The 226,661-nt window shown below is 32.6% G+C and overlaps 8 protein-coding genes across 9 annotated transcripts; 4 read left to right on the top strand and 4 right to left on the bottom strand.

Annotated features, from left to right (window-relative positions):
• The first annotated feature begins 263 nt into the window (after positions 1-263).
• On the top strand, positions 264-38,491 carry LOC131852611 (tribbles homolog 2-like). Its single transcript, XM_059203303.1, has 5 exons — positions 264-491; positions 655-1,039; positions 7,562-7,851; positions 35,377-35,568; positions 36,427-38,491. The coding sequence occupies exons 2-5, from the start codon at positions 740-742 to the stop codon at positions 36,689-36,691; spliced, it is 1,047 nt and encodes a 348-aa protein (XP_059059286.1). The 5' UTR covers positions 264-491; positions 655-739; the 3' UTR covers positions 36,692-38,491.
• Positions 38,492-45,947: 7,456 nt separating this feature from the next.
• LOC131852620 (NADH dehydrogenase [ubiquinone] flavoprotein 1, mitochondrial) lies at positions 45,948-52,494 on the bottom strand. Its single transcript, XM_059203313.1, has 8 exons — positions 52,411-52,494; positions 52,040-52,258; positions 51,392-51,684; positions 50,590-50,820; positions 49,491-49,723; positions 48,689-48,892; positions 47,461-47,528; positions 45,948-46,913 (listed from the first exon to the last, which is right to left on the bottom strand). Exons 1-8 carry the CDS (start codon positions 52,457-52,459, stop codon positions 46,774-46,776), a joined length of 1,437 nt encoding a protein of 478 aa, XP_059059296.1. The 5' UTR covers positions 52,460-52,494; the 3' UTR covers positions 45,948-46,773.
• A 476-nt stretch (positions 52,495-52,970) lies between these two features.
• On the top strand, positions 52,971-55,338 carry LOC131852682 (beta-lactamase-like protein 2 homolog). Its single transcript, XM_059203395.1, has 4 exons — positions 52,971-53,225; positions 53,730-53,890; positions 54,236-54,561; positions 55,031-55,338. Exons 1-4 carry the CDS (start codon positions 53,104-53,106, stop codon positions 55,298-55,300), a joined length of 879 nt encoding a protein of 292 aa, XP_059059378.1. The 5' UTR covers positions 52,971-53,103; the 3' UTR covers positions 55,301-55,338.
• A 204-nt stretch (positions 55,339-55,542) lies between these two features.
• On the bottom strand, positions 55,543-64,667 carry LOC131852621 (mRNA-capping enzyme). The gene is made up of 12 exons (XM_059203314.1): positions 64,309-64,667; positions 63,395-63,531; positions 62,551-62,718; positions 61,883-61,986; positions 61,352-61,433; positions 60,457-60,705; positions 59,761-59,896; positions 58,848-58,993; positions 57,983-58,148; positions 57,547-57,647; positions 56,940-57,136; positions 55,543-56,629 (listed from the first exon to the last, which is right to left on the bottom strand). Exons 1-12 carry the CDS (start codon positions 64,492-64,494, stop codon positions 56,511-56,513), a joined length of 1,791 nt encoding a protein of 596 aa, XP_059059297.1. The 5' UTR covers positions 64,495-64,667; the 3' UTR covers positions 55,543-56,510.
• A 601-nt stretch (positions 64,668-65,268) lies between these two features.
• Positions 65,269-84,630, top strand: LOC131852635 (carboxy-terminal domain RNA polymerase II polypeptide A small phosphatase 1). The gene is made up of 5 exons (XM_059203329.1): positions 65,269-65,440; positions 65,760-66,073; positions 77,238-77,419; positions 79,399-79,552; positions 80,627-84,630. The coding sequence occupies exons 1-5, from the start codon at positions 65,368-65,370 to the stop codon at positions 80,783-80,785; spliced, it is 882 nt and encodes a 293-aa protein (XP_059059312.1). The 5' UTR covers positions 65,269-65,367; the 3' UTR covers positions 80,786-84,630.
• Positions 84,631-90,488: 5,858 nt separating this feature from the next.
• Positions 90,489-105,846, bottom strand: LOC131852607 (alsin). Of its 2 annotated transcripts, none has more exons than XM_059203294.1 (9): positions 102,663-105,846; positions 101,953-102,284; positions 98,320-98,534; positions 97,189-97,525; positions 95,539-95,810; positions 94,958-95,134; positions 93,840-94,030; positions 93,188-93,351; positions 90,489-92,138 (listed from the first exon to the last, which is right to left on the bottom strand). In XM_059203294.1, exons 1-9 carry the CDS (start codon positions 105,742-105,744, stop codon positions 92,094-92,096), a joined length of 4,815 nt encoding a protein of 1,604 aa, XP_059059277.1. In that variant the 5' UTR covers positions 105,745-105,846; the 3' UTR covers positions 90,489-92,093. The 2 variants fall into 2 exon arrangements, with proteins under 2 accessions (XP_059059277.1, XP_059059278.1); XM_059203295.1 differs by having other exon boundaries at positions 95,539-95,807.
• A 965-nt stretch (positions 105,847-106,811) lies between these two features.
• LOC131852649 (eukaryotic translation initiation factor 3 subunit H) lies at positions 106,812-111,554 on the top strand. The gene is made up of 5 exons (XM_059203349.1): positions 106,812-106,974; positions 109,192-109,409; positions 109,568-109,727; positions 110,493-110,697; positions 111,168-111,554. The coding sequence occupies exons 1-5, from the start codon at positions 106,897-106,899 to the stop codon at positions 111,518-111,520; spliced, it is 1,014 nt and encodes a 337-aa protein (XP_059059332.1). The 5' UTR covers positions 106,812-106,896; the 3' UTR covers positions 111,521-111,554.
• A 41,285-nt stretch (positions 111,555-152,839) lies between these two features.
• LOC131852588 (homeobox protein aristaless-like) lies at positions 152,840-226,253 on the bottom strand. Its single transcript, XM_059203266.1, has 5 exons — positions 225,609-226,253; positions 165,358-165,634; positions 162,905-162,950; positions 155,971-156,167; positions 152,840-154,752 (listed from the first exon to the last, which is right to left on the bottom strand). The coding sequence occupies exons 1-5, from the start codon at positions 225,847-225,849 to the stop codon at positions 154,425-154,427; spliced, it is 1,089 nt and encodes a 362-aa protein (XP_059059249.1). The 5' UTR covers positions 225,850-226,253; the 3' UTR covers positions 152,840-154,424.
• Between the last annotated feature and the right edge of the window lie 408 nt (positions 226,254-226,661).

Genomic DNA, 226,661 nt, shown 5'->3' with positions numbered 1-226,661 from the left:
TCTTGAAAAAATTGATGAAATAAATATAATTATTGCAAAACGTAAATGAATGGTGACATTCTTTCCTCGTCTATGTAACGACATTGCTATGCTTTAGAAAGAGATAGGCAATATATTGTAGTTGCATCTACAGAACGCATGGCGTAGTCTCTCGTACTACGCAAGCTGACGCTGTGTCGACATTGGACGTTGGTTCGGTTGCCGGCCCGAGCGAGGCTTCGCGAGCACTGACGTACACCGAACGCCACCGTGACGCCGAAAACGGCAACTCGCAGTCAGTCTCGCAATGGCGTTACTAGGAGTTAGTCGTGTGTTCGTTTAGTTTAACATCAACCCGAGCGGACACCGGCCCAAAATATTGGCCTGTCTACTCCTGCTCGAATTACACGAAAAAACTTCCTGTAATTCTTTTACGCAACTTAATTAAAGTAGTCATCGCCACGGACAGTCAAATTTTGGTACGATATCCACTCAGGGCGAATCATTTCAAGGTTCGTACTTCATTCGTAATTTCCCCTTACTAAATAACGTTACTAAATCGACGATTGTCTCGTAGCGTAGTAGTCGTTTCGTTTATGTTTTGTAACTTTGTGTTCGCAATAAATTCGCAAAGACGGTCAAGTATAAGTTTCTAATGGGGATTGTTTGTTGCAGATCATGTACATCTCATCGTAGTTCCTCATTGTTTTAAGTGTTTTGTGTTGTGTTGTGAACTTAGTGTGACAGTGTTGTGTTTGTGATGGATCCGGGATCGCCTTCGCTGTTATGGCCGCTGCGTATGAGCAAGCCGGCAGTGACAGTGCCGGTGACAAGTGGGGAGCATAGTAAGGCGGAGGAAAGGTCGCAGTCGCCAGCCCTTGCGGAACGGCTGTCAGTGGCATCCTCCCCGAGCAGTCCGGCGCCCAGTAGCCCTGCCCCCCCTCCGCATCAGTTCCAAGCGGCTCTCGTAGCTGAAAAGTACCTCTTACTAGAACAAGTGGAAGGTTCATCCTTATGCCGATGTGTGGACGTGCGCACACAAGAGGAATATGTCTGTAAAGTAAGTACATACAGATATCTTGCTAAACTAGTTTAACTTTCGAGGCAAGGACAACTTATAGTAGATAATACGTAGGTACTATAGTCTGGTTTTGCAATCTGTAATCTATGTAACATTCACATTTCACGTAAAATAAATCCTAACGCAACATCAAAATAACTTCTTCGAAAATTAAACAAAACACGATTGCACGAATTGAGGAAAATTTATGCGGAAACTACTTTGTGCGTAGTGTGAATTCACTATACTTAATCTCTGGACATTTCTTATACATACAGACATTGTTGGGGATGTCTGTCTGTCTTTATGTGTAGTAGGAATAGCACATAGGTAGCATAGCAACCTACTAACGTGCCTTTTAGTAGGTATTCAGATAGTATGTTTCAGATATTCAGGTAACTTATGTAACTTCTGACAATTCTTTCTAAGTCTTTGTTCTTGATCTTATCACTAGACTCGATCGATCGCATAAAATAAGCCTATCATGACTGTTCTAAACGAATCATCTGTTCAAGATAATTTATATAAATCCTAGTAATATACTATCTTAATATGTCGTAAGAAACAGTTTTTCCAGGACTAATTACTTTTAATTTTTAAAATACAACTGGCTTAAGTATCTAACTAAAATAATATGTTGACCTACTGTAATTCGTGTTTTAAGTTGGAATCTATTTATATTAATATAGTGTACGCCAAATTTTATTAGTAAATACCTGTCTGCTGTGTCATAATACGTATAGCCATTCTTATCAAAATAGGAAGAAAAAACGCATAGATAGGTACGTATCTACCTAACCTAATACATACTTTTATAAGTTTGTTTGTGGTTTGATAAAGTTAACAAACGATTTTCAACTTGATAATATCGAACATTAAATCGGATTTCTGCCAACATTTCTATATTTTCCTCAATCACTACTATTTCTAAAGTGTTTATAAAACTATATCCATATTATTAAATGTGTTGTTATCCATCAAAAAACGTCAGACTCACAATGAAGTAGGTGGCAATACCTACTTATCTTTACTCAATGTCAATATATGATCTCAGAACAAGTAAAATGTCAAGAGGGAATAATACAACATAAGTGAAGTCATTTTCTATAAATATGTGAATTAGGAATGTACTAATTTTAATCTATATTTTATTATTATATACAATAAAGACATTGTTATAATAGACATGTAATGTTTCATTTAATTACGTCAAGTTATTATTCATCAACGTCGCAGATTATATCGTAATATAAAAAAATACACATTTATATATTTATATTATGATAAAATGTAATTAATAACCTTTATTAATTTGTTAACTGGCCACATATACATATTAACGTTACTATAAGTAAATATTTTTTTTAATTCAACTAAAAACTTCAACACGTTTACAGTCGTCAAAATAAGCATGAACAAAAATGTGTGCGTGTATTCATTTCTTATTATCACTGTTTTGCGGCTATTGTGACGTGTACAGTGATCCGGGTGATCCCTCTTGACTTTTTTCTTGCTCTTTGTTTAAGATGTACCTAATTTAACCTTTTCATTTCTTAAACCTTTTTCTTTTATTATATTTGCCAACATAACAAATCGTATAATTTTCAAAACGTGTTACATTCTAATCCCTTCATTAACTATTATTATTATTAAGTCGATACTTATTTACGATGTCGTCGGTACTTGAATCTTTTTTTATTAGATAATTGATTTAATGAGCTTAATATAACATATCTCTGTAACTAATTACTTATAATTCATAGATTTCCTTTACAAAACTTATCTAATCGCACTAAGTATATCCTTTCATCGAATAATAGGTAATAAAATTACGTTTGTGTTCTTTTAATAGATGATAATGGAATGGGGCATCCGCCTGTGCTAACGGTATACGCTGGCGGGGTACTAGTGAAGGATGAAGTCAGGTCAATTACTGTCAAATTCACTACGCCATTATCCATTATCTTATTTATCCATGATTTTTTCAAAGGTGAACAATGTGGAGGTTAACCTAATAGGGATAGCACATTTAAAAAAAGTAAAAAAAATCAAGCTGATCAAATCTGCATGTATAATGCAGATTTGATATTATACATAAACCGTACAAATACATCAAAAAGATAATTGCATACTCATAAAAAATCTTGTCTATGACAGTGTCCATTAACAAAGCTTTTGTCATAGACACGTAATTAATCATTTCGGATACCCAGCGAGGTATGTCATGTAGGGTGTCGAAATATGGCAAATTTCAACATTTGTCTGCTTTGTTATATTGATACAGAGTGTAATCTCTTGTTTAAATTTAACCTTTAGTTAATTAGACAATCAATTAACTATTCTGGAACCTCAATACCTCCGAATTAAAAAAAAAAAGAAAATTACTGAGTATAACAATTGTCAGTATGTATTATATAATAACATAATATTCACAATACATAACATAATATTCATAATATATAATATATATTATGGATTATAATGGTTAGAAATTTACTTAAATCGTTGCAAATATTAAGTTGTAATGGCCAGCACAGAGGTCCAATTGCAAGATAAGTTATCATTAATTTCGAAGTTACTTAGTTAGTGTCATAAAAAGAACGAAAGTGAACATCTTTTTATAAATGTATATTTATGTATTACATCATGGGTCTAAAAATAGTTATTTATTAATTGCCTATTAGTGCCCACAACTTCATCTGCCCATACTTTACAGACTCTAAAAATCTGTTAAGTATTGAAAGACTTTTTGTATCCCTTTAGACGTTATCACGCATTTCCAAACTTTCTCAAAAACGTTTCTTAAAATATTATTGATATTTAATGTAATTAAACAGCTCGATGTACACCAGTGTAGGATTTAGAAGGGTTCCTTTTATCCCACGGGATTTAGACCCCATGGAGCGATAAGCCAAGCACTCAATAATGTACCCACATGGCGTGTCGCATTCTTTGCAATTATCTTATTTTTCACAAATGCTATATCAATTTAAATGTTGCCCTCGCTCTAAGGCGTTCAAATAACTACTTTTCTGCGATAGTATTATGATTCATTTTGAATACTCTGCAGTTTAATATGCATGTCGAATAGAGGATGTAATATTACAATTTCATCGTTTGGTTTATATTTATATAAAATTGTATGGTTCGCATAAATTTTAATCCTCTTACATTTTATTTTACAATTACTTTAAATATAATAATCTTACCTTATAAATCATAATTATACTTATTATTACCTTAGTAGTTTGTATAGTCAACATCATTCTTCGTAAAACTAGACACGCAATTATTAAGTACAGTCACACATAATCTACCAGGTGACATAGTTGGTCAATAATGTCAGTAAGTTTATTTATTAGAAACAATTAATCAACTACAATACTTCCTCACCTCAAAAGATACGACCGTGACCACATCGACCTAGAAAAAAAGCATTCTAATACATTATTTAGAATTGGAATGTGGTTCGCGAAAGATTTGTGTGCATTACATTTAATGTCTCCTAAGTTAGCATTGACTATACGAACCGAACAATGAATGATACCATCTATACGAGGATGACTGTACTAAGTAATGACTACTGCTTAGCTGTTATTTAAACAATTAACAGAATAATACCTGTTTTTCATAAACCTCGCGTGCATTGTTCGTCGCATCAGACCTCACCGGTGATACCTCTTTATATGTCACGGTCCCGTGATGCTCGAACGCACTTGTAGGCCACAACCATCGCAAGTATACAATGTCATGTACACAGCTTTCGCAATCCATTAAAAACTGTGTTATTATAAACGTTATAATTGATAAAACATTCATCTGTCCAATGTGTACGGGGTTCTCAGATCCGAATTTTGGTGACACTGGCCACTCTATTTGTTTGAGGCATAATGATACTGAACTTTAATACAGAAGAATAAGGTTCAGTTTTATAACATTTTTATTGATTACCAGTTATTGCATGCCCGTTGTGCCATGTGTCGTGATAGCTTATGTATATCATGTATAAATTCCATCATACCGTACAGTTATTTTAATCAAATATACTTGTTTAAAAGGATACTCTGTTTAGATGGTTAGCGACCAGTTAAGAGAGATATATTTTCAGATTCATCATTGGTTGAGATTTATTCTAAAAATTAGTCACCCAATCACTCATAAATGTCATTGATTCTTAGCTGTGTGGTTGCTGGTTACTCAGAATAGCTACCATATAAATGAGTTGTCATTAACTTTAGGCATATGAATTTTAGGCAATACAGGATACATAGTTCCAGCCTAACAAAGGCTTAGGCTGGTATTGTCAAGGCGCAGAATAGGCTGTACCTCGTGAGAACCTGGCAAGGTTAAGTGAGGCAACGGTGTGTTGCTAAACGCCGAGCGTATTTACAACACCGATTCTTGCCGACACGACTGCCACATTTGTAACTATGTACAACATACGCCGTGTGTTGTACCCGGCCTACGCAACTTGTTTACGACCCTTGCCTTATTCATCTTCCGCAGAATAAAATTATATTGTCATTGTTTCATTTTAAACGTTCTCCATATACGTTTTAAGCTCTTCTTTGTTTGTCGAAAAGGACAACATTCCCTGTTTGACCGTAATTTTTATCATTACATTATAATTTACTGCTCTGTATAAATTTAGTCATAATAAATTTTTTTACAATTTCTTGTATGATATAAATGAAACATAAATTTGCTACATTGGCAGCGTTATTTAATCAAACAAAGCCACGCAACAGAGTTATAGTAACTGATAATAACACACGTGCTCGCGGTACGACCCGAATATAGGCGTGACCTTCTCATTGACATTGTGAAATAGACGAGTTGATAACGTGCCGATCGCCGAATGTCACAGCGAGGCTAGCGGGCCCCCCTCCGCTGAGCGCCCCACTCGTGCACCACGAGACCGCAAGCCAAGCAACGCGATCGACATTCATAGCAGTTTCTTTACATTTGTCTTTAATAGCAACGATGTAACCGGAGATACAACTTCAACGCTATCGAATTGTAGTAACGGTATCGTATTAAGTATACCATCAATCTGCAAACAATCGTAATAACCGTTATTCAGTTACTAGAATCTTGAAATGTAGGCAGTCGAAGACAATAACAGAATGTGCATAACAATTCGATATTGTTCATGTAGATTTTATTCAAACGTAACCGTCCAGCGGCCCTGGAATAAACACTTAACCTATAGCATCGACTTCAAACCGGACTTAATAATTTTATTCCAGTTTCTCTACATAGTGCCCATTAGTAATTACCAGATTCTAAACCTATATTACTTTTTATAATAATGTTGATGTGTGTGTATGTTTTTTTGTAACTATTGGCAATCGTGTATTTATTTGAAAATTTAACAACACGTTTAACAATATTTAGCCGTACTGTGATTAAACAAATATCGATAACAATAAGTAGGTTAGCTCCCGTAAAACGCATATAAAACTAAATTTTATCAAGTGCTCTGTCAACGTCGCGAATTCTTATCATGAATGGTATTAACAACATATTTTATTCGCAAATACATCTACAAATGGGTCATGTTTTATTTTTATACAAGACTCTCGGTAATCTAAATTGGTGTGCCGCGCCGATTGGTCTGGGATGTTTTAGAATAACTATTAATACTCGTAGTTTATGAAGAAAAAAGAAATTGTCGGCGGCACGCAACGTGATTCATCATTTGTGAGTTGGAAATTCTGATTTAGTTTAGTTTCACCGGTAATGTCGATGACACTCGTGCCGGCCTAAAATAAAAGCATGGCTAAGGATCAATAAACCCTAGTAGTTTTTATACCTCTACATTATCATACAGTACATGTAATTTAAGGCAATACTTATTAAATTATGTATTATTGAAAAGATCTTGTTTATTAAATATCGTAGTAACACATAATGTAGATTAATACTCTCTTTCCAAATGTATCGAAACTAGAGACCTGTATTTGAAGAAGGGTCAGCTATTCACTAAAATATTTCAACCTGGTTTATTCAGAAATCACAAGGCGAACCTTTTCAATTACAGTTGCTTTGAAATGCTTTGCATGTATATTTATAAACTATTCTAATTTAATATTGAATTATTTTCGTAATGTTGATATTGCTAAAAAAAGTTACTATTACATTTATTAATACTAAACTACACTTAGTATGTGTAAACTATCTCTTAAATTTCTCAATGAGTTACCGTGTGTTTTAGGGTTTAACACATCTAATCACAACAACATCAGTGTTAAATTATAACAATGGTAAAGCAGCATCAGTCACGCAATCAAAGTAAACTAGGTCATTAAGGCATGGAAATAGCTTTGACCCCATAATGTAACAATAAGCAAGTTAAGGAAAAACTTTCATACGGTTTCCTGGAAAAGACCTCGAAGCTAAAACCTTCAGAAATTTAATAATAACTTGATGACATCAAGCGCAAGAGCTTTTTGGTTGATTGAGTAGGTGATTTATACTACCTACGTTGTGTTGCTCACGTACGTCATTTTTGTCCTATAGGTGGTGTCGAGAGATTGTAGCAGCTTACTTCAAGCCCACTACCGCCTCGATGGGCATCCGCACGTTAATCCCATACATGAAGTTCTAGTCGGCGATAAGAGGGTGTACCTAATTTTTCCAAGATCCCATTCCGATCTCCACTCATATGTGAGAGCGCGAAAAAGGCTACGAGAGCACGAAGCTCGAAGATTGTTCAGGCAAATGGCTGAAACTGTCGCTGCTTGTCATGAACAAGGCATCGTGTTACGAGATCTAAAATTGAGAAAATTCGTTTTCGCTGATCCACAAAGGTGAGTCGACTTAATTTCACATCTATAACTACTGTTTCTTTGGCAAAATTAAAACTAGAGAAATTACAGGTAGATAATTTACAATGCTCGACATTATCTCCTAATATAGCAGCGAAACGCAGCCGGAGTCCGTCGGCCGCGATTCCGATTGCCGTGTGCTAAATTTTGCCAATGAAATATCTGACGCAATGGTCCCGTTGCAACTGATATCTCCAGCAATCGTTCGTTTCGCCCATGATCGATTGCTTCCTTCGTATTTTTTATTACGCTGATGTGCCCACTGGAGAGATCGATCGTGAGAAACACGATTTTTAAAGACAAAAAGTTCAGAAAGGAAACGGAAGTGCTTGCTCTTTATATTTTTAAGTAGCGCGCGTTATTTCCTCCTCATGAGTCAACAGCGCTTCGTTCTTTCGAACTGGTGCGATAAGTAGTATCGACGCATTCATTATGATAATTTACATGCGGTGCTTGTCGACTTAATGACAGTAGTTGGCATTCTCGTTATAAACTACGTACTGTCGCAGAAGTGCATCGACGATAACCAACACAGGCGCCAGTAACTCGTCGCCACTGCATCCTATAAATGAGTAATGCATAGACGAGCTGATTAAATATAATTAGTTTGAATGGTTACTAAAATGTATGCCATGTTAAGAACAATTACTTTGTCAACAATAAGATTACAAAATAAATTTATTAATTACAACCGGCAGCCGATAGGAACTAACGGATTTTCAAACTTATGAAATGTTATCTGGCCTCCATTGTTGCAAATATCTCCGGCAATGCTAGCAGCTCAAGGCGAACGGTGTCATTGCTGCGTGTACAATACTGCGCGCACCGCATTCGGGTCAAGGGTTCGCGGCAAAACGTTCGCGTACTGCATAGTATTGTGGCCAACATGTTCATTGGCACTCTACCATCATAACTGATCACCCACCCCTATCCACATTTCGTAAACCATAATCATACAGGTACCTGCGCTATCCTCACCCGCTCAGGTGATCCCAGTTAACCCTAAAAAAAGTGAATAGATTATTTTATGCACCCCTTACCACATATCTTATTAACGAATACAACATTCTTCAGGGTATTTAAAATAAATTCTATTCACCTGTCCATACTTCAAGCGATTGTTAATATAATAAGAATAGAACATTTGATGAGATTGTAATCTCTACAAACAGTGTATCTATTTTTTGTAACCCAAAACCAAAACTGCTGTATATAAAATTTTTATATTTTTGTTACATTTATTTATTAGGTGTAAATTATATACTCACAGCAATAATCAAGTTTCAGTGTACATTGCATCATTCTGACGGATCAACCAATTTTAGTTACGCCCCCACACCCACCAGTACTTGACTTTACAATAATCGTTTCTTTGACCTTTGTCGAGACGTTCGCCCCTGTTCGCCCCTGGTGACATTCGCACTGCGCAAATATAAATTATAATAAGTTGTTACTGGACTATGGCGCAGTTGATAAGCTACGATTTAAACTCAAAAAGAGAACCTATTAATAGTGGAGCACAAATATGTAAATAAATATGAAAGTTATATCCATATACACGCAATGGCTTTAATTCGGTACCTTTTCAGAATGGACAGATAGACAGGAAAAAGGTAAAATTTAATACTCTTTTCAACATCGCGTCATCAAAGCGAATGTTGTCAAAAGCGTCGGTTCACGATGCGGAACGGGAAGCACCGCGACCGTGCCTCAAATGTAAAACTTTTGCTTTACCCTTTGCAATAGCAGAGCACTGCCACGACTTGGGAAGCCTTTGCTGAAGTTTCTACTCAAAGGTGGAATGTTTTGCATTTATTAAAAAGAAACTGTTCAGCTAAAGACAAACTTAGACAGAGACCATAATAAGTTTTGGCAATAAATATTAATGATGAAACATTCAAAAATATACTGTACATATACTTTAAAACTGTATTTTTATACAACATTTCTATATTATTAATATTACAGATGTCTTCCTAATTCTACCACATGTCTGTGATATCTCGGAAATGTTATTTTTTGCTCTCTGGACATTAGCGGATACTCATCTGTAGGTCAAACAGCTGTTTCAACCAAACTACTTCCCAATAACTATTAATGTCATGCCTAAAAATATGAACACAACGGTCGACCCTTACTTTTGAATGAAATTCGTAGTTCATCTGTTGAATAACAATATTTAATTTGCATTTAGTAAACGAACGGATAACCTTGCTTAACCCTAATAAAATCAAATGATTATCCACATGTCGCGCTGGTCATTACTGTATACAGCTGTTCTTTGCAATCGTGAGAATGGTCGAATAGTTCATTGAGAAGGTGCAACATGAGCAAGTGTCCCGCCCTTCGAACTCCGTTCTCACGTCCCGAGTCGCGATATAAAGGCACCCCTGATTATAAATTCGAGCCATCGGGCGGGATGCCGCGATCTACATCCCGACTCAAAGGTAAACAAGAACATTAATATTGATTCCGCGCTCCTTTGACGCTTTGAAGCGAATTTTCCTAACACTTGGGTAGTTTCTCGTGTCCTTTGACATAAATAAACTTTTTCTTCTTCAAACTCTATAAGGCCAGTCTTTGATATGATAATTTTTATATATTAACAAAATAGAAATTGACCAATAAGAAGTGTTTTCGCCAAATATAGGCATATAAATTTATTTAATTAAGTATTCCATTAATTAATTATTACATAAATTTGCTATCGGACAATTAATAGGTTAGTTGTCTCAAAATTCAGGTTATAAATCCGTTACAGTGTGTTCTTCAAAGTCGTTTGATCGAGAGTGATAGCAATAGCCATTGGATAACAGAATCAACTTTCTCTATTACCACGTGTTACTTATAGCAAATAGTAAACGAGAGATTCATTTGAAACTATTCGGAGAAATCTCGAGCAGCACATCCGGGCGTTGTGCTTTGGGGTAGGAAATCGAGTAAGATTTTATCCGATAACACAGCAGGTAGAGCTAGTTTACGCCCATAAGATTGTCGCTTATGATACGCTACAGTGCACTAAAATTTAATTTAAAGTATATGTACTGAAAAATATCAGGAATCAATTAATAGATTAATAAAATTACGTAAGTTTAGAATAAATACACATAAATATATTCTCATCGTCCAAACTTTATGACGGAAAGCCGGATGTTTGAATATAAACTCTCTTTGTTAGAATAATGCGTTCTTAATTTTTGTATTACCGATGCGACACTACGAGCCGGAAATATATTCACATGGCGTAACTGGCTATTGTCCACTACAGCTTTTTTAATTCGCTACGCAAACTTTACAATAGGTATATTGTAAGACGTCCTTTACCGACATGGCATCGCAGACTTTGTGGTGCCAGTAACTTGCACTGAGATGGTCTCGTAGTTACGTAGTATCCTTTGTAAACAATCTCAGGTATAAAAATTGTCGTCGCCGCATTGTTCCGACCCATCCCGCCTACTCTGCGCCAAAATAATATCTTCGAATCGTTGCAGGTAACAAAACAAAACCCAACTTTTTGCGTAACGAAGTTCTAACTCTGATTTGAATATACGGCAAACAATGAATGTTTTACAACGGCATTTGATTACGCAACTAGATATATTTGTGGCTACGGTAAAATGTGAACGTGATCATGAATATGGTGGTGATCTTGAGATATATTTATTTGAGATGCACTTCGGCGCATGAAATTTATCTATGTAGGTAATATAGATTTTATTTGCTTGTGATACGTTGGGTTGATAATTCGCACGTCTGCGCGGATATTTACGTTCTTGCGCTGGCGCTCGCCAGCGGATGTGCCAAATTGGTCCGCGATAGACGCGCGCCTCGCCACCCGGTAGACGCCGCCGCGTCGCATACCAGCCCGGCCACCGGCTGCCACTAAATCTCCTTCTAAATTAGAACTTTAGTTAAAATTGTTTAAACACGTCTCTTCTACACGCGATGACTCCAATACAATTTAATAAAATGCATGCAATATGATATCGTGCACTTAAATTCCGCCTGAGGCTGTCGCCAGTAGAGCAGCAGTCGATCAACGAGCTTACCTGTGCGCCTACGCCGATTATTTTGAAAACGTTTTGAAACCAAGTTACTAAAGTGTGAAGCAAGCCTGCTACATTACGACGATGTATTTGCATAATTCCGGGCGCACGGTAATCCACCCGTATGTCTCGGTTTCGTCAGTTGTATAACTTTTGGTGCATACGTACCTCGTGAGAGCTATTGTTTGGTTAGTAACAACAGGCAACAAGGTGGGATACTCCGCATTGCGTAGTTGGCACGTGTCGTCGCTGTTTTGCGCGGGTGTGGCCGTTTAGGTGAAATGAATGATGGCGTATCTAGTACAAAATTAGCCGAATGAATCAGGCGTGCCGGAATTCCGAATAGAAGCGGTATCTAGTTTTCGAGCATTTTTAGTGGCCTCGGCCGCGCCACGCGTGGCGTCAAGTGTGGTGAGGTCGCGCAGAATTGTGCCAATGTCGCGCTACCGACGCCGACGCATTGCCGCAGCCGGCCACTGCTGCACCACTCAATCGTGCGGAACCGATGCCTTCAATTGCATTAATTTGCGTTTGGACGTTTGTATTTGTTATTTGCCTTGAACTTTAAAAACGCTGTTGGTAGAGTCACTTATTTTTTTACTTTTTAGACTCGACCCACCAGTATCACTCTAAATTACTCAGTATGCATTTAAATTCACGACTCCTACGCCTCTCTCCCTCATTCTGAAAATAAATGAATCCGTTGAGGACGACGCAAGCATTCGTCACGAGTCACGACTATAAATAACGTATGTTCGCACCTTTTTTGGTGGTACGAAAAGACCGGACGCAGCTACCGGACGCTGTATGTATATACTGCATTGCTCTTGATCGAATGTAACCTCTACGTCACATACAAAACGGTTTACAATACAACTAACGTCACTATAACGTAATGAGTCGACAGACATAGGTGTCATCCATACAAAACTAAATTCGATTGTCAATGGAAATAAAAACTATAATAGGCTTATGTTTACGGTACACCTTGCTAAACGGGGGGTGCATCGCACAGGTTTATTGTTACACATTCACAGATAGGGCGGACTTCCGGGGACCGTATCCATTTCCTTCCTGATGTTTGTTACTATAAATCTTTTTTATTGATAATTCTTTACAAATTGAACAGGACGGAGTTTGTACAATTTCCCAATTTATTAATCTCGTTGTCGGCACAGCTGAGAAAACGAACAACTGGCTATTAAATCGATCGCGTTGCGTAAAACAAAGGTCTGCGAAACCTTGTGCAAGCGGCGCGCCCGCGCTGCGCCGACATATCTGCGGATTTGCGTAAGAGCGCACTTATCCGCCGATATCGCCACCCGTGTGTTGTGACACGCTCCGCTTGACTCTTACATTCGGTACAACAAGTCACATTTGAAAATATACCTATCTCGCAGTCCAGTAAACAGAATCTTGGCCAACGTCAATATTATAGTCTTGCTTTACGGCCGCCACCCGCAATCCCAACGATATGCGAATTCACAACCTATTGAAACTTTCGTTCTTTATATTTAAAATACATACTAATGGAGAATGAATGATTACATTTGAAACATGTTAAGAATATCGAATTGCTATGTATTATTTATACATATATTTCTATATGGAAATCTTGCGCATTCAATTTATTAATCAATATCTGCCCGCCCCTTCTTCGCTAGTATTGAACAATATAATATATAAAAGATATATTAGAAATAAGTACAATGGCTCTGGATTTCAGCCTGCAAATGGATACACACAAGCACTCTATCGATATAACGTGACGCCATTATTAATAAAAATATTAACTACTAATAAAATTATTTCAATATACATATTTATATGTATATTAAAACTCCATTTTATTCGTATTATTTTCTTGATTTGATAAATACTCTATAAAATTTATGAATAGGAGTTTAATATACGTACAAATTTCTAGTAGCTAATTTTACTCTGCTTACGAGGCAAAATTGCAGTGTCATTTAATGACATCAGCGCATGAGTCACCGCGCCGTGTTCGTGACTCTGGAGAGGTAGGATAGAGGGCGAGTTGAACTGGCGTAACCTTCTCGGCAAGCTGTAACAGCATAAGGCACGCTCATTAAAATCTTTGCAAAAAGTTTTTACGGTCGCCGAGCGCACGCGACCTTATCCCTTCAGAAGATGGGTGCATTAACGTCGTGCTAAAGGAAAAAAGTATGCACGTGCCAACATTTAGCTAGGGACCAGACATGCTGTAATGAAGTTTTCTTGGTAAGTGCGTCGCGCTTGGTCAATCACCAAGAACGATCCGAACTCGAACCTGGGAATCACTGACCGCCACGCGTTCCTCCCACATTTTAATATTAACGCCGTTCCGTATCGTTCCATACGAGTTGTGATTACTTTATAGCCTAGCAACAGAGCTAGCCAGTAAGAAACTTAGCTCCTTATTTTATTTTCTCGTGCATTTATTTTTACTGCATCTCGAAACCTGCCCTGTGTCTCTTACGCCGTTTCGGAGCGGAAAAAACTGCTACAGTCCACGGCTGCATTCGCGTCACGAAGGTCGCTGACCGCCTAAAACTACCCAGCGTAGTAACACCACAAAGCTAACTGGAAAACAAAGCACTAACTAAATGCATGACGTAACGACTGAAGTATTCTGAAGCATTGGAAAAATTGCCTCAAGTCCATCGATATAAAACAAGTATTGTGTCGATAAAACAATGACCATTACCAATGAAATTCTAAAATATGTTATATTATTTTATAGTTAGCATAATATTTATCCTTTATAAAATGAAACATTAAGTACATTGAACTGAGGAATTACATTACACATATAAAATCGCCACACAAGATTGGTAAAAACATCTCGTAAAGGAAAGTGAAGTATGCAATTTTTAAAGATAAACTCCACCATTCAAAGAAACAATGTAACAGTGAATCAGACGTTGTTCTCGTGGCTCGTGATAAATTCCATTCCGTGTGCATGTGCGTCAGTGCATTCGATGACGTCACTCTAAGGGGAAGCTTAAAAATATTAAAGGGCAACAAAAGAGGGTGAACAGTATTAGATGAATCATAGGAAATTTCTATCGGGTCACCACCCCCGATTTCCCCTCACACCTATTTATACCGTACCCTAAAAGAGTCCAAATATAAACTCGTGTATGCTAGAATGCTCTCTAAATTTAAAGAACAATAATAGAACTTGTATACAAACATTCAACTCATATATCACTAACATTATGTTACGTTAAATAAAGCCTAAAAAGAAATAGACATAAAAGGTTAACATATGTTTTATTTGTAAAATGTTCATATACACCAGACAGATGCATGATCTGAATTCATTATTTATCTAGTCCTATTCTCTATACGAATTCATCTATGTATGGCATTACTGTCAAATATACCCAAGACAGCTCTTATGTATACGTAACATCATAATACATATACGAAAAATTATCTATGTTTCATAGAACTATGGAATAAAACAAAATAACTTGGTTAAGAGCTTTATGGTAAAGGATACTGACCCGAGCTACCGATCTAACGTCGTAAATCTTCCGAGATGTGCTTGCTCCTTGCTATCAGTTTTTTCCTGTTTCATCTCCGAGTTCAACAACACTCGACGTAACTCCGGCGACAGTCGGTCGATACGAACTTCCTAACAGTTTCGGATTAGGAAATATTATTCGGGTGACTTTCACGTTATTACGTCAGTGGAAATATAATTAAACTTCAGGTTTGCGGCTTCAATTTAACCCTCATTCTATTCCTGTAATAGCCGCATATTCCAACCCACCTAAGTGTGGAATATTAGATACGTAGGCGGCAGTTAAATATAGTCACGTGCAGGATAATAAGTGTTCGTCCTTAGAAAAAACAGACGCCTACTCGTCTTTAAAATTAGTCGTCTCGATTTATTTAGAATAGGCTTTGTTTGTTTGTTCAACTTTAGTTCACTAAGCAAATAAACACTGCGTTTTAAATGTTGGTACCTGCCATTTTTAATTAAAAGTGCAACGATGTGTATATATAAAATATATTTTATTCTAATTAAAAATGGCTAGCAGATTAAAAAAAAGTACTTAGGGCCTGCATGAAGTATGCAATGCTATTAAAAAGTGAATGCACAAATGATAACAATAATTATTTAGCTCCAAGTAACGCCTGCCTGCATTTATCACTGTAAATACAACAACACTAAATGACTATACTTCGCCGATTAAAGCATGTTTCGATCGTTTACCTCTCATAGCTTGCTTGAGTAAAAAAAAACCTTAAACACAACCGGTTAGACGGTAGCCACTGTAGCCAGAATTGCGATCAATCCCCAATCTGCAGTTGGGATGCGTCATTAAAATGCGTCTGACTCGCTTTCACTCGATGCTCTTTTTCGAACGATTATTCCGCATCACATCATCCTTCTCGATTATTCTTCTTGAATATAAATTCAGCATTGTTCAAATATGAGTAATGATGGACATTTTTAAAAACAATGGTCATTATGGTTAGTCACGAGCGATTGTCGTATAAGGAGCTTCCTGTTTCAATGCAGTCGCTATCGAATTTCGATCAGTTAACAGACGGCCTAACTATTTTATGTTGCAAGTACCTCACGAATTAAACATGTCAACAGAATATTACTTGTCTGAAATATAATATAAATTAACCTCAGGTAACATTACCTGTATATTTATATTTTATTTCACGTTATTCTTGTGCTTTATTTTAATTTCTTTTTATCTGCTCTTGGCCAGCTGGTATATCTAGTTTTGTAATCCGCAAAATACAGTACGTATACTTAAAATTTCACGATTATATATACCGGTGGAGGTAACAAATAAACAAATTTTCACATTTATAATATTGGTAAGGATGTAATTACCTATTGCCGATTAAAACGGAAAACTTAGCTTATGTTTTCCTTGTAAAGATAAGATACCTAACTAATTATAATTGTTGAACCAAATACTGTTTCGCCGAATAGCTGTTGCTTAGCAAGTATTTGGTGGTAGTCTGGAATTTACCTACTGATAAACTAATGTGTTAATTAATTACAGTATGATGTCATCTCAGAAATCCTCAAACCATATGTTGTTTGTTTATCTTGCACAGGAAGGAAACTACCATTTTAATTAGTTCGTTAATTATGACGCAGTAATATAATTGAGATTAGTGCGCTTCCGTAATTTAAGCGACGCCTAACATTACTATCCAAATATTCAAAATAACTTCAAGAGAATTTAAAATTTATACAATTCATAATTCTTTTCCACAAGCATCATTTTAGGTATACCATTCAACATGTTTAATTTCAGTACAATTTCAATGCGCGCAAGTTTTTAAATTAGTACTTTCTAATACAAGATCCATCAGTTTGCCATTCCACTCGCGTATAAAACAATACAGGAAGCTTGAATTGTGTTTATTAGAGGCTACTGTCCTCTACATTGAATCTGAAGTGTGGGCGCATCCTAATCTCACGCCGAAACTCTTGCGTTGACGTAACTCAGTTCACGGTCAACAAGAGGAAATGACGCAAGCTTCGAGCACAGCGTTGCACACGGAGAGCCAACATTACAACACAAACAGCAATTGTCGATCACAAATTCAAAACGATTCACGTGATACACGCATATTGATTTTAAAACCACCTCCGTCTGTATTTCATTTGACATTCAGTTTTGTAATCGTTACTGGCCAGTGCCCACTCCAAATTGAGTGTCATTTAAACGTAATTAACGTATTCTGACTTTGAATTCTTGTTTGTTGCCGAATGCGATTTGTTTGGCGACTCGCTAAATTACTACTGAAATTAGAATTTAATCAATCGTTTTACATTAAATGCAGTTCTCATATAATACGAAATAAATGCGTATGTACAGTAATATTTAAACGTATATCATCGTGTTTAATGCAGGAAATCTGTTCTAGCTTTTCTCACACGCACATTAATAAATTGCTGCTTCATCACACTGTACCGTTTGATCTGCAACACAAACGAAAAAATAATTTACTTTTCCATACATTTTACTCAGGGTATACTAACCGTACTGTTATCGTAACATTAAACTGTACCGTAGATTTTACCGTGTGTGGCCGTCTTTATACGTTCAGTGTATTTCCATTCATTTTTTGCACTAATAACATTTTTATAGGTTTTCCTAAATTCGCCTTTGCTACCTATCATTTTAAGTAATGTACTGCTATCAATACAACTAACTTGAGCTATGATTAATTTAATAGTGAAGATATCATTGATAAAATGATAAGGGTAATAATTATTTGCCACTTAATTTTTTTCTTATCACACTAGTTACGCGAATATAAAAAAAAATAAAACCATGAACGGCAATCGGGATCCATGCACGATGACATTGAAACGCGTTGCGTTGCGAAACGGTACTCTTTTAGTGTTTCTGGCCTCGCGCCGAGTTAAGAGATTGAAGAATACGTATAATAAATATGAGAACGTATCCGACCTTAGTTGGCGGTCACGGCTTGCGTAACAAGCGGGACAAACAATACCGCCGTTGACGTAACGTACCTAGTTTGCATTTGACTGTTGTTTGCCAAATAGTTATTAATTGTTTTGTTACATTTGTATTGCATTGCTACTCAATTTATTCAGGGCTGCGTTTAAAGGACCGACTGCGATGTTTCGTAATTGCATTGGCTGTGTGTATGATTTAGCTGCACAGTTTCGCTTCATTGCATATCTTGTAATCTAGTTCAGCGGTTGGTTTGTATTATACAATGCAATAAATGGATCTGCATTTATTAGTGCAATATTCGCGTTTATATTACATAGACTAGTTTCTTTATATCTACTGATATATATATCGGCGCGAATGACGATGATATTTAATTTGTTGATGACAGATAGAGAAAATTAAGGACAAACATTACAGAGTTCGCACTAATATTTAAACTATATACACTTATTTGCGACAGAAGATAAGATTATTTAAAACAAGGGAAACATACGAATTGATTAATTGCTTATTTATGGACATCGAAGTGGTGATGGGTCAGCACAATGACAAATTGGTGTCGTCTCATGAATATTAAGTTCCTGCCCAGCCACAATGACTGCCCGTGATCAGGTCGTGTCATTGCCGATGTTAATGATCCCAGTCATATGAAATCATCGATATATATAGATCACAAAGTGTATGTGACAAATATGCTTGCGTGCGTCGTCGTTAACCTATTGTGTACCCACATACCAATCTTGTTTTCCCCGATATTATTTAAACAGATTTCAACCATCTACGCAGTTACCAGCATATGTATGCAGTATAATATCGCGCTGATGTAATCAACACACGTGGTACCTACTGATAGGTACATGGCTAGTATAGACGCGCGATTGCCATTAATAAATACGTAATTCGATACTTTAAAGGGTAATAAACAATAAAGAAAGAAGCTGTACAAAGTTCATCCAATTTGTAGATGAAATTGTTTCTGAATTCACGAAACGTGCGCGCCCACATCTCAGTTATTCGGTGCTTTACGGTTTTGACGTATTAGCCACCCACACGGCTGGTTTACGGGACCCTCCGGGTACACGTGACCCGTAGCTGTTGCTACGACGTAGCGTTGACGTCACGGGGAGGAAAACTCCCGACGAGTGGGATCACACTGATGACGCACCGACTAATTTCTCAATGTTAAATATCGATTAGACGATTGTGATTTTCCTAGTAGGTTGTTCGTTGGTGACGTAATTATAGCACGCGGAAGCGGTTACGCACGGTCGCGCGGCCGCTAGTGTTGGACCGTTGTATTTGTATCGATAGGTTGGCCGTGGAGGCTGCCGGGGCCAAGGACGGTCCCTGGGGCCCGGACACGGCCAACGAGCGTGCTTGCGACACCGATATTGCCGATGCATCGATGTCATCGGCACGCCACTCGCCACACCCCACATCTATACACAGACTGTATATAATAAAGAGCATAGTCAATGATTATAATAATAATAATAAAGGTATAGGTATGGCTTTGATGCAGGAAAATGGTCGTTCAATTGGATAACCCTGTATATTTGTTCTTACTATATCACATCATTTAGACATAAGGAACAAAAAACAATACATTTATTTAGGGACTAGTGTAACCCTAATTATTCAAATAAAATAGAATCTTAAACTATTTCTTATAGTCAGTCAAGAATGAAATACCGGATTCCACATGAAATATGAAGTCATTCACAAATTGATTAATTGTTCAGTATTTAATTGCTTAATTTAACGCGATACATATCGTCTGTCTTATCGCAATATTTGTGAATGCCAGCCATCTTTCGTAAGATGTTATCCTACAGTTGGTTTGTGATGAGCTCAATGAGGCTTCACGAATGATATGTGTTTGTGTATGTCCTCGGGGTATTTATGAAATAAGTACATACTATATACATTCAAGTTGATTTAATATTGTAATTTTTTACGAAACACTATTTCAAATTCATTCAAACTAATTTTGACTGTATTCAGCGGTTTAACACAACACTCTACTACCGATGGTCGCGGGTTTGATTCCTCACAAGGTACAAACATTTATATTAATGAGTATGATTGTTTGTATTGGGTGTTTCTGTGTATATTATTTATATTTACAAAAAATGTATAATTTGTCCAGTACTAATAACATAAGCTTTGTTTAGCTTGATTCTTGGTCAGTGTGTTAATTGTCCAGGGATATTATTATTATGTATAAATAATTAGTAAATTTGTTCACGAGGAAATATTGACTTCTCATATTTTTAAACCACACACTATATTGTGAAAAATATATAGGTACTGCCGGAGACAAGAGTCATGCATGTTTCCCTCATCATCACTCAGTATATAAAATTGACATCAGTTCTTTACTCTGTTCCAAAGTAAATGATGGTAAGGTGACATTGGTTATATCCATACGTAAAATACGAACTGATGAAATTAGCACCTACATTTGCGAAATATGATGTAAGATTGACTTTGCATTGAATGAGATAAAGTTTTTTTTATACATGACGATTTTTTATATTTTTATTTTCAAGATCACTACGTAATTATGGGAAAAAGGAAAATCCTCGACCGGAATGTTTTCTTCGCAGAATTGAATACGACATACGGACTCACGTGTAGCTACACTTCCGCGTATAGGTGTATACGAGTGTTGTAACAACATCCTGCCACCGACAAAATCTCTCCTGAATAATACAAATGTTTTTCATCTTGTTATTGTGATGTCACGTCCCGCGATTTTCCCATTATGCATTCCATGAACGAAACCGCGCTAAGAAAACCGGTTATATTATCGAGATAAATTGTTATATTAACACACATTAAATTATCGTTAAACATAGAATCCGGCGTCTGGTGGCCTCCACGCGAAGACCGCCACAGTTCAATGTCAGTTGCGCAAGCGCAACTCTTCCGCCTTCGAGGCGGCCGCGTTGCCCGACCCAGGAACAAGCCGCAAAACGTTCCAAATTTAAATGTTAACAGTACGTTACAATTTAAATTCCTACCTATCATATCACAAACACATGAAACAAACATGTCTCGATATCCGTGTCATCTTTATTTTTACATTAATGTTTGTTCGGTCTTATTACGTGACATGCACGCGTGGGAGAATGCCTAATAGACAGAAAGAAATTATTATCGACGTGATTTAATACGATTAAGAATAATATGGAACGCATGTCAAGCCCGTCTACTAGAACATCATGTAGGTAGTTATCATCACTGTCACCTTGCCTATAAAGATTTAAATTGATTCCGGATGGCTGTCGTACAACAACAATTTACGTCATCTATCTAATATATCACATGGCAACGTAGTGACTCACGTGGTAGTTTCCTACTTAGATTAAAAAAAAATCTCATTAAATATATTGATACAGAAAAATTTACGTTCCTTGGAGGCTAAATCTTAAGTGTGCTAAATCTCTAGAACACTCAGATCATGAAATTTTATCAATAATAATCATATAGTGCCGTAATTTGATAACGATACTTAAGTAGTACGTATGTTAAATTTTTGCAATAGGTAATTCAAAAACAAAATCATTACTGAATTTCTTAACGTAAAAAATTACTTCAACGTAATTATAAAGCCGTTCATTTCAAGTCTAACTAGACACCATCCAATTTAAAGCCCTGAAGGAGAGCTCGGAGTCAGGTAATTAAGTTAATACCTTTGCCATGTGGCGGTCTGTAGTTTATTTCTTGCTTTTTTATTCAGACTTTTTCTTTTGTCTCCCATCGATACAAAACCGACCATCTGCCGTTTGAATTTTGCAGTTCTATTTTATTTAAAGTCCGTTTCCGGTCCCGTTACATCCGGCCGATGAGTGTACTTGAGAGTTCAACTAAAACGCGGACCGCACCCCTGTTTCAAGTCAAAAGTGCCATGAGAACGAAATGAGTGGAATATAAAATAATAAAACCAATATTCAGCCATATTAATAGTATACAGGATCTGTACACGGTCATTGGACTTGGGTCTTATCGGAGTATGGCACAAGACACCTCGTCGGCGCGTAAAGGTCACAGCAATCTCTGTTATCACCGCAGATAAGAAATTTCTAAGGTCGCTTGTTATACCGCAATGTACTTCATTTTTTACTTCATTCGTTTCTTTCTTGATAGTTAATTAACCTTATAATAGAAGAAATCGCATTCCCAGAATTGTACGGCCTGTTGGAGTAGATTTCAGTAAAAAACATCAAGGTGTTCTGCTCTCATTGTATCGCTAGCATCGGGTTAATCTTCTAACAATTACCTGTGCGACAATGATTTCGTTTTTGTAGCCTGTACTCGCCAATTCTGCCGACCCTTGTCACGGATTCAGCTTGCACAGATGTGCAGTAAACAAATACATCTTCTATTGTTGCAGACTCCTACGCATGATTTATTGTCTCGGCTTGCTTTTGCTGAATCGATGATGGGTCTCGAAACAAGTCTTGCACTATTGTGCAAAGATTCGGTTATTCATTCTTAAGAAAAACACCTCTTTTGATCACACAATGAATTGCACATGCGATCGGTATACCTGCAAACGCACGTGTTCGCAGTCGCATACCAAACAGACAATTACGAATTATTATTTTAATGTATCTGTCACATCAAATTAGACTGCACCACTACAGAAAGAAGGTTGCTTCTCGCATATGTAAAACTTAAAGAAGTGCAAGCCAGTCTGTAAATCTGAGATCTCGTAAAGGTCTTTATGGCCAACAATTTCTCGAGTTTATAGCGATGAGTCTATTTTTGGCATCAATATTTTATTTTATACAAAAGAGATTCTGTGACTTGCGAGTACCTTATTGGGATCGCGGTTACTTGCTTATTCACGGACAGTATGCTATATTCTATATAATTTATTCATTTTTTTTATATATTTTACAACTAGTACGACGACGACATAAATAGTAATGACCACAAAAGAAAATATGCTTACAATATATAACGTTTTAACACCTGCTGACAACTCTATCTGAATGCACACAAGCAGTCATTGGATATAACCTTAGACAAACAAAGTTACGATCGAAAGGCGATGTTTATTCAAATGCATATAGTGTTATAACCAGTCTCAAAGTTTACTTTTCGACATCTGCTACGAGGTCAATATTTGCCGTATATCGCTAGTTCCTTTCTTTATATCTCGCGTCCCCTCCAGTTTATTTAGCTTTTTGTTTTTAATACATAGCTGTGAAAGAGCAGGCGCTATTCACGTGTAGCCAGATGTATCGATTATATCAAACGTGCATAAAACAATTTTACTGAAACTCTGCAGAGCTCAATAAATAAATGCGCCGGAGGATATTACGCGATCCGAGTAAATTGGTTTGGCCGTTATTAATTTTGATAACTGGGATTCGATTCGTTTCTCTCTTTTGTAACAAAGGGAAACCATTGTATGTTAAGTAATTAATTTGTTGTACTTGTAAAGCAAAAACAAAGCAGTTTCGGTATAAGTAATGACATAAAATTTCTATATTATTAAAATTGTTTTGTTACGTCTGGTATCATTTTTATGCTTGGGATATTTTTTGTGTGTCCTTTTAGTTTTTTCTGAAAGACATGTGCTCGTCCATCTGTCGGGTCAGATTATATTTTTTGGATTTTTACGAAAAACACGTAGATATCATTGAAAAAGTGACACGTAGCACATGGCGTACTAACGTCTCCTACCTGCTTTTGTTCGTGGGACAATGATCGCTCGCACATCTGCGCCGCCTGCGCACCGGTCATATACAATCAACCGACTCCTGAACATTTGTGAATAAGGACTCCTGCGCTTATGTAAAGTTTAAATAAATAATCCATCATTGCATTCATCGGAGCTGACTTTGCAGAATTAACATAACGCCCTCGATCTTTATATTACTGATATACATAAGAATTTAAGGTCTTTTATTTAGTATGTAATTATCGTTGCCTACACGTAACGATAGGTATTGAAGTGAGATTAAATTGAAACTAGATAAACTAAAAATGTTATTACAAACTTGTTAATTAGTAGTACGTCCATTATATCCAAGCCCAAGTAAGTCTATTAAACTCGAGGTCAACTTGTTACATAACACTTACCAGGACAAGGTGCATTACCAAAATCAAAAGTTGTTTAAGTGACTACAATACTATTGTATTGTTTTCTGATTGTCTAAATCTTCACAACCGCTTTACTGCAGTCGTCCTATACAATTCAATACCACATTATTTCAAAAACTCTCGAGTTTCTCACAATGCGTTGTTTTTATAAAACAAAAGTATCGAATGCTTAATGATGAAGCATCGAGTGCTCGATACTTATAACTCCTTTGTATTCAGAAACAATTAATCGAGTAGTCTGAACCCCGGATGCTGTGACGCTTGTGAAAGAGCTCACCGAATATTTGTTAAACATTATGTTACAGTTTTTGCATTACATCTGGATCGTTTTTACCTACTTTGTTTTTCACTCAATTGTTGCCCCGAGTTTTATAGACCTCTTCAGGAATGTTTTAATTATTTTATTGTTAATGCTATACATAAGTGCTGGGAGGTGGTTAAGACAAAAGAACTTTCAATATCAAGTTACTTTTGTTTCCCAGACATTAATTAAACAAAAGGTGGTCACTCTTTGTCTGGTTCGAGTAGTTTACTGTCTAGAGCGGTCGAATGAAATATGATCGTTTCAAGTAAATACTTATGACAAAAAATTACTTTTGTTCTTTTGTCATTTAGGCAGTGACAGACTATCTGTCGACAGTAATTGAGTGCGAACTAATACGCATTTCAAAAGATTGTAATGAACAAATGCAGCGGAACCCGCGTGCAGTTAGCTCATAGTAACGAACGGCCGGCGTTTTGGAGCGGAGACTTGCCGCAATAAATCCTTGATGAAACCTTAACCCACTTGGATGATTACGAGTACACTTGCCGACGCCGGACGCTGCCATGAAGCGCTGTAGCCGCTTTGTGTTGAATTATATCGCACCTACATGAACATAAAATTCGCTAATGATTGGACAAATGTAACATTTTCCCATTAATCTTGAATAGAGCAAGTAATCAGTCCCCGAATACCTTTAGTTACCCTTTGCTTTCTGCAGGTAATTAATAATTCATGACGGTACAAACTATGTCGTGGGAGCTGCAACGGTCGTTGCAGTGACCGGCGTGCACGCAGGTGCGCTGGCGACCTTGCGCAATGGCACATACTCATACATATCTACCTGCTAACAAATGTATATCGGAAACCGCTTGCGAGATACTTCGTGTACGTTTCAACATCTATTTTATGTTTGTGCACTGTTCGCGGCTTAAACGTGGTTATAATATACAGTATTATCATTCATTACTCATATGATATGATACCCATAGAAGAATGATTCAGTCATGTACTGTTCTATGCTCAAACAGTGACATCATGGATATCTATGATCATATGTGTCCCGTTGTCTCTCAAACATCTCAACCTATTTTTTTTTAAGAAATTAAAATATTAGACGTTTTACCTGCATAATTTTTCTTAAAATATTTTTTGATTGACGTAAATGTATATAAATACTGCTGCCAAGTAGGTTAGTGCGCCAATGTCATCGCTATCGTAAAACCATCTCAGCTCGTTAGTATAGTGTTTAATTATAATTTTATTTGTATACAGCATGCTCCTAAATTGTGTGATATTTGTTAGCTGTTGATGCAAGTCAGTTGTCGGTTGTTCTCACGCATATCATCAATCGAACGTCAACGTTGCATCGACCGGGCGTGACGGTCGGAATACTGGGTCAAGTACAACGGTGCTTTGCCATTCATTGTCACCGCCACGGCGACCGCCGCCCCCCTCCGGGCGCCCCACCCAGCTCGACCCACTACCGCTTTGCTGCATTGCGCCCGCGCATCAGTTTCGTAGTACTTCGCACGGATTGAACTTGACATGTTATGATGACCTTATTTTTTTGCTAATTGATAATAATTCGATGTGATACATTGATGTCTTCAACAATAAGCGCTATACTGATTTTTCATCATTGCACGCGTTACATCAACGTTGTAATTGCAACAAACAAGTGTGACAACACCGTTACCTAACCCATTGCAGGCAAGAGTTTGATGTAACGACGTGGCTTCCCTTTGGCGTGTATCGCCAATAGTAGTCGCTTCATAACAATTTTCCATCCCGAATGTATTATATCACTCCATCGCGAAATATGCGAAAGACTTTGCTCCTCTGACATCATCGAGGTCGTCGCCCGCGGAGCCTGTGGAGGCTTTGCGGACGCGAATGATACAATGCTAATGGCCGGAGTACATTCACCGCGCTAGAAAACCTACTTCAGTTCCGCACTTTCTTTATTGCATCACTGCAATGTGCCGTTTCACCCGCACTCTCTTCCGTCGCCAGTTGCCAGCTAGCGTTGTGCAAGTGGACACCATCATTCATTTCAATTTAGAATACGTTGCAGTTGCCAATTAGAATTTCAAAATCAATTGTTTCCTACATTCTATGATCGTAATTATTTGCTCGCCGACCACTTATCAGTTATCTCGATTTTTATTTCCGCACTTTCTTTCGTTGCATCACTGCTTTTGTCTCGCTCCCCTCGGCTATGACAGGTGAAGTTTCGCAAGTTCACTGACCTCTCCCCGCGCTATATCCGCGATGCGAGTCAAATGCTCGATATTGTGATATAATAACTCGGCGTAATTCTGTAACTATTTAGATATCACCATTTCCGCACTTTCCAACTTACATAAAAGCGACTATAAAAAATATTGTAATAGGTTAACGCCCTCGAGACAGCCTCTCCTTAATTTGTAGTTGCTGATCATTGCTTTGGCATTCGAGTAGAGCATTGATCCTTCAGTGATCTCATCATGTTAACTGTTCGAGTTATAGGCGGGTATGAAAAACAGTGTGTAGTAATTTTTTTCTGACACTTGCTCATTAGTCTCACTTGCCTGCCCACTTGCCAGTTGGAATCTGATGAGATCATTGCAAACTTAACATTTACAGCAATAGCTAAATTAAATTCCATGTACCATTATTAATGAAATAAAGACGTATTTTATCGGACTTTCATCGACCTGGTACCATTTTGCTCGAAGAAACGGTACTCGATAAATGAGAAAGTATTCTACCACTGGCAGGTCATTGCTATGCTCCTAGCCTGTGCTTGGTCTGCAGTTTACTCATAACTGGCTATAACTCAATGCGCGAGACATGAAAAAGGGCATTGTCCGCAAATCCTAGGAGCCTGTTTATTTATCAACTACGATCATTCGAAACTTATTCGATCCACGTTCTCGATTCACACAATCCATACGGCGTTTGAAATTCATCGCTGTTAAGGGCTACGACCTCAAGTTAGTCGATTATTGAGAGTTAGCGATGTCTTTCGATTATCTACATCTCCATCCGCAACCATAAAAAAATGTTTTCGTCGTGAAAGAAATAATATTGGTGCTCGTTTTAAACAGGTTTCATCAGAGACAGTGTTTACGCATTTTCAGCAATCGTTAACGGTACAAACTTGTTCTCATCTCGTATTTTTAAAGTTTCATATATAGATGTGTTTATTTACAAACTTTGCTATATATCAAAGAATATGTATACACATACATACATGTCCTTTGTTAAGTAAGTAAGTTAATATAATCTATTTATTATTACACCAACAGTCGACAGTAATATCATATTTTATTTTTTTTAGAAACTGTTTTTTCAATGTTGAGTAAAAACAAGTACAAGTTTAACTGATGTTTTGTTGTATGCTGTATTAAGCGTTCATAAACTTGAAAGCCTTCATTATATAGGTAGCCCATTCTAAATTGATATCAAACATATTGTATTGCCACAGTTCCATTGCTGCTTTCGTTGTTGTTTCGTACACTTGAGACTAGCTTCATTGGTAATGTATATTGCGTTAAACTATTTTGTAGATTTGTATCGCACAAGGGCTTTTGCATATTACCACTATTACCCATGGAAGCTAATACTACCTGCGACGTTATTGGAGTCGTACGAACCCCATTCCAATATAACTATTGTTCCTGATTCGATCGAGTTTAGAGATAAAAGCCGCGGAATATTTGACAAATGGAGTACTTTACAAGCACCGCTCGCTAAGTCTTGTAAATTATTGTTCGTAAACAATGAGTATTTTTTCATAATCAATACGTATTTCCAAACACCACCACAATGTATATCACAATACATTTGTTTCGTTCCAACTATACGTAATTTATGCGTAAAGACACGCAATATGCGCTTTCAGTTCTTATTTCCATGTCAATAGATTCCTGGACAAAGTAGCGTCTGTTTTCGCAATCGGCACCCAATAAATTAAGCACTGAAAACTACTTACACGTGTAGGTACGTGTTATGAAACGAAACTGTTATCCTGTTATAAAATGTTTGTCCACTATATCTGACCCAACTACACAAATAAACAGACAGTGAAATTTTGAAGGGATTTCATCAGACGATAAGATATAGAGAAATGTTGATAAAAATTGCGATAAACAACTGTACGGGCGAACATAAAATGTTTATTTATGTAAAATATAATCCAATGCCGTATCTCTCCGATATGGTGTTGTAATAAGGATTTTAATAAACTTCAATATGAGTTTATTGCAATTCTCTGTCTCAAATCGATGTAATATAATTGCTATAAAATGAAAAAATCCCATCACGGCTGCTATACAGGATTTTATTTTTAATGCAAATATCCTAAACTGTTCCGCGTTCGACAGTCGGGCTTTAAATAGTTGATTTATATTAATATTATATGGCGATTTAATTTTCTATATGTTAGTTTATTTAATTATAATGGAAAACACAAATAATACTTGTCCTATTTTAATAATATTAGACCAATAGTAAGGTAAAGTAGGTTGTATTACATGCGGATAGCGACGCTAACTAGAAATAGTATTTTAGAAAATACTAAAACAAAAAAGTTGTCTAACTTTCCTCCAGTGAGTCATTGTAGCAAGTTATTTTTACAATGTAATAGTTACAAATCGACTAGATTAAACCTATTTGTCGTCCCACGCGTTTCTGCAATCTCGAGGTAAATGTATTTCACAAGACGAAATCGCAACATCGCTTATTTCACGTTTTCGAAACCATTCATTGGATGACGTACATTCATTTCTTTAGCTATTGTATTCGTATGCTTACTAGTAAATTTGATTTTATCAGATCGGTATTTATCTTTTGTCGCCTTATATTACGACCTAGTGATACAATTATATTAGATTGATAGGTATACACTATACACGCAACGTTCACTGTGTTAATATTATTTCATATTATTCTAAGTCTACAAGCCGAACACATATTCATATTTAATCTGTCTATTCATAAAATTAAAGGCATTTGTAAACTTGAATACTGACCATAGAAGAATTACTATATGGAGACAACTTATAAATAAATTTTATTCTCTAACATATTATGTGAAACCAGGAAAAAGAAGTAATTAACTGTAATGTTCAGCGTTACGATGTTACGTGGACTAGCGTAAGATTTTGTGCCTTGTTTCAAGTTGTGAAAACTGTTATGAAATACGAACTTAAGGAGTAAGGGCCACGTTTTAATACGTCGCAATAAGTGTCGTGGTTCGTTTTGCAAATTTACTTAAATGGTTACAAAACGCATTAGGTTTCGTGGACGCCTTGGCCCGTACCCCGGCGCATATAAATCAGCAGTACGGTCCACAGCAAAGCATTGTCTTTACATTTTTCCATACATTTACGTCACTCCCGCGCAAGATCCAATACTGTTAACCAACTGTTAGTAATGCGGCTTCGTATTGCCTTCGAGTTTGCAATACTCTTACTCCACTCGCTACACATTGCAAGCTCTTGCGTCGCAGCGAACAGCCCAGCTTTCATGAGTAATCGACGTTCTAATTTCATTCGCATTCATAATGTAACCCTTATAATTTGCGATTTATTTTGCTTCGCCGAAGGATATTCGTATTGTTCCTTTCGCACTTCCGACACTTTACAATGAGGAGGAAGCGATTGCAGAGCGAAACAATCGCCGATTCCGGCTGCGGCCTGCCGCGGCGGAAACTGCGCGGGCGCATACGGATGTGGATTTACTCTTTTTATTTATCAGACGATCTAGACCACATCTGTCGGGCGACAAACGTACACAGCTGCCCTTTATGGTTATCGTCATTATGGCAACTTCAACAAACTGGAAGACTGAGGTACTCTACGCACGCGGACCTGTCGCCAGGTGCGACATTTCTATTTAAAGCCAAGATAATTGTTGGTTTTTGTACAGTTGCCTGTCATCATTAGCGTGAAAGTTATCATCGTAGGTAATCACGGCCTGTCTCGCAATCATTACGTGTTTTTCAAACAATGAACTGATGCTTCAACAACGATGATTACCTGTCTACTATGTGGGAGCTCCAACTTTTTATTATTACATTTCCAAACACTTGGAAAACTCGGTTTGAAACGTAACAACAAGTTGTGAAAGTGTATACGTAAACGTGTTACTGAGCTAGTTACCTGTCAATTCTTCGTATAATATCCTGCATGCCAGAACTCTAAAATTAAAATTAGTAAATATGAGATATTGGTAAAGATGTGACATTTGCTATCTATAACTGTACTTGTGGAGGTTTATATTTCGACAATGTATTTCTAGCGTGTCTGTTTAATGGCCCTTAAAGATCAAGGTATAGATGTGAGACACTAGCGGTTTTTACCGTGGCCCAGAGTCCTCGCACGTGTGCAGCTAAAGAATTTCGAAATAGTTAAGCACTGTTATATCGGGAACGAGTCAATGAACGGATGTGTTTCACTAATGCCTGTGACAAGCGCCCGCGCGTTTATCGCGGCTTGCGTAACAGACCCACTTGCCCAATCCCAGCACACGCGGAACACAACTGTTATGCTAAACGTCTCGTGTCATTGCGGTGGCAGGAATCAACAGGAATCTTGTTAAGCATCTGTTGCAAGTACGCCAGTTGTTGCGGTTTTACCAATTACTGTTTTCCAGCCCCACTGGCTGTAGGTCGATGTACGCTTTCTATGGTGTTCTTACTCCGCAGTGTCGAACCGGCGCGCCGCGTCAGTGCTGCTAGCGGCGTGCGATTGCAAAACGCAGCTGAGGTCGCGCTTTCTTCGTTCGCGACGCTCGGAGAAATTGTTGCGACACACTGCTGCGTACACCGACCCCGTGTTAGAAAGTCGACCACTCACCGGATTTAACGCGACGCCACGTAACGGTGTAATTGCAATATTTCGAGAGAGAGATCGATGATTTCGGATACTTTTTGCGGACGCATTCTGAACACTTTCTTCCGTTGTGCAACCGTCACATAATAGGCACTCGGGGGTCATCGAACGTTATCGTTTGTTTCGTAAATGATGCCGCGTGCGTCGAGAGATTGAGATATGGTCGTGCGCAATTGGCCAATTGCGAGTGGCAGTAGCGTTTGCGCAACGGGCTCTGGAGTGGCGCCCGTTCCGCAGTCCACACGTTGCAACACGGGATTATTTCGGCGGCGGCGCTTGGACCGCCGCCCGAACTTGCAACATGCCATATCGCAACGCAGCTAATAATCCGTACCATTGTGACACACACGGTCTGTATACGTACGCTATCCGCCTGCCAAATACAGCCCACTCCACTGTTACACTGCAATTGGCCACCGACTACCGTTCGCGTCAACTACGCGTCCGTATGATATCTCTCCACAGATAAGTGCATCTAAACAAACGCACATTGTTTGTTGATGCGAACCGTCGGACGTGTTCAATGATGATGATCAATAAAAACCATGCATCTATTTGTATAAATTCATCCGATTATTTATTTTTCATAAATAAATAAATAATATACCGTGATGTTATGCAATGTTAACATAAAATAATTGCACCCTAACTAATAAACAAAATATATAACATTTCAATATAATCGTCTACTAAATCAATTAATCTACATTTTTACATTTGGATGCCAATCTTAAATAAGCTACCAACATTATATTAACTGAATTCGATTTTAAAACTAAAACAATTTAGCAACCGATGTTCACATTTGTGTTTTCGCAAGCGGCCCAGCGCTCGGTTTCAAAACTGAGTTCGACTTGCGTTATCGCTACTCCGATAAAGTGAACAGTACCGCAGCCTATGCGGTTTTGAGACCTAAATTCTGGAGTGTACATAGTTGTCATACTGCATATCATCGTAGTTTCGTTGCTAGCTAAGACATTTAACAATTTTCGCAACTCTGTTTGCTTACAAACGATCCATGTATACGCAGACTCGTTATAGATAAGCCACAAAGCCTCATTCTACGATACTGTTATCAATCGAATTTCATAAAACATCCGCTGTGGGAGCCCGATTGCACAATAAGAGCCGACGTATAATTGGGCATGGCCGGGATGGTTTCCCAACCTATCCCAGCGGCATCTCCGCGGTGAAGCAACTTGATTGCGACACTGCATGTCCCTACAATGCGGGTTACGAAAACCTATGACTAACCGCTTACCATAGCGCACAGGGCTCGGAAGTAACCTATCTATAAAATAGCAAATCATCTATCGCTGACGCTGACAAAGGTATTAGACTGCTGTCGCAATAACTGACACATCGTATCGAGACGCTTTTGTGAATGATCGCGCGTATACAGCACTTCCTAGCAGTTGCGCAAGCATTCGTCATGTGGCGACTGGCGATATAAGTCGAGCAGGAAGTGCATGCATGTGTGCTGCATCTGACTGCCATTGTTTGTTACAAAACTGTCAGGGTTGAATTGAGCAATGGCGGCTGTTGCAAAATCACGGCGCAGCGCATCCCGCTAATTGTGGGCGATCTCCCACACGTCGATATACGTTAGTACACAATCAACGTAATGGTGTTTATGTTCAGTTGAACAACAACAACACAGTAGCTATGGGATCTCTCCACAAAATTAACCAAGAGTTGATACGGCGAACGCCAACCGTCCATTTACAAACGTGTTATTTGAACGAATCGTTAGTTAACGCAGTTGCGAAGTTTTAAACGTGAGTCAATTTAGTAATGCATACAGTTTAGTTTTGAGCGTGAGTTCACAATTCAGATTAGAGCGTTAGTGGGTACGCGCTACTCGAAAATCGGCCCTGCGTATGCGTAATGCCAAATTGCGTAAATTGACAGTTGTCCTTTCGCCCGCGCCGTCCCGCGTCCGAGACACCGTCGAGAATCCTTCGAGGCCACCGTTCGGAAATCCGGCCAACCTTCCGACCACATTACGACACCGTATAACTTATTTACACGTTGCGAAATTCGAATCGATTGCAACTGCAGACATCGCACTTTAGCCTTGCTGCTGTAGGGATTTAATTAGGATCAGTTGCGCAGTCGAAGAGACCTAAACGGATACGAGGACGTCCTCCGGAGGCGGCGCCGCTCACTGATGGAGTACAAAAAAAGGGCCGGAGTGCAGTTGTTGCACAGCAACGTCACTCGTTTCATCAACCGCAGTTCCCACAGTGCATCTATACTCATTGCGGCACAGCGATTACATGGCACGTGCTTAAACATGCACGGCGTACGCCTTCACACTAGTATTCTAAAGCAACGAGTTAAGCGCCTACATTGCTTACCTCATGTGGTAATAATGGTAACTATATTCGATATTTGTATAGATAACAAAATAGCGATTAATTCGGTATCGGTGCGCTACCACATAATATATCACTACGTCTGCTGACAGCAATTGCGACAGTCATAACGAGAGTAACCTTTAGAAGGAGCCAACCGCTCCATATTGTCACGATCGTGTTATAAGTTTAATATTAAATACCGCTATATATCACTAATCTATCGTATTGCATTTGAATAGTGCTGTAACTATAGAGTTATTAAGCATAGTTTAGTAAGGTCTAAAATTGTTCTTAATAATTTTGCCATTGTAAACATGCAGTAGAGTCTCGTCAATTTTAGTCGCCAGTGTTGCGTTTGCCCGCAGACTAGTTATTTGTTAAACAGTAGAAATCGCAACTTTGTAATTTGATAGTTTATGCTTTGAATAAACTTGATTGATATTTATTACTGCTATCCTTTGGAAAATCTACGCTTGAACCTATTCCAATATGAATTAATGTAGATGTTATCCGTAATAGTAAAAGGAATTTAAAAACTACTAGCTTAAATGAATATAACTTATCGTTCCCCTCTGGGCTATTATTAAACAGTTTAAAAATATCTTACCTATGTGCGTGCATTAATGCACTTCAATTTTACTACATATAGCCGCCCACCGCGCACCTGCCTCGCCTTAACCTCATATTATTTATTTTTTTCTTGTATTTTTGCACGTTCGTTTCGAATTTTGAAACATGCAACATACTGGTCACCATTTAAAAGAAATTGTAGGGGAATCATGCAATTTGAAAAGTCCCGTTTATCCTTCGTCATACGATCGGAGCGGTTTATTTACATGAAGTCGTACATAGGCCGGTGTAGTGTTTCGAACTGTGCATTTAATGCATTTCGAAACGATGCGGCGGCTGTGAAATACGAGGTCATGCACGGTGCGCCTAAAGCCCGTGATATGATGAAACAAAACCCATTGCATCACCGAACAGCTTTATGGTTCACCATGTAATTATTTACATGACATTATATTGTTACATATACATTGAATTGCGAGCCCGAGCGACCATTTTGCAACATTATCCCGAGCGTACGTATAATGTGTGATGCTTTATGCGCTAATTAGTTGCACACGCGAATTGTAATGGCGCCCGGACAAAGCTTTGTGCACAAAGGGACCATTACGGGCGAGTGGCTATCGCGCGTATATAAATATATGATATCAATATTATAGACAGCGAGCCCGCGAATTATATAGGTCACTGGTCGATGCACGTCAAAGGCAATGCACCTGACAGCATCACCGGCCAAACAATGATTTTGATGTCCATTAACACTCAAATCTCAAATTTTCTCTCATTTTGTTACAGAACGACGTTAAAATTAGAATCATTGGAAGATGCTGTTGTCCTCGATGATCCAGAAGAAGATCTCCTGCAAGATAAACGTGGCTGTCCAGCTTACGTCTCTCCAGAAATCCTGAGGGCCCATCGAACGTACTCGGGAAGAGCAGCAGACATGTGGTCTCTCGGCGTCATACTGTACACGATGCTCGTCGGAAGGTGCGTATCTTATACTTAATATGCAACACGACTAAATTGTCATTTGTTATTCAAATTGTTCCATTATCTCTGACAAAGGAAACGAAATTTAGGTTAATTGCAATTAAACGTGCATAAATAAAAGGGTGGCGGGGAGGTGGGCGTCTTCACCTGCAGAGCGTGGGACTTACCGTTTTTAAAGATCGCGAGGGTCCGCGGCGACCGTTGGCGAACACGACGCGACACTGGCTAGGGGATGATCACCTGTCGGCCGTTACGCGCCAACGGCTTACAATTATATCACCCACATGTAGGTGAGGCTAGTGAAATCTTGGTCGCACCTGCCGCGGTCATGTGGCGAAGACGTTGCTACCCCCGCCCCGCTCAAAATAAGAGCCACCTCCGCTGCTATGCACCTGCCGTTCGCGATCCTTTGTTTTCTACTTTTTTGGCCCCTCGCACCCGTAATTTATATTCTGAATTCGGGATTTCGCCGCAATCGCCGCTTCACCTGTCGCCGGAAGGGTTCTGTATTACCTGAGTTTTTGTTTTGGCGTGCATCTGCTCGGTCCAAATGACAATCGGATCGTCCGTTATTAATTGGAATCCGTGCTTTGTAAAAACTGAACAATTTATGGGCCCTAAACCCAACGTAGATGTTAATGATCCTATCTTATCGTTTTAAAACGCGATAACCATTCTTTTTTTTGAACTTTTTTCCGAGTATCCTATCCATTAAAATTAACTTATCAGTTTTCATTAGATATTGTGCAAATTTCTACTTTATTTACTTACCTGATAACACAGATTTTATACATATTTTTTAAATATCTTTGTTAATCGTCAGTCATACTAAATTGCAATTTATTTTTGTTGCAGGTATCCATTCAACGATTCCGAGCATGCGTCGTTATTCGCGAAAATATCACGGGGTTACTTCGTGGTACCCGAATGCCTGTCGTCGCGGGGCAAGTGCTTGATACGTTCTTTGTTACGGCGGGAAGCATGTGAGCGTCTGAGCGCCAGGGACGTCCTCAGACACCCGTGGCTTGCACGAGACCCTAGAAACGAGCTACCGCCCCGTGCCGCCGCGTCCCACGATCGATTAGTTCCGGACGTCGACATGGAAGAAGATTGTATCTAGTTCTCAATCAGTTAATTCAAAGAGCAGCTCATAACCGGTGCTGGCATCGGTAAAGGGAAACACTAGTTTCATAACCATATTGTTTGCAATAGTCTGTCCAGAGTTCCAGGCGCAACGTCTGAACTGGTACATTCTGTATGATAAATAAAAAGATGTAAACAGTATCAGCGCGCGTAGTGAACGTACGTTGTGATTCAAATATATTTATGAATTTATTATAAGTTATTCCGGCCTATGTCCGCTGTAAGGTTGCGGTTGCGCTCACTGAAATAGTCTATTACAAAAGCCGAAATCATTACCGCGTGTTCAATGTTATTTCAGTAGTAGTACCCGAAGCCAAATGAAGGTCTCTTTGGAGATTTTATTTTAGTGATTAAGGCCCATGTGGGATCAGTTGGCGGGGACGGCTGGCCCGCTCCCCGCCACAATCTAATTTATAAACTAGAAGCTCGAAATCTGCAATAAGAATCGCATAATTCAACCGGCGCAAACAAACTGCTCCAACAGAATTACAGTTTTATGCGGGTTTTATTGGCGGTATTTTGTTCAAGCTTTTACGAGCTGTGGTGTAGTCATAATGTTTGTAATGACAGAATAAGTGAGACTGATATCGCGTTCTTGTGATCTTTGGAAGCAACCGGCGAGTCTCAGCTCGTCGCGCATGGAGACCGATTCGGACTTTGAGACAGATCATTTGGTGTCCACCATGCGCCGTCCACCGCCGGAGCGGGGACGTACAAATATTTATTTCATTGTCCGGAACTGTCCGTGTCGAATTATTTATATGAAGCATTATGTTAACTATTACGTTAAATCCTCTTAAGCCTAATGTAACCATATCAATTTCACAACAGTATAGATTTCTATATTGCATTGAAATTGTTGCTGTTCGTTGTAGCCTTAGGTAAATTACCTATGTAAATGTATATTTTGTATTTATATAAAAGTAAACTTATATCATGTAATTGTGATCTCCACCGATGTTATTTAGCGATTATTATATTGCCATTACGTTGTTATGCAGAAGTGATAGTTCTTTTGTTGCAACTTTCGTTCGCTTCCATCATAGAGTTATTTTTATTATATGTATTATTTGGTTATATTAAATCGTGATTATTTGTAAAATCGACAGTTAACGATTATTATTGTGTTATTATTATATAAAATCAGAAAATTATGTTTGAAAATTATTGAAAATATTTACTTAATCGCCACCATGTACCGAGAATGGTCGTAGAATTTGGTCTGTGCCATTTATTTAATTTAAACGTAATAATTTATTTGTTGTTAATAATTGACGGTGTGAAGGCGGCACTTCTTCCTATAAGCTAAATTATTTTTCCATTTGGTACTTGGTGTTGAGTTTTTATTGTGATTGAAATTTTGAGATCAATTTTTCGTTTTCTTTTTTTTTCTATTAGTAAATTAATTTTACCCAAATTAAAAATCAATAATGTTACCATTTCTAAATTTTTTACATATGTTTTTTTATTTTGCAATAATTTCATTTACATTATAATTTGCGCCGTGGTTGTTCATTTTCATTTCGTTAAATACAATCTCGGGCGTCGGCGGTGGACGCGGGGGCGTATGTTACGTCACTTCCGTGTTCCGCTGACGCTGGAAATAGAATTTGAACTCCCATGGTAATGGCCCTCTTAAATCTTTAAATAGTAGTCAAGACTTTCAGTGATAAAAGCGTGTTGTACAATAGTAGCCTATCTGTAAAATATTACTACTTTAATTTATACAAACTGTAAATAGTGCTAAGGTACCCTAAGAAGAGAAAAGATGATAAAAGGGAATAAAAATAATTTAGAAAAAATTAAAAACTTTTATTTCATATCTCACAACGACAAAAAATGTATTTCATGCTACATAAAATACATTTTTTTCATTTACATACCAAACTACAAGAACTGAAATGCACCTATTCTGAGATTTTCACAGACATTCATCAGATTTAATACCCACCACACAGAATTCTTTTATAAAATGGTTAATAGTAATTTTTCATCCACGAACCAATATGTATTGAAATAATCAGTTCATTTCCGAATTGAAGGGTTCAAATTTATATGACACGAACTTCGAAAAAAAAATCAACTCAACTAGTAGTTGAGTTATTAGAGAAATAACTAAACTTTAGTATTAAACAACATTTTTTTATTCCATTTATAAAAAAAAAATATTACTAGTACAACAAATTGTCACTATTCAGTACATACTAATCAATACTTAGATATTATTACTAAAGTTTGGTACTTTTTCTAACCATTTCTCATTGTGTAAAGAATTGTTGTTTTACGTCATTTAAAGTCTACAAGCAAACCGTACACAAATAGTTATCATCGCAAGACTAAAATAATTAATATATAGATAAATAAATTAATAGATATATAACTAGTTTCAATGAGCTAAATAATTAATAGAACATTAATAAACGACAAAAAATACCTCATCGGTTAGGCTAGTCCAATCTGAAACCTATAAACCTATATAATAGTTATGTACACTAAAACTATTTCCAATACTGAATTATTGGCCCAAAGGCTCAAGTAGGTATTTATTAAATTGACGTTTATGGAATGAAACAATTGTGCCATCGGTACTGCCATCGGGCTGCCCAGCCAGGCAGCAGTGAAGGATGAGATGGAGATGTAGTCAGTTAGCGTATTAAACTGAATTGAGTTGTTATATGACTAACAATGTTGGGGAAAACCTGATATATTTCTTGCAATTCCTCTGCTGCCCTAACATGAGTTGAACTTATGATACTAAAACTGTAGGCACTATTTTATAAAAAAAAAACAATGAAAAAATATTTTTTTCATCATCAGAATTAAAAGGCGGCATGAAATTAATCGTCTTAACTTATTTTATTAAACAATAAGAAATAGTTATAAGGGGTTTCTCCCTATGCTATTAAAATAATGTTATAAACAGAAACTACTCTGAAAGAAAAATGCGTAGCATTTGTTTGCATAGCATTTTCATATTGAAGTTTTATCCGCATAAGCAAGCCCGCCTCAATTAAAACAAAACATTTTTATTGTGAAACTGTGCAAGCATTTAAGGTTACACAGATTCAATTTTGGTTCAATTCTCTTAAATACGTTGCCAACTCTTATAAAATATAGTGTTAATTGTTCTGTGTACACATTCTTCTCGTATATCTCACTGAATTAGTGACAATAAAAATATCAAGTGCGCAAAACAAAATTTATTTTTTTATTATTATATCGTGCAATTGTCTTCTATTGTCTATATAATTAATATGATGCACACGGCATTCGATTGGAAGCTATATCAATGGCATGCTTTTACTGTTATATTACATCACGACAGTAGACTTAGGTACAGTCACACCCAATAATATTTAAATACTTTTAGCACTTTGTGACACTATTAACACCTACAAATATTGTTACGTAACTATCAAAATACATAGTTATAACAAGATACTCAGCCTTTTAATTATTGTTATCCAGCTTCTGTAAGCTACTCCTATATATTTATTCTAATATAATATAAATGTGAGTGTTAATTGTTGGGCTGTTTGTTTGTGGAGGGAAGAGGGGAGTGTTACACTATAACAGCTCTATGTAAAATTATGCTAATAATGTCCACCTCCAGGCGGTGCTCTCTGGACATTTTCGTAGTTAGTTCTAGATAATTTGCTACGATGGGCAACTACCCTGATTCTGCTCATCCCATCATCCTCCACTGGTGTGGCGCTAGCGTATGTATAAAAAAATGTATGTTGCCTCGATTCAACAAATCGTTATGAGATTTGCAATATATGTAGATGTAATATTTGAAATGAAAGAGTCTTATGCAAAAAAGTAAGTTCTTATTTCCGACAACTAATTTGACTAACGTAAGGTTAAAAAGTTAGGTATTATTTATTTTGGTCACAATAATCGAGAAATATTTTTACAGCGACCTTTTTACTTAGGAACGAGTATATCATATATAATTTATAGTATATCTTTATTGCCGATTGGTTGCTATGAACAGGTTTGGCAAAGATTCTATCCAATAGCTGGCAATAGACAGTACCGTTATATTTATCATTACTAGAAATGGAAAATCTTGTCTGTTCTAAATACCGCATCGTTTATGTCAATGTCTCAAAGTATTTGTATCATACGTAAATGGCTGGTGCAGACATGTCTTTGGATTGTGGAAGAAGCACAAAAATATTCATTGGAGATAGTGTAAGTAAATGCGAACTTATCTATGTGACCACTTCCAGATTTAACGTAACTGGGAATAAGTAATTAACGAGTGGGTTAGAATTTAAAATAAAAGGCAAAAACTTTTATCGAAGGTAAACAGAGAAAAGCTTCTCTGTTATAATACCGATACAGACAAAACTGCGGCTTTAGAGGTGGCAACGGAACTGTAACTATCAAAGAGTTGACACGTAAATGTTTAATTGCAGTCTTCAAAAACAGACTTGGCTGTATGGGCATATACCCCTTTGCCTTTCCGAAAATAGAAATAAAATATTCACTCTTTTTAAAATTAGAATGAATTACAGCATCGTTACATAATTTTAGTCCCAGAACAAATAACTTAAGCAATCAGTTATTGTTCTGACGACTTCATACACTTTTGCTAAACGACTCGACAACTTGATTTACATTGATACTGACGATTGTTGTATACATAATTACCTATCTACTAATATATATGATATAGGTAGATATATGATATAGCTAAGACTTAACATATTAGCTATATTTATACACAGATATATATTTCTGTAAAAGAAATTATAAAGAGTTATTCTTTCATTCATTCATTTATGATCATATTCTGATCGCTGTACAATCAATTAAGTGTACTACTTTTTAATTTGGATTACAAAATATCACAATAGGATAATATTAAAAAAGATGTTTTTATAAAGTCTAGCGCATTTTCCTAGAGCAGTCCTATCCCTGGTATTATAGCTGCATATATTTTATCAAATTAGCTGTTATTTTACGGGAGTCCAATATTATCAGTCACAGTTGTTTACTAAACGTACTTGTAAAAAAAAAATAACAATATCATGTGATATTGTTAAAATTTTGTATTGGTTTAAATAAATTCTTTAAAAAAAGGTTGGGTCGCCAAACAGTCACCACTAGGCTTCCAAGCTACATCCGAACTCTATTCAATGCCCGATGATGCCTCATTCAGATGCGAAACACGTAGGGGAGATGGAGGTAAGATGGGGTAGTGGGTAAGACGGGGTACCCACCAAAATTTACAGTTCAAATTGATCAATCACGCTCTTTCAATCATCGTGCACGCGCCACCATGAGACTTATCAGTCGCCGTGTGTTTAGTGGTTCACAAGTGCACAGTGTCGAAAAAAATGCAAAATAAGTGTTTTATTGCAAGTTGCTTATCACATTTTCTTCTGGCTTAAACGTGACTTGGTTTGTTAAAAAATTGATGCTTAAACTAATCTATAAAAAAGTCATTGTGTGATATTTTTTATATAAAAGGGCTCTGCAGGCAAGATGGGGTAAATGAGAATATTTTGTTTTCCGAAAAATGAGTTCGTTTTTGTGAGTTTGTCTTTTTAGAATGATTCTATAACGTGTCGGTTTAAAAGAGTAAAAAAATGGGTTATAGAGAGAAAAGTTAAGGCTTCCTTTAAAAAAAGGCAATTATCACGGTCTACAAAAAGAATTAGAAGTTATCGCCCACAAAAGAAACAGAGCTGAACAGAAAAACTATAGAAAATTGAAACAAAAAAAAGATGATTATAAAAAAAAACAGAAGAAAACTACTACAAAAGATCAAAATAAAAAATTAAAGAAGAATAGCCGATCACCGAAAACAGCAAAACAATGAAGAGTTTCTGTATGTATTGTGATGAAGTTTGTTCCGTTTCCATTGAAGGGTGGATATCATGCTCATTAAGTGGAAAATGGACTCATAATAGCTGCGTAGTAATAAGATGATGATGATGATGATGATGATGATGAAGTCATCCATGTCTACGTGTTCTGCCAGCTCGAATAATCATCGTTCTACAGAGATCATAGGATCATTCTCATCACCCCATCACCTCATCTTACCAGCACCATGGGGCAACGGGGCGGAATGTGTTACCTAAAGTTCCTAATGACACCAAATATAAGAATAATAATAATTAGTTGTTATTTAAAAAATAAATATGATTGTTTCACTATGTATTTTTTTATATTACAGACCTTTAAAGCTTAAGTACCCCATCTTGCCACCACTTCCCCTAGCGCAGCGCAATATGGGTGTAGCTCAACAGCGGAATTTGACACCACCAATAGGGGTGGTCATGGAGTCAATAGCGGTGGTCAAGTTTCCCCAGTGGACGTTTGTAGTCACACGTGATAATTATAGCAGAATTGAACAAAATATTATAAATCCATTAAGCAAATGATAGGACCTCTGTGCCAAATATAAAATACTACAAAATTCCAATAACTACATATGTAAGTAATAAGCGTCAATGATTTAACAATTTTAAAAGATAGCTAATGTCTATACATAGTTTGGCTATGAAATTATACAGTACATCTATATTTTATTCGGAATATCACATAAATCAGTAAAATATATATTATATATTGATTTCAGAATGTCGAAGACTAATGATTTATGTAATCTTTCCTTAATGCATCTTGAAAACGTAAAAACAATGTTATTAGATCAGATATTTGTACGCGTAAGAAGTGAAATATCTTATTTTTTTAAGAGCTTGTTACCTGTAGGTATTTCTCAAATACTTAGAATTTGAAAGAAATATTGAGAGTACGTGTCTATTTCCGTATTCCGTTATTATGCTATAAAAATGATACTAACATAGTTAAAATTATACACCTACTTATATTAAGGTAAAGGAAACGCAGTAAATTAAAAGATACTGCTGGTTTTTCCCGCGACAGTTCAGTAATCACCTACTATTGTTATATGGATCGCTTATTTTACAAGGATTTTTAATTTAGGTCTCTGTATACATACTCTATTTTATTATCGTAGTAATAAGGAAGGAAGATGCATAGGGACTGGTCTGCTCTGATTCTATGACAGATACCGGCCTGCGCTAGTAGTCTTGTTCGTCGAGAATGTTAGAAGTTAATTCAGATAATTCATAAGAAAGTCATACCTAACTAAAATTTCCAGGGGACACCGCGTGGAAGTCGACCAGCTATGATACATTGTTAGCAATGGAGCCACATAGTTGCCATTTTTTAAGTGAAAACTTATTAGCCGTGTTGACACTATTTGGTAGGGGAAAATGTTATGGGTTCCCGTCACCGACATTCTTATAGCAGTAGGTATATCTGTAGCTATACAGTTCTATCTATATAGATTTTTTTATATTACTGAAATGATAAAAAGCTGATGGCCCGGGCTGATGCTGACAGTAAGTGGCAACAATTGTCTATATATCTACTGTATTTGACGCCTCCGTGGTACAGCAGTTTAGTATATCGGCTTACTTCCGATGGTCGCGGGTTTGAGTCTTCACAGGGTACAACGCATTTGTGTTAATGAGTATGATTGTTTGTGTCAGTCTTGGTGTTTTTTAAGCATATTATGTACCTAAATATTCACAAAAAAATTATCAATATATTGGGTTAAATCAAATGTCTAGTAACCATACACAAGTTTTGATTAGCTTGGGACTAGATGACGCTGTGTGAATTGTCCTGAATAATTAACATCCCCGAGCCCCGTCGCCGCTGACCCTCCTGCTCAAAGTATGATGAGTGGGTAATTTCATCACTATTTAATTGTTTTGTACATTTCTTTCAAGCAATTCCTATTGGTACTACTCATGTTCGCTACTAGAATTTCATACTTTTACATTGTAAAATTTTAAAGAAGTTTATAGGTATGTATTTAACATATCTACAGTACATAATTAGCGTGACTGAGCAAGTAATGATTACGTTTCAATTATGACATGAGAAATAAATACAACACCTCATTAATGATAATGTGTCAACATACAAGTAACTAGGTAACAAAATCTTTGTTACAACATATTGCGAAATACAAAGGGAAATCTAGTTATTTCTATGCATTTACCTATTTATCATGGAATACTTCTGTCGTGTAGATAGATACAATACGCTTAACTATCTGATAAAGTTATGCCTATAATGAGATAGCGTATTTAGCTGAACTTTAATATTATGGAAATTGTGGATAATATGCAATAATTACTGAGTACAAGCCCGCTCCGACTTCACCTGGGTTGCACAATATACAAGACGATATCATTAAAAAATATTAATTACTCCATTTGTTATTTCTTTTGTAATTTTAATTCATTCTTAAATATATTTTGTTTTCTTGATTCTGTATTACATATATTTTTTTGTTTAAACTATTAATATCTACTGTATTTCTATATATAATATACACATGCATGCAATGCTCTGAAAAATAAACATTTTAATTTCTGAACTCGATCAAAATCTAATGCGCGGTTTAAAAGTTGTTTGGCATAAGAACAGAAGCAGATGGACTGTTTTATTTTATACAGAGGTTACAATAATGCAATACGTGTCGCATAAGCGTTAGTTTTTAAAAGTTGCTAAACAGCAATAAACTGTTAGCATAAATTACTAATTACAGATTAAATACTTTTTAATTTTACTGCGAATTAGTATTTAAATACTCTACTCTTGTACCTATTAGAAACGTATAATAATGCGATAGGCCGTAAAACAAATTATATATAGACAAATAAGTGATAGTAATTTGGATGATAAAAATTACGTAATTAACTAGATACTTTATGCGTATACATACATACATGTACGGCGTGCAAAAGGTGGAACTTTTTGTTTTCAGAAAAAAAACATCCTAGTATAATTAAATGTAATTTTAGCTTACCTACGCAGTGTTTCTACTCTATCTAGCTGATATTCCGTAGGCCGTAACTTTATCTAAACTTCGAAATTAGTCATCGGGTATATATTTTTTAATACAGCTGAATTCATACCTGTGTAACCTTATAGTTTGTAAAATAATTGGAACAAAACAAACAAACGTGTAAGACAACTATTGATGGTAGCGTTTTAAATTGAAGCTGACCACATTAAATTACTGAAAACCGCGCCCAAATTGGCGAGATTAGTGCCCACAAACTCACAGACAAACAGACCAAAATACTAACGTACAGACAGTGATCTTTATATTATGTATATAAATTGACGTTGTGGCTGGGTGTAAAACAACAGTTTATATAATATTTTTTTATTAACATATTTTGTACAATTAAATTAAAAAATCACTTGTTTACATTTTACTGACATGAATGTCACTATTTGGGCCGCAGGCTACGTACAGTTGATAGCGATTATGGCTTACCGGATTCCATGATAATAATAAATATTACGAACAAAAATAGGACTCATTTTGTCTATGAAATAAATTATACGGCACCTCTCTAAATTACAGAAAAAGGAATTATAAAAGATTGCTCATTTCATTTCATTGAAGATTGTGTCATTTCTAACTATTTATATACACGCTAGATCTTACGGTGTAGACAGAACAGAGGAAACCGATCACCGTATTTAGCGTTCTAATTATTTAATTTAATAACTGCCGAAACACCGTCGTTTTCTACGTCAAAATTACGTTTATTACGCAACTAGCCCATTTTCATATCGACAAGGCATACCCAATACTCTATTCTCGGAGAAAATCTTATATAGTGCGTTCTCTGTCGTACAATTTAATACAAAGGAGTCATGTCAATGTCAGTGAGCCTCCATAACGTTTATAAGTAAAGGTGAGAATACTGAGTTTATTAATAATTTATACTACTAGCTATTTTTCACCTTTATATTACTGAATAAAGTTTTAGTATTCCAGTTTCAATGCCAAATACACACTTAGCACCGATAAAGAAATAGATACTAAAACATTTATATATATGGTATGCCTACATATATAGTAAATGGTAATAATTACACGAACTGATCAAAAACACTTTGTACATAGATCACAGCATTTAATATCTAATAATTCTTCTCCGTGAATAGAACATTGTTGGAGGGTGAGGTACAAGATGGGCATTAGTATAGCCTCTCAGCCTTGCTGGGCCCATTGACGGCGGAATACTCCTGCATGCGGCGCTCCAGTTCCGGCCGGAAGTGGCGAATCAGACCTTGAACAGGCCATGCGGCGCCGTCACCCAACGCGCAGATAGTGTGTCCTGTGTGAGAATACTATTATAAAAATTACAATAATACAAATTATAATAATTGGGAGGGAAAGGAGATTAGTAATTTGGACTGATGACCCCATTGTTAATAATGTACCATGTAAGGTTGAACACCAGCGATTCCCCCTGACCAATAACCTGATCAAAATCATCATGATAAATTGCCTGTGAATTCGTCACGATAAACAGGTCGTGTGTTATGGCTATACTAACTGATATAAATATTGATTTTTTTTGCAAATACATACATAATATACATAGAAAACCCCTAGACCGATACAAACAATCATACTCATGAATACAAATAATTGTAACGTGCGAGGAATCGAAACCGCAACCTTCGGAAGTAAAGCGGTATGTCAAACCGATAGAGCCCCGAGATAATATGACCCAGCTATTGGTTTGTTTTTAAAGAAAAAGGTCACAAAATGCATCCAACTAAGGTCTAAGTAAGGTCAACAATGCAAGCGAAGGTAATGGAACAATACAATAAACCGCATATGGTGTTTCGTAATGCCGGCCGCGGGCGCGCACTAACCTTCAATTTGTTTGGAAATCTCCCACAACATGTCGATTTCTTTCGGTGACGCATTGCCCTCTACAAACCTGTAAAATTTATACACTAGCTGTAGTTTGCAATTTTGTACCACTGAAAATTTAATACATATAAAAAGAGGCCATCTAATTACGTCATAAGTTAAGGAAGAAGGGGCCTAAATGTGCCATTGTATAACGAAGAATGCCATTGAGTCACAAAACTTCATAGAAAAAATCATGAACGGGTCATAATTTGGTGGGTCTTAATTTTCATATTATAATAGTTCATATTTGGTGTTTAGTTTTAAAACACTAAACTAAATTTTTTTTAAAACCGTCAGACTATTTGGTATATATATAAGTTTATTGCATTTATAAGTACACATTTGTGTGTATATTTGTATATATTTATGTTATATATTATTGTATCTCTTAAGTTTATATATATTTTTGTTCTGTTTATATTTTGTTGTATATTGTTTGTTTATAATTTTGCACCGCCAACAATTATTCTCTGCACCACCTATGGTTGACTGGTAGAAAATGCCGCATGGTGTTAAGTCCGCCAAATGTACTATACTATATATTATATTGTGTGCATTAAAGTTAAATAAATAAATTAAAAAAAAATTTAACTATTTAAATAAAATCGGGAAGTGGGAAGGTCATAGAGATTACTGAAATAGAGATGACGTCATTACATTTAGGGACGGCCCTTAATATAACCAATTATACCCCGCATTTTTACTTATGTTCCGCTAGTAAAAAAATTTAATTTTTTTTTTTTTTTTATCAATATATACTTATTTTGATCCACCAAAATACAGATAATAGTGTACACGGAGAGGATATCAAATTATTCTAGTTAACTTCAAAAAAGTGTTCATGCCACTAACAGTTAAATATTAAACTTTCTAAAGATATTAAAATGATGGTTATATGAAAATTTAAATTCACACATTTTGAAAGGCACATTATTTCATATGGTCACAGAGTATATAATATATATTGTACAGTTTAATTAAAGTCAGATCAAGCATCTACTCTTTAAATACTCTAAAGCCTGCAAGACACTAAAATCACACATAAAAATGAATGTGTCTTTGCTTTGCTTTAAGACACTAAAATCACACATATCTCTACACAACTATGAATGTGTCTTACTTTTTACTTCTGTATTATGTGCATTAAAGATTTTAAAATAAAAAAATATAAATAAACAAAAATACCTGTATATTATTTTGTTCATCCATGAGACACCTTCTCTGCAGGGAGTGCACTGTCCGCATGATTCATGCTTGTAGAACATGATGAGGCGAGCAATTGCTTTCACTATGTCAGTTGACTTGTCCATAACAATGATGGCCGCAGTGCCAAGGGAAGTCTGGGCTGCTACCAACCCGTCGAAATCCATTATTGCTGTTGTGCATACACTGTGGAAATTATATTAAACATTGATAATAAATGCTATATTTTAAGAAAAGATTTTGAATTTTGACACTTTTAACACAATTACTAAATATAAAAGCAAACAGATTCTTTATAACTTAAGTATTGCATATAGAAATTTTTTATCAAATTAAGATGTAAGTAATGTAAGCCAATAGTCCACATAAGTAACTACTATATCACTATACTATACCAGGAATTTTTTTTTTATGAGGTACTGATACAGTGTATATAGTAAACAGTAGTGAATATATATAAATTATTGTTAGCAGCATTTAATTTTAGTTTATATTATTGACATGTGTAATAGTAGTAATAGTACCAATATAATCTTGTAACTCAAAGCATGCCGTGGTTACCTATAAACATGAGAACAGTTAGTATAAGACTATTAGAATTATATAGAATCACGACATATTTGTATTGCTGTATCTTATGTTAGTAATCCTTAAAAGTAAATAAATATATAAAAATTTGATACAGAGTGCAATGCAAAGTCTGTAGAAACAAAAAATATATTCTACAACAGGCAACTATGAAGGTATCCATAAATCTTGTTGTTTAAAAAATATAAGTACATACTCTTGAGGAATCAATGGTGTAGAAGATCCTCCAGGTATGATAGCGAGCAAGTTTTCCCAACCGCCCGTGACGCCGCCAGCGTGCCTCTCAATCAACTCCTTGAGTGGTATACTCATCTCCTCCTCCACCGTGCAAGGAGTGTTCACATGTCCCGAAATGTTGAACAATTTCGTGCCAGAATTACGTGGCCGGCCGAACGAGGCGAACCACTTTCCACCTCGGCGACATATAGTCTGAAAACAATGTTTTCAAAATTGAATATAATATAATTAATAAATAAATAGAATATAGAAAAAAAAAACAAGTAAATAAAAGTAACAGCAATAAGTGCAATATTAACATTAGATCTCCAAGAAGTACATTTATGTAACCTAGCTGACCTGCGTAACTTCATCTGCATCTCACTTACTTAACATTTATCATTATACTTCTTTCATTCAAGCTATATTACTATAAATTGTATCAAAATTCATAAGTTGTTTTTGCGTGAAATAGTAACAATTGTCCATTCATCTATACTCACAAACTTTGGCATTTATAATATTAGTAATTCTCCATAGCAAATTAAAAACCAGGTAATTACATATTTTCTTACACATACTAAAATTTAAATACAAGACAAGTGAAACCAAAATATGTATTTTGGTTTCACTAATGTATGTACGGTAATGAATTTATGCAATGAAACTGATTCCAAAAGGAATTCCAATATCCAGTATCAGTCATCCAGTATAATTTTTACATCCTATCCCATTTAAAAATACTAATAATCTCAGGACAATTCAGACAGCGCCATCTAGACCCAAGTTAAGCTACCTAAAGCTTGTGTTATGGCTACTAGATAACTGATGATACATAGATTTTTTTTTGTAAATACATAGAAAACACCCAGACCGATACAAACAATCATACTCATGAATACAAATGTTTGTGCCGTGTGAGGAATCGAATCCGCGACCATCGGTCGTAAAGCAGTGTGCTAGACCGCTAGACCACCCAGGTCGTCAAATTCATTATTGTTTACCATTTATTTAAAAGGTTGATTAGATAATTGGCAAAGGATGACACATAAAAATCTATATCATTATAATTCACTCACAGGAGCAACAGCAATAGTCTCCACATTATTGACAGTGGTAGGACACCCAAAGAGGCCAACATCAGCTGGGAATGGAGGCTTCAGTCGTGGTTTGCCCTGCTTACCCTCAATGGATTCAATGAGAGCTGTCTCTTCACCACAGATGTAGGCTCCGGCACCTCGGTGTACAAATACATCAAAGTCATAACCTGAACCACATGCATTCTTGCCAATTAATCCAGCTTGATATGCCTGAAAACATATTTGATACAATTTATTATCTATACATACAAAAAAATTTACTGATCACTATCTGTACATAAACTACAAAAGAGAAATCTATTATTGGGGGACATAATCAACTAACAGAACCCAGAACAATGATTGTTTACATTTGTCTGATTGTCTGTACATTTGTGGATGCTTATATCAAAAGCATTTATAATTATTTACATGTGTTTTCATTATCATATTGTGGTAATTTCGCAATGTCTTTTTTTAATTACCAGATATATTGATAAAATATTACAAAAGACAATATAATAAAACACTTAATAACAATACATTCCAAAGTATGTATACTAAATCTAAGTTTTAATATGTAAAAATATATGTTCGAACAATGTATATTGTCAATTCTCCTTGGGTCACTATTTTCAGACCTGACTGTAGATTTGACTTATGAGTAGTGCCTATAATATATTTAAATTTATTTGAAGGGTTGTGAGAACCACTGTTTTTCTGGTACTAGTTGAATTTTGCAAATGATAATATCAATATTCATTACATGGATTTTAATAATACAAAGTAAAACACAACTCACCTCTGCTATGGCAACTTGTAAGTTACTGGCTTCATTATAAAATTCTCCTCTTATATAAATATAAGCAGCTGATGCTCCCATAGCACGACCAGCTATCAGACAACCTTCAACCAGCTTATGTGGATCATGGCGCATAATTTCACGATCCTTACAAGTCCCTGGCTCACCCTCATCAGCATTCACAACAAGGTACTTTGGACGACCATCAGCAGGCTTGTTCATGAAAGACCATTTCATGCCAGTGGGGAAACCAGCACCACCACGTCCACGGAGACCAGATGTCTTGAGTTCATCTGCAATTAGATTGTTAAAATTTTTACTCAAATATATCTCATTAATCTACAAGAACATGAAGTTTTTACAATTACAAAACACGAATGAAATCAACAGAATATAGTCAACAATAACCATTTCTTAATTCTATAATGGTTTTTATTTAAGGTTGAAGCATAGAAATCGTAAACTGAATAAAATATATATGTTATTCTCTATAGTGGTATATTCTGCAGTCAATGTACCGTAAATAAATAAAACACAATCCATATTCATATGGCAATGATCCAGGTAGAAAGTAATGTTATAATACCATTTTGTACTAATTTATAAATAACAATTATGCGCAAAATGTGCACTAATATAATTACTCACTGACTATCCAATCGGTGCCTTTCAACAAGATATCCTTCGTCAAATACCAGTCACCACGGCTAAGAGCCCCCTTCAAACGCCACTCATGCCGACCGTATAGGTTAGTGAAAATCCTGTCACTATCCGCCAAGGGCCCATATTGGCTTTTGGTGGGTGGTGCCTGAGTTTGTTGGCATCTCACCGGCACATTACTGATATTTATCAAAGGGCCAACAATCCCTGAAACAAAATAGTCAATATTATGTAAGATAATCGCTGCGCAGAAAACAACACATAGCACTCCATAATCCAAATACAACTATAATAAGACTCTTTGATGATAAATGATTAAATAAAACTAATATTGGAATATATCTAAGTAATTTACTGACCCAAATTTGTTTTTGTCCCTTGAATTACTCGAGCTAGGGTACCAGCCATTTTTCTGGTTATGTCAAAATTGACAAACCCAAACCACGAACTAAATACGAAACACTTGTCAAATGAAATCATTCAAAAACGGCTGTATGGGCTTAGACTCATTGCCTTTCCGTTAAGGATAAATGAAAACAAAAAAAACAGTAGCGGCTAAGATTCAAAATAAATGATGAGTCAGCAACAGCAATAGTTGTTGACAAATTCATTTAAAAAATATAAATTATTTTTTTATAATTACCTCTAGGTTGTCAATCGTGGATTCGTATAGAGAGTATTCATATTGCCTCCAGAGTTGATGCATGGTCAAAGGTCAATATATATTACTGTGTAATATTATCAGTGAATTCAGTGATATTTCTTTAATAAGCCCTAGCCAGGAAGCAAATAAATACTTTATTCAACGGTAGCATTTGGTAATGAATGAAAAGCGTTAATAGAAATATTATCATTCACTTTTGTCAATGAAACGTATGATTGTCATTATTGTCAATGTCAGTAAAATTCGCGAATAAAATGCCAAGTACATAAATACAATCTAAAACTTCAAAACTTGTATATATTAATTTTATCTTATCGTTAATTGTATGTGTTTCGTGGTTTAATGTGGACTTTAAACCTTAATTTGTATTAATATATATTTACTAAAAATGGCAGCAGTAATTCCGTCCGTTACGAAACTTTCAAGTAGAGTAATAAGGATCCTCGGTTGCAATCCTGGTCCTATGACGCTGCAAGGCACGAACACCTATCTAATTGGAACTGGAAGAAAGTATGTTTGATTCAGTGAATTTTTAATAGCATGGCAAGATTTAACGTTAGCCAGGCGGCTGGCAGTAAGAGTGTATACTTTAATACACTATCCATTATCACCCATTAAAAATATCCTCAATCTTAATCCAGTTTATAATACCAGTATTGAGACTGTAAGGTAGTCATAATAACCTTTGCTCTATCCTATTATTTGGGGTTAGCATAGTGTAATTAGTTTCCTTGAGACCGAAGATGATCATTCTCTCTTTAATAGCTTGTAAGGTAGTAATAAAAATGATGGTTGAGATAGAGAAGACCTTGTTATGGTATCATGTATGGCTGAAACCATTTCAGTAATTATTTTTGTTGTTGGTTATTGTCAAGAGATACCTTTAAATTTTTTTTTTATTAATTATACCAATGCAAATTCAATAGTCATATTTAAGACAGAGCAATGTCTGTTGGGTCTGCTAGTTATAAAAAAAATTCTCATGGTAAAAGAATCCTTAATTCTGATTTACAGTCGCATCCTCCTGGACACTGGTGACAAAGATGTGAATGAGTATCAAAAGAACTTATCAGAACTTGTACAATCTGAGAAGGTGAACATTGAACATATTGTGCTAACACACTGGCATCATGACCACATTGGAGGAGTTGAAAATATATATGGCAGCATTGCAGGTTCATATTTTTAAGTATTTGTGGGATTTAAGATTATTATTGACATTATTCACTACACTTGTCTATGGATGACATGTCATAACTGTCTCCAATTTTAGTCATCACATTGGGATTTTTTTTATCAGAATTAGAGTATTTAGTACAAAATTAATAAGGGATTTTAAAGGCATATTGCTAATAACACAAGGAACCATGATCAACAAATGATACATAACTCTCACTAATCTCTTTTGAAAGGTTGTCTGGAAGAGTAGTGATAAGTAAGCCCTTTTTACTTGCTTTTATTTTGTTTGTGTCCATTACTATTGCAATAATAATGTGTATTTTTAATTATAAATATTTCAGCACAACCACAAATATGGAAACACAAGCGTAGCTCTGATGATAGTCCAGATAATTACCTACCTACAGAAATCCCAGTTAACTGGTTATCAGATGGGCAAGAAATAAAAGTAGAGGGTGCTACAGTGAAAGTCCACCATACTCCTGGTCATACAACTGATCATGTAGTACTGACATTACAAGAAGAAAGTGTACTCTTCAGTGGAGATTGTATATTGGGGGAAGGCACTGCAGTCTTTGAAGACTTATACACTTATATGAAGAGTTTGAATAGGATATTAGAACTGAAGCCATCTATAATATATCCAGGTCATGGAAATGTTGTAGAGGTAAATATGTTGTACAGGTATTGAGTCAAATATAATATTTCATATGAATCATCATATGTACCAGTGTTGCCAGTTGGTTAAATAATAATAAATTGCTAGATTTTTTTATAGCATAATGTTATATAGTCATAAAAAACATGGCCTTCTATTGGATTTTCTAAATGGGTTGTAGTATGGTTTATGATTTTCTTTATTGGTACATGCAGAGTTACCTCTTACACCCTCCCAAACTTTACCTCTTTGTAACATTTGTATAGTTATTTATATACACATGTTAAATTTATTTATACATAAATTGTACTATATTTTTAGTCCTTAATATAGGTGGTTCTTATTTCTCTATAGTCATCTCTTAATTCCTCCAGATGTTTTTCCGTGAAACGCGCAAACCTACAGATATTGTCTTGTCACGATTTTATGATTTTATATACTACAAAATAAAGATTATTTAATACACATTTATTTACAGGAACCAACACAGAAAATAGAGTACTACATAGCACATCGAAATCAGAGAGAAGAACAAATATTAGAAGCCCTAAAGAATAATGTGAATAAGCAGTTAAATGAAATGGACCTAGTTAAAATTATATACACAGAAACACCTGAACATTTGTGGCCGGCAGCTGCATACAATGTCAATCATCATCTGACAAAGCTCACAAAGGAAAGCAAAATAAAATGTATTATAGTCGACGGAGAAACAAGATGGCAGTATAATATCAATAGTAATTTATAATTGGTTGACTTAGTATGGTTTTAGTCACCATGGGTTCTATGGATATTTTACTATTTTGAAAATTAACTTTTCCAGTTTCGCTATTTATTACTTTCCAAGTGGCTTTTATTTTATCTTTAGATTTATTTATTATTTTACCTAAATAGAGAGACTTAGCTGTATGACAAACCTTTTTAAATATTTTCGAATAAGATTTTACATGTTCATGAAATAAGGGATTATATAGCGTTTTTCGTATATATTAATTTGTTAAATATTTCTAGTTTATCTACTGTTTACACATATAAGTTCTTGTTGACTTTGTTATATGTTAATATATATAAAGGCCATCCATCATTTAAAATTAAATTAAGATCAATGAATTCTCAATTGAAAACTCATCTTCATTTATATCAACAAAACCATGATTATTAATTAAAATAAATTGGTGTGGTAGATTGGCTGTGACAATTATATAGATTGTATATACCTATATATTTTATCTTCATGCCAAGCCTTTTATAAGATAAAAATAGATAGAGAGTACTGTTTGCCAACGATCTATTAGATACCTCATACCTCTTTATAATTCACCTCAAACACAATTATCATTTTAGATATATTAATTATATTTTAAAGAGGGATTCATATATTGATTGTTACCATGTTATATTTATTGATTATTTTAATACTCAAATTATACTGTATTATAATTGATAAAAAATAAATAGACCATTTACAGTTCAACAATCTTTATGATTCATTTTATTAACAATCTTGAATCAAACAATTTTCTTCCTTGTCTATATACACGATTGAATAAAATAAATTAAAATGTGATGGTAATGGGTTATTACTTCTTAAAGAAAAACATACGTCGAGAATAATAAATTAATATTAACTGATTGATAAAAAAAAAGAAGTTATATCTGTTCACGTATTATGCCGTAGGTATAGTTAGATACAATTTGTCAAAGTCAAACCTTATTTAAATAATAAGATTTCTTACCATGTAGTTTATAAGTCGCAAGATTTACTGCCCAGCCTTATATGTACCAAAGTTAGGATATACTATTAGGACACGTGGCTCTATCGTTGATACAAATAGTCTATCATTTCATTGCAAATAGTGACTATTAAATCTTTACATTTTCTTCATGGAATGAAGTTTTTGCATATAAGAGACAAATTGAAAAACTAAAAGAGTTGCCGTCCCGTCACCGCCACGTCGTTAGTATCGTGACCTTTTCGGTGGTGGCATTATATCCGAGTCGTCTGAAAACCGATGGTGCTCTATGTAGTCCAGCAGTCGATCGGTTGTGACAGGGTCTTGTATACTCTCGCATACAGCTGAAACAATTTTGTTACCGCTCTCAGTACTACTATTAGAAATTACATGATAAGAGGCTTGATAGCTTGGTTCTCTGGAATAGCAACACATGAGTGGTATCGCGGGTGGAACATGATAGGCGTCGGTTTCCGCATACCATCAAATGGATCGTAAGCTTGTTCGATATTCCAATTGCATAAAAAACTATTAAGTATTCCATATGCGGTATATTAATAGTAGTATACATACAGAAAATACTAGTGAAGGTTTTCCAAAAATTATAAGACAAAATATTTTACATATACCTATGATTAAAAAAAAATTATATACCTCTAGCAGTGTTATAGCTGTTTGGAAAAGATTTATCTGTTCTTTCTCTCATAAAAACCCATCGTTTGGTGTTTTGATCAAATGTACACTCTATGATCTTATTATTTAAGTTCTTTATTTCTTTCGTTACTCGTATAGTGGCAAATGGAGCCTTCAATTGCCCGACGTACAAATGGCCTTCTTTCGTTGGTAACATCCTAAAACAAACAAACAAAGAATATTAATATATTTATATTTTGTTTGATAAAAACAGTATTATGTCATTTAAAAGTCTTATGTAAAACTTCACATTTAATATATTTATTAAATACCATTGACATAAAAATAACAACTTGCAACCATATCATGATTGCATGAGCATGGACCTATGACTGATGTCATGCCATAAGTACGGGTATTTGAATAATTGTATTTTTATATATTCATAACTTTGGTAATATTACAAACATATACATTTATACAATAAAGCGAAAGAAAAATAAAATCAATACTTAGTATTACACATACATGGGTCAAATTAATGGCTGTGTGTGCGCAACCTTGAGTGCGCAGCATCTAAGAAAAATGTCCTGCAAACTCAGTCAGTTCTATTACATAAAAAACTCACCCTAGTCCACCAGTAGTAACTATTTGCAACTTGAAATCAACACTATTCATATTGCTTGGTTTCCATTTTAAAACATCCGGACATTGGCCAGCTTGGTATGGCTGAAAAGTTGTAAAATGTTTCTATTACAAAGATTTATAATCAGGACTTTCTTTGCAGAATTTTTTTCTCTACAACTTTTATTTGACACATTTTGTGATATTTCTTACCATAATCGATTTTTTTAAGAGGCGTTTCTCAACCATTTTTAAAAATTTTCATCACTGTCTCGTCAACTTAAATCAAATTTTCTTTCTGAATATTCACGTATTTGCGGAATTATTTTTATATATTGCGTCAAAACTGGTCACATCATGATTTTAATTAATATTTTATTGGAAGTACTCATTCCCACAGTTCTAACCTGACATTCTCAACTCCTATAAACTATACTTACCTCTTTGGATGGTTGAAATATAAGTCCATCCGGTTCATGGGACAGTGACTTTGCAAACTTTTCTCCTAGCAACCGTTGCGCCATCGTAACTTCCCAGAATTGTTTTAATCTCACGCTGAATGGTTCTTGATCTTTCTTTATAATACCCTTCATCATTGCCTCGTGTCTAAAAGTTCGATATTATTATTGCATTTTTAATACATTAACATTAAACTATTTTTCAGTTGCTTTAATTGTTTGTGTAAACGATGTTTACTCATTAATTGAATGGAATAGAAAATACATTATGAAAATAAATTTACATTTAAGCACTTTAGATTAAAAAATAAGTTATGACTATACCAGTCATAACTTATTTAATCTACAGCTCAAACTGTCTCAACACATGAAGAATGAGCTAGACACTTGCGTGTTGCTCTTTTGAATAATTGCTGTAACTTTACATTATTACGAGTAAGTTGAAATGTGTGAATATGAACTACTAACTAGCACTAATTCATTATAGCCAAAAAGGCTTAATTAGATAATAGTTATGTATAAGTATATACAAAACAATAAATTATATTTTGCAGTTTGGTTCTGAACATTTCTAATTACGAACCATACAACTAAACAATCATATCTGCAACTCACAAGTGGTTCATATAAAATTTGCGATTTTATATTACACTTGTGAGTTGCAGATATAAAATTGCAAAACCATTAATTTTAATCCGGCGAAATTGAGAATGTCCATTACAAAGTCGGATTTTGATGAAACTTTACAGTAATATAGTTTATACAGCACAATGGGCTAGAAATTTCATGCAACCGCGGGCACTGCTAGTCCTATGTAAAAGTATGCAGATGGTTGTCAGTTCGTTACCTAGGATTAACAATATCTTTCTCAATGTAATCCAATCGGGTGGGGTAGAATGCCATTTTGCCAATATCTTCACCCTCGTATTTTATTATGTCATACACCAGATACCTTGGTATATTTTGACCTTCCACTTTGTCTATTACTAATTCCTGCAAACACCAAATGGTTATTATATAAATACATTTATTTGGGTCATTAGTAGCCTGAATTAAATAATAATAAAAAATATAGACTCCTGGCTCTTTTCGGGATGGCCGATTCTTATTTTATATCACATTTGGATGAATTGGTTGAATGAAGACCTTGGCATTGATTACCAAGAAAATGGACTGACATGAACAAAACGGCTACCTAATAGTACATACATGTTTGTGTACAGGCAAAAACCGTACCAAATGGAGGCAAATTGCGAGGAGCTCTGTCCCTAAGGAAAGCAACGTAGAGATACCATCATAAAAACTACGACCACTCTGCCAAGAGAGAACGACTGAAGAAGAGAATATGTAATACATACTGTTGGGGGGAAGGGGATTGTTAGTAATGTGGATTGATAACCCCATTGCTAGCAATGTACCATGTCAGGTCGACCTCCACGTTTTCATGTTAATATATAATATAATATATCTTATCATACTTTAGCGCAGGCGGGTGCACCATTCCATTATCAACACTCAAAAAAAAAAAATACATACTGTTTTCAAATATATAATATAATATATCATTACTTTAGTGCTGACAGCCATACGGCGTATGGCGAGAGTTGTGCCAATAGAATTAATAGGTTACCATAAGTTTCTTTTTTGCTTCGATGCTGTGTTTGGATTCGAAGAATACAATGGCAGTGAAAATATCGGATACATATTCATTGGCGATTATAACGCATAAATAATATAATGCAACAGACATAGATACTAACACCATCTAGTAAAGTGTCCTTTAGATGTCTTCTGAGATCTTGTTTGTGCAGGAACCTTAAACCAAAGACTTTAAACACGCAGTTGTCTCTGTCTAACATGTATACTTCTCCCTCGCCGTCTATTAACATCATGTATCTACAAATAATAATATGTATTATAACACTACTATCACATTTGAATGTGAGGGCCGAGTAGTATCTTGTCGGCCCTACATTTCAAAACGATGGATTTGAGTTATTACCAGCGACTGAAATAAGGCTATATGATAACATTGTTCCGATTTAATTTGAATAATTTATATATTAAATGTGAACCAAAAACTTTGTACCCCATTCTAGAAAAATTGTACGGATGGAGGTGTATGAAATTTCGCACACAAGTAGTGCAGAATGCAATTTTTTTTAATCATATGCACTCGGTCCATGCGACGCCTCACTCGGCCACCCTATGCATTGGCCATCGCAGGATTCACTGTCTATTTTGTATCATATATATAAAATACGTAGTTTACAGTCCACATACTTTTATTATTAAATTACCCTAATAGGGCCTACTAGTTTGTTTTTAATATCATTTGTCTATAGTCTTACTAAATGTTAAATTAATTATGATTGAATTTCGATCATTAGGTGTCCACTAGTACTAATAAAATGTATGGACACTTTATATAACAAACATTTGTTCAGAATCCTAACCTGACTCCATCTGCTTTCCATGACACTCTATATGGCTTTTCATGTAATTTCCTTAAATTCATGACGTCCATAGACACGGGTTGTGCACCTGGGAATCCAGTTTTTTTCCATTCACAGAACTTTTGCGCTTTCTGTTGTACTTCTTTGAGACGAGGTTGAGTATTGAATGGTTCCACTCCTCTTACCCCAGGCATGAATATAGCCTTTTTGTGCACAGTCTCTTTACGACCTCTTTGTTTTTGGCTGGAACTAAAGTGTAATTATATATTACTAGTAATCCTAGGGCCTAATAGATCAAAAACTATCTCTAACAAATTAAAAAAGTGTCGCGCTAATGGTTTACTACTCCAATTTACACTCAAAATGTCCTGAGTTGAAATCTGACCTACCTCCTACAAAATAAATGTGTAAATTTATATTTCCGACTAATTCTATGGTGAAGGAAACACTTACCATGACGGCATCCGACATTGGATTTAAATATACCCCACGAAATGAGCATGTTGAGTGGTACATTCACTATGATATATATTTTTTAATGGATGATAATTGAAAGGTGCACCCGGTTGGAGGTACCAGTGGAGGAATATGATTATTATTTTTTATTTTTTATATTCTCTCAGCTTTTGCTGGTTATTTTTTTTACACTTATTATTATTATTATTGTGGCAAACTCGTCGAGGGTTAACCTGATATTATTTGGACTGTTGATCCCATTGCTAGCAGCAATAGGGTCAACAGTCCACATTATTAACAACCCCCTTCCCTTCTTACTATGATATTGACAATGCTGAATCTTAGAAAATAAATCCAGAAATATTTGCGTAACTCCAGACCTAGTTTCGGGCGGGAAATGACGAGGGGTAGTAAAAATGTGTAATTGATAATGACTTACTTTGATGAGCTGTTTGGTTCAGAATCCGACTGCGCATTTGGACTGTCGACGTCGTCGTCGTCATAATCGATTTCAAGTTCCTCTAAACATTGATATAATTACGTATGTTATAATCCAATAACAAAGAACCAATTCAGAAAAAACATTATAAATACCAATTTATAAAATGCACATATTTTATAGATAGAACATAGAAACATGAATTTAAAAAAAATCGTTGTATGATGTTTATACTTAGAATTAGGTGAATTGTAGTATTCAGTACAAGAATCATATAAAAAGTAAACATTAGAAAACAATTTAGAAAATAAATATAAAGCGATAATAGGCCGAGTCAAACGTTTTTTAAAAACAAATATTGAAATATTGTTGTCATTAAATCAAATTGGCAGCCTTTATTTTTATACACATATACATATACATACACACAGCCACATCAACATAGTTATATTTGTTAGTTAATAATTAATAGTTTGGTTGTTACTTTACTTGTCTGTAACATACTCAATATTAGCTAAAGGCAATACTCACCATTACACCACTCAGGTCTCTCTGGGGCGGCTGGGGTATATTCTATATCATCATACCGTCTGTACAACTCTTGTATATAATCCTGTTTGTATATACCTGGTGGTCTGTGAATAAAATGTATTTTTTATGATGAATGAATATGGAATGGCGCAGCAGCATGAGCTAAAGGTATACACTGGTGGAGCACCAGTGGAAGATGTTATTATGAGCATGAAGATAGACCATTTAAAACTTTGTGGTGAACACCTGGAATCAACTACATTGATTACCAGGGGAACCGGAGATCAACATCTTAGGTATATTGCTAGCTGGGGCCATTAATCCTTAGTACTAACAATCCTCTGCCTCCTAATCAAAGGTATTGCTTTGACTATTTGTTAGTTTATTCTAAGAATGGGTACCATAATCTGTTAGTTAGAATTATAACATTTTATTGTTCTTTTTAGCAGGGCTTAGCAACAAAATGTTGCAATTGGAGAGCCTTAGTATTAACCAAATGTACATCAGCAAACTTTCAACTAGCCAAGTGTACATTAGCAACCTAACAGATTATATGTGCAAAATTTCATATGTAAAATCACAGAACAAAAAGTTCTGTGATTTTGCAATGGTGTTTGTAATATTACATATACTTCTTTGTTCTGTGTGCAAAATATTAATAGATTTACCTTAATTTTGAAAATTCATGTAAAGCACCTGCAACACTGCAATCCAACTGTTCCACCATGTATGAGACAAGAAGAAATCCAGTCCTATTAAAACCATGAGTACAGTGTACACCAACCACTTGCAATGGATTCTGTGCAAGGAATTTGGTTACTAATTCAATGAATATTCTGAAAGTGCAAATGAAAATATTTAAATACATGTAATTAGGTTTTATTATAAATGTGAAAAAAGGAAGTCATCATTGAAAATCGAAGAAGAGCTGTTTGGTTCAGGATCCGACTGCATTTGGACTGTCGTCATAGTCGTCGTCACAATCTATTTCAAGTTCCTCTAAACATTGCTATAATTATGTATGTTATAATTCAAATAAGAACCAATTCACATATTTTATAGACAGAAAATAGAAACAAGAATTTAAAACAATATCATAGTATGATATTTATACCTAAAATTAGGTAAATTGTAGTATTCAGTATAAGAATCATATAAAAAGTAAACAATAGAAATCATTTTAGAAAATAGATATGAAGCGCTAATAGGCTAAGTCAAACCTTTTTTAAAAACACATTCCATAATGTTTTTACTTTAGTAATAATAAAAATAGTAATACTTTAAATATATAAAAAATATACATTTATTTTGGAAATATTGCTGACATTAAATCAAATTAGTAGCCTTTATTTTTATGCACACATACATATACATACACACAGCCACATCAACATAGTTCATTATTTATATTATATTAATCATTGAAAATCCTAAGTACAAAATGTCTAAGTACTCTGTGTTCATGTACATTGGGAACAGTACTCAATATATGAAGTTGTAAAATATATTTACTTAGTCTGTTTAGGAGATGGAGTTTCACCATGTCCACGACACTGCAACTTTATATATTTACAATCCGTATTTTCAATCTCCTTCTTGTCATAAAATCGGCTTGTGTTTGTCAAGTCAATCCACAATCCAAGTTTAACCTGCAACAATTATTTATAAGAGTGCAGGTGTTTAGCTCTGAATTTTGACCTCTGGTTAAAAGAGAGGTTTGTTTAGTTTAATATGTGTATCTGTGGCATTATAGCTACTAAATGGATGGAAGTAGGTGGTTCACCCTGGAAACCATTGTGATATTTCTAATGAATTTACTACACATTATCTTTCTAAGGACCTAAAAATTGTAATGTTAATAAATTATTGTGTTTCTATGTAACTGTAATATTTTACACACTCACAATGAATTCATGGCAGAAAAGCTTTCTATCTGTGTGTTTATTATTATGTACTCCACATATATAAAAAATGGAACTGATGCCTCACTTAACTTACTTTTTTAAAAGGTGTCATCTTAGAATAAATCCTAATTTTAAGATTGAATAGTGTAAACAAACAAACATCAATATTTAACAATAAAAATCATTGTTCTCAGATCATCACTAGAAAAATCATTTTTCAGGTGGATGGAATATTTGTAATGGCTACCAGTGGCCCATTGCTAGCAATGTCGCTAGTAATCAGGTAAACCTAAGCGCGGTTCACCCTGGACATCATCAATGTTATTACTGGTGAATACGCTACAATTGGCTAACTGACCTGACTTCATCCTCATCTTATTATCCGCCATGGATGTCCCTTCAGCTTATATCGCTAACGAAAGTAAGAGCAAGATTTAATTATCATCGTTTAAAAAATGTAAGTACTAAAGTTTTTTTTGTAGGTCAATTCAAAATGTGCTAGTTCATGCAAATCAACACTACCTTTAAACTTTTCATAACAGAGAACAACATAGAAGGCGTAAATCGGCTTTCCTCTGGCACTTTGTCGTTGAATTGACTACCAAGAGGTGTTTTGAAAGCCAAAAATTTGTCTGCAATCAAACTAGTGGACTTGCGTGGACATTTCAGCCACCTATCTGGGATTGGTCCTGGATCGCACTGAGACATCTTAAACACAGTCAACAATTAAAATAAAAATCAAATAAATTAGAAACGAAAAACCTATTGTGTTCATAAATTAAATGATAAATTCATAATTAAATCGTACAGTCCTCGGAATAAAGTACCGAGTAGTTTTTGTTGATTTAGGTTTGACAAATCGACACCAATTGACAGAACAGATTAAGTCCTCTGAGATTTGACATTCTTTGATTGACGGGATTGTTAATAACTTCATGTGGTCAACAGTGATCTTATAGTTCTAAGATAGTAATCCAAATCACAGATAATATAATATTACATATTCAAATTGAACAATTCTTTAATAAAATAAAGATCCTAAACTACATTCTAATTGAAATTAAACTATTTGTAGTATTTTGTACTGTAGCCTCTGTGAGCATTTGTAATACGAACAATTGATATTTTGATTCATTCTCACACCTTTTAAGGGCACATTAAATATTTAAGTTTAACTGTAACTACCTACACAATGTAAATGTAAGTAGTTATTGCAGAACTTGCGATATGATATTTAAAATAATTGCATTGCTTTAATAAACACACAACCTATAAGATTTCATTGTAAAACAATGCATTTGGATTTCCGTTTTCAATTCTGAACGCAGGTTTTCTATTTTTGGTTATAGACAATGTGAACAACATGACAGCAGTAGAAAAATACTGTTTATTCCCTTCATTTCTATGAAGCTGAAAGAGATAGTTCATTTTTTGTTATTATGTTGGCTAAACTTGAAGTTGGTATTTGCCAAGAGCCTGCCATTTTGTAAAATAGAAGGGAGATAAAAAATAGTTTTATGGTGTTAAAGTTTTACAAAAACTTCGTTGCCATTTGTATTACGGCCCAAAACAAATGTTTAAATGGACGCATCGTCCATTATAACTCAGGTGTCACGGGATGACGAGCAATTAAACAATTATGGCTCCGACAGAGGTAAATCTAAACTGAATTACACCTGTTACCTACTGGCATTAAATTAGAGCGTGTTGTGTTACCTTTGACTTGTAAATATTTGTCGTTCATCATTGATGTGGAGTCAGCAAATGACCAAAAAAATTGTATTTGATGAATTGCGTTATTGGTTTGTGCGGGCCCAGAGGTAAACACTTTGAATGTGTGAACGCGATAACATTCCTAACAGCAACCTTGAGAGCTTGTCTTTCCTTAGACCAATCCCACCTAAAATGCCGATTTGGTCTTCCGCGTGTGCTAGTGTTGTAGTGAGTTTTATGTGATATGTCGGTTGTTTTAGGGTCACCCCCTGGCGGGCAACATAATGATGGGGACGGGACCCCAGTGTCGGGGTCCACTCCTTTAGGGAGTAAAAAGTCCAGTGGCAGTGGAGGATTCCTACGTTCATTGTTATGCTGCTGGCGTGGTGGAAGAGGCAAAGGGCCTCCTGGTGGAAATGGCGCAAACAGCATCGATGGCAGGGCTTCACCTCCTCTCCTGGTCATGGCAGATCATGCGCCAAGACCATTGTTGCCACCAGTGAGACATCAAGACATGCATAAAAAGTGTATGGTCATTGATCTTGATGAAACATTAGTGCACAGCTCTTTTAAGGTATGTTAAATCATTTTAGTTGATTATATAAATATTATCTATTATAAATGTATAACATCAAACAATAAATAAAACATATAAATTTATAGACAAAGTACTTAACACTTGAACTAGTACTTTTATTACAAATATTTAAATTCTATACATTCTCTATCAATATTTACATAACTTTTATTATCTAAAACCATTATTACTCACATTACGGTTAAGTTATAGTAATATTTATTATTGTTTATATATATCATGGTATTTATTTATTGCAAAAAACATTGGGTAACAAAGATTTATGTCAACAAGATTAACAGAGTTGCATACTCTTTATAGTCTGTACAAAAAGTAAACACAATTATACTGCAATTATGTCAGTAATAATAATCTTATGATTATGTTGACTCAACAATTACAATCCACTACATTGATTAATTGAAATTGTAGTGCTGCTTGTGAAAAAAGTGGTATTCAAGTCCAATTATTTCAAATTGGAATTGTAATAGCTATTTTAATGGCCAGGAACTATTTAGAAAATTATTATTTACTAACTGAGAGTTATGGTGTTAACCGACAATCATTTGTATCAGTCTGTTAAAGTAAACATGGCTAGCCAAGTTTCCTACTTAACAATGGTAGTTTGATCTACATTATATAAATATTTTTTTATATTACTAACCACCCACCAAAAGCATTGATTTTTAAAACAATTATACACAGAAATCTTCCTCAGAAATCACTTTGTTGATTAAAGAAAAGTGCATGAAAACATATTTAGTAGTTTTTGAGACTATCATCATAAACATACAGAGATAAGTGATGGAGGACTTTGTTTAATATTTATTTATACTCAATATAGTATAGTAGTGTAAAGGGTTATAAACTTGAGTATTTTTGATACACAAACAAGGAGATTAGTTTTCTACATACTGCTGAACTCAATTTGTTTCCTCAACTAACTGGAACTCTAGTAGAAGTAAAAGTTAGATTTACCAGATCTGACAACAATAGTTTTATTGTAATTTAGATTACAATAGTATTATTATTTTGATATGCAAATTAGTACATATAAAAATGTTAATATGATGTATCAAATTTTGTTTTAGTTTATATCATAATATTCAGTTTTGGCAGTTATTGTTTGGCTAAAGAGTTATTCATCAGTACAGCTAACTCGAAACAGAATTTAGTGACCTTTTCACTTTAATTGGATGTCTATTATATTATATTAAGTATTCCTGCATACCCACAGTAATAGTTATCAGTGTTATAGGAATGGTAATGTATACTAAAAATTTAAAATGTACAATTAATTTGAGTTGTGTACATTTTTTTATACAATTCTGTTTATTTGGATATAGCAAACTTACAACATAAATAAAATATTCATCTGTTTATCATGCTATAATGATATATTTATTTATGCATATTAAATATAAAATGTTACAAATATTAGCTACTCCTAAAAAACAATATTTGATATTATTATGTCTTTGAATGGTGTTAAAAGGTCTTAACTAACTTTATTTACTTATAACTAACTTTTGTAGTTTGGTAGTAAACTTAGTATATAAATATATGCATATCTTTATTTTTTTAATTAACCTTAACAAAATTATCACTCAACCCACGATTTCGGGTAATTACTGTGAAATTAGGTAATGATATACAATTGAACTATTGCTTGTTACCAGTAATCTTAGGCACTAAAGATAAATAACATAAATGTGCTGTTACTGTTATTTGAGATATGAAAAATCTTGTTTATTTTCTTTATCACAAGAGTTTGTGTTGGTCAATTCTTTTAACGAATTAGATTCGTAGCAGATTTCACTATAGATGTTTCAGTTGTGCGTTCTCCTATTAAAATTTTAGTCATTGGGTCAATAATAAATGAACAAATTTAGTGGAGATTGAATTTTTATCAGATATTTACTTTTAGAACGTTTTATTATGAATAGGTATTCCTGTAATAAAGTTATAAGTGGTGTAGACATTCCGAATATTTATATTTAAATGCAATGTCATAAGGATAAATTATAGAATAAGTACAGGAATATGTTCTAAGGCATAAGGATAGAATGATTAATAAATGTTTATCAACACACAAATATTAATAATAACTATCCTGCATATTCACATGCTCTGTTAGGTAAACATTGTAATACTTTATCATTATAATATTATACATTATAGACAAAATGTAACATTTTTTAACATTATTATTACAGGCTATAAATGTAGGTCATAAAAAGTGTAAATTTATAAATAAATAAAATGTGTAAATTTATAAATGGTACAAAATGCTAGGATGCTTAATATTTATATCTTTTAATTTCATTTTTGACACTCTGTTACAAAATCGTATACTGTAACGCCGTGATCATTTCTTCCTGGTGCTATATTTACGAGAACGTCGCAGCCACAAAAGTTTTTTCCGCCTCGTGGTACTAGCTCCGTTTCAGTTTAGTAATTAGAGCGCATATCCGACAGCCTTTAGACCATTTCGCAAAGGGTTTCTGTGCTGTGACAAAGCAAGAATAACCAGATAAACAACAAATAGCAGATCCCACTTTAAAAAGGATGAGGTTTTCTTAGTTACATTTCAGTTCTGTTGCGTTAGACACTATTTTTGTATGTATTTTATTTTTTTTTCTATTTGTCCTGTCCAATTATAATTACATTACATTACATACAGTCAATTAAAATTATAATTTAACATATCGGTGATATGTAATATTATTGTCACTATAAAAATCACTACACCAACTCTGAATCAATTTTGAAATTATTGTACCTGGTATTATTAATTATTTCCAATTATACCAAATTGTAATAATTATACAAGAAAATGTTTATTTTATTATTGTCTTCCAACTGAAACTTTTTACATAATTGGAATGGCAAAATAGCTGACTGTTTACTTGACTGAAGGTAGGCACCATCGCCTATAAACATGAATAGCAGTATGTACTTCTTACGTATTGCTATTTCTGAGGATTGTGACTACTCTACCATTCACTGCTGTATGTCATATAAAACAAGCTGCTTGGCGGTAGGATTAGATTGGCCATCAGTTGTAATTTAAATATCTGTTCCCTGTTCCTGTCAATCGCTTAGTAGAAGGCTGTTATTTGAAACGTTTGTCATTTCTCTATTGTTACTAATAACCTAAATGCGCTCGACTAAAAGCTTTTCAACTTTCAATACAAAAGATCCATTAATGTTATTTGATCTTTGTTCATTTTTCTGTAGATATTTATATCTGCTTATCTGCATAATTCTGTGTGAAAGGTATTTAAATATTATCAGGCTTAGTATCTGGATGTTTGGAATCGTACTGATAATATAAATGTGAAAGTTTGATTAGAGACAGTAATTTTCAAACAGATGAACTGATTTCAATGATTTTCATACACATAACATACGTGTCCACTCAGATTTCTATTTTACCTTTACCTTTTATTCAATTCTGAACAGTCAATAGGTAATCATAGATACAACTAGTGTGTTAAAGTAGGTCGCTTTCACTCAAATTTGGTCGCCTTTCCTCGGAATACATTTTGGCGGCCTTAAAAATCTGTCTGCCTATTCTGGGCCCAAATTCACAGGATGCAGCATATACAGGTGTCTAAAAATACTGTTATATTTATAATGGAGCACTATGTCCAGTAATCAATGTTTATGCCATTTCAACATTCTGGTGCAGGCATTATTGTATGGTCATAAGTCTGGATCTGAAATCCTACATGTCCGTATCTACACCGCTTTAGTCGGCCATTTTGCATAAATACTTACGATAATAAGAAATCTAACCTTTTATTTTTATACAAATTCCAATATTGCAATTTTCGACATATCACATTCTTACTCGAAAAACTTGATTAGCCATGAGGACAATATTAGATAGAAATTTGGAGCTTCTGTAAATCTCATTAATGGAGTAGGAATGTTGTCGCTCAGCCTGTTAGAGTTATGTGGTCTCATGTTGATCCATTTTAATAAAAAACTCAAAATTGAAAATATTAAATTTAGTTTATTATTAATTTTGTTCCTGTTCTTTCTATTTTGTTGCAATAGTGTTATAAATAAATAAATTCAAGGGAATGGTATCATTATATTATAGTGGCTGTTTACCGCAACATCTTCTGCTTGTTTTAGATAAAAGATTGTCTATGTCCGACCTCGTTATACCATCTGTTCTCACGTTAAATTTTATTGTGATGGGTTAATTCGTGAAAAGGTAACAAACAGACACTCTTATAGTATTATACAACTGCATTTATAAAATAGTATTTTTAATAATTATATATTACCTATTCTATAAATTTTTAATAGTAGAACAAACTGTCTCCAGGCAAGTGCAATTTTCGAATGTCGTGATTTGTTTGAGAAGATCAAATCAAACCTTGTATCAATGGCAATAAGGTTTAGTTCAGTTAGGTTACGTGCGAAACACAATCTTTGCGTGTAACTACCATAATTTCAGCGGTGGTGGCTACCATATCGCAATAATTGGTTTCAACAACTTATTCCATGAAAGGACATGTAATTATCTTATTAGTATAAAAGTAATATATGGCCTCCTTTTGTTAAACAAAGAGTAATGCTTCAATAAGAGATTGTAATAGATTATTTTGAATATTTTACATTGTATGAAGTTGAATATTAATTATTATAATTAAATTAATTATTAATAAACCATATTTGTCAACTAGAGTAGTTGACTCTATTTAACAATCATAATTCAGAAACCGTCATAATATAATTAGCTCCCTCTTTATAATATGAATATACACTAATTTTGAATTTCTTATTGAGTGAATCACCTCGTAATCATTAAGGTTTGAAATTAGATTATTTGTTTTTTATTACAATTTTTCTGAAACTTCTACGTAAAGAGAAAATAATATGCGTTACGGAAGCCGAAAATAGGCAGTTTGTATGGTGGTGTTCATGTACATAGACGACGGTTGTCACATTCCTATAAGGGGGACCGTAATACCGAAATAGTTGACCATCCAATTACATAAAAAATATGAGTACTATACGCAGATAGACTGCAAACTCGACAGATACAATTTTCCTTCCCTTACCTCATGGAAACCTTTCAAATGCATTCGATCGGCTTGCCAGTAAAAATACTTCCTCAATAAACCCGTCGATATCGTCCGTCGAACTAACTGATAGTATATGCATTTAACCCGTTTATTGTCTCATAAATTTTCAACTAGGTATATATATTACTTACCTTAATTGGTTAATAGTAAATGTAGTCAAAAGGTTGAGCTGGATATTATTATTTATATTTATATACCATAGCAGGTATTATGCTGTTTGAGTTAAAGATTGAGTTTGAAAAAAAATAATATCCTATGTCTGTCTTCGTGATGTAACTTATCTTTCACGTAATATTTCATGAAGATCCGTTCAGCTGTTTATTCGTGAAAGGTACAGACACAGTTTCTGTATTTCTTATTATTATGGCTTATTTATATCCTACTTCTTTCTCTTTTCACGCTTCACAGGTCTACATGTATTTATACAGAACTTCCTCTAGAATTACTTTAGCTACTGCTAAAAAATGCATTAAAATCGGTTGTGTAGTTTTAAACATAAGGAGCAGACAACGAAAGCGACTTCGTTTAATATTATGGAAAGATTACAATATTAATAAATACTACCTTTGTTTATTTAACAAGCTACGTACTAAATAGGTATACTACGTATATAATAATATTTATTCATTTGGTACATTGGACATTACTTTTTAGAGCGTAACATCTGAACTACCGAGTCCCTGTATTAAAGATTTGTATATATGTATGTATTATGAATATATTACTAGTATTATGCAGTAGAATATTGCAACTATAATTACGTTTCGTGATGAATCACACTAAGGTACTGTGCCTTTCAAGTTTGTATATCCAACGTTTTATGAGATAAATGCTGACTGACAGATGGATAGACAAACAGACAGGCATGTGAGTGATTTCGTAATATACAGACGCGACTTGTTTTTTAATAATTATGTTACAAAAATATAATCTTTGTTTTAACTAAACATCAATCAAATTGTATTAGTTACGTTCTGTTAATTTTACTATTGTGTTCTTAGTAACTATAATTCATATTAATATAATAACCCGAGATAATTCATACAATAGGCTAAGCAAAGCTTGTGTTATGGATACTAGACAACTGATATAAATACTTAGTAACTTATTTTTTTTTAATACATACATAATATACATAAGAACTACCGAGGCCAAGACAAACTATCATACTTATTAATATAAATAAATGAATGTTACAAGCCAACGCCTGCACGGCAAGGATTAAATTGACGTTTTTTTATCTGCATTTCGAAGTGAAATTGTAAAATATAATTTGCATTACGAAGGTCTCTTGAATTCCTTATAATTCAAGTTACCTTGTATTGTTATATTGTAAAGGTTATTTTTTTTTACAAATAAAAAATATTTGCTCTAATTTGTATTTTATAGTTGCATTTATCAAATACATATATTACCTACTTACTTAATTAAAAAAAAAATCTGTCTTAAATTGAAATATTGTGATTAGTACCTATTTTCTCTACTGTTTTGTTTACCATCACGCGACAGTTGTAGTCATAAGCGAAGTTCCTCTGGCTACCCTATCTAGATTATAGTCGCAGAAGTACTTAGTTGATTGAGTACTTAGTCCCAATATTTTAATGTATCTCGGAAAATATTTGAAATCATTAGCAGCGCACGATTTATGTGAATGTGAACAAACGCATAAAATAGAAGGTTTACATATAATGTTATTGTAGCGATCACATATTTATATGTCGTGCCATATGTCCCATTGTGATTGATTTTGGTTAGTTCCTCGCATGTGTCAAGGTTTCGGCCTTGGATTTGTTTGTATACACAATCGGGAATCAATTCTTTATTATTGATATATACATACTTATATTTCCACCATGCAATTTAGACCTTATCCGCTACTCAATAAGAACTTACAAATGCTACTCTATTTAGATTGTTGATAGAAACTAGATTATTCGCTAGAATTGCGCGACATGAAATTTTATCAGTCAACCTTGCTTTTCCGGATGCTATGAAACGGAATGTCAATAAAAATCAATCATTTTATATGTTAGCGCGGCATGTTATAATATATTTTAATATATTATGTAAATGCTAGAGGCGGTTATTATAGTTATTTTAAATAGGTGGAACTAGTTTCTTTAATTGCACAAATAGTATGAAACCAGACTACAGTTTAACTAAACTTACTTAAAATGTACAGGCACCTCTGTTTGTTTAAACAAATAATGAAAAGCTTTGGTCGCCCAAGCTATGGTCGAAATTCGACCATAATTAATTTAAGTTATATTACGGTTCTATTGTTAAAGCTGTATATATTTCTATGTGTGTTCTTTTTACCAATTTAATGTATTTTTTATAAATAATAAAAAAGAAATAGTATTCCACTCCACTCATTCTCTATATAAATTATAAGTGTGCGAAATTTCATATTCCTACGTCCGTGAAATTTTCGTAAAAAGGGGTACAAAGTTTTTCTTGCTTCACGTACTATATAATTATTATACTATATAATTATGTAAAACATACAATGTATGTATAAGCATAAACGACTCGAAAAGGATTAAGTTATTTTCGATCGTATTTTTCAAATTTCTGCTAAAAGGACATTCTCAACTTTAGGTTTAAGGTTGCCGATGGTTATTTAATCCCGAATGGTTTTTGTTTCCACCGCAGAGTGTAAGAAGAAACGTAGGTTGTATTAAGAAATAAAAAATGTAGACGTGAACGTAAATTAAGCAACACTTGTATCCGTCCACTCATTTTTAGGATAGTCAAGTAATTAGTATTGTAGTAGTTATTACTACTAGTAACTTTACCGCTACCCGAAAGAAACTCGGTACATGTTGCTCTTTATAAATTAATGACTTTTTAATATTTGTCCAGTTTTTAAGTTTATCCATTAACTTATATAATATTAGATTGTAATTAATGCATACACACACTAATATTTTTATCTCAATTATGGCGGGGTTTATTGTCACAAGTGTTCAAAATCACACGGGAATAAACCGCAAGTGCGGCCGCCTGTATTAATTTCCGTATATCACAAAATGATACGGTCAAAAACCGCAGCACGGCCTTAGCGTTATCTTATCAGTGTTTTACGTAAGTGATATAGTGCAACAGCAAAATAGAGAAAGGACACTTGTTTAGACTTTCAAACATCAACGACTTGTTCGGAGGACGATGAAATAGAGAGAAAAACTTGTTTTTTTTATAGCTTAGATAGCTATAAAAATAACAAATCTACTAACAATTCCAATTAACTAAAATGTTAGAGAGAAATATTTGTTTTATTTTATTTTTAATTCCACTAGAAATAAAATAAAAACAAATATTTATCTATATTACCTATCTCCTATTTAAAAATCTGTTTATTAAAATAGGCCTGTTTATTTAAAGAAAACCAATATTTACATCATTACATCTGTGTGAATAGGCAGTGTTATGCCTTTCTTTCTTATTCCTAGATACCTACTATATATGTTAGTGCAAAATATTTAGTATGTTAATAGTCTATAATAATACTTGGATTAAATATTGTTAGGTTTGTTTATCAGAACAATAATTTATTTAGTACCTATCTGAAACTGACTAATACGATAACTGCAGTGTATAGGTATAGCAGTAATAATGACTTAAACGTCATACATGTAGTGGTATACTGCAGTTGGGGTTAAGCGATGACTAATCTAGTTGTTACTTGGCGCTGAGTCATCGATTCGTTATTACTATCTTACTTCAATTCAACTAGCTTCTTTACGTATGTGCGATTTACGATTCTCCACATTTGTGGTGTGTTCTAAATCCAACACTTTAGTAAAAATAAACACCATTTAAAAATAACTGTCGGGAAATTTAGTAAAAATCACGTTACGGGTTTAACATTATATTTCTTACATTTACAGATTTTACAATAAAATTTGTTGCCTTGATAAAGGTTTTCGTATTACTTACTAGTTTTTTTTACCTAAGTCAGTGATCTTAGTGATCTTAAAAACACATCGTATAGTAAATAATAATAATATCTTAGGACAATTCACACAAGAATAAGCCATGTTAAAGATAAAAAAAAGAAACAGACCATATACCGAGAAATCTGCAACCAGTTGATAATATTGCGTTCTTTAGCTCTATTATACAATTAGTTTTACATAAAATGTGGAAATAAGACTTCGAAGATGTGTTGCAAAGATTACTTAACAAATATTTATGCAAATTAACTTTGTCTAGGCAAAAAAATATGTAAATTTCCCAAAACATCGTTCTTATATTGTGTACAATAATTTACTGAATGAAATATTTAGATAATAATTATGTATTTAATGATGGAATGGTTTTAAATACCAATGAGAATATTATTGTAATTATTATCGTCTTTTTTTGTGACACAGAGTACAAGGCCATAGATACATATAGTAGTTAATGAAGCCAATATCCTAAGAACATGCAAGATACAAATTTGTTTCTGACTTGTTTCTTCTCAGTTGTGTAACGAAATTCTGTAACCTCTGCTGGAATATAAAAATAAAATTAAAAGTTGTAATTTGTTTAGATAAAATAAATATTTATTCATATTTAAAAAAAGAACTGCCTTTGAATATACATTTCTAACTTATGTGTATACTCATAATTTCGAGTCATTTCGCAAACGTTCAAACCCTGGCCAAGTTGGGCCTAGTTTATGCAGTAGTCATTTGGTAAGGCATTCCTTTTCTGGAAGCATGGCTCACGGCTCAATTTTAAATTAACGCAACACTGCCCGTGTTTGCGTCAAGCACAGACATAATATTTAAACTGCATGCATACATATACAGTAAGTCTAACTACATTGCGTGCTCGTTATTTGTTCTGACTAAGCAAGAAGTGCTTACGTAGGAAAAAATATTAACTCGAACTTCGACACATGAAATTTATGCCGGAAAAGTTTAAATGTCTAGCGGTATTGCCAGCGTTAATTCGTATAAAAACTATCCTTAATATTTACAAAGCAGGATCGAAATTATGACGGCCTGAGCAGACATTTAAAACTCAAGCGTACTATCATCCTTAGACTAAAGCCCTACCCATCAGGCAGAAGTTGGCCTTCAGCCTCTTTAAAAATCTTTCCGTGAGTTTGGAGTCTCATCAGCACTTTCGTCCGATAAAGCTGTAAAGGTTACGCACGGTGGTGTTACAATAATTTGATAAAATATATAATCGAGGACAAGACTTGTAATTTCATTCGAATCTATTCAATAGTTCATGTTGAAAACTTAGGTAATAGGTCAGTTTGATTATTTGTTGCATTTATTTAATTCTACATCAAGGGTGGCAAATATAGCAAACGTCTGTGCCTTGTTGCCTGCTATGATTGAATTTCATCGCGTGCCGCCGTAGCAGCCGTAGAAAGAAGTTAATCTATTTTTAGAACCTAGTGTATTGTGAATTGTTATGGCTGTAGCTTTATGTAGCGAGTTGGCTAGAAATTATTTTAAAACTAGAAATTATTATAAAGTACCCAACATTATTAACGTTAGTTTGTAGGCAATATAGTTTTTTGAATAGATGAATATGAATTGTCGCACCTATGTGTGCTAACGATATATGCTGGTGATGCTGCAGTAGTAGATGATAGGATGAGTATAAAGTCAGGTCAATTAGCCTATCGTGGTGAACTTTCCATTAGTATATATATCCTTCTATAGATCTTACATATAAAATTTTCATGGCTACACACAATGTTAGTTACCATACTCCTCTGAAGCGGATTGACCTATTTTTTTATGGAAATTTATATGCATATTCAGTAGGTCTGACAATCGGCTACTATCTATTTTTATACACCTAAGTGATAAGGGTTGTCTTATTTATTTTTTGGATAATAATTTTTCCTTTTTTTTTTACAATGTGTCATTATAAACACATACATACAACCTTAAATTTATAGCCTTGTATCACCAACTCATATAGCGATATTAATTTATATGGCAATACAACGTTTGTCGGGACAGCTATAATACATAAATATAATAACAAAGTAACTGATATAATCAAACGTAGTATCTATATTTATAATTATTTATCTGTTGCAGCCAATAAACAACGCCGACTTCGTAGTACCTGTGGAGATTGACGGCGCGGTGCATCAAGTGTACGTGCTGAAACGGCCGCACGTGGACGAATTCCTGCGGCGGTGCGGCGAGTTGTACGAGTGCGTGTTGTTCACCGCGTCGCTTGCCAAGTACGCGGATCCTGTCGCCGATCTGTTGGATAGGTGAGTGTAACTAGCTGTAATCTCTTATATTGTATTTGACAGCCTCAGTGGTCTAGCAGTATTGCACACCGTTTTACTTCCGATGATCATGATTGTGATTGTTTATATCGGTCTGGGTGTATTCTATGTATTAAAAAAATATCTCAGGACTGTTTATACAGCGCCATCTAGACCCAAGTTAAGCTAGCTAAAGCTTATGTTATGGGTACTAGATAAATCACACATTACACATAGATAATACCTTATGAATACAAAATTTTGTACCGTGCAACGAATCGAACCTGCGACCATCGGAAATAAAGCGGTGTGCTAAATCGCTAGACCACTAAGTGAGTTGACTAGACCCTGTGTGAATTGTATAATTGATATAAGAGCCGCTTTCTTGCCAATAGAGTAACTGTTGTTAACAGTCATACATCTCACTACTCCATAGATTATTACTATCGTTAATTTTCAACGATTTATGTACTACGACATAAATCGTCGTGATTCATGCATATCACTACTATACTAGAAACAGATGACGATGTATTTGCGTGCATATCTAGAGCTGCTGTCTACATTATATTTACTTACATTATTTTTATGTCACAGACATTTGCTACCGCCTATCCTTCTGTTACCTCAAATTTATTGCATGTTCTATCTTTATCTAATATATTGATGTATAAATAATATCATAGCCTTTTGATTGTTACATAATTTATATAAGTATTATGTTTGTTTTTTATTTAACAATACATTGTGTACATAGCACCATAGAAGTATGTATGTAGTACTTAGATCTTAATATAACTTCTTAATGTCTTTGTTTATCAAAACAGATTAATTTAATATAACGCAATGCATGATTGGTAAAATGTATATTTTCTATCCTCATTGCTAACAATGCTCTTCCCTCGAATAATAATCGTAATATGTCGTGACAAAATTCCCTCCCCCTGGATGGCCCTCATTTTAGAACTTGTTATATGGATAGATTGTTGAAGTCTTCTCTAGAGAGGAACGGAGACGTGGGCATATGAATGTTAAAGAAAGTGATGAACTGGGAATTAGGAATAGAGTATGGGAACATCCCATTTGATTTATGTATACTGTATTTATATAGGTATTTGGTATTACATATATAAATAAAGGTCTCCTCTCAGTAGTGTGTTATAAGACGAAAAATGTCTGGGAGCAATAATATCGACATTAGTCATTTCCAAAATGTTGCATTACTTTGTCCAGTCGCGAATTGAACTAGAACTAAAAATTGACAAAAACTAATTCACACGCAACACCGTGCCGTTGCGACATTGAAGTCTTTTTATATTGTTGTTTTGATATGCTTCCTTATATTTAAACAATATGTCCCTCGGTGAATTAATTGTTTGACGTACAATATTGACATTGTGTTTGTTATCATCTCATACGTACCCCACGGTACTTGTCAAGATATATTGTTCAGTTTCATTAACAGGCTTATTAACATTAATAATTGTCAATGATATGTACATTTATTTATGTAGACACAGATAATATGTGACTTATTATTTTATTGACAAATTGGATGCAATAAATGAATTCATATAAATTAAACATGAATAACCTACCGCTGTAAAACGAGAGGAAATACATCATTTTTGCGATTTTGTTTCGGTTTGACGAATGAAATATAACTAACCCCTTTGCTAGCATGCCAGGTTGACCTGCATGCCGTTACTCCTGGAAACCGGTACCTAACTGGTAAGTTGCTGAGTGGTAGAATCAAAATATGATTATTCAAAAGTGCTTGTAATGAGTTTATTTGAATAAAGATTATTTCTATTTCTAACCTGACTTCATGCTCATTTTATCATCCTCTACTGGTGCTCCGTCAATACCATAAAAAAATAGTTATCACTTACTAACGGATGTATTCATGCAGGCTGTCAGCATTAAAAAAGGTAGGCCATTCTTGGATTGAAATTAATGACCTGTGATGTGTTATGTTGCAGATGGGGCGTTTTCCGTGCACGTTTGTTCCGCGACAGCTGCGTATTCCATCGAGGGAATTACGTGAAAGACCTGAACAGCCTCGGCCGGGACCTCCGGCGGGTGGTCATCGTGGACAACTCGCCGGCTTCATACATATTCCATCCGGACAATGCTGTAAGTTTATTATATATACGTAACTAGCTGATCCGACAGACTTTGTTCTGTCTTAACTGTGAATCTTAAATCGCATCGGTATAATTAGAAAAAAAAAAACAAAATTATGCGCAATTTGCTTAATATTTAAGAGATGCCAATAATATTTAAAATCTTCCATACGTTTATATATCTAACAAAGTGTTATGTCTTCTATATGGCCATAGGATATAAATTTAATAACCAAAGTTCCAATAAGAGCATATCATGTGTCTAAAAAATCTACTATATCGTATTTGTGCAATGCAATATAAGTACATAAATATTTTCTTTCATAAGAACCTTCTACTGACAATGACAAATACAACAAAAAAATAATTAGTGAAATCGGCCCTGCAGTTCCCGCCGGGATACTGAGACTAAAGGAAATAGGAAACCATTTATATATTAAATATTTTATTTGTCATATGGGCATTAAGATAAAGCTGATGTAAGGTATTATGACCTTCATAGTCGTTGTTATTATCATTAATCTGAAATTGTATACCTACTTGTTAAGTACTTATAGAAGAAAGGTCAGATTACAATTAACATATTCTTTGTCAGTGCCTAGAAACATTAAACAAATTAATAATACAATCAATTAAGTAATAACATCAGTCCCGATAAAAAATAGTTATAATATTATAACCAAGGACAATTCATACAGCGCCATCTAAGCAGACCTTGTGTTATAGGGACTAGACTACTGATAGAAGTATAGACAAACACAAAGTAAGAAATAGCACGACATTGAACCCAGTGTTAAATATATTAGACATACAATGATAGCATGTAACAATATCAAACTTGATGGATATTAATCTGATGGTCGCGGTTTCGGTTCTTCGCTGAGGATACAAACAATTGTATTCATAACTATGATCGTTAGTATGGTCTGGGTGTTTTCCATGTATTTATTTTTTCGTTTATTACTGTTTATTGTAAGTTAAAAAAATACAGAATATATAGGACTTCCGGACAACCTTTGGATAGAGGAGAAAAGATAAAAGGGTATCTTAGTTATGTACTTAACGCGCACTTTATACGTTGCAGGTACCTGTCGCGTCTTGGTTCGACGACATGACAGACTCTGAACTTTTAGACTTGATACCGTTTTTCGAGAAACTGAGCAAGGTGGACAGTGTGTACACAGTGTTGCGCAATTCTAACCACCCGTACAACCCGACGCAGAACAGTTCGCCGGCCACATAGCCTCCGCCCACATCGCCCTGCAAACACTCGTCGGCCAGGGAGCGAACTTCGTCACATGTGCCAATTTTGCCTTCTGGATAGTAAGGACGTTATTTGTACCTATTTTACAGTTTTAGGTATCTCCTAGTATGTAAGTGGTCTGTCTGATGGATTTGTGATGTCTCTAATGTTTTCTCTCAGCTAATATGCTTGCGGCAAGCATGCGCGTATGTATTTGGACGTATATTAACTATCTGAATTACTAATTTTTTTTTAACCTTTCGGTAATATTGAAGAATTTCAAACTTTTTTATATCATGCTTGGGATCAAATAATGAATAAGTTAGGATACTTTCATCGGATCGCTTGGTGTTTCCGTAATCATTTCATTGATTGTTCGAAGTTTTGCCGCCGATATTGGAAGTAAACGATCCTACTCCGTTATCCGTCGCGATATATTGAATCGATAACGTTGTAACATAATCACGAATTGTAAAATTCGACTGGCGACGTAAGTGCGTAAGTGCTTATGGAATTTGTAAATATTTTTTATAAGAGTTGACAGAAAAATCATGGTCTAGATTTAACGCAAAATATTGATAATTATAATGTACATATACTTACTATTAATTAAATAAAATCGTAAGAGATTTGAAACGGCAGAACTATAGCTCTTAAGGTGAATAGCGTTGCACTTATCTAAGGCTGATGGTACACTAGTTCATAAGAATTTAGTAAATTATATTTTTGTATTGGTCCATTCAATTTTAGAACATTTTGTTCATGTAAAAAATTGTTGCGAGCCGCGGTTTGGTTAATGATATATTTTCTTATGACATAGTGTAACGTCGGCGACAGATTTAAAGTTCAAATCGGAGTCATAGTGTTGTGGTTGATACACTGAAGTTTTGAGAATCTATATCTTTTTCGAAATTTATATTTATTCATTTAATCTTATTATTTACTAAGTACTATATATATAATTAATATGATGATATTTTAATAAGTTGTGTTAATATTAAAATTTATTAATTTTAAAATTATTACAAATCCACAGCATTATTACCCCGGTTAAATCTGCTCACACATTATTAGGTTAATTCGGACGATTATCCTATGCGGTGGTTACGTTCTGATTGGCGTATTATCAAAGAGGGGAAGGCATACCAACGAATGCGCCAATCGGAACGAGATCGCATAGGACAATCGTGCGACTTAACCTATTAGAGTGAGAGCGCATTCAATGTTTGTGCACATTAGATCGCTAATGGTTGTATAGTCCACAATAAACACTAATGTGTACACACCTCGATGTTGTGGTAATCATAAACTATTGTTATAATACATTCTCCCATTATAGCATCGGTGACAATAAGAAGTCAATCGCGTCAGTGTCATATGAGTTTTTAAATATAATTAATTAAAATGTGTTTACTTAGTACACGGGTACGGTAGTATCAGATCGACTTGGCATCAAAATTGAACTGTCGTGGAGAAGAATGCGCTTGTTTAGAAAAAAAACAGCTTTGTATATTCGTATTTATATACGTATGTTGTGGTATAAATGGAAGTGATACGATTTTTTTCGTAATGAAACTGTAACTTTATATACATGGTTTCGGCATTCCTTCCCCGTCAGTTTTATGGATGCTGCACATACTATTAAAAATGTCTACAGACGACACTAAGATTGGCCAATATCGGAGCAATGGTCGGAACCGCCCAGAATCGCTTTCTAGAGCGCCTCAGGGACTACTTCTCCAAAATTGCTGCTATATTGTTACATATTATATTATGATTTTAGTGACGTGTGTAGGCCGTTTAATGTTCATCTCAGTATTAGATTAGCTTAGTGTTGGATGCCATTGACACAGATTTATGCCTGGTGAGAAATCTGCCGATTCGGATAATATATTTTAATATAATAATATTGGATGTGATGGTAACATAAGGGGGTACTACACAAAAAAAAATTAAAATCATCTAAGGCCAGAGAAAAATAATTCTTTTGCATTCCACTTTACTGTCCACAATTGATAAATAAATTTAAATCATCAGTGATTTGCAAAGAAATGTTCCATTTTAAAGTAATTACTTACATATCTATATTTTTATCAGAATTAACATTTGAAAATAGTACTTCAATATATATGAATAATAGAATATTGCTTCGCCGTGTAATTGGCCCCTTATGGATTCATCAATCCGATTTCAAAATTACGTGGTATCGGATTTATGTAAGAATTGATTAATTAGGTATATAAAATGGTGCTTTCAGTATTAGTTGATTAAGCAACTCGAAATTTGACTGTTAAGGAACTTAGTAGCACTCGTAACGCACATTGGGATCTTAAATTGGGTTAAAAATTTTAGAACAATAATTGATATATTAAACAATAATTATTCGGCCGTTTTATTTATATATCTGAAACGTTTACAACTTTACCATGGCTCGACGATGCCATCTATTTATTGTTTTAATTGCTTAGCAAAAAAGTTTTATTGTTTTCTTTTTATAATTATTTTTTTAACAATATCAATTTATTATTGTTTTGGTAGGAGGCATATGTAAATAAGATTTTTATTAACTTAATGAGAAATGGTCGATTTTAATTAATCGATTGAAACAAATCCATTATTTTCATAGTGTACATGTTTGTTTGTTATTTAGTGACTACGCCGATATATACGTTCGCGGTTACGTACATACGTATATATGTTCATACGTATATTTTACTAGTTATACGCTAACGATAGTTGTATCCTCCGCTAGATGTAGAACACGATACGATATTTATACAAGTCTGTAATCTATATTCGATCAATGAGACAAAAATTGATGCGTCTGTTATTATTTGTGTACAGACCTTGGAATATTTATAATAGGACGCTGTTATAGAAATATCACTTTTTAAGTAGTTTTACTTTTCTCTTTCGTTACGTCTTACGTCTTTCTCAGCCGTATAGGGCTAAGATAGGAAGAGAAAGGTACCGATTACTTTTGCGATAACAACTTCGCTGTAAGAACGCGTCTCAAATGAAGCCTTAATTTAATTTCGTGTGAGATGTCACTATAAACTTGCTTGGTCACATATTTGCTTATACCTGCTATAATTTGTATGGAGAGTCTACATGCTTGATGGTAAATTGGTATGTTTTCTAAGAGCTCCTATTGTAAGAATTCTGAGGTATAAATGGATTTAATAAAATCCACTTACATTTGGTGCATGGTATAATGATCAATGTTCAGTGACGTTAACAAATTTCACTAAGGAATATGGATCGGTATACAAAAGTAGTCCAAACGGTAAGCCTTACGATATTTGATTGAAAATAATTATTTTCAACTAATGAAACGTTCCGCGGGTTTTTAATATTGATTTTCATACTTTGATCCATTTTCCGCGGTGAAAATTGTTAGCTAAATTTTGGATTGTTATACATTGTATACATTTTGTATACTGCAAGAAATAAATATAAAAATTGGGCCTAAAATATATGGTAATCACGATTGATATTTGTATAATACGAGATATATAATTTTGTATTCGTATTATATTCACCACTTTAGTTTTATTACACACAATTACCTTGCTTTCTTACAAAGTGTGCTAACATTACATTTAAATAGTAATAAAATGCGAGCGTGTACTCACAATTCAATAAGAATGTAGGTTTCATATAATTTATAGTTCGTTTTCATTAAAGTGAATGCACACATATTCATGCTCTACGCCCGCTAATTCACTCTTGAATAATGTATGAATTCGCTAACTTTATATTGTTTTAGTGAGATACCTTGAGAAAGCGTTCGATACGGACGCAAAGTTTTGCGTCTTCACTGCGTTTAGCTCGGATAAGTGTGCATTCGTTTATTTTAGTTTAGTCGAAATTATTTTTTTCACGGTTATGTTATTGTAATAAATTCGTCGAAATCTAATAGCAATACGGGTTATGTATCAGGCAATAATAGATACCCATCAGTAGTTCACGTTATGTACCTACGCAATTTAAAGTGTTTAACACGCGGTTAGATTTTGTTTGGTTGTGCAATGTGCACGCAGTATGTACGGTGCAGTCGCGTTACGTCCATTATGTTAACATTACTATTTTTATAAAATAAATTAAATTATATAATACTCAACAGATGGTTCATATATTCATTAAATTATGAGTCTTTTGTCTTAACATTTTGGAATACGCCTTCATCGGCCTGTTAATCCCCGCACGGGAAACAATGTTTTCAGATACGATAAATAATATTAGCCGGAAGACACGCCACGTGTACGTTGTAGTTTGTACGTTGAAGCGCATTGTATAGAGTATATAAAAATAATGGCACTTATTTTTTTATATCTGGCTACAAATAGACCAGGTCATATTATAAATATCTTACAAATAATCTCTTGAAATATTAAAACAAAAAAACATTGGCACTGACGACTGTAATTTGCCACGGTATCTATCCTCGATACATCACCCCCTTAGTAGTCCAGTTCAGGCCAGTAGTCATCCATGAAGGCTGCCCAGCATGTTGGTGGGGACCCGGCCTATATAAATATAATGGTGATCCATCTGTTAAGGATTATAATATAAGAAGTTAAGATTGAACTGTATCAGTATCAAATATAAAGTAAACAAGAATGATAAAAAGTATACAAGATACAGTATATCATAAGTAGTAGTAGTAAGTAAACAAGATATAATAATATCATTTAGTAGAATTCACAGAAACAATATAATCAAATAAGTTTCCAACAGCATCTGTTCGATTCTGCTCTCTGGAAGTGACTGCACCATAACAATCTGGCATGCGTTCTGTTAATAACACTACAAAGTATATCACTAGTGGATGTATACACACATAGACCACTGTAGACAGCATTTATTTTGTAAGCATTAACATAGAAGTAGGATGTTATAGTAATATATATGTTGATTTCTCTAGTTGTAAGTGTAATTGTTGTTTAAACAAATTTCGGGTTTTTTTAAACAATATTTCACATAGGCTTACTAGATTTCTTCCTGTGACTCTTAAATTACACGTTTATAGGTATGTTTTATTGTAAAACTAGATTATTAAAAATCCCACAGTGTTCTTTTAAATATTGTTAATTTTATATAAAATTGCATGCAATACAACTTGATTGATATTTAATATTAATATTGTAATATATTAATAAATAAAATTTATGTTATATTCTAACATTACCTAACTAGAGTTTCGGGTATTAGTTGTTGTATTAATTTGAAGGAATATTCGTTTTATATTGTAATTTAACATTGGTTTATAAGGTATACTTATGAAATTCGAAAATAATATTAACGCAATAACTGAATTACGTTATTAAATTTGACGTTACTTATGATGTGATTGTTTAAATTGTATTTACTTTGAACGTTATATATGACCATATTTAACTATTCATCTGAACACCTTGTATAAATAAATGAGGTAGAAAATACTTATTTCAGGGATAATATTTTATTTCTTATACTGTATTTTAACTGTAAGCTGTATAACGCAGCTCTAGAGAAATCTTATACGGCTATAATCTGATATGTGCCTTTTTATTTTTATACATTTGTATTTAATAATAAAAACTCCAATTAAAGACTTATCCATTTGAAAATTGATTGTAAGGTTTTTTTACATCATAAATAATTTTACGTCCGCGTAGATTCTGATTTCTTATAAATAGTTTTAATTCAATATACCTTTATTCATCTAGGTCTATTACAGACTTAGGATAGATCAAATCTACGTTCAGGGATTTTTAGCTAAGAACTGACATGTTTATCTTTACATCTGTGTATTGTATACCTTAGCTTTTTTAGCTTAAAAAATCTAACTCATTTCCCGTTCCTATGGTAATTTTATAAAATCCTGTCATAGTAGGTATCTTGGGTTCCAACAAGATATTAATATTTATAATTTCCAAATTTCTCTTTCCTGCGGTTTAAGACATGCAGTCAGGTCAAACAGGAAATATATTTTTATATCTGTATATAATTATGAATATATATTATTGGTGGTTAAGTTTGTAGTTAAATATGGCATATCTATGTAAGTAGTTGATAGTAATCGTCTTATGTGAATCGAGTGTTCTCGCTCCCGCGCTCGCAACCCTATTTTGCTGATAACGAAGTACAAATACAATAGAATTGTGTAAACGCGAACAAACAAATGTAAAGTCAGTTAATATTATCGATAATTCATGTAAACTATTAAGGTTGTGCACTGTATCACGTATTTCACAATGACGCAATATCTCATGATCTGACATTGGAAATTCTTGCCTATAGGTGTTAAAATTTGAATACTCTCAACTTTTTGTACATTGACTAACCGAGTGCAACCCACCTGCATTGCCTTTATAATGCCCCAAAATATTAACTTGTGGTTGAAATATAAGAGCGATTTTTTTTAAATATATGATGACGGAATGGTGATACAGAAATCGAGCAAGTTAGCTTCCAGGTGGCGGATTGTCTACAAATTTACCACGATGGTTTTCAAACGCCATGTATGTATATGTATATTGTAAATATTAGAGCCACATGTCTCCCTTACTCACGATACATCCTTTTAAGACTGTATTTAATTTCAAATTTTTAAATACAAAAAATAAAATAGATTATTATTTATTATTACATATCTTGAATAGGAAGTCTTACGCATTAAATTTGTCACTAAACTTGTAAATTACATTTCATAATAAGGTGTGACACAAGTACATAACTGCTTATATTTGGTGTTTGCGTTATCATGTATTATAAAAAATATATTCTTATAACTTCAACCACAGCTTACTTTTCGACTATATTATTGTCAAAGTTAAGGACATACATAGCATTTGTATTTTATATTAGACTGCGATAGAATGGTGGAAAGCAGATCTCAAATTCATAAGAGGTCCCCTGCTTAATGTAACCCAAAGTCCGTCACAATAGTACCTTATCTTTATATGTATTTTTTTAAATATGCCTAATTTTTTTATTTGTTAAGGTCTGCGCAGACGAGAGACATCTTTTATGTCCATTGAAGTAATCTGGTTTGTGTTCTTTTATTTAAAAGTTCTCCTATAAAATAACTGCAAAGTATGTCCCTCGTTAGCGCAGACCAAAATATATATATAAATATCACTTAACAATGAATTTAAACAATAATTAGGACTTGATATATTGTAGATATCTTGTACAGCATTACAGGACGGTATTATGGACATTTTGTACCTATCAGAGATTACGAAAGTGAGAGGACTATAATGTTATTATATTTATGACGATTAATAGCCATGGAACTATGGGAAATCACGAGAGTAGCTAGGTAACATTTACCTAACACGAAATTTATATAATGGTGTACATTTTTGATATGATGTTGTACAAAAGAGACATTTGGTATGTTATTTTATAGGAATGAAATAAATAGCCTTAATAAACAATTTATTTGTATTATTTAATAACAACCGCTGTGCCTGCAGTTTCACACGCATGCTATTTATAGGTTATGTGTTCTGATGTATATAGCTATATTACTGTAAAGTTTCCCCAAAATCCTTTAAATAGTTTTGACATGAAAGAGTAATAAACATCCATCCATCCATATCCATGCAAATTCGTTACGAATTCACCATGATTGATGATGGCATTCAGAAATAATAAGGTTGTGCATTTTAATAATAGATATTAAATAAACGTACTGTTACTATATAAAATAAAAATTCTTAAAAATGTAATTATGAGAAACGTTCATTAAAAGACCAAAACGCAAGTTTGTTCATTCCTATGATGAGGCTGTGTTTCGCATGAGTGGTAGAATCAATTTTTGAATAAAGATTATTCTATTTCTACAGCATTAAGGGTCAGGTCACGTGGTACCCACTGTGACCCTATGACGGGTGTCATAGGTTACCATTTCTGGGAACTAAGATGTTATAGTTTATTTATATTTTACCCTGTAATTTCTTCGCTAGTTGCTTTTTAGTGAAAAGCATCTAAAATAAAATAAAAAAACATACTGCGAATTGTACTAAATATTATATTTTTAACACTTCAAATACAAAGATGACAAGAGCGATATTCATAAACAGTAATATATTACGTATTTATATAAATTCCAATAACAGCTATGATATGATATTTATAGGTAACAAAGTAAAAATGTTTTCATTTAACAGTTTTAGTGTGCATTTACTTTTAGTAGGTATATTTTCAATTTCATCACTTCTTACTCTTACATTATTGTTTATTAGGTATTACGGTTTTCTCTGTATACATATCCTCTTGAGCTCTATTTTAACACTTTGTATCTATTAGATTACATATCATAGTGCTGCCATTTCTCAGAAAGTATTACTTACAATAATAACGATTTAGACGGCTACATTATTTAGTTACATCAATTCATTTATATTTTGTACTGCAGTAATTTTTATATATGTATTAATTTGCTAAAATTATATACAAAACTAAACAAACTTCAAGTTACTATTATTTTTTTTAAATACACTTTACATGATAATTCACAACTTGTGTCTTTGAAATAAATAAATAGGGCGTTTAATAAATCTACTTTATCTATTAAACTATTATAAAATAACCAAAAACAAATTTTTTAAACGTTTGAAGTTTCTATGACCAGATTGATAACTTAAAATGTAGCCTACAACAATCCACAAACGCCATCTAGCTCATAAAGTAAGCAGAGTTATGGGTAGGTACTAAACAATAGATATAAATATTAAAATACATTTTTTTTTAAATACATAATATACATAGAACACACCTAGGCGAACATGAACAATGATACAAATCCAAATTTGTGTATCATCAAGAATCGAACCAGCGACGTATAAATAATCTAAACCGATAGACTACTGAGTCCATCAATAATGTACAATCCAAATATAAATAGCGTAATGCTCTAAACACGTACTAATTCGAAAACTTTATTTTATGTACTCATTAGACGCATAGCAATTTTACTTTTTGATTTTATTTCGCCTTTCATTTTTCTGATTACTCTAACGGTGTTGCCCGCAGCTGACGTTTACAGCTTCACCGGACGATTCAAGGTAACTTTTAAATGAATTGCCATAAGGCTTATTTTAGTACGATTCGACTTATTGTAATACTTGTAGCTATACTATTAAAAATAAATAAAATACCTACTTAATGGATTTATATTATATGATAATGTAAATCCATTAAGGAATTATATGGACTTCCGTAAAATAAAATATAATTAAATAAAACAAATAAGACATATTATAAAACAGTCGTAATCAACTTAGTACGATGTTTCTAAATGAACTACTTTAAACTACAAGAATGACGTTTAGTATATTCTTGACGACTATTTACTGACTTGTTTATTTATGTATCCATTAATTTTAATTCAGTTTAACAGTTCATATACGACATGTAAATAAAACACTACATAACAACACTTATTAATAATTAAAGCGTTGTGTAATACGTCTTAAATAATAACAATAAACAGCATAAGGCAAGTAAACTTCGGATTGCAAAGATCGTAACAATTAATCCTAAGGTTATTGCGTATATAACCATATTACATTAAAATAATGTACATTTTCACATTTACAACATAATATTAAGTAGGTACTGTCAACTGTGGGTACGGTACAATAATTTTGTATTACTATAAATTAAATTTATTATTGATTAATTTTTGGCACTTTAAATAAACTGTACTTATTAGGCTAATAATAACAATAAATAAAAAGAAGGCACCGTATAAGAATATTATTGTGTTCAAGCAGCCTTCATTAGAAATAAATCATTAAGAATAAATAGGAAGTCTTTCTTTTGAGTTCTACAGACTAACTAAATTATGAAACAATAGATATTATAACTAAAATTGATAATATTCTAACTATTTGAGTATTTTTAGTTAACAATTCCATAATTCTTTACTTTAATACATTCTTAATTGACGTTTAATTGAATATTTTACACAATTTAAATTATAATAAATACAACTAAATTATTTCATACTCGTTTATTAATAATAGAACTGGAAAAAACTATACAATGTCTTTGAAACCTCATTAGTATGTTGGACATACTGCTATCTCTAGTATTTATGTGTTTCATTAGCTTTTAAAATTCGCAAACTGGAATAGTACAATTTTTAACGCATGATACTTATTTTAAACCAAACTAAAATAATAAGTTTAATAACAAAATTAGTATATATTATCTGTAGAATTAATTGTCTATTGTTTATAATATTACAAGTTCATTGTAATTGTGTGTCGTACTTACAAGTGTTCGCTGAATAAATCCCATTTTCAGGTTACACTTGGTTTGCTTTTCGACTATACGTACTACCACGTGGGAACAGGAGCGCGCGATCGAACGCATGCGTAGGTGTAATTGTTTGATTCAGCCCATAAACCATATTATTTAAAACATCGCTCCATTTCTTTACCCCTTCATTCATACTCTTTTCCGTGCAAATCGAATTTGTTTAGATTTTTATTAGACTTCACTTTTTGTTCTGACCTTTTTTTTATTGAGGGTTTTGAGTTATTGTTATATGCTAACCTCTATTACTGCAACCCGCATAGATCTATTGAGTTCGCCCTTTTCAAAGTACGCTAACCGTCAGAGACAAGAATTAAATGATATTCTTAGGAGTGATAGTTTTTATCTTCTCAGGATACAGTTTATACTTTCCAAAGGAGATATTTCGTTTATACATTAGTGGGCTATAACCACATAGGATGTGTAGTGTTCTGACCTTACTATTATTTTTAATGGATGGATGTGGCCTCCTACCTGCACTAACGATAACGCTGGCAGGAGAATGACATTAGCCCCGTAAGGATAAATTCATCAGTAATTAAGTATTTAAACCAATATACTCGTCGACAAGACATTGTATATTTCTAACATTGCGGGTCATAGGTACTCGCTTTTAAGTCTCCTTTCATCTGAGAAATTATTGGTCAATCCATCATCACAATGGGTTAACTGACCTGACTACGATATCGTTCTCATACATCTTTCATAGATGCCCGCCAACCAATATCATTAGTGCAGGCTGGAAAGTATAATAAGTACCATTCCATTATCACCCATTAAAAATGCTTATACATTTATAAAGTTTACTAATACATACAATTACACAATACATATTAGATAAGGACACATTTCAAATAAAAACACTTAGCGACGACCTTAACATTGCAAATTATTGCGAAAGCTACGAGCTAATTAAAAATAACTTTGTTTACGACGCACCATTGACGTATTGCGAGATCATTGTATATTCTACTCTATATTCTCAATTTTTTTAATTGATAGTCATCTTCTCTTGTAATACTTGGATGTAGCAGGCCTGAAACAATTGATTCCTATTATTATTGAAACAATGTAGATTGTTAATATCACTATTAAGCATATGAAGTTATTTTTTAATTCTTAATATATTCCACAGCGCCATCTAGTGCTGGATTAAGCAGAGCTTGTACTATGGGTACTAAATAACTGATAAAGACCCATAAATGGATTTTAAAAAATATGAATACAAACAGATGTATTCTGCGGAGTATGAACTGTCAGCCATCGGATGTTAAGGCAGTTGGTAAAACTTTAAGAATTTAGATATCCAATTGAATAAAAATTAACTTATTTGGATCTGTAAAATACTAGCTTGGCGTAACTTGAAAATCCAACTTTACACAAAAACTGTCTCAGTCAAAATTTATAACTATATCGAGATAGAACATCGAAAAATTGTTCAATACATATCAATTTTCAACTTTCTATCTCGATAAATATATGAGTTAGGAATTTGTTAAATAGAGGAATGGAAAATATTTTTTGTAAAGTTGGGTATTTCACGCACAATTACGCTTTCGTCCGTCTATATAAATACAAAATATCACGTAATTTCACTGTCTAATCTGACCCGACTGAAATAGAGTTTACAAAGCAAGCTGCATGGTTGTGAGATGGGACTTTTTACAGTCTATTTCAAATATCGTATCATTAAAGTTTCATGTTTATCGCAAGCAAAAATTGAGATGCATTTTTTTTATATAAACAAGGACTGTCACGTAATTAATTTAAACTATCAAATACTTCGTGTGAATGAACAGTTCTTCTTCAGTCGTTGACAGAGTGATCGTGGCTTTTATGGTGGTATCTCTTCGACAGAGCTCGCAATCTGCCTCTATCTCTACGAGAAACATACTACGAGAACATTGTACAATGGACTGCTACGTAGTCCTTTTTATAAGGTCAGTCCATCGCGTTGGAGATCGACCCCGAAAACGTTCCGCCTCCACTAAACCTTCGATAATTACCCGGTCCATACAGTTTTTTTAGAAAAGCGTTATACTTTTATTACCATATAATTGTCTTTAACAGAAAATACTATTTTACCTTCAATGTAGTGAACATGAGTCCCAACTCGCCGTGCTGCATGCAAGGTTCCAGGAAGTCCTCCACGAAGTGTATCTCGGAGCCGAGCTGCAGGATCCTGGCGCGGACCACCACGAAATGGAATACGGGGAACAGATCGTCCATGTTCCATAGATAGTTCTCACCTGGGTCACCAGATTACACATATCACTATATTAATTTGTGAAGCAAAACTTTGTACCTTTTTTTATGATGATGATGATGATGATTATTGACACACACACACACAGTATTCGAAATATGTAATCATGTATATAAAATTCTCATGTCACATAGTTACCATACTCCGAAAACGGTTTGACCGTTTTTTATGATATAATGACCATGGACAGCTTTTTATTTTACCCCTTAAGACATATTTTTTTGCAAAACTTTAAATGTCATGTTTACTTATATTTAATTAATAGCCCAAAAAAATTGGTTTCAAGCTTCTAGCTTTAAAAATGACGATACTTTCATACTACCTTTCATCTGCACTTTCAACCCCTTACAATCCTTATTTCTTACATTAAAAAGCATCCTATGTCCTTTCTCAGGGTCTAGAGTATAAACTCTGAGAAAGGACATAGGGTCTGACTTGAAAATATTTTCCTATATTTTAATATATATTTACCTAATTCCTGTTGTACGGCCGTGGTCATCTTCTCGAAAGTACTCCGGATGACTAGTAGCTTCTCAATTGGCGAAAACGTTGTCTTCAGCTGCTGCAGCGTCTCGACAGCATCGTGAAACAACTGCTCCTTAAGCGGCGTATAAGTCGGTGACATTTGGTTGTTATGGCCGGTGTAGCCTATCCAGAACTTTCTACAGTAAAAAAAATGTCGTGTTGAATAGTTTAAAAGATCTAAGCGAACAGATAGCGGTAGCTACTTCATTTTATACTATGCAAAGATAACTTACATGATTTGCATTACGTACTAATAAGTATGTACCATTTAGTCATATGTGATTTTATATTTTAAAAATATATATTCCAGTTACAACATTACTCATTTACTCGATAACCAGTCGACGAGGGTACAATTAAATTAGTTTATTTCTTAAATGTATTGTTGGTTAGAAATAGGCTGATTGTTACAAAATCTTCATAATTCAAGTTTTTATTATTTACAGTTTTTATGTCAAATAGATATAATACAAAGCATCATAAACCACAACAATTGATTTGCATTGTCCTGAATTATTCTTATATTAATAAACATATATTATGCTCCGACAATTCACACAAGGCTATCTAGTTACAAGTTAAGCAGAGCTTGCTTCCGATGGTCGAATATTCGATTCTTCTGTATTCATGAGTATGATTCTTTGTATCGGTCTGAGTGTTTTCTTTGTGTATTATGTATATATTTACAAAAAAATGCATCTAAGTATTTATATCAGTTGTCTAGTACTAATAACACATGTTCTGCTTACCTTGGGACTACAATAGATTGAGATGTAAATTGTCCTCAGATATTATTATTATATACATGAATATATCTAAATACATCATCACGTGACTCTTATGATACCACTCATGAATTACGATTCAGGAGGATTAAGATGTCATGCCATCATGTCTTGTAATTTCACAGATACTGGCAGTGTTTGTGGTTTCACTGGCGTGAAATTTATAGGCCATGTATTATTCTGATGTTTAATATAAGCTTGTTTTGTATTTTTTCAAAGGGGCAATAAGGAGTTACTTTTAAATAAAAAAAAAAATAAGATTATTAAAAAAACACTTACTGATCAATACCCAAAAAGGCCATAAGCGTTATATCGGGCTGTCGGTTCCACTTGAGCAATCTGCGCCAGTACAAGTCATCCTCGCGCTTATTGTGCAGAGCGTACAACACGAACAACGCCGGGTGGACCCGTGGTAGTAGAGTCGGCTGCAGTAACGACGCCGCTGATACCACCTCACTGGGTTAATAGAAATAATAATATAATGATAATAAATACTTTAAAAAAGCTCTAATACTAAACACCAGTAGAATTGTCTTACAGATATTCCTTTAAAAAATCATAATTATAATTTGTTTTATAATTGTCATTGTTTGGTGATTTTCACCCGCAAAGACAATTCTAACACCACATCAAAGGGATAATACAAAAAAGTATAATAATATAGTATAACAAATGCATACATAAATACATACATATACGTATTCTATGCGGACAAATATGACTTGACGTTCAACGATTTTTTCCATATACTAAAATAAGCAATTTGTGCATAGATATCCGCAAACTAAACAGAAATTGTATACACACTACTAAATAACTGAGTTTTTTTTAAATACACAGATTTGTTAATGCATACATACCCTTCAATAGGATTACTATCGACAGTCTCATCGTCTTCATCATTGGAATAATTTCTTCTGTACGACAACACAACATCGGTGCCCTCTGGTGGCAGTGCTGGGAATAACAACCTAACCACTTGGTACAGCCTCGAGGTGATACTCTTCAACTCCTTAACTGCATGACTTAATAGTAGTGGGTGGACGCGAACACCTCCATATGTTGTATTAAAGGCATTCGTGAGGCCGAGGACCAGCCGCCCCAATGGATGATGGAGAGACTCGCATGCCTGCTTGAAAAAAAAATAGTTTCTAATGACTTAATATATGGATTACGTACGGCCAACACTCTTATGAAAAATAGGCGGTTACCTACCAGCATAGGCATTACCAGAACCTCTCACTTGAAAATTGTCGTTAATAATTTTCTGACAAGGTAAAAGAAATCGAGTACGCTGGACATCAAAGAATTAATTAGTACATACCCATTCAATACTGTGCTTTATTTCACTATTGTTAGATGTTTTTATATTTGTGCAGCATGTATTTACGACTTAATAAAATGTTGTCAAGTTACCTAACAGAGAACATGTTTAAAGTTTTATTTGTACGTGTGTGATTCTTAGTATTTTTCTTTAAATTTATAGTTACATACTCGGTATTAATTATAAAAAAAAATTATAATAAATTATTATTGAAAAACAAGACATTGAGTGTAGATAATTAATATAAAAGAAGTATTAACTAAAAGAATCGCCTTGTTGACATTTAATATTATAGTTGACAATTGAGATAACATTTTTCTTTAATTTGATTGATGCATACAGTACATATCTCTATTATATAATTAAATATATACGAGTACACCACAAATGGTCATATCAGACCTATTTTTGACAAATATGTATCGTTCCGAAAATAACTATTATTCATATTTAGATAACTAGTTAAGGAAATTAGCTAACTTCAAATATGTTTTTTTTTCCAAGTTTTAATTAATATTGTAAGTAATTATGCCTATCCCAGTAGTCTAGCGGTTTACCACAGTGCCTTACATCCGATCTTGCACGGCACAAACATTTGTATGATTGTTTGTATGGGTCTGGGTGTTTGCTATATATCATCTGCTTCTTTCTTATCCCATTTATTTGGGGTCGGCGTAATATGTTTTTCGCTTCCATTCATCCCTATTCGCAGTCATAGCGTTATTTACTTCCTTTCTTACCATATCATCTTTCACACAGTTCATCTATCTCTTTTTCGGCCTTCCTCTGACCTTATAACCATCCACATTCATATGTAACACCTTTCTTAAAATGTTATTCTCGTTCCTACGCATTACATGTCCATACCATAATAGACGATTACTCTTCAACCTCTCTGACACCGGTGCCACTTTCATACTTCCCCTAATGTATTCATTCTTTATCTTATCCATTCTTGTCACACCACACATCCACCTTAACATTCTCATTTCAGTTGCATGAAGTCGTCTTTTATCTGTCGTCGTGTTTGCTATATATGCATTTATGAAAAAAAATCTATGTATTTATCAGTTATCTAATCCCCATAACACAAGCATTAGGTAGCTTAAATTGGGACTAGATGGCGCTGTGTGAATTGATCTGAAATTATTATTATTAATTATGATTCTTTGTAATCACAACTTACATTTTGTAAATACTGCCGCAACTCTGTATAGCTGTCTAAACTGAGAGTAGACTGTCCAAATCGAGGTATCACCTCCAAGGAATCTACTAACTTCTGTCTGTCTATATCTTTCGATTTCTTCGGTGTTTTCACATGCTTATCTTTGTGTGAGCAGGAAATTGCAACTGCGACGTTATGCCATATTTTTGTGTTGTCTATGGTGGCGCCGGATGGTCCGTTGGCGAAGTGATTGCCAGTAGGCGTGAGAATCGTATCTGATACGCCGAGGCATTGGAAACATTGGCGGAATAGAGCATTCCATTTTTGATGCGGCGCGACACTGAGTTTTCCGAAGGAACTACAAAAACGGTGGATTAGTTTGTAACAAATAATTATATCAAATTCTTGAGAGTTTACAAATCTAGAATCAATGATGCTAAGCGAAAAGAGACAAAACTGTTTCAGACGAGTACATGTATTTTCTATCATAGTATATCAGAAGTCAATACCAGTCACCATGTCTTTCCTATGACGTTTTATTAAATATATCATATAATAAATAAGAATGTGTGTCTGTCTATCTTTTTAGCGTTTCACGACTAAATAGCTGACCGGATCTTTATAAAATTTTGCGTGATGGTAGATTGTATTATTAGGACAGATTGTATTATTACAGGCTCGACCTAGTATAGATGCTACTGATAAATTATATGTATGATGTGTATTTAACAAAAATGTAATAGTTTATATGTTATCTTATTATATTATATATTATTATTATAACTCAAGAAATTAGACGAAGTTGCGGGAAACAGCTGGTTATCCATATTAGTATCAAAAACACGAAATATCTCTGTTGTTTGTTATTTTTCCACGACTAAACGAATGCATGCCGTGAAAATAGATTGTTTTAGGTGTATGGAAATATGTTTTATCTTAAAAAAGCAAACGCAGTAACAGCTAGTATTAATATGACTAGGTGTTTGTAATTAGAATGCGCCGCTTACTATTCTCCATTTGCTTTATGGTTGACTGGTAGAGAACGCCATTAGGTTTTAAGTTCGCCATATGTACATTTATATATTGTATTTGTTCATTAAATATATGAATAAAAATATATGTAGTTGATTTGATAACATCCGATAAACTTACTTAGGTTTCGAATTAGCAGGCGGTGTTGGGTTAGAAACGTTCAAATGCATCGTAGCATTGGACAGCTTGACACCCTCGGTCCAGGCGCCGGACAGCGAGCCCTCGATCTTGTCCCCACTTGAGAATGTAAGCACGCCTTTACCGTAGAAGAAGCCGGCTGATCTGAACTCGCCTTCGTAGTGAGTACCGTCTTCGAAGACCATTACGCCGTGGCCCTGAGGATTTCATTTTCCTTATAGCATACAAAAACATACTAGTGGTGGCCAAGTGGTCAAATTTCGACTATAATAAAAAATACAAAAATATCTGAACCAGCAATAACAATTAAACGCAAGTGTATGTATAGTTATGTAAAATTACAATACACACATATTGTAATTTTTATGTGTATTGTGATTTAATGATTTGTCATGGATAATTTTAAAAAACTACTCTTCATTACATAGAATAAAATAAAGCCGCTGTCGCTGTCGCTGTCGCTGTCCGTTCCTATGTATGCTTAAATCTTTAAAAATACGCAACGGATTTTTAATAGATAGAGTGATTCAAGAGGAAGGTTTATATGGATAATACGTACACCTGTGCGAAGCAGGGGCGAATAGCTAGTCTATTTAAACTATAAGTGTGCGAATTTCACACACCTGCATTCGCGCAATTTTTGTAAAAAGGGGTAAGTACAAAGTTTTTGCTTCATGTATTAATAAGATGATAACATACATATACTAATATTGTAAATCCAAATGTGTCTACTATACAAATGTTTGTCTGTCTGTCTTCTTCTTATAGTCAACTGATTAACTAGTAAGTGAAGTAGATTAGACGTTGACGAAAATTTGACGTCTTATCTATCTTTGATGTAAATAAAGAACATGAAGTTGGATGCGAAACTAAATGTAGGTATTTTCTACTATGACGTTGCCAACGTCGTAGTATAAAAAACAAGCATACGGTCTATCTGATAGCCCCGTAACCGTATGTTACCATTTAGTGCCTACAAAACGAAATCAATTTAAATTAATTGAAAAACAAAAATAAACTGGACAGTGACGCATAAAGAATATTTGAAGAAAATTAACTCCAAGTTGACCTCTGTGGTTTAGCACATCGCCTTACTTCTGATGGACATGGATTCGATTTTTCGAACAATGTTTTACATTTGTAATCAAGAATATGATAGGTTGTATCGATCAGAATGTTTCTATGTCTATTATATATGTATTTTGTAAAAAAAATATTTAAGTAATTGTATCAGTTGTCTAGTACCCATAACATAAGTCCTGTTCAACTTGGGACTAGGTGACGCTGTGTGAATTGTCCAGGGTTATTATTATTGTTAATATTAATTCCAAGTACTAACTCTATGTCAATAGCATCAACTAGTGTCATATAAACATTCTAGGATATTCGACACTTATTCCAAGAGTCAACGAACCATATCAGAAGTATGGAGCGATTGTGAATAAATATAAATATGATTTTTGCATTGATTTGAATCACGCATTACTGGATATCATAATAATTTGATATGTTCCGAGACGTAATACACAAAAATTATATTCCTTAATGCTGATTAGTCAACAAAAAGCGTTATCGAACACTCATACAAATCACACATTATGTCATGAAAATTTGTCATTCGGTAAATACATAAAATTAAATACTTATATATTTTATATTTATATTATTTAGTACATCTAAACTACTGTAAAGAAAAATTATACTGATTTAAAGTTCTCTCCCTAAATTAATAAAGTAGTAGAGTTTATTTTGATTCAGGTTCCGATAAAAACTTTCAAATGCCTTAATAAATTTTATTTATATTTATATCTTTCAGCAATACCTCAGTATCGTCCTTGACGCATTCCAGAATTTTAATCTACTTGTATTTTGTGTTTTTACTGGCTCACACTTAGATCTTCTGAGCGATGCCTAAGGCAGTTTCTTGCCTAGTTTCGCGTTCCATTACGACTTAATCAAGTAGATTAAGTCGTAATGGAATGACCAGACAATAGTAAATTATGTAATACTCAGTATTATTATACAATTAAGGGTTTTAAAACTTAATGGAATTAACCCACTATAAAGCAGATTAGATTAATATAATCTAATCAAAGTTCGGATAAAAAAATTATATGTATCTATTGCATAGTTCTTTCTGGGGATAAATTAATAAATGAAATCTGTTTATCTTCTCGCTAAAACCTTATAAGACGAAGGAGTCCGCCCGTACGTGAATAAATATGTTGTATTATTCACTTCCATAACTGTATGTATGTACTTGTCATTTCTCCCTTAAACAGTGCTCTTCCAGATCATGACAGGTCACTTTGATAACCCTCGGCTGCTCGATGCATCCTTCCACTGTTATATTATGACCCATTCACAGCACGTGTTTGAAGATCAGGCAATTGGCTTTATTATATTATAAATACTAGTGCATAATTGTTCATTGTTAACAGAAATAATTAATCCTGAGATGGCAATAGAGCCGTTAAATTGAGTATTAAGTTTATTTAAAAAAATCTTAATTAGTACGATGAAATGTACGCAAAAAGTGTAAAGACTTCAAGACTACAAAATGTCTCTAATTAAATTTTTATGTTGCTAATATTCAGAAGGCTAAAGATAAGAAGATAAAGAGATATGACAACAACATTTAATACATGTGCAAATAAATATTAAGGCGCGTATTAACCGAAGTAACGTCATATAAGAAATAGGTTCGTGCATTGCAATGTATGTTATATAGTATATATATGTTACATGAATGCTCACTTCACTTGTTTCTTCGCACCTCATGGCCCTTTCCAACCATTCGACATGCAATTTGAGCTATGCGTTCTCGTCTCTATGTATTAGGATATAGGCTACTTTTTATTAAGTATAGTTAATTAATAGGTACAGGTTACCGGTAATAACTATCATAATATGTATGTATATACATATCCTTTACTTATGTTTATTTTATTTATTATTGTATATTTTATTTATTATTGTATATTTTATTATAATAATGATAATATAATTAGAATATTATGAAATGAAATGAAAAACACTTTATTGTTCCTCTCACAAAAATAATAATTACATAAATTAATATGTACATCAAATATAAAAAGAAAAAACAACATAATTATAATATAGAGGTAACAATGGGCGGCCTTATAGCTAAATAGCGATTTCCTCCAGACAACCTTAGGATGGAGAGGAGTGATTAGACTGTGTCTGGTCGAGGTATAACAATTAGTTATTACAATTTACATATCATATACACATACCTACATATAACTACATAATTATTTAATTTGTTGAATTTTAATGTCTTTTTTTCTCAAAATTTGGACATTTCAACATTATATTGTTAATTGCAATGTGTTACCAGTTCACTAATAGTTATGCCTCACTGTTAGGTTGATTGGTACAGATATCTTTTAGAGATAAGTCCACCTTTGCTCACTCTGTATATATTTAAGTTTACTACTGTATTTTAAAGTGCAATAAATAATATATATAATATAAGACTACATTCCATTACAATGTTATATATTAAATTTGCACATATTCACAAGTGTAATAAATGTATGTAAACATTACAAATAAATGCTAATAGTAAATACTCATCTTGTAACTCACCGTTAGAACATCCTGCACAAAAAGGCCTTCATAGTAAATTCCATCTAAGGTCACAATGAGGCCACAGCCGTGTTTCTTATTATCACTCCAACTGCCCAAGTATTTTTCTCCTTTGCCGATATCATCCATTACTCCGTACCCTTGTTTTGCCCCATTTACCCACTCCCCAGTGTAGATAGTAGCAGAAGATGACGTAAAGTCTCCTTGCTTTTTAATCCCGTGACCGTGTGGCTGGCCATCTTTGAAGTACCCTTCGTATATATCACCCGTAACGTATTTCATTACGCCGTACCCGTTTTGGAGGTTGTCCTTCCATTGGCCTTCGTATATGCCTAAGAAAGTATTCCATTTAATTAGATGTGTAAATTAAATGTGTATTTAGGTGTAAGATTTTAAATTACGATAACTCATAATTGTGTTATTAGTATTGTAATCATACTGCGTTGTTAGTAGACTGAGAAAACTCATACGTATATTAATGAGTTAGCAAAGAATCTACCTACTAATTTAATAACTATTGTAATGCACAAGATAAACATACGAAAATGTATAATTATAATAATGGTCTTGAAATAAGAGGGAATACAAGTATGTACTAATGGTTAAGATTATTTTTATTTTGAAAGATAGGGTATTAATCTCATCTCAGCTAAAAGAACAGTGTTATTAATTTGTCTAAGTAATAATTTAATAAGTAGGTACATATTTACCTACTGTAGGTATTTCCATTTTTCCATGACCACATAAAGCATTTAGTTGGAACTGCCCCACATAGAGTTTTCCATCCGGCCACTCAAGTCTCCCACTGCCATGTGTCTTCCCATCTAACCATCTTCCTGAATATTTTGCATCTTTATAAAAAGCAATTTTACTAGAAAATGTGTAATCTGCCGATCTGATTGAGGGCGTTTTAAAATTTGGGTCCCTGTTTAGTTTTGTACGAATACTCGTATTTAATGCATGAAGCCATTCTGTTTTGTCTTGTTCTGTATTTGTTGAAAGTGATATAACTTCTTCCGGTGTTGTAACTTGAATCATGTTCAATAATGAATCATTATTTGGTATCGATTCTATCCACACTGTCTCTAATGGATGTAAATTGGGAGTGCTGCCACTAACATGAACAAATAAATCGTTGAATAAAATGAACCAGTGGGATGAAAAACGTCCTGGATTTACTAAATTGAGTGAACGTGATTTAGACTCTCTAACTAGGCGTCGTTCTGGAATCCTATACTGGTCCAGAGATTTGCCAGTTGTCTCCCAAAATAGTTTTGTTACATCTGCTTCTTTTCGTTTTTTCTCTTGTTCTTCTATTAATGAGTCTAATGATGATACAACATTGCTTAGTCTTTCCTCAATGTTTGATTTAAAGTCTCCTTTTTTTCTCTTTTTTTTGTATCTCAGTATAGATTGTGCTATGCATTTGTAGGAACTTAATCTTGTTAATGGTTGTACAAATGCTAATGCCACAATAGCTTCTAGAGTTTTCTTGTTGTTTTTCTGTTTGTAGGATGGAAGTTGATCAATAAACAAGTTATAAATACTTGATGATACATCAACAATACTATTTATTTGTGAGAAACCACCAATAACAATTAAATTGCTTACAGCTACATAATACTTTCTGTATAAATAAATATATTCTTCTAAATTTTTTATTAAAGAAATATCACATTCATTTATATGCTTCTCTGCATATTGCCACATGGAGAGTACATTCAGAGCAGTTATATTCAAAATGTCACCAAATATATCACAAACATTTTCATATATAATGGAATGTACATTTACAGCCTTACTTTTCTTAAGAAAAGGTTTGATTAGAGAATGATATATCAAAAGCATTTCCTCCAAATATCTTTGAGCAATGGAAAGATCTTGGAATTCTAGACACTTAGAGTCTTCCAGAGAACAATAACTAATATTACCAGATGACAATATTCTCCAATGATAGCACATATTTTGGGGTTTATTTCCAACAATTTGGGATTCAGTAATTTTCACAGGCACAGTTTTATTATTTTCAGTAACTTCCTTATCTGCTGTTTCATCATTCAACTTAATTAAGCTCTCAGTAAATCCATTTGTATGTTTTCCCATATAAAAAATATTTTCATTATGTGTATATGTTAAGGTGTGGTGGTCAGTGGCTATCATATCTCTGACTCGATCACTGTCTGACTTTTCTGTGAATTGTTTAGGACCACTTTTGTCATATCTCGAGTCAAAACTAACTTGATGGTAATGATTGTAACCCCATGAAAAAAGTCGTCCATCTAATGTAAGTGCTGAGCAATGCCATTTACCACAGGATACTTTTTGTAGTCCATAGCCTGATAAACTCATAACTACCATCGGTTTGAGTCTTTTAACTGTATCACCAATACCTAATTGGCCATATGATATGTCTCCCCAAGTCCATAATTCAGTTGCCAAAATATTCTTACCAAGTTTTGACATGTTCTTAATATTTTCATTTTTTCTACCTGTCTCAAATTCCTTTTCACTGCTAATAGTACTTGTAGACAATTGAAGATCATCAAAATTACAATGAGATGTACAGTTATACATCAGAGAATTAATTTCATCATTATAATTTTTTAATTGAAGTTCTACAACTTCATTATTTTCACTACTACCACTAACATGTCTGGATAAAGTAGCAACTTTGTCACCTACAGTTTTTACACCTTCATAAACAAAATTTGTAAGATTAGATACATTCTCTTTAATTATTCTTGTGGGTTTCTCTGTACATTCCACCAAATAATCTTCACCAGCTGACACCCAAGATAATTGTTTACTTAGGAATTGTCTTGCAGCATCCGTATTTATAAATATATTATTAATTTTATCTGTACTTCCATGAGGTGTATCAGTAATAATTTCTGTTCTTTCATCATCATCTTCCAAAACTTTGACTTCTTGTTCACTCGGATTGGTTTCTACATTTGAATTTCTTTGTGTTGCATTATTTCTTGCAATTTTGGATTCCTCAGATGAGGGACTAGAATCTTCTGTAAAACTATGGGCATCCACATGGACGTCTGTTTGTGGTGCAGTTGTGCTACTAGAATCCTCACTAGATTTGCTAATTTGGACTCCAAGTGGACAGGTTTCAGATAGGGACGGTACAGATGCAGGAGAAGCTAGGCCTATTATTGTCTGGCATTGTGAGCAATTAGATGCAAATACTTCTTCATCATCATTATCACTTTCAGTATCATAAGTGCCTGATCGTTTAACATTTTTTCTAGCTATAACAGCAGCAAAATTCTGTCCTACTGATGCACTATAAACAGTCCTACCTTCAAAAAATGACACTTTCTTAATACTAGTTGTGTCTAAAGCTATATGGAGCATTGTACCTGAGCCCCACAGTTGACCATCACTACTAATAAAAAGTTGACCAAAATCACTTGTTACCACATTTCTGAATTTTACTTTAAAACTAGAACTTTTAAAGCCATGGGGACAGCATTTTGCCTCTTCTTTAACCACAATTTCTTCTTTACTTTTAAAGCTGGAATTTGTTTTATATAGGCGGCCATGTACATCAATAATATAAACAACATCATTGTGGTATGATATGTCTATGGCTGAGATACCAGGAACCTTCTTAAACTCTAGACGGTTTTCTTCAATGTCACAGTGATACAAACAATGGTCACTGCCTAGGACAATAAAATCAGAGCCTATGGAAGACAACTTGACAATTCTTTCGGGTACTGCTTGCGAGGAACATACTTCTAATGGTGTTAATCCTCTCCAGAATTTATGTCGATTCATTATTTATTATTTTTAATAGAAAATCATTGAACACTCATTAATTGGATTCTTTGATCAAACACTGATTTAACATGTTGCACTTTAATAAGAGATTATGGTGATTCAAACATGTCTCACGGTGATATTATAAACAAATCATAAAATAATTTATTTAAATCATAAATAAATATTATGCGTAGTATTATTTATTTACTGAAAGCAGAATAGGAATAAAAAACACTAAACACTACAGGGGAAGTAGTATGTGAATGTAAAGATTGAATTAGATTGGTGTTTGTTATGTTTGACACATGATTGACGGCAGCATACAGTGTTGCCAGCTGCTTTACTAGAAAATCCAAGTTTTAGATTCAGAAATTAATTACGTTTATCTAATTTATTGTCGTCTGTACACTATAACAATGAATAAATAAATTAAAAATATTTTAATCCCTTATTCATTCATTAACGCCATTAAAAACAATTATAAATTCTATGTAATAAATTAGAATGCATTTTGACGTTACTAAATTGTAACAATATAGATTTTAATCTGATCCAAATAAAAGATGTTAGTAACTGTATTACAAAATTATAGCCCCAGGTTCCCACTTACTTGTATAGATAGAAACGAACCTACCTTTACCATCTAAGAAGTGATTTAAAGGGGTATGAATGTAATCATGGGTGGGTACGGTATAATATTGTTACTTTGTAGCGGATTACGAAAATTTTGGGGTTACTATATTATAGAATTGATGGCAGATAAAGATTTTTTATGGGGGATTTCATTAATTCTTAAACGAAATTTGCACAAAATTTGGATATGAGCAAGACGTCATTTGTTCACATTATTACCTATTATTGCCCTCTTTGTAATGAGAAGAGTGGAAAACTGCTAGTTATAATTTTATCTGAAAGATATAAAACGACTGTGTTTTTATTCCACTTTGTTCAAAAAATGTTATAGCCTGGCAACATTATATGACTGACAACTGTGACAATGTTTGTCACTCAGTTTGACAGCTTCAACTTGTAACTTCGTTCATTTCATTCGATCTATTTCATTTCTAGTCACGACATATTTTACAGTTCTTTTAGTCAAAATCTCTGGGTACTCTGTGAGTAGTGTGATATTATATTCCTTTTTAAAGAATTCTTTGTGAAGCAAAAATGGCTAGTCGAGGAGGCTCGGCTAGACGCGTTCCTGAAAATGAACCCGCTATCACTTATGTTCAATGCGATGGATTGGTACGTATTTATTTAATATTTTGTTTGAACTTTCTATTTGACGATAATTATAGTTTGTTTCAACTTTTTTGTGAAACCAGCAGACACGTCATGTTTTTCACAGTTTTTTAAAGTCTTCACTGCTTATTTTATATTAATAATTATTGAACATACCCCAATTTAGTTATTTGATATTAATGTTGAACTTCTGTTAATAGCATTACTATTTTAATGCATTTTACAAAATGAGGTTAGGTTCAAATTGATAAAGCTACCCACTGAATTTACAACACTAGATTAACTAATTTTATAATAATATATCTTATATTAGTAGGGAAATTTAGTAATCTTGAACAAAATATTGTTTTTAGAATACTGTTTTAAAATAAAACTAATAGAAATGGAAAATATTAGAAATACTCAATAAAATACATTTAAATTAGTTTGTGTAACAATAACAATATGTCCAAATACGAGTCATATTTATTTTGGGATATGCATTTCTTTAATTCATTGACCTTTGATCTGTACAGTGATCATATAACTATATAAAAAAGATGATAATGAGTCATACGTAAAGTCATATAATCTTGTTTTTGACCTCACCAGACTTAATTTATATACAAATGATGTCAGTGTTTTTTATGGACTGTTATATGGTTTACTTTCACAAACTGAGATAAGAATGCATTAAGACAACAGTTTTTTATATTATTTATTATTACTAGATGTCATTCTTATTTATTATGACATAAGGTAATATTTACTTTATTTTTTGTTTAAGTACTTTGTTTTTCCTTTCTTAATCATTCAATTCATTAATCTAAAAAATATAGAAAGATTTAATTTCAGTTGGTATATTGTGCCTCTATAACTTTCTATTGACAGAAACTGAAAACATATAAATACCAAATGTTAAATTAAACATTCATACTTACTCTATACATAATTTATTGGTTATTTAGTACTTAAAATGAGTCATAAAACAATGGAATTAAATTACTGAATGTCTATTAAATAACTACATTTGTTGCTTAGTGACTTATTACCAAGAAATATGCTCAAGTGTTTATGATTTCAAATTTGCCAGACAAAAAAAACTGCATGAAATTATATTTCTGACTGATTCTCCAGTGAAGGAAACACTGATATCAAATAAAAAAAATAATCTGAGGGAAAGTGACCTTATAGTAAATATACTAACAATGTGGGCATGTTGTGTTCAATTTGACAGTTGACAATGCCTCAACAACAACAAAAAAGATATATATAGTAGTTAACTATGTATATCTTTTGAAACACTGATATCAAATAAAAAAAATAATCTGAGGGAAAGTTGTTGGCTCTCCACCTGCCATATAGTAAATATACTAACTGGAATGTGGGCATGTTGTGTTCACCACAACTTTGACAGTTGACAATGCCTCAACAACAACAAAAAAGATATATATAGTAGTTAACTATGTATATCTTTTTTGTTGTGATGGTATATTCAAGTATCTAGTTTAAAGGTATATTCTTTTAGGTGAATTCATAGAAGTACATATCACATAGTTTTATTAGGGTACATCATTATTCAGTTGGAATGAATTTCAAAAGAAATTATGAAATATGATAGTAAAATTTAATCAAAATCCTTTCAGTAGTTTTTGCTTGAAAGAGTAACAAACATCCATTCATATTCATAAACTCTTGCATTTATAATATTAGTAAGATTGCACATACATAATTGCACTGTTAAATCCTCTTTTGCTATCAATATATTAGAAATATTGTTAGCAAAGGAGAACTTAAAAGAGATCTCTTTTAGTCAACCTAAAACAGTGTGTGACATAGGAAGGGGTGGTTGGGTCACAAAAGTGTAAAAAATAATTGTAAGAATAGACAAAAATAACTAAATAAATTAATACTAAAGATTAATTAAAAATAAATATATATATGTAACATGTATGTATTATGATATTTGTTTAATTATATGATAGTATATTTACTAAAACATTGAAAATTATTTTTAATTTCTCATTAAATTAAATATTATTTTCAGTAAGAATAATTGATATTCATAGAAATGTAATCGATGAATCAAGATTGTTGTTATTTTCATCATTAATCAATATATAAATAACTGTTTATGCTTAATAACATAATGAGAAGAAATCTGTATATGAATTAATGCCTATTTTATTATACTATAATTATAGATATCTTTCTAATTTCTTTGTACATTATCTGTTCTAGGCGGTGATGAAAATTGTGAAGCATTGTCATGAAGAATCATGCAGTAATATGGAGGTGGCCCAAGGTGCCTTACTAGGGTTGGTTGTAGATAACCGTCTTGAGATCACCAACTGCTTTCCATTCCCTAAGCATGATGACACAATGGATGAAGAGGAGTATCAACTGGATATGATGCGGAGACTGCGCCGGGTTAATGTAGATCATTTCCATGTCGGCTGGTGAGTCTTCTTTTTATCCTAGGTTATACCTGTTTGTTTTATCACTATAAAAATCTGGAGACAACACATTACAGACTGTAAATTAGGATTGGATGGCACTGTGTGAATTGAATATTTTGGCATAGACAATATTATATGTTTATTATAATATTTTTCAGGTACCAGAGTGCAGATGTAGGCAACTTCCTGAGCCAGTCCCTGTTGGAGTCTCAGTATCATTACCAGACTTCTATAGAGGAGAGTGTTGTGGTCATTTATGACACCAAGAAGTCTGCTAGAGGTTTCCTTACATTGAAGGCTTATCGCCTCACTCCTCAGGTTAGTTCTGTTGTTTGTTACCAATATTATTAAAAACTATTATTTTCTATGGATGCTAATGCTAATGCTAAATAATGGTACATCTGCACTAACTGTATACACTATATGCACCAGTAGAGGATAGAGTGGATATGAAGTCAGATCAGGGGACCATTATTTCCCATTACTAACAACCCCCCTCCCCCTATCTATTTTAAAATTAGCCCATGACCTTGCTTGAGTATCATGAATCCACTGGAAAACGAGATTTAAGATATTAATAAACATCTAAAATGTAATCTGTATATAGATCTAACCGACCTCTTAACAGTAACTAAAAAAAGTATTAATCAGGTCCCTAATTTTACAAAAAACGGGAAGTAGCTAGAAATAAATAATTTGTGCCTTTATTATTGCGCCTTCCTGACTTATTCTATAAAGAATCTATAGAGATTCTGTACACAACCGAAAAGGTGCCTTAATGTGTCATTTAAAAAAAAAAACTGATGTGTAAGTTACCGTCGCCATACATGAATAAACTCGCCTAAACGTTTTAAAACGTTTTATAGGTAATAACATAATACCAATCATGCATTGCCATTCCATAGAACTAAAATTCATGCATCTTATACTGTAATTTCACTGATCACACACACACCGAACACAACTTAAAAATAATATTATACATTGGCGGCTGAAATAGGTGAAACAAGTACTCACACAGACGGCTTTTTACATTGTATCTCTGGCATTATTGAAAAATATTTATTTTTCATATCATTACAGGCCATTGCAATGTATAAAGAAGGCGATTACACACCAGAGGCACTGCGGGGTCTCAAGATTGGTTACGAGAGCCTGTTCATCGAGGTGCCAATCGTGATCCGCAACTCGCCATTGACCAACATCATGATGTCAGAACTCTCAGAGATGATTCCTGAGGAGGAGGGCTCTAAGTTCTTGGACCTTGGCACTGCATCTGTCCTAGAAGGTTTGTTTCGATGCTACTAGTATTTATGCTTAACTAGTTTTGTGGTAGATCTTCATTCGAGTGACCTGGTTAAAAAGTTACAACAAATATTTAAAAGAACAACAGGCAAGATTCTTATGTGATGACAAGAGAGCTTTCTAAAAGAGTGGTAGATTAAAAAAAACATGTATTACTACACAATAGTGCTTAAATTTGTTTATTTGAATAAATAATCTATTCTATTCAAGGATATGAAGTAGAGTTGGTCTTTCTCTATCTCAAGTCCCTACTTATGGAATGTCTATGTATATAAATAACTGAATAAACTATAATCATTTTTTATGTAAAATCATTACACAAAAAAGTTGATTCTCATGGACCATACCATGTCTCCCCACTGGTTGATAATCAAAACAAGTGAAGCTGTGGTAACATAATATAATATCAAATGTAGACAGTTTTGAACAAGTCTTGTTTTGTTTTTTCTCCAGGCCAACTTCGCAGCCTGATGGAACGCGTCGATGAGCTGAATCAGGAGGCCATCAAGTTCAACCGCTACCAACAATTGGTTGTGCGTCAACAGCAGGACAAACATCGTTGGCTGGTCAAACGCGCTCAGGAGAACGCAGCAAGAGCCGCCAAGGACGAAGCACCCCTACCTGAGGAAGATGTCAACAAACTCTTCAAGCCCCACCCTGTGCCACCTAGGCTAAACCCTATGATTGTTGCAGGACAAATCAACACTTACAGCCAACATATAAGCCAGTTCTGTTCTCAGAGTTTGGCTAAGCTGTACTTAACGCAAGCACTCCAAAACGCGAAAGAATCTAAACAGAGCACTTAGGGAATTTGGATACTGTATTAAATGTGAGATGTAACTTTGTGTTGTTATTTTATTTTCCTGTATACTTGAGTCGTATGAAGTATAGTAGGTCGGGGCTATAATAAAAAATTTAACACAGTATTATCATCAATTTATTTATTATTCTCCTTAAATAAAGATTATCTTTTAATAGTCGTTTTCAATTCTACACATTCATGGGTGGTCTCTTAAAGAAACTTGGGATCTAATAAATAATATTATCATACATATAATAAAATTGAAAAATTGTGATTATGCGAAGACTACGTGATTTTTTTATGGATGATAATAGAATGATGCACCTCCTGCTCTAAAGGTTTACACTGGCGGGGCACCTGTGGACGATGATAAGATGAACATGAAGATAGATCAGTTAGCCCATCTTGGCCTATCTAGCCCTCTTTACCGTGATGGTCTCCAGGATGAACCGTGAAGGTCAACCTGATATAGTACATCGCTAGCATTGGGGTTATTAGTCCATATCACAAACAATCTCCTTCCCCTCACGGTTTTGCATGTGAAGCTTTCACATCAAAACGGCTGAAGGTATTTGTATGAAATTTTCAGAGAATATATTGTGTGGGTCAACATATACTAAAAAAGGGTAGGTTAAAATATATTAAAAAACAACGGAAACATTGTACTTGTAAATTTTATTACGCCATCTACTATTATTAATAAATATCGCGGAAGAAGTCGAGGGTAGGTAGGTACTACTACTGGTAAATATATCGTTTAATAATGTGTGCTTCTGTGTTCAGTTAGTGTGTGTGTTACAAATAAAGTACCATAATAACATAAAACCTATGGTCTGTCTCCCAAATATGTTTCTGCAAACTGTAGGTACCTACTATATTATGTACCTAATAATAGAACTTAAAAACAACAAAATTATTCCGATTCTCCTATCTGAGATTAACAATCGTGATTATATTTACATAGATTAAACAGATATACATATAACATTCCTAGTTAAATGATTTCAAGGATTATCACTAACGCGAGGGAGGGGAAAGATCTCAATCGCCAAGAATGTCTTAGGCAATCCTTTTGTATCGTCATAAAAACTACGACTGCTATAGAAATAGAAAAATAAATAATCTATTCATTCTTATTTCTTTAATAAACTTTTTCATTATTAAATACATATCTAATATATTTTTATTTCTACCAAAAAAGTACGATATTAGAAGAGGATAGGTACAGCTGTAAGTATATTAAAAAACAACAACTAAGTATTTTAATTGCATCAGCTTTTAGAAATGAAATTAATTGATCTATCGTAATTACTTTTCACCCGTAATCCCTATCGTGGTAGTGGAAAGAGCTTATATTCCTTTGACAATTGGCATGGATAATTATGGCTATTTGTTTTCCGACAGGTGGTTCCGATATAATGAGTTAGTGGTTATTTTCTCCCAATTAGTAGTAAACAGACCTCACAAGAGTAGTAAAAATTTACTCGGATGATGCCGACAAAGGACACTGCGGACATTAATAGCGATAAAATGCGTCATTGTCTTGATTACCACAAATTGCTTCATCCCACAGTTTGTTCTGACCTCTCGTAACCATAGCATAGAATAGGTAATAAGTAATTGCGTGTTTCTAGTGCGTTATTATTAGCAAAATACGGGTAGAGAAACACGCATGTCTTAATATGTGTGTGACCGAAACTAAAATTGTACAATTTCATCTGTCTGTCTGTGTTAGTTTTGTAAAGTAGCGCCAACAGTTTTTAGGTGGAAACATATAGGGTTAGGAAAGAGTATCTATATGTAGTAGATAATCCTGTACTCTGTAATAGTAATCATTCAACTGAATAGTAGGTAGGTATGTATTAAGATATACAACCTCAATATTAAAATATTTTTTTGAAGTTGCACATAATGCACGACATATGATCAATTTTATTCAAGTTTGAAATGTTTAAAAATTGTTTTCAAATCTGAAACTGTAGGCTAACACTGTATACGAATAAATTATTCTTTAATAAACTTTTGGTACTTTAGGAGTTATATGTTATATTCGGAGTTGTAGAAAACAAATTAGGTACATGTATATTTTTTTTCTTCATTTTAGCGATAAAGACTCGAACTATGGACTTCACGAAAAGATATTTATTTACGCACGTTACCACTGCGCTGTAGAGTTTTTAATAAATCATTGTTATTATTTACGGCTTAGATGTTACCAAAAATGTCGCATGCGCACGCAGTCTATTATTTAAATAATGAAACATCGCGTGCGTTTTCTACCGGCTATTTTGGGGACAAAGTAACATATTTCTTTTAATAAATCCATTATACAAAGGAAATGAGACGTCCACGACAATCGGTCGACTACTGATCCAATTTATGCCTCTATTACACTATCACGAACCGCACATTTGGGATCAAAGGACCAACCGCAACATGTGTGCCTAAACACTCAAATATATAATAGCTGATAATTTTGTTGTAAATCCTTCCGTTGACCATTCTGATTGGCTGTCAATTTGTATAATATTTTTGTAATTTATTTTTTTTATATATCTAAACTCACAATGATGACTTGATTTCTTGACTAATGGTGACAAAAAGTTAAATGTTTATATTTTACGAAGTGTAGATGTAAAAGAAAGGTATATGGTATAAAATTTCATCCTGTCACCGCCATCTAGGTACCTAAATAAACATCGATGCCAGAATTTCGGCGCCAGTTCAAAATGAAGTAACTACACATTCAATTTAGTAACTTTTACAGAGATTGTATACTATCTATGTATAAGCAATGCTGTTGTGATATCCCTATAGAAAACCTAAAACTAAGAAATTACCACTGTACACTATTATTCAATCATTACATTATCGTCTATAACAAAATAACTTAATTAATTCAGTAAGAGGAAAATGCAACTTTTTTATTAGCAATTCTCGTTTGTATCACTGAATTGATTGAATAACATTGATTGAGAGTGACAATTTAGCAATTATGTATTTCCTATGTGTCAATCCCATAATCACTGAATTGTGAACATCGAAATAGCGACAGCGCTGAAGTAAGCGAAAACATCATGATGGAAATAAGAACTTGCTTGCGTTACCAGTAGAATATGATGAAGAGGAGGTAGGCAGATCAGTTAATCTATCGTGCCAGATTATTCAAAATTAATCACGGTTTAAAGGAGACACAGCGTGAAGGTTGATCATATTTTGCAATGGGACAATGAATTAAATCCCCATTACTAGTACTTAATTCCTATACCCAGTAGGAAGCATCTATGAAATTAAAATGTATTCGAACACGTCATATTAACCACGGTTTTAATACGAAACAAAAAGCCGATGGCCTTTTCGTACAATTTATGTTTATTAATCATTATTTGCACAAAGTAAACGGTGTTCGCCGCAAATGGACACGAAGTCGGGGCATCAATTTTATATTGTAAAATTGTTAATGCCTGGAAACGTCCGTTAATTGTGTGTTGCTTGTTAAAAATGAATTATGCTCTTTGTCAACGTGCGCGAGAGTCGTAATGCTTAATGTACTAAGCTATATTGCAACATTGTACTTTTCACTTGTCATCTTTGCTGATTTCTAAATGTAATTGCAATGTTTACTGGCTATAATTATTACGTACAGTTGGTAATTGTTAACCACCTATTACGTATGTAAGTATATAGCTTTGTAACAAATTGTTGCTAACAATGTAAAGGGATCGAAGTGGCAGAGATGGCATACAATTCGTCGTTTGTCGGTATTAAAGTGGTGTAAAGGTGGATTTTGATCCAACTAGTAAATCGTATCTTTGATAATCCTCCAGTTTTTGTTAAGTGTAAGGGTCGCGTATAAGTGTAAGGTATTCATTATTTGTATCAGCTGCATTAAGAAATGAATCCTTAGGTTAAATCTTCATCCGTATTATTGATGCATTTATTGTGTGTATTCATTTTAATATATAAGACACTTTATCTAAATAAATTAGATAGATATATCAACTTAAATATTAACAATTTCTCAAACGAACTTTAATTTGACATGAAAGTAATCACATTTAAAGATTTAGTTTGAATAATTAAATTAGATTATCAGCCAAACCTTTATAACCAATTTGTCCATAAATAAGGAGCGGTTATGTCACGTAGTTTAAAAGAAAATGACAAAATATTACAGTTTAGTTGCACCTACATTACGAAATGCACGTTTGCGTTAAGAATAAAGCATCTAGGTAGGTAGGTATGTAATAGGTAATAACCATTTTCTTCTCAGTTGTAATTTGTATTAGCATGAAGAATATATTTTCTAATAAAGGTGACGAAGTATGCCGGCCAATTTAAATGCAAAACTTATAACTAGGCGCGTTGCTTGGTTGATAACTAGTTGTTACTTAGTCAGTTTTTTCATTTAAATTTGTTGATTCTTAGTTGCTATTTAAATAGCACAAAGTGATTGTAATTATGGGTTATAAATGAAATATGTTATTAATGCATATTAAAATGAAGTTTTATTGCGTTAATGTGGAAATACTTACTTGCTCGTTTTATGATCAATATATTCTCGCTCGTAGGTACTAAGGTTCTAAATAACAAATATTAACGAGACCATTTCTTTTTCGATATTTTGTTTAGATACATTAAAAAATATGTAGATAAATAAATGTATTTAGTTTTAGATGTATACTTAGAACATTCATATAACTAAAAATAATTGCAAATTGTACTCTAAGCAAAGTTATTTTATTTTTATTAGTTCCGAGCCTTTTGAAACTACATATATTTAAACTTAGTCCTTTGAAAGTACGCAGTAAGCATGAGTATCACGGGTGTCACATGATAATCTTATATCTGTATTGCTGTTCATGTACTCTATGTACCTATAGGCGACAGTTACTGTTTACCATCACGTAGCAGCTAGCCTGTTTGCCAGTCCAAAGACAGACGGTAGTTTACATAAGCTCCAACGATAGACTTCTAACGTCTTTGACAAAATTATTGGTGAAGAAAATATTGATAATATTAATCTGAGAAAAGGTGAATGTGAATGTGAAAGTGGAGATGCCTAGTCTTCAATGCATTTGTAACTACATATACAAGACAGACATTACATTACATTACAAGACAGAGACAAGATATGAATGAATGAATGACAGACAGGTTTACCTAATATACCTACTTATTTACAATTATTATTTTTGCAATTTGTAGGGTTTAGTCTTGTATTAATACAAAGTTGCTTGCATTAGTATACTTGATATATACAATTTGTGTTTATCTGAAACAATATTCAAGAACAGTTTAATTTGACGTGCTTGGCTATATTAAGTACTTGCAGAAAATTAGAACTAAATCGATTTTGCGTATAAAATTATTTAAACGTAGGTAAAGTCCACCGTCCCATTTTTTACAAGCTCGTGATGATGCCACCACTGACGGCTGCCAGTAATTTTATTATGCAAATGCGGCATAAAGTGTTGGCGGACATAATCGCTCAAATTACTAGCCGGCGCAGCGCGGCGAGCGACGCGCACAAGTGCGAAAGAATTGGCGCCGCGTAAAAGCGTGATTGTAACGACTTGTAAAAGTTACAATTTGAATCTAATATACAAGAATGTACTCTACAAGAAATATCGAAAATTAACTTCGACATGACATTTTATTTTCCGAGAGCTTCTCATTTCTCTATGTCTCAATGTTCACAGTTTTTGGCACTTCAGTTGTCTTAAGTCTGCACTGCAATTAATGAACAGATATCGTGTAAACTAATATGGTATTATTAATTTTAATTATAATTTATTCAGATTATACTCACGAAATGTGATAGGTTTGTGTAGGTCGTTAATAACTGCACATTTTTTCGAAAATTTACATAAAAATCATAGATTTCTGCGGAGTTCGTTATATGGACATAAAAGAGGAGGTCCCTTGTGTCATGTTCGTCTACCGATAGCTGATAATGAGTTTGCTCGGAGCTCGCAAATGGTCCTCGCAACGCGACTCCCATCGATAACGGTTGATAACGTTTAAGTATTGGTTTTGAGGGAATTTAATCAAGGAGAAGCATATTACAGTCATTACGCGGGTCGGGTTAATTTCAAAATATACTATAAAAGAGGCAAAAATAATATTTAAGGGAATTAGGCTGCCGTTGAAGGCGCGCAATTTGGATGATTGCGCCGAGGCCGCGGCTCGTTTTCTGTGAATTTTTTAATTAAATTACGAGCCAGATGCTGTAAAGTTGATGGGCGAACGCTAACGGAGTCCTCTGTGACCTTACCGACCGTTTCCACCTTTGAATTAACTTTAGTTATTGGTCTAGAGTGAATTGTAGTGTTTTTCTCATAATGAATAAATGGTGTCGCTCTTATTCGATGCGGAATAGAAATTAGGTGCTTTATTGCATACATTAGGTATACGAATTCTTTGTGGAACGGATAGACTCGGAATTTAATCGAATGATATTTGAAATACGATATGTGCTATAAACAAGAAAGTAGAATATCTACTTACATACTAAAAGATGTTTTTTTTAAATTATGTAATTTGTGTTTGTAGTAATACTTTTATATTATGTATACTTAGTTATTAAAGTAGATAGATAGAAAGATATTTCCCTAATTTTAGAAAATCGGCCGATTCATAGGCTGTGAATACTATAGGTTATTTCATCTTTAAGTACAACTATTGTTTTTATTTAATTTTTTAGAGGTTAATGGATAAACTGTATTACATAAGTATGTACCTAAAGAATCAATTTGACAAATTTATATATGCAACTACACTGCAAACAGACGACTACAATGGTAACAAAACAGCAGACATATCCGTAAAGCATCGCTATCTCTAGGACGAAGAAATGAGCTATAAATCCACGCTTCTGTCACCTAGCTATGACAGTTTTGACGATAATGCCGAGTGCGCACGTGCATATATCACGCTGAAGTTCCACGCCGCTATAGTTATAATCAGGGTTGCTAACTTTAAGACACTTAGCCTCGAACGAAGTAATAGAAAAATAGATAAAATCTCTTACTTTAGCGCAATTTCGCCCTTTAATCACGTACATCAGTGTTTTAACCGATTTGCATAGGTTAAAATCTCGTAGAAAATCTCGTGCTACAGTTAAAAAAATCTTGTATTTGTAAGAGGATCCTCGTTGACATCCCTGGCTACAATCCACAATTATATCTACAATGTACCATAATATTAGTAGTAGATTATTACGTATTCAGTGATAGGTGGATAAATTAAATTTATTTAGTAATGTTGCGATACACTGCGTTGTGAGGTACTATTAGTCTAAGGGACGTATTACATTATCAATACTCCATATTATCCCGTATATATTTTAGAATTATAAATACAGAATTTGTAAGCCAAGAGCGAAAGTATTTAATGACATCATTATAAATTGGCATATTAATTTAGCTCTGAATCGCTTATAATTGTTAATATACTTAATATAAGGATTTCCTCTTTTGTGTGTGTGAAATTGTTGAATATTTAACAAAATCAAATTTCTATAGAAAGTCAAATTTTTATAGAGCTCACTATCATCGTGAACCATTTAAGAAAAATGCAGATAAATAAATGTGACTTACATGATATTATCTTATATGTATCTTAACATTGTAATCAACAAAGAACAGTATCTCATACGGCATGTCTATCTATCTACGACCGATTTTTCATATTCTGTTTGTCGATCCGATTTTACCAGAAACGTCTCTGATATATCTTCTGATTTAAGAGTCGGGTGTAAGTCGTTTTAGACCAACTACCGAATACCTATTTGAGGGAGGGAAGGGGATTGTTAGTAATGTGAACTGATTACCCCTGATTAGTAATATACCTTGTCAGCTTGACCTCCACACGTCCCCCCTGGAAACCATCGTGTTTAATTTCTGGTAAACTCGCCACGATGGGCAAACTGATCTGATTTCATGTTCAACCTTTACTAGTACCTCAGATAACATAATATCTAGTACCCTGACGGCGTATACCGTTAGCGCAGTTTACCTTTACATTATCATGGCTAAAAATATCTATTTGATTTTAACTATGAGTGATGTATTTAAAAATTCTTTACTAAGGTAGTAATTTTGATTTCCACAAAGAAAATCTATGAAACTTTTGGGCAATGATGGCCGACTGCATATCCAATTACACAGGCAGTTTCTCGCAGTATGTAACCTCGGGTTTAACTTAAGTGGTCATAAAACATCCGTCCACGGGAGCTGATAACTTACGCCATTCTTTATAAGGAGTTTTAGCTTATGAAGGATAATGGAAGTGGCCGCCATAACGTTTTATGGACGCGGTAATGTTGAGTTGAGACCGAGAGCAATTTTGTTACTATGTTGGTAAAGAAACTTTTTAAAGTGAATCTGTTTGGACGGGCCTCTATTTGCAGCGGGCGTAATGAAATTTGTGTTGAGGTTTTATGATGCCGTTTAAGGGAATAGGCCGTAAGTGCTTTCGATGGAACATTATTCTACGATACCGTCGTTGAAGGTATTGTATTGATTTGCTTGACGTCTGGATAATTTAACGGACTTGTGGTTTGATAATGTTGGTTATTATCATTTATGTACTACGGTGCATAACGAGTACAAATAAATATTTTTTTATCAATATTATGTAATAAGTTAAAACTTATATAAAATTCTCGTGTCACATTGTTAGTTACCTTACTCCTCCGAAACGAAACAAAAAAATTTTGTATGCATATTCAGTAGGTCTGAGAATCAGCGACTATCTATTTTTCATACTCCTAAGTAATAAGGGTTGTCCACTCCTAACATTTTTTTTGGTCTAAAATACTGACTCAGTTTATGATATTCTTCGTCGGATTGTAATTTCAGATTTACAGCTTTTCACTAAATGCATTGTATGTACTATAAAAACATGAAAAAAATATTGAAATATTTTTGTCTGTTTGTTCTTGATTATCTCCGAAACGTTTGGACCGATTTTAACGGGACTATCATTCGCGCATAGCTAATGTTATAAGGAGTCACTTAGGATAACTTTATATCGGAAGATTCATTTATTTAATTAAAAAAGTATTAGCCAGTCTTTTATGAATTTATCCGTGTTAAAATTATTAATATTACTTTCGATAACTCCCAATTAAAATGAAACTCCTTTGAATATAGAAATTATTATAATGTCATATTAGCAATCATAAAGATGACTATCATAGACCTCAAGGATCAGAACGCCATGAACCCTAATAAAATAGAAACAATACAAACCCAGTCAGAATCGTGGCTAAATTACGACGTGCCAACGTAGTATTACAGAAACGATTACACAGTTTAATGTCGATCTGATCTTCCCATTATCTAAGGTTTAAGACCTGTAAAATTGGTAGAACGAATCGGAAACTGCATCGCTTGAATCAATCAGCGCGGATCTATGTTTAGGTATCTAAATGTTTAAAGTGCAAATCTGTATAATACCTAATATTTAGAGATAAGTGAGTGAGTCTTTCACTTAAATGAAATAAAGACAGATGCTATGTAGACGTTTATTATAGCAGAGAGCAGTGACAGAAGTGATATAAAACAAATTGTGAATAAAAAACACTCATATTTTAAATATGTATAAAAGAATATATAAAATCTGCCAGTGATTCTCATTGTAGGTCTAACACTCTCACACTGAGAATACTCTGTAAAATGTACACAATAAAATTTAACACTATATACTAAAGCCTAACAACAATAATAATTATTTATTTCAGTATTACAACACCATTACAGTATATCCAAATCGGTGTTGCAACTTAATATATCAATATCGAATTACCTAATAACTAAGTTACGAGTAAGATGTGAGTTTTGTGGAAATATACAGTTTATCGCGACTTCGAACTTTTGTACCTGTTATTGTGGACAATTAAAAGTATCGCGATATGGTATTTTATTAACTAAGATGCGTCTTTGTTTCTATACTTTTCACTTACATCGTCATTAGGCTCCTTAAAATATGTATGGTTGAGCGTAATGATTGCTGGCTCGCCCGTTGTACTCGTGAACGGATGCTGCTTGTAAGGACTAGTCTGCTCTGATAACAATGACTGATTTATTTTGTTACTCTCGTAACTATTTATTTATGTCAACATTCTTCGTTCACACAATATCTTAAAAATGCAATGTTGAACAACACTGATTTAAAAAAAAAACACATGTAAGTTTCTTGCTCGTTTTTCTTGTTTGCTTTGAATGATTGGTAGTGCTTAAATTAAGTTTATTTCAATAAATATTATTTCTATTCTATTATAGTTATGTCAAATCAGTCCAATGTAGGAATCATTATAACATCTATTATAGGAATATTTTCATTGCATTTTAACTAACTTAAGCACTTTTTTGTAATGTACCTATGTATATTGTGTATGTATTAATAACTAAAGTAATAAATTTAGTCTAGATCTATGTAAGTTGTAGGCTAACTGAACCCTCATTACTGATATATATAATAGATGTCATGGAATTTATTGTTAACAAGATGTTATTATGTTAGCATAATTGCTGGTGTTTAATTAATAGGCACCCACGTTGCAGACGCGCTTGGTATGATCACTGGAATGTAGGTAACGTATCTACATCCTTATGGTGAATAGTAATGGTGGTATGTGGTCATGTCAAGGGTGCATATGGAATCATGGAATCTTAAATAAACGCTTATAGTTGATTTATTCTGAAATTAATTATATTTATACCTCTTTGCAACTGCTCTCTGCATAATGTGGTAGGGTATGCTTTACATATTTTTTATACCTAAAATTATCTATAAATATCATAAAGTACTAAAATCAGTAGATTAATATAGATATTATCCTGAACCCAAAAAGGTATAAATTTACCTCTATTTATGTATAATTGTCGGCAGACTAAAAGGAGTAGGTGCTGTGAATTTACTGCCATGTCTCCACAAACACAGCTTACATAAGCAAGTTGCTTGGCAGTCGAAATAATTGAGCCAGATGTGCCCACGTAGACTATATTTTTTTATTTAAATTAGAATGGCAAATATGCTTTCCGTCAATCTGATCTTCATTCGTCAATCTGGTCGTCTATATACATGACTACTACGGATATTACGTTGACATATCATATTCGTGACGTCACTCGACAATAAGAGGTATCAGATATACCTCTTATTCCTTACCCCACTCCATTTTAATACCACAAAAATATTTTACAACCGATTAGCGGGAAAGTGAGAAAAAAGAATAAGCATTCTTAAAAGAATGACAGATTCCAAATTCAAATCTAAATTTTTGTTTATTTTTAATTGTAACAGTATTTATGGCCAGACTATTCATAATGATTCTAATCTGTTATAATTGAAAATTATTAGCTAACATAATTGCGGTAAGTAGCTATTCAGCAACTACACATTACTGTTGCATTTCGTTTTATGTATACCGCAAGTTAGTTATTCAGGTGACAATTACACTAGTGCTGTGTATAATCAGAGGAGGTTCGGTAATTGTGGAGTTCGCACGTCGTAAGTCATCGCTTGATGAATGCCCCGGGCGGAACTTGTGGCTCGGATCACCTTGATCAAACCGGATGATTACAGCTGCAGTTACCTGAAGACAGATGATCGCCACTTGATATTATTTACAAAAGAACTTATTAACTATACTTTTAGAGGTCTTTATTTAACTTACTGTGTTGGTGCTGAGCACTTTATGATCTAGTGATTTATTACCTATATAGAAAATCGTATTCTAATTAAACTGCTATTAAATAACTTTGTTCGTCAAATACCTATGTTTGGCTTAACTTAATAATCTGAGAAAGAATTGTCAGCAACGCGGACTATTGTTGCTAACCACCACGTTGCTAACAATCGATTTATTAATTATTTTGGGATACAAACAGTTTTACAGTGTTGTTTGTAACTAAATACATAAATATAACTTAACTATAGCAAAATCAATACAATATGGTTATGTACATTGTATTTTATTTTATCGATCCCATTCCTAACCAAGGCATCATTAAAAGTGTGTCGTAGGTATTCTGTTAGACTATTACATTATCAATGAAATAGTTGCAAATAATTATGCCTAGTAAGACAAACTAAAAATTGACTACTAAGCACTGCATGCTTATTTAATACATAAGATCATTAATAGTGTACATTTGGTCAGTTCACTCTCGTTATTTAACATCGTCTCAGCCGATAACATCATATTATCGCGCAATACCGACCACGGCAATGTACCTGTCCCGCCTACACTACGACACCAAGAAACAGGACATTGTCGACTACATCTGTACGAAAACTAACCTAAACCTGAGGGTGACGCAGCTGGAATCGAGTCACAGCGCAAGCTTCAAAGCCTTTTGTGGCCCGGGTCTCCACCAACATGCTGTCCACCTTCAGTAGGAAGACTGAAAGAAAAGAAGGGAGTGGTGTACCGCCGCCACCGTGGTAGATTCCCATAGTGAGTGTGTCACCACAATGACAATATTAATATTTTAGTTTATATTTTATTATTATCTATATATGTTAGTCTGTAAGGTATAATATTAATTCAGATGTATGTTCATCTATAAGGTATTTAGATAAAGGGCCTAGTATATAATGAAATAAAATGGGCCTGAAATAAATAAAAAAATAAAATAAATAATTATTAATAAAAATAAATCTGGGAGACGGCGGTAGGCTCACTAACTATAATACAACGTTGTGTTAACCTCGTGAGGATCACACAGACACGTTGTGATTTATTAATTAAAGTTTGTCATATTAAACTATTTGCATGCAAATGAATCTGTACTCTGTTATTAATGTATCTGTTCTTATCTCTTTTACACGGTATTAAAAGTAGAGTTCAGCTACTGTATTTATAGAAAGTGGCAGTGTGATTGATTAGATAGTTGGCGGTATAATTGTAGAAGATAAAAATCTGGTCCGCTGTATATGTATGAGTAAAAGTAGTTTTAAGCTATTTATTTTGATTGAGAGCGTCGTAGCTTATTGATTTACTACCCTGAACTATAACCAAGAAGTTGTGATTTCCAATTGGGCCTACACGAAAAGTGTCGACCTCGAGTGAAGGAAATACCAAGTACATATTGAACCTAAAATTTATCTAAGAGGTGGCGCTAGGCTCGGCGGTAGGCGTTAGATGACAGGGGTGTCACGTTGAATTCAAATATGCGCGACAAAGTATAGTGATGTCAAGTGTTGTGTTTACGACAACATACAGGTAGATAGTTGATATAGTTCCTGTCTATCCCAACTGGGATGACAGTTATTATAATCTTATTACTATTATAAACGCGAAAGTATGTGAGTATGGACGGATATATATTACATTTCCACGCAAAAACTACTGAACGGATTTTGATGAAACTTTACAATAATATAGCTCATATATCAGAATAACATATAGGCTATAACTTTCACGCGGGTGAAACCGCGGGCATCACTAGTCGTATATAATTCAATGAAACGGAAAAACTTCCTAAATTGTTTATATCAAAACACAACTATGCTAATATTATAAAGAGGTAAATGTATTGGGTTTGGATGTTTAATTTCTGATACTACTGATCGGAATAGTTAAATTGTTTCAGGGTTAGATAGCGAACATCACACTACGGTCAATATGAACGGAGATGCAATAAATAAGCAAGGAAAATGTTACGCAGACTTCATATTGTCATACCCAACTGCAGCCGCGTAACGCAGGTGGGTGTACCATGCTATCGTCATTCTTTGAACCTTTACAAATACTAGATAAACTGATAAAAAAACTTAGTTTTTTTTTGCAAATTACAATTATACTCATAAATACAAATACACGTTACCATCGAAAGTAAAGCGGTCCTAAAACATTAGACCGCCGAGGCTATCAGGAAATACTTTCTTATGCAAAAAAAACCAATTGGACTTACTTCAAGGAAAGGAGGTTTTCTTGCGTTACGTCTCCGTTAACGGTAATAGCCCTAATTAACTAAAACAAAACTTAAAATTTGTTGACAAGCAACAATAATAAACATAACGCTTGTAGAATGGGGATAATAAGGATCAGGATATATATTATTTTGCTCGGCCTATTGACCCATTCCCGTTATCGTAAGTGGATACAAAAGTCGAGACAGTGGGCCGAGCAGTCCCGATGCAGGCCCTGCGGCTCGCAATTACATGTCGCGACAGGGTTGTCATCGGTACGAATATATGCAAAAGGGTAAGAGATTTTTGGTGGTCGGTGTACTGTTGGTCTTTTTAATTATCAGTTCTCAGACACACATCACTGTTCTCACTCGCTTACAGCGTAATGGCTCCATGACGCCAGTAGTGTAAGCTAGAGACGACGACATGCTTCCTTCTCTTTCCCAGATACATTACAGTCCGTACGAAGCGCTAAGTGAACGAAAACACCATCGGTACGAGATTTTTACTACGGAAATTTATTAGTAATTCTACTATAGTATTAGTCTATACCATGAATTAATCAGTCATTAACTGAGAAATATATAGGTAGGAAATACCTGAATATTAAAAATAAAATATACTTAGGTTATACCATAAAATTCTCAATATTTATATAATTTAAATAATGTGCACCTTGCCGATAACGTATAAGGATATATTGGAGGGCTAATATACGAGGTTTTTGGACTCTTGTATGAGGTAATAAGTTTATGGCAACCCTGCGTCGCGAAGTGCCGCACTGCCATTATACAATTTGGGATAATTAACTACCGGATTTCGTATACCTACTAGGTAATTACGTTTCATAACATGCCACCACCACTATTATTAAGGGGAAGTTCATTTTGTTGCTAATGTTACAGCGACCGTTGTAATTGGCGACGAGGATGACTTGTTTAAACTTTTAAGCTGTTGTTGTTTTAATTGGTGTTTATAATTCCTTGCTATTTGTTTTCCATTCAATTGTATATATAGATTTATTAATACTTTGTAGATGTCTGATTTTATTCCATTAAACAGTATTATAATATTTATGTATGCAGAATTAAATGAATATTAACTTTAACTATTCTTAACTACGTATTAGTAAACTTTATAATTTTTGTAAATAATTCCCAGATATAATATTTAAAGTATTTACATTATTAAAGGTAGTACATTTCGTTTTTTCATATGACGTAATAAATAAGTAGGTACTATCTATTGATTTTTAACTAAAAAACGAACATACATTTCAAAACGTGTCAGATATAATTTTAGTAGTAGTATTGAATGAGAATATTAATATGTAAACAACAGTAAATCAATATTAAAAAATCATTAAGTATGTATAAGTTTAAATCCTGTATAACCTGTTTAAATATAGCCCATACAATAATGATGAGTTTCACATTATAAATAAGTACAAGTATTCCATAATTACCACAGCGTAATTGTTTTACCTTATGCCCGTTCTGTTTTTACAGCTATTAGCTTTATTTCGCGGGATAAAACCGGTGCAGCGGTGGTAATGCATGCAACTGAGAACTGCACCTTAATTAAGTTGTCGAGGGCCGCCAGCCGTCGGTTGTCAAATTGTCAGCAGACTTTTAAGAGTCCTACCACAGCTCCCCAGTTTCTGTTCGATATTTGAAATTTCTGAAATTTCCAATTCACGTGGAACTCAAAGAATCTTGGATATATTTTTGTTCTACTTTTATATATACAAAGATTGTATACAGGTTAGCATATTATTTTTAGGTATATGTATATTAGTATTTCTGTCACTTTATAGCTTATTTATTGAACAGAGATTTCTACAGAAGGCATTTAAGAATTTTTTCAAACTTCAGTCACTGTGTGGCGATCATTTGATTAGCTAAGGAATTTACTCTGGAAAAGTCTAGTTAAAGCATAGTTAGTTAAGGAAGCAACGAATACCCATAGAACGATACAAGCTGAGATTAACTTTATCCCAGTTATTTCTTAAAGAAAAGTTATATGTGCAAATATAGCTGTAATATTATGTACCTCTTTGCCGGATTAAACCAATACTGGACCAGATTCAATTTCTTTGAAGACACCCACAGTTTACATTCTTTTGCTAAGGTTGGGTTAAAGAGAAACACATTTATATGTAGACGGCAAATCTTTTATTTTATTTGGTTCAAATATTGTGCACACTAAAAAAGTAAAAATAAAAACAATTTTGTCATTTTATTTTTATTCAGGTATGGGCCCAGTAGCAAATGATTGTCTTGCTACCAAGTTAATCCGGCACTGATATACTCGTATTCATAATATCATATCTTACTCCTATGAAGAGTTAGACATAAATTCAAATGTAATAGTAAATAATCAAATTGCATAGTAAAATTACTTACATGACGATAAACATTAATAATTTTATTATAATACAAATGAGACACGTGACAAACATTTCTGCAATAAACTCACAGGTTAATGTACGTAACATTAAGCAAACCGCCATTTCTGCTCCCATTTGCCGTGGAATTATTTAAATGTCAGTTAAATTGCTTTAACAGTCCGAGAGAAGTAATAAGGTGTCCATGCACTGTGTAATTTGCTCCTGCATTCAATCATTCAACCACTGAACAACCGAGCACAGAGTAAGTAGGTTTATAAAAGGGTCCTTTAAGGTTAATGCTTGGATCACGGAGAAATTTGCATACATTATCTGAATAACATTATAAATGTCTTGTTATTCAATCACGCTCATTTGGATGATACTTACGTTGATCAATGTGTAACGTAACTAATAAAATTGTTTTATTTTAACCCCCTCCTCCCTGTCACAGTTGATACATATTTTAATACTTAACAATTAGAATTTCAAGCTGAAATTTAATTGTGACGTCACAAAGTCTAAATCCCAGACATTTTTTCTTTCTGTTTCTTCCTAGATTTCACGTTTTTTACACGAAGTTCAATCCTTTGTAGTACAGAGTCACATTATATCAACCCTTTCCCCCGCTTTACGGTGTGACATAATATAAAGTCTAGTGTTTTGTACAATAGCCGTTTCCCAATTAATATAATACAATACATTAACAATTATTTAATTGTTGACGCTATCTATTGCATCTAATTGCGTGCGTAAGTACTAGCTACTACCCATATCTTCGTATGCTGTTTCTATAAATTTTCATACGCAATTTCACCCCTTCCATATATTTTTTTGAAATTAAAGCATAATATATCCGCAATCGTAACATAATTTCATTTCGCGTCTTTGATTACGACTTACTGATACTGCTTTTATAATATTAGTAAATGGAATATTAAAACCTGTAATAAAATATATTTATTTATTGATTCAACTGTAATGTTCCCTTTATTTCTATATATATTAAAAATGTTGCCATTATTTGCTAAAGTTATAATAAATAGTAAAACATAAAGTACTAGTAAAATAAGTTCCAATTGTCATGAATTTAGAAATAACAATATCATACCCTGTTACACCGCTAGAATTTCAGTTTTTTTTTGAGATATAAGATGTATATTTATGTCTGTCTTCGTGATGCAATCTTTATTTTTATACTACTATGGTGGTAAACTAGCTACGGCCCATCTGATGGTAAATGGTTACCAATCTATATTCATGTCAAATATCAATAACATCTGTTTAGCAGTTTAGTCGTGAAAACTAAACAGACAGACACACATCGGAAGTCATGTATTGTACGTCATGTAATGTTACGGATTTAGTAATGTTAAACTAATTTATGTATGTTTAAAAAAATACCGAAAGGATGCATGACAGTAAAACATAATATCATAGCCCTAATTAAAAATATATTAAATCTTAATCAGTTAATTGAACAAATAAGTGATTATATGTATTACAATTTAATAACTATTGAATTAGATAAACATCACGACGGCAAACTGTGTTATTTTTTAAATAGTAAATAATCCAGTTATATTCAATAACAAATCCGCTTCTTATCATTATTTATATCTATAAATACGTTTCAAACAATATACTTGTATTTTTATCATTGTTCAGGATCACGCTACTTCATTCTATGTATTTCTTATTGTAAAATACATTTTATGTACATTTTTATGATAAATACCTCCTGTACACAATACTGTTCATGACGATTATTTAAATCATTAAGTATAGAAAAGAGAAAATAAATAATAATAAATTAAAATAAATAGTACAATAAATTATATAGTAGTTACCCGCGACATTATCTGCTTTTTGAGTATCTATGTGTTATAATATATCTACAGTTCAAATTTCATAAAGATCTTATAGACGTTCGAAAACGTGTTAAATAGACAAACTGACAGTCTTACGCATTAATAATATTAGCTTAATACTAATCTATGCCTGCGACTTTTTCCGCCTTTCTGATGTAATAAGTAACCTATATCCAACTCTGTTTAAAGTACCTACAATATTCACGCCATATATTTACTTCATATGACTCAACTGGAATCATATAAACGCTAAGTAATATAAACAACAAAAAAAGAAAGTCATGCTTACATTTATGTTATTAGCAAGGATTAGTTAAGGTGATATATAATTTAATAATAGATAATCTATTAATAATAATGTTTCATCAGGTGTAGACTTTGTACAAAGTCGTCTTCAAGGGTATCTCTGTCCCACCCATTTTAGCCAGTTGTAGATCAGTTTATTTATAAGCAGTGTTTCATTTGGGACGTAATATAACATTAACACAGTGAAATTACAAGGTCTAACGTGTTAAACCTCCGAAATGGCAATTGATGAGGATATCCCCACATTGCTATAGCAGAAATCACGTTACATTGATGACATGATAACGCTCATCATGTATATAAACGACAGTTGTTATTTACTACTAGGACATGATTTTCGTTGCCATTTTAGTTATAAAATAAAACAAAAAGTAAACAGTTGACAGTCTGCGAAATTAATCTATGACAGTACATTGACTTGACTTTCATGTCGATCAACTCGTTCTTTGGTGTTGTGATAACTTTTAATAGAGGTCGCAATCATAAGCCTATTAATAAAGCCTCTTGTGGAGGCGTCTTCTCGCTTTAATCAACATTTTCAATGAGATTATTAAAAGTCGGCACTCGGCTTCAATGTATCCAATATGGCGGTTTTATGTGTCGATGAGTTCCGATGAGTTTATGATGTGAGCGCGGTGGCGACGTTTTTATGATGGAATTCATGTCCATAATCATCTGTTTGTTGTTTTTGAATGTCTGTAATCCTGTTTAATCCTTTTGAATTTAATTTTCGGTTGTAGTGGGTAATTTAATTAACAAAAGGTTATTTAGGTACCTCTTTTAATTGAAGAGTTCGAGCTATTTGTTGGTAAGTTTAAAAAATTTTAAAGATTTTATTTTCAAAGAGAAATTGTTTCTTCCGTAGACGAGGCAAGGGATTATAAGGGTATAAATCACCAATTGTTTTACAATTTAAATAATTTTAGAGGAAAACCTGCACACTACTTTTGATGGTTGTAAGCAAACCAGAGAGAAAAATAATATTACAAACACTGAAACATTGTTGGCTGGCATTGCTAACTGACTAGGTCAGGCAGTTTAGTAGAGTACTGAGACATGCGATCCATTTTTGTCTTTAGTAAAAGCAAAACAAAAGAAAATACCTCAAGCTGTCCAACCACCAACAACAACAACCAAGTCCACCATGTGGATATTTTTTTGGGCCTTAAAGTTTTAATAAATAAAAAAATATATACTTATTAGCTCTAAAACATCCTCGTTCACGAAGTTTTTGTGAATAATTATGCACAAAAACTGTTACTTAATTCTCTCCTCCTTTACATTTAATTCTAGTAAATTTCTTTTTACAAGTTCTTATTTTCTCAAATGGGAGCTTGCTTACTCTATATTTAGAGGAGATTTTGTTAGCTACTGAATTTTTTAAATTTAGTGATGTCAATGCAATACTAATATTGTAAAATAGACTGTACCTACATCTACTCTGTCGTGATGCAAGGGGCGCTGTGTCATGCGCGCACAATCTGCCCCCGCTGCGACGCTCAGGCCACTGTCTCTATATGACTGCTCACTCGAGATTATAGATTAAACTTATGCAGAGGATAACAAATTAGATGGTAAAGAAAATATCTGTTCTAAAATTGACTACAATTGTAATGAAATAATTCGTAATTGTTATACAAATACAATCAGCGGAAATTATGTTAAGCAAGTAAATGGTTAAAAATAATGTTTAATTACCCTTGTTAATGAATGCCTTCGTAAAGATATCCATCCTAAATTTTATAATCGCCGTCTTTAATTTTAAATATGAGATGCGACTGGTTTCCGTATAAATTGTGGGTACAATTATCAATAGATTACGATTTATTTTCAACCATTTCCATATTTTACAATTACACTTATTAATTTTATATCTTAATAATACATAAAAAAATGACACAAAATATACATAGACTTTTTATTTTTATGTATCATTACTTTGCTCTGAGGTAATATCACATTCAACCAATGGATTTTGCAGTATAAAAACTTATTAAAAATCTTTATCGCATCTATCCAAATACAATCTTTGACCGCCAGCCGACAACTCACCCTTTGCTATTATCAACAATAATTGATATTTGCCACAAAAACTCCAAGATCGTCTTCATTACTACTAAAGAAGTACACTAAATTAGTTGCCCCACGATTCCTTTGTATACGTTACTTAATAAAAAACCGTCGAAAGTCATGATCTAATTTAAGTTCGATGTAGATGTCTCGATGCAATTACTTCCATTCCTCGAGGATGATTGTAGACCAACAAAAGATCAGCGGTGGGTAAAGTAAACTCAACTGTGATATAAAAAGTTCAAATTGCTAAGATGAAAACAGCAAGAAACTCAGTTGTGATTTGAATAACTGAATAAAGCGTGTTTAGATAACATTTCCTGAGTTTTAAACGTTCAAAAAGTTAAAAAAAATATATTTGCTGTTTGACAAATAATACTCAATGCTAAACTACTAAATAGCTAAATTAGCCTTAATTAGTGAAAGCTAGTTGCTATGGATAAAAGACAACAGGTTATTTAAACCTAAAATTTTACAATAATTTAGACTATGTCACAAAAATTGTGAATTTAAACATATCTTGTACGAGTTCACCAGTTTTTCATTCATCATTCATCAGCAGTTTTTAATTTTTAAGAATTATTTATTTTACCTGGGTAAGTTATATAAAATAGAGAATAAAGAATAGACAACAAATAAGTACCAATATTGCATATAAATGTAAAAAAAAATATTATGAAGGCATATTAATTCAGTGATTAAAATTAATATTATTAATAATTAATTTTACCTAAACGTTTTCTCAGGCAACTACGAGTATGATATACATATTACATATACGAGTATATTTGAGAGGAGAGGCTCTCAATGTTATCGCCTCTCACTGCGTGTGGGCTCGAATATACGTATCTTGTGAAATTAATATATAAATTTTTAAAAATTATACATTTAATATATAATGCTTTACTTACTACTTACTTAATATAGTGTACTATATTTGATTTGGCGTAAAAATACCTTTTGTTTTTACACTAAAAAATATAGTCAGGATATACTTTCGGAATCACTGAAACACTGATGTCGCTTTTTTCAAATTACCCACGTATTAACTTCTATAAATATTTAAATTGCTGTCATATCGATATTACAAATGTTCCATTTCCAATGATTATTTATTCAGAAATATATTTTTTTTAAGTAACTAAAATCGCTAACTATCTTGCGGGCCTCCTGAGATGTAAAAGTCGCCTATATACCAACACGAATAACATCTCAACATATTATCACGTGACCCGCGTGTGCTGTTGGTACTACTCATGCATTACTATTCCGGGGGACTGATGCATTATATAATGCCGCGTAATTTTACTATAAACCACAGATAATATAATATTACATACTCTAAACAGTTTGCTGTAAGTTGCTTCGCTACAGAAATAGGAGAGACAGACGTCTTCAAAGTTAGTACAAATCTTGATATAAATGAACAGTTATTTATTTTTATTGATTTATTACTCTTTATTGCACGTTAAAGAATTCAAAAAATAGATATATATAGAATATGTAGCGATCCAGAAAACCTTTGGGTAGAGAAGAAAACACAGAAAGTGGTGAATAGCGCATGATGGAATGAAGGGCACAAATAATAATAGTAAAATATTAAATATATACACATATTAAACAAATATGCATATTATTACGTATAGTTAATAAATATTATCATAACTCATATTAATAAACAGACCTCGTTACGTTTTATAAAATAATTATAAAAACACGTAGATACATTACACATTAGCATAGAAATAAAACATTGCAATTTCAATTAAATGTTGATTATATTTTATATGATATACATATGCACAAACGACCCGCTATTAGAAATCTATACTTACAAGTAATAACATAACCATTCGTTACAGATAATAAGATAACGAGTCGATATACAGATAGACAAACGAGCGGACCCACCGCAGTGCTATTTACATATATTTTATTATTATTCATTAACTATATATTTGAAATACAATTAGGTGTTGACGGCCATACCGTGGCGGATAAGTCTGGTTTATAAACGAAAGGTTGTAGGTCCAATTGTTGTATTTACAAGAAAATACATGTGACATAACAACCGTATGACGTAAATGCTTTCAACGACTTTTATTTGATTGCTTTTGAGATGTATTTTTAATGAGAATGATAATAAAGTCAGGTATGGTGCGTGGGTATTATGTGTTTTGTGATGGAGTTCGTAATATTCTGTTGGGTTATGGAAATGTAAAATAGCGGTGGAGATTTCCAAGTTCTGGTTATTGGTAACAGTTGGTAAAAATATATGCATTTCAATTTATTAATATAGTGTGAACCTATCATCTTTCGAATTAATTATCTGTTGTAGATGTTTCTTACACTGAAGAGTCTGAAATATTGGTTTATTATTCAGAGTTTGGTCGGTAGATTAGAACTGACAATTTTGGGTTTATAATAATAGTAATAATAATATCTCAGGACAAATCACATAGCGCCATCTAGCACCAAGCTATGCGAATCTTGTTTTAGGGGTATTAGATAACTGATATAGAGTCATTTTTTTTAATACACATAATAGACATAGTAAACATTCAGGCTAATACAAACAATCAAATTCATTAATACAATTGTTTGTACTGTGCGAGGAATCGAACCCGCGACCATCAAACATCTAAACCGCTAGACCACCGAGACCGTCAAATATATTACAAAATTATAAATCGGGTTTGTAAACTAGAATAAGATGCTTTAATTTATTATAGCTATGAAGTATTGTATCTCGTCACATAATTTGAATTAAATTTAATACGGGTTGACTATAGTCCCAGTAGCATTTAGAATATTTTTTTACCCGAGAAACGACGCGAGATATACTTAGTACTTAATAATGACATAAATTTAAATTTCAAATTGGCATAAGCAATAGTATCCCTAAGTTATTGAATATGAATCGATTTGCTGATGAAATTGGGCCGTAAAACCGTGTGTAATACAAATTAAATGCTTTGTTAATGTAACCGTTGTGTAAATATGAAGTTTATGAGCATTTAATGATCAACGGGAATGAATAAAGTTTATGTACCAACTATAAATGTGTTAATTAGTTCCTTTTTTTGTTTTTTTTCTTAGTACTACGCGTGACATAATATACCAATGTCTAGGACTGCTTTCAGAAACATATAAAAAAGAAAAAAATTATGTCTACTCTGTATTGTTCATATCTGTAACAAATAAATCTGTAACCTAACTACGCATATCTTTTTTCAAATATAAAAAGGCATTTTTGAAGGCCTCTGTTACTGAATAACCTATATGATATATTTCTTTATCCAGTTAAGTGTTGAAGTTAACAACTACAAGAAGAATAATGATAAACATCCAGATGAATTTTCAAGATATTTAAATTAAAATATTAACCGTTTAAAAACCTATAGTACAAACTTTGCCTAGTTACGATATAGAAAGCACTGTGAGAATTGAAAAAAAGATATTACAAAAATTTTCTTCAGCGTTAATAGGATTTATACCACTTTCATATATAATTTGATAAATATTAGGTATCAAATTATATATGAAAAATAGTTTATATTTACACGATACGCTGTATTCAAATCCTCTAAAGTGAAATGTCAAGTATTGAGATCAAGCGTGACATGTGCTGGAAGAATACGAGTGTACTTGTCGATTAGCGCCATGTCCTCACTCGAATAGTGTGGTTCGATTTCTTGTTGCCCAATGTAGACGAGTATGGAGAGGAGCGGTCATGGCTGGCTGTAAGTTGTAATCCATTGGTATACCATGTGGTTTTTTGTGGGTAAGAATCCCACACACCACTCACTTTCGTCACCCCTCTGACGTGGGAATGGTCTTTTGAAGAAAAAAGCATGTCAAGTACTGCGTCTATCACAGTGTCTACCGTTGTCAATGTTTCTGATTACACCACCTTGGATTACAGTCGTGAAGACATTTATTTTCATTGACCTTTGCCACAAAACAACATAAACATAAATAAATTCCTCGTCAGCACGGTTGAAAGGCCTATTAAGCCAGAGACACGCTATTCATCCAATAATTGCAGAAAACAACAATGAAACAACAGTGCTATAAGTGCTCCTTTTCATGTCCAATATAAATTGATACCAGCGATATTCTCCTATTTTAAATTACCAATCATGGGAAGGAAGTATTTCAAAATCACAGAAGGTCTACCAAAATTGGTCTGTTTAATAACTACGAACCGAGTTGGGAGGTCCAGCGGTCACCTCGCTAATTGAATGTGTCAATCATTTTAACAACGCAAATGAATAGGGCATAGAGATTGCATAACCAGTGTAGAGAGAGCCTTAATGATATTAGTTGGTTTTGAATGAGTGGCAGTAGTATATTCAGTAATACCAGATTGGGGTGAACCCCTTTAAATTTAGAAGAATTCAAAGGTGAAGGAGGGAAAATTTTGGATGAAATATATTGTGTGTAGATAATTCTTGGGAGTAGGAGTTAGGGGAAATCGGGAGTTTTAGTTTATTTACATTGCAACAAACCAATCTAAATAACAAAAACTCCCGATTTCTCTATTGCATCGACGTCTTCGTTTTATCGGACTTTATATTATCAATGGGAATGAATGAATGAATTACAGGCATTATGGCAGGTACAAGAGGGAAGATTTTTTTATAATAAATACTTGCTTTATGGAGCGAATTTAAGCTACACTTAGGGGAAATAAACTTAAAGCATCTGGCTATCTTAGTGAGAAGGCTCATTAGTAATGGTTTCCAATATGACAGATGCCCGGGGCGTGCCATTGCTCTGGAGTATATTAATGCTAATACCGTACTGTACTAATTGTCCGGTAAACTCATTACCGTCTTCGCTCGGGGCACGCGTAGAAATCTGTAACTAATTGGTGCTTGTGACCTCAGTTAACATGATAACGAGGAGACAGCAGGTTTCTCGTTTTTAAACTACACAATTTGATCTTGTAAGTACCAATTCGTAGAATTTAGTAAATTTATTTTTTCATTTATTTGAAATAGTTAAAATCTGACGACACACCTAAACCGTAACCGCCGCCTTTCTATATGTATACGCCTATATATTAATAGTACTACATGATGACGTGTAGTCATCATGTGATTATGTGACACCTGTTATACCTCGCCATTTCAAAGGACTTAGTCCTTTGAAATTGAAATGTCTTGCTTTTTATCCTGTAATTTCACTCATCGCGCCTTACAATCGTAACATAGCTTACAAAGCTAATTGCTTGGCAGCTCGAATAGGCGGGAGTGAGTTACCCACGCAGACAACATTTTACAGTCAACTCTCTAAATTTTCTAGCAAAGATTATGGATTATTTTGTGGAAAGGAAGGGATTATTAAAAGTGAGGAGAAGTCGTGTTATTTCAGATGATAAATACATTACCGAGGTAGGGTTTATAAATATCCGTTGAACTTATTTCAAATTTCTTAAAAAAAAAATTACTCTATTTCCATAGTGGCACACAATAATTCACTATTAGAGTAGTCCAACATCATCCAGTAAAGCGATATCATCAAAAAAGAAGAACAAATAAATCGAAGATATACCAGCAGAGTAGAGTCAGAGAAGTAAGTAATAAATAACCTCTAGATTATATTAATATTATATGAGTTTAGCTATTCTATAATTAATTTGAATAAATTCTTAATAATTTAACAATTAATCAAATATATAATTATTATTTAGAAATTGTATCACAAATGCAATATATTAACTATTAATTCTCTCATAGCTATCTCCTTTCAATGATACAAACAGTTAAGTGTTCAACTGCATTACGTATTCAAACAAACAAAAACTAAATTGATTTTGTATATATCACTATATCACCATTATTAAATCAAATACCGGACGCTTTATTTACATTTACAGAGCCGAGGCGGCGTCCAGAGAGAAAAGATAATTTGTTATAATAAATCATGTATAAGTCATATTTCATGTTGTCTATATAATTCTGGTATATCGAACTCGTCTCATTATAATGTTAAATGAAACGAATAGATATCTAACACGTGGATTAGTAATAACACGATAATTCTGTAATGGTTGTTATTTTACAGAGGTGGTATTTATAGCAAAAATGTTTCAGTTGTCACATTATGTGGATGAATGATGGATGGCTTTGGACCATTGCATATGGCAGGTGTAATCATAGTAAAAAAGTACAATAGAATTATGAAAGTCACCCTTTTAGAACTTGTTTCATAACATACTTATGAGGAGTTTACAGTTGTAGCGATGAACATTAAGACGAAACTAATATGATGTGCATCACCAATCATCATCATCATCATCATATTTTGCAATAATTGGCCATAGGGTTTATTAATGTAATTTTTAAAATTATTACGATTTAAAATAATTTATTTTACGTGTAGAAGTAATAAATAATAATGGCATATTAATATTACTTTTGGTAGTAACTGGATTAGAATTACAATAGATAAAAAAGTATTTTGATGATCTGTCTCTGCGCAGTCCCGACTCCCGAGTTAAATATTAATATAACTATCTTTTTTTGCTTGAATTATTAAAATAATGTTATAATTGTATTATTGTATGATATATTGTAAATACGACGGTCTCCGTCGATTCCATCATTATTATTAATTTTAATAACTTCATCAAACCTAAAAAAAGGCACCTGCTCCAGTTTTTTATGGTAAAAAGGCATCATTATTTGCACCTGCGGATTGTAATCGATTTTCTTTTAGCATTTCTCTCGTTTTGTAGATCTATAGCGACAGAGACATCACGCAGCGTATGCGGACCCCCGCTATTATCGACTATTGTGGCCGTATTCAATTGTATATCGATTTATTCGCGCGAGCGAGCCCAGGCAATCGATTTGAAATACATTCCTTTAAAAAATTGTTTATTGTGTGTCTTTCTAGTATAATAATAGTAGAAAATCCCGTATTTGTATACTCGTTGGTTGGAAACTTTATGTTTATTTCGATGTTTTTACCTACATGATTATAGAAATGAAAATAAATATAACTTCTATCCACATATGTTACTTTTTCTTTACTAAATTGTACTTATTACAAAGTAGGTAGGTATTAACAATAAAATAATGTATCGAAATGTAATTTTTTTCTGCATAAATTTTCAATGTAAGTTAACAGTATGTACAGAAAATTAAAAATAAAAAATGTTAAAAAAATCTTATTATGTGAATATATTAATAATTTTAATATTAAAAGGTATAATTGGTATAAGTTTTAAGTTGTAATGTCTGCGACTCGAAAATGTATGTTTTAAAAACCATCCGGTATCCGAAAAACCGTTTTAGTTTAAAAAAAAATGTATATTATAAACCATAAATGAAAATTTCTTCTTGCTTCATCAATTAAGTGCTCGTAAAGTTTATAGAGTTAGCAGAATAGGGATTTATGTTGGTTGGGCGGATGATGAATATGCCTAATTCAATCACTCGGTCGAATACGATGCGTTGGTAGCAGATTGACCTCCGAGCGAGTGATATATCGAATCATCAAACTGGCAACTGTGAGAGTTTAAATTAAATTAATAGCCTAATTTACATTTCGTATAACTATATATATTTATATCGATATGTGTAGTTCGTAATTGAAAAGAAAAACTTCATTCAGATTCAGATTCGATAGTAACGTTAAATTTAATTAATTTTTTGTTTAATGCAACATGAATAATTTAGGATCATAAATGAAAACTTAAAAATGAAATATGACTAATATTAACTAGTAACCTAGTTGAAGTTACCTATTTATTTTTTTAATTATTAGGTTTTTATAGTATCTTATAGTTTTTCAAGTTATTAGGTTTATTCGCATTTTTTTAAGTGATTGGAATGGGAAGCATTTTCCAAGATGTTAAGTGACAACTATCCTAGTGATACATATATATGAACAGTATCACGGTTGATCAAGATGTTATCGATCATCTGTGTCCTGTATCGTATTCCGTAATTTAAATGTGTTATCTCATTCTTCAACTGAATATCAGCTTATTAAGCAAAAAAGCTTTTTGGCTGCTGAAGTAGTGGAGACTTAGGTATTCACGCAGACGACATGGTGTGTATGAATCTGAGATTAATTGATAACTTTCTATGACGATTAATCTGTTTGTTTCTAGACTTGAAAATTATCTATTTCAATTAAATTATATTAGACATAAAACGAACTAGCTATCAGTGCCTACTCACTCACCAATTTTAAGAACAAAGAAGACCAATAGCGTGTCCACACATTGTAAGATATTACCGGACAATAATATAATAAATTTTCGTGTTAATTATATCGTGAGCGGGTTTCGGCGGCACAAAGAGAGGGCGCGCGGAGCCGCGTGTTGATTTTCAGTTTATTTCATTAGATCTGCACGGCGGGGTGCGTGCGAGTCGACGCCGGCCTGTAGGGTGGCCGTGGGCTATAGGAGTTGGTATATTATGTGTAGGATATTAATTTCAACCTTGTTTACCACTTGGTGAATTTAAAAAAGGGTATATCTTATGTATCTATATTACTCGGTGTAATATTCTTGTTTTACCTGCGGTGATAGCGTCAATTGCCAAGTGTAAAAATATTGCCTTATGTTATACGTAAGTAGGTATACTGGTTTCTATAAATTAATTATGTGTACTATTTATTGTTTTTTATTATATGGATGAAACTTAATTATAGTATTAATTTTTCAGTTAATTGTTACAGCACAAAGGATTACAGAAAAATGGATAAGTATACTACAACTAAAGATAAAATGTTAATGAATTATTGAATATAATATGCCCAATACATTCGTGACGTTGTGGTAGCAAAAGCCGCATTATAAGATAAAAACTGAGAGCGATATCATTATTACAAACATTATAAAAAAACGACATATTCTAGGATTTATAGTCTTCGCCGCTGACACATGCTCAGCCAACTAATTAACCATGGTCACCCTAAGGCCCGCTATAAAGTTCACCTGCCTGCTTAAAAATAATAAAATATTGCATTTTTAATGAACCGGCCTTTTCAATTTTCGGCTTTACGGCCTTTTATCGGCGTGACATCGGCCCTAATCAAACTCGTTTGTTTCTAAACGTTTTTTTTATTGCCCGTGTTATTTTGTGCCAGACTTCATTATCTATCTTTTTTAATCTATAAACATGATCACTTCGATAAAATATTTGTTAATAGAATTTTTGTAACGTGCCATAAGCACTAATATTTTTGTACAGATAATATGTAGTTACTCTATGGTTATATTAATGTCACGGTTCGTAAGATTGTATTATATTTTATGTGATAATCCGTGACATTTTCAACTGCTTGAATATTTGGTGTGAGGTTGTTACCTTTTTATCCCTTTAGCGCAACGACATAAAATTAATATAAAATTTAAATAAGTTGCTTTGATACTCACACGATATGAGAACTAACAGGCTTAAGAAAATATTATTTATTTTAGAAAACATAATTTATTGCTATCTTTTATATAGAAAAAAAGCAGACGTTAAAGGTATCTAGTACCTAACAGTAAGTTTGTATAAAATGAAAACTATTAATGGAAACATAATACAAGATATAAAGGTTTATAAAGAGGCTTGTCTTTATCATAAAAAATAGTTTTTTTTAAACGAAATCAACCATACATATAAACATTAGAAACTATGCCGCCATTAATTAAACATACATCATAAAATTTTCCCACGAACTGAGCAACTCATTATAGAATTATAAATAACAATCATTATTAATTTTGAACTTTATGAGATGTGTTAGCATATGTAATCTAATTTTAGTTATGTTTCCGTAATAAAAACGATTATATGATCAATACAGAATTATATTTAGTTTTCTATGCAGTAAAAAATATATGTTATTGGTTTGAGTAAGTGTGCTTGTAGTACTTAGGTACATATATGAAATACAACTATATCAAATATATATAAATATATTACTTAAAAAAATATTTTTTTTAGAATGTATTTAGGGAAAAATTACGAGATGATCCTTCTAAGGATAACTGACATTATTCAGACGATATTAAATTGAATTTAAAATTTAATAATTTATTAACAGACATCTTATACGAAATAATTTATTGAAAGTCATTTCCCGCTAGAGGAAGTTTAAGTTACAATCGTCGTAATCAGATTTTGCTTTGATTAAAGTTTCATTATTATTTAAAAGTCTTAACTCAAGAAATTAATTAGTATCTACAAACTTACCCTATGTATGTAGATGTACTTACTATACGGTGTATCAGCTTTTAATAATAACAAATACTTTTTTATTTACTTTTATTTCTTTTATAGTAAGGAGTAGGTGTTACTGTTGTTATTCAAATTGATGATTTCACTGGACATCCACAAGAGATAAAGAGACAGTATTTTACAGAAAACACTTAATACCAATCAAACGACATTCGATACAGTTGTTTTATATATTAGTGCTACATTTTGAATGTTTTATCCTCCTGAGACTTCCCGTCTCACTTAAAACATTTTTTTTGCGAAACTGGAATCTCTTCTTTTTTAGAAACATTACGAGTTAACACTTTATATTCATATCCCAGTGTTTCATGATTGCATAAATAAACTGTTGTAAACTGCCGGAACGCCCTTGTCTTAAGGAGGTGGGCGTTGACAGCCACCCTACAGTACTTTTTATTAATGTGACTGTTACACTACCCTACTTTGTACAATAAATTCCAATAAAGAAAAAATCGTATCATTCATACAAGGGCGGTGCTCCATAAAACGTCATATTCGTAAAACACAGTTCAATGAAATCCTAATAAGTATATACAAGGCGACTCATTAAAATGGAAACAAGTAAAAAATCTATAAAACATTAACATTTAATTTTTATCTAAAATCAAATGTCGGTAGGTACAGTTTGTAATAACATTAAACGGAGCCTCCGAACTTGGCTTTTATTGATGCGTTCTGAGTGTCATAGGTCACGATGAAGGTGATATATTTACGGACTATTATTATTATACGGAACGCATCGTAAGTAATATCCGTTGGATAAATAACTACCTATAATAATTGCTTAGACATTTTATATACTCTAGTCACTGTCTACTTAGTCGTCAGGAATAAACAGGACATGACAGAATAAAATAGACAATTTTTCATCATCATAGCCTTGCGCATATTGCATTACATTACATTACAATATACATATACATTACAAAATGTAAGTAGGATCAGCGCGCTATTTTTATTGATGTTATTTAGTATGAAAGTGTGTTGTTGGCAGTTTATCCAGAACACTTGTTATAAATACCTATTTTTTATTGATGTTATTTAGTATGCACACATTTTTCATACTTTAATACTATATCATATTTATTTTAGTAACGAAATGAAACAAATAACTGATATTGTAATAATTTTATTCAGTTATTTGTGGTCTCTCAACTGATTTTATTTCCAATCGATGCAAAAATATATTGAACGTCGCTCTCCCTGGTTCTCTCAATTATTCACATGTGAAAGGTGTATGTAGTATCCATGGTCATTTATCACATCTATGATGAAGATCTCCACGACAGGTAGTTACTTACCACGTCACCCATTTGTGGTCTGTCAGCTGATTTTATTTCCAATCAATGCAAAAATGTATTGAACTTATCCTAAGCAATCTTTCTCTCTTTTCTCTCTTTAATTATTCACTTGTGTAGTATCCATAGTGCTTACATCTATATTGAAAGGACAGGTGCCACTTACCACTTCCCATCAGTGAGCAATCAGCCGATTTAATTTTTGATCCATGCAAATATTACTAATAAGCAATCTGACTCTCTTTTGCAATTATTTAATCTCTCTCTCATTATTCACTTGTCCAACTAAAACGTATAATAGTTATTTGAAATGTAATCATTACAACAATATTTACATAATGCATTTGTTTACTATTAGTAATGTTTTATGAGAAATAACGCGTACACGTAAATTTCATATAACTGCTTGAGAGCCATTAACACAGCCGTAAAGTTAGCATTCATAATAAAGCTACATAATTATTACTACATTGAGGAAGAAACTAACGTGGCCCGTAAAGATGTCCGTCCATCGCATATACCTTTTATAAAAAAAATGTATAAGTGAAAAACTAAATTGTATAAAAAATATTTATAATGAAACAAAAATTTATATTCAATTGACTATTATGGTCAATTTCATATTTTTAATTAAACACAAATATTTTTTTATAACAATAATTAAGGAACAGAAAGTAATAGTTATAAGATGTTTGATAACAACGAGCCTTAGATCAATAAGGCTATTGATTATAGTATTGAATATAGTAGTTATTTGTATTCTACCATATCAAATTTCATAAAATCGCTGGCCTTATTATTATTACTCCAGTACTACTATTACTATTATTAATTAAAACCGAATTACATAAAAACATATTCGGCAGCATTTAAGAAGCAACAAGCTCCTTGTTGAGAAGGCGTGGTGGACCACGAAAAATGTTTTTAGCTCCCGCTGAGGGCAGGCATTATGCCGCTTAGGGTTACCAAAAGTACTTTTAAAATTAAAATATATTACATACTAAATATAAAACTAAACTAAATTAAATGATTTTATTTAATTTAGTATTTATTAAATTAATCAATAGCAAGAAAAATTAAAAACGTTTGTTTTTTACAAACTGATAATTTTTAATTTTCTTAATTTCCAATTGTTAAATTCTATTCACAGCAAATTTAGGACACTTATAGTCAATAGGAAATTTAGGAAGAACGTATTAGAAAATATTGCAGTAAGTTCGGGCGTCTTACTGCAATATTTTCTAATCTGCAATATTTGGGTTTCAGTAAATATAGCAAATAATTTATTGCACCTATGGATATTACAGCCAAGACAAGGAATGTTGTCTGATAATAAATTCTACAAAAAACTGTTTTCAACAAACCAAAATATTTTGTAAGTGACAAAACAAAATATAAACATATTTCGTTAATAGAACAAATTTATAGTTGACAACCCTGAACCCCAACTGCAAGAAAATCATTAATTAGTTCACAAGACTCACCCTTAAACGAAAGAAAAAGTCTAAATAACTTCGAACGGCACGTAATTGGATATTATAACAAAAATACAGAATTATAAGAGAATGAAGCATTCAATTTCGGCGCGCCCATTTGTTATACTGTTTGAGTTGGTTTCTTATGAATAGAGCATTAAGCATATAGGCAGTAGATCAACGTGTCGTGTTTAGTTCAGTTATGAGAGATCCTTCTATATTAGGCCTCGGTAGTCTAGCGGCTTAGTACACTCTCTTATTGCCGATTGTCGCGGGTTCGATTCCCCGCACGGCACAAGCATTTGTATCCATGAGTATGATTGTTTGTCTGGTGTGGCCCGTCTGGATGTTTTCTATGTATAATATGTATGTTTTTACGAAAAAAAATCTATGTATGTATTTGTGTCAGTTATCCCATAACAAGCTTGTGTTATGGGATAACTGACACAAATAGTTGCTATACTGCCTAGTTTAACTTGGGTCTAGATAGCGTTGTGTCAATTGTTCTGAGATTATTATATTTTTTTATAAACATAACACAGACCGTTATAACTTTGTGCTGTTTATGTATATGGACATATACATAAACAGCACAAAGTTATCATGCTCGTGATACAACTAAGCGTTGCCTGGAGGATTCTGACTGGAGGATTCACAGCCTTATCTCTCCCTTCAACCGAAACATATATATAGCAACTAAGATAAGTAGCAACGAGAATAGTAGTAATAGAAAGTATATTATATATGTAATATAATGGATATAAAATATATCAAATACGCAGTTAAAAAGCCTACTGATATTAAAATAAATACACGAGAGATATATTGATAACAACAAAAGAAGTACAAGTAAGTACATACCTACAAATAACTTCTGCGCAATCAGTATACACAATATCACAGGTAAATTTTATTTGCATGTATGTCTAAATAAAAATAAAACTGAATTTGGATCGTTCGTACGTATTCGATCTACTGGTGGTATTTGTTATACTGTGTGCTTGTGTGCTCGACCCTTTAATATGAGATATGGCGGGCAATTTGTTATTCTAATTTACGTGTCTTGAAGTTTTAATGTTTGAATAGTTCTGATTATAACGCATTGTCTGTATATTAGATTAAAGGCTTTTAAAAATGGGATTGTAATTTGTTATTTGGGTTTTTTATGTTATTTAAATTACTTAGTTTTTACTATTGGAATGACAGTAGTTGTCTAAGATGAAGTATTTTTCAAAACTTCAGAAAGGAGTGGGTTATTCAAATTGACTATATTATTACTTTATGATTTTTTAATGGATTTTGATGATATGTTTTGCAAGTGATAGTCTTTATGTCTGTTATGATCATTTACTAAATATTATAGTATCTAAAATATTTATTATGTATCTATAGTAACTAAGGCGCCTGTGGGTATATGGGCGCAGGTATCTTTTCTTTGAAAAGAACTACAATTTAATTAATCGTTTACTTTTTTTAAATTGTGTTAATCTCAGGGACTTTCAGAAAGCAGAACATATCCGACTGTGCCGGAAGAATAACTAAATTTAAAAGTGCTTAAAATTAGTCAACATAAATATTCAGCTTCCTTAAATTTCAAATGAGTTTTAGTAATAATTTAAACATGTATTTAAATATTTATCTGAAATAAAAAATGAGAATGCTGACTGAATCGTGATCTGTAACTGCCATTAGTGGTGCGCGAGAGCAGCGTCCGGTGAGATAAATCAATGTGGCGCTTCTTGATGCTCATTGGATGTAGCTTTGATTGATGGAGCCGCATCGCGGAAGGCCCAGCCGGGTTTATCGACAGTTAAGGCGGGGGAGAGATGGTAATCGCGTAACACGGTAATTGGTTTGCGTTTGTACATCCGTCTGTGTCCTGATTTATGTTTTTATGTTATTACAGAACTAGTTATTGGCTATTGATACTGCCATATGATAAAGTTGAGTGCTCGCCTGTCTAAACATTTATAATTTATCTCAAAATGTCATTCTCTATTTATATATCTTGTATTTTATTTATCTATACCACAGATAACATAATATTACATATCTATACTAATACACAAAGCGGAAGAGTTTGTTTGAACGGCTAATCTCTCTAACTACCAGAATCAGATTTTTTAAATTATAAATGCGGAAAATAATTCAAATTTACATTACAATAGTTTACTGTTTAGTTAAGTTTAGTTGATGATGATATAAGCGTCTGGTCAGGTTGACTGACCAAGCACGCAGGTCACATATATTCACCAAGAAATGACTAAAATTCTTAATTCGTAATCTTTTTTTTTTACCTAATTTCACGGTAAGCAGAGCTTGTGTTATGGGACAACTGATATAAGACTAAGATGATTTTTTTGTAATATACATAGAAAATACCCAGAGCGATATAAACAAACATACTCATGAAAACAAACAAAAAATGCTTGCAACATGCGAGAAATCGAACCCGCGACCATCGGAAGTAAAGCGGTGTGCTAAACCGCTAGACCACCGACGCTGTCTATGAATGATTATAACTTTTAAAAATTAGATTTGATGATTTGTAATTAGATTTGGCAGAACCGCTAAACTAATGACAATGCAGTTTTTGTACAATAAAAGATATCTAATTTACAAATTCCATTATTCGATCATGACCAAATCTGAAATACTTGATAAACATGCAAGGTTTTGCTGTAAACCCCTACTGTGTGACCAACGAAATGGTCATCCGTTTTGTAAGATAAGATCTGAATCGTTATATAAAACAGTAAAGTTAACAATTACAAAGCCATTCTGGGTTTTGTATTCATTTGTTGTCAAGTACCTAAATATTAATTTCGGTTTAGTGTACTTTCCATTAAATGCAAACAATCATTACTGACAATCACCACCTCCTGGATATAGTATATGATTTATGTATTTCCAAAAAAAATCTAAGTTTTTATATTAGCTGTCTAGTACCCATAAAATAAGCTCTGCTTGTTTTGGTACTACATGACATTGTGTGAATTGTACAAAGGTAATACTTAGATATTATTATCATATCTTTATTACATAGTATAAAACAATTCATTTTCATCTTTGTATTTGTATTGTTTTGTCTTAAGTAAAAAATCCGTCCTCAATGTCTATCGTTAAAATTACTTTTATTTGTATATATATAGTAACGACTGTTCGTTGCCAAAATAAAGGTCACTGTCTGTCCGTCCCTAATGCTTACCTTTAAAACTATGCAACGGATTTTGAAGCAGTTTTTTGATAGATAGAGTGATTCTAGAGTAATCTAGAGGAAGGTTTATATATATAATACACCCTGGTAACCCGGGGTGAGTACAGTTAAAAATGAAAAGAATATCACAGAGATCGCGGCAGTCACCAACAGTATCCTTTAGCGCATTCGTATATTCATTAACAATATATTGAAATTTTGTAGAAATCATTAAATTAAGCATGCTACGCTGATACAACCGCCGTTTATTAAACCGAAACCATATCTGTTATTACAAATTAAGTTTATTGCCTCAAATTGATCGTCAAAGTTAAAAATTTGCTACAATTCATTAGCAACGTAGACGAGTTTATTTATTAACTACTGTTAGTGTGTTTTGCTTTGAATTGTATAATAATTTAAAAAGTTGATATACATATTTTAAGTTGGTAGGTATTTTTTATGCTATGAAATTGAGCACATGAATTTTTTTAGCACTTTCCCAACTGTCCTGTTCAGATAATTACTTCATTTAAGAAGATCTTTTACCATGGTTGCAGATTGCTGGTGCACCATTTCATCGATAGAGCAATCTCAGGATTTTGTTTTAATGAATGATCCTTTAAAATACTAGGATAACTCCTATTAAATCTGTATATGCTGTAAGTACATACGTATATCTTTTTTTCTAGACATACTTAATCATCAATAGTTATCCCATCTCAATGTGTGTATCGATCGGGTAGCGCATGATCGGGCGTATCGATTAATTATTCGAATTGATTAGCGGTGGGCGTGGTCACGCTAACGAGACCGGCCGTTTTCGTGTTTGTTTAATTACTATTAATACCGCCTCCGCGGCGGCCCTGCTCTCCTAGTACCCGCTGGCCTTACTGATATTATATTATTTTTATCTATCTATGCTTCTTGTCTTTACATACACTTTTGCATTTTATATATAGAATATCATCATTTGCTTCGTACTTATATCATTTATTTGGGGTCGGCGTAATATATGTTAGATATAAATATACTGAATGTAAAATAGGGAAATGTACTTAACTAAATGTATACTCGAGACTGAGCTGAATGTATTTGCAAATATATTTATTTATAAATAAAGAAGTAATACTAAAGAAAAAGGAAAAGAAAGAGGATGTTCCAGATTGAATAAGATCATGAAACATTTTTGAATATTGAAGTTATTTAACTTTATTAATATTTATATAATATGTTTTCAAAGTCTTTCTTAAAGATCTTATTAGATGTACTTAGATAAAAATTCCAATGTGGCCATATTCCTTTAAAATAAATTAATATTTCATTTAGTTTAAACTGAATGTGCGGCGTTAAAATTTAATCACCGTTCCTTATTTTATACGTACTTACCTACAGATAAAAATATTCTACAGAAAAAATAATTTATGCTATTAAACCAGTGAGATGAATAAAAATTAAGTGAGTATCTTCAAAATTCTAATAAGCAGACCATTCCAAAGAAATAATTAACTGTCATAACAAAAACGGGCGCGGTCGTTTCACACGAGCGGAATCTGGAACGATTTTATAAAACATACAAAAATGTTAATTTCGCCTGTGTTTTTTGTATGGACTCATAATTAGATTTGCTGAAGTTCCACCCTACCCAATAAACGCGGAGATGGTACAAATATAAAAGCTAAGCGAATATTAAAAAAGCCTACAATGACATAAAAACAGTAACAATATTTTTTTGTCAGAATCTGTAAATAATGTAATAGAAAATATATTTTAATTTATTTTTAAAACAAGAAACAACCTTTAAATTTCTAACTAGGCTGTAGTTTTATACTATTTTATTTTAGACCATTAAGTACTTTAGTTTTTAGGATAAACCTAACTTGATGATGGCTGAATAACATGGTTGACTAAATAGGTAAATAGAGTAATTGATTTCTTTTTGTAACGAGATATATAAATCAGGCAATTTCCTGTAACGTTCCAAAATATATAAAACATGTTTGTTACATAGTATTATTATATATAAATACTTACGTAAATTTTCGATGGAGCTTCCAGTTTGCGGTAAAAACATTAAGAACAGTAACATTAACCCGCTTCAGATTATGACTTGCGGTAATCCATAATGAAAGCCTGTCGGAGAGGCGGATACTAGCAGATGAGCTCCGCAGGATAAAAATTCGATTACAATTAAATTAGTCGTGTTCTTATTTATTTTTCATTAATAGATAACTGATTAATTAGAAGTTTATGTTAATTAAAAATATTGTAATTATGAAATTGAGTAAGCACGATAATTGTATAGATTATAAGACGTCAAGGTTCTACAACGGATTGTACATGTCAAGAATATGGTAGAGAAGATATTTTATGGGTATTGATTTTATTTTTCATTATTTATTTATTTATTTTTCATGCGATTTAATAATATTTTGTTGGTAAGTGGATAATTGAACTTTAGATTTTATTATTGGTTTAACCCGAAGCTTTTTGTTCATAATAGTGGTATTAAAATAACTATGCCAATAAAATAGTTAAAAGAGTCCTCAAAAGTTGGATTAAGAGTTTGAAAGGAAGCAGAGTATGATCAAATTAAAGTGAGCCCAAGTATGATTGTCGATGGAGTTCAATAAAAAAGGATAACATTCTCAGAATCGAACTTCTTAGCATTCTATGGATTCACCGTGCGGGAGTCGGATTCATCATGGGGCAGAGAGGGAAATATCTAGTTTCTGTTACCGGGACTTGTGATCCGGGTGTTCTTTTAAGGGACCCTTTGACAAGGTATACGGCAACACTGAATGGGCAGATAATCTGCCCATTCAAATATGGTAGGAACCTGTCACTGCAATTTTAGATACACGTTCCAGTATAGAACATATTGCAGTTACAGGCCGATCTAAGCTAAGAATAACCGCTGCCTATATACATGCATGGACAGCATCTGGGATATCACGTTAACTTGGGCCGCCGTTGATACCACTAATGCGTTGCAATTTCTACTAAGATATCCTGCGTCGTAATCTGTAATCTATTACTGCCTAATCTCATCCTATAACCGAAACACAACTTTTAAAGTGAGCTGCTTTCCAACTGGTATATGAGATTGAGCTCCATAAGCAGATGACTTTTACAAAATCTACTTCGAGCAGAGGATTCATTTTTCTTATTTTTCTACTTATCTGCGTTAGTTTTAAGGCTCCTCTTTAATAGTATGTATTCACAAATAATTCTTGGGAGAATATGTCCTCAAAATATATGTTTAGATATAGTTTAATTTTACAGTTCTTAGAGTACTTATAGTGACCCATAAGGGGCTAAGCTATTTAGACATTTGTAGTTTTTGGAACCGCAAGTTAATGTACTTAATCAAAGTTGTAATACACTCGAATTAAAAACTACCGAACGTGAGTCACGGCTTTCTTTTTTTTTAATAAATCCGCCGGCTAACCATAATCGGTATAATCATTGGCGTATAATTGAATTTAAGATTAATAGCTATTACGAAATCACAGATCTCATCGTGCCCACGCATCTTCCCACGAATGTCTAACCTCACTTTTCCCTTATAATTGAATTTCTTATTGAATTACATTTTAATTAGCTTCGATTATGTAATTAATGAGCTCTTTGTATTGTTTCGCTTCTTTGATGGATGGTCGCTCAGGCTGGACTGCCAACGGTAAGCGCCATATTTTTCAATCTATGACGTGTAATAACCATTTGATTGATGAACGACGATTGTTGAAAGCCGAAATTGGATTAGTTCTCTTTGGTTTCTTTAATAATTCATTAATGTTTTCGTTTAGCAACCGCTTCATATGTATATTGAAATATAATTGACTGTAAGTATGTATGATACTCGAAAGTATTGGGGATATTAATCATGTTTTAAGTAGCTGAAAACGGTAATAGCTTACAAGTATCTATATAGTAGTAAGCATAAGCATCTAAATGCAATACATAGAAATCACTGAGTCTTTTATTACTAGCCCCGTAAATATTTTGACCCGTTAATTGCTTATTTTTGTAATTTATAAAAAGCTCAAAAACAAGTATGAGGAATGTTTTTGCAAAAAAATTGCATTTTGATTTTATTAGATGTTGTTATGACAGACATAATGTGCTTATTTAAAAGAAATCATGCATTGTAATTTAAAAGTAATTAAAAAAAAAAACTACGTAAAGAAATAATAATAAAAATGCAGATTTTGACGACTTCTCGATTATGGCAATAGCTCAGTACTATTGTTATTTTTTTATATTTTGTATTTAATCGAAGTCATAGGTGGTAATAATCATTTACAAATCATTACATATTTTGTAATGATTTTTAAGCGAATAAAAAGTGATTAATAATAATAAATTATTATTTTATTTATTTTAGAGGTACGGGCATTTGGAAATTAAAGACATTCATATAAAGAGTTTCAATATTTGTTTATTTCATTCTAGATACTTAAATTTTCATTTCAATTGATAAGCTTAGATATTGGTTGGTGCAAATGCAGTTAACGAAAATATATAGTTTATAATTTTTTTTTAATAGTTTCGTTGAAATAGTAAAGACAATTATTTTCACACATTAACAAACAAAATTTGTATATTAGTAATACACAGTCAACAAGATTCAATTGAAGTATTTTATATTTCAGAAAGGAATATTACATTAGGTTTACAATATCTTAAGGTAATACACCTAATTACATTATTTTTTCAGGAATGATTACCAGTAGGCTTGAAATTAGATGGCGCTGTGTAAATTATACTGAGATATTATAATTATAAATTATTATAATGAAATGATATGTTCAAGTATATAATGTATCAAAAGGGTCAATACACATTAACATATAAATAAGAAAACATTTTAAAGATATGTGAAAGGCATTGATATTGATTTCCCTCTATCTAAAATCTTGGTATTATTGAAATATTATGATGCTTTCTTTGGTGCAACTCAAATACATTTTTGTAGGACAAATAGTGTTTTATATCTAAAGCAACAAAGTTATAATAACCAATTATAAAATCAATAATATTTATTTGAATAATTTATAAGTAGAATGGAAAACAAGAAAGTACAAATTGCAATGACCTATTTTACAATTTCCTCATTCAGTATTAAATTGGTCATAACATTTTATAAAACTCTATATTCTTATTTCGATACTAACAAGAACGGGAGTATCTGAATGAATAACAAAATATTTATAAGACACTTTACCAGAGATACAACAGTAAATTTATTGTCTATTTATCATACACTCCTCTACACAAATATAAACCGCTCGCATATCACTTCATAGTCAGCATATTTTGTGCTCGATGCATATTTGAATATAGAAAAAGCACCCTCGAGGTACATAACTGTGTGTAGCACATTTACTTTATTAAGTCACAATTGAATTTAAAATTAAGTACATAGTCTTAAAGCTACAATAAATAACAATAAGTCAATAAGGCCTATTAATTGGACGGAATGAAATTACTATACTATTTATTTAAACTACAGTACATTCAGGATTTTGAACCGATTGTTACATACATATTGTCGATAAAACGGGCTACACGTGACATTAAAATCAGGAGCAATATGGCAGCAGTTGTGGGGAGCATAGGATTGTTTCCTGTCGCCTCATGTGTAGTTAAATCAGGGCCGATTTGTCAGTGTGCCCGCTGTTTCGATTTTACCTCATCGCATCTAAATTACATCGCACCCAATATTATCCTGGATTTTTGTGTCATTTATTGGCCTGTACAATGATATCAAAGATAAGGTAAAAATCTACACTTACGTGTATGGAACTATCTTTGATATTATAAAACTTGATACAATAAATCATAGTAGACTTATGTACAATACAATTATTCCATATAAGTCATTTTATAATTGCATTAAAGAAACTGACGCGCAGAAATGTACCTTTGAAATCGTTGTGGTAATACCCATTTACTACATATTTTTAATAAATAACAAAATCCTGACAAATCCTGACATACTTTGTCATATAAAATCTACTATTTACTAATAGTTATCTTACAAGGCTTTATAAACTTGAGAGTTTACGTTTCGTACCTAAACTGGGTACTGTAAGTATTACACTGGAGTCCAACCCTTCAAAACTCAACTAATCAAGTCGCTGTGATGCCGTTGCCGTAGTATCTCTAGCCTTAATTCGTGCTCTCTTGCAGCCATTCGAAGAGCTGCAATACTGGAACTTCGTCTCTCAACTTCTGGAACTGACGACTGGCCACTTGGGGGTGATTCGCTCCCTGGAGATATAGGGGGAGAGACTGGGGGCGGATCCGGAGATTGTCTTGGGGGCGCTGCGAGCCCCGCGAGAAGCGAGTGAAAGGGTGGCGGCGTGGAATATAGCGGTGCACTGAAGAGAGGCGGCCGAGGCAGTGGCGCTCCGAGGTACTGCGCCCCTAGGACTGGCGCGCCTGCGTACCTGTATAAACAATAGCGTATAAATTGATGGTAGTGTCTTAATTAAACAGGTTACATCATCTTTATCTTTACATAAGTATAATAAACTTGACGAGGTTAAAACTGTTTGTTTCACGTTGAATTGTGTAGATGAATTACTATATATTCGTAATAGATTTTTAATTAAGGGTCAAATAAATATTGTTTATGAATAAAATATTACATAGCATTATATAGATGTACTATTTATAGTTTCTGATTGTCTATCATCAATAGATGACGGTTCAGATTTGGCATCTACAAATTTACACGCGCATAAAGTCGCGGGCAAATCTAGTCATTAAATAATTACAAAGATATTAAATGACGTGAACACTAAGTAATTCTTGTAAATTACTAATTTACTTAGTAGTTTCTAACGCTGATAAATATATTTAACGAGGTGAATAAGTACTCGCATTTATATGTAAGCATATGTTTTATTGACTAAGTTTGTATATAATGTGACTAATAACTAGTTCAGCGGAATATAATTATATCTGCTTGAAGTACGTCATTGGGTACTTACCCAATGATTCCACTTCCTATCATTCCTATTAATCAGTGTTTTATTGATATTGGTTTATAGATGAAGTGCATACATATCCTTATTGTCATCATTGAGACAGATTGATGAGATCATCGAACTATTTAGTATCAGCAACACATATCTTAATATATCTTAATATATTAATGAACTGTATTTAGGTATTCTATTGAAAATTGCAACACAATCATCATATTTTAATGTTGATAATTAAATTTGATTTAAAAGACTTCAAGAGCAAACCGATTAGATTTGTGTTATGACTATAACTCAATTCCAGTCGTCGTTGTTCGTCATTCAAGCACTAATTTGCTACGTGTAGAAAAAGAAGACACATTTTGCTGTGGTCGCGTAATAAATAGATATAGTATTCGTTTTTTAAATTTGCTCAATATTTAAAAGTAATTTTTTTTTAAATTTATTATGCTTTACGCCTCTGAATACAAGTTCTTTTGAACCCAACCTTAACAAGTAAACTCCAAGTTTTGCAATACAAATGATAAAATATCGTAGGATCTTACCGCGTTTTATAATATATGTAATTGATCTCTCGATATTTCGGCAGTGTTGTGTATGTTCGGCAATAAAAATAAATAAAACGTGGTAAGATCCTGTGAATTTCTTAATTAAGTTTAAGTATTAAGTATTAGCTACCTGAAAGATGCTAAGGCGTTTGCATCAAAAGGCTTCCGAAATCCGAACCCAAGTTGTGAGAACGGATTAGGCATAGACGCAACTACAGATGGCGGGGGAGCCGCGCCTCCCGCTGCCAGGTAAGGGTTGTAAGGGTGAGCCTGTGGTCCAACCTTTTCTTGCTTGCGCCACTTCGCACGCCGGTTTTGAAACCACACCTGTAATGCAAAAAATATCTTCAATACAAGGATTTTTTTAAATAACAATATTTAGAAAAGTAGTAATTCTTCCTATTTTTAGGTTTTGTTTTATAAATAGAGTTTTATTTTATATAAAATATTGTGTTAATACTGGTAATGAAATGTAAGATGACAACACTGTCAAGGAGATTGGTGGTTAGGTTGATATCGAACTGTCGTAACAGATATTTAAGTTTAGAGTTATTATTATCAAACATAAATAAGACAAAATGAAACAGTAGATATTAAAGGCAGTGGAGGAAATTAAGGTTTCTATAAAATATATATATATATATATATATATATATATATATATATATATATATATATATATATATATATATACAATGGAGTTTTCTTTTCGTCCAAACAAACTTTAATGCCAATGAAAATATCTGTAATACATTTATATTACATTATTATTATATTCTATGTAAAATATGCAATAAAAAAATGTATCTAAGTGTCTCTATTAGTTGTCTGGTACCCATAACACAAGTTCTGTTTTACATTAGAACTAGATGGCACCGTGTGAATTGTGCAGGGGTAAAAAATAATTACATCTCTCATCTTCTCTCTACTACATTTTGTAAGATAATGCCAAGCATCTTCATTGAAGTCTGAATAATTTTAAGATTATATTACTCTATCTTTTAAAACCATTGCAACAATGTAATATGAATAAATTTATCACACAATTACTCATTAATAAACACATCCAGTTTTTTATTGCCTCATTAAAAGTATGCAAATAAAAAGTAATATTGTAATACTTAGTGTACTCTTCAAGTCAGCACAACATATTTTGCGAGCCAATAAAAACTATTCATAATGTTCGCTTATCGAAACTAAACAATCCGCTGTAGTAAAAATTGATATATGAACGGTCAATATCGCATGCAATATTTATAACGTTAAATATTTATGACCGAATAAATAAGCTATACGAAACTGTGCATCATTATGGTAACTGGTATTTTTATGGCAATTTAAATTAATTCACTTATGATAAACGTAGCCGCGTAAAAAATTAAAGCGATTCTGTAAATGTCGATGCAGTTTTAGCGGATGCTGCGTGAAACAAGAAACGCTCGCTCTGTTTACAGTTACAAATTCTAGTTCAATTTCAATTTTAGGTGTTTAGCTTAAGGTTTCTTTTTGAGTGTATGTTAATACACTACTAAGTTTACAATGGCCATTTTTAATATGACTTCATACGGGGCTGTTGCTCGTGAATTTATATATGTTGTAATTGGAAGCAAACATGCCTGCGGAATGTCGGGTATGGTTAGTGCAAAAAGGCTCCGACTGCGACCCAGGTGCCGAGTTTAATAGCTTAACAGAGTAGCGCATTAAGGTAATGACCAGGTTGTTGGGGCTCGGAGCTATCAAATCGGTGGAGTGCTTAAAATAGCGCTTGACGGACTGTCAGTCAGTGTCAGCGCCAAATTTACTGTAGAATATTGTAGTTCTCTTCTTTATTATGATTATTAGTGTGTGTTCCTATCTCAACATATCTATCTATAAGAGACGGATAGACCTCCACAATAGATGGCTTCATTAGATTATAATTTCCGCATTCTCTACTCGTTCATTTCATTAATTTCTCTACTCGATTTTTAAATAAATTTTAATATATTTTTATTTTTAGTAAATTCATTATATTCACCTACATATATAATAAATAGTATAGAGCAAAGACACTGTTTTCAAGTTTCTTAATTTGCATATTGTAAACCATCCAAACTATTTGATACAATTTTATCTATCACTTTGAAAGTTTTAAATGTACATATAATATATATGCATATAGTTAAATAACCGTCATATTTTGCACATGCGTGTGAAGCTACTACAAAAACACTATTACATATATATAAGTGTTTTTGTAAATTACACATTTAAGTAAATAAATTTACATAATTTTGCTAAAAAGGTTTTTTGTTCACACGTTGTGTTACATTATGGAATGTTTCATACGGATCCCTGAACTTTTTTTAATATTCTATCACCTAAGTTCATCACAGATAATGTAGGATGTGTAATGGTAAAAGAATTTTTCAAATCGGTCCAATGTTCCACGGAGCCTATTCAATGCAAATAAATAATTAAATATTTCCACTTTGTAATATTAACATAGACAATAATGGCGCAAATAGATATATATACAATAATACAGATGTAAATAAATTGATTTGCACTAGTACTCATTTTATTAGTTAATCACTAAATATTATATTTTTTGCTCATACTGTATACAAGAGAATTAGTTCCTTCAACGTTACTTTGTAAATGAGATATGATATGACGATATGCGAGCGACGTCTTAGATATCTGTTTCTAGTATAACGAGTACAGGTTTTCCACCGTTTATAATTGCAATAGACATGTGACTAGTGCAGATTGCAGGCCGCGGCAATAAACTGAGTCTATATATGTGTAATATTTCCATTTTCCATAAAGTTTTGTAAGCAGCATTGGCAGGCTTCTATTGGAATTGCCTAGGTAGGTGGTGAAATACGAGCTGTGAAGGTGAGTATTGATGTACGTCGGCAAAAGCCTTAACCGTACCCGGGTCACAAGTCCCGGGAACTGCTCGGAGTTTCTCCTCTCTGCCGCACAATGGACCCGGCATGAATCCATGAAATGTAAAGAAGCTCGTATTTCTTTTTATAATAACAAATCCGAACGAACCTTAATGTTTTGCTGATTCTGATTTACTTCTCAATTTTTTTTGATGTAATTGGAATAGCAAAGAAATTGACGGCCCACCTAATGGTAATCCGTAATCGTCGTCTATATAAGTATAAACTAAAATACAAACATACTCATAATAAAAATGTTTGAAGACAAAGTGATCAGGAACAGAGACAATATACTAAAACCGTTAAACAATCGATGTTGTAAATATATAAATAAAAAAGGCTAGTTAATATGATTGCGTGCGTAGTTTTAGGTGCTTACAGTAATATGGTAGACACTTAGTAGTAAGTTGTAATACAAGACAGTAATAACCCATTCAATAAACTGGATACTGAAAAATGGAGCCATAAAGACTGTGTCATTAAGTTTCGCCTTCTCGCCTCTTATCATTATACTAAATAAGTTGCGCATTTATTTATTATCATTGCTTTTAGCATTTATCTATTAACTACTTGTGAAAGCTTTTAATTATAGTTTTTGTATGACTATTTGAAGCGAGCTTTAAACATAGTGGTGTTAAATATTTTTCACATTGTTTTTTTAGGTAATTACTTTAATGGTTTCTTTTTATGAGTATTTTTTTAAGTTTATGAAGACATAATTTACTTTTAGATAAGCACTTGAAGAAGTTAATTATACCCTGACAAACGGAAGGACGGTCATTGTCATGATAGTGAACTTGAGCTTTTGCATATTGTCATTATAATACAATAATGAATAAATGCATAATGCGAAAATTTTATTGTATGTATATTGAAATGTTGTATAAAAAATTACAACACGTTTGTTTTTATTGCAATCTACATTATTAGTGGTAATATTATGGTATATTATCATGATTAAGTAGCATTACCTGCTACTTAATCTGCTTCATTTTGAGATAAAATAAAGGCTTTATCCTCGCGATACAATCTATCTTCTTGATTAATTTTTTAAGATCTATTTAGTTGCGAAAAAGTAACAAGTATAGGCACAGACAGACGTAATTTCGCATTTGTAAACATTTTAATATGTGCAGATGATTGTAAATATTTATATCAAATAACATTTATCTTCAAAAATATAAATTTAAAAATAACAAAAATATCAGTAATCGACAGACATAATTTCGAGAGAGTAATCGAAGATTGTTAATGGCTTGAAACAGTGTTCAACTATGACACCATTTTTATTGATGAATTTTTATACAAGATTCTATATTTTTTTGCATAAAAAGGTAAGAGTTAAGAATGTGAAAAAAGAGGATGCTCTACTTGGTAAACGTCGTAAATTTATTTATTAACAAGTAGAGCAACCACGCGTGTAATGCAAGAAACACATAATACAATAAATCGCTTTAATAGCACTATTTAGGTTATACTATGAGAACGCTATAGTTTTCCATATGAACCCTTGATTTACTTTTGCATTTCAAATGCTTGGAATTGTAGCGATTTTTCTCTCATAGCGTGTATGGCTTGCATTATAGATCATCTATGATAGTATTCCTTATTGGAATCATTATGCTTTCTGGGAACTAAGGTGTTATGCATCTCACGTATCTCATTGCACGTAATCCAACCAATCAATGCTTATCTATATACGTATGTTGTAATTACTTGAGATTGATTTAACTTATATTTTTTTATGTGATTAGAATGGTATGCAAGATTACGCTTACTTGAGGAGAGGGCTGTCAGCTCTCTATACATATGTACTATATATATTAGGTGACCCTGCAAACGTTGTTATTGTATATACATTAAAATCGCTGTTAAAAAATAGGGGTTGGTGAGGTTTGTGAAAATTAAGAAGAAATAAAAAAAATATACAAAAAATAATGTTATGAGGGGACAACCCATAAGGGTTAACACTTAGGGTTAAGTGATAACACTTAGGGGTATAAAGAATAGATGAAGCCGATTTTCAAACCTACTGGATATACATATAAAATTTCATAAAAATCGGTCAAGCCAAGTAAGTAACTAACATTGTGGCACGAGAATTTTATATATAAGAAGATATTACATCGTCCTATGAAACCTTGCTAATCTTAAGGTCGAATGGATCATGCTTCATGCCTATCCTCTTTTATAAATATAGGTCAAAAACTATTATTCAAACAACGTTGATAGAAATACTTAAATATTTGCACAATATACATAGAAAACATACAGACTAATGACTCTCTCTAAAGGAATCTCGACATTAAAAGAAGTAATGAACCTCATGGTAAGGCGGCATGCTAATCCACACTAGACAATAAAGGGCGTATCTAATTCCATTGCTGCATTTCTTACTTCAAATTGAAACACAGCTTAGCCATATTTTTCGCTGAAGAAGAAACATGTGAGATCGATTGTTTGCGATCTCAAATAGCCATATAATAAAATTATAAATAGAATTACAAATAAAATTATAAAATTCAAATTTAGAACGTCACGCATGGAAAATCGATATTGTTTTGTTTTACTTTATATACATTTATTCATTTCTTCTCGAACATTCCGTGGCGTCACTATTAAATTCACTGTACAATGAATTCTTTATTTCGTTTTCTATTTCATTATTATTATAACAACTTAAACATAGCAATATTCCTCCAGTAAACATCGGTACTCCTATAGTATTAAATACATATATACATGTGTGTTGGTTAAATTAATTGAAATGAATAAAATTGAAAACTAAAATGTTAACAAGTATACAATTAAGTCCCGCAAATAAGTGTTTTTATTTTTGCAATTAACTGGGTTCGTTCGCATGCAATTCCGATAAGGAAATACTGGTATTGAAGACACCGCAATTAAGATAACGTAATAATTAATATCTATAAATTAATTACCTACACTGAAAGTTAATTAAAATACAAGTCATCGGCTGTGTACAAGAGTAGATCATGTCTGTATTAATCCATACTAATATTAAGAACGTAAGTCACAATGTCTCTTAACAAGGTATGTTAATCTATACTGTTAAAATATACTGAACTAATTTTAAAGTATTTGACATTGGCAATGAACATAGAGTAACTTTCATTGTGAAAATAAACCTATACTGGATGAATTTAGGGACGAAAATTTGTATTTCATATGGAGAATTTTACTAATATTATAAACGCGAAAGTTTGTGAATGCCGAAATATGTTTATTACTCTTACACGTAAAAACTACTGAACGGATTTTTATAAAACTTTCCAGTAATATAGCTTAAACCACAGAATAACACTTAGTCTATGAATTTTATGCGAGTGAAATGGCTAGGCCAGTTTTAGGCAAATTTTAGTTTTGGTTGATACGGTACTATAATAATCTACGGGGACGAGTAGAATTATTTTAGTGCTCAATAATTAATGGCGTCTCCAGTTATTATTTAAGGTTGAATGTTGCTTGCAACATAGTAATTGTGAACAGTTTGATTCAAGCCTCATTCGATTCGGTGAGCTTTGATTAAAGGCTATCACGGCGGGTCCTTTGAAATTAGCACTTACCGAGTATATACAAAGCAATTGTAGGCTTTGTTTAGACATAACTATACTGTGATTATTCTTATAATATCATTATTACACTGCTTTGTTTTTGTAAATTTTGTAGACTGAGTTATTTGCAAATAATATTAATAATTTTATTTTTAATCTATTATTTACATGTTACATTTTTCCTGTATTTTAAATACCAGTTCTCTATTCTTACAATTATTGGAATTATAGTAGTACTTGGTACCCAAACTAAGTAGAAATCTGTATTTTAGGTACCAGTTTCTTTCTCTTACAATTATTGGAATTACAATTGACCGATAAATAAAGTGTAAATTTTTATTTAGTATCTTAATTTTTTTAAATTATATTCTCTAATTTTTTTATTACACGTACATAATTTTGTAGTCACCTGTGAGACCTCAGTCTCATCTATATCAGCCTTCAAGCAGTTTGATTGTGAGCTATGTTTCGGTTGTAGAGTGAGATTAAAGTAAAATTACGGGACAAGATGCATTACATCTTATGTTGCTATTCTAATTGCTTAAAAAATATTTACCTGTATTCTAGCTTCAGTTAATCCAATTTTCATCGCAAGTTCTTCTCTGAAACAAAGATGAAATATAAAATGTAAGAGGTATAAAGAAATTTTAAGATTACACCATTTTAAAGATGTAATTATTGTTACCTTAAAGGTTATATGTGAAAGCTACCTATTTTAGCCGCACAGCTTGCTTTGTAGGTAAACTGTGTTTCTGTTGAAGGGTGAGATATGGCAGTGAAATTGTAAGGTAAGGAGACGTGAAACGTGAATCCTCTGGAATTTTTTATAACAATAACTTTCTATATAATAATAACCCTGGAAAAATCAGCGTTATCTCGTCCTAAGCTAAGCAGAGCTAATATAACATACATAATGTACATAGAAAACACCCAGACCAGGAGGGAAGCCGATTGCTAGTAATGGGGTCTAGTGTCCCCATGGCTAGCAATGTACCATGTCAGGTCGACTTCCACGTTGTTCCCCCTGGAAACCATCGTGGTTTATTCCTAGTTATTTAATCACGATAGGTAGAAAATGTAGGTCAGTTTGCCGACCTGATTTCATTCTCATCTTATCCTCCTCCATAGTGCCCGCCAGCATAAGCGCAGGCGGGAGCACCATTCCATATTACCATCCATGAAAAAAAAAAACACCCAGACCAATATATACAATCATAATCAAGAATACAAATAATTGTACCGCGCGTGTAATCGAACGCGCGACAATCGGAAAGTAAGTGTTTTAAACCCCTAGATCACCGACGCCGTCAGTCTTATAAATTGGATTAAAATATATAATTTCATTCATTACACTTGTTGAGGGTTTGTACAATAAACTTACTAGCACGTTTAAGCTATATAAATATTATCTTTGTGACGCAACGTCCCTCACAAAGATAGTATTTTACACGTTATCATAATAAATCGTATTAAATTTATTAATACAACGTCGACAACACTTCTTTGATATATAATTATGTATATTTATATATATGTACATATGTATGTATAATAAATTACCTATTAATCTATTTAAAAATAACCGTTGTAAACTGCAAACTGTGGTCTGCGTGAGTACCTTCATCTCACCTATTGCATCCGCCAGCAGCTTCCTTCGTAAAATATATTTCGGTAGCAAAAGGACATACATTATACTAGACTATTTTTCATGTTCCTAAGTGCTCAGGAAACAGTGAATATTCAGTATATTTTTTTAGAATTTTGCATTAAAAATGGATACACCGTAAATTTCTTGCCCTTCTATTATCAACCCCTAATAATTCACTACTCTCGGCGGTCGTTAATTGACAAGTAAAAATGTTTAGCACCCAACGAAGTTGGCACGGGTCAGCTACTATATATATATTGATCAGAACCAAGAATTAGATATACAACGCATTAATCCGATGTCCACTTAGCAAATACAGTATCAACAAGCTCTGTCACAGATTAGCAAAGATGCAGTGTCTATAAATATACATTAACATGTACCTAAGCAACTCCTTTTGGAAGGACCTTATCAATTTACGTCCTAACAAGTTTATGCTCTTTATTGTCGTTATCGTAATATTACAAGCTCGTTTTCGTAATACACGATAACTAATGTATTTTAAAACACTCAAGATTATGTTTGGACATTTTGATGAGAACAAATTACATTCTTATCCATGTTTTTTTTACTAATAACATGTAATTCTTTTTGAGTAATAATTTTGTACAAATATAATTAAATTGCAGTAAGTAGTTAATTTTTTACTGGACTTCCTTCAAAATTAGAACGACAAGTAAGCTATGGAAAATGGCAATCGTCACTTATACATGACACTACACCATTATGGATTAAATAGAATGGGACCGCATGAGGTGTATACATCATACGAATCAGATATCAGATTGCTTCCGTATCTAGAAATTTCCAGGAGCCATCACACTCTTGCAATCTTAATAAAACTTCAAAAACAACTGTTTGGTACAGATTACTTTGAATCTAGAAATGCCGTGATCAGTCGGTGGGTGGCACTTTGTTTTTATCTACAAAGATTGATTGAAGGTATTTGCGCAGTTTCAACGTAAAGTTCTAGCACCAACTAATATTATGCACCTGCGATTTATCTATATGTTATCGTAACTCAGCTAAGTGTGATTAAAATTTACATGAATTTTATACTGAAGTAACTCATTCGTTTATGACTGTATCACCAATTGATTGATTGTGCTGATATTTTAACAATAAAATATATATATATATATATATATACGATTCATAGATACGTAGGAAGAGACGTCGGTGTCCAATCCGATAATATTATTTACCAAATTCTTGGAATTCTTTTAATCGGTAGAGTTTATTTGTTATCAAACCATATAAAAGTATGTAATTTTGTGGCAGGACACTTTAAACTTCCATCAAATATATAGTATTTACGTCAAAATATCATGTTATTAGTTATATTTTATTATAAAAATTACCTGGTAAATACATCAGGGTAATGTGTTCTTGAAAACGCCTTCTCCAATTCTTCTAGTTGGAAGCTGGTGAACGTGGTTCTATATCGCCGTTGCTTTCTTTTTGGCGCAAAGTCATCAGCGTCGTCACTGTCCGCCGATCCCGGCGGTGGTCGTTCTGACGCTGGGGACTGGTCTGCTCTTGTTAACTCAGGAGTTGTTCTGGGCGAGTCATCTTTCGGCGGCTCCGAGATGCCCATACTGGAGTATTTTTGGTACGGATGCTCGTGAGTGAAGTAGTCTGGAAGAGGAAGGTTCTGTTTATTTGTTGCTGTGTATGAGTATTATTGAGAATAGGGGAGGAAAAATGTTGGAGCACTTGATATGACAGAGGAAATTATGAGTAATATTATCGAAGGATAAATAGAAGGAAAGAGGGGAAGAGGAAGACCAAGACACAGCTATATCAAGCAGATTAAGAAAAGAGTTGGAGTCGTATCGTATCAACAACTAAAGAGATAAAACGTGGAAATGGAAAATGGCAAAAATTCCACCGATAAGAGCGCGGTTCTTAAATTATGAATGAATGAGCACTTAATACAATATATAGAAAACTTTAAAGAGTTTATAAATAATAATGGAATAACATACTCTTTAGAGCTAACAGCTGACGACCAGACATAATTAGGTGATGACAGAATTACCGGCAAGTTAAGTCTACGTGAAATCGCATTGCAGTCACTGTTAAAATAATTACAATAGATCCAGGAAACACCGCATCGACATTTGACACTTAAGTAACATTATTAGAAATAGGGTTATATTATCCCCCAATTTTAAAGAATGGTTATAATTTTAAAACAGTTCTTTATTTCTTATCAACGGAGCAACAAATTTAGATAAGTATACACGTAAATTTATTGCGTTCATCGGGTTTCATAATCATTAAGTATGATGACTTCTTCCCGTAATCGATTGATAAAAATTACAATAATATCAATATTAAACACGATCAATTGAGTCTCAAATTTCACACTAATAATAAATAAAGTAGAAACATAAGTAAATTTCAGTAACGTAACACGTTGATAACGATAAGGTAAAAATTTATGTCATCTATTCGGTGCGATTTTGATTTGATTTCAGTACGAATCTTTGATTACAAAATTTATCAGCTATCAACTCATCGAAACGAAACAAAAACCCTATACACGATCATCATACATGGATTTTGCACAAAAATAGTACTTTTTCGTTCGTATCTTGAGGATCTATTTTGGTTGTCTTCTCTCATCATTCTGTTTTTCATCTGACTCCGAAACTGTAACATTCCGTTGTTATCAGACAATATACTATATTTTAAGGCAGATATTATAATTTAGAATGCGTGGGCGGGTCAGATAAATTGAAAAATGTACTGAAAGATATTTTATTTATTTATATATAGTATACTAGCTGTCCCGTAAACATTGTTTTGCCATATAAATTAAATACGCTATTAAAAAATAGGGGTTGATGATAAAGGGTAAATAAAAGTAAATTTAGGGTTGTATTTATTTTTTAATGCTACATTATAAATATATTTATTTGTCCAAAAAATATGTGTGGGTGTGGACAACTCTTATCACTTAGGGGTATGAAAAATAGGTAGTAGCCGATTCTCAGATCTACTGAGTATGCATATGAAAGTTTATAAAAATGAGTCAATCCGTTTCGGAGGATTATGATAACTAACATTTGACAAAAGAATTTTATATATAAGATAATATACGGTTGTTATCACATTGCGATCGCCGGGAGCCAGTAGCGGCCCACGGGCCATATCTTTGACACGACTGTTTCAGGGTAATCATTTCAATAACTTTTTAACGCGTTATACCGTGTGTGCTTTATAGAGGAAAATGTAATGTACTTATACAGCATTCAAAGTGGGTATTCACCATGTTGTAGCAAGAAGCGTAATTGTATATAATTGATGAAATCAATTTGTACGTTAATTATTAATTGGCCCCCGTACTCGGGAGTGGCGTGACTCCACTGAATAATCTGACGTGATGAATACAGCGTTTGATTGAATTAGATCATTTGTTGTTTTTTCTCCGCAAAAAGGTTAAGTGTGAGCATTTATAAGAAACTAGTTGTTTCCAGTTACTTTACCACTGAAAACTTTTTTTTACAGTTTACGCCGTTTGCCTCATAAACTATAAAAAAACTTTTCAGCGAAAAAAACAAAGGGGAAAATGCTAATTGCATTGCGGGACATATATAATAGTAAGTGATTTTTTTAATGTAACAAATTCGAAAGTGTATTTTTCTTTTTGCTACCTGTTCAAATGGTTTAATAAAATGATATGAATACAAGATTATCTAAAACTACAAGCAGACGAAGTCGCGGGTAACACCTAGTACTTAATATGTTTAATACAAAAAGTATTTGAAATGACTTTGAAATGATTATGATCATAAAATCCTTTAAATTTCAATTAATATATATTGATATTAATTAAAAAAGTACTTATAATTACATTATCTTTTATTACAACTACTTCATCGCTGTGATAATAGATTCTTGGTACATGTAGATACTATAGATAAGATGTACCTACAGTTTGGTCAATAACAATCATTCAGGTAGGTATGGATATACTTAGCATTTCCTGGTTTTGACTCGACTTTATTTATTTTTGTTGGAACAACAAACAATTACATATGTATAAATATAATCCTTGGACAATTCACACAGCGCCATCTGTTTCTAAGATAAGCAGTGCTTGTGTTATAGCTACTGGATAACTGATATAAATCCACAGATACATAATGTTTATAGAAAACACCTAGACCGTTACGTAGAATCATATTCATGGATACACGTGTCCATGCGAGGAATCGAACTCGAGAGCATCGGAAGTAAAGCAATGGACTAGAAAATCAATATTGTAGAATAACGCTAACAATCATGAATATTGAAACGACAAATATGTATGTAACCCACCACGTTATTCACAGATTACTCGAGAACTGTTAGTAATAATATTATCGTGTTTTCACTTTCTGTGAACTAAAGGATATCTCAGAAAATCTTCACATGATATGTTTAACGACTGCTTGTAACTCATTTAGCTATAAGTGAATAGATATCTGCAAACAATTATTCAAAAAGTACAAATTGCACACACTACTCGCACCTATATATATCGGTATTTAAAAAATGATTACTTTAAATTAAAAATAACAGATAACATTAGAAAATTTAATAAAACAATTTTATCGGTTACCTACATGAAATAAATTTAAAAAATACGTAGACCAAATTGTATTATAATAATTATAAAAAGTGTTCTAGGAATCTCACTTAAAATATACATAATATGGCAGCTGCCATTGATCACAAGTATCATTTAAAAAATGGCGGTAACGAATTTATGTAACTTAATCCAATAAGCATTGCTATCACTGCAAAATATAGATATAAGAAATAAAAATGGACATATAAAGTTAGATTTGAACTCGCACCCTTCGGAGTCGGAACCCAAACCACGTTGTCACAAGCTACCATGAGCGCGAGGAATTAATGATAATAATGTCATTAATCAGTACTCCATCATAATTTTAGCGCTTGGGACATATTTTAAGTGCTTTCTACACAATGGACAATACAAATGCTGCCGACACAGCAACAGAATAATTCCCGTGAACCGGGATCAATTACCAACATAATGCCATAATTAGGCCGTAATTAACTTAATGACATTAATCCGTTAAATGACGATTGCTCATAAGAAAACTAAGGTCGATTCAATATTAATAGGTGCAGATCACGATATCTTTAGTGTAATGTTTTCTGCGAAGTTTATATTCTAATTAATTTAAATATATTAGTATAAAATTATTTCTGAAAGAGTTTTGGTCTTGTGGTTTAATTCGCTGAAAAAGGTCACGAGTTCGAATCTGGCTGAAACTAATAAACTTTGTGTGTAAATTTATATATGTGATTAAAGCTACGGTGCTGAAAATACTGATGAAACTATGTATTCCAAGAGGCAACAGTAGGCAGGTATATATTCGAATCAAACGTGATAGTACGTTTGATTCGAATATATATAAAGATAAATTGTATGAACTTTTTTTTTATTTATATATCTCGCTTACACTTTCTTATTAAAATATTTATTTTCGTTATTCTTCTTCTTCTTCTTCTCATTTACTAAATAGAACTATGTCTTTAAATACAACAATATCTTTTAGTTTACATTTTCATACCAACACTCGATACGATCTTACGAATTTGAATAATCTACTAATAAAATTGATTATATTATTTAAGGACTACATATAGATATAGGTTTCATAAGAAAATAATATATAGGTATATGCTAACAAAACATAAAGGACTAAATACATATTTTTGCGGGATTTATTCACGCTTATCTTCTACTTCATTAATTATATAGCATCTATAATATCAGCTGAATTAATAGTAATTTAACTCACGTGTAAGAATACCCATTGTTGTGGGTGTCGTATTTTTTTCCGTTTAACTCCATCCACTATCACAATACTATCTCGCGAGGCGGCACGACCGCGAGTGAACAATTTCGAGGCACACTAATTACTGATATCGTCATTCGATCTAGATAATGCAATTTCCCTCGATTGATATCAAAAAATTGGATTAACTTCGCTGTATAATGTAAACTTTAATAATACAACTCTATTATTACCGAGAATAATTGAGCAAAGTAAATTTTATTTTATTCAAATTTTATTATTGCGTATCGCGTATCTATTACTGTTTATATACCATAGATAATTAAACGTACTCCTATATAGATCACGATAGATTTACATAGTCCATTTATTCTAGATTATATTAGTAGGCTTTCAATGGCTGATTGTTGAATAGAGCACCCGCCTGCGATAACGGGATACTACAGTATGTAGGACCACCACGCTATTTCATCAAGAATTAAACACGATGGTTTCCAAGAAGGATTGCGTGATGGTTGATCTAATATGGTATATTACTAACAATGGGGTCCACTAGTCTCCTTTATTAACCAATCTCCTATTTCAGTAGTTTAAAATCACGACGCACATTAAAAATAAACAGCCTCCGTATTTTACATAGATAGAAAATATTGAGTTATAGTTTGTTACTCTTTAAAACTACTAAACGGATTTTTATGAAAGTTTACAATAATATAGCTTATACATTAGAATAATACATAGACTATAAACTGCATGCGGGTAAAACCGCGGGCACAGCTAGTTTTTAATATATATCGACTCAATGAAAACCTTAACTTGAAATGTATCTATTAGTAGTAGTATTAAAACTATTAGTTATGGATATCAAATTTTCCGAATATCATTTTAAAGTGTGTGGAGGTTTCACCCTGTATTTGCTTGAATAAGATCATCTCTCGAGAACCTTCTATCACATTGATTGTACGTACCTGACGATTAATATCTCTTTGTATATTATAATGTTTTAATGATAATATACAGGGAAAGATAATTTTAAGTAAACTACGTTAAGCAGTTAGAATAATAGTCATAGTTATATAGTCATAGTAGAACAATAGTCAGAATAATTTTATAATTAAAATTTCTAACATACAAATTAAAATTAATCGAGACGATAAAATAATACATTAGGTAGTAGTAAGGTTTAAGAGTTTTAATTATCTAGTATTCTAAATACAAATATTATAGATCTAATATAATAGTAATATAGAATATAAAATCTTATAAAAATTAATATACCAAGATGTATATTTTGTGATAATCTATTTACCGTAACAATAGTGAACTCTATTATAATTAATATAAGGTATACATCCATTCTGACAGAAATAATTGAATTGCGATATCTGTTCAATCTGTACCATTTAATATTGATATAGATTGGTTTACCAGATTACTAATACGGATCCCTAAATGGATTGTGAACAATGAGTGCTTTCAGGTATTGTACAGTTATGTAGATTGTAAACTTATCAGATATATCATCACTATTGTAATGAAATAATTTATCTCTTTTAAGATCTATTATTGACCGTCTTTAAACAGTAGGAGATCCCCTATATGTAATATATGTATATGTAATGATAATCACGTATATGTATATACGATCGATTATCTGGAATCGATTTTAATTACTATTTTTAATAAAAAAACGTTAAAAACTATGTACGTCTAATCCAAACAAAATGCCACTAAAAGTTATGATATAAAATTATTATTATTAACCCCTTACACAAATAGCTCCCTATTTGTGTAAGGGGTTAATAATAATAATGAGGTGGTCAAGCCATTTTTAAATCTTATAAAATTATAAAGAATAATTTTATTTTATTATAAGAATATTTGTTGTCAGGCCAGATATATAAATTTGATTTGTCTGTGGTGTCTATATGTTTTTCTGTAGCATTATTATTCTTTAACGAAAGGATCGAATAGGTTGTGTTTTTGTTTGAAATTTTAAGTGTTTAAGTGTTTATTGCACCAACATAGAAAGGACGTGAACAAAATGAAAAGGTTAAAAGTAAAACTAATTACCAAGGCTGATCTTGTCGCTAATGCAATCTCTCCTTTGGAAAGAGAGTATTTAAGTAAATATTAAGAAATTTAAGACGATATCCTGAGATGACTCTATGATCGCTTATTTTACCATTTAAAAATATATTGAAACCAGTAACATTTCCTATTTTAAAATTGAAGCATAGAATAGTGGCTATACTTTGTAATTGGATGTAATGTTAGGCTTGTATATTTTTATTGGCTTGATGTATAGACATCAAATGAATGAAAATATGCAAACTAATTAAAATAATAGTCTTTTAATTACATTGCATATTTTCAGGATTAAGTTTTTAAAAATAGCAACTTACTTTTAAAAGATAACATACTTATTCAACAATTTAACATATTGATTATAATTATTGATAAATAACAAGGCTTTTTATATACCTTCGTCATAATGAAATGTATTTTGAGTAGATAACTTTATATCTTTTAAGAAATAGAAATAGTATTTAAATTAGTATAATAAATTATGATAATAAAATTTTTTCTTTTTTTGACACGCAAAGACTACTAAATGGATTTCAATTAAACTTTACGAAAATATAACAACCTAGTACATACATTTATGAAGATATTGTGCACTCGTAAATTGTCTAAAATATAACGATATGTTGAAAAAAGTAGGAAATAATTCTGTCTTTTTTCGGTCTGTTATGCCTTCACGACACGGATGTAATGTTAGGCTTGTATATTTTTATTGGCATGTATAGACATCAAATGAATGAAAATATGCAAACTAATTAAAATAATAGAATTACTACTAAATGGATTTCAATTAAACTTTACGAAAATATAACAACCTAGTACATACATTTATGAAGATATTGTGCACTCGTAAATTGTCTAAAATATAACGATATGTTGAAAAAAGTAGGAAATAATTCTGTCGTTTACGAGATATACAAGTGTCGGTCTGTTATGCCTTCACGACTAAACCTGAGAACCAATTTTGATGAATTTTGGTATAAAGATAGGACGTCGGGAGAAGAAAATAAGCAACTGAATTATCAATTCTACCGATGAAGAGAAGTGCAACAGCTAGAAGCTAGTATCATGTAGTATCAAACTAAACACAATTTGTCTAAATATTGGTACTACACAAGTGATTTGAATACTTTTTTTTGTAAATGTATTAATTTTTATGGTGGTCAAATATTTTATATTTATACAAATATAGACGATAGATATTTATTCAAGTGTTAGAGAGATATACTTCTTAGAAAAACTCTGAAAGTCATTTATCAACAGTGGAATTCAAATCACTAATAATGACAATAATTACTTTCATAATACGTTAAATATAATTTAATGTGATAACAAATATAATTGACAAGATTATTTGAAAAATGGGTGAAATGATAAGAAATTGTTATCATCGAAAACAAAATCAGGGATAAATTTTTAATTAACTTATACAAATATTGACATTAAACGCGCCCTAGATTATAAAGTGTTATCTACAAGTACTGGGAATTATATATTAATCGTATTGTGAATTTATAATTAAATTATAAGATATCGATAGTATCTAATCTTACAAGTAATTTGAAGATTAAAAAATAATATGTAATTTATTATGTTGTTGAACATATTGCTACTGAATAATACCGATTTAATAACGATTTTCTCATACAGAAATAAAAAATACTAAATTACATGAAACTCGTTGTTTTCCGCGACATCGTCTGCTTTTTTGAGACAAAAGACAGACTATATTCATCCTCGTGATATAATCTAACTTTGCATTTAACTGGTTTATTTATTATATTGCAATCTTTTTTACGATATTTTTGTTTTTCTAATATTATATACTAACTTACCTGCGCAACTCAACATCACGCTTATCATTCTATTTTGCCCAATTTGCATAAAATATTTTTAAATTATAGCCTATGTATCTTTCTGATGTATAAGCTATATTACTATAAAGTTTCATCATAATCCGTTCAGTAGATTTTTGGTGAAAAAGTAACAAACATCCATCCATATTTACAAACTTTATAATAGTAAGATAATGGTAGACAAGTGTGAATACCTCAATATTTTGGACCACACCTAAATGAAAATTCATCACGAAAATTACTAACGCAGGTCAATTTGTAACCATTTTGTAGTGTCTAATACATAATTTATTACCTGTACTTGCAGTACTTATCTACGTTGCATAGATCGTTATTTTCCGATGTAATTACAAGTAATTGTGTATAAATAATTAAGGTTTAATTTTATTCCACGTTTATTACTTCTAATAAGTAACTATTTGAATTCGCAGAGACATTATTAAATATTAAAACCAAATTGTATATGACTAACTAAATTGTTATAACGAGAGGTAATATTAGAGAACTAATTAAAAAATTAGATAATAAAAATAAACTTAACCTTAACTGGTAGTAAGAATATTGTTTTTAATGTATGATAACGGAGTAGTGCACCTATTTGCGCTAATAGCTTTAACACGTGGCTAGGTCAATTGACAATCATGAAAAATTCAGCAGAAATTTGTCATGACGATTTCCGGGGGAATCACATGGAGGTCAACGTGACACGTAATATTACTAACAACGGGGTCAACAGTCCATGTTAATAACAATCCTCTTCACCCCAGTCAGAATAATTGTTAACGGTCGACGTGGTGTGAACAGAGACACCGGAGATGCTTACATTTTTCTGAGTATCCATTTCAATTCAATGTGGACGGCCTTCTTCTTTTTCTTTAGACTTTCAACCACATTCAAACTCACAAACTTTGAAATGTTAGTCCAGTGTTAACTCACCATTCCCTTCATTTAACAACTGACGGCTCGTTGGTTTAGCGGTTTGGCACAACGCTTTTCTTTCGGTAGTCATGGGTTAGTACCTCACAGAGTACACAGATTTGTTTTCATAAATATGATTGTTTGCATTGATCTGTGTGTTTTCTATGTATATTATGTTTGTATTAACAAATATATCTATGTATTTATATCAGTTGTCTAGTACACAGCACAAGCTCTGCTTAGCTTGGGACTAGATGGCTCTGGTGTGAATTGTCGAAGGATATTATTATTATTAATAAAATTATATCATAACTCTTTATTAATTTTCCTATAAACATAAATTTAATTAAAAGGCAAGTACAATGCAACATTATAATTAAAGCGTTAATTAAATCAATGTTGACACGAATGTAAATCGATATTACAATCGAGAATTGTGCGAGTTACAATGGTATTTATAATAATTATTATAGTTATTCAACTTAATCATAGTCGGATGCGCGTAGGCATGATTGTTCATAATTATTTAATTGTAGGTCGTGACATTAATAGTACGACCCCACATTGTTTATGTATTTTATATGTATTATTATTAATCTCAGGAAAAACTATATAACTACATTATAATATGATCATAATAGCATATTACGTATCTGCAATAGGGTTTATTTTCCTTATTATTGTAAGGTTGTAAACTTTATATTTAATACAACACTGTATGAATGCAATTTAATTGTAAAATTCAGACTATCATTGTAACAGCCCTTTGATTGATTGTTTGTAATAGGAACGAGAGGATTCTTTGCTAGTAATGAACCCTATCAGGCCGACCTCCACGCGATGTCCCCTTAGAAATCATTGTGAATTACTAGTGAATTAGTCTCGATGGGTTGTCAGACCTGTGTTCATCCTCATTATATAAACCTTCACTGGTATACTGCATAAGCCGTTATCCCAGGCGGGTGCATCATTTCGTTATCATCCATAAGAAACCCATAATATTTTTACCAAAGTACACTTTGTATAAAGTTATATGCATGGGTACTTATGTCTCATTCTCTTTCGCCAAGTTGTTTATTTTATAAGCTGTATCAGTTTGAAAGGAAGTGTGTCAGGGTATGCAGGACACTTAGTTCTCACGAATGATTACGTACCCTATGTATAACTTAACAAGTTCTTGATGGAGCTTTCATGTATGAGGATTGTTACCACTTACCGTCTTATAGGCCACTAGAATATGGGTCATTCTATTTACATAAAGAATCTGGCGTGGTTCGACTAGTGGTCTACCATACTACCATATATTTATATTTAATTTATTATTACGTAAGCTGTTTTTATACTTGCAGAAACGACTTCATGGTATTAGATAGCCTAATGCCTGCACTTGCCTGATTGGGGAAATAGGGAAATACATTTTTTGCGAGCATTCTTTTTTTTATACTAGTTTATTATATCCTTTTTTTTACTCGTAGTCCCTATAATAGGATAATCAATACTCTAATGTAAACGCAGACAAATCCGCATTACAAAGTCAGTTATTAAATATAGAGACGTGAGGAATTACGCCTAAAGTTAGTTTCACGCGTCGCTTGATATGTAATAGATTAAAATGGACTGGTCAACTTATATTGAGTTGTACTTGACCCATAGTGTTCCGTAGATATTATATTTATTCTGAAAGTATTAGTTATCATGTATCACGGCATTAGTGGAAATAATGAGTACTACCCAGGTAAGCTAGTCTTTTTATTTTATATAATATATATATTTATTTACATAATATAAAAAGACATAGTTTTATATACAACATGTATATAACAACTTTTGCTGCCTTTAAATGTATTTTTTAATGTATTTTGATTGACAGCAATAAATTAGTCATATTGTTTGCAGGTACGTTAATAAACATTTATTTATTGAGTTTAGATGGACTAACGGTTTAATTTTAGTTGTTATTTATATATGATTTTGTGATATATTGTATATATTGTTTGTGAATATGTACAGTCATGTGGTTGTTATTGGTACAACTGATGACTGAAATACACTTTTTTGTAAATACATATAGAATATACATAAAAAAACTCTGTCTCTACAATCAATCATATTCATGAATACAAATGTTTGTATCGTGCGAGCCCTATTTTATTTTTCATATCATCTAATTGAAATTTTTAGAAGGAACTCTAATAAACCGCATCTCAATCTAAACAGTACGTCGACGGTGTATAACACCGCTGAATGTAAAATTAACAAATCGCCATCATTTACATCGTAAATTATGCCTTAATAACATAGCAGCTTATCTCGACCTAAGACATCTACTTCATGCAAACATACATTTGCCTCTATCAACACTAATATTCGGTCTTGCGGCTTATAAAATAAAGTCCAACTTCCTGTTGATCATGTGTACAATTAAAATTGTATCTGTTTGTAATAAAACAAAGGGAATGATACGTGCAAGTTAATTACGGCCAGAAATGTAATTAGGCCTAATCAAATAACGCAATCTTTTTATGCGTTTTTGCGTTAGCGCGAAACGTTTTCATTGTGCCCTTTTTGCGGGTCGGCGTAATTATGTTTTTGTGTGCGTCAAGTAATTGAATCGTGTCTGGGTAGGTATCGCATAATGTACCATCATTAGATGGTATGTACTGTTTCTTAACAAGTAAACTTAGATTTTTTTATGTAGTAGAACGGTAATGAAGCTAAAAGTCCGCATGGTGAAAATTGGTAACCACACATGGACATGATATACGTACCTACATAGCAAAATATATGTATGTATATTCATGCTTTCCTGCATTGCTAGTCCTGAAGGTTACGGTATAATTTATGATTTTAGTATTTATATAAATATTTAAACCTTTTATATAGCTAATACAAAGATTAATCTACGCGCGGCAGATATAGGTGTTACGGAAATGACCGCGCATTTGACTACGTACAATGTGTTCTGTGTTAAGGTCAACTTTATAGCCCTGAAACGTCTCCACAGATCCATTATTTTGATTGGCGTTCAGAGATTGACGTTATCATTAAATCTACTAAATGGTAAATAGGGAGGTTCTGTTCGACTTACATAACTTCTGTCTCTCTTTACAGGACACTGCAATGAAATGTATAGCAAGTACCTAACACTGGGTATTGGGTTGATAGTTTGTAACTTATTTTTACTTACCGGTCTTTAGCACCACCAACTACCAACAGGACAAATATAATTTTTAGTATACTAAATAGTATATGTAATTCATATATATTGAGGGCCTCGGTGGTCTAACGAACGGTTCAATACACCGCCTTACCTCCGATAGTCGCGGGTTCGATAGCTCGCACGATACAAACATTTGTATTCATGAATATGATTGTTTGTAGAGTCAGAGTTTTTTTATGTATATTCTGTATGTATTTACAAAAAAAGTGTATTTCAGTCATCAGTTGTACCCATAACACAAGCTCTACATAGTTAGCTTGGGACTAGATGGCGCTGTATGGATTGTCCTGAGATATTATTATATTACTATATATGTAGTTTCAAGGTTACATTATTCAAAATTGGTCATATATTGTGTGAATAATATATTGGTAGTATATTTTATAAATTACGTGCAGGTGTAAAGTTATGGTCTGTGGATAGAGCAACTAGTATGCATATTATATATTCTGTACGTACAAATTACAAATACGGGCTCCCTGACAGTAACACGACTTATTCCAGTTTCCCACGACATTGTCACCCGCTGAACCGATAATGTGGCATTCTTTTTTGACACATTAATGCGCATAATATCGACCATACATCTATGTATTTGTCTAAAACTATGGTGGCTTATTAATATGCAAATTTCTCAAGTTTAAACAATGGGTAGAGATAAATTGAACAAACAGTTTTTGCTAACAGACTGGCTATCAAATAGAGGGAAATTCTAAAGTCGAATTAGTCACAATGGGCTAATTGACCTAACTTCATCTTGATTTTATCATCCTCTACTAAACACCGTCTGTGACTATCGCTGATGTAATAAATAATCCTGGATTAACACAAGCATCATCTAGTCCCACGGTAAGCAGAGCTAGTGTTATGTGTACTAGACTACTGATATAAATACTTAGATATATATTTTTTGTCAATACATATATAATATACATAGAAAACATCCAGACCGACAGAAATAATCGTACTCGTAAAGTTTACTACATTATTACATAACTACTGATTAAAAAGTCCTTCTCACTGTTATTCAAATTGGTTCGTCGGCTGTTTAAAAATGTCTCAAGGGTACAATACATGGAAAGCGCTGACTCTACCGTAAGCTTAGATCGGAACAAAGATAGAAACATCAGTAAACAAGTCGTTACACTAACATTTACCTCAACGAACCCTAAAGTAACAAAGGTACAATTTGGCACGTCATATTTTTAAACCCAATAAACAGACACAATCATTAAGTCAGATAATATCAAGTTGATTACTCCTAATTACATAAATGCCACAATACATCGTCTTGTAAGGGAACCAAGAAATGTATACGTTAACAATTTAATGTTACATATTTATATTTATTATGAAATTTTACAATGAATAATTACTTCGATGAATCGACGATTAGCCCTTAAGCGTTATTAGTTTAGCAGTAACTCGATAAAGACAACTAAAAAACGTTTCCGATACTATAAATGTTAATGTTATCTATGAAGATGACGACGTATTATTCTGATCTTTATTTTCATTGCCTTAAAAGTGAATATGTTCAGACATTGAAAGCTACGAAAGCTTTCAATGTGTGAACAAATTCACTTTTAAGGACCATATTATATTCTCAATATATTATATGTTGTATATAATCACCTGATTATATAGAATATATAGTAAATTTTTACGAAATCCAAACATATTATATACCTATGTAGTTTGTTTCGATTTCGTAAAAATCTTCAGTTAATTGAAATTAATGAAGTTAAAAAAACGAATTCAGAACAAGAATTAGAGGTCCATACAGCTTTTAATGGTTCTGTTAAAATATGTATGTGGTGCCAATGATTTGGTGGAAATGAGAACCAGTTGCTAATACTGCTGTCGTGACATTTTGGTAAGTGCTCAAGTAACAGTGATGTTATTATTATCTTTTAAATACATACAGTATGCCAATACCTATATTTGTATCGCTGAAACGAAATATTAAATTCGTATCGATGAGTATGATATGAGTTTGACATGATGACCAGGATCTGATCATAGAAAATATGTCTTTTTCATGAAAAGCATATTATTAAAATAAGAGGGCTTTACTAAGATATATTATCTCCTTTTGGAGCTATTCCTAATTCATAATTCCCTCCTCCCCCCCCCCCCTTCCCCAGAGGGAAAGCAACTACTAAAGACTTGTAGTCAACAAATTTATTTGAAGATATACCTACAGATAAACAATTTATTATACCCTGTTGCCAGGTAAATTATTATCTATACGAAGAAAAAGTCAAACAAATTACTTATACGCCTGCAAGGCCAGTAATTCCAAAGAAACCTTTTTATCTATAGAATGTAGAAATTGTGCGTCAGACATTTTGTAAAACAGTGAATAAGAACGTTAAAAATGGTTGAAAGGAAATTAAATTCACGATGCGTGAGTTGTCGCAGTATATAAAAAAAATATTCTATGGTCTCTAATTGTAGCCTGCGGTGGGCGAACGGTTGATTTTATCACATTTAAGTAAATATTGATCGACACTTCATTGTATTTGTCTATATTTATGAAGTGTACATACAATTTTATGACAATGCCGTATTTTAAACATATTTAAGTCAATAATTACCTTATTTCTCCCTTGTTGGGTTCACACTTAGAAATCAGAAAATATATTTTCACTGGATTGCCATAACGTTAGTAGAGATGAACTAATTGTATGTTGCTAATGCTCCAGAATCTTTACACCATCGGAAACATCATGCATTGCTGATGTTTAAACATCTTAAAAAGAAATAGGAAGTACACTTACAATGAAATAATACATATAAGAAGTAACAACTTTATATCCATTGATAGAACGCGGAAACAAGCAATATGAATGAAATTATTACAAACAAATATTAATATATACAATCATAAAGTATCGACGCAACAAAATAATTTGCTACAATTTCACATCACACGTTTTACATTCGTGTTAATGGACAATTACGGGTTAACGATTATTTTTATTGATACACGCGGCCCGTATCCGCAGACAAAGGGATATTTGCAATTGCAAACAGCCATTTAACTACCCCTTACACTCTCACGACTCTCTGAATGCGTGCTAATAGTTTACAATGACAAGAAAAATAAGCGGCCGTGGACCGTTAACGCGGGGCCCAATCGACCCGGTGGAAAAAAGCAAAAATTCTAGTGCCCGCGAAGGTTAGCTGTCATTAAATTAATGTGCTATAGCTTACAATTATGCAGTTACCGATAAACAGCTCTGTGAATGCACGGAAAATTCGAACTTAGCAAAGTGCCAATTTAACTTTGCTAAATACAGTTTGCTAAGTACATTTATTTTGACTTGGACACATTTAACGACGCAATGAGTGGTAATAAAACCGTATTGTTTAAAAAAATAAAATATATATTATATATAAATTCTAGAAATGAACTTGTTAAATCAACTTTGATTTATATATTTTTAGTAACGAACTTTGAAAACTAAATATTGCTAACAGTATCTTGTTCTTGGTCATTAACATTTTGTAAATTGCTCAGTGAAAGGATTATATTCTATGCTTTCGAGTTTAGTAGAATCTATCTTGAATAATATATAAATATCTAATATACATAGTTTAGAGTTAACACTAAAGGGAAGAATTTTGATAATAGGTTGATTAATGAAACCGAATAAACTAAATAAGCAAAGTAGAAAACAGAAAATGATATTATATAAATCTTTTTTTATATATCTGTGCGTTGATCATGAAAAGTCCATAATTCATTTTCAAATTTCCAGATTGTTTCTTGATTAGTGTGGTTCACTTTCACAAGGGCTATAGTTTACTTTCATCTTGGTATCATTTACGAATAACTATACGTTATCACAAGAAGTAAGTATTATTATTCGTGCAATAAGAAGCAATCTGAGGTATATAACAATTAGTAGGGGGAGGGGATTGTAAGTAACAGGGATTAGTTAGGGATGGTCCCTGTGTTTATTAGCCACAAGATGCTTCTATTCCTTATGCCTAACTTCATTCTCATATTGTCATCCCCTACTGGTGCCTCGCCAGCATTAACGCAGGTGTGAGGATCATTCCATTATCACCTTTTAAAAAAGTGTATATTAATTGTATTCTGGTGAATTATATCTACTGTTAGAAATATAGCATTAACGTGTCTGTTATTTTTTCATAGGTAATAAACAGGAAGTCAAGCTAACTGTCGACTTGTTTGATGGAATATTGTCACACCTATCTGCTGTTACGTAGCGATTTTAGTTGTAATCAAATAATGACGCAATCGGCATTTCCGAATTGTGCATCAACTTTTGGTGATTCCGCCTGGGCTATTTATATATCCTCAAAGTCATAATCAAATACATTTTACTAGTTTTTTTGTTATTAACACGAATAAATTTAATAACAAACAAAGTAATATCAATAAGTTTCTCCTGTTTGCATATTACGTACCTGTTCGATGATTAAATCCGTTTCCCTAAAGTTGCCTTGAAAAGATTGCATTCAGCAATAAGGCTGCCTTATTGTAATTATACATGTGTTATTTAATATACTGTTTAGGTATTTTCTTTACTGTATGTTACCAATAAAGTATATTTAATCTATCTATCTAATATCGGTACAATAAGTATACGCAATGCCGTGTACAGTGAGTCACGACCTTTTGTTGAATGATCTAGTGACGGTAGTTGAATAAATTTCTGACGCCTACCAACAATAACATCTCGGTACTACAGTCAGCTGGTGACCGCTGATATTTCAATAAAAGTTATTATTAAACTCAAAACAATTTAATTTTTATTCAGTATTTTTTATAATTACGTTCCATATAATGGGTTTGACATGTTTGGTAACAAAAACCCTAAAATCAATTTAGATAATAATAAAAAAACCCTAAATACGTGTCACTGTCTATTATTTAAAAAAATACTTATACAAGTTAACCAAAATTGTGTTATTATTTCCAGTCTCTACACCAGAATGACTAAAATTACTTGGCGATTTAGATATACGTTCCGTCTCCAGTACCATAAATGATCATAAAAGAACGACCGCAGAAGACATTAGAATAGAATAGTAGTAACTAAACTAGTAACTAGTAAACTGACATAAGTGCTTTGTTTACCATGAAATTATTTGTGTTAAGAACCGACAAACTATCTTATCACTGTATGCTAAAAGTAATCAAAGCATTTGTTTATATTCCTGTATTAACAAGTGGTTTCTTCGTACATTAATGTTTGTGCCTAATTTTCTGCATTTAAGCACGAAACTGGATTAATGTCGTGTAATGTACAGATTACCTTCTTTAATTATTTAAAGTAGTAGGTTAATCATGAAAACTAAACACATTGATAGTATTATTTTCTTATTTAAAACAAGTAGGTACCAGTAATAAATAAGGAATCTTATTCCTCGTATCATGATATGATAAGTATTTCTTGTATATTCAATGATAAAACTAGATATATTTACAATTTATATTACCGTATTTATGATGTAAATATGACTATCATAGTGTAATATTTTTTTATATGTTGCAAACTTCATTGGACGATCTCGGTGATTTAGTAGTTTCACATAACCTTACTTCCATGATAGTCACGGGTTAATTCCTCGCAAGATGCAAATATTTATATTCATGAGTTTGACCGTTTTCGAATGCAATTTCAAATTTGACCCCATAACACAAGCTCTGCTTAGCCTAAGACTAGGTGGTAGTGGTGACCAGGTTTTGTGAATTGCCTCAGCTTATTATTATTATCTTTTAAAGAACGTGATCACTAAACTCAAAGTTACTTAACCTTAAGAATGCGCGGGGAAATGTCAGTTCCAACGCAGCTGCAAACGCTCCCGGCCTCTCTTTCGGCTAGTATTGCCAGGTGTTTTATTAGCCTGTGCTTTATGGCCTTATTTTTTCTTGGTATTTTGTAGAAATCAAGATTTAGGGGAAGTATTTATTAAATAATTTTGTAAATAATCTAACTAAATAAAAATCTATAGCTGATTATATCACTTTACAACGACTAAAACTATGGTACGATAAATGTATGAGTATAGACTATAAATATGCCCATATTTGTTTAAATTATTTTTGTTACGTTTATTGTCATAATAATTGGCTGGAGAAGGTTTGCACGAATACAAGTAATGGAAAAATTGTACGCACAAATTAAAAAATTACATCAAGCGTTAATAATAATTATGAGCATCTAAAAAAATTACTTTCGACATTAGACTTTTTTTTATATAGTAGTATTATATAATAGCAAACCCAAACGGTCTTATTACAAAAAATCTGTTAAAACTCGGACGAAACGTGGTCTAAATGGTCGTGGTTTAAACCATTCCTAAAGTTAATACTTGGAATAAACCTAACATTATTACGAATCCAGATCTAACAGAGGACTACTTAGTACTACAGTTAAATCGTTCATTATGTATTTCATACAGAAATCAGTCACTCATATCTGTCACCGTACAATTACGTTCCATTTTACCAGAAAACTGAAAAGATCAATAATATTAGTTCAAAGAAAAATGTATAAACTAAAAATAAATTTATTTCTATTTATCTATGTCTTCATTCTATAACTATTTCATTAATATATAATATTTATTAATGTACTATTAGGCTGAAAATCAGTTTTAAATTACAAGTAGGAGTCCTATACGGAGAAAAGGAACGGCGAGATATTTTTATTGGATCGTTCGAATGGTGACTATTTCAAAGTCAAATGAGTGAAAAAATAACAAATAACGTCTTTTATATATTTTTATTGTCGTAAAATTTGCTTTAAATATTTTTAGTTAATATATTTTTAATTTAGTTAAAATATTTTTCCAAAAACTACAACTTACAATAGAATTTTTAAAATGGAGTTTGTATTTTTGCATTTAGACCACTGTTAAACTAGGGTCATCGCAGGTCTAACTTTAGACCATAGACGAATCACGATTTAGAGATAAACTTCATTTTGTAATAAGGAATACATTGGTGAATGGTTTATTACTAGTGCTAAACCAGGTTTATCTTTTTGTAATAAGGCCGAAAAGGGTTAGTTTAGTAGCGATATTCAAAGAAGTTATTAAAAATGACTGAAATAATGAGTTAAGATTTTAAAGTTAAGATTTATCAAATCAACATCAATTCATGACTAAAATATATTTTTTATTTCTTTACTAAAATGTTAAATTCTCAGGTTCTTTTTACATTAAAACTGTATCTTGACTATTATGTAGATTCAATTTATTCATCGCTCAGTAAGGAAAGGAACTGTGTAGTATGATGAACAATTAATACATATAAAATGAAAACTATTTAGTCACTATTTGACTACTTTGTAAGGGACAATTTTGCAACATTAGACTGGCAACATTATTTTGAATTGGTGCGTAGTACTTTCGTGCAACCATAAATTATGTACAACGGTCCGGACATCGCCTTCCCGTGCGGGCACTAATTGCAAACAAATATCGCCCTTCGCGCCTGCGTACCCGACACCCATAATTATGGAATCGTTTGCCCGCTACGTAAGTGCAGCTTTGTGTAAGGACATTAGATGTGCGCATCGACTTTACATTGAAACTTATTACTGCCTCCGGGCTATAACCGTTTGCACCCGGTAGCGGTCGTATAATACCGCCTATGTTGTTTAAAAATTGTAACAGTTCGAAAGATATTTCTTGTTTAGATTCCTTTTCTGACGCAAGGAGATCAAAAATATCTAAATCGAATCGAAAGGCAGGCTTATCAGAAATTTTTGTATTAATAATTTAAATTTCTAACAAAACTCTATATACGAAATAAATATTTAGCGAAATGTGGACATTCATCAATCAAATACATCAATTGTGGATATCAAGTAATACAATCAGCATGACGTTGACGAGTTGAGACGCGGGTGTGGATTGTTATTAATGTGGACTGATGACCAATATATGTTGACCATCACACGGTTGTTCCCCCTGGTACTGACGTGACCTCATGTTCATCTTATCATACTTCACTAGTGGTCTGCTAGCATATACCGTTAGCGTAGATTGCACCATTACATTATCATCAATTTTAAAAAATGTGTTTCACTACCGCATCATACATCTCTACATACCGTTTATTCATTTGTTGTTACTGTTTAAGATAATAACCCTCTCCTATAATACTTGTCTTAAGGGTATCCTCCATTCAAACTCTTTATTCATACGTTAATAAATAACAGGTAAATCGTAAACGTTATGCGTAAAATAAGCAGAATGTCTTCTAAGTCATTCCAAGAACTTTCATTACCCAACTGTATCAATAATTATTTGAAATAGTATGAGCCACCGTCTTAGTCACCGCAAGGCAACATCTTTGCGAATTCACAGTCCATTGCAACATAGATACTCATACATAACGTCAAATTCATGATGCCTATAGACATTCAAATAGAGATAATAGTCGATAAGAAGCGGAAGTCTGAATTTTTCGCACTACTTTGATAGGCACCTACTACTATTAGATGGCCTCTGGTTTAGCGGTTTAAAACACCGCCTCATTTCCGATGGTCGCGGATTCGATTGCTCACATTATTACCATTTATGCGTATGATTATTTGTATTATTTTGAGTATTCTATGTAGGTATTTACAAAATAAACTATTTAAGTGTTAAGTCTTTCTACCAGTTGTTTAGTACTCAGAGTAGTAGTAGTATAGTGTTAATATTATTTTAAAAGTTTAGTACAGTTCACGACATAAAAAGTATATTGAAAATGAACCTTGCTCAGCGCAACAGTTGGAATTACGTAGTACATAACAACTCAGTCCTCAGAATTGGCAACGCTTGGGAGGTACTTCGGGCTCAATCATGGATACAGTAATGCTTATGGTGCTACTAGGGTAATAGGCAATTTTTTGGACCATCAGGTGGGCCCTCAGTTTATTTGTCATTCTGATTTAAAAAAGTAAATAATTTTATATTTAGAATTCAAAAATTTTAATTATTTTATTTAGTCACTATATTTAAAAGTATGTATTGATATTGGTAGTTATCATTAATATTATTTCCTTAACTGTTGAATTTAATACTTCTGTTTTGTTAAAATTTGTTATTAGTGGTTTTCTAAAACTTGCTAGATAGTTTTCACTATGATATATTGATACCTAATCAATTTCATATGTGGGTGTATCTGTTAACATGCAAACGTGTACGAGATATCGCCTTGAATAATAATATTCATAGAATAACGTGTAATTAACGATGTTAATCAAATGATTTGTTTATCGTTATTTGACGCCAACGCTTACTTATGGTCTCGCATAACTAATCTGTCTGCCGCAGCCTAATAACTATTTGATCCGTAAATTAATATACAGCTGTAAAAGGTTTTAAAATTTGCTTTATATACATGGTGTTATGGTATTTATTAAACACTAGCTGTGCCAGCGGTTTTACCCGCATGTAATTTATAGACGTATGTGTTTATAAGTTTTATCAAAACCTTTTCAGTAGTTTTTGCGTGACAATCAATATCATTTATCGCAAACTTTAGCGTATATAATATTAGTAAGATAATCTCTTTATCATCAAACATTTTCTGTTTTTATACAACAGGTAACTGGTAACATTTTTATGCATTTAGATCGCCAATCGGAGACATTCTTAAGTGTAATACGAGTATTTTACAAAAGTAAACGGGTCAAGCAAATTTTGTGACTTGAATCAACATAAAATAACTAAAAAATATAGATTAAAAATAATAATTAAATTTACTGACTATGATAGTAATTACTTTGCCTTTTGCCATTATTTTCGGTGGTCATCTCCCTTTACAGACATTCATGTTTTTATTAAATATTTTCTTTATTCATGAACTCCTTCGCATAACATTGCCATACCAAGACAATCTGTTGTTACCTCGCTATTACACAATAATAAACATGAAATAAAAATTCTATACCTACGTAATTTAAATGTACGTTTAGAATACTAATATTTTAATGGCATCTGGCATTATAGACTATAGCTATCTAACTCAGAATTATTTAATTTTCAATAAGAGAAAGAGGATTTAAACTTGCTTAAATTATTACGTTTCTAAATTATGAATATATTTGTATTAAGTAAGATATTATGATAAATAAACTTCATTATATTTCAATGTAACTTTTTCTGAGGGCATACGAAGAGGCACAGATATAAAAATATAATGCCTAATTTTGACAGCCGTATATTTTTAATGGATTACGCCTGGGCGGTCTCCGATTTGCAAATTTGATTCGAACACAAATAATTTTCAACTTTATCATCTCGTATGCAGTGTTTAATTTCATAAAACATGATTGATGACATTGGTTTATCGACGATGGGATTTGTCAGTCAGTACTTCATTGAATCAAGTTTCTGTTTTGATCGTTTTTAAACTAATGCCTTTTGGTCGGTTAAGCGGATTAACAGAGAATCAGGCATTAATGTGTTGATACCATCGTAAGCTTTATTCGGGTTCATTTCTATTCAGTTAAAATTTGCATTGTTCTTATATTTGAATACTGTTAGGAAATGGAGATTTTGTTGAAAACTCAAATCATGCTATGATTTGTTTTTGACATTGTTATATTCTTTATTGGTAACTATAATACAACAATTTAATATTTTTAATTTATTTGGACAGTATAAATAAAGAAAAAGTCGAGTTAGCTTAAATATTAATAATTAGATAGTGAGTTTGTTTGTTTATACTGCAACGGCTTCACCATTCATCATCAAATTCGTTGTGACGTAAGTACCTACATAGCAACTGTGTGTACTCACAAGCCATCGTGGTCAATAAAGGACGAATTGTTACGAATTCGCTACCAATAGGATAAATAGTAGTAGACGGCCTCGGTGGTTTAGCTAACCGCTTTTCTTCCCAAGATCGCGGGTTTGATTCTTCGCATGGTGCAAACAGTATAATTATTTTTATCGGTATCCTGTTTCTTTTTATTTTTTATATATGTATACTAGACATAAAAGAGTATTTCTGTCATAGTACCTACCCATAATATACACTCTGCTTATTTTGGCACTATATGGTGCTGTATTTATTATTATTATTATCACTGAGCCTTAATAAGGACTTCATTACGAGTAATCCGCTCGTAATCAAAAAAATAAATCCACAGGTTGGTATATAAGTAATGTTTATTCATTAACTTGATTAAGAGAAAATTTAATAGCTCAAGCGATTATTACCGTGGTAATCAAGGCAGAAGTGTCATGTAATAATTCACATCACTATTACGGATAAAAACTTGTCCCACGTGTTCGTTAGTGTTGAAATAAGTACGTAGTGGATAGTACCTACTTGCTCGGATTCAACTATATTTTATTAACTACAGTCTATTTACAACTGTTAAGTTGTAAAAGTTGTACTTGATTATACCACTAGTAGGTACAGTCGACTCCATAAAGACAGGATCGGTAGTAAATAGTATAGTTGTATTTCTAAATACATTATATTTTTTGTTGTAACATATAATACTCATATTTTTTTTAAATTATCTACTAATGAATTTATTTATTCATATCTTGGTATAAATAACATTATAAAAATAAAAAATAATACAGGGATGTACAAATATGCTAAGTGTAGAAAAAGTCAAGACGATTAAAACTAAGATAATTAAAAGTGCTAGACGAGCTCGTATAGCTCGACAAATATTGAGGAAGCAATACAATCGGAGAAAAGAGGATCCATTTAGAGGATTTGATGAAGTCCATATTAATGAAAAAATACTGTATAGAAGTACACACGGGTGACACTAAAAAGTTCTAAAAAAGAATCGATTAAGAAAAAAAATATTCAACGTGGTGCCGTATTAAATTTTGATACAAGATTGTAAAATATTATTGACTAATACGATGGTTACAATAATAACGATTATATTTTTAGTTTTATTTTAAAGGCGAAATAATGCTTTTAATATTCTTTGAACAAATTACCTTCAATCGTACCAAATTAGAAAAGTTAAAAATAGAACTAGATCCTGGCAATAAAAAAAAGAATAATCAATCTGGTAAGACATTAAAATATCAAATTGAAAACCACTTTCTTTTAATACTATTGTTGTAAAATTTTTTATGGATTAGTTAATAAAAACATGAGATCATGAGATCAGGTCAGTTAGCCCATCGTGACAAATTCGCCAAGAATTTATCATGATGGTTTCCAGGGGGAACCGCGTGGAGGACGACCTGACATTGCTAGTAATGGGGTTATGAGTCCACATTACTAACAATCCCTTTCACCCCTGTAAATGTGGGGTGTGCCTGTCTGCCTATTTGTTATTTTTACCCGACTAAACGGTTGAACATATCTTAGTATGAAGATAAATTGTAACGACAGACAAATATAGGCCATATCTAGTTATTTATAACTTCAACACTTAATGTAGGACGTACAATTTGTTGTACTTTGACTATACTAACAACCAATCAATTAGCGTTAATCATTTGGTACCAGGAATGAGTAACATGAGTCGCCTGTCACTTGCTCCTCAAAGAATCCGCTCGCAATTACGCCAATCAATTATAATGGAAGAGGAAATTGCTCGTTTCCGCGGCCGGTTCGAGCGAACACCGAGATTATAGAATGGCACAAGTGATAAGAGCTAGGCTGTACATATCTATTACATTTTTTTAAAATAAAATGCTCTATAGTTTACGTAGATAGGGTAGAGGTATAAGATATATGAACTTTAATAGCATTATTATGATAATTAGTTTATTTATTAATTGCACATATATAAATGTGATGTTGTTCTCTATCACATTATTTATTAGTCACTAAAATTTTCTCTATACAAAATTAATAATAAAAATACAATATATGAATTGTAAAAGTATGTGGCCAGTGCGTCAGCAACAACATAATGAAATGTATGTTTCTTCAATAACATATTAATTTCTTTAACTGATAGACTAGTAAGACTATCAGTTGTTCATTATTTTAAGTAGAATGTAATTTTATTTTAATATAAATGTTGGTATTATGTAGTTATCGAATAAGGTAGGGACACTTCTAAGCCATCGATATCGTCAACTGGTGTCTGTTAATATACCATTAACGCAGGCAATTTATATGCATCACCACCACCATGCACCACTATTATTAATCTACTAAAACAAGTATATCACGTGATATAAATCGCTTCCGCTTGTACCTCGCAGCGACTGTAAATTTAGCACGCGATTAGAAACATTTTAACGGATCACGATATTGTGGCCTTCATCGGTATATGTAACAATAATCCGATACTTAATCAGGTAACTAAAATTATACTCCACTAGATGTCAAAGGCACGCGACGCCAATCTGAAATTAATGACGTCACTTCTGTACACGTAACAAACACAAATTCCCAGTATGAACGATCATGACTCATATTATATGAATATTTGTTTCGTTCATAGTTAACTTACTACTATATTTTTATTATAAAAATGTACATATAACTTATTAAGATACTAAATGCGAAAGTTTGTGAGTACGGATAGATGTTTGTTACTCTTTCACGCAGAAACTACAGATTTTGTTGAAACTTTACAGTGATATAGTTTATACATCAGAATAACACACAGACTATAAATTTCACACGAGTGAAACTGCGGGCACAGCTAGTTGTGATATATATGTATTTTTTTATAATGATAATGTAATTTTAGAGTTCATTTAGGTCTTATCTAAAGAATCACATCAAATGTTAAGATAAAGATTTTTATTTTATTTTACTCAGGTTAGAATGACTAAGTTTACTTACTAAATATAGATTGTATTACATGATATGATCCCATAATATCCTATTACTATTATATCGTGGTAAAAGTAACAGACCAACATAAAATTCTAGACGGAACATTATGTAGGTAGTAAAAAAGTTAATACGAAAATTAATATATGAATATCTAATAAGATATTGCTCATAACTTGTAAAATTGAAATTCAATCACCATACAAGAGATACCTTGAATAGATGGAGTGATAATCACCAGCTCGTTGTAGGATGGCCATAGGCTCGGGTTTATTCCTTACCGTAAATCAAACAGTACGTTAAAGTAAACAGTATGAAATAATGGCTGAATCGATGATAATAATTTAAATTTTTTTTGTTACCGTTTTACTAGGAACTTCGACATTTATAATTATTATCTTGACATAAATTAATTCAATATCCTGAGGCTAGTCTATGACCTTTTATTTATCCCACACTTTCTAGTTCACACATTTATAGAACAATGACTTCGTTTTGTAAGTAGATAGTGTTCTGTCTATACTTTTTTATTAGTCTGGGAGTTAACCTTTTGTATTGACTGATTAAGAAAATATGAAAATAATGTAGTTTTCGGGTTTGGCTGGTTTTTTGGTAAATTTTAAAGGATGCATGTTTTCCATTTTTGAAAGTAGTATAGACTTTACTGTCTTTCACTCTACTATCCTACTTCATGTAGGGTTGAGTTGAATTTAGAGGTGTCAGAAAGCCATAAGAATGGATGGTCGCAGGTGCGATTTCTAGCACGGTACAAACATTATGTATGTATGTACATAATGTTATTAACTCTGTTTGTCTGTCTGTTGGTTTCGCTTTCACGCTAAAACTACTAAACCGATTTAAATAAAATTTGGTACATAGATAGTCTAGGCTCTGGGAAAGGATATAGGTACTTTACTTTTTAGTGTAAAAAATGGTTGTAAGGGGTTGAAAGGGGGGATGAAAGTTTATATAGAAATGTCGTAACTTTTGAAGCTAAAACTAGAAATTATTTTTTTTGTATAAATGTTCCCCTTAAGGGGGTAAAATTAAATAAATGTAAGTTTGTATGGAAATCGTAATTTTTGATGCTAGAATGATGAAATATTTTTCTTTGTATTAGATTATTGCATATTTGTTGTTTGTTTGGTCAAGGTCACTATAATAGCGGTAGAAGTCGCGAGCACAGCTAGTTATAAAATATATTTGAAAATAGAACAGTTAAATTGTTTCATACGATCAAATTTTCATTAAACAAGCAAACGTTTCGTGGCTATGGTACGAGTATGATCGCTCTTAAGTGTATATTGCCATCGGTTCACATTATGTATGCGGTTTTACAGCATTCTCTATGATAGACAACAAGACAGGACATTGCCACAACTAGAATGTTTCCATTACTATTGCAAATTATACAAGCAGTTATACTAAGAAACGGTTCATTTAATTAAGCTAAGCCAGCAATCAACGTGCCGCCGCTGTGTTGGGCTCGGACAGGCTAAATAGGCGTTTTTACGCTGATATATGAATGGGTTCTGTATATTGTCACTGAGATGAATTAAAAGAGCAGGTGTTAGATGATTCATCTGTTTTGCTAAATAAGCATTTACTGCGATTTGTAAAGTTATTTCTTTTATTTTATATGTAACTGAAATTTTGTTTATATTAAACACGGATAAATATTGAAGCCTTAATTTAACGTCTCATTACATTAGCTTTATTTAATTAGAGCAACTTGCCTTGTGAAATGCCATTTGTTGTAGTGTCAAGAAATAATATAATATATAGATCAATACTTATATTAATTACAATACTAATACTTTATTCGTGATGTCTCCTAAATGACAATATTAATAATAATTTATACAAACATAGGTAGCTAGTTCTTTTTAAATCTGTCTCCTATAATAAATAGTTACTCGAGAAAACAATAATGACTGTCGACAAATTTGAAATTGTTAGTACTAAGTAGTAGCCAGCTTGCAAAGTAACTGCTCTAAGTTTATAACTCTCGTGCGTAGCTATTAAAATACCATCCATACTTACTTTTATACGAGGCTTTAGTTGGTTTTTGTAATTCTACACAGAAAGTATCCACAATGAACATGTATAGAATTCGACTCGGCTCTAGTATGTAATAGGAATGCATAATACAGCAGATCAAGTTATATTAACATAATTGGTTTATAGGAAAGCTTACGCTGATGTGTCTTTTTTCCTATGTACGAGTAATTTTTTTTATATTCCTTTCAAAAGTCATTGTTTAGAGTTTTGATTTGTTTTTCGCCTTAGTATATGCAATACCAATATGTAGACATATACAATATATAGAATAGTAGATAGGTATTACTATAGCATATGTTAACTTAACTCATAGTTTTAAATCTTCACTTACAGATATTTTTTTTACATAGAGGTCTTGTAAATACTAATTTTTTATGTAAATATGAGTAAGGTACGAGTATCTATATCTCTCAAGACGTTTAGATTACATTACACTAGCCGCGGTCACGAGCTGACTGGAGTATAGCGATGTTAATATAGGTACAGGATAGGTTAACTATCATCATTAGAATGTTAACACAGAAATGATCTTTTAATTGAAATCAATTTATTTAAACATTATTTAATGAAATAATTTTAGGGTATAATTTTAATTCTTTATATATAGGCAACTGTTAGGCACGTAACATGTATAGACACTAATTGAAAAAATTCTCAAGGATTCTAAAGTCTTGTTCTATATTAATTTAGAATTAGATTAATTGCTTGGCTCCGAAACTATTACATCGTACTCATATGTGGGTAAAATGGATAATTATGAAATAGTTCCATACCGGGTAGTCAACCATTAAACCAAAGTTCACACGGTCCCATATTTCACTTAAACAAATTTATGTATACCACATTAAGAGGAGAGAGTAAGGTAATTGTAATCGAATAAAAATCGAGTGATCGATTATCGTGATCAAATCGAGACCCCATTATGTCAGTTTTATAAGAAACAGAACACCCGACTAATGAAGACAACAGAATAAACATGAGATAATCAACACGCAAAAAGCACGCCACTCACACAGTCCCTGCCTGCTACGACGGTGGGTGACAAAAATGCAATTTTATGTTATGCTGCACTAAAAACTCAATTCCCTTGGAGCGCTCTGTGTATAATGACCACAGAGTAACAAAAACCGTCCTTCAAATCAACCTATGGCATAATTAGTAGCATGCTGGGCTCGATCTCGTTTCAGTCGAGTCGACTCGAATTGATCGCCTATTTTTTTAGCTCAATGCACTGCCATTTTCTGATACATATAATCTGAGGTAGTGACGATTCTATCAGCCCATTTCTGTCTCTAGGTTCCATTTTTTATTGTTAGTACCTAATGATGATAATGATTATTGAGATGTTAATAATGTTTTTTGTAAGAATAATAAGTTTTATGGAAAGATATATGTGTCTTTAATGCATATTTTTATGATTACAATAAAATTGTTGTCATGTTTAGCTATTTTAATAATATACATATTAGTGTCATTATAATATTTAAAACAAAGTTTAAAAATTAAAAAAAAATTGTAATTAATCATTTGAAGAATATTGTAGTAGATACTTGCAACTCGTTCGGTAAAATTAACCTATATAATAATAGTAGTATAAAAAAAGAAAAGTACTACCTACGGTCATTATAAAATTCGGCTGTTTTGTGATCGTAAACCGAAAACAAAACTTTCGTTTAACTTCACATAACAAAAAGTAACAGTAGTTTGTTTAATACTGATACAGAAGTTTATCTAATTACTGAATTAGAAAGAAGAAATTATAATTAATAAAGTAGGTATATAGGAAAATCTTAATTACACATTATAAATTAAATGAAATAACGTTCAACTAAAAACAACGAATTAAACGAAACTTTCACTACCGTACACATTCGTTTTGAATTGTGGAACGTCATATAAAGATTCTTCGAAGAATCGAACTGAGTTTATTCTCTTTTTATTCCACCCTCAATGCATGCAATTTTAGGCAATGTTTCGTAGTACTATATTATTTCTAATTATTTTATGTATGTATATAAATATAGAATTAATATTATTAGTGTTACGCGAGTCTTCGTCTTTTCTACTTAATTTAACGGTCGTATGGCCATCCACGTGATTTACCCTCTCGTCATATTTCATTAAAATCTAGTCACCCGTCTAAAAGTTACAATACAACAGTCAGTTAGACGCTCTTTCATATTTATAATATTAGAGAGGAAATACTATACGGCCTTGACGGCCTCGGTGGTTAGTGGCGGTTTAGTACACCGCCGATCTAATTGTCGCGGGTTCAATTCTTCGCTCGGTTTTGTGATTATAAACATTTGTGATTATTTATATCGGTCAGGGTGTTTTCTATATATAATATGTATGAGTTTACAAAATAAATGTTTATATATGCATATAAGTTGTCTAGTACTCATAACACAAGTTATGCCTATAGTGGGACTAGATTGTGTTCTGTGAATTGTTGAGAGATTCAAAAATTCAAAATTCTTTATTTAGATATCACAATTTTTACATTCATGTAATATACATGAATGTACTTCAACATATGTTGAAGACTCTTTTTAAGCATAAAGATGCCTGTGCCAGGAGGCTCCACTCTTCCAAAGCTTATAACATACATAACTTTTGTAAAATGTTTTTAATTTATTATATTGCATTTATTTAGATAATTATATTTTAAGATAAGATATAGGTATATATATTTCAATCACATATCATCTTGAAATAAGTTTAATTTTTATTCTGAGCAGTATACCAGCCGTGGTGGCAGACGGTACTTATCATTTCCAATCGCATCACTCCCAATTCATCTCAAGCTGAATGTGGATGGATAAAAAAGAAATTCCGTTTAATTATGGATGGTTTTTAAAATCTGTGAACAATGCCAGCGATCCTTTGTGGTGGCTCGGTCAGGTTTTTTTTTATTTCCAATGAAACTAATTTGATAATAATTTCTTATTGGGCCCGCGCATGCGGCTTCCTCGAAATCTTCTATATGTGCTAATAAGAAGTTCACATGCGACGTCATCGAACAATTTATGTAGGGAATGTGAAACGAATGAGAAATTGTTTGATTGTATGCAAGTTTCTAATTACCATTAGGCTTTTGTATTATTGCTGTACTGTACAACTTGGTTCTTTTACATCACTTGTGGACCTGCCTTTGAGTACTTTTTTGTATATATTAACATAACTAGCTAACTAACTACTAACATAATAGCTGTAAGTTATAATGTACCTTTGCATCTGAAGTAAAGTACATTTTAAACTGTGAAATAATTTCACAAATAGGTGTATTTTTTTATTTTCCAAATTATAACATAATGCGAATTAGCTCTATTTCTCTATATTTCTCTTCTCTCTTTTTCTTTGTTTTTATCTCTTTGTTTATAATAACGTATTGGTTGTATAGATAAACACATAGTATATATATATACTTTTACAAAAAGACTTGTACAGAAGCAACTTCATATATTTTTTTTGTTAAAGTATAGTCTATGTCGATCATCGTAATACTACTTAGTTTTATTTTTATTGAAATCCATTCAGCCATTTTATCGAAGTATGGATGTTTTATATAATTAATCAAATTAATTGCATCCAAACAACACATTACGTACAGTAACAATAATAGGAATATAATTATATAATATTAGTATAGAAATATATTTAGTTTAAAAGATTAATAAAAAATAACATTCAATCTAATTGTAAAGATAAATTACGCGTTAAAAGGGCAAACAAAAAAGGGTATAATTTATGAGAAAACATAAATATAGTAACTTATTTGAATATGAACTTAATTTAAAACACTAGATTCTCGAATTCTTAGAAACAAGAACCATTATCATTCTAGCCATTAGTCGTGAATTTAATAATATACGTGTAAAATGATAAAATGTTTTAAAATATTCGCAATTAATATTTGAGAGGCGACGACCGGCCGCAAGGCGACAGCTGATTAGGGATGTGAAAAAATATCGACTATTAAGACTTAATAATCCATAAAATAGAATAATGTATTATATTAATCTATTGTTCTAAAGGAGGTATTATTTCCGCTAAGTGGTAAAAAAAGATATAGTTGTAATCTAAAAAAGATCAAGGATCATCAAAAAATGAAGGTTGTGGAAAAATGATCGGTTATGAATAATTAGTTGTGTATTCTATTATCATTTATTGAATGTTTTTTTTTAATAAAATGTATATGTATGCTAACAAAAACTCGATTATTTTATGCAGAACGTCACATCCCTACAGTTGATAGACGCGCTAAGATTTATTAGGGCGCGTCACACGCTAAAAGGCTTGGGACTTGGAGTCGTCGCGCGATAAGTCCCAGCACGATAAGTCCCTTGTAATTAGTGGAGGACACGCGACCACCGCCGGGACGTGTTGGACATTTGGAATTCCGCTCTTATGCTTCCTATTCTGTTTGGCGCCACTTTGCTTTTTGATGTGTTTCTTTAGAGGTGGATCTATTTTTTTTATTTAATTAAAATAACAACAAAGCTGACCGTCCAACTGATAAGCGATAACCTTCTATGAAGATGTGATATCACTCCTGAGTTGCCATTCTAGAGATCTCAGTTGTAATACTTCTTGTTCTGAAATTTCACTGCCTCATAGGTGAGATATATATATATATATATTTTTTTTTTTTTTTGTTCAAATAAGTATATAAAATAAAAATAATAAATTACGAATTTATTAATTTAGAATATTGTATCTAAAATTGCAGCAAGAATTAAATTTATTATTCATCAATGTGTCGTATAAACGAAACGAAATGTTATATTTCTCATTGATGCATGTTTCACTTTCCTCTACATTCATACATTTGAGATAAATATATATACATATAAACATCAGTATTTTCTTAATTGTTTACTGAAATTTAAATAAAATAAAGTATCTATATATTTATATTTTATTATATATGTTGTTCATTACGTGGGCTACCTACCCTTTATATTACTTTCTCTACCCAAAAGTAGTCTGGAACAGATTGTTTAGCGATAAGACCGGCTTTTGTATCAGTTTATGTAATCTTATCATTTTAATTAATTTCTGTATCCTAAGCTTTGTGTATTGAGTAAATACGACTTCTTTCCCAGAAAGTGTTCTACATTAAAATTATAAACATAACTTAAAACTGTACAAAATAATACAAATAATTGAAACGTTAGTAATTAGTACAACAGTTTTACGATTGAAACTATCTTAAGAGATAAGGTTAAAAAGTAGTTTTATTGCCTGTAAACAAAGCACATGCGAGCTTTCCTTATAATCGATAATCGTCTCATTTGTATCCACGAATTCCTAAATTAAACTACCCGTGTAACATCGCGTGTTAACCCTCTGCTGCGACACTCAGCATTCCTGAGCCATGCCTCGGGCCTCGACTACGGGATTGCCTTTATCTCAGGCGCCTTCGACAAATTACGTCGGCCCCAAAAAGCCACTGCTTATCATAAAACGTTAGAGTCTGTGTTACTTGCTTGTACGCCGTTCCATTTAATTTCAGCCGTATAGTTTTTGTTATGTCCTCATTTTAGGGTTATCTCGGTAGGACGGCCGCGTGCCTCTGTCACATATTTTTGTCTGGCCTTTTTTTGGTTCTGTTTGTCTGTCTGGAGAGTGCTCATTCTGCGGATTACGATTTGGGAATTTTATATTTTGTTCATAAAATATATTGTTGCATTAATAATGATTTAATGTAGTTGAAAATTATATGTTCAAACAAAGCCAAACCTAGATAAAGATTTTTTAAATATTTAAGTACCTCTTTTTTTAGATACAAGTACTTGAATAGTAATAATCAACGGTAGGGAAAAGAAAACCCGACTTGCATGAGTGACCAACATGAATAAATATTTTTTTAATTTTAATGATACTCCACATATATTTTTTTAAAATAATTAGGTATAATAACTATCCGACAAATTGAATCCCAGTTCTTGGGAAACGAAGAAATTATTTTTATGCATTTCCTTATATATTTTATAATTATTATTATAATGCGATTAATAATAATTACAAATTATAAAAACTAGTTCTCCTCTCTTCTCTTCTACTTGCTGTGCCCAATATGGTCCACAATAGATCTCGTGAATGTAAACCTAACAGCTGTTGTTATTATAGAATAACAACATAACGAATAAATAAATAACGATACAAAAATATATATATAAATAAATAAATTTGAACTGTCTGTTCGTAATTTCAAATTAACAGCTTTTCACTAAATCTACCTACATGAAAGTATATATGTCCATTACATCATAAAATTAATTAAAAAATGTCTTGCCTACCTGATTATTTGTTCTTACTAAGAGTATGAGTCACTCGCAGATAGTAAATGTTATAAGATCCAACTTAGGCTATTTCAATTATAGATGTAGTTAAATTCCACACGGACAGAGTCGCAGGAATTAACTAGTATAATGTAAAAAATCTCTAACCGAAGTTATATGTTGTGCGTACACCGTGGGATCGTATTGGCATAATTAATGAATTAAGGGAATTCGTCGAATGAGACGTGCCTGACGGAAATCTTGCGCTGCGATGTTCATTCTCGAGTATCCCACTCCGGTTTCTTGTGAAGTCAAGGCATGGTAGATATTTGTAAAATTTACAGAAACAAATTACTTAGTGGCAATTTTATTTGCAATGCGAAGGCATATTATATAAATTGAAGGGTTTTGTTGTGAATTCCTATTTATATATACTTTATTGTACTTAAAAAGTAATAATTTACTGTTGATTAATTTAGAGACAATATGAAAGACTTATTCTCTTCTTTAGATTTCTTACAGTTGTCAAATGGAAGAGATCTAAAGAAATTAATGTCAAAAACAATAACTAATTGCAAATTGGACAATCTACATCGGTAAAAACATTCAAAAGTAACAAACAGAAATACTCAAATACATAAATATACACAGATATTTTTTTGTAATCGTGTAATTAGAATGGAAGATAAAGTCATTTGTCACCTGGTGGAAAGTGGCAACCGGCGTTTATACGAACTTATATAGCACTACGAACATAAGAAAATACATTTTGAAGGTGTTATAGCTCTGTACATACTCTATAATTTAACTGCCATATCTCACCCGTACCAAAACATACCATACAAATACGCCTGCGGCAGATTTAGCTGAGACATGAGAACATCTGTTTAAAAGAGCAACATGCAAATATCTTGCACATTCAGCATGGTTGTACATACACATGAGTGTTAGAATAAAAAATACTAGTGGTCGCCCAATGGTCGAAATTTGACCATAATTAATTTTAAAATTAAGTTTGAACATTAAGGTTCTATTTATTGCCAAAGCCTACACTTATAAATACACGTAAAAAATGTAAAAAAAATACTGCGTTATTTTCGTAAAAAGGGGTAGAAGATTTTGCATCATATATGACTCTTTAAAAGTCCTTATATTAAGTTTATTTGAATATAGAGTATTTTAATTTAATTTCTATTATATAGATACCCATGCAGCTGAGTTTATATACGAATTTCTCCGTCTAGTAAGTTATTAATTAATCTAAATATATATAACTCAAAAGTGACCGACTGACTGACATAGTCATCTATCAATGCACAGCCCAAACCACTGGACGGATCGGGCTGAAATTTGGCATGCAGGTAGTTGTTATGACGTTATGACGATTTTGATTAATTCTACCCCCAAGGGGATAAAATAGGGGATAAAAGTTTGTATGAAACTTTGTCAATTTTAAACCGATCGGGCTGAGACTTTGCATGCATAAAGCTAAAAAAATCCCCTAAGAAAGGATTTTGATAAATTTCACCCCTAAGGTAAATATTAATGCGAAGCCGCGGGCAAAACCTAGTTTATTTCTAAGTTCTGTGACCTACTTAATACTGATTGCATAATGCCTGAACGTGCTTTTGAGAAATTTGTACTCCAACTGTATACATACGGTGCTACCAAATTATCTGCATTCCATACAGGGGCCATACAATTGGATATATACGTTACGATAATGATGGAATTTCGTGTTCCTAATTATTTTTTTTATACAATACATATCTTTAATATATGCAAACATTCCACTTTGCGCAAATTGCCCTATAAAAACAGCTGTAAGCATGTTTTAGTAGGTACTATAAGGGATCAATGAACTGCATTAGTATCTAAGTAAATATATGTTTGTATGCCTTGAAGGAATTTTAATAGGAGACATACCATACCACGTAGTACCATATTTTTTAATTAGACCATCACTTGAGCCTTGAGCCTACCGCCCTCTCTGGGACTAATATTGTTTATTATCGGTATTACTATCCAGTCAGTGATGTTTAATTTATACTTTTACTATTTAACTATCTGACCTGCGTAACTTCTGCATCACACTTATCATTGTATTTATCCCAATTTACATAATATCATTTTAAATTGTAGCCTATGTATTATTCTGATGTATAAACTATATTACTGTAAAGTTTTATTAAAATTCGTTCAGTAGTTGATACGTGAAAGATTCACAAACACCCATCCATCCATCCACACTCACAAACTTTCGCGTTTATGTTTAATATTAGTAAGAGTTATTCTTTAATTTTGGTGGAACAGCATTTATTATATCGAAATATGGCTCGTACTTACCAGTCAATAATTTATTTATTGTTTATATTTTAAAATTCTATATTATACACCGAATTAAAGTTAATTGAATGGAATACTTTATTATAAAGAGAATAAGCCGTTATTAAATTTCATATACCGCAAATAAATTAGCACATAATAAATAATAAGTGTTTTTTTAATATAATTGTATGTATTATTTATAATTATCCAATTATTTTGTGTCTTGTAGCATAACTCATATTACCTGTATAGGTAAGTCTTGTATTTACTTTCTATCGCCTTTTACAGTTAATAATTTGTAAAAAACTCGTAATAGAATCATATTATATTGAAAACTCGTATATTACTTACAATACAAGACGGTAATAACTTTTTTTTTTGCGTTGGTAAATACCGCAAATTATTAAATATTAATTATAAGGGTGTTATCAGGAAAGCTTGTGGTTTCGACATAATTTTTTTTATTATTTTGTGTTTAAAATACTTTTCTAAAATTCTTTATGCTGTTACACGCCCAGGTCAAAAGAATTTGTTTGTTCTGACCAAAACACTTGTTTTGTACTTTTCTAAAGTTGGTTGAAATTTAAGCTAATAATATTCGACAGTTCAACTGATTATCAATATAGTTGCGTGGTAACGGCTCATTGTTGAATTTGAGCAAAATATAATGAGATCAGTCGTAGTCATCGTGTAATAATATTATCAGACACAGTTAAACCCCCTAATTATAAATATGTACAACTATTTATAATATAGGTATAATAATATATATATAAATAATAACTAATTATAAATTAGGTGGTTTAACTGTGCCCCAACTCATGTCGTGTCCTTTTTGTCCTGCATGAAGGAAGACTTGAACAAAGCGAACCACTGTATTGTAATAGTTGCTAAGTTCCGGTGTAAACATTTAGATGTATTTAGGTTGCCATTAACATGATAGGTACCTATAAGATTTTCAAGTAAAAACCTACATTTAACTAAATACTGTGATAGATATGATAGTCGATAAGGATAGATACTAAACGTGAAATTAAAAATGTGAGCATCCGTTACAGATATGAATTATTATAATAGGCAATCTACTCCATAGAGGAATCACTATTGAACATTGTTTTGTAGTTTTAGCATGTAGGCTTCATATAATTTAACAGGAATACACGGATATGTTATTACGGATTTATAGGAATGTAAACATTGATATAGTTATTCCGATTATACAATATGTTATATTATATCTGTTATATATTATGGTAGGAGCACTATGATAAAGACATACTTTTGTAGAAAAGTATTTTCATCGAGTTCTAGCAAAATAGTAATAACAACTTTTATAAAACAAAGCAAAGAATAATTTGTATCATATTCACTCATAGACATCGAACTTTACTTACCACTCGTCCTTGAAGTGGAAACGTCTCTAAGCTGTGGCACTGTATCTTGCGAAGATTAAGCACATACTCTGTGAGACATTACCGGCTAATTACAAAACAAGCTACTAAATGAAAACATCAATTAATTAGAAGGGGAGAGGCGAGCGGGCGCGAGGCTGTGGCACTCGCAACTGGTTTAAAGAAACGGCCACCGCCGCATGCCTCATCCATAATTCAAATAAAACATGGGGCCCAGACTCCGCCCCTGAGCGACACCGGCCAATAGCCTCTACAACTCGTATATCCGACAACTCCGCCCGCTATAAATTTATTTCCCCACCTTACCTAGGCTAAATTAACCCTATTCAATTTAACAAATAAATTAATACATGCCGATTTTATTAGTCGAAGCGTGGTCGAACTTATTGAAAGCTGAGACCAAATTGCTTGTGGGTGCCGATTGATTACTTGCAATATTCAATTAATAGCAGTCGTGATGTCTAAGATCACGATCACGGTCGATCCGAACCTCGGGCTGTGACAATCGCTATTTTTAAACGACTTAATTGATAAATTGATTTTCTTGGAAAATAAGTACAAAGTAATTGCCGCACCACTATTCTTGGAATCGAATCAATTCGGATACTTTTAAAGCTACTGGCAAAAAAAGCGAGTGCGGCATTCAGTAGCAGATTCTTTTTTTTTGTATTAAGATTAAGTAGTTAAGCTATTGGAAAGAGCTATTTTTTTTATTCTTTCTGGTACTTTGCATAAGAAATTCTTTATTACAAAGCGTTATTGCTTTATCAATGCCAATAATTCACGAAGGTGAACTGACATAAAGATAAAAATGGGATATTTGTTTCGGCCGTGGGTTCAATGACGGGCAAGTCACGAGCCTGGCCACTTTATGCACATTAACTAATTTATTTTCGGAAATGTTTGCTTGAAGAGATGTCGAAGAAGGTTCTTGTAGATAAGAAGATTGAAGCATGTAAATGGATTTTATCTCTCGATAAAGCTAATCTTCTATTATTTCACGATGCCTGGAAATCTTTAATCCACTAAAATCCTCAATTCTAAAACTTCTCAAAAGATTTTATTTAAAGAAAGTGATTACAAATAACTGTTGTGAAACCCCGAAAGGGTGTCTGTTCAATGAGCAATAACTTTCAAAAGTAAAAAAAAGATTCTTTGTTGTCGAAACTAATTCGTTTCAACCATTTTTTTTTTATTTAACATTGTTTGTTGGTGCAATTTGTCAGTTTGTTGTCCCTTTGTGCCTACCGCTAGACGTTGCAAAAAACTTGCTCCTTTTCGGAAGTTGCTAATGACAAGGCGCCATCGGTAGCTTTGTTATTTTTTCATCTTCATCCTTGGCGTGAATTACAGACGGAATCAGATCAGAGAAATGTCTGACCTGTTACTTGTTAACTATATTCAATCTTATATTAGTACACATAGAACAGTAATTTCTGCTTGTGTTTTCATGTTCTATTTTGTGGTTACAAAGTCGACGACACGTGTCGGCAAGAGCTCGTGAATTCGGCACTTAATAACGGAGTGAATACATCTCACGGTGGTCCGGAAGTCAAGATTGTCATCATGAGGCGTTTTGAGAACATTTTTATTTTGTTGTCCAATCTTTTGGTCTTTATTACAAATTCAACGACATTATTTCGTATCTAATTTGAGTATGAAATAATGATTGTTTATTTTGTTATAGGTATTCAAATTTGGTATAATGTGCTTTTATATTCATGGCTTGTATGTTTGATTAATGAAATGTTTTAAATTCTAGATAATTTATCAACGAAACACTTTTAACGCTTAAGTACATTGGTTGGTAATTTGTGGATGTGGTATACGTGATTCCATCGATTTATCATCAAACCAAACCGTTGTTGTACGTGTAAATAGACAATAAACAGCAGACGATTGCGGTACACCACGAAATTAGTCTGAAACGATTACACAGATAAGCATCGTGTATTCGTAATTGTTATTTTTATTGTCATTAGCGCGCTTCGTAAATTTAGTTACGTGAACAGTCGAACACCGCCTGCTTTTATTACCAACAATCCAACCCCAGCTCCGTATATACCAGTCGCCGCTGAACATGATAATTTCATTTTCCAAATTACATTTTAGATTACTATCATGTCGGCCGTATCCTAACCGCTTTTACTAACGACAAATTAAACAAATAGAACAAATGAACGAATTGTTGTTGTGGACGGCCAGGAATACGGTATTAAACTTTGTTGGGCAAAGAAAAATAAACTAGTTATTTACTCAAAGCGTCACTAAACGTACACCAATAAAGCTTGTATAGAGTGGATAACGCTTGGCGGCGGGCGGGCGTGACTGTGCGCGGGCGCACGCTTTATTGCCTCCCCTCTGCCTTGCCCGCCGACCCGCCGCTACCGTTCCGCTAAACAAACTTCATGCAGCGCTAAATCGATTCGGCTCGATCGCATCTCCGCATCGCCCGCCTAATAATACTAAATCACTTTTTTACATCTCCTGAGATATTGTTAACGCATAGACTATAAAATTATGGCGGCCAACCGCGTATTATTGTTTCCGCTCCGCTCCCAGGACGCTGCGTCAAGAGAAAATCTGTTAACTCACAAATTCATTGTTATTGCACGATTGGTTCAGCATTGTTTCTTGAACATCTTTGTCCTCGAAATTGGCATGCTCGAATCCTTTTTGAGATGATGGCAGATTTCGTTCCGGTGAAATTTGGGAGAAAAAAAATAATCTGTAATAATAAAATGGTTGAAGTATGTCGAAATAAATCTATTAGGGTTTTTGTGAAATTAGATGGGCCGAGATGATTATGTTAATTGGTAAAATATTAGAAAATGGTAGCGTAATGTTCTGACAGGTCATCGTACCCTTGTTTAATAAACGATTACGGAAAGAACTGAAAAACGAGTGAATAAAAAGCAATGATGGCGATCGATAAGCAATTTGAATGGTGTTCATTGAACGGAGTGAAATGGAGCGGCGCGCGCGCAGAACTCACAGTGACACGAGCCACGCACCGGGGAGGAATTGGCAACATTTTCTTTGCTATGGAATAAGTAATTCTTCGTTGAAATTTTCATACTCGTAGTTCAGATCGAAGTTTTATGGAAAAAGAAAATTTATAAGTAAAAATAACACGTATATAAAGATTATTTTGAAAATTAAGTGAAATGAATTATTTAGAAATTAGAATAGAAATTAAAAAATGAAAGATGATTACTAGAGCCATTTTTCATTTAAACTTAAAAAAAAAGTTATGGCCTAGTTAGAATAATAGGTATACGTTTCTTTTACTCATCCTGAATACCTATTAAAAAAATAATAAAAAAAGTATTCTTACAATACATTTGTAGTGTTTGAATTTAGATCCATATACAATAGTAAACGAGGACATGACGATATATATAAATCCACAATCGTAGGAAGGTAGAACATTGTATCGAATCAAATAGTGATACCTAAAGTCTAAATAATTTATTCATATACCTAGGATATTTTTTGCCTCTTATGCATTTCATGCTATATTTCTTTCATTTATTATCTTTATGAGTACTATTTGGATAGCTATTGTAGTTGAGTAGAGGAAGTAGGCAAGGCACTCCTTTCTCAGATCAACCTAACTGGATATTACTAGCACGAAAAATGTTCACCACCTCTTGCGTAAAGTGTAATAATAACCAAACAGCTGGAAATACAAATATAAATTTTATATTAGAACGACAAATAGTGCTATCAAGCGCAATAGTGAAAGAAATAACTATCATTTGAGGTTTCCTTGGCGCGTACGCATTACTTTTTTATCTTTTGCCCGTGCACCGGATGCTATGATGATCTCTGCGCGTGCGATTCAACTATACTTTGTGTTTTATGTGTTTCATATACAGGGGTAATGTGTATATAATTTGAAGTTAATTGCCTTCAGTAAATAACATTATTTCGTACTATGATTATAATTGTATCAACATGAACGCTGTGGCCACTGGAGAATGACGCAAATAGAGAAATTATTTTCGCTTTCGAGTATAATTGCCTAGGATTTATACCGTTTGTGCAATATTAAAGGAAAAAAATAATGGTTACAGTTATGCTTTTATTGGCAATAGAAAGTAATTATAATAATCTCTTATTCTCTAGAAGACAGAGACATCGGTCTCTGTCTTCGATGGTCAGACCAGATATCCAGTCAACTGAACATTTCTGTCAGCGCCACACTACACAAGGCATCTTAGCGCAATCGATGGCGACAGCTGGTCGATAAGAGTCACGATCCATAGCAGTGAGGTAACGACCAAGAAGAGAAGAGCAGATAGAAAGAATTGGGTATAATCTTTCATTTCTGTTATACATAGATCTATCTATGTATAAAGAAAACATTGTCTGTACTTTCCTGTTTTTCAGTACAACTATTTCACATATTTCAGTTTACTTTATAAGATGTATTTCGGTTTAAGAAAAGGTCAGTGAAATTACAAGATTTGAAGGCATATCATCTCACGAATGGCATCGTATATACATATATATGAGCATATGAGTATATATGAGCCATCATATAAATAATAATATTATTAACATCCATGCTGTTCCTTTACAAGTGTTAATTTCTAAGTATTCATGATGATGAATATATTTTTTGTGGTTGATGATAGAATGGTCTCCCACGTCCTCTAACGGACTAACGGGACACTAATAGATGATGATAGAGAGAGAATGAAGTTGGGACAGTAAGTATCGTAACGACTTCACCAGGATAGCGTCCAGGAGGATCGCTTAATGTAGCATTTAATAGCAATACATAATATAAGTCTTCACCACTAAGAATTCCCTACTTTCTGTTCGTGACTCTAATATTAATATGAATGGATGTAAATTTATTATTTTAACACTGACCACGTTACGTCTAAAAGAAATTAGGTTACATAAATGTTGGGGTTGCACGTATACGTGGTCACAACATAATCAACAAATGCCGGAATGACTAATGGCCCATTTTAGGCGCCCACTGCGACCAAATTAGGTTATTTCGTGGAGAAAAATTACTCACGATTACCGTATAACAGCTTATTTAACCTCTAACTCCATGTATGTTTCATAAATAACGATTCTAAATTGATGAGTTTCTCTGAAATTTATATAAATCTATATTTATAGATAGTTCTAATCTAATATCTGAACTAATATTATAGAGAGTGCTGATTTTGTGATGAGTGATTTTTATTAGTAAAAGAAACTCCGAAACCACTGCTTCAATTTAATAACAAAGATAGACCGATTTAAAAAAATCTTTAATTTCTTAACTTTTGACATTCTGGAAGACTATATCTAACATTATTCCAGGGTGACATAGATTGAATATTTTAGGTTCATGTATACAAAATGTTATGGAATGCGAATTTTGGGCGTCCAATTAGTTGCTACTATACACGTATGTAAAATTGAAACAGTTACATCTTAACATCTCATACCCGTGTCATGAAATGTAGTATAGGTACATCTAGTATTTGTCGTGAAGAATCACTTAAGACTCATGTTTGCCATGCCTAATGAGTCTGACTATTTTGGGTCATAAGTATATTTATTGATTTATCACCCTTTATTATTTTTAATATATTTAAATTGAAAGTTTTTTATATTTATTATGCAGGTGTAGTTGCAGGCAGAAGTTATTTTTTTAAAGATCTCTGTTTGCATATTTTAATTTTTCCAGCTAGGTAACATTTATCCATAATTTTAGCGAGCAGAAAAAAGTAAAAAGTAGTAATAATGATTTTAGATGTAAAAACTATTGAAATATTGTTACTTGCTAGGTTACGTTTATTATGTCATAACCGTAATAGTCATTCAAATGTTATTGTCGCTTACACAATCAATCCATTATGAAATCGAAACATTCATAATTTATGAACTTCAGAACTGTAACGACTCTATCAAACATTAACGGTAATTTTGGGGTACATTAATCCTATAATCTGCGATTGTTATTTGTTATAATAATGTTATTACAGTCAATGTTATTACAACTAGTGATCTCGTTAGTTTAGGTTTAAGTGGTCAATTTGATTACTTTGGGTTCATCATAAATATTTTATGAGATGACTTTTATCTACTTATTTGGTATTGGTATTTGTATATATAATTTTTCTAATATTAACTTGTGGTAGATTTCCATTTTAGTGTTATTAGATGATGGAAGAGAAAAATACAAATGTTGACATTTATCACTGCTATATCTGTATGGTCAATACATACGTTTTGAGTGAGTTATAAGTAACTTATTGATTGAATTTTCAATATAAAAGGAACTTTATGGATGGATTATAAAATAAAATTAGCGTTCGCAAATCGCTCAATCTGACTTAACTGCTGTATGATAAATTATTTTCATAATTTCCTACCAAAATGCCAGCTAATAAGCCCTGGGCCCATCACACCATAACTAGACCAGAAGCCGCGCCGTTAATCGACGGTTACTCGTTCATAAGTGTCGGCTAATGTTATTTTAATACAGCCGTTCTTTCGAACGTGCAATTTGGCCGAAAAAACCCATTTGCCCACTCACTGTGTGTGGCTTAATGCTAAACTAATTATTGTCGTGCCTTTGCCTTTTTAGTCAGGTTTTGAGTTATAAAAAAACGCCACTCGATTCGTTTGTTTTGACAATGTTATATGTTGATGAATTTCAATCACTTGTTCGAGATAAAGGTGGTAAAGGCGAGACTACATCAGAAGCTGAGTTAATTTTTTATTAAGGTCGATATTTTAAATAATTATAAGTAGGATTTATTATTTTGTAACTACATTTAGGTTTCAATTATTTTACTAGCAGGAATGTTAAGAAGATGCTCAATCGAAGATACTAATTGCATAAGCTACAATCAAAACCAAATTTACTCAAATGATATATTTATGTTATCATTCCTAATTTTCTAATGAAAATTAATGGTATTTTTTATTATTTCAGACGCATACGTACTTATATTAAAAAAATAATTTGTAAACAAAAGTTATGTAATAAAATACCAAGTTTAACTTGCGATTTATTTAATATATAAGGTACTGATATTTGGGTAGACTAAATTAATGCCTATATTATGGCTTAAATCAATGCGGTGTAGCCTAAGCCTTAAGCCTTAGGTCTTAAACCAATTGACTAATGATTGAGGTACCTAAACCAGAAAAAAGTTCATGAATAATTCTTCATTTATTTAATGTGTTTGTAGAATTGGCAATGATAAAGTGTGTGTAATGAAATGATAATAAAAATAAATATTTCGCATTCAATGTTTTTTTTGCGTGTTAAAAAATATAACAATTGCAGGAGAATTACTTCTTTGGAAGTGGTCACTAATTCTATACCAATTATATATCTAATTTGTTCTAGGTATATTGGCTGTAAGCAATTTTATTTGAGTGAGAGAAAATGTATAAAGAAAAAGGTCAGAGAAGTGTGTATGACTCCATATTAGAATTTATATAATTAGGGCAGCTGGCGTGTAGTTGAATATTTGTTATAGGTAACTTTTCAATTATGTAATATGACTATCTATTTATTCCAATACTCTATATATATAACTCAAAGGTGACTGACATAGTGATCTATCAACGCACAACCCAAACCACTGGACGGATCCGGCTGAAATTTGCATGCAGATAGATGTTATGACGAAGGCATTCGCTAAATAAATTCTGATAAATTCCACCCCTAAAAACCCCCCTAAAATTAACGCGAGCGAAGCCGCGGGCAAAAGCTAGTCTTGTATAAACTGCTACATATAGTACGGATTAATAGAACGGATTAAATTTTTATATAAATTCGTACAGCTTATTAGTCTTAAAAAGATAGAGAGACACATAGACAGATACGCACTTTGCGTTCATATCTTAGCAATTAGTGAGGATATGAGTTGAAAAAATTGGATGATATAAATAGAATAATACCGATTTGAAGAGCATTCAACATATTATATTTTTTATAAAAATAAAATTTTGCTATGATGTATTGTACTGTACAAAAACCTATATATATATATATTGATTGATTCTACTCTTACATCTTTCAAACTACGCTGCGTATTTTAATATGGTTTTCATAATGATTTCTAGAAATTCCTCCAGATGATTTATGTTAGTATTATATAATAAGTGCGTAAACAGCAATTATAATATAAATAATATTGCTAAAAAGATATTCAACGTGTGTCCGCATATGGAACCTGATGTGAAATCCATGTTCATATCTCCTGTAAAAGTTAGAAAATACACAATAAATATGCCAACGTTTGGGACATTCAGAGAGGCATTATTATGAATAGCCGTTAATATTCACACGTGTGTGTAAACTGTCACCCTTTTACATTTTATTATTATGGCTAGAATATAATTGACGGCTAATTTGAATGTAATAATAGGATCGAAACGGACCTCAAATCATTTGATGCGCTCAGTGCGGCCCATAAATTGATTTTTATTATAGATCCCCGTTGCACGAGGATAGAAGGGGTACCTTGATTGTTATTTAGTTGGTGTCGTTTGGTAAGTGGGGGTAATCATTCATGGCTTCGAACTATTCAATTATTTTATGATTAATAAAAGTGACAGTTTCAAGCGTCCGAAATATACTTACCTTTGTACTAGTAGCTAGTAAGTGGAAAATAGGCATATATTCGTGCTTTGAAATGTATACATTTATGCGTTGTATGCATTTTTATATGTGTCAATATATATAATAATAATAAAGATATTAGGTATCATTAACTTTTACAAATAATTGATTATTCAAAACAAGGTTATATCTATGTTAACTATACTTAGATATATATAAGAATATCACGACTCGATGATTGTTCAGGATAAACTTGAAAGTTAAGCAATTTCAATGAAATTTGTAATTTGGGCGGGGTAATTAAAAAGGTATAAAATATTTCATTATTTTATAACACAAGTGGCATTAAATGATATTGCGATGTTTAGGGTTTTCTATAGAATAAAGGGTTGTAATTATTTTTTAGTTTAGGTTTAGATTCTAAAAGTATTTAATAGGCTATGTATTGTATTATATATATGTGTGTATTATATAAATTAAACTTGATAGATAATGGTAAGAGTATAGCAGATGAATAGCGGGTCAGTTAGTACGTACTGCAAAAAAACAGGCATTATTATAGGAAGCACTCTCTTAATTTACCTTGATGTTCGTTAATTAACAACACTCAATAATAATACCTGGCTAATAAAAAGTATTCTAGGAAGACAATCGTAAGATAACCATCAACTAGTGACAACGCGTGTTTGTGCAGGCTGCCTACCAAATCGCATTTTAATTAGTCAGATAAGATATGTCATTAGCGAGCAAATTACGCGCGAAGCTGTTTGTTTTATTTTTTTCTTATCTGCTAATGTTGTGTCTTGTTCGCCAAATTACCGGAACATACTAATTGTGTAGTTACTCTGCTCGAGCTTAGGAAAAATATAGGTTAAGAATGAAAGGTACACGAAATATAACTTTTTCAAATGTACTTAAAATGCTTTTTATGTTTTGTGTGATTTAGAAACATTATACTATATATGTAATTGGTCGCTCTATTCGAACACACAAATGTTGTACAGCGAACACTGCCCTATGTTAAAGGACTTGATGACTTTAAGCTTTTCTTATAGTATAAAAATAATGTGTCTACATTAGTTTTGGTACTAATGTAGACACATTATTTTTTAGTTTAAAAAAAAAGTATGAGTAAAGAAGTAGATTTTGTTTTATTTTAAATTTAATTTTAAATTTTATAATCACTACATACAACATAATATAATAGATACTAATAATATTATTGATTAAATGATTAATTTAGTTTTACAAGTAAACGTTGGTCTATCGAACTTTGCGGTGATAAGCTGGGTCCGAGATAGACAGAACCTCTATCTCTATCAATCTGATAATCTCATTTCTAAGATGAGATTATCAGATTTCAGTCGAGATCATCAGGTCGCCAGCTAAAGTGTGTTTAGGTTACAAGTTGATTGACATACAAATTTGAAATATATAAACTAAGAGGCGAAAATACGCATATAATAATAATAATTTACCAGTAATGGTAAAAATACCCACAATCCGAATAAGAGAAATACTATTAAATTGTTTGAGATAAATTGAAAACTATAAAATTACTGATAAGATATAGTTAATAGCACTATGTAGGTCTTTTAGATAAGACTTAGCTTTGTAAATACGTAAATAACAATTTGTAACATTATAATGAAGTATAAGGAAAATGTCCATATACCTACAAGCATTTGTTCAACTTAGGTATATAAATGACGAGGAACACGAAGAAAGTAAGCAACACTTAAATTTAATTGTAGTGTATTAAAAAAAATTCTAGAATGAAACTTTTACAGTTAGTATTCGATAATTATATAACCGTAAGAAGTCTGTTAATAAGACCAAGTCAAGAACAATGCGACGAGAAATTAATAAATATAACATTTTTATTTTTTGTTCCGTTATTATTACAACAATACAATTAAATAATATTATTGTTGTTTATAAAATTCTCGCATTGAAAAAGAATGCAACATATGAAACGTTGCATTCTTTTTTTCACAACTAATTCGAGTTTTTCTTTATTGTTAAAATTAATTATATTGATTTCGCCAAATAGGGAATTGTAAAATTATTAATTAGTGTGAAATTATTTCTACGATTTTTGAATTAATAAAGATGTTTATAAATTGTAATTATAAATAAGTTTTTCGCTATTATATTAAATTGTATAAAATCATAATGTGACTGGAGTATGTTTTTGATATAATAACTGATAACAGTCTCTAATAGATAGAGATGGCTTACAATTGCCTCATTCGTACTTCATTCATTACGAATCGGTAAGTACGATTAAAATAGCTGCGTTATTGTATGAATGTGATTAATTTGCTTTTGATTAATGGGATTAACCGACAATAGAAAAGTGCAATCAAGCGTTGCACCATGAATGTGTATGAGCTAAATTGTATTGTCAGACCACTCATTAATAGATGTTCTGTATGGTGTATATTAAAAAATACATTGGTATTTGATTAAGCTTGTTAGTCTACTGTTGGGTAAAATGTATTGCCACTAAAAACGTTTTCTGTATATCTACATAATAGATCATATCTAGGTAATTACAAAATACAAAGAGTATTTTGTATTTTAAACTTATAGAAATTGCTTTGATAATTTAAAATAATATTTAGATATTAAATTTATCTATATAATAGATAAGAAATAAGAATACTTGAAAATTAAAAAAGATATTTCTTTTTATAGTAACCATACACTATTGTATAGTATGAAGAAGAAGAGAATTTTTTTTGCAAAACATTAGTTTTATTTCAAGTTTTCCTTCTCTTGATTTTATTACTTTGCTTATGAACCCGCCGTTTAAAATTGTATTTATTAAATATTTTTTGTTATAACATTCTTAGCTATGTTTTTCAATAGCTATTAATAATATCTACTCTTCATACACCATAGCTATAGCTATATAATAGATGTATAGAATAAAATTATAACTGTAGTCTATAAGAATCAATAGTTTCAATAATTATGTGTATTAATTTATATATTTGTTATGCAAACGCATTATTATATATATTCCGATCGCCGTACCACTAATGTTAAACGGCCTTGCTTTGACTTCCACAATACAGGCAAACTGTAGATACACTGTAAGTATAGTTAGTAACTGTTCCGATACATAGAATTATTCTTATTATAATTTATTATTAATATTTGTGGCCGTAGATTTTAGATGATCGTGGGTTCGATTTCTCGCATGGTACAAAAATCTGCAGTCATGAGTATGAGTTTTTGTATCAGTTTTAGGTGTTTTATTATGTAGGTATTTACAAAAAAAAGTATCTATGTATTTCTATCTCGTACCTACCCATAACACAAGCTCTGTTTATGTTCAGATTAGATGGCGCTGTGTAAATTGTACAAGGATATCATTTTTATTTGTAAAAAAATTAAAAAATTCTGCTTAAAGAATATGGGTCAAAAATATGTAAAGTTCTAAAAGGAGTTCTGTAGCCAAAATTTACACATACCCTACATTACATTTACCGCTACTTAATTTTATTACGCTAAAAATAATGATTTACGGTGATTAAAAAATAAGTCGTGTCTCAATATTACCATCTAGTGGGCGCCAAACGAAACCGTTTCAGATAAAGCAACGTTTCTTGAAAATCGTAAAAATCCTTCATTAGCTGTTATCTACGACAAGTAGGACGGGAGTAGCCCACGATGCACCGGTGTGACGACGTTATTTTACGGCTTTCCGTACAAAACGTTTTGATACTTTTCTTTTTAATTTTTTTTTCGTCTGTGGGGCCGCGCGTGCGCCCTAATGGGTCCCCGTGATAACTCTCACTTTTAAATCCTTTTATTTCCATGTCACCCCGTAAAACAACATGCTACGAGTACAGTAAACAATCAGCTTTATAGCGATACCAATAATGTTGAACTTCGCTCGTTCGCTTCACGTACTTTAAATTCCTAAAATATAAGTCATTTGTAAAGTTATCAGCACTTTATTTAGAGGTAACATTTCTGGGTATTAAAGGTTTGTTTTTAATTCTGTACGCTTGTTTATGAAGATAGTTGGGATTCTTAGAATTTTTAAGCATCGATTTATTGCCTACTTCGTGGCATGTCAACGCAGGACAGGTTATCCTACTCGTGACGCAACGCTGACATGTTGTCTCGTGTTTAATATATTGTCTGATAAGTAATTTATTGCAAATAACAGATAAGTGCGTGAAGGAATATCTACCTATCAATTTTATTTAAAAATAATGGAGAGATATATTAGAGTTTCTATAGTTTAAGAAATTCAGGATGGTCGTCAATCACTTAAGTGCTAGGATAGTTTGCCTGTCTAAAGTAGATTTATTTACAGCCTTTGAGATATTCTTCTAGTATTAAGGATCTAGTATAGTTCTTTTTTAGTAGTAATCTAGCATTAGTTCTCTTTATTAAGAAAGGTTCTTATTATATTTTAGAATTCTTCTTATGTTTGTTTTTACAAAATGTACCAAAACACGATAGTTATTTTAATTCCTTATAACAATGTTCCACCATTTTTTGGTAACGGGAATTAGTGACTATTACTAGCAATTTATCTGCTTATGTGGATATCCATGCGGTACTTCCAGAAAACCATCGTGTGGTTCCTGGTGTATTCGTCAAGTTGAGCTAACTAACTTAATTTCATGCTCATCCTGTCATCCTTCACCACACCGTACATGCACTGTTAGTTAGCACAGGCGGCTGTAATATACCATTATTACCTATTGAAAAAAATAATATTCCCTTGTTGCCCTACGATTAATAGAATTCAATGAATGAGTATATATTTCCTTTTTATACTCATTACGTATGTAAACTAAATTACTAAAAAGTATATTTTTAAATCACGTTTTCTACTTGTAAGTAGATGCGGATATTGCAAGTTAATGAAGAAATGTATTTCTTCATTAACTTGCGATATCCGTTAAGCATTTACAATAACGAACCTGTGGCGATTATATTAAAATTGCCAGACACTTTATAACTTTTACAACATATTATAACAATATAAGAAAGTTACATTTCATATCCAATATCCTAGTCCCACACGCCTAGATAATTATGCACACATCTGCATAATAACTGACATTATTGCTTCAGTACATCTACACCTATATTTACGCCTTTCTATAAACTTCATTTATTATTACGCCCCTATAGAAACGTATCAAAAAGGGAATTTTTTACTCGGAACTCCATATTAAACCATTATAAAAAGACACATTAGACTGTTTATACATTAACACTTTGTAATAACTCGCTGCATGGGTCTAATAAGAATGGTTTCGATGGATAACGCAAGTAAAATGTGTAAGTATTATCATAAATGAAAGTTTTTCTAACGATGCGTTTTAATTATAACGTGTTCACTTCAAACCCGGATACGGTTTTATTACATAACCCTAATAATTGAATTGTTATTGTAATGGTACATTGAACTTGTACTTATATTGTTTTTTATTTTTACATTTAGTTTCATGAAGTTTTATTACTCGATACTTAATCTCTTCGATTAATCTGAATAATGAGTAGGAAAGAAATCATATTTTCCTGACACGAATAGTGTTACTACCTAAAACTCTAGACCCTGGAATCTTAGCCTCATAATTAGATTATGTATATTCTTATGTAGCGCGACTTTAACAACATTACATATTTCAAAATTAGTGTTTTGCTGCAGTTTTTTAATTATACTGCATATAGCATAATTATACAGCATTGTACATATATCCTTATTAAAATTCAAACGTATAGGGTTATAAAGAGTGTTGGAAGATAATTGCCAAATTAATTTATTTATTTTAGAATTATTATAAACTTGGCAATTATCATATATATCATAAATAATATAAAAATGCGTCTTCTAGTCCCAACCTAGCAGAGTTTACACCCAGACTGATACAAACAATCGCAATCATGAACATAAAAGTTTGTATCGTGCAAGGAACCGAACTCGGGACCATCCGAAGTAAGCTGTGTACTAAACCGCTAGACCAGCCAGACCGCCAATAGAGGAATCAAAACGAACAGAGTATTAAGTTAATTATACTCTTTATATATGTGCTTTATAGTTATATATAAATATGTTTTGAACAAAATACAATAACGTAAGTATTTTGTATTAAATTAAATTGAAACGTTATTACTTCTGAATAACAATACTACTCATACACACATGCCCCATATTAAATTATATCGGTTTATTCACAATTATAACTAATAAATTAATACAAATAACGATCGTAATTGGAGTAGTGAGTTTATACACAAAATCGGTATAGCTGGCGCGCCATTGAAATTTATAAGTATTTTATTATGGGCAACACCTGCTCATTGTACAATTATGAATCGTTCTTGTAACTGTCGAGTAAACTGCATATTAATTATATTGTAATGAGACATGCGTTTAGTGTTTGTATAAATTGTAAGTACATCTACATAATTATAAACAGTTCTATCTTGTGTGAATGTCTCATATACTGATGCATTTGTTGAATCTTCCGAATCTATTATATCTTGCACCACGTAATGATGATGATGTTTGTTTTTATAGAAAGAATTTTTGAAAATACTTGGGCGAAATAAGATAAATATTAGTACAAAACTCCATCATTTTCAAATTATAACCATAATAAAAATTTTGGAAATCTAACATATATAGGTTCTTGTCAGTTCTCTGCTCAAACTATTATAGAATTTCGAACTGTCGGTAGAGTTAATTTATCATAAATATTTATAATATACATACATTAATATTTTTATATACCTAAGGTACATTTAATTAAAAAAAAACGTAAGCTATTGAATCCACAAAATTTTGAACATGGGATTATATCAATTCGTTAATAAAACTGTCTAATGATAATTTGTAAGCTAAAATTTTTTGTATTTGCAATATAGCCCGTATATATCTATCTATCTACAATTATAAATAAATATCTCTATATAGAAAGTTGCATCATGTCCTCTTGATCTATAAAAATTCATACTTCTTGCTTCATCTACCATAAAGTAAAACAAGCGTCAAAAGTGCCGGACTATCCTTAAAAAAATGCTCGGCAGTGCTCGACTTGACAGACCATTACTGTGCCCCTGATAAGGATCGACACAAAAAATCTTATATTTTCATTAAATACTACTACAATTAAAAACTAATAGTTCATGCCTCTCTGTCATAATATTATACAATACACGTAATTATGCTTATTAAAATACAGAGCACATCTGAGTATCATATCGCTAGGCTTTAAGATGATTAATATTTATGAATACCTCCAGATAGTACGTTTTTGCGGCTAGTAGAGTTGTGGCAAGGAGGTTGATTGTTAAACGTGTTTAATTGTGAAGAATACCATTAAAATTCTATCCAACTTTATCAATATGACTAGTAACGTTGATATATTTTGTGTTAATTTGAGGACTGAGTAGGTAGGTTTATGCATATTCATATATAATATACCTAATTTTTTTATTAAATCATTTATTGAGATAGTATGATCCATGTATACAATATTCATCATACATGATAATGATACTGTATATGTAAACACTGGAAGCACTTTACCTGATCATATTATAGAGATCATAACGTATTTAGCATTCTGAATCAAGTTCTTTACTGAGGAAATTTCAGTACCAAGTTACAAAGCATGTTTGTCTAGTACATTATTAAGTCTAGATGTCTTGAAATAATTAAATTTAAAAGACAACCAAATATTAATTGTAAATAATAAACTACATTTGTTATACGAGTTCACCTTAAAATGGTTGTTTTTAAGAATAAAGATAACCAATTTGTAATCATATTTTGATCAATTTAATAATATAAATTATATTAAAACTATTTGTACAGATATAAACTACCTGTTTGACTTGGTAGCAAAATGTTCACGTATCTGTTTTATAACAAGATCATTTACAGTCTCTTACAGCATTTTAAAAGTGCCTTTGTAAATAAAATATAGACTGCATTTAATAAAGGCAAATCAGTGCCTAAAGTTATTCAGTATACCTTAATTAAGTTTCATTATTAGCAATAGCCCTAAGGACATCTTAGTTCACTCTAGTAAGACAATTAGGTCAGGTTGAAGTATAGATAGGTCGATATACATGCTACACATATACATACTACAGATTCATTCCAGCTGAATTCGTCACAATTATTTGAAAGTGTTGATTTTATCCTTCACTAGTGCAATTTTTGGGGTATACCATTGTCCATAAACCTAAAAATTGGATATTAAATTATTTGTTTTCAATTGGTAATTCGCCCCATACCTTTTTTAAAAATAGTATATGGTTTATTTTAGAGATTTAAAAAAGCCATAAAATGTAATTCACTAAAACATTCAATTTATTATTAAATTAATATTAAACTATTAGAGAAATAGTTTTGTGGATCTCGAATAATGAAAAATATGTAAGTTTTTTTACATCATCAACACTAATTATGTTTTTACGATTTTTGTATCTATATCAGGCTCTGATGGGGAGTAATTAAATTCGAAATTGGTGAAGGCATGTTAGTACATTTCTTTAGCATTATTTTTAAGTACTTTTATTGGACTGAAAGCAATTTAATGTTATGAAAGTATACCATTAAGATATGCATAAAAGTGCACTTTGTGTTTACCCCTACTTTTGAAACTGTCACAGCTCTCCCATGGTTCACAAGCAATAAAATAAATATACAACATAAAATAAACAATAATTACTTTATGTGAAGTATATTTTAATGTGCGAAATGTATATACTACTTAGCTTCTGTTTAAAAAATATCTATATAGATTACTATGTGTTTTGGATATAATTTCTTTTATTACGATTTTTACTTCCTGTAAGGGAAGTATGTGGGTGCAATAAAATTATGATATATGTTTATCCGTATTGGTTTTGTCTCTACTTAAATAACTTAGATCTGCTTTCACCCAAGCGCGATAGAAATACTTTCAATTGAAATTTTGCCGCAAATATTTACGTTCTACTCTACTCGGTAAAACGAGTACAGAAAACACAATAGAATAAGTTATATTGTTACAGTAAATATAAAGGTATTTATTTCGTTTTCTGAAATTTATTTTGTTGATCCTTTTTGTAATTGAAAAGGGACTTATTGTATAACGATTATTATCTTTCTATTAATTACAGTCGAAATATTTTTTTTGTCGTTTCAGAATCAATAAAAAATACACCAGCTTTATAATTAATAGAGAAATGGTAATTGTTATATAAATCATATATTACAATTATATTCTTTTACTGTATTTTTTATATTTTATGTTAATTTCCTATATATAGAATTAACTTTTAAATATTCGTCATAAAAATGTTATTTTATAAGCGAAATTCATGTTCAGTGCTTCAAATTATACATATGTATATGTAGGTACCTAGTAAAGAGAGTCTGCCTTTTGGTAGACAGATGGTATATTGTGTATGATCGTAAAGAAAAGTCGTGAATAGTCACCATAAATTGATCCACCTGCCTCAATAAGGTATTGAGCTTTTGTATCGAGTTGTTGCAATTCGCCACCGCTTGCCGTAAACCAATTTGTGCCCGGAAGCGTCTAGTTAGGGGTGCGTGACGTCACAAGACTGGTACGTGGAACGCGATGGCCGAGGTAAATAACCTATGGGTGTAGGGTTACCAGACGATATCAATTTCCGAGGATACTAACCTCGTTAGGAAAAAAACTGGTACAGCTAGGATTTTATTATATTAAGAAACATACGAATAGGAAAATTTTAAAACCCAAACCGCTTAACATACGTAGAACTTCATCTTTTTATGGAAACCGTGTCCTACAGTGGGATGGTAGTAGATTATCGGAGATACAATAACGGGGTGAGATGATTGTTCGTCATTACTAATAATCATGATATACAATTATATGTATTGACGATCTGTGTGGTCTAGCGGTCTAGCTCACCGCTTTACGTTCGATGGTCGCGGGTTTCGTTTCCTCGCATGGCACAAACATTTTGTATTCATGAGTACGATTGTTTGTATCAGTCTGGGTGTTTTCTATGTATGTATAATATGTATGTACTTATAAAAAAAAAATATCTATATATTTGTATCAGTCATCTAGTACCCATATCACAAGCTGTGTTGGGTCTAGATGGCGCTGTGTGAATTGTCGTGAAATGAATGATTATTGATGTATAATAATGTGACCCCATTGCTAATAATGATAATCATAAAATGTTCTCCTAGCTTCAATTAGCCGTCAGTAGGTGAGAACCTGGTGACCTGTATAGACCTGACACAGAACATACCTAAATCAGGCACCAGACTTTTAATAACAAATGTACTTATCTTTTAATTACATTTGTAAGAAATGAAATAAAAAAGTATAGGTACTAATCATCAATTTGAATTTCACGTGGTTCTGGAATATATTGCAGTTATTTCCTAGTAAATTCATGAAAATTAAATGAGCATGAAGTCAGGTCAAAGTGAATTAGCTAAGTGACCTGACTTCATGCTCATCTTTCAGAGTCGATTGGTACCTCGTATACCTTTAGCGCAGGAACGATGCGCCATTCAATTATCATCCATAAAAAAATATATCTACTCCTAAACCCAATGGCAATATGTTGTTGAAATGTAACAAAGTAATACAAATCGTGGCCTTCACAATACAAGAATAAGTTGTAATTACTATCCGTAATGTCGTTAAAATAGCAGTAAAACATATATAAAACTTTATTGCATGGTGTCATGAGAATACGGTCTAGCAAATGATTTTAATTGCAACCAACAATGTATGATCGAGCTCAACCATAAAGATTCCTACAATAAGTACATAAATATACGTATACATTACATGAAATCATTGTTGCAAATTAACAGATAGTATTAAACATAGTGGAAGTATTTAAAAATTAGTTAGGAAATCGTCACTTAAAATCTTAATAAGATTTCAAATGTATAACTAATACATAACCCTGGATAATTAACACAGCGCCATCAAGTCCCATGTTAAGCAGAGCTGTGTTATGTGTACTAGATAATTGATATAAATACTTAGATTATTGTAGATACATACATAACATACATAGAAAACACCCAGACCGTTTCAAACAATCATACTCATGAATACAAATGTGTGCACCATGCGAGGAATCGAAGCGACGACCATAGCAAATAAGGTGCTGTACTAAACCGCTAGACTACCGAGGTCGTCATGTGTAGAATAATACATAAAACGGGAAATAGACCAAGGATAGTTTAGATTGGTATCAAAAAGATCAAAAGAGGAAACGAGGGCGACAGAAACACAGGTGGGATGAACGGCCGTAGCTGTATGATATAAGGACCAACATGCAGAAGGAAAGTGTTGGACAGAGGAACATGGAGTCCATTAGAGGAAGCCTATATCTTAGGACAAGCTGACGAACTGACACAGTGAAATAGCAACAAACAAGAACAACATTAACTTGACTATCAGTATAAAGGCTATAAATAAAATAAATAGATTTAGACTTAATTCTTCTATACGTGTATTTGTTATTTAACTGATCCTAAATAGCTGAATTTGGATAAAATATTGTGTTGTGTACAAACACAGGGTCTTCCGATACCTACGAGGATGCAGGTGGGGGCGGACTCCTTTGCCCTGGCATCAACTCCGGAGGCAAAAACCTCCGAGGGACTGGTTTAACAGCCTCTTGTATGCAGGAATTAAAAAAGTATTAACAGTAATAGATACAAGAAATAAAGGAATAAAAATTACACAATATGTACAAGTTAGCTTAAGATCTATTGCCATATTTGGATTATTATTTCAATTTTCTTTGTGAGTTATTCTATGTATACTTTTTGATGTTTTAAGTACAATTGCAGTCGGTAGGTGGCGCTGCTCTTCCGGACAGTATGTCGTCTATCAGGTATCATTATAAATTATCGTCAACTCATTAAACTGACTTGTTATAGATGTTCTAATTTTATATGTTACTGTAATCTTTCAATTACCTAAAATTAATTACATTAATACATACAGTATTTATAAACGAGTTGGGGCGGCGCATTGTCGACAGAGGCCATGATCGACGTTCCGGATTGTATCTGGCGCAAAGGATTTCCCTAGCAATTCAACGTGGAAATGCTGCGAGCGTTATGGGAACCTTTAAGCCGGGTACGATACGGGACAATCATAGCAATTAACTTTTAGGTTTCTTTTTTTTGTGTTTTTTTTTTACTGTAATTGTCTAAAATAATTGAATATTAAAATAGTAATTAAAAATTACAGTGATATCAATCATCAAAGATCTTATGATGTGAATTTGCAAGAAAAGGAACATCTTTTTACAATTTATCGTCTATCTATACCATGTTAGTAATGAACCAAAATAGTGCAGTGATCATGAATGTCTTGCCTTGATCCCATTATTTGGGGTAAACGCAGTATGTCATCTTCTTCCACTGGTACTTATTGGGCGTTATATCAGAGGATACTCACCTTTTATAAATACAATAGAGTTGGTGGTTTCTAAATTTTATCTGAATTTTAAGTTGCATTTTTAGAACAAACTAATCTTTGCTTTTGGTTAAATATTTCAATGTATAAATCACTTTTATTTAAATGAAAATCAGAAATGAAAATCTGAAGCTATGGATAAAATTATACCTAGATAATAAGAAAATAAGTAGCCATAAAAATTTTAATGTAAAGGTTATATTTTTTTATCTAAAATTTATTGTTTGGTAATGTACATATATATAATACGAATAATATAGGTTTATAATACTAATAATGTATCTAACTTTATAATGTAAAAACGCATTCACGCACGAAAGTTACCGATACACAATGGATCATGGAATAAAAATATCATTACTAATACTATAATTACTAACTAAATTATAATTACTACCTTAAACTAACTAAAACTATAATTACTAACTAAATCTGTAGTTTCTACTACTAATCTTAGAAATAGTCCCCTTACTCAAGTCATGGGTGTAATTACTACTCCAACATTGACATCATAAATTATTTTAAGCCTATAAGTAATATGAAAATGCTATATTCAATTTTAATTAATGTAAAGATTAAACTTTAAACTGAATGGTAATGAATACCATATGCAAAGAGGTATTATTGAGATAAAAATAAAATTCAATATTAATATATATGTAATACCTTTTTTTAAATAAATAATATATTTAGTAAATTATAAATTGCCTGTCATGACTTGATCTTGGTATTACATATGTGTATACATTTTTTAAATGAGTTGTTAGTACTTACCATCATTAGCATTCGCGCTGCCGTCGGCTGACCGCTCCGAATCGTCACCACCAACCAAATTCCTTATGCTGAACGAATTTATCTTTCTTGATGTTGTCACTTCCGTGGTTACCCCCGTGACGTCATACCCGCTGTCCGTTCCATTCACTAGTTCCCGGCACATCTGCGCCGCTCCGTTCAAATGCACCGAATCCGGTGGAACAGTTGCGTCTGCTTCCCCACGCCGTGTCGTAAGGTCCATTTTCTAATTGATTACAATCACTGAACAATTTCAAATTTGGAACAGCGTTTTTGTTTACGTTTGACATTTTACTCATACCTTGACAGTTCGATAGTTACGTCAAAAATGGAACGCATTTTAAATTCGAGTCACTGTTATTTATCACCAGTTATTTCTTATGAAGTGCCAGTACAATAACATTGCATAATCCGTTTTGCAATACCAATTAGATACTTCTGAAAATTATATCTTTTTTAATTTGTTTAATTTTAATAGTCCATAATGTAAGTCACTCAATAATTACGTCATCTATATAAATAATAATAGAAATATCCTGTTCCGTCACGGAAGCACGTTGGGTTTACCGTCGGCTTTGCAATATGCGAATTCGCGTCAGTAGCGCTAAAACGCGCAGTAACTCCGCGGTGGCGATAGCGACTGGTCCTCTTACCTCCTCAGCCATGGCACTCGCGCGTCCCTCCCTACGCCTCCGTGGGCGGAGTCACACGCCCATGTCGGCTTCATCGCATAATCATCGTGAATCTCGCGACTTTTTAGTCGTCAATTACGACAAACTCGCGACTTTTTACCCACAATCGATTTGTTTTAATGAGCTGTAATTGCTCATTGATACTCTTACACGTTTGGATCGTAATCTGTTACAAAGTCGTTTATAAGTAACTCAATGCTTTTAAATGGGAATTGTACTGTATAATGCCTACTAATTATGGGAAAAGTATTTCATATAATAGAAAAATAAAATATAGGAAAATATAATTAATGGTAGATAGTCTATTCTGAACTTGATATAAAAAAAATATATATTCGCCGAT

The sequence above is a fragment of the Achroia grisella genome, unplaced genomic scaffold, assembly GCF_030625045.1.
Source record: "Achroia grisella isolate CSIRO2021 unplaced genomic scaffold, CSIRO_AGI_Agris_v1 utg856, whole genome shotgun sequence".
NCBI classification, from domain to species: Eukaryota; Metazoa; Arthropoda; class Insecta; order Lepidoptera; family Pyralidae; genus Achroia; species Achroia grisella.
This window is presented reverse-complemented; position numbering and strand designations above follow the sequence as displayed.

Excerpts from the sequence above, each read along its gene's own strand:
- LOC131852620 (XM_059203313.1), bottom strand. The coding sequence starts at position 52,459 with ATGGCTGGTACCCTAGCTCGAGTAATTCAAGGGACAAAAACAAATTTG. Across the intron at positions 51,685-52,039 it reads AGGCACCGATTGGATAGTCA|ATGAACTCAAGACATCTGGT; the intron begins GTGAGTAATTAT and ends ATCTAATTGCAG. Across the intron at positions 46,914-47,460 it reads GATTTCCAAACAAATTGAAG|GACACACTATCTGCGCGTTG; the intron begins GTTAGTGCGCGC and ends ATTCTCACACAG.
- LOC131852649 (XM_059203349.1), top strand. The coding sequence starts at position 106,897 with ATGGCTAGTCGAGGAGGCTCGGCTAGACGCGTTCCTGAAAATGAACCC. Across the intron at positions 109,410-109,567 it reads GATCATTTCCATGTCGGCTG|GTACCAGAGTGCAGATGTAG; the intron begins GTGAGTCTTCTT and ends AATATTTTTCAG. Across the intron at positions 109,728-110,492 it reads CTTATCGCCTCACTCCTCAG|GCCATTGCAATGTATAAAGA; the intron begins GTTAGTTCTGTT and ends ATATCATTACAG.
- LOC131852682 (XM_059203395.1), top strand. The coding sequence starts at position 53,104 with ATGGCAGCAGTAATTCCGTCCGTTACGAAACTTTCAAGTAGAGTAATA. Across the intron at positions 53,226-53,729 it reads CTAATTGGAACTGGAAGAAA|TCGCATCCTCCTGGACACTG; the intron begins GTATGTTTGATT and ends TCTGATTTACAG. Across the intron at positions 54,562-55,030 it reads GTCATGGAAATGTTGTAGAG|GAACCAACACAGAAAATAGA; the intron begins GTAAATATGTTG and ends ATTTATTTACAG.
- LOC131852621 (XM_059203314.1), bottom strand. The coding sequence starts at position 64,494 with ATGTCTCAGTGCGATCCAGGACCAATCCCAGATAGGTGGCTGAAATGT. Across the intron at positions 61,434-61,882 it reads GAGACCTGAGTGGTGTAATG|AGGAACTTGAAATCGATTAT; the intron begins GTGAGTATTGCC and ends ATCAATGTTTAG. Across the intron at positions 58,994-59,760 it reads AGGACACTTTACTAGATGGT|GAATTAGTAATAGACAAAGT; the intron begins GTTAGTATCTAT and ends TGGTGTTTGCAG.
- LOC131852611 (XM_059203303.1), top strand. The coding sequence starts at position 740 with ATGGATCCGGGATCGCCTTCGCTGTTATGGCCGCTGCGTATGAGCAAG. Across the intron at positions 7,852-35,376 it reads GTTTTCGCTGATCCACAAAG|AACGACGTTAAAATTAGAAT; the intron begins GTGAGTCGACTT and ends ATTTTGTTACAG. Across the intron at positions 35,569-36,426 it reads TACACGATGCTCGTCGGAAG|GTATCCATTCAACGATTCCG; the intron begins GTGCGTATCTTA and ends TTTTTGTTGCAG.
- LOC131852588 (XM_059203266.1), bottom strand. The coding sequence starts at position 225,849 with ATGGACCTTACGACACGGCGTGGGGAAGCAGACGCAACTGTTCCACCG. Across the intron at positions 162,951-165,357 it reads TACCCTGATGTATTTACCAG|AGAAGAACTTGCGATGAAAA; the intron begins GTAATTTTTATA and ends TCTTTGTTTCAG. Across the intron at positions 154,753-155,970 it reads AACGCCTTAGCATCTTTCAG|GTACGCAGGCGCGCCAGTCC; the intron begins GTAGCTAATACT and ends TTGTTTATACAG.
- LOC131852607 (XM_059203294.1), bottom strand. The coding sequence starts at position 105,744 with ATGAATCGACATAAATTCTGGAGAGGATTAACACCATTAGAAGTATGT. Across the intron at positions 95,811-97,188 it reads TGCGGCAGTATTTACAAAAT|CAGGCATGCGAGTCTCTCCA; the intron begins GTAAGTTGTGAT and ends TTTTTTTTCAAG. Across the intron at positions 92,139-93,187 it reads TCATGTTCACTACATTGAAG|GCCTGCTACATCCAAGTATT; the intron begins GTAAAATAGTAT and ends CAATTGTTTCAG.
- LOC131852635 (XM_059203329.1), top strand. The coding sequence starts at position 65,368 with ATGGACGCATCGTCCATTATAACTCAGGTGTCACGGGATGACGAGCAA. Across the intron at positions 65,441-65,759 it reads CAATTATGGCTCCGACAGAG|GGTCACCCCCTGGCGGGCAA; the intron begins GTAAATCTAAAC and ends CGGTTGTTTTAG. Across the intron at positions 66,074-77,237 it reads TAGTGCACAGCTCTTTTAAG|CCAATAAACAACGCCGACTT; the intron begins GTATGTTAAATC and ends TATCTGTTGCAG.